General features: G+C 43.0%; 3 protein-coding genes across 6 annotated transcripts; 1 reads left to right on the plus strand and 2 right to left on the minus strand.

Annotated features, from left to right (window-relative positions):
* Positions 1-10,503: 10,503 nt before the first annotated feature.
* CASTOR2 (cytosolic arginine sensor for mTORC1 subunit 2) lies at positions 10,504-149,143 on the minus strand. Of its 2 annotated transcripts, XM_033922577.1 has the most exons (10): positions 148,700-148,745; positions 92,059-92,129; positions 50,472-50,600; positions 37,868-38,061; positions 31,362-31,494; positions 23,955-24,078; positions 20,394-20,504; positions 17,687-17,769; positions 15,332-15,426; positions 10,504-11,429 (listed from the first exon to the last, which is right to left on the minus strand). In XM_033922577.1, exons 3-10 carry the CDS (start codon positions 50,476-50,478, stop codon positions 11,364-11,366), a joined length of 813 nt encoding a protein of 270 aa, XP_033778468.1. In that variant the 5' UTR covers positions 50,479-50,600; positions 92,059-92,129; positions 148,700-148,745; the 3' UTR covers positions 10,504-11,363. The 2 variants fall into 2 exon arrangements, with proteins under 2 accessions (XP_033778468.1, XP_033778466.1); XM_033922575.1 differs by lacking the exon at positions 50,472-50,600 and having other exon boundaries at positions 148,700-149,143.
* Positions 147,171-236,179, plus strand: C15H11orf54 (chromosome 15 C11orf54 homolog). Of its 3 annotated transcripts, none has more exons than XM_033922580.1 (9): positions 147,171-147,327; positions 210,092-210,234; positions 216,112-216,210; positions 219,544-219,617; positions 223,998-224,099; positions 226,612-226,788; positions 230,093-230,242; positions 232,708-232,824; positions 234,384-236,179. In XM_033922580.1, exons 2-9 carry the CDS (start codon positions 210,177-210,179, stop codon positions 234,555-234,557), a joined length of 951 nt encoding a protein of 316 aa, XP_033778471.1. In that variant the 5' UTR covers positions 147,171-147,327; positions 210,092-210,176; the 3' UTR covers positions 234,558-236,179. The 3 variants fall into 3 exon arrangements, with proteins under 3 accessions (XP_033778471.1, XP_033778469.1, XP_033778470.1); XM_033922578.1 differs by lacking the exon at positions 147,171-147,327 and adding an exon at positions 201,159-201,269; XM_033922579.1 differs by lacking the exon at positions 147,171-147,327 and adding an exon at positions 201,176-201,269 and having other exon boundaries at positions 210,075-210,234.
* On the minus strand, positions 194,921-201,110 carry LOC117349304 (myb-related transcription factor, partner of profilin-like). Its single transcript, XM_033922581.1, has 2 exons — positions 199,376-201,110; positions 194,921-198,555 (listed from the first exon to the last, which is right to left on the minus strand). The coding sequence occupies exons 1-2, from the start codon at positions 200,037-200,039 to the stop codon at positions 198,305-198,307; spliced, it is 915 nt and encodes a 304-aa protein (XP_033778472.1). The 5' UTR covers positions 200,040-201,110; the 3' UTR covers positions 194,921-198,304.
* Positions 236,180-288,358: the final 52,179 nt, after the last annotated feature.

Consider the following 288,358-nt stretch of genomic DNA (forward strand, 5'->3'; position numbering starts at 1 on the left):
ACTGAGAAAATGAGTCATAGCGAAGTTAAGGCCTCCGAGACAGCCCAAAACTGAGAAAATGAGTCATAGCGAAGTTAAGGCCTCCGAGACAGCCCAAAACTGAGAAAATGAGTCATTGCGAAGTTAAGGCCTCCGAGACAGCCCAAAACTGAGAAAATGAGTCATAGCGAAGTTAAGGCCTCCGAGACAGCCCAAAACTGAGAAAATGAGTCATAGCGAAGTTAAGGCCTCCGAGACAGCCCAAAACTGAGAAAATGAGCCATAGCGAAGTTAAGGCCTCCGAGACAGCCCAAAACTGAGAAAATGAGTCATAGTGAAGTTAAGGCCTCCGAGACAGCCCTGGAAGCAACTGCTACTGATGTTATGTTACTGAGATGCTGGTGTGACCTTGCCTCAAAGAAAAAAGGAAACTTCAATCACAACATTTTCAAAATAACTTTAGTTGACTGTTTTATATTTGTATTAAAATGATCAAATAACTACTGTGGGGCTTGAATTTAGCACAGTGCACTACTATATACAGTAGTGGTTTTCTTAATGAACCTATTTCTGTAAATATTCGTTTCAGATGTACATGCATCATATAGTTGCTGAACAGTTACTGAATGTTATTTATAGACAAGATTTGAAACACATTCAATATGCCTCTCTTGCATCCCTCATCATCTTTTCATGCATCATCCAGCATTTTTGATTATCCAACTACCTGAAAACAATGGCGAAGTAAAGGGGGAGGGCGAGGGGGCAGTCTTCCCTAGGCGCCGTCTTGGGGGGGGGGGGGGTTGCCACTACCCGACCTCTTCTCCGCCCCCTCTGCTCTTTCGCTGCCCACGCCCCTTCCTCTGTGTTCCCTGTGCCAGCAGCAACCGCAACTCACGCTAGTGTCGGCTCTTTCCCCGACACCATTTCCTGGACCCCGCACCTAGAAAGCGACGTCAGAGGAAGAGCTGTCACTGGCGCGAGCAGCAGATTGGGGTTGCTGCTGGCGCTGGGAATATTAAAGAGGTACAGAAGGGAGCAGGGAAGAGGCGGATGGGGTGGGGGAGGGGGCCTCTCACCCTCGCTACGCCACTGCCTGTAGGTCGTTTAAGTTGCATAGTCAAAATTCGATTATATGGAACTAGGAGGATATCTACATAGTAGAAGCTTAATTCGTTTTATTTGGTATTTTGCCTTTCAAAAGGACCATATCAAAGTGGTTTACAATATTTGGTTATAACTGAACATAGAACAAAACGTAAAAACAACACTTAGATTTAAATAGATCAAGCAAAGGGGAAGAAAAAGCAATTGCAAAACAATATTACCCAGCAAACGAGCTAAGACAGGGTCTTGAAAATGGAGCTCTAGCACAAGAGAGCTCCACAGTGAAGAAGCTAAATGCTGTTTGATGTGATGAGTCTAACCAGAGCTAGGTATGATGAGATACTGCTAATAAATTCAGATGAGAAGAGCGCAGACTTACAGAAGGTCGATAAGGAAGGCGGTGGGTATGTAAATAAAATGGAAAATGCCCATTCAAAATGCTCCATGAGCCAACATTAAGATTTTACATTTTGGTCTGAAACTGGTAACCAGTTTTGTTCCCTTAAAAAAAGCATTACATGGTCTTGGATTTTTAGCACTGTAGAATATGTTCTGAATTATCTGTAAGCACTTTAATTAGTATTTAGGACAACTGATAAACAGTGAGTTACAATAGTCACTTTTACCAATTACTAATGAGTGCAATAGTTGTCTTTTGACCAATGGCGTAGTAAGGGGAGGGGCAGTCCGCCCCCAGGTGCCATGTTGGTGGGGGCATGGGCACCCCTCCTACTCGCTGCTCTTCCCACTCCTCCCCTCACCACACATGCGACCCCCCTTCCCTTCTCTGTACCTCTAGTTGTTCACCGCCACTAGCAACAGCTTCAATGTGCTCTCTCCCGCCGACATCACTTCTGGCATAGGAAGTGACATCACAGGGAGAGTCGACAGAGTCGTGAGGAGCACGTTGAAGTTCTTGTTGCTCGCGGTGGTGAACAACTAGAGGTATAGAGTAAGGGAAGGCATGGGGAGCGCGAGCTCAGCGTGGGGGGGGGGGGGCAGATGTGGAGAGAGGCACCACTGCCCCAGGAGCCTTTCACCCTCACTACATCACTGCTTTCAACTTAAAAAGTACTTGATTGGGCAGATTTTCCATAGCTAGCATGAGCTTCTTGTCAATTTTGGAGGCAAAAGCAGTAAATGTTAATTTTTCATCCCAAATAACTCCTAGTGATATTTGCTTCTTTATTTGTATTGGATGATTTTGCATTGTTGGTACACTTGGAGAGGGGTCAGAAGCTGAAATTCATAGAAAGTCATGGGTTAGGAGGTAATGTCCTATTATGGATTAAGAACTGGTTGAAAGACAGAAAACAGTAGGTGTAAATGGTCAATATTCTCAATGGAGTAGGGTAAATAGTGGGGTTTCCCCAGGGGTCTGTGCTGGGACCGCTGCTTTTAAACATATTTATCAATGATCTAGAGATGGGAATAACTAGTTGAGATAATAAATTTCCTGATGACACAAAGTTATTCAAAGTTATTAAATCATTAGAGGACCTTGAGAGACTAGAAGATTGGGTGTCAAAATGGCAGATGACATTTAATGTGATCAAGTGCAAAGTGATGCATGTGGGAAAGAGGAGCCTGAACTATAGCTATTGATGCAGGGTTCCATGTTAGAAGTCACTGCCCAGGAAAAGGAATTAAGTGTCATTGTTGAGCATACATTGAAACCCTCAGCTCAATGTGCGGCAGCGGCTAAGAAAGCAAATAGAATGTTAGAAATTATCATGAAAGGAATGGAAAACAAAGATGAAAATGTTAAAATGTCCTTGTATTGTTCTATGGTAAGGCCGCAACTTAAATACTGTGTGCAGTTCTGGTCACTGTATCTCAAATAGGATATAATGGAATTAGAGAAAGTACAGGAGAAGGGCAACGGAAATGATAAAAGGGTTGGGATGACTTTCATATGAGGAGAGGCTAAAACGGCTAGGTCTCTTCAGCTAGGAGAAGAGATGGCTCAGGGGTGATATGGTAGAGGTTTATAAAATACTGAGTGGAGTGGAAAGAGTAGACGTGAATCACTTGTTCACTCTTTCCAAAAATACTAGGACTAGGGGACATGCGATGAAGCTATTGAGTAGTAGATTTAAGACAAACCAGAGAAAATATTTCTGCATACAATGTGTAATTAAACTCTGAAATTTGTTGCCAAAGAATGTGGTGAAATCAGTTACCATAGCGGGGTTTATAAAAGGCTTGGATAATTTCCTAAAAGAGAAGTCCATAGGTCATTGACATGGCTTGGGGAAATCCACTGCTTATTTTTAGGATAAGCAGCACAAAATCCGTTTACTACTTGGGATCTAGCTAGGTATTTGGGATCCGAGTTGGCTACTGTTCAAATTTTTGGGTTTAAGAACAACTTATGCTCTACTAACCATTGGTTTATATGTTCTAAATTCTTATCCAAACCTGAGTCATGGACCATTGCTAATTGTATATTATCAGCACAGAAATGCACTTGACGGTCTGAATTCCTGAATTTGGTAGGGCAAGTGGAGTAAGGAACATATTGAATAGAATCGGGGCCAAAACTCAGCCTTGAGGGGCCTCGTAAATTAGTGGATAAACAGACGATGCATGATTATTTAGACTTGATATTTTCATTCAGAAAAGTAAAAATGGAACCAGTTATAGCTGACTCTTGAACTGGGGTGGTGAGAAGTTTCAGGAAAAGACCGAAGGATTAAAACTAGAACCTGGTAGAGCTCTATAAAGTACATATGGGGTGAGAAATATATAAGGAACGGTCATGCAAAAAAGAGGCAAATCATTGTAGGAGTTGGCCACTCAAAGATATGTAAGGTGTGACAGCAGTAGACGATCTCCTAATTCAAACATAAAGGACAAATTAAAGGAGACAGTTAGAGCAAACTTTCAAAAATTAAGGAATCTGAATCTCAAGTAAAGCAGTCAGGATGGATTTGTTTCTGTGCTCCAGTCTAAAACTGGAATGGCCGAGATGAAGAATTTTTATCTTGCCAATAAAATCTCTCAGCTGGAGGGGGAAAAAAACTACCTACACAAATACTTTGGAAAGAGAGAAAAACTGGCAGATAATTGCCTTAACTGTACTAATACTTTTTCGTTTATTCATGGCACCTGAGCGGTGAAGGGACCCATCCCTGTTCAGTATTGAGCCCCTTCCCCTCTCAAAGTATTTTCATGAGGATCATGAGGTGGGGGGAGATGGGGTAACTTCTGCTGCCATTATTTTAAATAGTTGTGGTGGAGGAATAGGGCCTCCACTGCCACAATCGATACGTTTAATATTTGTGATCAAGAGGGGCCATATAACTAGTAAACGGTATATAGAGTGGATAAATTTAAGTTTTCTCCCTATGGTCAGAAAATGTGCATCTTTAAGGAGGGGACATTATCAACACCAGACACCATTAAGATGAGTTATTTTTTTCACAAATCATACTATTTTAGCACATGGTCTCATTTTGTAATTTTATAACCTACATCCCTTTTGTATCTAGTATTTTTATTCTGATGTTTCGTCTATGAACCGTTAAAAGATTAATAAAGACAGACTAATACAAACATCAGAATAACGGTTCATAGATGAAAGCGCGCGGGACAATCGTGCAAGGACAAAGCTGCTAAGACATCAGTGCACTGGATTAAAATGTAACTTTAAAGCGCTCCAAGGACCCCCCTCCCCCCCCCCCCCCCCCGATTTTACTTAGAAGTGTTGGCGTTGCTGTTGGGGGGTAGAGAGGAAAGTGTAATTTTTCCCAGTGTTTTAGTGAAAAATTAATTTTCTTCGTAAGTTGGGGGGTTCCCTCCCCACCCACCTCCAACGGCAGCAGCAACACTTCTAAGTAAAGTGGTGAGGGTCTCCCACATACCCCCCCTCAGAGCGCTTTAAAGTTACCTTTTAATCTGGCGCACTGACGTCCTATGTGCATGTGTCTTTAGCATCTTTGTCCGTGCACGATTGTCTGGCGTGCTTTAGTCCCGTCACCCTTTTAATATATATTTATTAATTTTATTGTTAACCGCTTAGACTTTAAGATAGGCAGTATATCAAATAGAAATAAACTTGAAACTTGGAAAACTTTATGTGATAAGACCCTGGGCTAAAATAGCATGACTTATAAACCACATGGATAGCCTTTCCCCTAAATGTATTAGAAGTCACGCGGTTAAAGTTATACATGTATATTCATTCAAGTAATTTGGATAATGTGACTTGCTTTATATAAGAATCATTTTAATAGTGCAAGTTTAAAGTTATTCAGTTTTCTGCTTGCTAAAAATTGTGCACCTAGTTTGTACTGTATATGCTTAAGTCCCTCAAGCAATGACCTTATTAGATTCAGGAAATCACATATTTACCAAGAATCAGACTCAGCTGCTGAATATTCTGACACCAAACAAAATGAAGTTGTCAAAATGATTTCCATCCGTGGAGTTGCATATATAATATATTATGTCTACATAACATCCACAGTGCGTCCTTCATATAAATATATGTCCCCCTGTAACCTATAAAAAATTATGGAGGCGATCCATCAGGCCTTCGACTATTCCTCCCTCCTGCTAGGCTATGGAATCACCCCTTGTGCTTCACAACCAGGGCACTACTGCAAAGTGTGTTAACCATTTTCTTTCCCTCACAGCGGATCTAACAGACAATTCTTTCAAAAACCATGTGCTCTATAGTTTGAAAGGACACTAACCATGTATGTGGGATTACAGGAAAAGACCTTAAACATCTATATAACACTACAATGTGTGTCTCCATGTGAATCCATAGCTGAAGACATACAAACACATATATACACTATGTATATTTTTACAATTATATACATGAATACAGCATATATATTGCTGTATTCATGATGTGACAAACAGATGCACATGTGTATATGCAGTAAATGTACATGCTAGATATTTCTAAGTAAACACTACAAAAACAAGTTCATCACAAATTCTAAAAGCTAACAAATTCTTTAACACAACAGTGCAAGATAAAACAAACACATTTCTATAGAGTAACACTCACACATACTTCTATTTCATACTTTGCAGAACACAAAGGCCATAGAAGGGAAAGAGGTTTCCTTGCCTCCAGAAGCAGATACATATTTTTATTTTGGTTAGTTTGTGCAAATTGACGGAGAGAGAAAACCAAGGACAGATGTTAGCAACTTTGAACTTGGAAAACATTAATGGGACAAGTTAAGATGGCCGCCTAAAGGAAAAAACAAATTTGACAAGTTCGGCCTCACCTGAGAATAGCTTGACAGCTGGTTAAAGAGAGAACACAGTACCTCTGCATTTGTGCAGATCTGAAGAAGAGCAAAATCTTTCAAGGAAATATCCATCTATTTATTTATCTATTTTTTGTAATCAATAGTGCAATTCTGCTACTCCTTCCAGAAGATAACAATTCAACGAATCAACAACTTCAACTGCCACATGCGCACATGTGTAATAACACTTGCTACTCTGACAGACAAATACAGTACTGTTACCAATGAGCTCTTTGGGAGATCTCTGAATCCATTCAACAGAGCTCAGCAAAATAGGCTCTTCAGAGAGCAGATGGACTCGGGAAACAATCTAATGTGGTGGTTCCCAACCCTGTCCTGGAGGACCACCAACCAAGTCAAGTTTTCAGGATTACCCTAATGAATATGCATGAGAGAGATTTGCATATAATGGAGGTGACAGGCATGCAAATCTTCCCCATGAATATTCATTAGCGCTATCCTGAAAACCTGGACAGGGTTGGGAGCCACTGATCTAACATGATCCACAGCCATTTCTGGGATTAAAGTCTTCACTATGCCATATTACAGCAACAATCAACACCAACTGAGTTTTGAGTCAGTTTTGCAACCAGAGAAAACAGAATATATTTATGACTGGTTAGAAACCAGCTTCTAATGGAACGTATTCTTTTTAGAGGACTGTCCGGATGCCCGGAGAGATTTCTAAGACCTGGCAGTTTGTCCGGGTTTTGAAGTCCCTGACCTCAGGGCCGTGTCTGGAGGGCATCTGCGTGGACATCGATGTGATGACATCACACACATGTGCACGATGTAATCGCGTAGACGTCCACACATGTGCAGACGCGATCCAGAACTCAGGGAGGTTCGTGTGGGGGTGGATTAGGGCGGGGCCAGATGTCTTTTAAAAAATTTAGTTATAAAGGAAATCTGGCCACTCTTAATCCTGACCATTCAGATTCAAAATAGCAGCATTTGATTTTGGAGATAGCAAGAGTGCAAAATTACCAAAATTAGTCAGTCTTTCTGGCTTTGTTCCAACAGAACTTTAAAACGCTGCTAAATGACAAGGTGAAAAGGTAACATCATTTTGCCTGGAGATGCAACTTTTGAGGGAGATTTGAGTGCGTTTGGAACGGTGACGGGACTAAATCGCGCGAGACAACGGCGCGCAGACAACTGAGCGCAAGGTTGACGGCGCGCCGAAAGAAAAGCACTATTTTAAAGGGCTCCGACGGGAGGTGTGGGGGGAACCCCCCCACACTTTACTTAACAGACATTGCGCTGGCGTTGTGGGGGATTTGGGGGGGTTGTAACCCCCCACATTATACTTAAAACTGAACTTTTTCCCTAAAAAACAGGCAAAAAGTTCAGTTTCAAGTATAATGAGGGGGGTTACAACCAGTGTTCCCGCTAAGCTGCGCTGGCGCACAAAATAGTACATCGCAGCGCACAAGTTTCACGTCACAGCGCACACTCGAGCGGAGGTGAGAGGAAGCGGCGGCGGTCTGCCCTGATCGCCTAAGATGCAGCAGCGGCGGCTCCTTTCATGATCCCCGTAAATTACGGGGATGCCGCCGCTGCTGCATCTTAGGCGATCAGGGCAGACCGCCGCCGCTTCCTCTCACCTCCGCTCGAGTGTGCGCTGTGACGTGAAACTTGTGCGCTGCGATGTACTATTTTGTGCGCCAGCGCAGCTTAGCGGGAACACTGGTTACAACCCCCCAAACCCCCCACAATGCCAGCGCGATGTCTGTTAAGTAAAGTGGGGGGGGGTTCCCCACCAACACCCCCATCGGAACCCTTTAAAATAGTGCTTTTCTTCGGCGCGCCATCAACCTTGCGCTCAGTTGTCTCGCGCAATTTTGTCTATGAACCGTTTGGAACTATCCATGGCGACGGCAGTGCACAGCCTTGGCAAGTTAGCAGCAGAATAAACATGTATCTTTATATTACCAAAGGAAGACTCAAAACAGAAATCACCTTACTAGCCCTCTGGTGAAATGACTTTTTCTTCTACTGCTAACCCCCAGCGCTCCCAACTAAGGTTCACTTGCACCGACATTAACTTACTGTGCTTCAAAACGACAGGCTTTCTTGTTGATATTTCTTATGAGAAGGCACCTGAATAACAACATCAGCTACATATTAAAAGTTGCTTGGATTTGTAGAGTAGTTGGTGAAACATTTCCCATCTCATTTTTACAATGACCATAAGAGAGAGTGGTATTACATGAAGAATACAATTCTTAGGGATATAGTTATCAATGTGGGCTACCATTTGTGTTATTTTACCACAGGTCCCATTTTATGTAATGAGATCTAGTTATTAATAACCGGGGTTAATAATAAAAATCACATTTTAACGGTAACCGACATTGATCAACTTCTCCACCCCCCCCCCCTCTTTAGCGTGTTTCCTGATGACTTCGGGCTTTCCAACAATGAAAACCCATTTTGAACATAAGCCTTCAAAACACAAGATGCTGTTAATGCTTCCAACACTGCTATGCAACCGCAAAAGACCTAAACAAGATTTGACAGGAGGTAGAAGAATATTGTTGGCAGCTTTGAACACTGAAATATGCAAGCAATCGCCTTGGAAAAAATTAGTGATCATAATAAAGAGGAAATAGTGTTTCAACAAATAAGCTAGCGCTCCGTATACGTAAACGAAAACCCTGCAACCTTTTACAGTAGAAAATGAATCAAACCACCATTATTTTGTACAACTCAAAAATCTCCGTTCAGCTTTGTTGCCACACATGTGGAGATTTTAGCATTTCACAGTTTCACATATCAACGCATTCCTTCAAGAGGACTCTATTGCATTAAGGGATTCAGTCTGTATCACTAACCAAACCTTATATCAAGCTAAATATGAACTAGTAATGCTATATGATTGGATGATAGCCCTAGGAATAGTTTGAATAGAATTGCAGCAGAGGATGCCCCAATTTTTGTAACCTAAACCCGGTGGCGCCCCTCCCCCACCCCTTCCCAATCTCCCCTACCGTGTGCACGCCCTCCCTTCCCCCGTACCTCTAGTTGTTCACCACCAAGAACAACAAGAACTTAAGCGTGCTCCTCGTGACCCTGTCGGCTCTCCCTCTGACATCACTTCCTAAGTGCGACACCCGGAAATGACATCAGGAGAGACAACGCAGTCATGAGGAGCACGCTGAACTTGTTGCTTGTGGCAGTGAACAACTAGAGGTACGGGGAAGGGAAGGAGGATGCGCACGTGGCAAGGAGTGGGAAGAGGCGAGGGGGGGTGCCTGGGGCAGACCGACCCTCCCCTTACTACGCCACTGCCTAAACCTATAATTGTTTGGTAAACTATTAGCTGGTTTGCATGTGTTTCAATAATAATAAAAAAAGTACATCTACAACATTTTCAGATGAAAACTCAATAATGATTAAATAGAGCTAAGCTTTTCCATATTGCACTCTCCTCCTGGTGCCACAGATGAGCCAGAAACTAATTCACAAGTGTGTGGCATACAATCAGTAACTAGATGCCTTTTACCACAGTAAAAGATAAATAAAATTCTGGTTATCACCTGTCCATTAAAACAAATTATGCTGGAAAAGTTTGTGGACTCTGCAGCTTTTTCACTAGACCTACATAAAAACTTACCACTCAATTGAGAATAAAGGAAACACAAGTTTAAGATGTAAAGAACTATTAAAACAATGCTCACCCGGCCTATTTTTCTCAAATAGAAGTTACTGTGCATCTAATTTAGCGGAAACCACGTATACATATGTGAATTCAGTTTTGTAACAGCATCTCCTACCAATCCAGAAAAGAACCTAAAGGTCAACATGAGCCACAGCTGCCTGAAGCAGTCAAAGGTTTTTTGCATATTGGCACAGTCAACATGAGGATATCATTAATTTTGGGGGGACTAGGACCATGAAATGAAAATATAGAAAGTCACTTTTGCTCAATAATGGAAACTATCATTTCCTCTTGGGAAGAAAAAGTGACCCTACAAAGGCAATATAGATTGGCCCACGACAAGGATGTCATTTTGTCTTGGTCATTACTCCCGAAGATTAATATTTTCAGGTAGCAATTTTCATACGGGCACATATATTCAACATATGCTGCAGACACTCATTTACACATTAACAAAGAAGCAATTTTCAAATGGTCTACACAACGTGTGTGAAAATAATTTATTCCCAAACTTTGCCCCAATTTTCATAGTAAATGTACACGCATGCTTTCGCTTTGAAACTTGTCATCGGCTCAAACTGCCTGTAAATATTTGTACTTGCTTTCTGGTGATTTTTATGGAAAAACATGAAGCATTGATTTAAAAATTTAATCTATCCGTGTTATTTTCATTCTCACCCTCTGGCCTAATGAAGCCTCCAGGAACGTTTCCTCTGGATATGGCTAAAACTATGAATTTGTTGTGGAGCGCCCACACTTTTAGCCATCCTGAGGAGGAAAAGTTTCAGATAGCTAATTTAAACAGAGAAAATGCTTTTTATCCCCATAAATAACTTTGTGAATACTGATCAGTTTATCATCTGCCCAGTAAAAGGACTGAGGTATTGGGTTGCTATCTTTATACGCTTGCCCGCTGCCAGAAAAAGAATTCATAGTTTTAAAATAGAGCAATGCATTTTTCCTCATTTACTCTTGCGACAACACTCCGTGATGACATAAACCCCCTCTCTTTGAAGACAGAGAGGAATCCGAGAGCATTTTTAATGACTTAATTGGGTGATTGCACCAAGTGTTTTTTGGAATTACTGTGCTGGTGTGTATTTACAAATATATTTTCACCACAGGGAAGCAGCCAGGTTGCACTATGCCTCGGAAGTCTAAAGTAAAGAAACCTTCATTGCTGAAAAGGAAAATGAAATGACAAAGCCGGAGCTGCTTCTACTGGTCTTCCCCCCCCCTCCACAGTTTCTCTTGCCATGACACTTTTCTGGATACAGCTTCACAAGGAAAAAATTAGGTGGGGCATGGATAGGGTCTTGGTACCACATCGGAGGTTTCTAATGCTTCTCTGCTTGACTGACTTGGAGAGCGTTGATCACGTCTTTGATGTTTTCCTCTGGCACCTGTGGAAACCAAAGCAGACATTGAACATTTGCGCAGTTGGTAGCCTTTATTTTAGAATAAAAACAGAACTGGAGATATATTCAAATTTTGCATCGATACTGTTATCACACTGAGGAATGGGGGTGGCATAAGATCTAGGGCACTGTAGTCCCTAAAATTTCAACCAAGTTTCTCCAATACCAGACCATTGAAAAACAAAAAACAAACACGGGGGAGAACTTCTTTAAACCTACCAGAGATTTTTTGCATTCTATGGACTTTCACAGCAGAACTCACATTTCTAACCAACTGACTTTCCTGCCAAAATTCAAATTGGTGGACTGCTCTGTTCCCAAAGTCACACTGAAGACTTCAGAGAATACCTTGAAGAAAGCCACAGCGTGGTGGTTGAAATGTCGGTTTCTATCTGACAAAGACGCAGTGAGACCCGGAAACCTGCAACAAGCACAATGCCAGCTGTGGAAACCCTGAGAGAAACAAACTTCCCTAGATTTTTTTAAGCCAAATAACTGAATTAGAAAGCCCTAGTTAATATTTCTTTCTGGCAGAATACTAATCTAGACAACCAACAGAAAGAGTACTTTGCCTTATGAGAGGCAAAAAAAGTCAAGAGAGATGCCCTAAATCAACCTCCAACTCTGCCTCTCTGACATGAAAACCTGAACAACAAACTACAGCTGAACGCCTCCAAGACCCAACTTTTATGGATCAGGAAAAAAGTACCAAATACACACGCCCAGCACTATCATGGGACTCCACCTCACTAACAGCAGCAGATCAGGTACGCAGCCTAGGAGAAACATTAGATGGCCACCTGTCCCTGTCCACCCACATATGTCAAGTCGTTTCCACCTCCTTCTACTACCTCTGCCAACTGAGAAGGATCAAACCTTACATCTCTAAACTTGACCTAGCCCAACTCCTCTATGTCTATGTTCTCTCCAGGATGGATTACTATAACTCCCTATTTAATGGAGTGGCTAAAAAAGATCTCAAACGCCTCCAGCGTGTATAAAACACAGCAATCCACTGTGGCTGTCTAAATGGTAAGCTCTTCTGTGCAGGGACTGTTTACTACATGTTAAATGCACATGTACAGCGCTGCATACCTTTTAGTAGTAGTAGAAAGGTACTCCGATTAAGCAGTTCTCCATTGAATAAAGGAAGTCACAGTAGGTATTTTCCTGTCCTTGGAGGACTCGCAATTAAACCCCCCCCCCCAAACAAAACTTACAAAAACCTACAGTGGGACTTGGACCGGCTACCTTTGACTCTCTGCCCTGATTCTCAGCTGGCTGTGCTAATCTGCTCTCTAAACTACACCAACATCCATGTTCCATTTATTGTCCGAGAAACAACAAAAATGGAAGACCCAATGTTCCACAGTGAAATCAATCCAAACGATAAAAACAAAAGACTGGATGATGTTCTAAAAAGATGACATTTATTTCTCAGATCTGTTCATGATCCCCTTCTTTATCATTCCTAGCATTCTGTTCGCCCTTTTCGCCGCTGCTGCCACACATTGCGCGGATGGCTTCATTGACTTGTCGATCATAACTTCCAAGTCTCTTTCCTGGGAGGTCTCTCCAAGTACCGCCCCAGACATCCTGTTTTCGTGCATGAGATTTTTGTTACCTACATGTATCACTTTACACTTATCAACGTTGAACCTCATCTGCCATGTTGATGCCCATTCCTCGAGCCTGATTATGTCACGTTGCAGATCTTCGCAATCCCCCTGTGTCTTCACTACTCTGAATAACTTCCTATCGTCCCCAAATTTAATCACCTCATTTGTCGTACCAATGTCCAGATCGTTAATAAAGATGTTGAAGAGCAAGGGCCCAAGCACCGAGCCCTGCGGCACCCCACTGGTGACGCTCTTCCAGTCCGAGTATTGTCCATTTACCCCACTCTCTGTTTCCTAAGCTCGAGCCAGTTTTTAATTCACGTGAGTATTCCACCCTCAATTACATGGCTGAAAATCCAGATATACAATGTCGACCGGGTCGCCCTTGTCTAACTGTGTGATTACTCTCTCAAAGAAGTGCAGCAAGTTCATCAAACATGATCTGCCTTTGCTGAAACCATGCTGACTGGTCCTCATCAGCCCGTGTCTGTCAAGGTGATCAAAGATGTGGTCCTTTATCAGTGACTCTACCATCTTTCCCGGTACTGAGGGCCTATCCCAGGCCCTCTTGAATTCAGACACAGTCTCTGTTTCCACCACCTCTTCTGGGAGACTGTTCCATGCTTCTACCACCCTTTCTATAAAAAAGTATTTCCTCAGATTACTCCGGAGCCTATCACCTCTTAACTTCATCCTATGCCCTCTCATTGCACAGATTCCTTTCAAATGAAAGACTCGACTCATGCACATTTATATTACGTAGGTATTTAAATGTCTCTCTCATATCTCCCCTCTCCTGCCTTTCTTCCAAAGTATACAGATTGCGATCTTTAAGTCTGTCCTCATACACCTTATCACGAAGACCACACACCATTTTAGTAGCTTTCCCATGGACCGACTCCATCCTTTTTATACTTTTTGAAGGTGCAGCCTCCAAAATTGTATACAATATTCTAAATGATGTCTCATCAGAGTCTTATACAGAGGCATCACTACCTCCTTTTTCCTACAGACCATACCTCTCCCTATGCAACCTAGCATCTTTCTAGCTTTCGCCATCACCTTTTCAACCTGTTTGGCCACCTTAAGATCATCACATATAATCACACCCAAGTCCCGCTCTTCCATTGTGCATATAAGTTCTTCACCCACTAAACTGTACCGTTCCCTCAGGTTTTTGCAGCCCAACTGCATGACCTTGCATTTCTTAGCATTAAATTTTAGCTGCCAAATTTCAGACCATTCTTCACCAGGTCTTTCCTTCATGTTATTCACACCATCCAGCGTGTCTACTTTATTGCAGATGTATTTTGAATTGATGGTTATTTCACACCTGAAATAACCTCGTTTTTGACACTGGGATTTGCTGTATAATTGTACCCCTGACGCAGCCTGAGGATGAAACATGGTCATGTCAGATTTACCAATAAAGAACAATTCCTACAATTTGTGGTGGTAATACTTGGTTCATCATGCAGTTGTTATTGCATTACTGAGCCTCCATGATTTGCCAGCCAAGCTCCCTGCCAAGTTTATACAACTGGCCGATATTAAAATGCTGATGCTACTCCAGTGAATGGATCAGAGAGCAAAAGTCTAAGGACCCGAGACTGGAGAATGAGAGGGGACAAATAAAGAAAATACAGTCTCCATTTCCTGTTCTTTCTGCCTTTTTAAATTATTATTAAAGTATAATAAAAACTAGGGTTACTATTTTTCAGACTTCAAAAATCTGGACACATGCCCCACCCGTTCCACCCCAGTCCCTCCAAGTTCAGCTTCCAACCCCACCCCCCACAAACCTCCTCTCTTCTTCCCCGACAAGCTCCGGCCGCGTCTGGAATATACGCGGATGTGTGTGACGCCATCCGTGAATGTTCAGATATCCTCATGGTGTGGCTGGAGCTCGTTGGGGGCTTTCCAAGACCCGGACAAACTACTGGGTTTTGGAAAGTTCGTCCGGGATTCTGGACATCCTTTTAAAAAGAGGACAGGTCTGGGTTTTCCTGGGCATTTGGTAACCCTATTAAAAATAGGAATATACACAGTACAGACAGATGAGCAGCTTGTGTTCCCTCAAACCATGCTGAACATTAAACCATTCACACTTTTCAGCCGTCTGCAGTGAACTACGAACACACTGCAGAATGGGTAGTCACACGCCATTAACTTTCCTGAGCTACATCCCTCCTTCCCCCTCTCTCGTCTCCTCATATTGTTCAACCAGCCTCTCCCTTCCCCCCTCCTACTATTCATAAAAACACTTACCAGAGCATGATCAAACTTGAATGTACTAATATAATAAGCTGGGATGTCAGCAGCAGCCAAGGGCTCAGAAATCTGAGCTACAATTCCACATTCATCTACAGAGAGAGAGAGAGAGAGAGAGAGAGAGAGGGTAGAGAGAGAAAAGAGAAAGAGAGAGAGAGAGAAAGAGAGAGGGGCCTGTCAGTGGAATGGAAGCAAAACTGCTGGGAAGTTGCAATGAGAGCAAGGCAACTAAATGGCTGTGTCAAAAAACACAAATTTAACAAAAAAAATTAATTCATCAGAATACCACACAGAGATTACTTTGACTACTTGGAATGTAATAAAGGTTTTCCTCATAAAAGTGAAAAATTATAAAAACCATGTGAGAAACATTTGCAAAAAAAAAAAAAAAAAGCTATTTGCTACAGAACTCAACCCTCTACTTTTTGAAAGAGAAAAAAAAAAAAAAAAGCTTTGAAAATAAGCCTCTTAATTTGAGCACTTAACCAGTAACTCAAAGCACAGTACAAAAAGTAGAAATTAATAGAGAATGACACGAGGACAGAATTTGTCTCCGTCCCACAGATAACCATGGGAAACCATCCTATGTCATTCTTTTAGTGTCTATCTCAACCTCAGTCCTTCTACACCAGCATTCTTCAATGCAAGGCTTGAGTGTCAGTTGCTGGGTTCATTCATACTCTTGATTCTTCCATCTCTCCTTAAAGAACGACATGGGAATGGTTTACCATGGTTAAATGCGGGGACGGGAACAAATTCTGTCCTCATGCTATTCTCTAGACATCTTCCATGTAGAACACGTCATACATTCAGCTACTTACCCTCTGTTCCCTACAATAAAGAGCTTATTCTACAGAACACAAGTGATGCAGATATATTTTTTAGGGGTCATAGACTTGATATACTGCCTTTCTCTGGTACAACCAAAGTGGTTTACATAGTCTATTCTGGGCAGTGGCATAGTATGGGGCGGGGGGCGGTCCGCCCTGGGTGCCATCTTGGTGGAGGCACCGGCACCTGTCCTCATCTCTGCCCCACCCCCCCTACTGCACACCTGCCCCTTCCCTTCCCCGTGAGCAGCAACCCCAACATGCTGCTTACGCCAGCATTGGCTCTTCCTCCAACATCAATTCTTGGACCCGCACCTAGGAAGTGATGTCAGAGGAAGAGCCGACGCTGGTGTGAGCAGCTCGGGCTGAGAACATTCAAGAGGTACAGGGGAAGGGAATGGGGGGGAGGGAAGAGGGGGCAGGAGGGGAAGGAGCGGATGGGGGTGGGGGAGGGGAGGGAAGGAGAGAAGAGAAGAGGATGGGGAGGGGCGCCTCTCACCCTTGCTAGGCCACTGATGCTGGGTTCACAATCAATTAGTTTCTGTGCCTGGAGCAATGAAGGATTAAATGACTCGCCCAGGGTTACAGGTTGCTGCAGCGGAACTGAACTCAGTTCCCCAGATTCCTAGCCCACTGCACTAACCATTATGCAACTTCTCCAACTCCTATACAGGGATGTAATTACCCTGTGAGCACTTACTGCCACCCATTTTGTAAGCAGAAAGGGCTCAGGTGCAGTGGTGTGGTGAGGGATGTTGGCACCTGGGGCGCTGGCACCCAGCATTGCTGCTCCGTGTGCCCCCCCGCATTCTTTCCTGCTGCTTGGGCACCCCCCCATCTCTACTTGGGCGTCCCCCATGAACCTCTTGAAATGTTTACCAGTGCGAGCAGCATCTTCCACCCACTGCTCGCGCTGGCGTCGGCTCCCTTCCGACATCACGTCTTGGTCCTGTAATTAAGAAGTGACCTCAAAAGGGAGCCGAAGCTGGCATGAGCAACAAGAAGAAGATGCTGCTCGAGCTGGTGAACATTTAAAGAAGCATGCAGGAGGGAGGAGAGGCCCCCCTGCAAAGATGGTGCTTGGGGCAGTCTGTCCCTCCCCTCCCCCCCAACTATACCACTGCTCATTTGTACTCCTGTGCTAACTAGTTAGTGCACATCCCTTCAAATAAAATGTAAAATATTTTCTCCTACAGTTATCAGATGCAGGTTTGGCATTTATGCAAGATATCTGAGCATGGCTAGTGTATGTTATTTTAAACAGTGTTAGGCACACTTTAACACCTAAGCAAGCTTAGTAAAAGGGCCCTTATGCTTTTTTTTTTTTCATGCAACATATGTCAGCTAGTAGGCCAAATCAAATGATAAATTCAGGAAGATTTGCTATTTGCTTTGATTTTATTCATGGAAAGTTTGGCATTGCAGTCATTTGCATAGGAAAACTTCCTAGAAAACCTAACATTTCAGCTTCCTGAGTGTGGGCACGTATCTGGATTAAACAAAACGAAGAATAACTACCTACCAAAGCCAAGCGGTTGCCCTCCAATGCGAACCATCTTCCAGAGCTCTCCAGACGCACTTGTGAATAACAAATTATTAGGAAACCTTGAAAAAAAAAAAATGGTCAAAAAGAAAAGTTAAAGTGCAAGACAGGAGCTTTTTATACTATGATTCTAAGGTTCCTTTCACTTTCAAAGCAGACCCTTTTTTATACTTCGAACCAATTCAGTGAAAGCCTGGAAACAGGAGAAAATTTATCGGGATAAAATGAGAAGCAATGGATTGCAAGGCTTATTCTTCCTCTCTGCTGTATTCTAGTCAAATCTGCCTGTACTCGGATGCCCTGACTTGTCCCCTTTGTACACTTTGTATTTGATAGAGCTCTGAAATGTTTTGTTCTCCAAACCAGAGTTTCTCAGGTCAGTGCTGGAATATCCTCCTTGCCTTCCCCAGCAGGCTGGATTTTGCGCTATGCACAATGCTTATGCATGAGGATGTGGTAAGAGTGGTTAATGTAGCACGTTTAAAAAAAAAGGTTTGGACAAATTCCATAGTCTGCTGTTGAGAAAGACATGGGAGAAGCCACTGCATACCCTGGATCGGTGGCATGGAATGCTGCTACTATTTGGGTTTTTGCCAGGTATTTTTGACTTGGACTGGCCTCTGTGAAGACAGGATACTGGGCTAGATGGACCATTGACCGGACTCAGTAAGGGTATTCTTACGTTCTCATGTGCGCCAAGTATAGGACAATCAAGCCATTGTGACATCACTAATGAGGTTGGCTCTTAGGCATTGGTGGAATGAGGCATTATGACATCACAATCTCAGCTCTGGAATGCTGCTACTATTTGGGCTTATGCCAGGTACTTGCGACTTGGATTGGCTTCCGTGAAGACGGGATACTGGGCTAATGGACTATTCTTATGTTCTTCGAGGTAGACTTACATAATACCATGGAGACATTGCACACAAACGGGAATTCTATAAACGGTGCCTACATTAGGCAATGCTAAGTGCCCTAATTCCAGTCATCTAGTGGCACCTAAGTTCAGGATCAGTTCGGGATTTTTTATTGGCTTAATCGGCGTGATAATAGACTATGCCAGTTTTCAGCCAATCGTAAAGACCCAAAACAATAAACAATTTAATAGTTCGACAGACTCTTAGGATGTCTAAGTGGAGGCACCCTCCCACACCTAAGGGCATGTATCTCAAACTAGGCGTGGTTATGTGCAGAGAATAGGTGTAGTTGGGCGTCTGACATAGGTGCTGCAAAATTAGGTGCATGTAAAGCTGACCTAATGGAGTGGCACCTATGTATAGGACACCTAAGTTTGATTAGGTGCTTCTAGGCATGATTCTATAAACACCGCATAGCAGTTGATTGACAACCGCACCGAACGGCACCTTCAATGTAGGTGACCCCCATTTGTGCAGGCTGACGACATCTCCTATTAAGGGCCCACTCAGATCGCGAGCAGAAATGCTAGTTTCACAACTCTTTGGTGTTGCAACCCAGTATTTAAGAAGCCTTGGGCTATAGGCTTGGTCTTCACTCCTGGTCCAAGGGCCACTATCAGGATTTTCAGGATAACCCTAATGAATATGCATGATGGATTTGCATGCCAGTCCTACACCACAGAGCAGTGTTTCTCAACTCAGTCCTGGAGTACCCCCCCTTTGCCAGTCAGGTTTTCAGGATATCCATAATGACTATGCATGAAAGAAATTTGCATATAATGAAGGCAGTGGAAGCAAATCAAGTAACATAGTAACATAGTAGATGATGGCAGATAAAGACCCGAATGGTCCATCCAGTCTGCCCAACCTGATTCAATTAAATTTTTTAAATTTTTTCTTCTTAGCTATTTCTGGGCAAGAATCCAAAGCTTTACCCTGTACTGTGCTTGGGTTCCAACTGCCGAAATCTCCGTTAAATCCTACTCCAGCCCATCTACACCCTCCCAGCCATTTGAAGCCCTCTCCAGCCCATCCTCCACCAAACAGCCATATACAGACCCAGACCGTGCAAGTCTGCCCAGTACTGGCCTTAGTTCAATTTTTAATATTATTTTCTGATTCTAGATCCTCTGTGTTCATCCCACGCTTCTTTGAACTCAGTCACAGTTTTACTCCCCACCACCTCTCTCGGGAGCGCATTCCAGGCATCCACCACCCTCTTCGGAAAGTAGAATTTCCTAACATTGCCTTTGAATCTACCGCCCCTCATATAAACAAACAAACCACATGGCTCGACATGCACGTGTTTCAGCCAATATGGCCCGACTCAGGAGCCTCAGATTAATCGGGTACTTGAGTGGTACAGCCTACAATAATTGAAATACCTCGTTCAAGTATTATGAATTCTATGCAATAGAAGATACTGCACCGGTCTCTACACATATGAACAGCTTAAAAAAAAATAAAAATCAATATGCATATTCATTCATTGTGCATGTCCTGCAAACCTGACTGGCAAAGGGGTACTTCAGGACAAAGTTGAGAAACACTGCCATAGAGAATATGCCTCAAATTAAGAAAGACTGCAAGATTAACTACCAAACTAGCGAATTTTAAAATCAGCGAGTCAAGTTTAAGCTTATTCACATTTGATATACCACTCTTAAGGCAGCTCAGATAAATGTTCCATTGGGGCATGGTATACTGGCATACTTGAGTTTTCTTGAAACCAATGGAACCCCAATAACAAATCAGCATGGCCTCACCTCTGCTGCGTTTGCACATCCATCACCAAGGAAATGTATCCCTCAATGAGAGAAAAAGAAAAAAAACGAATGTGGCCAGAGTCATCGTTGCCCGCCACCGACTCTTTTACTCTAAAAGAAACAAAAAGACAAGTCGAAGGGTCAGTCATTATGAAGTCAAAGGTCAACAAATCATATTGGGTGCCTTCCTACATCTATCTAGCCAATTCTCTCTCAAGCTTTTAGGCATATTGCTTTAACTCTGCAAAGTTCTGTGGGAGCTTTCTGTAGTAATTGAAACAGAAATTATCCCATTTAGTACAGGGTTGTAGCAACGTTCAGAACAAAAAAACATTAACAAAATGATGGCTCTTTTCAAAATCTCAGTCCCTTAAAGGAGAAAATCAAACTGAGGTAAAGCTGTGGCACCGTCAGCTGGTCAAGAGCCCATGAGACCTCCGCACTAAGCAAGGAGTGAGCAAGCTTGAAGGGGTACTGTGAACCAAAAACAAAAAACAACCCAGAAAAATCTCCAAAATGTTTTTTGTTATATCTTCCACAGAACTTGGCCAATTATTATGAAATTTAGTGCATTGTGCCCTGAATGAAATTGATGTAAAATGTTGTAAATAATTCCCACCCAGTGGTGTAGTGGGCAGGTGGCGAGGCAAATCACCTCGGGTGCTATCTTGGTGGGGGCGCTGGTACCTCTCCACCCTCCATGCCATGTTTGTGCCCTCTCTCCTCCATATCTCTTTAAATCTTCGCCAGCATGAGCAACTCCTCCAGCCTACAGTTCGTGTTGGCCTGGCTCCCCTTTGAAATAACTTCCGGGTTGCAGGGCCAGAAGTGACATCAGAAGGAAAGCCAATGCCAGCATGAGCAGCAGCCAGAGAAGCTGCTTGCACTGGTGAAGATTTAAAGAGGTACAGAAGGAAGGGAGGGTGCCTCTTACTCTCGCTACCACTGTTCCCACCGCACCACAACCCTACCTGGTGAAAAATGAATTGTTGCTATGGGATACGTGCGAAGCAGATAGTTTGCGAGCAGTCTCTGTATCAAAATGGTTTTCACTGCAGAAGACCGAATTCTGATAAAGAACTTAGTATTGCTAAAAGGTTATAGCAACCAATGATTGTTGAAAGAGTTCCCACAGAAAGGTTGGAACAAAAATGGCCTTGCTGTGCTGCTACGCAAGATCTGAGCAACGGGCACTGTGAATTGTAAGTCAGGCAGCGGACAGCTGCGCTCGATTTGCACACAAGAGCACATTGACGTCATACGCGATCTTGACTGAGCCAGGAGGATGTGCGGCAAACACCCCAAACTCATGATGATCTGAAATTAAAGTGTCTTAAAAAGCATCGTGCCTAAGAATTAACTTTACACAACACATGTCTGAAATGGTGCAAGCAGCTTTTGACCAATAACCGAAGCACAGCGTTAGCTTCATCTGGTTTACAGAGGAAAATATATTTTCAGCAGCAACACTGTCGCAGCCTTGAGAAGAGGAGGCTGCGAGGGGACATGATAGGAGACGTTCAAAATACTGAAAGACATCGATAAAATAGAGCAGAAAAACAAATTATTTACATTGTCCAACGTGACACGGATAAGAGGACATGGTTTGAAGCTAAGGGGGGACAAGTCCAGGACAAATGTCAGGAAGTTCTGCTTCACGCAGTGAATGGTGGACGCCTAGAATGCTCTTCCAAAGGAGGTTATTAAGGAATCCACTGTGCTAGGATTCAAAGGCAAATTAGATGCACATCTCCTTACGAGAGGCATAGAGGGATATGGGTGATTAAAACTACATCAGGTGTATACCTGACTGGGCCTCTGCGTGTGCAGATCGCCGGACTCGATGGACCATGGGTCTGATCCGGAGATGGCAGTTCTTATGTTCTTATGTACATGCCTTCAACAACACTGAAGTGTGGGGTTAATGCCAAACGCCTACTACCGACCTTCCCAACCTTCAGCCAATCAGTTATGGTCTCGGTTGCAATCTCGAAACTTGGATTCACAGATCTGTTCTTCATTGACCCTGGGGTTAAGTTCAACGGTTCATACTACCGGGACGTCCTTTTGATGCTGAAGCTGTTGCCAGCACATCAGGTAAAGGACACTGTAGAAATGAAACATCAGGAGACCCCAGACTTCATTGGTCCAGACCTCTGGCCTTCAAATTCACGAGACCTAAACCCAGTGGACTTTCGGATCTGGGGGCTCATACAGGAATGTGTCTACCAGACAGCGATATCCAACGTCAAAGACCTTAACAGCGCCTTTTCCTTGTTTGAGCTGAGTTGAAGCAAAGCGCCGTTGACAAGTCCAGTGGCATCCAAGGATGAGGGTGTGCCTTCATGCAAAGGGAGCGTACTTCAAACATCTGCTTAATTGAAATATCACTTTTTGGCTTTACATTTTTCTGCAAGTTACACCATAAAACAAAATATTTTTGATGTGTTTTTATTCAGTTCACAATTCATTTTCACAAGGTATTGATGTGGTGTGGGGGGAAATATGTATAGCAAGAAACACAGTGAAGGCGACCTTAGGTGTTCAATCTCTTATCGTGTCTATTAAGACTTACATGATTAATAGTTTATACACAAGATATTGAAGCGAGTGAAGGCTTTTTTCTTCCAAGGTTTATATTATCAAGGATACTGTAGAAAAGGCAACAATTATATGTGATATTTTTCAATTTCTGTTGTACGAATATTCTTCAGACTCCTGAGGACGAGTCTTTATTAAGGACACAGTAAAGAGATAGAGCACTTAAGGTCGCTGTCAATGTGTTTCTTGCTGTTATACCTTGAGAAGGTAGCATCTCCTGTTTTCCTGTGGGAAATATTTACAACATTTTAATTTAATTTATTTATAACATTTATTTACAACACTTAATTTATCTGAATTTCCAAACTTTCAAGCCCTGACTAACTCCACCTTTAACACGCTCCCTCTTCCCATACATCTCACTTCCATCTGCATATTTATTTCCCCCAAAACTTATGTTGTCATCTGTACTTATAGCTGAACCTGTAATCACTCTGTTTGCTTTCAATACTGTATACTGTCTAGAACTGAAAAGATATGTCGGGATATAAAGCTATTATTATTTTACATCAACTTCGTTCAGAATATGACACTAAATTTCATAAGAATCGGCTAAGTTCTGTGGAAGATACGACAAAAAATATTTTGGTGTGGGGGTTTTGGGTTCACAGTGTATATTCTTTAACATCAACCAGTAAGGAATTGTGGAAAACAGTATCTAGACCTTGGAGTTCATCCACTGTTAGTAGTAATCCAGTAATGTCGGTATTGTGGATCGAGACCTATTTTATATCAAATTCTCAAACCTGCAGCAACCTCAGTTTTTATTTGCATGATACTTTTCTGTGGAATTTTTCCCTTTCAAAGGCTGGAGGTAAATGATGCACTGCTTCAAATCACACAAACTCAGAGACTTTATGCTTTTTAATTTTTGTTCTCAATTAGCCAGTCTGCAAATCTGCTCTGCGGTGCTGCTTCATAAAAAAAGTTCATCCAGCTGTTCTGCTGTGGAAAACTTACCCATTGGAGTAAAACATAACGTCCATTAGCAATGTAGCAACGGTGGGAAGGGTATCTGGATCGAGGCTGGTGACACAGAACATATTACTGGGGCTGGAGAGCGGATGAATGACAGGCCTTTGAACTGAAGAGAGAGAGATAAAAGCAAGTTATACTTAGCCAATCCTTCTGACCAATGTCCAAACACAAGTATGGCCCGATACATGTTGCTCAGACATTTAAAACATGCCAAAGTTCTCAGACTAATTGAAAATTACATTTGAAAAATAATTTCCATATCATCTCAGCATGGTTGTACTATCTCAATTGATGAAGTATCATGTGTTAAAAAAAGAAAAAAAAAAAAAGTGAAGGCCAATTCTATACATGGGGCTCAAATCTGTATATGGTGCCCAAAGGTTGGGCCACATTTACAATCCTTTGCCTCACCAAGATATGGCTATTTAAGCAATTAGATAGATAAGTGAAATAGGTTCCCAATTTATATGAGTTAGTACGATTTGCACAGTTGCACAAAAGTGAAAAATTATTACTGTTTGGAGTGCTGTGATTGACCAAGGGGAGGGGAGGGGGGTCGCATTTAGGGGCTTGTCCCTGTTTGCGGGTTCTCTACCTGAGGGTTCTGATCACTTCTTAGGTAATTGTTACTGATGCAAGATTAAATAGGGTGTGATCGTTAGTACATTTTTGAACTATTATAATTTGACATCATATGACCCCTTTCTGTCAATGTACGGATTTTGTAAGAATGACATCTAGATAATTCTGCCATGTTGATATTACTGTATTTGTATGATGTGCATATGTTGCTTGTTATTCATTATTTATGTTCATTTTGTACACCGCTTTGATTTAAAGCGGTTTATAAATTTTTTAAATAAATTCTATAACTGTGCGCAAATCCTAGAAATAGGAACTCAGGCGGGATAGTACGTCTTAGGAAACCAGACGGAGACTTTGTAGAAACGGACTCGGAAAAAGCCCAACTGTTAAATGAATACTTCTGCTCAGTCTTCACCCGCGAGGCACCAGGACTCGGCCCTCAGCTACAGACAAGGGTTGACGCAGTTGACCCGTTTAGTAATTTCAAGTTTACACCCAGTGGTGTCTACTGCGAGCTGTCAAAGCTTAAGGTTAACAAGGCAATGGGACCTGACAACCTACACCCCAGGGTGCTCAGGGAGATGTGTGATGTCTTGGCAGAACCGCTATCCGCGCTCTTCAATCTCTCCCTTAGTACGGGTAACGTCCCGTTGGACCGGAAGATGGCTAACGTCATTCCACTCCACAAGAAAGGTTCCAAGTTGGAGACGGCAAACTACAGACCGGTGAGTCTCACATCAATAGTGAGCAAACTAATGGAAACTCTAATCAAACGCCAATTGGATACGATCCTGAACGAGGAGAATCTACAGGATTCCTGTCAATATGGATTTACTAGCGGGAGATCCTGCCAATCCAACCTGATCAGCTTCTTTGACTGGATGACGAGGAAGCTGGATGTTGGGGAGTCCCTGGACATCATATACCTGGACTTCAGCAAAGCATTCGATAGCGTACCACACCGCAGGTTGCTGAGCAAGATGAGTTCTATGGGATTGGGCTATACATTGACGAAATGGGTCGGGAACTGGCTTGGAGGTAGGCTTCAGAGGGTTGTGGTGAACGGCACCCCCTCCGAAATGACGGAGGTGATCAGTAGGGTGCCGCAGGGCTCGGTCCTGGGCCCGATTCTTTTCAACATCTTTATAAGAGACTTAGCAGAAGGGCTGCGAGGTAAAATGACATTATTCGCCGATGCCGCCAAACTGGGCAATGTAGTGGGCAAAAGCAAAACGGACATAAATTCAATGCCCGACAACATGATGCACGACCTACTACTACTTGAGCGCTGGTCTAGGTCCTGGCAACTCAGCTTCAATGCCAAAAAATGCAAAGTCATGCACCTGGGCAGCCAAAATCCATGCAAGACTTACACCCTTAATGGTGAGATCCTAACAAGAACTGAAGCAGAACGAGACTTAGGGGTGATCGTCAGTGAGAACATGAAGACTGCCAATCAAGTGGAGCAAGCTTCATCAAAGGCAAGGCAAATCATAGGCTGCATACGCAGGAGTTTTGTCAGCCGTAAGCCTGAAGTCATTATGCCATTATATAGATCCATGGTGAGGCTCCACCTGGAGTACTGTGTGCAATTCTGGAGGCCGCATTACCGTAAGGATGTGCTGAGACTTGAGTCGGTCCAGAGAATGGCCACCAGGATGGTCTCGGGACTCAAGGATCTCCCGTACGAGGAACGGCTGGATAAATTAAAGCTATACTCACTCGAGGAACGCAGAGAGAGGGGTGACATGATCGAGACATTCAAATATCTCACGGGCCGCATTGAGGAGGAAGAAGATATCTTCTTTTTCAAGGGTCCAGCAGCAACAAGGGGGCATCCGTGGAAAATCAGGGGCGGGAAACTGCACGGGGACACCAGGAAATTCTTTTTCACTGAAAGGTGGTTGATCGTTGGAATAGTCTTCCACTTCAGGTTATTGAGGCCAGCAGCGTGCCTGATTTTAAGGCCAAATGGGACAGACACGTGGGATCTATTCACAGAGAAAGGTAGGGGAGGGTCTTTGGGGTGGGCAGACTAGATGGGCCATGGCCCTTATCTGCCGTCTATTTCTATGTTTCTATGTTTCACTGTTCTCAAAATAACCGCAGACTGTGATAGGGAGAAAAGGATCTCTGCATGATAGAGCCTGAAGTGACTGCAATGAGGAAAACGGTCTTGATGGTAAGATCTTTCAAAGAAATCCCATCCAGGGGTTCATAGGGCGGACGAGCCAATGAGTGGAGAACCAGATTCAGATTCCAGGTAGGACAAAGCAGTATCAAGGAAGGTCTCAGCCTCCCCGCCCCCCACAGGAAGTGAACAACATCCGGGTGAGACGTCAGTCCTGCAATATGGAAACGGAGAGAAGAAACTGCCAGACCCTTCCTGAAGCCAGCCTGCAGGAAGTCCAGAACATGTGCCACCAACAGAGCCAAAGGGTCCACTTGAACCCCCCTCACCAAACCTGAAAGCACCTCCAGGCTTTCACGTAGGCCGACACAGTTGATTTCCTCTTGCTTTGACAGAGCGTAGTGATAACCCTAGAAGAGTAGCCCCTAGCCTTCAAAGCTGTGCGTTCAAATGCCAGGCCATAAGATCAAAGCAATCCGGATCTTGAAGTGCTATCGGGCCCTGCATGAGCAACCTCCAATGGCAAGGAAGATGCAGAACTCTCTCTGAGCTCAACTGCACCAGGTCTGTGTACCAAGGTTTTCTGGGCTAGTCCAGGACCACAAGGATTACCGGACCCTCATGAGAGGCCACCTGGCGCAGGACGTGCCATATCATAGGCCACAGCAGAAAGACATACAACCTTTGGGCCAAGGTTGAACCAGAGCGTTAAGCCCTTCGCTGCCGTCAGCAGCTGAAGAACCTGTCCGCCTTCCAGTTCCACGAGGATGCCATCAGATCGAGGGTGGGATGACTCCACCGGCGTACTATGGCCTCATACGCTAGCATGGACAGGGAACCGTGTCAAGAATGACGACTTTGGAAGTCTCACAATGGAAACAAGTCCACAAATCGACAGATCAACAAAGGATAAAGGACTTGTAAATACAATAATATCTACAATATATTGTAGAACTCTCAAATACCTGTGCTGTTAAATCATATTTGATTTTTCTTAACAGCTTGTACAGGTTAAAGATATTATTCATTGAGTTCTACGTTTTACTAAAGTGCAAATGCTTAGTGCGAACAACTCAAAAATAAAGTGCTACTGTGCTAATGAAACCAAAAACAGCACTTATCTTAACATGCTGTCAGTTGTGAAATGGTATAATATCCGTTATGTCCAACGGGACCCGTTTCGCCTTGTCTCCAGCTTCTTCATGGGTCTTACTTGAGGCTATAACAATTACAAGAAACATACCACAATATTAAATTATTAAATTCTATTGCACTATATTGTAAATATTCAACAAACAATTCATACGGTTACTAACTTGGCAGCTCTGCTCTTCAGTTACATAGCAGAAAATGGCACTGGCGCTACTAGTACGCCGTGCATGCGCTTAAGTATCTACTTCATTAATTATTCATGACACGCATACATTTAAATTCAACTTTAAATTTTAAAGTGCCACCATGCTTGTAAAATTACAAACCCCTAACGTTAAAATATAAATATTACAAATCCATGCAGATAGAAAAATAAATAAATCTAAAAGAATGAACTCCATTCTACCATGGTGTTCAATCCTCCTGGTTTAAGAGTACCAAATTTAAAAATCCAGCGAGACTCTTTTTGTAACAAATTTCTTTTGCGATCTCCACCCCGGATATTGGATGTTTCTTTGTCGATGCAAAAACATTTCTCTGAGAGAAAGGGCGGGACCGCCGGAAGAGGAAGCAGCGTAGACGCAGGGCTAAGAGAAGGGGCAGGACCGCCGGCAGAGGAAGCAGCAGGACGACAGTAGGCAGCTTCTACATGATGGGGGGGGGGGTGGGGAGGCTGTGGGAGTACGAGCGGTCCTTCGGGGTGGGGGTGCGGGTGCGTGTTTGAGCGCGAGCGGTCCTTCGGGGTGGGGGTGCAAGTGGTCCTGCGGGGGGGGGGGTGAATCAGACGTCAGGGGGGGCATCAGGCTTTCAGGGTGGGGACAGAACTTCAAGGGGGGACAGGACTTCAAGGGGGAGAGGAGAGTCGGGGCGGGCTAAAGGAGAGTCAGGCTGGCCAGAGGAGAGTTGGGGCGAGCTAAATGAGAGTCGGGCAGCGACGGGAGAGTCGGGGCGGCATGCACGGTATAGGTTTGTGCGCGGTATATAAAAATTTATTTACATAAATTACAGCTTCCCACGCGCTATACCCGTGTGCGCGTTTTACACGGGTGCGTGGTATACGAGTGAAAATACGGTAGATCTTCCACATTTTAAATTTGATTTATTTTCGCTCATTCTGATCTTAAAAGATCGTGTGGACATGCCTACATACCATTTATCACATGGACATATTATTACATATACTATATGATCCGAAGAACAAGTAAGGAAATGTCTTATTGTAAATATTTTCCCATCCTTTGGATTGACAAATTCCTTCAAAGAACTGTTATTTGACAGATGCCGCATTTGCCGCATCTGTAGAACCCAGATGGTAATAAGTTCTTGTCATTTGAAATTTCCGATGAACAAGCAGCAGGAGAAAGAATTTCTTTCAAATTTTTGTCTCTTCAGAAAGCTAAATTTATGCGCATCATGAATAATTAATGAAGTGGATACTTAAGCGCATGCGCAGCGTACTAGTAGCGCCAGCGCCATTTTCTGCCCAGTGAGTAACTGTATGAATTGTTTGTTGAATATTTACAATGTAGTGCAATAGAGTTTAATAATTTAATATTGTGGTATGTTTCTTGTAATTGTTATAGCCTCAAGTAAGACCCATGAAGAAGCCGGAGACAAGGCGAAACGGATCCCGTTGGACATAACGGATATTATACCATTTCACAACTGACAGCATGTTAAGATAAGTGCTGTTTTTGGTTTCATTAGCACAGTAGCACTTTATTTTTGAGTTGTTCGCACTAAGCATTTGCACTTTAGTAAAACATAGAACTCAATGAATGATATCTTTAACCTGTACAAGCTGTTAAGAAAAATCAAATATGATTTAACAGAACAGGTATCTGAGAGTTCTACAGTATATTGTAGATATTATTGTATTTACAAGTCCTTTATCCTTTGTTGACTTAGGAAGTCTGCCTGCACGTTGTCTATTCTGGCCACATGAGTCGTGGACAAGGCTATCAGATGCCTCTCCACCCAGGCAAAGAACATATGAGCCTCCCTGACACTTGACATAGGCAACAGCCGTCGCATTGCCCGAGAACACAAGGATGGCCTTTCAATAGAGAGACACCCTCGAATTCTCAGCCCAGCCAGACAGATCGCTTGCAGCTCCAGCCGACTGATCGACCATCTGCTCTCCAGCGCAGTCCACCGGCCCTGGACCAGCACAGATCTGCAAACTGCTCCCTAACCAGAGAGACCCGCGTCCGTTGTCAGTGTCACCCAGACGCAGAGGAAGGTCTCTGTTCAGAGTAACCGGGTTCAACCACAACAGCATACTGTTGTGCGCTGCCGCCAACCAAGGTAACTTCACTCCCAGTTCATCCCGCTGAGGATTCCACTGAGACAGAGACCTGGAATCATAATTTTCTCTTGGGAGGGGTGGAAGGATGGGAGGCTTAGAGATAGGGAGCACCTTAGGCTTACGGTCCTGAACACTGGCCAAACAAAAGCGAATCTTTAAAAGGTAACCTGCTCAATGTAGCCTTAGAGGACGAATCACCTGACCACTGACGAATCCATAGCATTCGCCAAGCAGAAACAGAATAAGCTCCTAGCTTAGCAAAAACTTTCAAGATGTCAGAGCGCATCTTGAAAGGCCACTGAGCTCAGGGCTGTGTCTACAAGGCCTCTGAGCATGCGCGGATGCCAACATCTGCACATACTCAGAGGCCATGTAGATCCGACCCCAAGTTTAGTGTGCCGTGGCGTTAAATGTTTGAGACACACCGACAACTCAAGAACATTCCCGTGACCTATCCCTAACCATGTGCAATTTTAACTACGCGCTTTGCACAAGGCACATATGCGCCTACCAACTAATTCCAATTAACAGGTGCTAATTGCCAATTATTGGCCCTATTTAAGTCCTGTTATTTAATTAAATTCTGCAGAAACATCAGCAAAGTGCCCTGATACATGTGTGTAACTTTAGGCATTATATATGGATTTTGGGGGTTACTGCACAATATGTGTGGGAGCATGGGCATGTCATGAGACAATGTGTGCAACTTAAACAATCCTATCAGCTGTGTGCATTGTACTAGTACACTATAATGGCTTAGATGCTCCTATTAAGCTATTATCGAATTGGCGCCAAGTGAACCACTTTATGGAGCATAAGGCAAGGCCCCTGTTAATAGATTTGCCACTATTGTATTCTCTATGACAATATCTTGAAACTGGTCATGACATATCGTGCTGGAGGCATGAGGGGTACATTATGGTCCTAAAATGACCTGTTTTGGTAAATTTCCTGCCTCAAATCCAAGTTACATTACATTACATTAGAGATTTCTATTCTGTCATTACCTTGCGGTTCAAGGCAGATTACAAAAGAGTTATAGAAGGAGGGTTACAAAGTAAGATCACAGGCCATTTCCAAAGAGTAGGGAGAGGAAGGGGGGATGGAAGGTACTCATGGTATTAGGTTTTTTTTTCCAGGGATTTCTTGAAGTCTGCTGTGGTTTCATCGTCTAGAAAAGGAGTTGCATAGACAAAGTCAACTTGTTTCTTACCGAGTTTAGGTCTTACGAAGCCATTTGTTACACTAAGATTGTCAGCAGCAACTGTCTCACCATTGACTACCCTCAGGATGGTGAACTCGGACGCCAGGGTGTGCATTACAAAAGGTAAATCTCGCTCACGTATCTATGGAAAAAAGTGAAATGGTACATCATCACTGCAGTGTACTTAATGATAGTATTCAAACCTATTACAAGGACAGTTATATCCAAAAGGATCATATAAAGCATTTTTTTTTTTTTTTTATAACACCACAGACCCTACCTGATTCCTTTACCTTCCTGGCCAACCTTATAGTGTTATCCAAATCCAAGGTATTCTTGAATTCCAATAATCTTCTAGTCAAAGGAAGATTTCCCTAAACCAATTATCTCTGTCACTAATGTCAAATTTCTCACTAGGACACCTTAGTACTTAAGGAAAGGGGATGGGACTTGATATACTGCCTTTCTGTGGTTACAATCATAAGAACTTAAGAGTTGCCATACTGGGACATACCGAAGGTCCATCAAGCCCAATATCTGTTTCCAACAGTGGCCAACCCTGTTCAGAAGAACCTGGCAAGATCCCAAGAAGAAAAACAGATTTTATGCTGCTTAGCCAAGGAAAAAGCAGTTGATTTCCCCAAGCCATCTTAACAATGACTTATGGACTTCTCTTTTAGGAAATGATTCAAACCTTTTTTAAACCCTGCTAAGCTAACGGCTTTTAATACATTCTCTGGCAATGAATTCAGAAGTTTAATTACCCATTGAGTGAAGAAATATTTTCTCCAGTTTGTTTAAAATCTGCTACTTAGTAGTTTCATTGCATGCCTCCTAGAACTAGTATTTTTGGAAAGAGTAAAGAAGTGATTCACATCTACTCGTTCCACTCCATTCAGGCCCTGATGCACAAAAGGGTTCTCTGTGGCTGCTAACAATCTTCGTAGCAGCTACCGCAAATCCTATGCTGATGCATTACAAGGAGCTCATTAGTATTCTAATGAGCTTTTCATGTGATGTGCTAACCTGGAATGCCCCCCAGCACCGAATAAATCAGTGCCTAAATTTTCCAGCAGCTCTGGAGTTGGCAGTAGCTGTGTGTATTGTGTGCTCACACAATACAAACAACAGTGGTGCCCATTAGGAAAAAAAAAAAAAAAGTCAGCGGCTTTCTGCCATCAGCCAATCAAATGTAATGAGTTCAAAACAAAACTACACGCTCTGGCCAATAACTACTGGATATAAAGATCCCAGGTCACCCAAAATTTACACTGTTGCTTATATGATGGGGAAGTCACCCTAGTTTCCATAAGCATAACAGCATGAAAAGCTGCCCTCCATTGCCAAAAAGATGGTGGATTTTCTTGCAAGATACATTTCTAACCTACAATAAATGCCTTGCGAAACAATCCCCTAACCCCTTTCCTAAAAGACCCTTCCCATTGAAGAAACAACATTATTGTGGGAAGAAGGCACTATCCAGAAAAGAACAACTCTAAGAAAATCATAGATAACACCCCAAAAACTCCAAATTTGAGGACACAACCAAAAAGCATAACCCAAATTATCATCCATTTGATGACATTTCGAGCATATTCTTTAATCTACACAACCAAAGTGAAAAGCCTGAGTTTGAGATACATAAGCTCTCATAACTAATCGAAAAAGACTCTCTCTATAATAAGTTAGAAATTGAAGAAACCCCTAACCGAAGAGCCTTTTCTATGACAATTTTCTCAATTTCCATTCAGCTACTACCCCCACTATAACTCTTACGAGGATAAATAGAATCAAGAGATTTTATAAAATAGGAAACAGAGGGTAGAACCTCATTCAGCTGTTCAAACAAAACTCCTAATCTATACCCCATCCCCAAAGCCAAACCTTCTCTTTTCAGCATATTGATATAATGAATCAATTGCACATAAGCATACTTGTTAGTGGACCTCACTCCCGAATGAACCAACAATTCCACAAATAAAATTACATTATTGTCTTCACCCACAAATGAAAAAATATGTTCCATCAAAGAATCCGCCCATCTATTAATAGGGACTTGATCCATCCCAGGAGGAAAGGCTGAATTCCCCACTATTGGAAGAGAGTCAGTGTGTGGTTCCTGAATTTGCCAAATCGTCAAAGCAGTCCATACCACCCTCATATATTTCAAAATCAGATGATCCCTAAAGGCTATGGGCAAAGAAAAATGAAGATGTAATAGTTGAAAAAGAGAGCGTTCCATCTCACACCACGTATACTCCGAAGTACCTAGAAACCAATCCCGAAGATGCTGAAGGCCACAAGCCAAATTATACAGATAGAGATTGGGAACTCCCATCCCCCCTCCTCCATCCCCCCCTCCTCCAACCCCATCATATAATCCAACCTCAATTTAGGTTTCCTCCCCATACAGAAAAAAACCGCTGTAAAGCAGAAGCTAAAACATGATCTTTCTTTTTAATCCAAACTGGTAGTTTTTGGAGAGTACATAGCCAGAGTGGAAAAATAATCACTCCATAAAGCGCTATTCTCCCACTCAACGGCAAAGGCAACAAAGACCATTATGTCTAATCGGTGCTTAGTATCCGCCAAAAGACGAGGAATAATACATTCGTAAAGCCTACTCGGATCAGCTGGCAAACAAATACCTAGATAATTAAAATCATCCCCTGTTCAACAAAAAGGAAAGGACCCTAGCCATAACTCCCTAGTCTTAGATAATGGTGCCATAGCTTCTGATTTAGAGGCATTCAAAGTAAATCTTGAAACGTCCAAATATTCACACATACTTTCCAATAAAATTGGAAGCAAGAGAACCGGATCTGTGAAATTTACCAAAAGATCAGCAAAAGCTGAAATTTAAAAATTTTCCAACCCCAGATGTACCCCTGTGATTTCCGGATTCCCAAGAATCTCATGAATAAGAGGATCCAATGTGAGCATAAACAGCAATGAGGGTAGAGGGCATCCCTGTCTAGTGTCCCTCTTCTTATGTCAAAGGGGTCCAAAAGCTGTCCATTCACCCACATTTGGGCCAAAGGTCTATCATATAACACTCTAATGGCATCTCCCATATGGCCCATTATACCATATTTCTCTAGTACTGCATACAGGAACTCCTACCTCACTTTGGCAAAGGCCTTTTCTGTATCAAATCTAATGAGCAAGGATGGAGTTCCTGCAGTATCGGATGTTTTTCACTGCCCTATGACGTCGCACAAAGCCTACCTGTGGAGATGCTAATAAATCTGGCAGAACTCATGCCAAATGATTAGCCAACACAGATGCCAATAACTTAGTTTCAAAGCAGAACAATGAGATTGCTCTATAACAGGGGTGCCCAACGCGTCGATCGCGATCGACAGGTCATTCGCTCAGGCGACCCCAGTCGATCGCACAGCAGGTTCCCTTCTCTTTTTTTCCCCTCCTGACTGGCCCGCCTCTTAAAGAACGCTGGCCAATCAGAGTGCTGGAAGGGTGGGATGAAGGTCGGTGGGGGACGGAGCTCAGCGCATCACAAGAAATAGAAGCGCCTGTAATGATTGAGGTAAGAGCGAGGCCTAATGCTGCCCGATATACAATTTTAAAAACCCCAAAATCGGCCTCCCAATCAGTGGCGTACCGAGGTGGGGCAGTCCGCCCCCGCCCCGGGTGCACGGCTTGGAGGGATGCACAGCCGTCCGGGTCCTTCTGCCTTTCCTTTCCACCGGTCTGCGCACGGGGCTCGCACCCGCTGCCCAAATGGTGCTGTTGGTTATCGCGAGACTCGCGGGAGTTGACGGCACCATTCGAGCGTCGGCGCGGAACCAGGCAGGCGCAAGCCCCGAGCGCGGACCGGGGGAAAAGAAAGGCAGGATGACCCGGACCTGGCCGGCTGTGCACCCCTCCAAGCCGTGCACCCGGGCGGATCGTCCCTCTTCTAAATCCATTGTACTTGTCTTTTATTCAGTTCCACTAACGAGCATTGTGACAGGCAATTCTTATGGGGCAGTTCTTGGAAGTATTTCTTTGTTTTTCTGTGCCTAAGTATTCTATTAATTTAACTTCCTTATTCCTGTGGGGATCTCCAAAGGGGACGAATGGGAGACGGCCGGTGGCAGGTGGTATTTTAGCAATTCTTACAGGTTGCCATAGGCCTCAGGAGCTGTCTTCCCTCTGCCGTGGTCCTGCCCCTCCTCTAAGTCAGAGACAGGCTTGGGGCAGAGGGAAGACAGCTCCTGAGGCCTATGGCAACCTGCAAGGATTGCTAAAGTACCAGCGATCCTCTCTGCAGACTGCTCCCTGCTGGAATTAGGTAAATGGATGTGGGGAGGGTAGGCCTTCGGGGGGGGGGGGGGGGGGGAGTGCAGTCCTTCAAGGGGTAGTGCAGGCCTTCAGGGGGGGAGTCAACCTTTGAGGGGGAATGTGCAGACCTTCAGGGGGGGGTCAGGCCTTCGGGGGAGGGGGGCTGTATAATAAAAAAATATTTGAACATAAATACAAAGTACACTCGGTGTGTGTGTGTGTATATATATATATATATATATATATATATATATATATATATATATAAATAAATATATAAATAAATAAATATATAAATAAATAAATATATAAATATATATATATGTTTAGCATTTTTATTGTTGGTAGATCATTTTGACTTGGTCATTTTAAAAGTAGCTCGCAAGCCCAAAAAGTGTGGGCACCCCTGCTCTATAAGACTCCGGGATAGTCTGATCTTTCCCCAGCTTGGGCAAAACAATAACTTGAGCTCTTCGTAAGGAATTTGGGATAACCTTTCCATCTATAATAAGATTAAATAGTTCTGTTAGCAGTGGAAAAATACCATGTCCCATTAATTTATAAAATTCAGCACAATATCTATCAAGACCTGATGCTTTACCCAATTTGCTTTTTTGAATCGAAAATTCTACTTCATCATGGGTGATGGGCATATTAAGCATTTGTAAAGCTTGATGTATTATCTTGGGCAAATCCATACTATCCAAATAAACCGCTGGTTCCAATACAATACCTCAAAAAAATGACAGAATTCCCTTGAGATCCTATCATCATCATGTAACAATTTACCCGTCTGATCCCAGAGTCAAAACATGGCACAAACCCTGCTCCCGACAAACCATATGGGCTAACACACCACTGAGTTTGCTACCAAAACGATACAGTTGATATTGATAATACATAGCAAATTTTTGGGCTCTTTGGTGAAGTAGTTCATTCAATTCTGCTTGTGTAGCCAGAAGATTAAACTGCAATCCCTCCTTAGGCCAACTACCATAAGCCATCCACAGCCACCCCAATCTCTATTCGAACCGCAAAATAGCACAATCTCATAGTTTCCACTTGGTACTAAGATACCCTATTATATGGCCCTTTAACACAGCTTTCGCAGCTTCCCATTAAAGATCTGGTTCAGTCCTACGTTCCACATTATGTTGTTGATAATCAGCCCACTTTTGATGTAAGCACTCTAGGAATGCATAATCCCATACAACTCCAAAGGAAATTGCCAAGGAGCTTTATCCCTCACATGGGAATCTTGAATCATAAACCACACTGGGGAATGATCAGAGATAACCATTGGACCTATAATAGCCTCTAAAGTTTGCCCAAATGTCTTATGATCCAGGAGTATACAATCTAAGTGAGCTTGAGTCTAGTGTGCTCGAGATAAATGAGTATAATCATGCACTGTTGGATGTAATACCCTCCACACATCCACCACCTCTAGGGCTTTGCACATCAAAGATACCCCTTTAATTCCATCCCTCAGAGTGGACCGAGGATAAGATAAGATTTATCAAGAACAGGATCAGCAACCCAATTGAAATCACCCCTTATGACTAGCTGTGAAGAATTTAACTGGCCCTGTAACTTAGAAATGAGAGACTGAAAAAAAAAAAATCTTTATCACAAACATTGGGGGCATACAGATTACAGATAAGAAAGGAATTTCTATCCACTTGTACATGAGCTATAATGTATCTACCATGTGGATCAATAATCATATGTTTCTTCTGGACCTTCAAACGTTTATGAAATAAAATAGCCACTCCAGCTTTCATCCCTACCACCCGAGCCTCAATAATATTCCCTACCCACCACCTACACAGTTTTTCATGTTCCTCCCCAGACAAATGTCTCTCTTGAAGTAAGGCTATATCAACCTGTTGTTTTTTCATAAAATGAAGCAACTTTCCACGCTTTATCGGAGAGGTAATCCCCCCCCACATTCTACGTCATGATCTTAATCATAAGAACTAATAATCAGATATATCAATCAAATCATGACAAAAAATTCCCTGAGGAAGCTGTCCCAGCCCCCATCTCCCTCCCTTGTAATTTGTTTTAAATATATGTTTTTATCATTTTATATTGTGCATTGCTTAGTAAAAAAGATAAGGGATTAATCAAATACATATTAAACTTGAAACTTAGATATTGCCAGAGAAGAGCAAACAACATTTGGTTGACATATTCCCTATAAAGACTTTTTCAATATTGTCTCTTACCAAGATGAAGTCAGTTTGATAAGTGGAGAGCATGAATACTGAGATGTTCTGGTCAGCAAGTGGAGCAATCACCGATTTGGCAATCTTGGTCACACCAATGGGCTGAGAACTTGAGAAACTCCCTCCTCCAGAAACAACATTCAGGGCCAGCCATGTAGCGTCTGCTACACTTAAATGTTCTGATGAAGGCAGTTCTGAAAATGACAAAATGCCCTCTGATAGTTAATTCCACTGTACTTTATTCTCAGATTTGATCACAGCTAAAGATGATACAAATGATAAGCAACTTTCTAGTCATGAAGATAGGCCAAAAATAGCTCCGAAACAATTACAAGGCCCCCTCCCCCTCCATATTCATGAATTTAGGACTTGGTGACGGGTTTCTAAACCCTGACCCACCCCTGCCTCCTGGACCTCTCCACATCTTACTTTTAAAGCCTGGTGGTCTAGCGGTGAAGTAGGGCAGGAGTGATCCTCCTATGCTCCTGCCCCATGCAGAGCTGTTAACAAAAATGGCTATCATGAGTTCCCATGGTCTTGCGAGACCACAGCGGGAACTCAGAGCAGCCATTTTTATTCACAGCTCTAAACAGGAAGATCGCTCTTGCCCCTCTTCACCACTAGCCCACCAGGCTTTAAAATTAAGGTGGGGAGAGGTCTGGGAGGCGGAGGTGGGTCAGAGTCGGTCCTATGTAAGGTGTGGAGAGATCTTGGAGGCAGGGGTGAGTCAGAGTCGGACCTAAGGTGTGGAGAGGACCGGGAGGGTGCCAGGGGTGTGTCAGAGTCAGCCCTAAAGTTATTCGTGAATTTTTCAGCTTTTCCCCTAACCCTCTGCGAATATGGAGGGAGGAGTGTAATTTTCTGTTGGGCAATAAGCGCACACATTTTAAACTAGGAACAATTTGTTTGCTTTTATATTTAGCCTGGGAGTTCTGTCCTGCTCAGTTGATACCAGGGAGAGATCTGGTGCCATGAGTCTTCATTTGTACTATCCAGAGATTTTTCCTTCCAAGTCCCAACTATCCATATTTGGCCAGATCACTGCAGTATCAAACCTGAGCTGGAAGCCATGTAGCATAGCTTCCTTTGGAACCTAACAACCAGAGGCCCTGCCTCAGATCATCTAGACATCAGTCTGTGAGGGATTGACATGAGTTTAGAGTGGCTAGGACCATAGTAGGGAAGAGCAGCACAGGTATGGTGCAGAACTTTTCTTTAACAGTTAAAAGGAAAGATATATAAACTATAAAGAGTTTTACCTCATGCAAAATTATCATTTCTTTAATAAGACATTAACTATTTTTTCTGCGGCCCTCTAAGTACTCTTTTTTCTGCAGCCCTCACATTTAAAGTTTAATATATTTTCTCTCTCAAAACTGACACATTTCAATCACTATATTGAAAATATACCTTTGTTGTCTGGTGACTTTATTTTTTTGTGCTTTTAACTATGTTTCCAGGGCCTTCTTGTCCTTTGACTGTTTTTCTCTTCGTCTTCACTTTCTGCCTTGCATCCATCTTTGGCATTAACTTAATATTCAATTTTTCTGCTTTCTTTTCAAAATCTACGTTTCTATGTCTTACCTTCCCTTCCTATCTCTCTCTTCTTCCGTCCTATTTCCATGGTCTGACATCTCTTTCCTTCCTTTCTCTCCCTCCCTCCTTCCTTCCTTTCCCCTGGTCTGGTATCTGTCTCCTTATCTCCCCATGCCCTGGCATCTCCCCCTCCATGGTCTGGTATCCCTTTCCTTCCCTCCCTCCCATGAACTTGGCATCTCTTGTTCCTCTCCTCTCCCTTGTCCTTCCTTGTCCCTTCTCCTTCCTTCCCTCTCTTTCCCCAATTGGGTGCAGCAGCAACAGAAGCAGCATTTCCTTTCCCCCTTTCCTGTGCAGCAGAAGCATTTCTCTTCCCCTTTCCCTCCCCCCTCCCTTTCCCTGTGCAACAGAAGCAGCAGCATTTCCCTTTCTCCTTTCCTGTGCAGCAGAGGCATTTCTCTTCCCCCTTCCCTTCCTCTCCCTGTGCAGCAGCCGCAGCATTTCGCTAGGGTCCCCCTTTCCTGTGCAGCAGAAGCATTTCTCTTTCCCCTCCCCTTCTGTTCCCTTCCTTGTAGAGCAGCAACATGTCTGGCCGGCTCCCTTGCTCAGTCGATCGTTCCGTTCAAAGCCGCGGGTGGCGGCTCTTCGCGAAATCCGTGCCTGCGTCAGAAGCCTCTCTGATGTTGGATGTCAGAGAGGCTTCTGATGCAGGAGTGGATAGCGCGAGGAGCCGCCACTCGCGGCTTTGAACGGAACGATCGACTGAGCAAGGGAGCCGGCCAGACACGCTGCTGCTCCACAAGGAAGGGAAGGGGGAAGAGAAATGCTGGTGTGGATGGCGCGAGGAGCCGCCACCGACCGCAGCTTTGACCGGAACAATCAACTGCAGCAAAGGAGCAGTTGATCATCACGTCTAGACCGCGGGCCGCAAAATAGCACCTGGAGGGCTGTATGTGGCCCATGGGCCGCGAGTTTGAGACCGCTGACCTAGAGAGATGTATTCATCCAACTAGTTACTTTGAAAATTGCACTTTTGCTACTTATCAGCAATGTATAAAGTTATCACCCCGATGGCCATATTCTCAATCATTCCTGTGAATGAAACACTATTTTAGGAACACAAGTGGCTATCTGAAACATTGGAACCCCAACAGTCCAACAGGATAAGAACCCACGGGTACAATGCAAGCAGGAAAGACAGTGGGAACAAACAATGAGCAATCCTCAGGAGCTAGCAGGAGGAAATTAAAACTTGTTTATTTCAATCCAATGTGCACAGTAACGTGGACCAGACAGTACTGTGTTTCAGCGACAACAAAAATGCCTGCATCAGGGATCATTGTATATTAGATTTCACTAGGAATAGCGTCACCCTTGATGATAAAAGATTAATCCAGAATGAAGTCTAGCAGAAGACACGTACAAATGTGTCAGGCCCACGTTACTTGTACACATTGGATTGAAATAAACAAGTTTTAATTTCATCCTGATGGTTCCTGTGGATTTCTTATTGTCACACTGTCTTTCCTGCTTTATTTGAAAAAAATGGTCCACCCTGTATATAGGTCAAAGTATGCATTTCGTTCCACAAGCACTTTCACCCGCATTAAGAGCAGACATCCCCAGGGCAGGGATTATAACACACACATACACATTTTCCAACATATTCACAATACAGTGCAGTAAAGATGTGAAATTGTCTGTGAATTCTTTATCCTTAGGCAATTGTTATTTTAGCCTAGAATGCTGGAAAATGTGCAATTAATTTACAGATGAAAACAAAAACAAAAACTGTGGATACAGATGTTCTGGAGATAATTTATTAAACACTGACATATAAAACCATGAAAATTCAATTAAAAAAGTACAATGATAAAAAATACTGTGATAAAAATCCAACCGGACCCTATACAGTCCGTGTTTCGGCAAACATGCCTTCCTCAGGGGTCCAATGGTTTGCAACCTCACATATAAAGAATTGGACTGAAAACAGTCTATTGTCTTTAAACATGTGAGCAAAGAACACCGTAGACAAGCTGAAGTAGCATCCAATAATCTGTTTGGAAAGGAAGTTTCAAGGCAAGAGCTTGTAAAACATAGTAAGTACAAACAGTCCTGGAAAGAAAACAAATGAAGCATTCGTTAACAATGACAACAAGATTGAACACAAATGCAAATCTGATAATATTGAGAAGAGGTGATAAGGAATAGACTCGGGCACAAACAGCCCACAGAAAGTTTGCAGCTTTTGTAGCTAATGCCACTTTTATTAGAGTCAATATGTCTCTTACATAATAAATGAGTGAAATGAGTTAGGACAAGAAAGTTACTTTAGGAGAGAGAGAGAGAGAGAACGCTTGCGCCAGTGTTCAAAATCCCACTTCTTTACTGACAATCCTTCAAGTTCCTGGACAAATCACTTAACCTTCCCTCGGGTCCAAACCTGAGTTCTTATTTCCAAAGCTGTGTTAGCTATTAATGTGGGAATTAACATAACACCTTAGAACTTAAGTGTTGCCATACCTGAAATTAAACCCAATATCCTGTTTCCAACAGTGGTCAGTCCAGATCACAAGTACCTGGCAAGTTCCCAGAGTAAATCAGATTTTATGCTGCTTATCCTAGGAATAAGCAGTGGGGCTTCTGCATCTTAATAATGGCATGTGGACTTTTCTTTTAGGAGACTTGACTAAACTGTCCGCTAGGACTCCAGCGCTGCTTAAATTAACTCTCCCAAATTACTTTGAGCAGCGCTGGAGTCCTAGTCAAGTCTCACACGTTGCTTACTGCTATTTTAGAGGGAAGGGATAAAACGCGGACCTCACGGATCTACATCCGTACGGCCTTAAAAATATGAGGTCCGTGTCGGTCTGTGTCCCTGCCGCTTGTAGTTTCTGTCGCTGGCAGACCTTGATTGAGATTTGAGCGCTGACGGATCCGTCTCAGCATAGGGAGGGAAAAGTGTTAGCGTCAGCGCTAAAATCTCTTCCAGGTCTGTCAGAGCCAGAGACTCGTGCTGGAGCGGCAGAGCAGAAGCCAAGAGAGCGGGGAAAATAAGTCTCCAAACTCCAGCACGAGTCTCTGGCTCCGACAGACCTCGAAGAGATTTTAGCGCTGACGGATCCTAACACTTTTCCCTCCCTATGCTGAGACGGATCCGTCAGCGCTCAAATCTCAATCAAGGTCTGTCAGCGACAGAAACTACAAGCGCCACGGACACGGACCGACACGGACCTCATATTTTTAAGGCCGTACGGGTTTAGATCCGCGAGGTCCGTCAGGTCTGTCAGGTCCGCGTTGTTACCCCTTCCCTATTTTAGAGTCTTAGCGATAGAAGAACTGGCAATAGTTAAGATAGGTGCTGGTTCTGCTTATATTTTGAATATTTATTGCACTAAGCACTTTAAAGTATTGGTAGCACAAATGAATTTAGTAAGCATGCACAAAGCTCGATGAAAGATATCCTCTACCTGCTAAAACTGATCTAAAAACCTATGACCGATCAGTGCAGGCATCTGAGAGCTTAGTTGCGATTTTTGAGATCACGCATATTGGAAGCAATTGTGTTAAAAAAAAGTCCAGTTCAAGATATTAGTTTGATAACAAAGATGACTTTTTCCATTGTTCATTGTTTAATCATCCAGTTAGGGACATACAAGGGATGTTCAAAAAGCATCAGACCTTTATTCATAAAAAATATTCGTTTTCAGACACAACAATCTTCCACTGCCCCAGGTACATTAGATAGTGTGTGAGCCTGCCAGGACAGATAGGGGAAAATGCTTGAGTACCTGAATGTAAACCACTTAGACTATAAGTGGTATATAAATGCTTAAATAAATAATAAATACTAATATAGAGTTAAATCAAACAATCTTAAATCAGATCCATGGTCCAACTCCTGTGGGGTACCTCAAGGATCACCACTCTCACCTACTCTCTTCAACCTCTTTTTATCCTCTCTGGGTTCCACCCTAGACAATCTAAATGTAACCTCTTTCAGCTACGCTGATGACATCACCATACTTCTACCCTTCGATTCTCCTAACCCCACTTCTACAGAAAAATTGGAAAAAAAACCCTACAAGCAGTGGAAAAATGGATGACAGACCACAAACTGAAACTGAACACGGACAAAACAAAATTTCTACTCCTCGAAAAGGATAAGAACCCTTCCACCACAGAACTAGAAATTAACTCCACCAAATACCATATACAACCCACCCTTAAACTCCTGGGAGTAACAATAGACATATGCTGCACAATGCAAGCCCATATCAACAAGACCATCCAGAAAGCATTTCTAACCATGCGCAACTTACGTAAAATCTGAAAATTCTTCGACAAAGAGCAATATAGGCTCGTAGTCCAATCCCTAGTACTAGGTCTACTGGACTACTGCAACATCCTCTACCTGCCTTGCCCTGCAACAATGATAAAACAATTACAGACAATCCAAAACACTGCACTCAGACTGATCTACTCACTAAGAAAATTTGACCACGTCACCACTGCCTACCTAGACTCACACTGGTTACCAATACAAGCGTGAATCCAATTCAAATTATACTGTCTATTATTCAAAGCAATAAATGGCTCAGCCCCCAATTACCTAAACAACCACCTGAACCAAAACCTCGCCGCTAGACAAAGAAGATCTAAGACTCCATTTACCTACCCCCCACTCAAAGGCACCCAGTGTAAGAAGATGTTTGACAGTCTACTAGTGATGCAAGCAGCGAAATTGAACCACTCCATCTCTAACCTGCTGATGACAACAAGCGATTTCAAATCTTTTCGAAAAACCCATCTATTCAAAAAATTTATACAGATGTCATAACTCCAACCTGGAATCCCCTCAGTGTGACTCCCCCATCCTTCCCCTTCACCAGTTACCCTTCCCCTCAAAGCCCAAGCTTGTCAACTGCTTCCCTAACTGCATATATACTGAAACTGCACTATATCCTATCTGTACAGCATCCCGAATTGTATATCCATGAATAGCCCAATCCTCCTTGCCATATCCCATTCCCTAAACTATACTACACCATTTTTCTTGTAACTCCTCTGGAAATGTTCTTCTTCTCGTAGAAGTCTCTTTGTAATCATCCTGGATATGTCCAGATGTCTCTTTTGTAATCCGCCCAGAACTGCAAGGTTGAGGCGGAATAGAAATCAGTAATGTAATGTAATGTAATTTCCTTCAAAGTAGTCCCCTTGGGCTGCTACACACTTCTTCCAACGGTTTTGCCACTGTCGGAAGCAGTGCTGGAACGCCTCTTGAGATTGCTCGCAATTGATCTGTCACATTCTGTACGATGTCTTCTCTTGACTGAAATCTGGTCCCTTTCAAGGACATTTTCAGCTTGGGAAAAATCCAGAAGTCACACAGAGTCAGGAGAGTAGGGAGCCTGAGGAATCACAGGTGTGTCTGGTCAGGAAACTCCGTATCAAATGTGAAGGATGGGCAGGTGTGTTATCGTGATGGAGCTGCCCATTGCAGGCTGCCCACAGGTCTAGCCGTCTCACAGCATTACAAAGGCGATGCAGAACCTCTTGGTAGTACCCCTTGCTGATTCAACGATCCTACATCACTAGGGTCCTCACTTGGTCAATGACGATTTCATTTCTGGATGTTGAGGGCCTACCAGAACGTGCTTCACTCTCCACTGATGTGCGGCCATCTCTGAAGCAGTTGTACCACTCCTTTATTTGTGTGGTGCCCATTGCTTCATCCCCGAAGGCCTGATAAATCTTGTGGATCGTTTCCACTTGGAAATCGCCAAGCTTTACATAAAATTTAATGAAGTAGCGTTGTTCAACTTTTTCTGTCATTTTGTCAAAAATGAAAATTGGACGGCGCTCACTTACACTTCCTCACTCATCAGCGGTCTGCCAGTGACTGACAGCTTCTGTAGACGGGAAAAAATTCAAACATGCGCATTAGGGTCATCTACATACGTGCACCAAACCACGCCTCCCTAGCTTTATTTGTTTGCACAAGAAAAATTAAGGTCTGATACTTTTTGAACAGCCCTCATATGTTTATGGTTTGATTTCAATTGTTCAAATATAATGCTACAAATACATAGGCCTTGTGGATCCCAGGTTTTTCTTTCATGCCAGAATGCTCCCCAGTGTTGTGGGTCAGCCATTACAGACAACTGATTCTTTCAGTTCTGGAGTGCCATCTTGACTCTCAATTATAGAAAACACCTGTTTCATAAAAGTTAAGTCTTGTTTGACATTTTACATGTATTGAGGTCAAGATATATTTTGGGGAGATGAATACTGTTTATAAATTAATTCATGCCTCTATTATGAGTCACCTGGATTATTGCAATTCACTTCTACAATGATGTTAAGCTGTCAGCACTAAAAGGATTACAGCTCCAAAATAAATAAATGACACCTTTAATTCAGAGAAAACTTTCCGGGAATGTATTCCAGCCACTTGATGCAACATTTGCTTTTTCTGCATTAAAATAGACATTTATTATGGAGCATATTACGCTGGTTTTTTTGTTTTTTTTTAATTTAAAGGAGTGATTGGCCTGTTTTGTTTGTTTACAGAATTTTCTGATTGGTTCAAATTTGAATGTCTTCATAAAGATGCCAGCACCATCTCGTTTTGATAACAGGCTATGTAAAAATGACCAGGATGCGTATTAAAGTTGGATAAATGCAGCATATGAGAACTCCCAAACTAATTGTGATGCAAAAGCTTCCTTCAGGTGAGGAAATTTAGGTGTTCAATTTAGAGAATGACACGGTGACAAAATTCATCACCGTTCCCGTCCCCGCGGATAACCGCGGGAAACCATCTTCATGTCATTCTTTAAGGCGAGAGGGAAGAATCAGAGTATGAATGGCCACAACCACTGACCCGCAAGCTTTGCTTTGAAGAATGCTGGTGTAGAAGGACTGAGGTTGAAATAGACACTAGAAAATGACATGGGATTATTTCCCGCGGTTATCCGCGGGGACGGGAACGGTGATGAATTTTGTCACTGTGTCATTCTCTAGTTCAATTTTCTTGTTGCTTTGTTTGGGAAAGTGAAATAAAATTTTGAAAAATAGGCGTTATTTATTTGTTTCTAAGAGGAGTTTTTGTTTTGTTTTTTGACAGATGAAAAATAAATTGATGCTTGATACATATTTTTTTTTAAATATGACAAAATCTGATGTCCCTTTTCTCCATTTTTTTTTAAGATTAATTATAGTAACACTGAATAACAGGAGAACTGTTTAGATCAGCGGTCTCAAACATGTGGCCCCCCAGGGACTATTTTGAGGCCCACGATCTGTCCTCTCCACTTCACAAGTTTTCCGATTGTGGAGAGGACAATTGTGTACAGACTGACTGCGGCTCACCTAAAGCAGGGGTCCCCAATCTGCTTCCCTTCCCTTCTCACTGCCCTCCCTCAAGCCACCGCAATCGGGGAACAGGCCAGCGCCGAGGTCTTAGCTCTCCCTGCTTATCTTCCCCAACTCAGAGCCAACCAATTCTCGCCACATGACGCCAATTCTAACGTCGGGGTGGAAGTTTCGGGCCAGCCAATCGCTGCCTGGCTGGTCCGGAACTTCCTCTCTGACATTAGAATTGACGTTGGGTGGCGAGAATTGGTCGGCCCCACGCTGGGGAAGATAAGCAGTGAGAGCTAAGACCTCGGCGCTGGCCTGTTCCCCAATTGCGGCGGCTTGAGGGAGGGCAGTGAGAAGGGAAGGGAAGCAGATTGGGGACCCCTGCTTTAGGTGAGCCGCAGTCACAGTCTGTACACGATTGTCCTCTCCACAATCGGAAAACTTGTGAAGTGGAGAGGACAGATCGTGGGCCTCAAAATAGTCCCTGGGGGGGCTGCATGTTTGAGACCGCTGATCTAAACAGTTCTCCTGTTATTCAGTATTACTACAATTAAAGGAAAGATATATAAACTATAAAGAGTTTTACCTCATGCAAAGTTGTCATTTCTTTAATAAGACATTAACTATTTTTTCTGCGGCCCTCCAAGTACCTACAAATCCAAAATGTGGCCCCACTAAGGGTTTGAGTTTGAGACTACTGGTTTAGATGGTATTCAATATTTAGTGGAGTTGTATGTAGGCTAGCCTATTCATTTTAATTAATTAATTTTTATTATTTATATATCACTTATATCCTAAGTAGTTTACATTCAGGTACTTTTATCATATCTGTCCCAGTGGGCTCAAACTCTCCTAGTGTACCTGGTGCAATAAGGGGATTAAGTGACTTGCCCAGGGTCACAAGGAGCAGCGAAGGATTTGAACCCACAACCTCAGGGTGCTAAGGCTGTAGCTCTAACCACTGCGCCACACACTCCCACTGGAAGGACAGTTATACATTTTGCCTTTAGGGACCTCAGGGAATCAAAAGGAACACAGTGTAACAATCTACCTGAAAGATGTTCTGGGACTATGCCTAGCAAGGCCTCAAGCCTTTACACTAGGTACCATGAACTGGAGAATGAGAGCTGTCACATTCTGCATCACCTGTAGACTTAGGATGAACCTCAAACTTGCAAAAACAAGTTTTACCAACATTTTTTTAACCCTCTTGTTTTGGGGGAGGGGAAGAAAACATGCGACTTGAGGACTTGGTATAAAACTGCAACAGATTTTGTAGACACCTGTCCATGCTGAATTCATGCTTCATATGTATCAAGTGTGACACAAGCAAGGTGCACTGATGCAGATCCTCTTTCGCTGTGTTTGTGCTGCATGCTTACTTCAATGCACCAATGTAAAGCAAGTGTGTTGTGGGGTTCTACTAAGGATCTACAGTACAAACTGAACAAAATCAGTGAAGACCTTCGATTAGTGTTCAATATCACAAATCCTTAGATAAACAGTGTAGAACACTAAAAACACTCTATGGTGCACAATGACATTCAAATCAAAGGAAAAAGACTTCAAAGAGTCGAATCAATAGAAAGACTCCAGTTTAGAGTTTGGGGTACTATCATAGGTCAAAACCTCTGAAATCATCAATTTTTGATTGAAGAATTAACATTTTAAAATTTTTTTAAAATTTTTATAATAAGTTAAAAATATTAAATCTTGACACAGCAGCGAGACCTGGAAACAGCGGAAGGAACCCACAGGAAGACGAGTCTGGTGATGACTTCAAACAGAGGTTTTGACCTATGATAGTACCCCAAACCCTAAACTGGTGTCTTTCTATTGATTCGACTCCTAGGGTTCTTTGAGATCTTTTTCCTCCGATTTGAAAGTCATTGTGCACCATAGAGTGTTTTAAGTGTTCTACACTGTTTGTTCTACTAAGGATCAGCTTAGATACGGTTATCATACATCTGGATTTACCTGGACATGTCCTCTTTTTAGATGACTGTCCAGATGGTTATCTAAAACCTGGATTTTTGACTCTCCAAGTCCAGCCTAAATTTGGAAAACTGTTACAGCTAGTTCAACACTGTCTAACTGGATTGGTTTTGATGTTAATGAAGCTGCAGCCATTACATTACCACTAAAGGCTGACTGACTCATTTGTTAGTAGTCTTGGAGAGGGAAGGTAGGGCGAGTAAGGGTAAATGTAAGCAAGAATAGGTGAGTGCCTAAGTTACATCTGTGTTACTGCCCCAAAAGACAATGGATGCTATCCAGTCTCATAGGAGGAACTTGAAGAGAAGATTAACAGTTAAAAAAAAAAAAAAAAATCATTTCACCCCAACAATACTTCATGGACAAGTCCTGATAAAGCTGACAGAGAACTAAGTAATGACAAACAGCAAGGAGTGCACAACAGCTCAATCAGATTGGACTTCTGTACATTAGAGCGCCGCATGGGCACGGGGGGCAATGGGAATCCCACAGAGTCCATGGAGATCCCTCCAGGTCCTTGGGAATCCTCCCCCACATTTGTGCGGATCCTGCTGGAATGGTACCTTTTTCCAGCGTTGGGTCCTATGTATCTGCACTCGCTCTTTTCAGGCTAAAGGCACCACTCCTTCCCTCCTTCACGCTACCAGCAGTTGACCAGGAAATCTTCCCTCTGATGCGTCAGAGGGAAGGTTTCCAGGACAGCTGCTGATAGTGTAGAGGAGCAAAGAAACGCTGCCGTTGGCCTGAAGAGAACTTAGGCCGGTAAGACTGCACAAGCTAGGGGGTGGGTGGGAAGGGCGGGAAAGAGATACTGCACGCATTGAGATGGGGTGTGGGGAGGGAAGGAAAAGATGCTGCTTGGGCTAAGGCAGGGTTGGCAACCTGTGGCTCTTTCCCCATGGGAGAAGCTAGACCTTGGGAAGGGAAGAGTGAGACCTGGAACATCCCAAATCCCCTTTTTTCAGCTGTTTGTAAATCTTGGGGAGAGTTGTTGGACTTTGTGGTGGAGAGGAGGGAGGGAGAAATATTGAATGTTGTGGTGGAGAGAGAAAGATGAGACAGATGGGAAGGGATGCACCCCTAAATATAGCTATTAGGTGCCATATTCTTTAAATGTTGCTGTTTGTTAGGCATCCTATTGCTGCCTAACTTGTTATTGGCTTTAATTGGCACTGTAATTGACCGCATCCTTTAAAACCAATTAAAAACTCATTAAAAAAGTAGGTGCCAGGTGTCTACAGTATAGATGCCATTAATGCATCTACACCTAACACCTAATGGCGCCTTATGCCTAAACGGGAACGGTTAGGGGACGGCGTGAGATTTAGGCGCAATTCACTAAAGAATTTAAGAAACCTGCAATGTAGGCCAGTAAAACGTTGGCCTTGCATTGCAAACGTCTTTAAGTTTTTCCTTGGGCGTTGATAGCCGCAATTCTGTTAACGGCGCCCAAGCATGACAGACAAGTGGCCAGTATTCATTTCTGTGAACGCCGCCGATTTAAGCCCCAAGTGTCACGGATGTGTGATGGCTGGCACTGTCATCCGGTTGGGTGAAAGGAGGTAGGCGACTGTGAATGCAGTGTTCACCATCTCCAGCTCCTACTGGCTCCAGAAACAGGAACTGAACCCAAGTCTCCTGCATGGTATCATGAAGCACTGCCATGGAGATGGAATTTAAGATGCTTTATTTAAAAAATCAAAATTACCTTTCATGCTATGACTCGACAATTTTGCTTTATAACCGGCTTAACAAGAACATGTTTTGGCAAATGGAAATCTCAGCTCTCAGTTATTTTCCAGTTCTGTTCAAGCATCTAATAATGTAGTGTACAGGTCTGCAAAACAAAACCCCAAATTATAGCCATCAAAATCTCTTCACAATATTGCCATTGAAATGGTGACCTTTACAAGCAAATGCCTTCTTCGGCCTACTGGTTTCTAAGTGAAGAGAACATTGTACAGCTTAATAATCAGTACATGAAGTCATACCAAGTGCAATTAGTACAGTGCTTTTTTTTTTCCAGGAAAGATGGAACTGAATTGTCTCCTAGACCCAATTCCTGATTCTGTTCAGCTGCTAGTACAATTGCTTATCCAGACATGATAAATATAGCCACAAAAACAGGTGGACGAGTTCAACCTAGGTGCAGTTCTTTGAAAGGGGGGGAGTATGTACAGAACCGATAGCAGTTCTTTCCTCGTACTTCACTGTAACTAAGCAAAGGCCTGAGATGTCAATGATTGGTTTCAGTGCTGGCCACCACAGCTTATCCAAATTTAAATGTGATTAATTTATCTGCTTTCTGCAAGGAAACACACACAAGGCAAATGGAGGCTAATGGAAAACCAGTCTTCTATTGGTGGTTTGAACCAGATGTTTCAAGTTTTATTTGAGCTCGATATAACGCTTTAACATTCCTAAGCGGTTTACATAATACAGTACTAAAAGTAAGTTAAAAACAGGGATGTTTGACATATATTATCCTCTATAATAAAACCCTAAGCGTGCATGTGCACTTACAACACCGGGTTCCCTGACAGCGTGATGTGTGCCTCCGTGTCGAATTCCATTTGAGGTGCGTGAGGCGGCATGCAGCACATGGGGCAGAAGGAGAGTGTCAGGCAGCTCTAAGTCGAGGTACAGTTAAAATAAAAAGAAACTACCCTGCCTAGGGAAAATAACACGGCCTGGTCCCCCACTAAACGAAGAAGCCCAAGGTTCAACTCACCGTGCCACCATCCTTAATAACAATCTTCTTGGCCAGCATTACACTGCGGTTCTCCCATTTCTTTTCCTTTCCGAGTCATTCTACTATCATAGGTTCAACATAGCCCAGTAAAGACCAGACAAATGTCACAGCAAGAACTGTAAACCTGAGAAAGCCCCCGCCCCCCCCCCTCCCCTCTGCTTTCCATTCGCTCATTCAGGGCCGGCAACCATTATCAATTTGGAAGATCCTAGGCGGGGCATGCAGGCACCCGTCACATTCACATGGCGCGTTTCACTGACTGGCTGTCACCAGCTCGATTGAACTCTGGAACCGCCTCCCCCACCACTCCCTGAAACCACCACGAAAACTGGGTAAAAGGTAAAATGAAGGGAGAAGGGCTTCTGCTGGACAGGGGGAGCAGGGAAGGGATGCTGCTGGACGGTGGGGGGGAGGTAAAAGGAAGGGAGAAGGCCTACTGCTGGAAAGAGGGAGCAGGGAAGAAGTGCTGCTGGACAGGGGGAGCAGTAAAATGAAGGGAGAAGGGCTGCTGCTGGACAGGTATTGATGGACAGGGGGAGCAGGGAAGAGGTGCTGCTGGACAGGGGGGAGGTAAAACAAAGGGAGACGGGCTACTGCTGGATGGACAGCCGAGGACACAGACAGACAGAGACAGACACAGATAGAGAGACAGACCCAGACAGACATTTATTCTAGCACCTGTCAATGTAATGGGCTTAAAACACAGACAGAGAGACAGAGACAGACATTTATTCTAGCACCTGTTAATGTAACGGGCTTAAAAACTAGTTAATATATAAAATGGAACATGATAAACTTCACAGGATACAAAAGGTAGATGGGTAGGATTACATTGGTAAAAACAAAAAGAATGAATGGAGGGAGGAAAAAACAAAAGGGCATGTGGAATAACTTAAATCACTGAAAACAGGCTCCGGGTCTAAACCTCCTATGCGTCTTTGAAAATAAAAGTTTTTAGGTTAGATTTGAATTTTGCTGAGTGTTTCTTGCCTCAGGTTAGATGGGAGTTCCACAATGTGGGAGACAATTGTTTTACGGGTCATATCGTACAATAACTTTCGAATAGAGGGAATTGCAAGGAGATATTGAGAAGATGATCGAAGTGTGTCCTGGAAGTTGAATATGAAATTAACAATCTGTCAATGAATGCGGGTACGTGCACGGCTGTTACTTTGCCACTATCCAAAGTGAAGGAAATGCAAGCAGCAGATTCTTACCAAGAAGAATTCAAGAGAAGCCAAACTTAATTATCTGAAATTTTTTAATGCAGTTATTTGCATGCTTTGTCTTCATCTATGGAAACCATTTTCTCTTATTCTTTACGCTAATACCAGATACTGGTTTAAAGTAGGGGTCAAAGATTTGATATACTGCCTTTATGTGCGCACAACCAAAGCAGTTTACATATATAAGAGGGTACCTCCTTTGTTCCTGGTGGGCTCGCAAATGAGGGTTAAGTAACTTGCCCAGGGGCACAAAGAGCTGTAGTGGGAATCAAACAGTTCTATATTCACATACAAAAAAAAAAAAAGCAGACAAAATACGAGATGGAAAATTTAGCTGAAAATCAATTCAAATAAGAAGGAGAAAAGGCCTCGGAACACCCGTCGAGGAGAATATCCCCCCTCAGAGAGGGCATAACTTCATTGGCCTTCCGAGAAAAAACGAGCAAGAGATTTTTAGCGCCAGCATCTGTGTGCATAAGGATACAACCGCCCAGGCAAACATCATTCTTTGATGTGATTGGTCTTTTGAAAACTAACAGCATGTAATTTTTTTTTTTTAAATGCAGTAGTTATCCTAATTTGAGTAACAAAACAATCAAGGCTTTGTTACCATTTGGATCTTCTTATCTTTGGGAACTTGGATTTTCAGCTCTGACAGAAATTAAATTGAAAAAAAGACAACTGCAGATGATGGATGATGAAATGCAAGTTTGCTTGTCGACTATCGAGCCAATTTGCACTCAAAAACAAACACATCCATCGCATTGATTAGCAATTCTATTCTACCTACTTTAGTTTCATCGTTATTACAATTACCCATACATAGCTTAAAGAATTTTAAATAACTCAAATTTAAATTTTTGTTGATTTTGCAATTTTTATCATTTCAATTATAATTTGCCACAAAAAACATTTGTTCTGTTTAGTGTGCCTGAGCTAAAAAAGTTTGAGACACACTGATCTAGCTAGCTCCCAAGTAATAAAATTGTAATTAGATATCTTTACAGAGCCTGCATTTCTGGAACACGGCCTTAGCTTTAGAGTCAGAACACAAACATATTGGTTTGGAAGGATTCACTAAATTGTTCTCATGTCATAGCCTGATGAAGCTGAAAAGTGAAATCAAGTTACACTGCATGTGGATACTCCCATAAGCAACACTCCGCAGACTAGCACTTGGTCACTCTTCAATGAAGGCTCTCAACAAAGTATTCAAAAGCAAGGAGGTAACACTCTACATGAAGATTCACATACTCATTTTCTCAGTGGTCAGTTACGGATGCGAAAGTTGGATACCTCGGAAACAAAACAGAAAGCTTTGGTGCTGGAGAAGGATTTTAGGCATGCCGTAAACCGCCAGATGAACTAACAAATTGATTCTGGAAGAGATCAAACCAGCTATGTCACTCGAAGCCTAAATGATGAAGTTATGACTGTCTTATTCTGGTCACACCATCAGAAGAGAGAGATCAATGGAGAAGGGAATCATGTTTGGGAAGATCGAAAGAACCAAGCGAAGAGGGCGACCTGCAATCGGATGACTGGACATGTTGAAAACAACCATGGCGATGACACTGGAGGACCTTCCCAGACTAGCACAAAACCGATTTCTTTTTAGATCTGCAATTCATCAAGTCGCTAAGACTCGAACACGAGTCGATGGCACCTAACAAGTAACACTGACAATCACCCTGGCTTTCTTGGACCAAGGAAATTCTTCTTCCCTCCCCCAATGTTGTGTCTTTTGGAGGACTGGCTCTTCCAAAAGAGAAATCTGTACCAGTACAGGGAAAGACAGCTTTATATTCTTCCCTATGACAGTCATATCAATCAACTGGTTTAAATTAAAACCATCAATAACTATACCATGATTTTATTCATATTTAACTTATTGAAAAATCTAACTTTGTACATGTTTTTTGTCATTGCATGATTTATAAATGTAATATACAAAAACAAACATCTTTATGCCAACACAGCATCTTAATAATGTCATCATATAATGTCATCGCCACTCTTGGGATTACTCAGTCATAAGCAGCTGGTGACTGATGGAAATAAATGCATCCTGCCACCCTGTATAAATATCAGGAACCATTTTAGACAAAGGCAAAGCAATTACTACACTTGATGTTTAATGATATTAGCCAGCTCCAGCTCTGCTACAGTACACATTTTGCCATTAAAAGGACCACTTGGGCTTTTTCAAATTCAGAAGAGAAATATGGTTCAGCAGCTCAAGCACACTCGCAGGGAAAAGGGACGGCACAATCGTTAGCTTGTTTTAATCAACTTTTCCATGCAAAACAACGATCAGTGGACCCTAAGCAAATGAACAGCCTCACATCATGACCCCTTAAACAGGGGTGTCGCACTGCAGTCAGGTTTTCTGACTCCACTATTGCAGTTCAACACATTCTCTTTGAGATTTTTCTCCCCCACCGACATCACTTGTCCCATCATCCTTCTTAGAATAAAAGGTTTTTGGAAAAAGTTGGAAACAAATGTTCATCAGTGCAACATTTTCAAAGCCAGTATTTCATTTTTTGTGGCAACCAGGGTGTGTCTTGATTTATGTTATACAATTCTTCCTTTGCTACTCTATCTTCCTTGCTTTCTATTCTCCAATTTGGTAGCTAGTCTATGGGAGCTTCTTTTCTGGTGTACAAAGTTCCGACTCCTTGTGCGCCCTGTGACAGAAGAGTTTCTACTGCCACCTAATACCAGTGTATTGCAAACTATGTGCCGCGGCACACTAGTATGCCCCGGAGAATTCCAGATGTGCCCTGAGATGCTGGTGAGGAGGAGAAGTACCAGCTCATGGTTTACAGGACGTGCTTTCGCGGAGAAAGGCACATCCTGTAGTCAGTCAGCCAGTACTTGCGCCTCTGCTCCTTCTCCTCACCTCAACTTCCACGCCACCCCCCACCGGCGGTAACAGAATGCTCAGGGCCGTGGATGTCGACGTGATGATGTCACACATGTGTGTGATGTCATCGTGTCGAAGTCCACGCATTTCCGGGTGCCCTCCGGCCACAGCCCCGAGATTAGTGTGCAAGCAGCTTAAAAAGTTTGCAACACATTGACCTATACGGTTCTGCCTCTTGATTTGTCCACAGGCCAGCCGCTCAGTTCCTCCAAGTGTTTCTGCTCACCGATAGTGGCAACACAACTCCTGGCCCATCTTTCAACAGCAAGCGGTTATGCTCCTGCTCATATGGTTCTATCGCCTCAAGAACTCAAGCCTCACAGCTCTTCTCTTGGGTACAGATACCAAATTTCAGGAGCCTGGGCAACTTCGGTGCTTGGGATTTATCCTCCCTCGATCTCAGGCTCATGGAGCAAACCTTGAATTACTGTACTTTGTCTACCTTTTGTGTGTCATTTTATAGTGTGCAAGTACAAATTGTATAACATAAGTGAAAAATAAAATAGGATGACTTTTTTTTCTGTCTGCACACTTCATATCTGTCGAGAGAGGTGGTGTCCATGTTTAAACCTAAACCAAAGAATTCCAACGGGTTATTTGTACTTTATGTCTATTACTAAGGGGAGGATTCTCTAATGTTCGTGGTAAAATCTGATGGGCCGCTATCACAGCTGCTACTGTAACAATTTCAAAAAGACCATGCATGCAAATGAGGTTTGCAGAGAGTCATGGAGAGTCACTAAATTTGCTTGGGACGAGTTGCTGGTGATAGATCGGCACATGTGCAGAATACACCCGCAAGTTTTAAAAAAAGGACCTCCTGCCACTGAAGCCCCGAACCCCCCCCCCCCCCCCCCCCCAGGAAGCATTCCCTTTTAAAGTAAACTATTTTTTACTGATGACAACCGATAAATACACAACTGCAAATACAAATAAAATGAAACGTATTCATGAAATGTCCAGAATCTGTAGTCATAGAGAACTCTATCAGAAAAGACCCCCATATCTCTCCCCCCAAATAAAAAACCTCCACCAACAAGTGGCAATCCGAAACATACCACTGTAGTGACCCCTCCCAAGAGACAGTCCAAATATTCCCTTTTAAAAGAGCAAGAAACATTAGAGATAATTGTGTCCTCTTATTTGACTCTACTTGGTGAAAACAAGCAAGGCTTTCTTTATATCCATTAATTCTTCTCCAGGGGGACCTGAAATAATCAAGAAAGAGTTTGCTTACTAACCTGAGCAGTAGGGAGTTACAACTGTGGTCAATATTTGTTTTTGTTTCTTGCTGCATCAATAAAGTCTGCCTTTGTAAATGTACTTATTTGGTATACCAATCAGTTTATAATTAATTTTTACTGAAATTCAGAGATGGGGGGGATTTTGTTCTGAATGCCAAGCACTTAGCTGTCTCATTTAACTCAATCACCTCTATGCCTTTAAACTTTCTGCCAATAAACACACATGCAAGAGACCTGACGGAGTGGCAACAGATAAATACCAAGCTTTGGACTATGAAAATTTAAGAATCTATCAGAGTTAGTTTGTTTCCTTAGGCATACAAGGCTACAGTTCACTTCTATTAAATATAGAAACATAGAAAGATGACGGCAGAAAAGGTCCACAGCCCATCAAGTCTGCCCACTCTATTGACCCACCCCATTAAGTCTGAGTGCTAGAGACCTGGTTCCTTAACTCGACCCTCGAAGGGATCCCACGTGGGTGTCCCATTTTTTCTTAAAGTCGAGCACGCTGGTGGCCTTATCAGCTTTCCAAATTAGTGGTAAGCAGAGGTTATATTTCAATGTAGAATCTTAATGAAAAAAGCCCAAAAACCTAAAATAAAATATTTAAAAAGTATTATTAATAATTCTAATAAAAAATTATACATTTTTGGACTTTCCTATATAAAAACACATTAAGAGCCTCCTTTACAAAGCCACGGTAGTGAGTCCTATGTGGCAAATAGGACACAAGGCATTCATTTTCTATGGGCTTTGTGTTGCATTTGCTGGGCCAGTACTCAATACTGCAGCTTTTTGAAAGGGGTCCTAAAGAGATGTCTGTATCGGCTTGTGTATTCAGAAAAATGTACCGTATTTTTCGCTCCATAAGACGCACCTGATTATAAGACGCACCTGATTATAAGATGCACCCTAGATTTGGAGGAGGAAAATAAGAACACATACCTTTTTTTTCCCTCAATTATATTTATTAGCAATTGCAAAAGGGAACATACAACCAAAGGGGGATCAAAGAGGAACGGTGCAAAACATTCTCCCTGCCAGGCTCTACACCCAACCCCCACACTCCTTGCCAAGCTCTATACCCTGTTCCCCCTCTGGTGGTCTAGTGGTAGGCCGGGACAGGGCAGGCCTAGTAGCTGGCAGGCAGGTAGGGACAGGGCAGGCAGAGAGGACGGATGCGGTAGCAAGAGACAGAGCGGCGACAAGGCAGGCGTGAGATTTTCGCACACCTGTCTGGTCCCGTGCTGCTGCCTGAATGGCTGCTGTCAGTTCTCGCGAGGAAGAGAGATGGAAGATGCATCTCTCCCTTTCCCTTCTCCACCCCAACTCCCAACTGGTGCAGCAAGACTACTACCCTCTCCACTAGGCATCCCTAAACTACTGCCCTAGCTTCAGCAGCATTTAAGAAACAACCACCATGCAAATCTGTCAACATTCACTCTCAAGATGTAGGCAGCACTAGAAAACCTCACTTATTTTGGTGGTATGGGGCCACCCTTGACATCTCTGTCAAAATCAAGGTGCAGGTAACACACCAGCAGCCACCCTGGTCTGCAGTGTATCCTATTCTCACTTATGCAGAACATACAGCAGCATCTTTAGAAGAACACCAAGACACTCTAATAACATGGAGATTTGATTATTTTCTAAATAATCAGAGGGAACTATTCCATCAAATACAACGTTGGGCATACCTAAAGTTTAAATTTGTGAGCCAAGTTATAGATCCATCTTGGAAATGATCATTTTTCTTTATATATCCCTTACACCTTCCCCTGACTATTTCCAATTTTCCAAGCCTGTATTCTTACTACCCAACACCGCAGAATAAATGAAGTGCTGTCTCCCTTAGTAAACAGCTCCTGGAGGGACTGTGGGGTTTCTGAAGTATTTAGCTGCCTGCGTGGGAGCTGACATGTTCTTTCTTTGGTGGCTGCGCAGATGGATAATTCATTTGCACACGTGTGCGGATCGGTGGCTGGGGCTGAACATAACATAAGAATTGTCGCTGCTGGGTCAGACCAGTGGTCCATCGTGCCCAGCAGTCTGCTCACGCGGTGACCCTCTGGTCAAAGACCAGCGCCCTGAGACTAGCCCTACCTGCGTACATTCTGGTTCAGCAGGAACTTGTCTAACTTTGTCTTGAATCCCTAGAGGGTGTTTTCCCCTATAACAGACTCCGGAAGAGCGTTCCAGTTTTCTACCACTCTCTGGATGAAGAAGAACTTCTTTACGTTCATAAGGAATCTATCCCCTTTCAATTTTAGAGAGTGTCCTCTCGTTCTCCCTACCTTGGAGAGGGTGAACAACCTGTCTATCTACCAAGTCTATTCCCTTTCAATACTTTGAATGTTTCAATCATGTCCCCTCTCAATCTCCTCTTTTCAAGAAGGAAGAGGCCCAGTTTCTCTAATTTTTCACTGTATGGCAACTCCTCCAGCCCCTTAACCATTTTAGTTGCTATTCTCTGGACTCTTTCGAATAGTACCGTGTCCTTCTTCATGTATGGCGACCAGTGCTGGATGGAGTACTCCAGGTGAGGACGCACAGAGGCATGATAACCTTCTCCGATCTTTTCGTGATCCCCTTCTTTATCATTCCTAGCATTCTGTTCACCCTTTTCGCTGCCGCTGCACATTGCACAGACAGCTTCATCGACTTGTCGATCAGAATGCCCAAGTCTCTTTCCTGGGAGGTCTCTTTAAGTACCATCCCGGACATCCTGTATTTGTGCATGAGATTTTTGTTACCAACATGCATCACTTTACACTTATCCATGTTGAACCTCATTTGCCATGTCGATGCCCAATTCTCCAGCTTGATTATGTCACGTTGCAGATCTTCGCAATTCCCCTGTGTCTTTTCTACTCTGAATAACTTCGTATCGTCCGCAAATTTAATCACCTCACTCGTCGTACCAATGTCCATTTATAAAGATGTTGATGAACACGGGTCCAAGCACCGAGCCCTGCAGCACCCCACTGGTGATGTTCTTCCAGTCCGAGTATTGTCCATTTACCCCCACTCTCTGTTTCCTATGCTTCAGCCAGTTTTTAATCCACATGAGTATTTCACCCTCGATTCCATGGCTCGCAATTTTCCGAAGTAGTTGTTCATGCGGAACCTTGTTGAACGCCTTCTGAAAATCCAAATATACAATGTCTATCTGCCTGTTTACTTTCTCGGTTGACTATCGGCTTTCCCCTTCTTCCTAGTTTAAAAACTTCTCACATGATGTTGCTTGCAAGTAGCCTCGTTCCATCTCTTCCCCTCAGAATGACATCCAGTTGCGCACGAAGTGGAATCCTTCTTGCTCACACCAGTGCCACATCCACGCGTTGACTGCTTGCAGTTCCATCTGCCTCTTCTCATCGGCCCTGGTCGGTAGTTGAGCCGAAATGGAGGAATAGAGCTGGTGCTGAACCAGTTGCGGCAGCGTCTGCATCAACGTGATGTCACGCATATGTATAATGCCATCATGGTGACATCCGCGCACTTCTGGGTGCCTCAAGCAAGCCATGGCCACTACCTTTAGTGTGCCCCAGCTCGAGAAAGTTTAAGACACTAAGATAAATGAAGGACAAGATAAGATAAGATGCCGACAGAAGAAAGCCCCATGCTATCCCCTTCTTCGCCTCCACACCCCTACCATTGTTGAGCATCTCCCGACTGTCTCACTTCATATCTAGAAATAACTCCTCTTCCCTTGTCTCCATTTTCCCCTTTCCTCCCTCCTCCATGTCCAGCATCTTTCCCCTCTCTCTTTTCTGCCTCCCTCCCCTTCCACCAACAATCCAGTATCTCTCCCATCTCTCAACCCTTCCCCCCTCCTCCAGTGTACCTTAACTCTTACCTTCACTTCTAATTCTAAAGGTTGCCAGCAGGCAGTAATTCATACAAAGTGCTTATGGCTGCTCCAGAACCTTCCTCTGATGCATCCCGCCTATGAGAGAGCAGAAAATTGTGTCACAGAGAAGGCACTAGAACAGCTACAAGGAGCATGTGTGAATCACTGCTCACTGCCTTCCAACAACTTTTAGGATGAGAAGTGAAGACAAGACTTAAGATACATCAGGGAGGGGTGGGGAGATGGGGGGAGATGCCAGATTGTTCGCAGAAAAGAAATGAACTGACCATGAGTTGGGGAGGAGTAGAAGAGAGAAGTGTCACTCCCAAAAAATGGTTTTTCTACTGCCGATTTTAAGGGTCTTGCAGCAGTCGGGCCTGGCCTCTGAGAAGTTTCAAGTTTCAAGTTTATTTAATTTTTGATGAATCGCCTATTACAATTTCTAGGCGATGTACATATTATAATTAAGATAGAAGAAACTTACAAAATAAATTCAAATAACAAATTTAAAACAATTCAGACATGAGTTTAAGGAATGGGGTTAAAAGTTACAATATTTGGGATTGGTTGGAAAAAGAGGAAAAGACAAAAGGAAGGGATTCATAAAACCAAAGCACAATGTAATAAAGTGATCAAGTTTTAAATTAGTTAAATTAGAAAGCAAAATTTGACACAAGAATGAAATTCAAACTTCAATTCAAATATAAAATGTGTCCTTAGTCAAAAATAATGATAAATCCAAAAAAATCAGTGGAGGATTGAGTCATCTGTGTAGAGGAGACAAGACCTCAGAACATGTCTTCATATCACATACCAGCCAATGGCCGTTTAGCCGATACAGACTATGGGTTTAATCATTGGTCTTCCTCCACCACCTCCACTATATGCACAAATCAGCAACATGTTTAAATACAGTCTATCAATAATTTAATAGTTTAAATACTGTGCAAAAAAACACTTATTTTAGTGGTAGCAGGAACCGATTCTGACGGGCCCGTTTTGCAATGTCTTCTTCAGAGAATCAGACCAAAATGCTTAGTACAATCAAACCATAATGCTCTGTCTTAGAAGGTATAATCAATCTGTAATGGCGCCTGAAAAAGCAGCCATTTGGCAACCCTAATTACAACACTACTACACCATAAAATCAGTGAGATCATGATCCTAAGGGAATTACAGTATAAACAAAAAATGAAGAGGTTATGATCACATAGGATAGAATACTAAAAAAGCCACCCAAAACTTGGAGAGTCCAGAAAGGAAGATTTACCAAGAAATTCAGTGTGAATGGATGCATTCTGTTCCACTCACTGTTTAGTACAGATCCAAGGCTGCCATCATCATAGGCTGACCAGAGCTATAAAAGGACTTTACTTGGCCAGGGGCCATCACATCCATAAACTTTATTTAAACTTGTGATAGCAATGTGTGAATTGCTTACTAAAACCAGACATGTGCAATATTACCAGCCGTAAGGTTGGCAGACTCTACAAATCAATACCAACATCTGTTCTTGACAAAGTCCACAACTCCAGGAAAAAAAAGAGCTGACAATATTATCCTTGTGCAAAATGCTTAACAGAAACCTTCTGCTCTGGGAATTTAAAAGTTAAGCATAATAAACGAACATCCTGACCTATGAGCAGAGAGCGTTTGAGAGATCAGGCAGAGGAATGTGGGGGCTGAAGAAGTCCCATTGCAGGAACTTCATTTCATTGTTTTTACTAGGAAACAAATCCCAGTGACAATTTTGTGATAAGAAACAGACTGCTCTAGACCAAAATAAATACACACAGCTAAAGTATTGATTGAACCAATGTAGAGCAGACTTCTGTATCCTGGCAGGAATAGGGGTTGGAAATGGATTAATAGCTCCCGCAGTATAAAGGGCTCAGTCATCTAGTGGCATGTGATGACATTTTCTGCCGTCATCTTTCTATGTTTCTATCCTACGAGGGTCAAGTTAAGGAATTGGGTCATTAGAGCATAGACTTAAGGGGATGGGTCAGTAGAGTGGGCAGACTTGATGGGCTATAGCCCTTTCCTGCCGTCATCTTTCTATGTTTCTATTTATAGCAGGGGGATTCAGTAGATGAGCTAAACCAGGGGTGACCAACCTTGGCCCTCACCAAGTCAGGTTTTCAGGATTTCCACAATGAATATGAACTTGCCGACTTGAACTTGCCACTGTGCGCTTACGTTGGCAGTACTGTACAAACAGCTTGGTAAGGTTTCATAACCTTGGTATATCAGGATCTCACAGCTGTGTTTGTGTTGACATGTGGCGGTGCCTTGCTGAGTGGCATTCATTATTGTTGCATGCTTTTGTGTGCTGTTGCAGGAATGTCAGAGCTTGAATTAGAGCAACAAACATTAAATTTCTCGTTAAACTTGGCAAGAGTGGAAGTGAAATCAGGGACATATCGAATTGTGCGTCAAAATCATCGGCTGACTGAGAAGCATAGCAGACCAAGTAAACATCGATAAAGAAACAGTTAGGAAAATCTTAACTGAAAATCTTGGCATGAGAAAGGTCTGTGCAAAACTGGTCCCTCATGGCTCTTGCATCACGACAATGCACTGTCTGTGAGGGAGTTTTTAGCCAGTAAACAAATGCCGTGTTTCCCCGAAAAAAGACAGTGTCTTATACGAGGGCTGTTCAAAAAGTATCAGACCTTTATTCATAAAAAAACTCGTATTCAGGTACAACAATCTTATACTAATTTCCTTCAAAGTAATCCCCTTGGGCTGCTAAACACTTCTTCCAATGGTTCTGCCACTGTCGGAAGCAGCGCTGAAATGCCTTTTTTGAGATTGCTCGCAACTGGTCTGTCGCATTCTGCATGTCGTCTTCTCTTGACTGAAATCTGGTCCCTTTCAGGGGCATTTTCAGCTTAGGGAAAAGCTGGAAGTCACATGGAGCCATGTCGGGAGAGTAGGGAGCCTAAGGAATCACAGGTGTGTTGTGTTTGGCCAGGAAACTCCGTATCGAATGTGAAGAATGGGCAGATTCGTTAGCAGCTTTGGCACAAACTTCGCTAAAATTCTCCTGAAGCCAAATCCTCAGTCAAAATGGAATGAACGGATCCAATGCTGATGCTCGCCTCGTCTGGAAGTTCTCTGATCATGATTCGACGATCCTGCATCACCAGGGTCATCACTTGATCAATGATAATCTCATTTCTGGATATCGAGGGCCTACCAGAACATGCTTCACTCTCCACTGATGTGCGGCCATCTCTGAAACGGTTGTACCACTCCATCTGTGTGGTGCCCATTGCTTCGTCCCCGAAGGCCTGTTGAATCTTGCGGATCGTTTCCACTTGGAAATCGCCAAGCTTTATACAAAATTTAATACAGTAGCGTTGTTCAACTTTTTATGTCATTTTGTAAAAAAAAGAAAATCCGATGGCGCTCACTTATACTTCCTCACTCATTGACAGTCTACCGGTGACTGACAGCTTCTTTAGGCGGGGAAAAATTCAAGCATGAGCATTAGGGTCGCCTAAATATGTGCACCAAACCATGCCTCCCTAGCTTTATTTGTTTACGCAAGAAAAATTAAGGTCCGATTCTTTTTGAACAGCCCTCGTATTAATTTTGGGTCCAAAAAAAATGCACTAAGGGTTTATTTTCGGGGGATGTCTTATTGTTTTCATGTACAATGATCATCTCTCCCTTCCTCTCCTCCACCCCAATTCTTCCTCTCCTTTCTCTCCCCCACATGTGCAGCATCTTTCCTCCCCTCTCACCCATCCCCTTGTGCCTTCCCTCTGCAGCATCTTTCTGTCCCTCTCATCCCCCCGTGCAGAACCCTTGCACAGCATATCTCTATCCCTCCTTCCCATCCCCCCATGCAGCAGAATCCTTGAGCAGCATCTTTCCATCTCTCCCTTCCATCCGAACCCCACCGACCCTCCCACCGCGAGACCCGACATACCTCCCTCCAAACAGCATCAGCAGCAGCACTCTAAACGGGCTGTTTCACGGCATTCTCCCACCGAGGCCTTCCCTGTGCCACATTTAAAACATTTTTAATCCGCCTTTATCCAACGCGACTTACAAGTTTCCATACAGAATAAAAATCACAAAATAAATTCACATAGAAAAAGTAGAGAAAAATAGAGCTACAAAAGTCTATTTGCATAGTCACAATACTATGAGTAATTCAGACTTTTTTTGTTTTTGCAACGACTTGGTGCTTCAGCCTCAAAATATCACAGACAAAAGTAGAGAACAGCAGACCTATGACCTCCTGGGCCAACAAAATAAAATAAGCTTTGCTCTCCCACTCATTCCTTCTTCAGGTCATACTCAAACAAGAGTGACAGACAATGCAAAGTCATTGTAATTGCCTGAAACATCCATGTACTGCAGTAAGTCTGGGCATAATGCGCAAAGTCCTTGTTACAATATGCTAAGTCCAGATTTTACTGCCCTACAGTAAAAGGGTCCCCTAATGCATTTTTGACAAGCTTCTGAGCTATCCTTTTTACACCAAACTTATTTGCACATATTCAAATGGGCCGACTTGATAATCGCAAGTTCTTCCGCTCATTGTTTTCATAAATTATATCCTAATTCACAAAACCTGCCTATCGTGGTTTACACAACAAGAAAACATAGGACAGTGTTTCTCAACTCGATCTTGGAGTACCCCCTAGCCAGTCAGGTTTTCAGAATATCCACAATGAATATGCATAAACTTGATTTGCCTACACTGGCTCCATTATATGCAAATTTCTTTCTTGCATATTCGTTGCGGATAACCTGAAAACCTGGCAAGGGAGTACTCCAGGACCAAGTTGAGAAACACTGACATAGGATATAGGTTTAATTACATTTATTAAAACATACATAACACAATGAAATATTAAAAATAAAATGACATAAAAATACCGATCAAGCAGCATGAAACTAAGGGCCTCAATAAAACAAAAGGTCTTTGCTGCTTCTTCCTAAACCACAGAATGCCGGTTTCCTGATGAAGGTGTGTTCTGTAATGCTGGGCCCACTAGTGAGACTGACCTGTTACAGGAGCTACATAGTTTTAGCTCCTTAAGTGAAGGGATATGGAGCACAGCCTTTCCAGTGGACCCGAGTATCAGTCATCTCAAACGGTACAAAGACAAATTTCAGGTAGCATTTTATGCCTCTTCAAATGGATTTAAAATATCGACATCATCACCTTAAATTTGATTCTTCAACCAACTGGGTGCTTATTTAACTCCACATGAACATGAATGTAACCCATTGATGGTTTGAACCTAGGCAATCAATCAAATAAATGTAACTTTGACCCTTAAACTGAAAACTGTACCCAAAATAACACCAGCTGCCGCCAAGAAAAGCAAGTTACAAAAGTACCAACACTGGAACAACTGACCTAAGTTCGATCATCTGAAAAAGTCTTAAGACACTGCACCAGCATTAACTAAAAAAAAAAAAAAAATCCACACCAAAAAACTGCCTTATCAACCGTTTCTTTCTTTTTAAATTTGTGATTTCAAAGACTAGCAGCTAACAGGAACCAGAACATATTCCACAAGGCCCCCAAGAGTCTGGTCCTACATCAAGAACTCACAGACTTTCTTTGTTGGCACTTTTACAAGCCTACATGATAGGAAGCAGAAACAGAAACTGATTGAGGAAACACAGGGAGTGAGGTATCTCATTCCACAGGTAACCACAGAAAAGTAAGGCTAACAGCAAGAGCCAATCTTCCACAAAGCTCTTCAGGCGGAAGAATTGTTTGCTAATTGCCATACATTTTATGAATTCAAGCCTGGGCAGGAAATTCCTGCAGCTAAATCAAACGCTGCACGGAAGGATTTTGATTTTACTGCAGTTCAATCACTGTATGCATAGTCTTCTTGAAAATCAAATAAGTGTTAATGAACATACTGTCTTCTATAAAAATATTCTATGTGGAAGAATAATTTTAAATGATATAAGGGAGTGTTTCTAGAGACAATCAGCGCAATCAGATTAGAAAAAAAGAAGGTAAATACATTGCTGATGGAGCATCTATTGTGACTTGCGTGATATCTCAAGATTCACAGTAGCCTCATGCTTACACATACTTATGGGAGGGTAATTTTAACTTTTACTTTTGTAATTGGATTTCATGTATATTTGCTAGGCCAGCCTGCCTCCGATGATGCAACTTCCTCTTTTGTCAGAGGCAGGCCAGCCATGCAAGCCAAGTGGGCTGCCACTGCTGTTCCAAGGGGTGAGGTGGGGGTGGGGTGGAGGGAGGCTGGGGAGAGAAAACAAGGAAGGTGGGAGTTACACGATGGCAGAAGGAATGAAGACATACAGCGCCAGCACCGTGTATACACGATGGCAGAAGGAAGTTGGGAGACATACAGCGCCCAGTGCCACGTACCCCCGACAAGCGGCTTGCGTACCCCTAGGGGTACACGTACCGTGTGTTGAGAAACACTGTTCTAGAGATTGGAGTAGCCTGGTGGTTGATAGCTAGTGAAGCCTGTTTCAAATCACACTGCTGCTTCATGAGGAAGGGATGTGGCTCACTGGTTCAGCTGCTGCCTCTGCACCCACAGGTTGTGAGATCAAATCCCAGTGCTGCTCCTTGTGATCCTGGGCAAGTCACTTAATCCTCTGCTTTGAATGTCAGCTTTGAAATCCAAACTGACAAAAAGGCAGTATACAAGTCCCCATTCCCTTTCTTGTAATCTTGTGCAAGTCACTTGATTCTCCATTGCATCAGGTACAAACTTACCCTTCTTTTACTAACGCCGGAAGCATGGGCCATCGCAGCAGTGGTGTAGTAAAGGGGGTAGCAGTCCACCCCAGGCGCTGTCTTGTTGGAGCCCCTGGCACCCATTCTCTCTGCCCCTTCCCGACCCCCCCTGCTACGTGCCTTGCGCCCATTCCCTTCCCTTGTGCCTCTAATTTTCCTGTAGTCAGCATTATCACGTACTTGCTGCCCGCGTCAGTGTCGGCTCTCTGTCACTTCTGGGTCCAACGCCTAGGAAATGACATTAGAGGAACAGCTGACATGACGCAGAAAGCAACTTCGTGTTGCTGTTTGTGCCAAGAAAATGAGAGGTATGGAGAAAGGGAAGGAGGGCGTGCGAGTCAGGAAGGAGTGGGGGTATGGGGGTGGAGAAGAGGGTGGGAGAAGGGGCACCATTGCCCTTGGTTCCACCCACTCTCGCTACACCACTGCATCGTGGTAAATGCTCTGATGCCCATAGGAACTGAATGGGTTGTAACATTTGCTGTGCGGCACTGTAAAAAAAAGGGGGGTATAGATTGTGAACCCTCCAGGGAAATACCTAGTGTACTTGAATGCAACTCACCTTGAGGTACTACTGGTCTTTGACCTAGGAGCCGCCGTGTGAGCACGATGGACCACTGGTCTGACCCAACAGCAGCAATTCTTATGTTCTTAAAAGGTGTCAACTAAATCTAAATATATGTAGTATATACGTCTTAAATTAACTTAAGCCATATCTATATTCTTATCATGTAAGATACTATAGTGCTTGCATTATTTCCTTGTATCAGACATATGGAACCACAGTGGAGATTTATATGAGAGCTCCTCTAATCTCATGCATATGGCAGAAATGTTGGCTTTCCCTCTGTTCAACATTTGTATCCAAATGTCACTGTCCTGTTCTTAAAAAATCCTGATCTCAATGTGCATCAAAAGGAGCATGCAATTATCCTCTTGATCTTGCACCAAATCTTCCTTTAGAACTTGGCAAATTAATCCTTGCTGCCATGAGGCGTCAGCACACACACTGAATGAGGAAAGAGTAGCCTACCACAGACTACTCTGAAGATCATCCAGCAGGTTTGTTTTCAATAAGCCCTTAAACCACAGACCCAGGCAAAAATTATAGGGTAGCTGCAGCGATGTGCTTTTATTTGAAATGACTCAAAATCTGTTTTATTTTATGTTATTTTCAACATAAAATGAAAGCAAATAAATAAAAAAAGTTATGTTTCTGTTTCAGTGTATGTTGAGGGGCATAGTTATTAGAGAATGGACACAGGGACAAATCTGTCGCCATCCCTACAGGAACTCAATTTCCTGTCCCGTCCCTGCCTCATTCTTGCAAGCTCTGTCCCCATCCGCACAAGCCCAGAAATGTATACAAAAACATACCAGCTGTGCCTCTAAAATTTCAAGATACAACCAGAGAAAAGAGAGGGCGTGGAAAGGCTAACTACCTTCAACGATTCATCACTAGAAAAGAATATAAACAGTAAGAGAAGTAGAAACAGACAGGTAAGAAAGAGAAAGAAGAAACAGTAATGTCACTCAAAAGCAGTACTATGAAAAATATGTCAGCAAACAAGAACTGACCCAAGAACAGTAAGCTCCCAAAATTAAAGTGCCAGTCTTTATAGGACCTGCAGAGGAAGCCTATTGTTGGCGGCGCAGCCTTCCCTTGCCCTTGGTGACCTGTTGCCATTTGGGTTGAGGCTGCAAATTCAGCACCGCAGGCCGCGGCACCTGAGAGGACAAAGCAGAAGAATCATCCTGGGGAGAAAACTGCTGGACCCTCCCTGTAAAGTCCAAATCTGATGCAACTTTCCATCCTTGTAGAATAATAGTGCAAATGGATGGCGCCATTTATAACGGATATTCTGTTCCCTGAGATGTTGTGTAAAAGGTCGAAGATCCACCCGGCGATGTAAAGTCATACTAGACAAGTCCTGATAAATCTCTATAGAATAGGAGTCCTAGGTGAAATTTTCCACTTTACGAATGGCATGCAGCATGCGTTCCTTGATTTTATAATTGGTAAAGCATGCCACTATGTCCTTGGGTCTATTGTTAATGGGCGCTCCCAATGCACGGTGAGCCCTGAATGAAGGAAGCTTCCTCCTGCAACAATGTACTCACTATCTGCTGGACGACATGCTCCCAATCTTTGTACATAGGAGAATCAGGCAAGCCCCGAAAGCGCAGATTGTGCCACCAACTCTGATTCTCTAAATCCTCCAGTTTATCTTAAAAAGAAATATAATTATCCTGCAGATCTGTGAGATGTTTGTTGAGTGGCCTCAAAAAGCTCTGCCTGGGAATCCAATCAATGTTCAGCCACCTCGATCCTAGAGCCCAACTCGTGTATCTTCGTCTTAAGCTCCACTTCCAGCATTGTCACCTCCGTTCTCACTGCTTTGAGATTCTCACGGATATCCTTCATTCAGTGGTGTAATTGCCCACTTCCTTTCTAAATGGTTTAAGAGGGGGGAGTTATCAATAGGGGCTACCTGTTGTCAGGCTATTTTAGTACAGGGTCTCATTGCATAAAGTGAGAGCCTGATCTAAATAACCCAACTTGAGGTAAAATAACTTGACTTAACTGTACCCCATGTTGATAACTTCCTCTCTAAACCACCTACCCCCTCATTCTATTACAGAATGTGTAATGTTAGGCACCAATTTGCATAGGCAAGCTACAGAATACTCACACTTAGTGTATGATTGTTACATAAGAACATAAGCATCGCCTCTGCCGAGTCAGACCATAGGTCCATCATGCCCAGCAGTCCGCTCCTGCAGTGGTCCCCCAGGTCAATGACCTGTAAGTGATCTATTACTCTAAAACATTTTGTACTATATAGTAACCCTCTAATTGTACCCCTCAATCACCTTTTCCTTCAGGAACTCGTCCAATCCCATTTTGAAACCCAAAATCGTACTCTGCTCTACCAACTCCTCTGGAAGCACATTCCAGGTATCCACCACCCTCTGAGTGAAGAAGAACTTCCTAGCATTTGTTCTGAACCTATCTCCCTTCAATTTTTTTGAGTGCCCTCTAGTTTTTGTTGCCCCCGCCAGTCTGAAGAATCTGTCCCTCTCTACCTTCTCTATACCCTTCATGATCTTGTAAGTTTCTATCATATCCCTCTAAGTCTCCGCTTTTCCAGGGAAAAGAGCCCCAGCTTCTCCAGCCTCTCAGCATTTGAAAGGTTTTCCATGCCCTTTATCATCTTTGGTGCTCTTCTATGGACCCTCTCGAGTATCGCCATATCCTTCTTAAGTACTGGAGTACAGCGACCAGTACTGAACGCAGTACTCCAGATGTGGTCGCACCATCGCCCTATACAGCGGGAGGATACCTTCCTTGGTTCTGGTAGCGATACCTTTTTTGATAATGCCCAACATTCTGTTCGCCTTTTTTGAGGCCGCTGCGCATTGTGCCGCCGGTTTCATTGTTTTATTCACCAAAACACCCAAGTCCTTTTCTAGGTTGCCTTCCCCCAATATCATCCCCCCCATCATGTAGTTGTACATCGGGTTTCCTTTCCCTATGTGCATGACTTTACATTTTTCTACATTGAAGCTCATCTGCCATTTATTTGCCCACTCACTCAGCTTGTTCAGGTCCCTTTGAAGTTCTTTACATTCCTCTACAGATCTAACCTTACCTGCGAGTTTTGTGTTGTCTGCAAATTTTATAACTTCGCACTTGGTCCCTGTTTATAGGTCATTAATAAATATATTGAACAGCAGTGGTCCCAGCACTGACCCTTGCAGGACCCCACTCGTGACCCCTTTCCAGTCAGAATAGTGTCCCTTTACTCCTACCCTCTGTTTCCTGTCCGCCAGCCAGTTTCTGATCCATCTGTTTATGTCCCCTTCCACCCCGTGGTTCCACAGTTTCCTTAGTAGGCACTCGTGAGGTACCTTGTCGAAGGCTTTCTGGAAGCCTAAGGGGTCACCTTTGTCCAATTGTTCGCTTATCCCCTCAAAGAAGTGCAGTAGATTCGTTTGGCAAGATCTTCCAGTACAGAAACCATGCTGGCTTGTTCTCATCAGCCTATTTTTTTTCTATATGCTCGTTCATACTGTCCTTGATTAATGATTCGGTCATCTTCCCCGGAACTGAGGTTAAGCTGACTGGTTTATAATTCCCCGGGTCGCCTCTGGATCCCTTTTTGAAGATAGGTGTAACATTCGCTATCCTCCAGTCTTCCGAGTTACCCCTGTTTTCAAGGATAGGTTGCAAATCTGCTGCAGTAACTCCGCTATTTCGCCTTTAAGTTCTTTTAGTATTCTTGGGTAGATTCCGTTTGGGCCCAGAGATTTGTCAGTTTTTAGTCTATCTATCTGTTTGAGTATGTCTTCGAGGCTTACCTCCATGCACGATAATTTTTCCTCTTGATCCCGGCACATTGGATGTGTCCTCTTTCGTAAATACCAACGAGAAGAACGTGTTTAATCTGTCTGCCACCTCCTTTTCCTCCTTTACCACTCCCTTCCTGTCACCCTCATCCAGGGGTCCCACCTCCTCCCTTGTTAGTTGTTTTCCTTTCACATATCGAAATAATGGTTTGAAATTCCATGCCTCCTTGGCAAGTCTCTCTTCATACTCTTTCTTTGCTTTTATGACCACGCGATGACATTCTTTTTTATGCTTCCTGTGCTCTTTCCAATTTTCCTCGGTTTTATCCTTTTTCCACGTCCTGAAATATTTTTTCTTGTCTCTTTATCACCTTCTTAACTTCATTGGTTAACCATGCTGGGTCTTTTGCTTGATTCTTTCTGCACCCTTTTCTAAATCTGGGTATATACCGGTTTTGCGCTTCATTCACTGTGTCCTTGAATAAGGTCCAGGCTTGGTCCACTGTTTATGCCTTTCTGGAGCTGTTCCTGAGTTTTCTCTTTACCATTTGTCTCATGGCATCATAGTTCCCTTTCCTGAAGTTGAACGTCGTTGCAATGGTTCTCCTCCCCTTTGGAATACTTATTTCCACTTTGAATTTGATCATGTTGTGATCACTGTTCCCTAATGGTCCCACTACTTCCACTTCTTGGGCAGGTCCTCTCAGCCCTTTGAGGATCAAGTCCAGAATAGCTGTCCCTTTCGTTGGTTCCTTAACAAGCTGTTCCAAGTAGCAGTCCCGTATAGCCTCTAGGAACTCTGATTCCTTTGAACATTTTGAAACTCCATGGCTCCAGTCTATCCCGGGATAGTTGAAATCTCCCATAACTATGGTGTTTGCGTTTTTACATTCTCGCCTCAACTCAGCTCAGTTCTTCATCCATTGCTTCTGTTTGCCAAGGTGGGCGGTAGTACAGTCCCATCTTTATCTCGGTTCCCTTTCTTCCTGGTATTTTAACCCCTGCGCCTCTCATATCCAACTTGTCTTAATTTTGTCCTTGTCCTGATATCAATCTCCCCCATTTTTATATGTATTTTATTTTTTAAACTCTTAAACTTTTTAAATTCTTAACTTTGTAAACTGGCCAGATACCTGTGATGGTCGGTATATCAAGATATAAATAAACTTTAAACTTCAGGGTCAGCAAGGGACTCCTCGTGCCTCCCTGACGGCTGACATAGGCAATAGCCATCGCATTGTCTGAGAACACACCCTCAAAATCTCTGCAGAGCCAGATGGCTCGCTTGCAGCTCCAGACTGTCTGCTCTCCAGCGCAGTCCACCGGCCCTGCACCGGCACAGACCTGCAAACTTCTCCCCAATCGGAGAGACTCAAGTCCATTGTCAGTCACCCAGTCTAAGACTCGCAGAGGGATGCCTCTGTTCAGAATAACCGGGTTCAACCACCACAGCATACTGCTGGGCGCCGCCGCCAACCAAGGCAACTTCACTCCCAGTGCATCCCGCTGAGGATTCCACCGAGTCAGAAGGGACAAATGGAGAGGACGGAGGCAAGCTCTTGCCCACAGAATCACATCGATGGTTGCCACCATGAGACCCAAGACCTGAAGATACTGCAAGGCCATTGTGGCTGAAACAGCTAAGATGTCTCGAATGGCACTTTGAAGTTTAAGCTTCCTAGTTCCTGCCGGACTCCCAGATACTCCAAGTCCTGCATTGGCTTGAGATGACTCTTCTTGAGATTGATCACCCAGCCGAGACTTTCCAGTAAATGCGGCCTTCCTCCAATGAGGGAGCTCTGATCAGCCAGTCGTTGAGGTACGGATGAACCAGCACCCCCAGGGAGTACAGATGGGCAGCTACTACCACCATGACTTTGAAGTATCTGGCCCGAAGGGCAGTGCCATGAACTGGAAGTGCTTCCCAGGAACATGAAATCTCAGGAACCTCCTGAGGTCTGGAAAAATTGGGATGTGGAAGTACGCTTCCTTGAGAGCCAAGGAAGCCAAAAACTCCTCCGGCACCACTGCTGCCACAACTGTTTCCATCCGGAAACACAGAACCTGTAGGAAGGTGTTCACTGCCTTCAGATCCAGAATAGGCCTGCAATCTTCAGAGTCTCTTTGGCACGATAAAGTATATTGAGTATCTCCCAGAGCCCAAGTCTCCGCTTGGAATGGGCTCTATGGCCACCAGACCCAGCAACCTGTGCACAGTGGCTCTGTCTGGGTTTCCTGCAGAAGAAGACAGGAAGAAGTCCGGCGGAGGACTGAAAAACTGCAGTCGATGGCCCTCCCTGAGCATCTCGAGGACTCACTGGTCCAAAGTTATCTTCTGCCATTCCGGAAGGAAGGCAGAAAGCGTCCCTCAGGGAAATTAGGGAAGATGCATGGTCTGGTTCCAATCCCAGCGTACTTCCACGGAACTGCAGCAGCCTGCGCTCTACCCCTTAGTGGACGAACCTGGAATGAGATGGAGACCAGATCCAATCTTCAGGCTGTCTAGGGGGCTTACTGCAGTTTCAGCTAACAGGGCACCCCCAAGAAGCAGACAATATTTAAGTAAATGTCTGCAATCTTCCACCGAAGGATCACTCCCACAGAGTGAATCCGCAGCACTTGGACAATACCCGCATTACAGAAGAAATTAAGAGACTAGAAATTGAAAATACATCATGAACAGAAGAAACAAACCCAGCAGCAAGGCTGCAGGAACAAACTGATCATCATGGGAAGTATTCAGGGACGGTGTCCTTAGGAGGAGGAGCCAAAATTTAATTAAGCCCTGCAGCCAAGGCTGGAAAAGATGCAGGACTCTATGGTGAAGCTTCAAGAACTTGGTGCCCTTTAGAGAAATGCCTCCTGTGAGGGAGTGAGTGATTTATTTAGTGATAGGAGACCCTAAAAACACTCCCTTACCAAGGATGCAGTTTAGCTATCTTTTGGCAGGTGGCGCTAACCTGCCATGTCAGAGGCTGAATCTGAGGGTTGGGGCTCAGGCTGAGAGGTGGTTAAATACCACGGAGCAGAGTGCACCTGAGGGAAAAGGCTCCAGGAACTATCCAGAGCAAGGATCCTCCCAGGTTCTGTCTTAGCTACAGTACCTGAGTAGAGTTCCAGGTACTCTGTGTATATATATAAAGCAGGCAATAAAGATTGTATAGGAAGTCTAGCAAATTATAAACTGTTGTCTATATATTATGTATGTTAACCTGTAATACGTTCTGAGCTCTTTGGGGAAAACAGGATAGAAAAAAAATTAAATAAATAAGAGGAGTTGCCCCAGCTCAAAATCTTGCATTCCTGTGTGATATGAAGCCATATGTATGTGTATGTATGTATGTATGTGTGTGTGTATATATATATATATATATATATATATATATATATATATATATATATATATACATACACAATAAATTATCTCTCTCTCTCTTGGCTTTAGAAATGCCAGAGATAAATTGAGTGGAAAATGTCTTTAAATTAATGGTGCGAGAATTATACTGCAAAGGCTGTTTTCTGCCCTTCGTTCTAATAGTATTTAGAAACATTAATGTCCTGAGTACCCAAAGAATCAAATGCACTGGTATTAACAGTTCACTTGCACACATTTGTTTCATTAGATAATTAACCACATCAGCAGAACATGAAGACCAATTCAGTGAAAACCACCTTGGATGGAGTCGACAGCATAAAGAGCCGTGGGAAGAGTTACCTCCAGCATATATAAGCCTTCATTTTACAAGCCCTATTCACATCTGATATGTAATGCTTTAAGTCCCCATTTTACAACATTGGGATATGTACCTTTCAAATGCAGGAATAAAAGCATGCTCTGGGTGTGTCTTGAGCAGGAAAAGGGCATGGAAAGTTCACAGATATTTACTCCCCATGAAAGAAGGGGACTAAGAGCCTGATTCTGTATAGGATGCCGGTATCGGCGGCCGCCCAAGAAGCGGCTGCTAATCGAAAGAATCACGCAGCGGTGTCCTATTCAGAATTGGGTCTGCACTCCCGGACAGACGCCTTAAATGTAAGCCAGCATTTTGCAGGCCTCTATTTAGAGCGTGTACAGACACTTAAGCCCGACCAGACTGGATGGGCCATTTGGCCTTTTATCTGCCATCATGTTTCTATGTTCTAAGACTCCACATTCTGAAAAAATTAATGTAAACCTAGGGCAGTCAGTACTCTGCTAGTACTCACTAATGATCTGAGTTAATAGAAATGTCAGTCTCTAGAGGAAAACTAGTCAGTCACGCAAAGAATTTCAGGAATTAAGTCATACACAGTAAATTGAACTCCCTGCATTACAAGCTTAGTGTATTTATTATGTGTATGTGTTCTTGTGGCTTTGGTATCCTCTGAAATCCCAGTCAGTCATTTCTGGATGCAGCGCTTGGAGTCTGTCCAGAATGCTCAACAAAGAGATGGCTGACCTCTAAACCTCCTCCCAATTTCCTGGATTCAGCTCAAAGACCTAGTTGTATCAGCATGAACACCACAAGCCAACTTCTATGCCAGCATCCAGGCAGACAGACTCTGAACAAGAGTTTTGCGACAACCAGAAAACATCGTAGGAGGAGGCGGCTGATACCAATACATCCCAATCAAGCAGAACAACAATTACACTTACAACCTTTCATTCTCTGGGGATGAGGAAAGCTTTTTTTTTATACAGCCAAAGCATCTGAACCTTTCTCCTCTCTTGAAGATCCTTTACTCCTATGCAAGTCTACAAGAAACTGCCAGCATCCCTGTCCTTTCTACCCATCAGACAGCAATCTCCTTGACAGGAAATAAGGCCTGGCACATCTGCTTGCCTTTAAATTTTCTATGAGTTACTACAGCTCTATTAATAAAGACGTTAAGAGATTTAATTAATCACTTCCAACCAGATAGGACAATTGTATACTACCAGTAGATCAAATGCTGTTTATCTCTTTTCTGAAAGCATACACGGTCAGTTGTGTTTCAACAATGAATATGCATGACATATACTGGCATACACATATATTGGAGATCCTTTGTATGCAAATTCATTGTGGTAATTCTGAAAACCCAAATGACCAGGTACACCTCCAGGAAAAGTTTGAGAAGCTTTAAATCACTAACTCATAGCTTCCCAAACTGTGCGTTAGGACCCCAAATGAGGCCACAAAGCTTTTTGGAGTCATGACCTAGGTGTGCTCTCCGTAGATACATTATTCTGCACCTCTGAAGAGGCGGTGGGGGGTGGGGGGGGGATTACACAATTTTATTTAACATAAGAACATAAGAAATGCCTCTGCTGGGTCAGACCCGAGGTCCATCGTGCCCAGCAGTCCGCTCACGCGGTGGCGTAGCAGGTCCAGGACCTGTGCAGTAATCTTCTATCTATACCCCTCTATCCTCTTTTCCAGTAGGAATTTGTCTAATCCTTTCTTGAACCCCAGTACCGTACTCTGCCCTATTACGTCCTCTGGAAGCGCATTCCAGGTGTCCACCACACGTTGGGTAAAAAAGAACTTCCTAGTATTTGTTTTGAATCTGTCTCCTATCAACTTTTCCGAGTGCCCTCTTGTTCTTTTATTATTAGAAAGTTTGAAGAATCTGTCCCTCTCTACTCTCTCTATGCCCTTCATGATCTTATAAGTCTCTTATCATATCCCCTCTAAGTCTCCTCTTCTCCAGGGAAGAGAGACCCAGTTTCTCCAATCTCTCAGCGTATGAAAGGTTTTCCATACCTTTTATCAGATGCGTTGCTCTCCTCTGAACCCTCTCGACTAACGCCATATCCTTCTTAAGGTACGGCGACCAATATTGGACGCAGTACTCCAAATGCGGGCGCACCATTGCCCGATACAACGGCAGGATAACCTCTTTCGTTCTGGCTGTAATACCCTTTTTGATTTTACCAAGCATTCTATTCGCTCTCTTAGCGGCCGCTACACACTGTGCCGTCGGCGTCATTGTCATGTCCACCAATACCCCCAAGTCCCTTTCCTGTGTACTCTTATTCAATAATATCCCTCCCATTGTATAGTTGTACCTCGAGTTTCTGCTCCCCAAATGTAATACCTTACATTTCTCAACGTTGAACTACATCTGCCATCTCGTCGCCCAATCTTCTAGTTTGTTCAAGTCCCTTTGCAATTCTTCGCATTCCTCTGTAGTCCGAGCTCCATTAAATAGTTTAGTGTCGTCCGCAAATTTTATTATCTCGCACTTCGTCCCTGTTTCTAGATCATTTATGAAGATATTAAATAGTAGCGGCCCGAGCACCGAGCCCTGCGGGACACCACTCGTGACCCTCCTCCAGTCGGAATAGTGGCCCTTCACTCCTACCCTTTGTTTTCTACCCTCCAACCAGTTTCTGATCCATCTATTTATGTGGTCATAATGTTACAGGCACAAGAAGATTGGAAAGTGCTACACTAGCATCTATAATCAAGTTCTGTCCTTCAATACATGGCTAGGGTACCAGATGTCTAGATTTACCTGGACTGTCCAGGTGTTTGGATGGATTTAGGAAAACCTGGCAGTTTGTCCATGCTTTGGAAGGCCCCAGCTCTACCAGCTGCGGCTGGAGGGCCTCCATGCATTCACAGATGCAACGCAATGACGTCACAGACATGTCATTAAGTCACATCAGCACATTCTCGGGGCCCTCCAGATGCAGCCCTGAACTCAGGGAAAGAGAGATGAAGTTTTGTGGGGGTGGGGCTGGTGCAGAAAAGGACGGGGCTGGGACAAAGTGCCCTTTTTTACTTTTACAAATATGGTTAAACCCTACTCATGACCGATGTCTGAGTTTTAGCTAATAAGGAAATTGATATATGAAAGCTCTTCATTTCTCAGACCAATCTGTTTTATGATAAAAACCACACAGTTTGTCACTATATTAATAACTAGAAACTGAATGATCCTTCCCTCTCTCTCTCTTCCTCTTATTTGACATGGGCCTAGCCTAGGAATCAGGTGCTTCTTCAAAAGTTTTCTGGAGTCATATGGTAACCCTGAAAATAGGGTTACCATATGACTCCAGAAAAAGGAGGACGGATCGAGAATTCGGGTTTTACTTCCATTGCTTATGTGCAGGCGAGCGCTGTTGTGAAGAATGAGTGGCCCGGCTAAGAGCAATTGAGGTTAGGTTTTGTGCATTTTTCTGCATTTTTTTTTTTTTGCAAAAAAAAAATTACGATAATACACTGCTGTGACACTTCTTCCACATGGAACTTTGCTGTGAAGATGATGCCTTCATAATCATAAGCTTGTTGAAATTTTTTTGGTCGTGGGGAAGATGGAGCTCTCCACTACTCATTGAAAAACTATGCGAATACGGCTGGGAGGTGTTACCTCATGTTCCCTACAGTCCAGATACGAGTCCACCAGACTGACCTTTTTCCAAAGTAGAAACCACCTATGTGTGGACATCGTTTTGCATCTCTGGAAGAGCTTTCTTCTGCTGGTACCCGAGCCATTCGGCAACTGAACAAAAACAGTGTCTTGGATGGAATAATGAAGCTTCCCAGACGTTGGGACTCAGTCATGGCAAAGCAGGGAGACTATATTGAAGGATTGTAAAGAAATACTTGAAAAAATAAATAAATAAAACATGTAAATTAAAAAAATTAGTGTGCATTATTTATGAAATGACCCGCCTATATTTTAAAAAATTCCCCCAAAGTGCTCTATTAAATCCTGACTTAGCTCATGGTAAAATCCTGCATTAGAACATACTAAGCCCATATTTTCCCACACTTTAATAAAAAAAAGCCCGTGTCACATAATCTGGGGTTAGGTGCAGGATGGACTTAACATTCCAGGAGCCCCTTGACTGGAGGCATCTGTCTCGTGCCTACGACGACGCATAGGAATGCCTATGGACGCTCAAAGTCAGCATGGGCATCAGTAAGCGTCCTTATGTGTCTCTATAGGCGCGAGACAGACACCTTAGATGTGGGCCTGTAAAATGCTGGCCTACACTTAAGGCGTCTGTTAGAAACTCCCCCCCCCCCAAAAAAAAACCACATGATTCTTAAAGGATGCCGACGCATGATTGACACACAATCAGCGGTTGCTTCTAAGGCGGCCACTGAGATCGGTGTCCTTCCCACTTTGAATTTTATAATTCAAACAAGAATACACAAAGAACTTGTTGGTTTAATGTTCCCATCAGTAAAAGCATGTTGCAGCAAGAGATTCTTGGGAAAAACTTTTGCATTTCAGGCTAGTATAATTAATTCATGTTGGAATGCTCTTATTCCCAAAGCTCAATCTTTATCTATTTTGAAAAATTCTTATAAACTTATTTGAGAAATATGACAATTGTAATTTGTATTTTCTGATAAATATTTGATGCACTGTTTGTCTAGCCTCTTCTTGTTGTAAACCGCCTTGAACTGATGGTTTGGCGGTATATAAGAATAAATTATTATTTTTATATCTACTGAGAAGCCAACCCTGGTGAAGAGCCTGCTAAGAGCACCTTAACTCCTTTTTCTCTTGTGCTGTGCTCTCTGGCTGAGGTGCTTTACCTCCCTAAAGAGCAGCTGAATTCTGCAGGAAGCAGATTTTAGGTTAATTTTTTTGTGATGCATGCATGTTGCTATCTTGGAAAAATACATTGTTTCTTTAAATTTCTTTTTTTTGTTGGCTAGCATGAACCATATCTAACAGTACACAGAGTACGAAGTGATAAGTAGTCTCACCTTATATTAACACACTGTCCAAACTGGATAAATGATTTGGAAGAACTGTTGACTTGTATGTTTACTCTTATCAGTAAGGCTGTGTGCTAAGTGCATTGGGTAGGAAAGTAGCATATGGATAGCTCTGTAGTATAAAAGCTATTTCCCCTCCCCCAACACACAAAATTCTGACTCCCAGTTACAGGAACAAGCTCTTGCTAGTACAGTCCATTCTCATTATTTACGAACCACGAACTTGCAAATGACAAAATACTGAGTCTTCAGAAAACAGAAGTTAGGTTCCAGCAGTATACGTTGCACCTCAAAACCACAGAAAGTGAATAGTGAATCCTATTGGGAAAATAAGGTTAGGTTCCTGCATGGGGCAGCACTTAAGAGCCTGTAAATGCTTGTAATTCACTCTCTGGCCAGTCGGGGGCCACATCTGGAAGCAAACGCTGACCAGACAGCAAAGTGAAAATGAAAAAAAGCAGTTTTTCAGGGGGGGGGGGAGGTTAAGAGCAGGTCGGTGAATATGCAAACACAGTGGTGCGAATGGGGAATATTGATCACAATGGATGCAACCGCGGCTACTCAAAATTATGCATCGGAAATGTGCGAACAACAAGAACGGCCTTTATTCTGACTGCCTATTGAATACACATGGACTTCCAGGCAATGCATCCTACCGTTGACTATGTAGTCATATTTGTACAGCATACTGGAGAAAGATTTTCAGCTATGTTTCTAGTAGTGTGGACCATCTTTTTTTAATGTAATATTTATTTGAAACCTTCAAAAAGTTAGTGATATGAGAAATTAACCCTCATCTGTGTAATAGTCAAGAAATAGAATGGTTCACAAATAATAATAATAATAAAAAAAGAAGAGCAAAACAGATTAACAACAACAGAGGGAGAAGCCAAATTGAGGAAAACCAATAAAAGGCAATAAAGAAAATAAGTCATAAATTAGCCCAGATACTATTTAATAGCTAACCAATTATTGTCATCTCCTTTACACATGGATAGAAGAAAGTAGATTTAAAAACAATCTTTTCCTAACCTAAAACAAACATTCACTGTTGGTTAGATAAAAAAATATATACCTATACAACTGACTGGAGTGCTTAATAAGACCATTCCTAGTGAATTGCCTGAGGATCTCAACTGAAGAAATTCTCTTAAGGTTTTGAGCCCTAAGCGATATAAAAGGGAAAACAAAATCTTATGTCCGTGAAAAAAAAAATCTCAATTGCTCTTTGAAAATGCAGAAACTTATTTTGGTCAAAGAAATTCTTTAAGATGATTGCCAATCAGTGGTGTAAGCGAGGGTGAGAAGTGCTGGGGGTGGAGGGGGGAGGCGCCCCCCCCCCCCCCGCTCCTTCCTCAGTCCTCCCTACCGCACATGTGCTCCCTTCTCCCTTTATGTTGTCAGTATTGCATTTGTTTGTATTAAGTGACTAATTTGTGGATGGTTGTTCTATATTCTTTGATTTTATGATTATGTATGTTGTTTTGTGCTCCGCTTTGGATAAAGGTGGATTATAAATGGAAATAAATGAAATGATCAACATGCGCTACTGTCAAGTTGGTTTATTTTAGAACATAGTCCCATTGTGCTAAAATAACTTGGCTCGTGGTAAAGTAGCCAGATGTAAGAGCAGCCCACTTGATAACTTATCCCCTTAATCTACTATTACCTCAGATGAAAACTCTAAACCCTCTAGGGGTAGGAAATATTTATTGCTTCTGAATATAAAACTCATCTTGCATTACTACTCAAAAGGTGTGAGCTAAATCTATTTTCCTTTCAAATATTAAAACTGATTTTTTTCCTTATTTTGCCTTCACCCTCTTAGCCTCCACCTCCTTAAATTCACCCTCAGCCTCCACTATGTATCTAACCCTATCTCTTATTCTAGCATCTCTATGTATCTTTCCTTAAAATTTGTAACTTCCTGGAAATGTCCAGCCATCTTCAATTGTAATCCGCATAGAACTGCAAGGTATAGGCGGAATAGAAGTCTCTAATGTAATGTAATGTAATGTTCTTCCCATCTACGTACTTTAATACTATACAGCCTATCACTGAGTCTGTTATAGGGGAAAACACCCTCCAGGGATTCAAGACAAAGTTGGACAAGTTCCTGCTAAACTGTAACATACGCAGGTGAGGCTGGACTCATTTAGAGCACTGGCCTTTGACCTGGGCACAATGTGTGAAAAGCTTCAGCCTCTGATAACCAGAGCTGGTATTGTGATGTCATAATGCCTCATTCCACCAATGCCTAAGAGCCAACCTCATCAGTGATGTCACAATGGCTTGATTGCCTTTACTTGGCTCTCTTTTACTACATTTTGATTTCTAGAGTGGTGCAGTGGTTAAAGCTACGGCCTCAGCACCCTAAGTTCGTAGGTTCAAACCCAAACTGCTCCTTGCGACCCTGGGCAAGTCACTTAATTCACCCATTGCCCCAGGTATATCAGATAGATTGTGAGCCCACTGGAGCAAACAGAGAAAATGCTTGAGTACCTGAACAAAATTCATGTAAATTGCTCTGAACTCCTTTGGGAGAACGGTATAGAAAATCGAATAAACAAAGTACAGTGATAAACGCTATACCACAGTATAGCGGTATATAAGAAATCAAATCAAATCAAATAACTAGGGGTTTCAGTCGAACATTTTTGTTTCATATCATTGTCTGTGTCATTTAGGAGAATTTTATTTTGTTCAGGTTTTTTTATTATGGGACCAATATCATTAAAGTGTGCTCTTTTCTGATTATTATATACATATGTGTACACTCAAGTTTATTCCATCCTACAGCAAACCTTCAGGGTGGCTTACAACCTAAACACATGAAAGTTAACCTTTTCCTATCGTAATAAATTTTACGTTACGCTGGCTCCAATCGTAATTATTTTAGCAAAGTTTTGTATTATTCACCGTCATCATTTACGGCTATTGTAAACATAATGTAAATAAGTCATGTCTGTAAATTCAAATATTTTGTGTTCCTGGCTCTTTATTAGTCCATACAGACTGTTTATCCACTGTCTGTCATTTTTGGAATGTCCCGTCATCCGGGACACACGATAGAAAACGGTTTAAGAGGTGAAGAAAACTTAAGACAGACTATTGTGAAAAAAAAAGGGGCGAATAACAACACCGATTTAAAAAAAAAAAAAAAAAGAGGGGAGGGGTAACATCAGGGTGCGTTGCACTGTCATCCAGTCCCTTCACTGCTGAGGAATAAAAAAGGATTAGTAAAAAGTATCCTTTAACAAAAGGTATTTAATTCAGTTTTGAATTTATCTGAAAATGTTTGCAAGTGTAGGTAAAGTGGAAGGGAGTTCCATAATTGTGGGCCCTGGACTGCAAAAGAGAATGCATAACTTTGTGATTGCTAGGGACTGCTCACCGATTTTGGTGGGCTGGTCTAAGAGATCGAGATGGGCTATAGGAGATCAGACATCAAAAGTAGTAAGGTGGCTCTCCAGATGCCAACACCTTACATAGAAGATGACGGCAGAAAAGGGCTATAGCCCATCAAGTCTGCCCACCCTACTGACCCATCCTCTTAAGTCTATACCTAGCGACCGATATTCCAGTTCGACCCTCGTAGGGATCCCACATAGGTATCCCATTTATTCTTAAAGTCCAGCACGCTGCTGGCCTCGATCACCTGCGCTGGAAGCTCATTCCAACAGTCAACCACTCTTTCTGTGAAGAAATACTTCCTGATGTCGCTATGAAATTTCCCCGCCTCTGAGTTTGAGCGCATGCCCTCTAGTGGCAGAGGGTCCCCTGAGAAAGAAGATATCATGATGTTGAATACTAACAAGAGCACTTTAAATGTAATAACATGCGACCCTGGTAGCCAGGGCACTTCTTTGAGATGAGGAGTGATATGATCATACTATCTAGAGTTGATGCAAACTGGGGTTTTATTTCCTGATATTTTACAGAAGAAATGATAATAAATGAACATACCTAATAACGAGAAGTCCTAACAAAAATGTAGACACTCACGAGGCTGGGGCTTCTGAGTGATAGTTTGATACTTTAGATCAGGGGTGTCCAACCTGTGGCCTGAGGGCCACATGCGGCCCAATGAAGTATTTTGTGCGGCCCCGGTCGAGGGCAATGCAGTGTTTTCCTCTGCTGCCCCCTGGTGTTTACCGTCTTGCCGGCTCCCTCCTCCATCTTGCTGCAGCGTTGCACATTTGTGCGGCCCCCAGAAACATTTTTTTCGGCCAATGCAGCCCAGAGAAGCCAAAAGGTTGGACACCCCTACTTTAGATAATGACAAGGGGTAAAATTTTTCCCCATCCCAGGAAGTTTTTTTCCCTGTCCCTGCCCCATTCCTGCAAGCTATATCCTCATGTGCACAAGCCTTAAACTCTTTAAAATCATAAGTGTTCGAGGTTTGTGCAGGAATGGGACAGGGACAGCAAACAAAACTCACAGGGAAGGGATAGGAGAAATTGAGTTCTTGCGGGAATGGGAAAAAAATTGTTCCCATGTTATTCTCTACTGTGGTGCTGACTGGATCCAGAGCAGGTTAGCAGTACCAGAATAACCTCTAGTAAAATCAAGGGTTCATAGGAGGCCAGTTAGAGGTGGTCAAGCTTGTATTGGTAGCTACTAGCTTACCATAGTACAGTGGTTCCCAAACCTATCCGGAGGGGGGGGGGGGGAGAGGAGTCCCTAGCCAGTCAGGGTTTCACAATATCCAAAATGAATATTCATGAGAGATTTACATGCAGTTGAGGAGATGCATACAAATCTCTCTCAAATATTCATTGTGGATATCCTGACTAGCTGACTGGATGGGACAAGTTTGGAAACCACTGCTGTAGGACCTTGTATGTGGGTTCAGGAAGGGAGGAGCATTTGGTGTAAACCAAACAGGAAAGCTTGCATACTCAGCTATCCAGGAGAGTGGCATACAAAGATAGCTGGTGATGAAAATTTGATATGGAGTCCTAGTTTACATGTCCTTGGCAGAGTGGATAGAAAATAAAAGATAGCTGGCCTATTTCTGCTGTTATCTATGATGCTTCTATGTGTTTTTGCTTAATTACATAAAAGCTTCCAAAGCTTTTCAGCCTGTTTCTGCATCGATCTGTGTGTTTGTTTTCTTTGTTTTCATGGGTAACAGCAGCTAGCAAAGGCAGGTTCTAATGGACCAGCCACTGCATCTGGCCAAATGCCTTGCTGTAACTTAAGAGAAGCTGGAGGCAACTTGAATGGCTTTGTGCTGTGGGCATGCTGTCATTGAATACATTTTTGCGATTTTGATTTTTAAAAGGCATGTTATGTTAAAGACTATAGAAAGCATCAGAATGGTTTTATGTTCCAAAATCATCACTGGCTCGTTCTCTCCAGCTTCCAGCATAATGCTTTTTTATTTTGTTTGTTTTTGCTGCGACACTGGCTTGCTCAATATGTAGTAACATAGAAACATGATGGTAGATAAAGGCCAAATGGCCCATCCAGTCTATCCATCCACAGTAAGTTGTGAATTTGTTGCTTTAAATACTGTCTTTGTGGACTTGGATATTAGGAAGCCCTGTTTTGTTCTACTGGAATATCAATCAGACTTCTGACGCAGACAACTAGCTGAAATATGGGCCGTGTCGGGTCACAGTAAAATCCGCTTCCTCTGAACCTTGACTCCAGTTTATCATCTCCTCTGTGGCCAACTTCACTGTTTTGTGCTGTATAGCTGGTTTGTGTCATCTTTGCCACCTGCTCTGCTAAATAATAAAGGTAGAAAGGAACAATTATGAACACTGAGGACCAGAAAATAATGGTATATATTGAAGAACTAAGGCCAGTACTGGGCAGACTTGCACAGTCTGTGTGCTAATATGACTGTTTGGTAGAGGATGGGCTTAAACAGCTGGGATGGTGTAGATGGGCTGACAGACTTCAGTAGATGGAACCTAAGCACAGTACCTGGCAGAGCTTTGGGTTCTGGCCCAGAAATAGCTAAGAAGGAAAATTTAAATTAAATCAGTACAAGAGAGGGTAAGTTTGGGCAGACTGGATAGACCATTTGGGTCTTTACCAGGAATCATCTACTATGTGTTTCTATATGAACAGACAGATCAGGGCACAACAAGAAACCTATTCACACTCGGGCCTTGGAATCTTGCAAGTACTTAAGGGGTGGGAGGAGATTTCCTCTATGGGAGACTTAAGTGAAAGTAGTTGAGACCAACGGAAGGAGAATACAGCTGTGGAATGCAAGTAAATCTTATAATACCAAACTAGATTAAAAGGTATGAAAATAAAAGTATTGTAAAACTGGGAGGGGGGTGGTGGGGTAAAAATGTTTTCCAAATTATTCATAACCTGCCCAATTCCAAAGACCCAATGTGACCAAGTTTTGGCTACACCCTGACTGTATCAGGGGTTCATTAAGCTTTTGAACAGTAATGTCCTTTTCAGACTATATGTAGGATTCAGGAGTAGTCATACCATACCATATTCAAGATTTTGAAGGAAATTGACTAAGTAGAGAAAGAGAGATTATTCACCCTCTCCAAGTAGAGAGTTGCGGAGACAGAAATCAAGCCCGTCCCTGGTAGAATCAAACCCATCCCCGTTAGGAGTCAAACCTGTCCCTGCCCGTCCCCGTTAGAATTAAATCCATCCCTGCCTGTCAGAAGTAGTTATTTCATTTAATTATGCTACTGAATTAAAGGCTCTGGTAGAGCCCCATTTACAAATAAGCAAAGGCACTATTACTTTAGAAATATTAATTGGAAAGAATACATACTTTGTAAACGGGTTTCTACCAGAGCCTCTAATGTACACATAAAATATAAATACTCAGCTGATGAGGACCTCCAAGCTGTCAGCTGAGGACTTTTTCTGCAGTTAGCCGGGGATCCCTTTTGCCACGACTGGCAGGCAAAAGTAGCGTCCCTGAGTCAGATGCTGGCACCTCGGTGGCTCATGGATTCTGCCAGTGACTGCTGCGCTTGGTGGAGGGGAGTTCTGGCCGATTCTAGAGGAGGTCCTCTGCTGGCGGTGCTTGGGGATCCCCACCAGCCATAGCAAGGGTCAGCAAGTACTTCAGCACTGGAGAAATAAAACCAGAAATGCATTTCCTTTTCTTTTGAACACAATACAAAGCCATCTGCTGTATACATTTCCCAAAGCTAACATATTTTAGTCAATAAATTCCGTTTTTATATTTGTTGTCTGGAGACTTATTTTTCCATCAAGTTAGCCCCAGCTTCTTTTTCCCCTCCTTTCCAGTCTTCTGCAAATTCTTCTGTTGCTGTCCATTGGTTCCTCCTACCATGGTCCAGCATTTATCCCTTTCTCATCTTTCACCCCTGCCCCATGCCCAACATTTCTCCTCCTATCACCCCTCTCCAGCACCATGCCACATCTCTCCTTCTATTCCCTTCACCACTATGTCCAACATTCTTCCCTCTTGCATCTCTTTCAATCTGTCCCACTGTTCCCTTTCTACTACAACATTTTGCCCCCTCTCTTTTTTTTTTTAAACATGAAATTTTATTGAAAAGTTTTATTCAATTACAAAACAGAAATTCAATTACAAAACAGAAATTTGAGTACAAAATGTACAATTCGGATAAAGAAATAACAAATCAAAGTGAATATCAAATGTACACCAATCCGAGTATTACATATATCTAATATAACCATAAGGGGAAAAATAGGAAGAGGGACAAAGAAAAGGGAACTGAAGGAGAAGCATATGAAACAAGGGTGGTAGGGAGAGAAAAAAAGAAAATCCCTCAGAGGCCAAAGAAGGAGAAAGATAGAAGAATAGAGATATGTTTAGGAGATATGTATTTGTTACATAGAGTTTCTCCCTCTCATCTTTCTCTTCCCTATCATCTGTACTTTACTCCCTCCCTTTGACCAAAAATTCTCTTCCATTCCCCGTGGCACACAAATACACTGGGACCCCCTAGCCCCACCCGTCCATGGCCCTGCCCCCTCCCAACACCACCCTACCCCAACCCATTTATTTACCTGCTTCCTTGTGTTTTTATTTATTGGTTTACTTCTACTTGATTTCTTATTTCTCTATTTTAGAGCATGAGATTCAGCCCCAAGCAGAGGGAGAATCTCATGCTGCAGGGGCTGAGAGAGGAAGAGTCTCAGCCCCAAGCAGTATGAGAAATTCTCCCTCTCGGTGTTGGGCTGTTTGAATTTGAAAACCAGAGGATTTTACTTACATTTGTCGGCCTCTGCAAAAGTCTTCATCCCAGTAGTGATGTCTCCCTCCAACTGCTGCCATGCACGGTGCACATGCACCTCTCAAGTGTGTCAGCCTGATCCACAATGGACTAAGTCCAACGAAGCAAAGAATAAGGGAGTGCAGCAAGCAAGTGTTTATGAAGGGGGTGGGGCTAGAGGTCACACTTGCCAATCCCCAGTCATCACATGCTTCTTTGCAGGACAGCGGGCCCTGCTCGCTGACGCTAAGTCTTCCCTTCGACATCAACTGTGACGTTGGGGGAAGACTTCTGGGTCAGCTACGTGTGGCGTACTTGGAGCGTTGCATGCTAAATAAAGGAGCGGTAACAGCGCCAATGCTCATAGGAATTTTATGAGCATTGGAGATGTTACGGCCCTGACCACCGCTAAAAACCGCGCTACAGTTTTGCAAAGGGGGGAGGGAAGTAGGTAAAATAGAATTGCTAATTAATGTGACAGATGTGCCTGTTTTTGAGTACAAATTATCTCAAAACACAGCTCAATAGTCGACAAGCAAACACGCATTTCATAATACACCATCTGCAGTTGTTCTCTTTTTTTCAATTTAAATTTCTGTCAGAGCTGAAAATCCAAGTTCAAAGATAAAAATGTCCACAAAGATAAAAAGGATTGCTCTGTTGCTTAAGTTAGGATAACTACTGCTTAAAAAAATAAAAATACCGCATTTTTCGCTCCATAAGATGCACCTGACCTAGATTTAGAGGAGAAAAACAAGAATAAACCATTTTGAACCAAATTCTCCCTGCCAGGTTCTGCACTCTGTCCCCCTTCTGGTGGTCTAGTGGTAAACAGGAACAGGGTACAGGGCAAACAGGCCTAGTGACAGGCAGGGCCCCCCACCCCGAGGCAAGCAAGCAGGTAGGCAGGGCTCCCCAAAGTGCATAATCTTTCTTCTCTTCTTCACTATCCATTCAGCGCTGCTCCTCATTTTTCCCTGCCTCCCCAACCTATTGAGATTTTTGTTCATGGCTTTCCCCTTACACTTCAGTTCTCCAGAATTAGCACACAGTAAGATATTGTGTTTCCCCGAAAATAAGACAGTGTCATTAATTTTGGGCCCAACAAATGCACTAGGTCTTATTTTTTTCATGTACAATGATCATCTCTCCCTTCCTCTCCTCCATCCCAATTCTTCCTCTTTCTTTTCTCTCCCCCACATGTGCAGTATCTTTCCTCCCCTCTCACCCATCCCCTTGTGCCTTCCCTCTGCAGCATATTTCTGTCCCTTCCTCCCTCCCACCCCCCCTGTGCAGCAGAACTCTTGCACTGTGCACAGCATCTTTCTACCCCTCCCTCCCTCAGCAGAACTCTTGCCCAGCTTCTATCCCTCCCTTCTGTGCAGCTGCAGCAAAACCCTTGAGCAGCCCCCCTCATCGCGCAGCCAAACCCTCACTGACCATCCCATCCTTCCATCTCTCTCTCCCATCCAAACCCCACCAACTGCAAAACCTACATACCTCCCTCCACAGAGCAGAATCGGCAGCACTCTAAACAGGCTGCTTCGTGGCCTTCCGTGTGCCGTGTTGCTGATGACATCTATTGTACTTCCATTGTCTCAATCTGTCCTCCTTTTTCTGGAGTCATATGGTAACCCTAATTTTCATCTTCCATTGCCTTTGGTAACAAACCACACAGAACACAAAAGTGGCACACCAAAACAGTAGGATTAAAGGTCAGAGCATGAAATTTATAAGCAATGTATCTAAGGTATAAAATCAAAGTGTGATTTACAAATGGAAGAAAGAAAATTATATTTAGCTTTCCTTGGCATCTCTGTTCAGACAAACAGAGTTAAGGCAGTATTCAGAATTTGCACAAGTAATTAAAGTGACCAGGGTACATTCCTCAGCCCAAAAAAAGTCCCTGTAGCTGTTGACTTTCTCTAGTCCAAGTACTGAAAGGAAACCTTTTCTATATTAGCCCTACCAGAAAAAGGTGCAGAAACTTCCACATATACAAAGGCTGATGCAGAAAGCAACCACAGGCTTAGCCATGGGGTTGCCGTGGGTTGAACGCAGGTGGTTTGTGCCGAGCGGGGCAGAGAGGAATTGTGCGTGGGTGTTAGGTTGTATTAAAGTATAAGATAATGAGCTAATTAAGGTATTCTGTGCAATGCAGTGTATATATGACTCACTTTTGACCCGTGCATAACATGTTCAGAGGATTTCTAGTCAGAACTTCATTAAATGCTGGTTTTGTAAGAGGGAAGGAAGCTCATGCAAGTTTTAAAACTGATGGCAAACAACAAGCATGTCCTAACAAAAATGAACAAAAGAATTACTGCTGATGGGTCAGACCAGTGGTCCATCGTGTCCAGCAGTCCGAGCCTGCGGCGGCCCCCAGGTCAGAGCCCCGAGTCTAGCCTTACCTGCTTACATTCTGGGGAACAGGCTGCCACCACCATTAGGGAACAGGCCGCCGGCGTAAAGAGGACACTGAAGCGCTGGGCTGACCAACCTTCCCCACCCGACGTCAATTCTAACATCAGAGAGGAAGTTCCGGGCCAGCCAACCAGCAAATGGCTGGCCTGGAACTTCCTCTCAGACGTCAGAATTGACAGAGTGAGGAACGTTGGTCGGCCCGGCGCTTCAGCGTCATCTTTACAGGTTCGGGAAGCAGGTAGAACAGAAGGCAACGCAAGTATCACACAGCCCGGGATGGGATCCGCAATCGACTCACGCTGCCTTTGCGATCTACTGGTCAATTGCGATTGACCTTTTGGGCACTCCTGCTCTACCTAATGTACCTGGGGCAATGGGGAATTAAGTGACTTGCCCAGTGTCACAAGGAGCAGCATGGGATTTGAACCCACAACCTCAGGGTACTAAGGCTGTAGCTCTAACCACTGTGCCACACACTCCAACGTACCTATGTAATTCATTGCTAACTGTGGCATAGGTATCTTTTAAGGTCCTCAGTTTTTATATATAGCTCTCATTTCCAACACTGAGAGTAACCACCGGGCTATATGGACTTCTGAGGAAAATGTTTCTGCCGAAACACAGCCTGTGTTGGGTCCTAAATTGGAAATTTTTATAATAAAGAGCTGTTTGATGGGAACTTTTTGCTCACCTGCCTGGTGCTTCCCACTGTTTGTTTTACGTTTGTGGCCTGTGGGACTCCTGGGGTTTTCCTTTTGTTTTTGTCAGTACTTTTGAACATTTGTTAGTTACCTGATGGCTTTGTCAGGATTGTGGAGAATGTCAAATTGATAGTGCCTTACCTAGAAATCCCTCTTCATCCACAATGATGGTGTAGTCCTCTGGAGTCTCTGTCAGACTGAAGAATTTACACCTGTATAGGAGAAAGGGAAAGCAACAAGAAGATTATTAATCAGAGAACATAAATAATGCAGAAAAGCTGGTGATTAATTGTTCAGATAGTATTTAGAGACATCTTGCAAATGGAACGCTGCCATCCAATAGAAGCAGATTTTACCTACGTACACAGTTTGCATACCAAAGTAATGGGCCCTTTTTCTAAAGCTTAGCAAATGCTAAATGGCCTATTGGCTTTGTAGGATTTAACCATGCCAGTATTAATAACTAACACCTCTACCAGAGCTGTGTATTTCAGTATAGAGCCCATGTATTGTAACACCTCAACTCCTTATGGCAACATCTTTACAGAAGCTAATGCATCATAACACCTTTACAGAAGCTTGTGTATTATAGCACTTTTGCAGAGGCTCAGGTAGACCGCTCTGGATTGATTCTCCAGTCATTAGTAGTGGTATAGAAGTTCTCAATAATCATATCCCTGCTAACTAGTCCACATAATTCAGATGTCTAAAAATTATACAGCACCAAAATAAAGCAAAGCAGCCAGTTAAGCTCTGGAACTCATCCCTATAATTGTCTTCAATGTATCCAGCCATCTAGTTGCAGAACACCCTCTTCACTTGTTTCCTTCAATCTTCCCAAACATGATGTCTTTCTCCAATGATCTCTCCCTTTTAACGGTGTGACCAAAATCTCCCTAACGGTGTGACCAAAATAAGAGTCATAACTTCATCATGTGGGCTTCAAGCGACAGTCTGTTCGATCTCTCCCAAAACTGATTAGTTCTTCTGGCAGTCCACTGCACGAATAAAATCCTTCTCTAACACCAAAGTTCAAATGAATCAATCTTCTTTGTCTTGCTTCCATAATGTCCAATTTTCTCATCCAGAATTGACCACCAAGAACAAAAGTGCGTGGGTAAGTCTAACCTTCGTTATGATGTTATTTCCTTGCCTTTAAATACTATGGAGAAGATCATTATTTATACCTAAACATAAAGGTGATGCCAAAGACTAACAACTATGAACAATTACATTAATTCCACATGCCAGCAAAATAGAAAAGATCAAGAAACTGGCGATATTATTGCTGATGTTAGTTATATATTGGAGAATATTAAAAGCTTGTGTATTTTGCTTCATTGATTATAGCAAAGCTTTTGATTGTTTGGATCATGATAAAGAACCTCTATGAAAATCAAGAAGCTGCAGTGAGAACTGAATTTGGCAACACTGATTGGTTTTCAATAGAATGTGGTGTCAAACAAGGATACATATTGTCACCTTACCTGTTTAACCTTTATGGTGAAGCTATTTTTAGAAAAGCAAATTAGGAAAAAGTATGTAGATTTCAAAGTTGGTGGTCGAAACAACCTATATTAATCAGATGAGACAACACTCACTGCCAGCAGTAAAGATATGTTGTATCTACTGGGGAAAGTCAAAGCTGAAAGTCATAAAATAGGATTAGCATAAATAAGACGAAGATCATGAACACAGAAAATGAAGATTTTGAACTTTAAGGCGATAAGACTAGAAGTTTTTTGTATGTAACTCCTTGTAAACCGTTTTGGATAAAAACGGTACAGAAATTTTAAAAATAAATAAAACAAACAAGGAAGCAACTAATAATGAAGAAATATGTTATAGAATGGCACTTGGTTGCTCTATAAAAGCGGCTTATTTTGTACCTAGGGCAATGGAGGGTGTAGGTGACTGCCCAGGGTCACAAGGATCAGTTCTAGGATTTGATCCCACAACCTCAGGGTGCTAAGGCAGCAGCTCTACCACTAGGTCACGCCTCACTTCCTAACCATCCCTTTGCCTGGGCCCCACCCCTCTGACTCGGCCACCTTGTAACCTTGTTTTAACTCTTATCTGTACTTTGTATAATCCTTTTTTCCATTAGGCCTCCTCTGACGCAACATTCTGTGGAGGCAGGTCATAGCAGAGGAAACACCCTTACAGAGCTGGCTGGAGGCTACGTATTTTCACAGCTGTCACTGTTGGTGTGAGTTTGGAGGATCACCTGCTAAGGATGCAGGTTCTCATGAACCCAGTGCTTAAGCTGCTGCTGATCAAAAATTTGGCACTAGGATAGAGGCCAGTTCCCCTTTCAATCTGACATATCTTCACAGGAGAATGGCCCGATCGTCCCCAAACTCAGCTCCTGCATTCTTGGATGGGATTACCCCTTTCCTCCTCCAGTGCTCAGGGCACCATACTGAGCAGGAGTCGCTGATAAAGGACAGCATCATTAATCACCTTGACGGACACGGGCTGATGAGGACCAGTCAGCACGGTTTTAGCAAAGGCAGATCGTGTTTGACGAACTTGCTGCACTTCTTTGAGAGAGTAAACAGACAGATAGACAAGGGTGATCCAGTCGACATTGTATATCTGGATTTTCAGAAGGCATTCGACAAGGTTCCGTATGAATGACTACTTCAGAAAATTGCAAGCCATGGAATTGAGGGTGAAATACTCACATGGATTAAAAACTGGCTGGAGCATAGGAAACAGAGAGTGGGGGTAAATGGACAATACTCGGACTGGAAGAGCGTCACCAGTGGGGTGCCGCAGGGCTCAGTTCTCGGACCCGTGCTCTTTAACATTTTTATAAATAATTTGGACATAGGTACGACGAGCGAGGTGATTAAATTTGCGGATGATACAAAGTTATTCAGAGTAGTAAAGACGCAGGGGGATTGCGAAGATCTGCAACGTGTCATAATCAAGCTCGAGGAATGGGCATCGACATGGCAGATGAGGTTCAACGTGGATAAGTGTAAAGTGATGCATGTCGGTAACAAAAATCTCATGCACAAATACAGGATGTCCGGGGTGGTACTTGGAGAGACCTCCCAGGAAAGAGACTTGGGAGTTCTGATCGACAAGTCGATGAAGCCGTCCACACAATGTGCGGCGGCAGCAAAAAGGGCAAACAGAATGCTAGGAATGATAAAGAAGGGGATCATGAACAGATCAGAGAAGGTTATCATGCCGCTGTACCGGGCCATGGTATGCCCTCACCTGGAGTACTGCGTCCAGCACTGGTCGCCGTACATGAAGAAGGACACGGTACTACTCGAAAGAGTCCAGAGAAGAGTGACTAAGATGGTTTAAGGGGCTGGAGGAGCTGCCGTACAGCGAAAGATTAGTGAAACTGGGCCTCTTCTCTCTCGAACAGAGGAGATTGAGAGCGGACATGATCGAAACATTCAAGGTACTGAAGGGGATAGACTTAGTAGATAAGGACAGGTTGTTCACCCTCTCCAAGGTAGGGAGAACAAGAGGACACTCTCTAAAGTTGAAAGGGGATAGATTCCGTACAAACGTAAGGAAGTTCTTCACTCAGAGAGTGGTAGAAAGCTGGAACGCTCTTCCAGAGGCTGTTATAGGGGAAAACACCCTCCAAGGATTCAAGACAAAGTTAGACAAGTTTCTGTTGAACAAGAACGTGCGCTGGTAGGGCTAGTCTCAGTTAGGGTGCTGATCTTAGACCAGAGGGCCGCCGCGTGAGCGGACTGCTGGGCATGATGGACCACTGGTCTGACTCGGCAGTGCCAATTCTTATGTTCTTAAATGGCATCCTTAGAGATATGATTAAGGACAAAGTGCTTATCACACAGCTTTCTAGCCTGAGAAGACAGAAGGAAGAATCAAGATTATGTAAAGCTTTTGTCAAAACATGACTGGTAGCAAATTATAAATGAGACGAATATTGAAAATGCCTTTACATGGAACCAGGATAGGAAAGAGCCATTTAATATACAACAAACATTTCATTTTGACTGTGACTAAACAAGCCATATCCAACTGCTGACATATGGACACCCTCAAGTGCAGAACACACATTATGAATTTCGGTGCCAACAGAGCAGGAAGGAGCTGCTGCAATTGCTCCTTAAGTTGGGCTTGAAGGACAGCCGCAATACGGTCATCCAAGGAAGGCACTGGTATCGATATCTTTTTCTGCGGTACCTGTGGTGCCGCTCGACGCCCAGAGGATGAGGAGGCCGAAGAGGATGCACTTACCTCAATAGTGGCGGAGCGTTTATGGGGGCGCCTCGAGGTCGGCAGGACTGGACTCTCTGCCACAGCGACCGGAGGACACTCCAAGGAGGAAGGCTTCTTAGTCGGCTTACCTGAGGGGTGCGACACCGGAGCGGTGTTGCACGGCGTCAATGAAGTGGGTGCCAGTTGAGAAGCCGCCGGCGTCTGTCGATGCCGAGGGATCAGCCATCGCGGCACCAAACAAAAGTTTCTGTTGAAGCTGCCTGTTTTTTTTAAGGTGCACTTCTTAAGAGTAGCACAACGGGTGCAGGTGGAAGCCCTATGATCCAGACCCAAGCACTGCAGATACCAATTGTGCGGGTTGGTCAACGATATGGGGCACGCACACCGTTGGCACTTTTTGAATCCTGGCTGAGGGGGCATGAAGGTAAACACTGCCTCTGCCAAATCGAAAGTGGAGGCTTCTATGGTGACAACAGGCCCCGCCGGGGCGAACTTGAAAAAAGAAATATAGAGAACTAAATTTTTTTATTTTTTTTTTAAAGAAACAAAGAAAAAAAAAGGAAGATAAGCTTCCAACAAGCAAAAAATACGCGAGCGGGAAGGCAAGAGAAAAGTTTTCAACGGCCGTTGAAAAAAAACGCGTCTTAGCTCCGCAGAAACTATGAAACTGAGGACCGTGTGCCTCCGTCGGGCGGGAAGGCACTCGCGCATGTGCAGTGCGGCCTAACTAGAACTTTCTAAGTTCTTACAGTGCAATCACTCTAAAATTGTCCGTACCGGGGCTCCGTCGGTGCCGTCACCCATCAGTTAAGAATATGCTGCCTGCTTGTCCTGGGATAATGGATGTTACATCTTATCCTATTGACTTATAATGCATATGATCCAAAAATGCCCATGTGTATGCGTTGTATTTTCTATTTTCTTATATACACAGTGCTTTTTGTAGTATATCACTGTTATATATATTATATCTTACCTTTGAAAACTAATAACATTTTTTTGGGGAAAAAAAAAAAGTCATGGGATAGAAGGCAATGTTTTGTTCTAAATTAGGAATTGGTTATTGGACAGAAGACGGGGAGTAGGGTTAAATGGCCATTTTTCTCAATAGAGGAGAGTAAATAGTGTAGTGCCGCAGGGATCTCTACTGGGACCAGTGCTATTTAACTTATTTATAAATGATCTGGAAATCAGAATGACAAGCGAGGTAATTTAAAATTTGCAGATGGCACTAAACTGTTCAAAGTTGTTAAATGCATGCAGACTGAAATATTGCAGGCAGACCTTAGGAAATTGGAAGACTGGGCATCCAAATGGTAGATGAAATTGAGTATGGACAAAAGTGTGCACATTGGGAAGAATAATCCAAATCAGTTACCAAATGCTAGGGTCATAATAGGCAATATGCTGAAACCTTCCTCCCCCCCCATGTGCAGCAGTGGCCAAAAAAAGCAAACAAGATGCTGGGAAGTATTAGAAAACTAAACTAAACTAAACTAAACCTTAAGTTTGTATACCGCATCTTCTCCATAAAGATAGAGCTCGGCACGGTTTACAGATAAATTCAATAAATGAGGGAAGGACATAATAAGAAATTAGAGATTATGAAGAGGAGGGATGGTAAATGAGAGTAAGAGTATTATAATGCCTCTATATCCCTCCATGATGCAACCTTACCTTGAGTTTTGTGTTCAGTTCTGGTCAATGTATCTCAAGAGATCTTGATACCCCACATAAGGAACAGGTCAATGTGGCTTACAAAATAGATAAAAATCAAAGTTTAGAAAAGAACTCCAATTAAAGTAAAGATCATATTCTTTGATCATACAACACTTAAAGAGCATAGTGACATCAGAAAAGGTTCAAAGAGTGATCAAGATGATAAAAGGGGATGAACTCCTCTCATATGAGGAAAGACTAAAGAGATTAGGGCTCTTAAGCTTGGAAAAGAGATGGCTAAGGGGAGGGTATGATCGAAGTCTACAAAATCTTGAGTGGTATAGAATAGATACAAGTGAATCCATTTTTCACTCCTTCAAAATTTACAAAGACTAGGGGACACTCAAAGTTATAGGGAAATACTTTTAGAACCTATAGGAGGAAATATTTTTTCACTCAGAAAATAGTTAAGCTCTGAAATGTGTTGCAAGAAGATGTAGTAAGAGTGGTTAATATAGCTTGTTTTTGAAAAAAAAAAAAAAGGTTTGGACAAGTTCCTGGAAGAAAAGCCCATAGTCTGCTATTGACACAGACACTGGGGAAGCCAATGATTGCTGTGAGAGCATGGAATGTTACCACTACAGTGGTGCCTCGCATAACGGACGCCTCGCACAGCGAACGCTGCGCACAACGAACTTTATGTCGTGATTCGTACAACGGACTTTGTTTCACACAACGAAGTCGCCCGAGCTGCATCCTTCCGGGGTTCCTTCTCCTTACCTTCCCTGTCGCAGCACACAGCCGAACGGAAATCTTCCCGATGTCAGCGCTGACGTCGGAGGGAGGGCTTAAGCAAAGCCCTCCCTTCCTCCGACGTCAGCGCTGACATCAGGAAGACTTCATCTCTCGAGGAACCTACAGTTAGAGCGAAACGGAGACGCTCCGTTGAGCGTTTAATCATCAGTTGCCCTGGGCCCCGGATAAAAGCTAAGTACTAATAGCCAAATACTTTTTTGCTTTATAAGAATTGAGAAGTGTCTACGAGTAGGAAGAAGGCAATGGCGAACGAAAGAGGGGGGAGGGGGCGGTCCGCCTCGAAGAATGTGCACAGCTGGTCAGGTCCCCCGATCGACCGACAACAGGCCCGGCCGACAAACCTCCCTGCCCTGTAGCCGCGAATCTAAATTACCTCTTACAGCAGCTTCAATAATCCAGCTGCTGTAAGAAGGTAATTTAGATTCGCGGCTACAGGACAGGGAGATTTGTCCGACCGGGCCTGTTCTGTTGTCGGTCGGGTGCAAAAGCGCCACAAAGGTGGAGGCAGGGAGGGAGGAAAGGTGGAGTGGAGAAGAAAAGACGCTTAAGGGGGGAGAAGGCCCCTGAAAGCACATGTTGGAGCAGGGGATGAGAGGGAGGGAGAGAAGGGGAAATATTGGACAAGGGCAGAAGGGATGCTAAATCATAGGGTGACAGGCAGAGAGAACAACAGGAAAAAGAGTGGAAGCAATCTTGAACCCTGAGGGTGAGGGCAGAGAGAGGTGGTGAGATGATTGATCATGGGGAGAGGGACAAAAGGGAATAGAGATGGGATAGGAAGATAGTGGAAGTAAAAGGACAGGGAGATGTATGTTTTTAGATGTATCTAAATAAAAATAATAACAAAAAATTTATCTTTTTTATGTCATCTTAGCATATTTTATGCTGCAGAACGAATTATTTTTTTTTACATGTATTCCTATGGGAAAACGCGTTTCACATAACGAACGTTTCACATAACAAACTTGCTCCTGGAACCAATTAAGTTCGTTGTGTGAGGCACCACTGTATTTGGGTTTTTGCCAGGTACTTGTAACCTGGATTGGCCACGGTGGAAAACAGGATACTGGGCTAGATAGACCACTGGTCTGATCCAGTATGGTTATTCTTATGCTTATTATCATGGGTGTATTTTGGAGTTAGGTGCCTCTTTGTGAATTAGGATTCTAATATAAGTACTAACTTTAGGCAAAGAAAACCCTGACAAATATAATAATAATAATAACAAACAGTTTATATACCGCAGGACCGTGAAGTTCTATGCGGTTTACAATGAATTAGAAGGATTCTACAAATTGAATGGAACATTCATAGTTAGAGATTAGTGGTCAACAGTGTACAAGATCAGATTTGGGGGTGGGATTGTGATGGGGTCTATTGTCCAGATTCGTTACCTAGGTATTTCAAAAACAGGTATGTTTTTAGGTGTTTCCTAAATTCACCATAGTTGTTTGTGTGTGTAATTAGTTTTTCCAGGTCTTTGCCCCATAAGGCTGCTTGATACGATAGAAGTATGGTGCGTCTACATGTTAGAATGCTTAGCACTGTCTAAGCACGCTTAGGTAACACTACCTGTAACCCGTTCCAAGCTCTTTGGGGAGGACAGGATAGAAAACGAATTAAATAAATAAATAAAAACCAGTCATGATCCTATAATGGATATCTAAGTTCTACAGAATCATGCTTAACATTGCGTGAATCTGTGCCAGTATTGACACCTAACTTTAGGTCTTATGGGCACACCTCCAGCTGGGCACAGGAAGAGCAATGGAATTCTTTGTTACTCCTGCCTCTTCTCTCTGCTGACACTAATAAATAGGAATAAAACAAAAAGAAATTAGTGCGATACTTAAAAAAACAAAACAAAACCAAAACCAAACAAGAACAAAAAAAACTTGGGCTCGTTCTTTGTTTTGGTTTGCTTTTTTTTAACCTTTAAAATGGACTAACATGGAAGCTACACAACTAACTTTAGGCGAAGAAAACCCTGGAATAAATATGAAGGCATGATGAGAGCAGCTGTCTCAGCACCCTGTGGTTGTGAGTTCGATTTACACTGCAGCTCATTTAACACTTTATTGCCCCAGGAGTTAACCTGGATGATGCTTTAGGATTCATATTCATTCATTTTCATTAATCCTCGCTGTATATATTGTTTTTCATTTGTCTTCCATTTTACAATATATTTGTCAGTATTCAATATTACTTATGTCATGTCAATTTTTATCTTATTTAAACTATTAGCTTGATCAAAGGACATCACTCTTATCACATTTAAGCTTTTTCAAATTATCCAGGTTGGACACTGACAATTATAAAAATGTACTATTTAAACACAACAACAAAAAAAGCCCCATGCTTAAGCCAATTAGTTTTTCCAGGTTAAACAACAACAACAACAAACCAAATGCTTCCCAACCACAGGATGACAACTGAACCAACTTCCTGGTTAGGCACCTGTTCAGAAAAAAGCGGTTCTCAATGACTGGCTGACTCACCGGATCATTGCATAAGAGTCACTAGAACTCAGTGTGCAGGCATGGAGCCAGGAAAAGTATGTAGAAAATCTGCCACACCTTCGGAAACTATTCCAGCAACCAAAAATAACACTCAGGATGACAAACAGTGCAACCTCTTGACACCCAACCATGACAAAACAGAAAACACTAAAACCCAACTTTGAAAGAAGAAAAGATTATACAACCAAAATAGGGCAATAAATTTGCGATCAGGCAGTGGCATATTTTTAATCAACAATAAACGCTGATCCCCCAGCAGTAGCTAAAATGAGCTGGATGGGGGGGTGGAATGCATAGCGGATGTGTGTTGAGTTAGAAACAAAGAAACATGACAGATAAAGGCCAAATGGCTCATCTCTCTGTTGTACCATTTTTTTCTCTACCACCTAATTTTATCTGATTGTAACATTGTACCATTTTCGCTGATTGTCCAGCCCTTCTTCGTTGTAAACCGCCTCGAACTACTATGGCTTTGGCGGTATATAAGAAATAAAATTATTATTATCATCATCTAGTCTGCCCATCCGCAGTCACCGTTAAATCTTTCTCTCTTGGAGAGATCCCACGTGCCTACTCCAGGCCCTTTTGAATTCAGACATCTCCATCTCCACCACCTCTTCTGGAAGACTGTTCTATGCATCTACCAGCCTTTCTGTAAACATAGAAACATGATGGCAGATAAAGGCCAAATGGTTTGAAGGGGTTGTTTTTTTCTTCTTTTTTGGTAAGAGATATAGGGGTGGGTGTTGGATGGCGTGATTTGTCTTTACATAAAAAAAGGTAACTGGTATGCTCTTATCACTCTACGGGGTCTTATAGTGTTGGTTCATTTTCTCTGTATATTTTCACTTGTGGGATCACACTTGTTGCTAACAGAATTTGTTTTTCTCTGCCCTGTCTTTGGGACATGTTGTGTACTGGTTATTTCAATAAAGATACTATTTTTAAAAACCCAATCAAAATGACTTTTTAAGGCAGTATCACCAACTAGACTGGTCAGTCATCGGCCCGAATATCTCTCCTGGCTATTTGCTGTTAGGTGCCACCCACACTATTTTACTGCTTTTTAATTTTTGTATATGTACTTTTTGCATGGAAAGTGATCAGTCCCTCATTATTTAAACTAAAAGTTTTCACAGACTTGAACAGTGGTTCAGTTGTCATGCCATGTGAAGGAGGAAGGCTCAAACCTTGGATCATGACTCCACCCCAGGTTTGTTAGAGCAGTGTTTCTCAACCTCCAGTACCCCTAGGGGGTACGCAAGCTTGCCACCGCCCGAGATATCTCCCAGCCTCTCCCACACACTGAAACCATAGCTGCGTCAGAATTCTCCCTGCCTCTCTGCCCCCAAAACTGACCTTGCCACCTGATACATTCCCTCCTCTCCCCCCCCCTCCCTCACAGCAACAGGGACGGGCCAGGCATGTGGGCCGGTCACTTGTGCAATTGCTGCTGGTGCCTGGCCTGTCCCTGTTGCTGCATCAGCGGCGGCAAAGGGGAAATGGAGAGTGTCTGGTGGGGCGGGGAAGCAGGGAGAAATTGGCGACAGTGGCTTCAGGGGAGAGGGCAGGCAGGGAGAGGAAGAAAAAGTTGGACTCATGGAGGGACAGAGATGTTGGTTGGGGATTGGAATGAGGTCTGGAGAAGAGGAAGCATGCAGGAGGTAGAAAGAAAGAAATTGGATGCACAGTTAGAAGGAAGACTTATGAAATCACCAGACAAAGGTAGGAAAGATGATTTTATTTTTAAATTTAGTGATCAAAATGTGTCAGTTTTGAGAATTTATATCTGCTGTCTTATATTTTGCAATTTCCCTTTATATCTGCTGTCTATATTTTGCACTATATTTGCCTATTTTTCTATAGTTGTTACTGAGGTGACATTGCATATTTTAAAGTCATCTGCCTTAACCTCTTTGGAAAAAAAATTGAATATAAATGATAATTAACATTTTCTCTGCACACAGTGTGCTTTTTTTTTATTTTGCAGTTGCCATTATGTATTAAGGGAAAACAACCGCCTCCTATATTTATACTTTGACTGTATAGCCAATAGGAGTGCACAAGCCAAAAGGTTTAGTCCAGTTTAGTTTCCTATCGCAATTACAGGACTTCTCATTTTATTTGCGTTTTTAAAAAATTTTTAGTTTGAAGACAGTGTCATCAATGGTGCATATTATTCATACATAAGGCACACTACTGACAACACAGGAACCTCGCCCGCCTCCCCCCCCCCCAAAAAAAAACCAAAAACCAAAAATCAGATTTCATTTCATGTTATAAATATGAAGAGACGTGAAATATAATTTCAAATGAACACCAATCCTAAAGACCTGCTCCTTGTCCTCTAAAGCTTTTTCTATGCACAGACTAGCCCTCTGAAAGCTAATGTGTTAAATTAATCACTAAACTTAAATATAATTCAGAACGGGTGGGTTAATCGGTTCGCGGGAACTTCCTCTAAAGGATTAAGGAGTTCACCTGGGGATATCCACAGTATGTGTGCACTCAAAGCACACTACAGGATTTCAACCACAAACATCATCTGGCACCAGCCAGTCGTGAACTTTTAAATTTATCAAAATGCTTTTTCTTTCCATTTTAAATACGACATAGGGAGCTCCACCAAAAGCTATAATTCAATCTATCCCAATTTTTCCAATTTCTCATGATCTGTTGTATGGCAACCCCTGTCATGATGAGTAATAGCTTGTTATTGTTTGAAGATAATTGGCTCTTGGCTCTCATTGATGTGCCAAATAACACAGCATCTATTAGATTTAGAACTATCTAACTTCTGTAAACGAACTGGGGTCCAAAAAGCTCTATGCAAAAGAAAAAAACAAGTTTGTCTCGGACGCAGACACTGTATATCTCATCCTCCAAGTCCAAATTCGTGGCCATTGAGATGCAGTAATTTGATGCTTAATCTCAATGCTCCAAATGTCTTAGACCTGTTTTCGGTTTCTTATTTAAAAATCCAGATATTAATTTATACCACTGGGCGACCTGGTGTACCAGGAAGTCCACCTGAAAACATAAGAATGGCAAACTATACTGACTATTACAATTTTTTCCATTCAGGGAACCCTGCCTGGATGGCCTGCTTCAACTGCAACCATCTATAACTTTGTAATTTATTAAGGCCAAATTTGTGTTGCAATTGTGAAAATTCAAGCAGCTTACCATCAGAAATAGCATCATCCAGAGTATGTATACCTGCCTTCATCCAATATTTCCAGATGACTTTAAATCCGCCAATTTGAATCTTGGAGTTCAGCCATATGGTTTGATAAGTTGATTTATTAATTGGAATAGGGGTTAAAATTATTCACACATTTAAATGTTTTCCATGTATCAACTAGTATTCTATTGTCCTTGTATAACCTGGGCATCTTGATATTAACACATGACTCAATCTCAATGGTGACATGAGTTGCCATTCCAATCTTAACCAATCTGGGAGATGTTCCATGAGTTCTGGGAGGATCCAATACATACCTCAACGCATAATATAGGATTGATGGTACCTATAAAAATTAGGAAAATTTACCCCACCCTCCACAATTGATCTTTGTAAAGATACTAAAGCAATTCTTACAATTTTACCCTGCCAAATAAATTTTGTCCAACACCAAACTGGCTTCAATGAAAACTAGTCTATAAAGTATGACCCAAGTGACTATATAAAAAAGCTCAGAGATATGAAACTCTGAAGGGAAGGCTGCTAAACCTCCCTATAAGAGTTCACCTTCCAGTCATTGCAACTTCATAAGTCCTGGTCACACTTTAGACTAAGTTGTTTGAGAAAGAAGGTTAAAGTTCTTGGAATACTTCCACATGTAGGAAATTTGTATCTTCTCATACTTAACAAAAACACTGCTACCACTGTGTTCAAATGCAGCTTGAGGGGTCCCGAACATGGCCCCGTTTCGATCTCTGCGTCAGGAGACCCGATGCCAGGTATTCTGAAACCTTAGAGCTGTAATATGGTGAATTTCTACACTTCATGATATTCGCTGCTTGAACGTTTCTAAACTTCGTGATGTTCAGTCACATCTATAATCAAAAAGGTTGCCAAGTTGCATGTGAGTGCCACATCTTACTCACACTATAACTGCAAATGTTATAATTCAACTGTTAGGCAAAAGGTATTAACAGGAAAACGCATAAGTGCCATACATACTGCTGCTGGAACTAGGTGTTCCTTCTGAAAAGTGATTCTGAAAAGTTCCAACCGCCAGGAAGACGCTGTCAGCTGGCTCCGATTTTAAAGACTTAACCGGGGGAGGAGACTTTCCATGCACGTCAAAACGTGATGACATAGCACATATTAAATCAAAGCCTAACCCTGCTGTTGACACGGTGATCTTACAAAAACAATGGATTAGAGCACCTCACTATTAAACAACAGAGCACTGATCACTAAACAAAAACTGAAAAATATGGTCAAAGAAATGCGATCCATTCTATCTCTTAGGATGTAGGGTTTCAGAATACCTGGCATCGGGTCTCTTGACTCGGAGATCGAAACGGGGCCACGTTGGGATCCCTCAAGCTGCATTTGAAAGTTAAGTGAACACAGTGGTGGCAGTGTTTTTGTTAAGTATGAGAAGATATAAATTTCCTACATGTGGAAGTATTCCAAGAACTTTAACCTTCTTTCTCAAACAACTTAGTCTAAAGTGTGACCAGGACTTATGAAGTTGCAATGACTGGAAGGTGAACTCTTTTTTTAGGGAGGTTTAGCAGCCTTCCCTTCAGAGTTTCATATCTCTGAGCTTTTTTATATAGTCACTTGGGTCATACTTTATAGACTAGTTTTCATTGAAGCCAGTTTGGTGTTGTATTTAAAGCTTTTTCTGGTTTCTTTTTGTTTTGAATTTTTAACCCCAATTTACTCATAAGGAAATAAATTTTGTCAACATACTATTCAATTTTTTATAAAAGGACCCCTGAAAAAGAACTGGCAAAATACCCATTTGATAACAAACCAGAGGCAGAATCATCATCTTTATCGTTTGAACTCTTCCCCACCAAGAAAGATGCAGCAGGGGAATTTTAGGAAATTTCAGGATATTTGGGAACCATTAACAAAATATTGTAATGAATGAATATAATTTTTTCCCATTAAATATGCACATCCAAGGTGGGGGGGGGAGAAGGGTGGGGGGTTATTTTGATTTTCTTATAAGTGTAAATAATGTGGCGAGGTAAGGGTTATTATATGCCTTCTTATGTTTGAAGAGTCATTGTATATGGGGAGGAAGGGTTATGGGATCTGAATTAAATTTTAATAGGATATTAAGTGATATATTTAAATATAAATTGATGTTATATGCTGTTACACTTATTGTAAGTTTTAAAAATGAATAAAGAATATTAAAAAAAAAACAAAAACCCAAAATGCTTTTTCTTAAAAAGTGCAATTTAAATATTTTCATTAAAATGTCATGTGCAAAGAATGATAATAAGGACAAGGAGCAGGTCTTTAGCATTGGTTTACACTTGGTATTGACCCCTCCTCATTTTCTGATTTTCGAAATTGGTGGATTTCAAATGAGCATATCCTTAACTGCCAGCATATCAGTGTACATGGAAGATTTTTAATCAGGCTTGTGCTGCCCTGCTCAACTGGGATTATTTGTGAATCATTTTCAATCTGTCTTTGCGGTACCTGACTTCTTTCTCGATATGCTGTACAGAATGGTCATTTGCTTTAGCAGTGCTGTTCTGGTGGTATTCTCCTTTTGAAGAAAAAATTTTGTGAATCTTTAAAAAGACGACAAAAAACAACTAGCTTCTCTCGGCAGACTTTACAGGGTTAAAAGTAAAATTTTAACATTAAAAACACCTATCCCTCCAGTGTGTCTCAGATTTTTATAATTTATACCATAGTAACACAATGAGGAGTCTTCTTGTGCCATGGGTGCCATCTGGTGGGAAGAAAGTGCTCCCTTTTATGTTATAAAAAAAGAGAGAGAGATTTTGTTTTGGAGGCTAAACAGATAAGAGCACTTATTTTGCTATCAACCAATGCCATGCTTCAAAATTAAGATTTTTTTAATTATTTTTTTTGAGGGGGGAGGGGAAGAGGGGGTTGGAGATAGAGAAGCTTAATTTCTGTGTACCAACATAGCCAAAAATACTAAAGTATAAACATCTAGGAATCAGGTTTTAAGCATTTACGGAGCTGGTAAACATCAAGAGTTTTAGAAAGCTTTATAGACGCTTGAAATGCCAGAATCCACCGAGCAGACTGTAAATCAAAAATGACTTCACTGGTCAAACACCTGGTTTAGCAACATAAAAGTATAGATTTGCTTCTGGTAAATAAACCAGAAGGCTCCACTCTTTAGTTTTAAAGACAAACAGATTCAATCTTTGACTATACTCTGATCACATATAGAAACCCATCCCCCTATGAAATGTAGGAACTGCAAAGTCCACATCTGGTTATGAAACAATCAGTACCAGATCAGCTTGGAACCAACCGATAGCCCTGCATAAGATTAAAACTGTAAACTCACTGGGTAAGGTCAGGATGTGCACACATGGCACAGCTGGATTTCACGTTTTGGGAACAGAGTGCACTTATCCACTGCTTGCCACTCCCCACCCCAACCCCCAACTGCATCTCCATAAAGGCGAGGAACAAAACAGCTCTGCAGAATGACTCCGATTTGTTTCACAGGTCAGTTTCTCCGGGAAAGTCCCCGATTCATATTTAAACAAAAAAAAGATGTTTTCCAGGAACAATGCAATTTAATCGTATGCAGAATGCAAGTGGAGGAATGGCTACAGGAGTTGCTGTGATTTCTGCCATCTGATAAGTTGCTTGGATTACAGTTAAATGATTAACAGGTATATAAGCAAGAGCAAAAGTGGAAATGTCCAATCAGAATGGTGCATAAAAAGTGTCTTTCAACTCATCTGATAAATCCAAATGTCTTTATGCATCCAAAATAATTCATTCATCCAAAGTAACTCAATGACTCGACATGATCATGTTTCGGCCACCCGGCCTGCATCAGGAGTCTTAGGGTATCAATTGGATAAATATGCTCTAAAACACAACGATCAAACCGTTGCTCCGAATCTTGTGGCGCTACAAACCAACACGACCTGATGCAGGCCGGGTGGCCGAAACATGATCATGTCGAGTCATTGAGTTACTTTGGATGAATAAAGACATTTGGATTTATCAGATAAGTTGAAAGACACTTTCTGTGCACCATTCTGATTGGACATTTCCACTTTTGCTCTTGCTTGTTTGATTTTTGTGGATTTGTTTCCCCTGTTTTAGTGTAACAGGTATATAAGACACCACCAAGAAAGGAAATGAACTAAATGTACACGCAACAGCGGACCCCAAAGACACACAAAGAGCCTGAAAAACTGGGACTGAAGTATTCTTTATTCAAAAAGATCCGAGGTGGCAGTTGTTTCAGCTGATAGCCTACATCGAGGTAGGGAATGACATGACATGGGGATAAATTTTCCCATCTCTGTGAGTTGTCGCTGTCCCATTCCTGTAAACTCTGCCTTAGCCGCACAAGCCTCGAACACTTATGATTTTAAAATGTTTGAGGCTTGTGCAGATGACAGAGTTTGTAGGAATGGGGCAGGGACAAGAAAAAGATCCCACGGGGACAGGGAAAAATGCGGCTCTGTCATTCTCTACATCAGGGGTCTACATAAATACTTCCAAAGCTTTAAATACATCAGAGTCTCAAACAAAGCCCAACTGAATGTGTAAAAATGCTATCGCAGGGGTGTCCAACCTACGGCCCGAGGGCCACATGCGGCCCCGTGAAGCATTTTATGTGGCCCCAGTCGAGGGAAATGTAGTGTTTTCCTCTACTGCCCCCAGGTGTTTACCGTCTTGCCGACTCCCTCCTCGGTCTTGCTGCAGCGTTTGCGCAGCCCCAGAAACATTTTTTTTGACCAATGTGGCCCAGGGAAGTCAAAAGGTTGGACACCCCTGTGCTATTGCAATCACCAACGCAAGCATCACTAACGCAAAACGTGTTCTTGAATCCTCAGAGGTATGTATACACATTGAACCCTGGAAGACATCCTGAAAGAACTAATTAAAGGAACTGCAAAAAAAAAAAAAAAGGGTGGGGGGGAAGACACTGGTGCAGCAAAACATTATGCATCCTTCTATAAATACTGTAGCAATTTTTTAAAAAGATAGCTACTATTCCCCTCCCCCCCCCCCCCACACACACTTCATTCTGCTCAAGCTATGGTCTACCAAACTCCATTCTCTACCATGCTATGGTTCACTAGCCCAGAGATAATAGACTCGAAGACCCAAAAGTCATAGACTTAACCCTTTATTTGGCATTGTTGCTCAGAAGCAACATGTGTTTCTATGGCTCTTATAGGAGATTCTGCATCTCCAAATGCTGGTTCATAGACAAAATTGTGCGAGACAACAGCGCGCCGACAACTGAGCGCAAGGTTGACTGCGTGCCAAAGAAAAGCACTATTTTAAAGGGTTCCGACGAGGGGTGCTGGTGGGGAACCCCCCAATTTACTTAACAGACATCACGTTGGCGTTGTGGGGGGGTTGTAACCCCCCTCATTATACTTGAAACCGAACTTTTTGCCCGTTTTTTAGGGAAAAAGTTCAGTTTTAAGTATAATGTAGGGGGTTACAACCCCCCAAACCCCCCACAACGCCAGTGCAATGTCTGTTAAGTAAAGTGTGGGGGGGTTCCCCCCACACCTCCCGTCGGAGCCCTTTAAAACAGTGCTTTTCTTCGGCGCGCCATCAACCTTGCGCTAAGTTGTTGGCGCGCCGTTGTCTCGCGCTATTTAGTCCCGTCACCCCAAATGCCTGTTACTTGGTCACTGTTGCTCTCGTTCAACATAAAGCTACATAAAACAGCCATTTTAACTATCTACCAATTAAAGGGTTAAAGACCCAGAGGTCACCTAACACGTCTGGCTTTTCAAGACAGCCACACTAGGCAAATTAATCCTTTATCTGGGTCAAATGTATGCAAATACACTATATACAGGGTGGGCCAAAAGTAGGTGTACAGTATTTATTCATTACTACTTTTCATTTTACAGGTGTCACGAACAACATTTGTGTGAAGTTTTTGTATTAGTTATATTGCTTCATTTTTACTTAATCATCATTCAGTACTGTATTATTAGTGGCATAAGGGGGGGTACCACCCTGGGTGCCATCACCTTTCCCCCTCTCTGCCACATCTTTAACTGTTTGCCAGCACTAGCAACATCTTCTATTTGCTGCTCACGCCAGCCTTGGTTCCCCTTCTGTCGTCACTTCCTGGTCACAGGACCAGGACAGGACAGGACGTCAGAAGGGAGCCAAGGCCGGTGCGAGCAGCAGGTGGAAGATGCCACTCATCACGTAAAACATTTCAAGAGGTACACGGGGACAAGGGGCACATAATGTGGTGGGTAAGAGTGTGTGTGTGTGGGGGGGGGGGGGGGCAGATGGCCGCAACAATGCCAGGCGCCAAACTCCTTCACTACACCACTACACCCCTGCTCTCAGAGGCTTCATTGAAGGACATGTGGCTGCTCCTTCAACATTTGGAAATTTCTACAGTGAAATCTACTCTGGAGGTATCTAAAATTTCTTCTCAATTAGATACTTTAATCAAGTCAGTAGACTCGATGAAAATAGACTTCTCAGACCAAGCCAAGCAAACTCAGGAGGATATAACAACACTTGCAGCATTTTAAATTAGCAACAATCAAGGATAGTATTTCAATTCACAGAAAATTGGAACAGATTGAAAAATTTTAATTGCAGGTTAATCCTCCAGCTCTTGAATTTTCCTGATGTTCCAGGTATATACCCATTAATCTCTAAGAAGTACCTGATTAAATATAAATATTTCTTTATCAAATAATGTTCCCCCAAATAAATAAGATAAATTATTTGCCAAGCAAAAAGATTTCTTCTCGGGAATTGTTAAACAGTTGGATCTTGGAAATGTAACTGCTTTATTAGAACAAACTAACAGCTGAAACTGAAAGAACCACTCTTGGGGTATCTTGTCTTTGAGCAGGACGTTAACATGATTCTAAAGTTATACAAATATTCTCAGAAACTATTTGGAGATCAAAAAGTTTGGATATACCCAGATGTGTCTAAAACCACTCAAGAGCAAAGGTAAGATTTCCTTTCTCTACGACAGGATACAATTAAATTGGGTGCTACATTCCTCTTAGCATAATTCATGGAATGAAGAGAGTTAGTTGGTCAGGTATTTAGAAAATAAATAGGTTTTCAATTGTGATATAAAGTCTTTATAAGGGTGAGCTGCTAGCAACAAAGCTCAAAATTCTTTATCATGAAGGGCCACTTGAGATGCCAAAGTGTGATTGAGAAATTTTATACTTTTACAACCCTGGATTGAAGTAGAGTTAAACAAAGGATGGGTTCTTCTACTATGTCTGTATGACGCCAAGGAAAATCTATTAACCAAGTATAGAGGGGCTGTGGCGTAGAGAACCACTACCCTCTGGCATCTGTCCGTCAACCAGTTTCTAATCCAGTTCTCCACTTTGGGTCCTAACTTCAGCCCTTCAAGTTTGTTCAAGAGCCCCCTATGAGGAAACGTGTCAAAGGCTTTGCATCTAGAATATGTCCTTGATCCAGTTCTTTGGTCACCCAATCAAAAAAATTCAATCAGGTTCGTTTAGCACGATTTACCTTTAGTAAAGCCATGTTGCCTCAGATCCTGTAACCCATCAGATTCGAGGAAGTTCACTATTTTTTTCTTTCAGCAACACTTCCATTATTTTTTCAACAACTGAAGTGAGGCTTACCAGCCTATAGTTTCCTACTTCATCCCTGTGACTACTTTTGTGAATAGGGACCACATCCGCTCTTCTTCAGTCCCCAGGAACCACTCCCATCTCCAGAGATTTGTTGAACAAGTCTTTAATAGGACTCGCCAGAACCTCTCTGAGCTCCCTCAGTATCCTGAGATGGATCCCGTCTGATCCCATCACTTTGTCCACCTTCAGTTTTTCAAGCTGTTCATAAACACTTTCCTCCGTGAACAGCGCAGAATCTACTCCATTTTCTAATGTAACTTTGTCAGACAATCTCGGTCCTTCTCCAGGTTTTTCTTCCATGAACACAGAGCAGAAGAATTTGTTTAACACGTTTACTTTTTCTTCATCACGTTCCACATATCAGTTCCTAGCATTTTTTAGTTTAGCAAATCCATTTTTCATCTTCCTCCTTTCACCGATATATCTGTAACCCTCTGACTGTTCAAAATATAGTCTCAGTTGCAATTTCCTCAATAATCCTAGTTGAGTGAAGATTGCAGCTAAGTGTGCTGTTTCTTACTTTTCACATTTCACTTGGATAAAGGGGATGGAAAACCTTTCTTACGCTGAGAGATTGGAGAAACTGGGTCTCTTTTCCCTGGAGAAGTGGAGACTTAAGAGGGGATATGATAGAGACTTAAGATCATGAAGGGCATAGAGAGAGTAGAGAGGGACAGATTCTTCAAACTTTCAAATAATAAAAGAACAAGAGGGCATTCAGAAAAGTTGAAAGGGGACAGATTCAAAACGAATGCTAGGAAGTTCTTCTTTACCCAATGTGTGGTGGGCACCTGGAATGTGCTTCCAGAGAGCGTAATAGGGCAGAGTACGGTACTGGGATTTAAGAAAGGATTGGACAATTTCCTGCTGGAAAAGGGGATAGAGGGGTATAGATAGAGGATTACTACACAGGTCCTGGACCTGTTGGGCCGCCGCGTGAGCGGACTGCTGGGCACGATGGACCTCAGGTCTGACCCAGCAGAGGCATTGCTTATGTTATGTTACATACCCCTGTAAATCAAATACAGTATATCTTTTTTTTTTCCCCCTGGAACATCTGAAGGAATTCCTGGATGTCAAGAAAATCAAGGACTGATTATGAAGGGGTTTTGATTATTATTAGGAACTGCATTGATATTAAGCCTTTTCTTTAAAAATTATTGCCTTTATATCTCTTCAGATTAAAATACGACTCTTTCTGTAATATTGTGGTCTAAGAAAAGGGTGTAGTTTTTCCTTTATGGCAGGCTGTTTTTTTCCCTTATTGTTTAATTTTGTCTTTCCCTGTATTTCTGTAGCAAGAAGTATCTTGTGATTTGTATATGAAAATCCTATAAATAATAATTAAAAAAAAACCACAACCACCTGTAAAATGAAAAGAAATAATGAATACTGCATACCTACTTTTGGCCCACCCTGTGTATGATTACTGTAGAAATCCCAAAAACCAGACCTGTTTGCCATACTGAAGAACTGAGGTGGCTATTCCTGGACTAGCTGAAATCGAGAAGCACTTACTGCTTGTAAAACAAAGGTTTTTAGTTCAAAACTTAGGGGCCCTTTCACTAAACTGCATTAATCTCCCCCCCCCCCACGCCTTTTACAAAATTGTGGCACAGTTTTTAGTGCCGGCTGTGGTGGCAACAGCACTTGACGCTCATAGGAATTCTCAGAGCATCGGAGCCGATACCACAGCAGCCGGTGCTATAAATCATGCTATGGTTTTGTAAAGGGGGGGGGGGGGGTAAAAGTGCAAATTCATCCTTACCAAAGGAAAAAAGCCACACTGCAAAACAAGTTAAAGCTTTCTGTGGTAGTTTGCCCGTCAGCATTCCCTTATTTGTGCATTAACTGATTTAAAATATTTTTTTCCAGGTGTACATTATGGGTGAAAAATGAGCATGGAAGGGTTAAACTAGCTAGCACTTCCCAACATTGACAAAGTGAGGGTGAGAGGAACCAAAGCTGGTGGTGCCCCGCCCCTTCCCCCATACCTCCAGTTGAAGTTGTTGCTCGCGGCGATCAACAATGTGCTCTTCATGACCCCTTCGGCTCTCCCTCCGACGTTACCTTCCTATGTGCGGCATCAGGAAGTGATGTCAGCGGGAGTGCCGACGGAGTCGTGAAGAGTACATTGTTGACCGCCGAACAACAACTTCAACTAGAGGTATGGGGGAAGGGAAGAGAAGGGGGTGTGCGCATAGAGGGGAGGGAAGGGTGGAGAGGAAGAGGGAAGCCGGCGCCGCCCACCAACATGGTGCCCAGGGTGGACCGCACCCCTCCCCTTTACTATGCCACTGTGTTTGCATCAGTGTGCATTCACTAGTAACATAGAATTAACATAGGAGCATTTAGCTCCTCCAAAAGAGAAGGACATATGTGCTCCCATAGTAACTTTTTCAGGTAGTGTGAACCGACATAAGGGGTTATTAATGCTGGGTTTTACTAAATGGTGCTAGGAGGTTTTTAGCACAGGACAGCGAGGTAAATGCTCCTACACTCATAGGAATTCTATGAGTGTTTGAGCATTTACCTCGCCATTCCACGCTAAAAACCTCTAGCGCCATTTACTAAAAGGAGCCCTAAGTGACTTGCGCAGAGTCAGAAGGAGCTGCTGTGGGAGAAAAAAAACAAACCTAACTTTAATTGTTCAATTAAAATTTTAATCAAAATGCAGTCCTAAAAAAAGTCATAATTTTATACTTATATATACACATATCTTTGTCCTGGATCCAAATTATATATTTACCAGTACTTTAAATCCAGCGTCACCCCAACAAAAAAAAAAAAAAAAAACTCAACAAAAACAAACAAAAAAAAACCACCACACACAACTTACGTCCCATTTTACAAAACCATAGTGTGGTTTTTAGCACCGGCCACAGCAGAAACAGCACCAAAACACACACAGAATTCCTATGAGCGTTGGAGCTGTTACCGTTATGACCATTGCTAATAATCATGCTACGGTTTTGTAAAAAAAAAAAAAAAGGGGGGGGGGGTTTAAAGCATTATATCAGTAGGAGTCTCCCACTCACTGCTATCACATACCTTTACCCGGTCATTACATCATTTCCTATATCAGAATCTCCCCAATCCTGAGATGTCCTTCCTGTCTGTCCAAATTAGGGAGGAAATTCAACAGAGAAACTTCCCTATGTCCAAAGTGAGGCTCTGAAACTAGTTTCTAATGACAAGGTATAAAATGGAATGTTGTCTCATGTGCAAGAGACCCTCCGCGAGATTAACCATCGTCAAACTCAAAAACAGCAGTATTCACTAGCTGAATTCCTCAGAATATTAAATTGGGCCCATTTTTGGCACAAATTAGTCTGTTCGGCTTCCCTAGCCTAAATTTATAATTTCATTTGTACGTAGGCAGAAATAGTAAAGTAAATAAAGACCAAAATGGTCCATCCAGTCTGCCCAGAAGAGAGAGAAAAAATATGTGTCACATCTGTACAGAGAGATAAAGTCTGTAAGTCTTCATACTCTTGTATATTTTAAACAGAATGTAAAACATGTACTATTCAAAGTGGATTAATCTACAGAACATATGCTACATTTTAGTGTGAAAGATCAATTATAGAAATATTCAAAGAGTTAACAGGAAACTATCCTTTAAAAATATTTTTGTTGGAGGCATGTCATAGGCAGATACTGGGCATTCTTGGACCATTTGGTTAGCACATTAGGATTAGAACATGCTAACAGATAACGCAGTGTTGATGCAAGACCACTTAGCGCCCCACCTCATGGGAGACAGTGAACATGTTAACCCTTTCAGGACCATAAGGATTGTAGGCCAATTTTTGTGGTTTTGATGACATTTTTATGGTAAAAAGGGCTTGCAGATGCCAAAAAATTGATTTTTTTTTTGTGAAATATCATTATTTTTATTTAAAAAAATCACACTTCTGGCTTATGGACAGTGTGGCAAGTGAATCATCTCGTCAATCTAGCAACGACGCTAATGAATGAATGTCGGAACCAGTTTGTTTACATAAAGGCAGTATCATATGGAATCCGTACATATCAAATTTAGAACTGTAGACTATCCCAATCAAAATTTATAGGATTTTAAAGTTATGGGACAAATATGTCCCTTGGTCCTGAAAGGGTTAAAAAAAGTCTAAAAATGTGCTGTGTACTATCTGGGCTCAGCAACTTTTTAATGCAGGATTTTCCCATACGCTAGGCCTAGATTTCAGCACACTTTTAGTAAAGGCCTCGCAAGACTGTAAAGCCCTCCAGTGACAGGGAAATAAATACCCAGTGTACCTGAACGTAACTCACCTTGAGCTATGTCCAAATCTATACACTTGACACTTGAGAGGTCCTTATCTATAGCAGTTGAAATGGAAACAACCAGGCAGTCTGGCTGGGCTACCTAATCCTCACCTAACATCTAAGGCAGGGGTGTCCAATGTCGGTCCTCGAGGGCCGCAGTCCAGTCGGATTTTCAGGATTTCCCCAATGAATATACATGAGGTCTATTTGCATGCACTGCTTTCATTGTATGCTAATAGATCTCATGCATATTCATTGGGGAAATCCTGAAAACCCGACTGGATTGCGGCCCTCAAGGACCGACATTGGACACCCCTGATCTAAGGTATTAGGAAGTTTATCACTATTGAGTGTGAGTGAACAGGTTAGAAGAAATGGTTAGTCCTGTTAGATAAAGATAATAAATAAATTTTAAAAAAAGTTTAAGATTTTATCATCAAACTTGAAGAATCCAAGAGCAGATTATAAAAGCAGTAAGTCAGACCTTTAAAACAAAAATGGAAACGGGACTGTTTGAATTTCTTCCGAATTTTCCTGCAGCTCCACCTAGCAACATCCGAGAGATAGATTTCCCCAGCAGACCCAAGGGACGGCTGAACAGGAGATCTGAAAAATTCCATAAAAACTTAATCTGAGCTAAAACCCATCTGGTTCAAGTTAGGAAACTTAATTTTCTCTCTCTCTATTTGCAAACTACATCTAGGCATAACAGTTTAGGGATTTTCCATTTCAGTGGTTAATGTTCACTGCCAGAGTAGGATGGAGAAGATGCTGCAGATACTGGGTTTGAACCCTTGCCTGATAAGGGATGTCGAAGCACCATTGTCAGGTATAGAACCTAGTTCAAGAAGCTGCTTTTAATGTTGGGGTCTGGGCCTAGAAGTGCTAGGCTTGACTATAATGCCCCAGCTGAGACTCCAGAACCTAGAGTGTTTGGAGGGAGAACGGGTGGAATGTATGCTTTTTGCAAATTGTATATGTTTACAACTGCTGGTCAAACAGTATCAATCCCACGAGTGTCATACATGTCAAGACGATTACCAGATTTTGTGGTTATTATTGGATTCTGTTAGCGTGGTAGGTGTGTCAATGCAAATTATCTGTGAGAATACCAAATCCTATGTATGGGAGGGATTTTGCTTTCCATGGATTTGCCAGGCCTCAAAAGGAAGCCCTTGGGCTCTGAAGAGAACCAAGGTGATGAGAGCAGGAAAGGAGCTGTGCGCAGTGTTTGGGTTCAGTCTTCCAGCAGGTACTAGAAGGTAAGAGCAATTCGGCAAGTTTACAGAGAAGAAAACTGGACTAGGCATCTACTAGGAGCAAGAAGAAAAAGGCTGGCAACAGAGATCTAGTCTATTCTGAAGACTGTAGGGACCTAAGAAGAGGAAGTGTCTTGTGTGCACAGTTGGAATCTGAGAAAGCAGTAGAGCAGAATCCAGAAACCAAGGGATCCTACTTTCTTGAGTTTTCATCAGAGATGACATCTATCTCTGCTTTGACGAAACTTCAAATTTAAAGAATCTTTTCTTTTACTTAACAGCCATTCAGAGTGGGTACCGTAATTACCTTTTTGGAGTTTGAGTGGTCTGCTTGCTCAACAGCAGAGCTTTTGAAAGCTTCTTTTCCCCCCCCCCCCCCCCCAATGCAACATGATCCTAAAGGTGAGGATAGTAAGAAACCCTGGACTTATACATACACAGATAAATGCCTGGCATTTTTCAATTAAAAGACGGCTTACTGGAAATCATAACTTTTAAAATTAAAAAACATGTTCACTGCAGGTGCTAGATACCACACAATGAAAATTAAGAGAGACTAATATGCATGTTGTGATGCCATGTCATCAGCTGCTCAGCAGAGGTGACAGTTATTCGAGTCAGAAACACCTTGGGAAAAGCATCGATATGTAACTATTTCGAGGAAATTAAAGGGCATGTTGACAGAGTAAGATCTGCACCAAATCTGTCATAAGATCTAATATCATGCAGAAACATAGAAAATGACAGTCGATAAAGGCCATATAATCTATCCAGTCTGCCCATCCATACGAACTACTATCTCTTTTTCCCTCTAAGAGATCTAAGGGCCTGTCCTATGTTTTTTTAATTCAGATATAGTCCTCATCACTACCACTTGGAGGAACCTTAAATATGAGCAAATGAAAGGAAAGCCAGAGATCGACTCTGATTTGTGAGATTTCACCAAGAAGCAAGTAGGGCAGGCGAGAACAGACCTGGTTTTTCACTTCATTCTCCATTTCCAAAATTTTACTTTGCTCCATCAAGTCATGTTTCTCCAAGCAGACCATAGCCAAGGTAGACCCCTCAAAGATATGCAGCACCAATGAAGGAACAAAGTTGTTGTTTTTTTTTTTAAATTAAAGTAAAGTAAGCAGGCTATTATTCAGAGTGGGTTCCCTGAATGGAAAAACTTAAAAAAATGATAGCTTGCAGATCCTTTGCTACCAGACAGATCTAGTAGGACATCAGGCTGCCCAGTGGTACAAATTGATATCTGGATTTTTAAATAAGAAGCCCAAAAATAGTCTTAGAGATATGTGGAGCATTGAGATAAAACAGTATATTTCTGTGTCTCGTTGGCCACAAATTTGGACTTGGAGATTAAGATGTACAGCGTCAGCATCTATGAGACAAACATGGTTATTTTTATTGCATAGGATTTTTTGGACCCCAGTTCGATTACAAAAAATAGATAATTCTAAATCTAATAGATGCTGGCAATGCCATATTAATATTGGGACTTTGGATCATCTGTTGTATTTTTGTCCATTGATACTTGGTTTCTGGAAGTCAATTTGGGGACAAATTAATCTCATTCTTGAAGCAGCTATTCCCTTATCTTATGAAGCTGTAATTTGTGGTACATTACTACATATTAAGCCTACTTTAAATAAGTATAAAAGACACCTTTTCCTGATTATGACGGGAATAGCTGTTCAATTGATTACACAAAATTGGAAAAATCATGATAGATCAATTTCACTTTTTGGTGGGTTAATGCGTGTCCCAGGTTTTATTTTTTTCATTGAAAATTTATTATGAAATGGATGTTAATGTAATATTAGACCACAGGAGCAATTTCAAACATTGAATTTCAGTACAATATTTATGGGTATGTCTACTAAAAGGTGTAGAGCCCCAATGCACACTTAGTGCACATGAAAACACTGCAAAGGCATGTTAAAGAGTTTTGTAGTAAGTAACTGTTTGAATATGCTAAGCATACGAGTATTTATTTTTTGTATTTGTTTTCTGGAGGGGGTATGTCAGGAGTGGAGAATGGATCCCAATATAAACGACTGGGTGATAGTCAAAAATAAAAAAAATTGTTCCTAAAAGGTAGTGGCAACTAACAAACTGGTAAAGGAACAATAAAGCTACTTCAAATAACTTTTAACCTTGAACGGTGCTCAGAATCCAAGATGGAATTTAAGACCTCAATGTGGGGAATAAACCCCTAAAGAGACTCTTATGGTATCTATCATTGCACCATGTGTATTGTAAAAGATTCTTTGAAGTGCTTAATAAATAAACTCATAATGTTCAATCGTCTATGAAATGCAAAATATTGTCCAACTCTTAAGTGATTTCCAATAGATGAACTTCAAAAATAGTAACTTAGCTGAAAAATTCAGATAGCGTTGATTTAGCTGGGTCCTGCTAAATCCTGCTAGGACCCAGCTAAATCAACGCTATCTGAATTTTTCAGCTAAGTTACTATTTTTGAAGTTCATCTATTGGAAATCACTTAAGAGTTGGACAATATTTTGCATTTCATAGACGATTGAACATTATGAGTTTATTTATTAAGCACTTCAAAGAATCTTTTACAATACACATGGTGCAATGATAGATACCATAAGAGTCTCTTTAGGGGTTTATTCCCCACATTGAGGTCTTAAATTCCATCTTGGATTCTGAGCACCGTTCAAGGTTAAAAGTTATTTGAAGTAGCTTTATTGTTCCTTTACCAGTTTGTTAGGAGTGGAGAATGTACATGGACATGCTATCCAGCTAGCCTGTTCTGATTAGTGTGTCTATAATGTAGGAGCCCTTAGTGGATGGCAGTAAGTGCTTCACCTGTCAACTTTTCCCAGGTTATGTACACTAATGCAAACATTAGCGCATGACCTGAAAAAGAAATAAATTGCTTGATTCCTAGGCATGCTAGAAATGGTTTTAGCACATAGGAAAGACCCACTTTAACACATACTAAGCCATAGCTATCCCTCAAGTAAATTTGGTAAAGCTTTTAGGAGCAATACTGGATTCAAAACTTACTTTTAGGAATCAAGTCACCCAAATGGTTAATCGTTCTTTAAATTGAGACCAAAATGATCAAATAGAACAAATTAATTTTCTTCAGCACTGAATATAATAAGTCATTCTTTAGTCATTCAACAGATTGACTATTGCAATGCTCTCCTAATTGGAATAAATCATAAAGAAATAAGTAGAATTCAAAATAAAGCAATTCATTTAATAATGCAAAGAAATATGACCATATTACTCCTTTATTAAAGCAAGCTCATTGGCAAGGTATATCAGGCAATAACTATTGTTTTAGTGTGACCTGCTTTGGTTTAAAGTGGGATATAACTGGAGAAATTAAAAAAATATATATATATATATATTTTTTTTTTTTTTTAATTTCTCCATATATATCTCTTTATATCTATATATCTTTATTCAGGTTTTTCCTCATCCTTGCCAATCAAATATATCAGTTTAACTACTTAGCTACTTGAAAAGCAGAGAGATAGAATTTAGGAAATTAAAAAATAGTGAGCAAGATCACAAATCTATTTTGGACATGAGAAAAATCTGCATGGTAAAATTCTCAGGCAGGCAAATTTTATGCAAAGCAGAAAAAAAAAATTAACAGTTCTAAATTTCTCAAAGCACATAACTCTCCTGATCAGAAAAGCTACCTGGCTGCTCTAATCTTGGCAACGTGATCAATTTAACTTAGCAGCATGTCTTGTACACACTCCACTTCCCGTCTTCTGTTTTAATAAAACAAATTGACTGAAAATAAATGGCACAAGGAACAGTCCCTTCCTCTTTGGATCATATCTGCCAACACCACTTCCTCTTTAAATGTGAAAGTTCTATCTTTTCCTGCTGGCTTTTGATTTAGGGGCTAGCTGAGCATTTATCTGTAAAAGCGGTATTCCGCTGCAACCGCCAAATGCTTTCTTCAACTCTTTCCCTCAGAATAGTTTTGTGGCAGGCCAGTCCTGGTGGCTCTGTGAGGCATACTAGGTGTGGAAAATGCAAGATGGATTCCCAGGCCCAGCTTGTGCTCCCAGCAGGATAGATGAGTCTAGGATGGCTTTGAAGGGCTCACTCAACTCCCCCTCAATCACAGAGAACATAAGAACATAAGGAACGCCTTCGCCGGATCAGACCTAGGTCCATCTAGTCCGGCGATCCGCACACGCGGAGGCCCAGTTAGGTGCTCCTTATTGGAGACCCGGATTTCCTGTATCCCCCAATGTGATTTGCAAGAAGGTATGAATCCAACTTGCGCTTGAAACCCAGAACACTAGTCTCTGCCACCACCTCCTCTGGGAGAGCATTCCAAACACCCACCACTCGTTGTGTGAAACAGAACTTCCCGACATTTGTCCTGAACCTGCTGCCACTCAGTTTCAGGCTATGACCTCTTGTCCGTGTCACATCTGAAAATGTCAGTAATGCTGTTTCCTGGTCAATTTGATCAAATCCTTTTAATATTTTAAAAGTCTCTAACAAGTCTCCTCGCAGTCTTCTCTTTTCGAGGGTGAACAGTCCCAGTTTTCTGAGGCGTTCTTTGTAGCTCAAATTCTCCATACTTCTGACTAGTTTCGTGGCTCGCCTCTGCACATTCTCCAGCAGAGTTATATCCTTCTTAAGGTATGGAGACCAGTGTTGGACACAGTATTCTAAGTGTGGTCTGACCATTGCTCTGTAAAGTGGCATTATGACGTCTTCCGATCTACTCGTGATCCCCTTCTTAATCATGCCCAACATCCTGTTTGCTTTCCTTGCCGATAGTTTTAGGGTTCTGTCTATCAGTACCCCCAAATCCCTTTCTTGTTCGCATTTGACTAATGTCACACCCAATATCCTATATTCATGTTCTTTGTTTTTCTTTCCCAGATGCATTACCTTGCATTTGTCTGCGTTAAAATTCATCTGCCACTTTATCGCCCACTTTTCCAGCTGGTTCAGATCCTTCTGAAGATCCTCGCAGTCCCTTTGAGAGCCCACCACCCGACATAGTTTTGTATCATCTGCAAACTTGATTATATTGCATGTTGTCTCCTCTTCCAGGTCATTTATAAAAATATTGAACAAGATGGGCCCAAGAACAGAGCCCTGGGGCACGCCGCTAGTCACCTTCTCCCAGTCTGAGAATTTCCCATTTATGCTTACTCTCTGCCTTCTGTTCTCTAACCATTTGCCGATCCATCTGTGCACTTCTCCTCCTATTCCATGACTTAGTAATTTACTCATAAGCCTTGCGTGCGGGACCTTGTCAAATGCTTTCTGGAAGTCCAAGTAAATTATGTCCACTGGTTGTCCACTATCCATGTGTTTGTTCACCTTCTCAAAGAATTGAAGTAAATTTGTCAAACATGACTTCCCTTTCCTGAAGCCGTGTTGACTAGCTCTTATTAGGTTGTGATCTTCCAGATGTACAATATTATCTTTAATTATTGCTTCAATTAGCTTCCCAGGGACTAACGTAGTCTATGGTTTGGATTTTTGAGATCTTTTTTCCTTTCTTTATCCACTTACCGTATTTCCCCATATATAGGCCGCAAACGGCAATGTTTTAAAACCGGTAGATAAGCCACCCCATGGTATTAGCCGTGGCTTTTCTTACATTACCTGCTGGATGGCTACCTCCTCGAATCTCCAGCGATGCAGGGCAGTCGCAATGTTTTCGGCATCCAGCCTGGCCCCGCTTACTGAATGGCTGCCATCAGTTCTCTCAGGGCTTGTGTTAAAACCCCAGCGATAGGAACTCTGGGCTCCGTATTCAGGTCTTCTGTGAACTTCTATGCACCTGCACAGAATACCTTCTTTACCATGGATTTACATGCTATGTGCTTTCTAGCCGATGATGTGCACAATTAGTATGTGCAATTGTGTGTCGACATTTGTGCACCAAAGCTGAACTAACCTGTATGCAAAGCCTAGTACAGTTCATTACCTTGGCCCCAAATTCAGAATTCAAGAGACTTTCTCCTACTTTGTGACCACTTGTTACAAAAATAGCCCTTGGCACTTCAGTGGCTACCTCCCCTATCTTGTTTGTACTGTGAAGCACATTCACAAAAGTGAAGGCCACTTTTTCCTCTGTAACACTTGCAATGTTACTTGTCATAGCTTTGATGCTAAATGTCTTAATCTAATAGGCGAAGTACACTGACAATGTTGAAGTGTCTTTTGTATTCCACTGAAGGCCACTCAGTTACTAATGCATTTCTCTTAGTGAGCAAGACAACAGTCTTTGGAGGTCACTAATCTGGTAAATGTTATAAGCACAATAAAAACTTTAATCACAAAGAATTCATGGGCAAGAAAAAGACAGATGATTTTTCATAAGAATTTACTAATACAGTGGTGTTATGTTGGGTAGGGCAGTGTTCTTCAACCGCCAGTCCGCAGAAATTTCTTACCGGTCCGCAGGGCTGGCACATGCATTGGGCCCGAGACAATGTTCTTCAGTCGCCAGTCTGCGGTGCGACTGATGCAGCGTTATCTTCGAGCCGTCTCCCTCCGATAGTGCTGCAGTGTACAACGCCATGGGCAGCGACTCCTAAGCGCATCCTGCGCCTGTACTGGAAGCCTTCTTTCTGACGTTGCAATGTGCTTCCAGATAAGGCATGGGACACGCGTAGGAGCCACTGCCCTTGTCTTTGTGCACTGCGTCAGTGAGGAAGAGGGAGCCCCCGGTGCTATCTTCGGGCTGGCATCATAAAATGGCCAGGCAGGAACAGGCCAGAAGGCAAGGCACAGCATGGAGGGAGGGAAACAAAGGTAGGGGGAAAGATTTTATTTTTGAATTTAGTGATTGAATTGTGTCAATTTTAAGAATTTACATCTGCTGTCTGTATTTTGCACTGTTCAGGAAGAAATGCATTTGTTTTTTTTTTCTCTGGGGTTGAACTGCATGCAGTCTTGAAGCTTAGGGTTTGTTTGTTTGTATATATTCGTACTTTTAGTTTTTGGTCCCATATTTGCATGGGGTTATCTGTGTTCTGGTAGGAATGAATGTTGAGAAGCATACAGTCTGCTTTGTGTAGTTAAATTTTGTGGTTAACTATTATGTGTTGTTAATAAGATTATATTGTGTGTGTGTGTATGTATATATGGAAAATGAATGGAAAAAATGTTACAATTAGTAACATTAGGGGGGTGGGGTCTGGGGCAGAGATGGGCAGGGTCTAGCCCATGACTTAACTTAGCCCAGTGTTCAACCGCCAGTCCACAAAATAGTTTTTATTTCCGCCGGTCCATAAGCGTCAAAAGGTTGAAGAACACTGGGGTAGGGTACTTCATCAATGCATGGAAGAATTTAAGGTTCTGTGTTTAGCATTTTGATTGGTCAGAAGAATTATTCTGGCTGTAATGCAAATTCAACACACACTCACTGCTATATCACACACAGAAAACAATTCACTTACAAAAAAAAAAAACAAAACTAAAAAAAAAAACTACCTATAAAATTAGGCTGATAAAACTCTGGGTCAAGAATTATAAAAGCAGACATTGGGAAGAGGATAGGCACAGTGTAAGTGTCAAGCAGCATGCCAGAGGGTGATATAGGGTCTAGTTTTGTTGTCTGTGCTTTTTTCTTGGATTTAAGTTTCCCTGCTATTAATTCCAAAAGTTGATACTCCAGATGAGGTTGCACTATGGAACGATACAGGGGAATTAACACATTCTTAGTCCTGTTAACCATCCCTTTTTACATAATTCTTAGCATCCTGTTTGCTTTTTGGTGCTGCAGCGGCGGACGCGGCCTACTTATTACACCATGAGTCAAAAATAACTACTGGACTAACTAGAGGTCAGTCACAGCTTCTCGCTGGACTATTTAAGAAGAGGCTTAATAATGGAGGAAAACTCCCAAATAAGTGAGAAAGCAGGCTCATGGTGCCACAGATCCAGCTGGAAGCACAGAAGGGAGCGGAAAAGATCTCCCATGTCAGGAATACCCAATGCCATCAGAGATTGCTTAAATGGCATGTTTGATACATTAACAAATGGTGATTTTTTTTACTTTCTTGAACTATGGTTATTTAGGTTCTTCTGTGAACGATCCATGCTTGGCTCTTCAAAAGGTGAACAGAAGCCAGGTGCCCTTTATGGGGAGATGAGGATAAAGATTGCAAGTTATCCCTGTCAACTTCTAAGCAGCTTGAAGATATCAAGAAAAACACAAAATTTGAAACGTTTATATACAAATTCTAGAAGCCTAAAAATAAGATGGGTGAGGACAACGATTGGGACATGAAGGAGGTTATGCTACATGTTAAATACAAAATTGAGTAAAATAGCATAAACATGGATAGAAATTCCACATCTGAAGGAAAAGAAAATTACCATCTGCCAGGCCAAAATGGACAGAAATGTTAACAAAATTAGGGAAGCTAGCAAATCTGGCAACAATATAATAATGGATTATTTCAATTGACTGGTAAATGTCATGTCAGATCATGTTAGGGAGGTACAATTCCTAGACAAAATAAATGGTTATTTCTTGGTGGAACTGACAAGAGGAGGAAGCTATTTTAGATCTAGTGCCTAGTGAAATGCAGGACTTAGTATTGGGTTTGCAGGGAAACAGTGATCAAAACATGATCACACTTGAGATAATACGGTAGCTGGAGTGAAAACACTAAGGAAATCTACTGAAGCAGCATTTAACTTTTGAAAGTGCAACTATGATAAAATGAGGAAAATGTTAAAAAGCTAAATGGAGCAAACATTAGATTCAAACTTTAAATTAGGTACAGACATTGTTTTAAAATACAATTTTGGAAGCTCAGACCAGATATATTCCATGCATTTAATAAAGGCGGAAAGAAGAGAAAAACGACAGCCAGCATGGTTGAAAAGTGAACCGAGTCTATTAGAGCCAGAAAGAACATTTTTCAAGAAATGGAAAAATCAAATGAAGAAAACAAGGAGCTTAAGCATCAAGAAGTTAGATGTGAAGCACAGAAAGAAGGGTAAAAAAGAAAAACTTGCCAGAAGCAAAAGCTCTTAGTAACCATTTATTTTATTTTTTAGGTACATCAGAAGCAGAAAGCCTGTGAGGGAATCCATGAGACTTTTTAGATCTTCAAGGAGTAAGAAGGACATTCAGGGAGGACAAGGCTATAGAAGAAATACTGTCAGAAATGGTTTTCAAGGATGAATAATAAGAGACGAATTGAAAAATCTCAGCAAACCTGGAAGATGCACTAATCCAAATCAACAAATTAAAATAGTATTAAGTAATCTGTTAACTACCATTAATGTTTCTGTCCAAACAACTTTCTTGCCCTAAAATTCAATCCACTTTAATAAAACTACATTTTGAAAATAACTGGCATTCATTTAGGGTGCACTCGCGAGTCATTATTAAACCATAAAACTACTAAAAAAGGAACTTAATAATTTGGACTGTAGTATTAAGGATTTAGGCCCTGATTCTGTATAGGACGCCCGGGAGAGGTGTCCTATTCAGAATTGGGCCTACACTAAACCCCGATTCTGTAACCGGCGTCCATGGTACAGACGCTGGTTAGAGAATCGGGTTAGATTAGACACGGCCCGCTACACTTATCGCGGCAAGGGATCTCTCTGCCGCTATAAGTATAGCGGGCCGCTGCCGCCTGTCCAATTGCTGGCAGGAGGGTGCCCAAACCCTCCTGCCAGAAGATGCCCCCCTCGACACAACCGACCGCCCCCCCCCGACACTACCGATCACCGGCAGGAGGGTGCCCAATCCCTCCTGCCGGAAGACGCACCCCCTCCTCACCCCCCCCCCCGCGCTAACAGCCCTCAAACCTCCCCCCCACCAAACTAACCTTTCCTTGTTGGCCAGACGGGACTTGCCCGTCCAGCCAGCAGGCCTGTCTTGTCGAAATGAGGCGGGCCCACTCCTTCCCGGCCCATCCCTCCGAAGCCTGAAGCCTGGACCAATCAGGCCTTAGGCATAGCGGGTCCGCCCATTCCCACTAAGTCTAAGGCCTGATTGGCCCAGGCGCCTAGAGTTTTTGCTGCTTCATTTGAATTAATGGGGAATCATTTACTTCTTGCTTCTGCTTGTACTTGTTATTTTTAACAGCAAGCATCAGATGTAACAAAGCAACAGTCGTAAAACTTAGCGACATTAATTCAGTAAAAGTAACATTTCTTGTACTTCTTTACAATTAAAAGGGACAAAAGAACTTTTTATTTAAGCACAGTAACTAGTTACTACACAACACTGATTTACTGAAATAACTGAAACATGAAACTACTGATCTTCTATTAGTGATTTGTAACCTGTAAAATTGTTCATCATACTTAAAGATCAGGTGGCCAATATACTGGTAATTTTTTTTTTTTAAGTGTTTCACAAAGATCACGTGATGTTTTGAGCAGCTCAGATGTGTGGCCGAGGTGCTGGGGGCCACCTGTCCTCATACTTTAGTTTTTAATAGCTGATCTAGCCGTGTATAACCTGTGCAGAATTTCTGCTTAGTATATGGGCAGTTTTGTTAAGAAGTCTGTACATAGAACTAAATGGTCTTAAAAAAAAAAAAAAAAAAAAGATAAAGATAAAACCAGCTGCAGAGATGACAAGATGGCTGCTGGGCTGTTCTCTGCTCTTCAATTAGTTTACCAAGGCTGTGATGAGTAGAGTTACCAGTCATCCTTTTGAGGATATGTCTGGGAATTAAGACGACTTTTCAAAACCCAGCACTTTGTCGGGTTTTGAAAAGCTTGGAACAAAATCACTGTTGGGCAGGAGTACATTCGAACATGCTCTCCTACCCAACAAGAGCAGGCAGCGGGGGACTAGGACATAACGGAGCAGGGATGGGTGGAGCTGGGCGGGTCTAGGGGTCCGGATTTTCCAAACAGAAAATCTGGGCAGATTTCTAACGTGGAGTCCTTGCTTGCAAAGGCCACACACTAGACTGGCGAGTTGGAGCAGTGCGTTTCTTCCATAGAAGACTTAACTGCAACCACATGCACGCAGCTAAGCACTTTGCAGGCCCAAATTAAAGAACAGGTCATGAAATTAGAAGATCTTGAAAACCGCTTGTGGTGCAACAGTGTGCGTTTTGTGGGCTTAACCAAGATGATTCCCGAGAAGCAACTACCTCATTCTGGAATTCAATTTATCTTTCTCTATCCAGTGGCCCTAAAGATTTTTTTGGACGGCAGATGGAAAGCCTTTGAGTCATTACAGGAGGTGCGAGACTGTGTAAATAAATTATCAAGACTGCCTGAGAACACAACATAAATCACCATTTTCAGACTGCACATTGGTTCTTATGTTTGCACCGAGGAGGTTGTAGCAGTTGCTGGGCCTGTGGTTTAGATCACAGTTCTTCAACCGCCGGTCCGCAGGAAATTTTTGCCGGTCTGCGCAGGGCCGGCAAGATCAACATCTGAAGTCTGCGCTGGGCCGGAGAGATCTTGGGGAGCCTCCGACAGTGGCTTTCTCCCCTCTCTGCAGCTCTCCTTTACTTCCAAGCACATCGATTCACGAAGGCAGCCTCGGGGCTTTTGCTGAGTCGCGGCTGCCTCTGATGATGCAACTTCCTCTTTCCTCAGAGGCGGCGCGAACCAACAAAGGACCCGAGGCTGCCTACCTGAATCGCTGCGCTGAGAAGTAAGAAGAGCTGCTGGGAGGGGAGAAAGCCACTATCAGAAGCTGCTGGGCAAGGGAAAAAAAGAGACAGCTGCTACTGGAGAGGGAGAAGGAGAAGGAGAGATGCTTTTGGGAGGGGAGGAGGGAAAGGAATCTGGGAAGCTGCTGGGCAAGGGAAAAAAAGGGACAGCTGCTACTGGAGAGGGAGAAGGAGAAGGAGAGATGCTTCTGAGAGTGGAGGAGGTAAAGGAATCTGGGAAGCTGCTGGGCAAGGGAAAAAAAGGGACAGCTGCTACTGGAGAGGGAGAAGGAGAGATGCTGCTGGGAGGGGAGGAGGGGAAGGAATCTGGGAAGCTGCTGGGCAAGGGTAAAAAAGGGACAGCTGGTACTGAAGAGGGAGAAGGAGAGATGCTGCTGGGAGGGGAGGAAGGGAAGAGTTACTGCTGGACTGGAGGAGTAGGGAAGGGAGAATGAAAAAAGGAAGGAAACAGCTGGCAGAGAGATTAGAGGAGGTGAAGGGGAGAGACATGAGAAAGTAGAGAGATTGATGATAGGATCAGCAGAAAAATAAGCTGAGAGGGACAACGATGATAGATCTGGTGTAGGAGAGAAAAAATGAAGAGAGCAGTGAAGCTGGAATGAATCATGTAAAAAGGAGAGAGGGGGCACAAGCTGGATGGAAAGGGGAGAGGGGCATAGAAAGAAGACAGATACCATATGGAAGGGGGAGAGGACAGACAGTGGATGGAAGGGGCAGATGCTGGATTGAAGAGACAGAGAGGGCAGACGCTGGAAGGAAGAGAGTGAAAAGAAGATTGAAAGCAGAAACCAGGATTCAAAAGCAAATTATATGCACATCTCCTTATGAGAGGCATAGAGGGATACGGGTGACTAAAACTACAATCAGGTGTGCACCTGACTGGGCCTCTGCGTGTGCAGATCGCCGGACTCAATGGACCTTGGGTCTGATCCAGTGATGGCAGTTCTTATGTTCTTATCCCTAACCTATGCCCAATTTCTGACTTCAGTTTGGTCAACCGATTCTGCAGTTGCCCTGGCTTGTCCGATAAGGAGTATGGGACCAGGAACATTATCCAATGCTAAACTAAGCAAGTCTTTTGTCAGCATCTGAATATTAAAGGCCTGAACCCAAAGAGCAAGACACACAACCTTAGGTCAAGAGCTCCCTGATTTTCCCCACTGAGGGCTAGATGTACAAAACACAGAGGAACAGCAATTGATGTTCCAAAAAGTTTCCATGCAAATGATTTGCATGGAGGTTCGCTATACTCGCGTCTGACCAGTTGCTCTGTGAGCAACTTTGACACATGCAGAGCCAGTTTAGGAAAGTTTGAACAGCTGAGCAGCAGGGGAAGCCCCAAAGCCGCCTCCTGCCACTCAGCTGTTGCCACTCAATATCTGCTCCATTAAAAAAAAGGAAAAAAAAAACAAAAAAAAAACAACGTCCTTACCCACTATTCCCCTCCCCAATCGCACATGCAATCTCCCCAGTAAATAACACATTAGTCAACCCTCGAACCTAATCGGTTAGCATGCCTTAATAAAAGGACCCCTAAGGATCTATATAATATGTAAACCACTTTGACTATATGAAATCCCATCTCCTCTTTTCTCAGGATGGGTACAGCCTCGGTCATTTCTGTACCTATATGCGAGTCACTCTTTAGCAACCATGAACAGAGCAGACTCAAATTTAATCAGTACGTTTATTAAACATACAAAAGAAAAAAAAAAAAGGCAAAAATACCATTTGTCAGTTCTCTTCAGAGAGATAGGAGATACTTTATAAACCTCTTTGGTACACAAAATAACTGATTTTTGCATGCAAAAGGCCTCAACACAAAGAAGCACATTTGTACAGTTAAGTATGCTCCGGATACAAGTACAGTTGCAATTTATACATATGGAGGCACAATTTCCACTAGTATTTAATACATTTTCTATCCCGTTCTCCCCAACGAGCCCAGAATTGATTACAGGTTAACATACGTATGATCCAGTCAAGGTAGGTTAACATACAAAGGGCACAGTGTATGATCAAGTTGGCTGCAATTATTTGGTTTACCACAATATATTCATCCCGATTTGATTTATACAGGGGATCTAGTTCCAAAATACATTTATTTCTTCATTTTTACTCATAGTGATATACATTCCTTCTTCATTATTGTTCATATAGCAATAGACAGGGATTAGGTAGCTTTTTATTGTTTTCCTGAAGTTCAAGAGTCCTTCGATGGATCCGATCTACGGGGGTAGTCGACTCCAGTAGCTAGATTTTTATAAAGACACAGTCACCTATGTGTCTTTATAAAATAGGCTAAAAGGGCACCAAAAGTTAGGCACCTAGATTGCGCCTACTGGAGCCTAACTTAATTACATTAATCTGCTTTAATTGTTATGGTACAGGATACATTATAAACTGTCGATGGTTTATCTTTGCATGCATGGATTAGCTACTAAGGCCCGGATTCTGTAAAGGATGCCCGGGACGGGACTGTATAAGATGCCCGGGGACTCCTAACTTCATTGAGTGTCCCCTGGTCTTTGTAAATCTTGATGCAGTAAAATAAATAAATAAATCCACTTGTACCTGTTCTACACCACTCTGAATTTTGTAGACTTTGATCATATCTCCCCTCAGCCGTCTCTTTTCCCAAGCTGAAGAGCCCTAACTTCTTTAGTCTTTCCTCATATGAGAGAAGTTCTATACCTTTTATCAGCTTGGTACTCTTCTTTGAACCTTTTCTAGCACCTCTGTATATCTTTTTTGAGATAAGGAGACCAGACTTAAAAACGCAATACTCAAGGTGAGGTCACACCATTGAGCGATAGAGGCATTAACATTCTTAGTCTTGTTTACCATTCCTGTTTTTTTAATAATTCCTAGCATCTTGTTTGCTTTTTTGGCTGCCGCCGCACATGGGCGGAAGGTTTCAGCGTATTATCCATGATGATACCCAGATCTTTTTCTTAAGCGGTGACCCTCCAAGGTGCACCTTAGTATCCGGTAACTATGATTTGGATTATTCTTCCCAATGTGCATCACTTTGCATTTGTCCACATTAAATTTCATCTGCCATTTTGATGCCCAGGCTTTCAATTTCCTAAGGTCTTCCTGCAGTTTCACAGTTCGCATGCGTTTTAACAACTTTGAATAGTTTGGTGTCATTGGCAAATGTAACCACCTCACTTGTAGTTCAAAGTTAAATAGCACCAGTCCCAGTACAGATCCCTGTGGCACACCACTATTTACCCTTCCTCCATTGAGAAAAATGGTCTTTTAACTCTACCCTTTGTTTTCTGTCCAATAACCAATTTTGAATCCACAATTGAACATTGCCCCCTTTCTAATTTTCTCAGGAGCCTTTCATGAGAAACTGTCGACAATTTTCTGGAAATCTAGATACACTACATCAACCAGCTCGCCTTTATCTATATGTTTATTCACACCTTCAAAAAAGGCAAGCAACTTGGGGCTACATTCACTAAGGTTAGCGACTCAATTGCTGTGGGCCGATTCTCCAACAGCAATTGAGTCACTATCAAGTTTGCATGCAAACCCAACGACTCATCGCTCAGTGAGCGATTGACACAATGAAGAGCCCTAACAGTAATGACAGAGGAAGCAGCCACCTGTCACTGCTGTCAGGGCTTCTGCTTTTTTTTTTTTTTTTTTTTTAAATGCAACAGATTTTCTGCACGCCATATGTCCCATTAAAACGATAGTACTCTCAAGTCACCGTCCCCTCCTGATAAAAAAAACAAACAGGAAGGACGCCCACTCCCTCCTGCCACCAGATGCCCCCTCCAGGTCCCCCTCCCCCACACCTCAAAGTTGGGAGCAAAAGGTACTGGCAATACCTCCTACTCCTCCCACGACAACACTGGGCCTTAGACCCCTCCCCAGTGCATCATGTGATGCACGAGGTGGGAAGTCCCTGATTGGCTCAGATGCCTCAGGACCCTCCCATGTGTGGGGTCTGAGACATCTGAGCCAATCAGGGACTTCCTTAGGAAGGAGCCTAAGTCGTCCCCGATTGGCCATTTGTTCACAATATGAAAAGAGCAAGGAGCACAAAATAAGACCTGGGAATCAGAGTAGCAGGAGTTAAGGGAAAAAAGTGAGGGGTTCAGAGTGAAAGTGGGGTAAGGAGAGGAGGGAAATATGCTTGGAAAATGTTAAATGAACTGGTTATTTTCTAAATCAATGCATGCAAGCATCCCTTAAAACACAGGTCCACTGAGCTCTAAATATGATGCTGCCATTAAAAAAAAAAAAAAGTCAGACTCGTAATCAGCACTAATAAAAAGAAACCACGTGCAGCCCCCTCAGGGGGTGAATTGTCATAAAAAGTACTGCTTAACTGCCTCCAGCATGACTCAAATAGGTCTGGTCTTCAGGATATCCTCAATTAAACCGAGTTACTAAATCAAGATGCAAATATTCATTATGGATAGATACAGAGAACACTGCATTTTTCAAGCTGCTAGGACCAGAACAGGGCACCTTTGTATTAGAACACCCCCTTCTAAATACAGCAACAAAAACACTTCAGTATCAAAACTTTAAATGTATTGACATGACCTCCAGTCCTTATAGAAAGAAACATTACACCACCTGCAGGAATAGTGTGCGCCATGCTTGCCATTTGACACACAGTGCCTCTGGCTTGTAATAGAGCTCTATCTTTATTAGAAATTCATGGGTGATAGCAGGCATTCTTGGGAGTCAAGGCAGGACTGTTGCAGATCAGGAGACACTGAACAGATGAGGAAATGAATGGAATGCCTAGGAGGGGAACTCTCCCAATGAGTGTGACATTCTTTCAAACAGCCCAGAACCACTAACGATAGTGGTGATCACCCAAGGTAGGTGCTCGTTTTACCTTCCCTTTTCCACAATCTCGCAATCTAGAATGGTTTGGCAAACTGGTGCTTTTAAGGTTACAAGCAGGTCTGGTTTTTAGGCCAAATTACGCAAATAAACTTAGTAATTTAATAAAAATACATGCAAATGTCTTCAAAATATATTCACTGTGGAAATGCTGAAAGCCAGCCCTTTCCACAGCACATGAAGACAAGTTCCATCTAAGCCAGGGAGAGAAATACTAACTAGCCACCCTGTGGCATGCTCCTCCTCCTCTATACAACTGATCCCAGGGTGCTTCTCTCCTCCCCTCCTGCACCACTGTCGGTGCTCATTCATCATGTCGCTTTTCTTTTTCCTTCATTCTTCCTCTGCCACTTTTCTCCATTATCTCTCCTTTATCTCCTCCCTCTGTCCCATCATACCTTCCTCTTGCCACCACAGCAGCAGGGAAGAGGGTAATACTACCTGCTCCTGGTTCTCATGACTTGTCCTCGTTCCCTTGTGCATTATTTGGAAAGGGAAGAAGAGGACTCAAGGTTGGGATGGAGGGAGGGAAGAGGGCACTTATGCAACCTTCCTGATCACTGGTCTCCTGACTTCAAATCTGAGAAAGCCTAAAGGGAATGGTTAGGAAGGCAGGGAAGATTGTTCCCTCTAAGGCGCATGGGAAAATTGTTAACATCTTTCCCCCTACCAGGCATGCTCTAACCATTCTGAGATTTAAACTGCATGGATTCCTGGGGATTTACAGCAGGGGATCACTGACACATGCCTAGAGGAAAAACCGTCTGCAGGCAGTAAACTGAACTCTGCTCGACATCCACAATTCTCTGCTTCCTCCTCTCATCACTTTGCAGTGGAGGTGGAGAAGAGCCAGTGCATCGTACCTAACGTGACCATTTATTTTCCCACAAAATGGGACCGGACCCTCCCCCAGAACCCCCCCTCCCCGGAATCCGTTAAATATAGTGCAAAATATAGACAGCTGATATAAATTCTCAAAACTGACACATTTTGATAACAATTGAAAATAAAATAATTTTTCCTACCTTTGTTGTCTGGTGATTTCATGAGTCTGATTGCACTTTCTACTGACTATGCATCCTTTCTTTCTTTCTTTCTCTCTCCCGCCACCGCCTCCCTCCCCCCGTGTCTTTCATTCTCTCTCCCGGCCTGGCCCGCCCCCCCCCCCAAGCTGCAGCCCCGCCTATTTGTCCAAGCCAAAGCCACGCTAACATCATTCGTGCAGCGACTGACTGCACAAGCCTCCCCTCCCCCCCCCACATCAATTATGACTTCTGAGAGGAAGTTCCGGGCCAACCAGGAACTTCCTCTCTGATGTTGGAATTGACGTTTGGGGGGGGGGGGGGGTAAGCTTATGCAGCCACTGCACGAAGATATTACTGCAGTGATGGCTTGGATAAATAGGCAGCAGCAGCCTATTTTTAGCTCGCCTGTCCCGCTCCTTCTAAAATCAGGACATTTCGGCATCCCGAAGCTGTGCATGGGGACAACAGGACAGGCAAGCTCAAAATGGGACATACAGTCACCTTAATCATACCAGACCACTCTTCCTTGAGCTCAGGCATAATAAAACTTTAGTGGCCATGTGAACTATGGCCTGAAAAATTGTGGTGTCTGCATAAAATCTTGCTTGCCGGGACAGCTACAGCATCCACCCCAGGTATTGAGGAAAAGCAGAAAGGAGGGAGCAGAATGGAAGAAGATGAAAGTCAGGCAGGAGTTAAAAGATTTTTTCCACTTGTTACTCTGGGCGAGCAGGAAACCTAAAGTTCTGTATTTTGATTTAAAGGACTGTCTTCCTGTGTGGGAAACCCATCTAATGTACCCTCCAACGAGGGGCACAGCAGAAGCTTTCAGCCAGGGCTTGATGTTCTGCTCTTCTTAGGAGTGTGTGGCCTGGTGGCTGGAGCTACAGCCTCAGCACCCTGGGTTTGTAGGTTCAAACCCTGCACTGCTCCTTGTGACCCTGGGCAAATCACTCAGTCCTCCATAGCCCCAGGTACGTTAGATAAATTGTGAGCCCACCGGGACAGATTGGCACCCGATTATAAAATTGCAAAAGTTAGGTTTTTATATACCGGTATATAAAAACCTAATAAATTGAAGAATGAGTCGATGAATGGATGGGCAACACCAGACCTGATCAGCTCATCCCTGGTAACTATATAAACCGGGAAATTTAAAAGGCACGAACAAACAATTTCCAGCACCATGAGTTTAAAAGCAGGTGCCCTCCCTCCCCCGACTTCCATATGGCTAGCAAACATTTCCATAAAAAGGACTGAAATGAGAACCAAGATGAAGGTATTTATAAAAAAAAAGAAATCTAGGAAGAGGGGGGATGTTTACTAAAACATGCAGGACAGCTCGCTCTCCCCCTCCCCCCCCCCCTCCGCCATTCTCCTTCTCCACTTCCCCACCTATAAAGCATGTTGGAAAGAAAATCCATTCACAGAAAAGGGGAAACTTAATACCACAGATGGAAGGATAAACACTTGCAACAGACCATTTAAGAGCTTAGGCATACTAACAGAACACTGGGTTTCTCATTTTCTTGGAATAGCCCAAATCTTTGCTGGTTTACAAAGAAAATGGGAAAAAGTACTTCTTGTCATCTGTATTGGTAGAAATAACATTTAGAGAAAACCAAATTCCCTATTCTTAAGGGCCTTTGTAAATAAACAAGCTTTTACCAATTGTTATCCAAAGCCACCCTCTTCCTTCCATGGTGTTGCAGGTCTTGAGGGATTCTGGCAGAGATTTTTAACAGCCGCATAAAAATTAAACAATGCCGCAGGCTTCGAATGGTACCTGATGATCATAGACTGTTACTTATATCAACAGTCACAAGACTTGCTGGATCTGTCTGATAAACACATTATTAAACACTCTTTTTCTTTAGTTAGCTCTTGGAACTGATTCTTTCCCAATCAACCATATTTATTAAATGAGAGGTTACAGGCACTATTTACACACCAGGAAGTAATTGTTTTTATGCATTTTACGTGTATGTTATTTTTAGGTATGAATTTGAATTTTCGATCTTTCCTAATTTTTATATGGTGTTCTCTTCTTGTTTTGATTTGTATTTTATTGTTATTTAAAACCGCCGAGAACTGTTGTAAGCTTCGGTGGGATAAACAAACCCCCTTTTACAAAACTGTAGCATGGTTTCTAGCGCTGGCTGCAGTGGTTAACAGCTCCGACGCTTATAAGAATTCTATGAGCGTAAAAACTGCACTACGATTCTGTAAAGGGGGGGGGGGAATATAATATTTTGCCTTTCAAAAGTGCCTCTGCTGGGTCAGACCAGAGGTCCATCGCGCCCAGCAGTCCGCTCGTGTGGCGGCCCAACAGGTCCAGGACCTGTGTAGTAGTCCTCTATCTATACCCCTCTATACCCTCTATCCCCTTTTCCTTCAGAAAATTGTCCAATCCCTTCTTGAACCCTAATCCTGCACTCTGTCCCATCACGCCTATCACACTGAACTCTTTCAAATAAGGCTGTTCAAATGAACCAGTTGACAGCACTCTGTATAATAATAATAATAATAATAGTTTATTCTTATATACCGCCATACCCAGCGAGTTCAAGGCGGTTTACATCGAATTAGATTAGGGTCTGCATGGACAGGCAGATTTACAATAATTTGTCAGAATTACAGAATTACATAATTACAGGATTATTTATCAGAATTACAGAATAACAGAATTACAATTATTTATCAGCTTTAATCGAACTAGACAGAGGAAGAGGGAAGTAAGGAAAAAGGGGAAGGCCTCATAAGGGAGGCGGAGTGGGGAGGGGGGAGTTATTGTCAGGGGGGGGGACAATTCGGGTCTTGTTTGCTGAATAGGTAGGTTTTAAGTAATTTTCTAAAGCCGAGGTAAGTGGGGTCCTCTAGTATCATTTGTGCTAGCCATGGGTTCAGCTTAGCTGCTTGGAAGGCGAAAGTTTTTGTCCAGGAATCTTTTGAAGTGGCAAAGTTTGAGCGAGGGGAAGGCGAACAACTGAATATGACGGGATTTCTTGTTGGTGCGATAGAGGTTGAAGTGGGGGTTGATGTAACTTGGTGAGGAACCATTTACAGCAGGGGTGTCCAATGTCGGTCCTCGAGGGCCGCAATCCAGTCGGGTTTTCAGGATTTCCCCAATGAATATGCATTGAAAGCAGTGCATGCACATAGATCTCATGCATATTCATTGGGGAAATCCTGAAAACCCGACTGGATTGCGGCCCTCGAGGACCGACATTGGACACCCCTGATTTACAGCCTTGTAGCAGAAGCATGCGAATTTGAAAAGGACTCTAGACTCGAATGGCAGCCAGTGAAGTTGGTGGTAGAATGGGGTGACGTGTTCCCCTTTCTTTAGGCCAAAGATGAGGCGCACGGCGGTATTTTGGATTATTTTAGTCTCCTGGTTGTTTTCTTCGTGGCGTTAAGGTATATGATGTTGCAATAATCTAGAATACCGAGGACGGAGGATTGTACAAGAAGGCGGAAGGAAGTGTCATTGAAGTATTTTTTTATAGTGCGAAGTTTCCAAAGTGCAGAGAAGCTTTTCCTGACGATGAGGTCGGTGTGATTTTCTAAGGAAAGATTTTTGTCCAGCGTGACTCCAAGGATTTTTAAGGTTGGTTCGAGGTACTGTGCTGCTCAGTTCCAGTATACTGGTACTGAGCAGCACAGCTAAGACAAGTAATGTAATGTAATGTAATGTAATTTATTTCTTATATACCGCTACATCCGTTAGGTTCTTATGATCATACTTGTAGGCAGTGGCACCCCCCCTTCCTGACTCCCCCTGCCTCGTGTGCGTGCCTCTTCCCTCGTACCTTTTTAATTTTCCAGGCGCAAGCAACTCATAAATTTGTTCCCGCGTCATGCCAGCTATCCCTCCGACGTTACTTCCCAGGCGCGGGGCCCAGAAGCGACGTCAAGAGGCGACACCGACATGGGCAGCAAGTTCAGAATGCTTTTCAATGCAGAGAAAATTAAAGAGGTACAAGGGAAGGGGCGCATGCCCGTGGCGGTGGGGGGGGGCAGAGAGGAAGTCGGGTGCCGGCACCCCTACCAAGACCGGGCAAACCGTGCCCCTCTTACTACACCACTGCTTGCTGGACAGTTTGAGCCCGATTCTAGAAACAGCGCCTGCAAAATGGGTGCCTACCACATGTCAATCACTGTTAGGCGCCGCGTCTAGAATCGCACCTATTTTGTACAACCGCCTTAAAAATGTAGGCCAGCATTTCACAGGCCTACATTTAAGGTGTCCCAACTCGCTCCCACAGACACCTAAGGCCACTTCTGGCGTAAGGCACACCTATGCCGGCCTTAGGCGCGAGTCAGATGCCTACATTGTAGGAGTCATTCGCCACTGATTTTTAAAAATTTTTTTTTTAAACTTGCATCCCAATTAGTCTGTTAGTAAGAAATATTTGTTGGCCTTCATGTGCAGAAAAACAGCAATACTGAACATCAGAGTTTTAAAAAAATAGTCCATATTTGTAAACATTTCTTTATGATCATTTCTCATTTTTTGTTTAAACTTCTTCCAACAGCTTTTTCTTCCCATCACTTTAGCCTCTCCTCTTGGATGGCCAACCTATGGCAGATGCTTCCTGCCACTGGTTCCTCACCCTGCCAGGTCCAGTTCCTCTCTTCACCTCTTTGGAGGTGAAGGACAGGTGCCAAACTTTAGGCAACTAAATGACCCAATTTTAGAAATGTTTCTAGTCCTACTAGAGATTTTGGTAATTTCAGCATAGTTCCTGGTAGACAGGAATTTCAGAAGATACACGCCTACATTAAAAAAAAAAAAAAAAACCACCCTCAATGAACAGAGACTTATCTTTAATGACCCAACATGAGCTGTGTTTCAGCATACAATGCCTACATTAGGGATCAGCTAATGAGCAAAATGTAATTACCAAACCTTGGGGATCAAAAATCAGTCCTTAAGCCAGTGCGCAGAAAGCAATCTCAACGTTCTGTGTTACTTCACGGGGGGGGGGGGGGGGAAGTACCATGTTTGCCACACAGTGTTTGCCATTCCATGTCTTCCATGCTGTTTCACTATGCACACTTGCCTAACCATTTTGCTAGTCATGTCATACTATGTTAGCCATGCTTTGTAATACTATTTTTACCGTACTCCGTTTTGCTGAACTATGCTCGTCATGCTACGTCTCTCCATACCGTATTTTTAATATTTTTACCATGCTTTGTTAAACTTTGTTTTGCCATCTTTGTCGGACAATATTTGCCCTGCTATCTTTTACCATAGTATGTCTGAAAGTGTGGCACAGTGGTTAGAACCGCTGATTGTAGGTTCAAACCCACACTGCTCCTTGTGACCCTGGGCAGGTTGCCTGATCCACCCCATTGCCCTAAGACCAGTGGTCTCAAACTCGCAGCCCGCCAGGTACTATTTTGCAGTAGAGAATGACACAGTGACAAAATTCGTCCTCGTCCCCACGGATAACCGCAGGAAATAATCCCATGTCATTTTTTTTAGTGTCTATTTCAACCTCAGTCCTTCTATACCAGCATTCTTTAAAGCAAAGCTTGAGGGTCAGTGGTTGTGGCCATTCATATTCTGATTCTTCCCTCTCTCCTTACAGAATGACATGAAGATGGTTTCCCGCGGTTATCCGTGGGAACAGTGATGAATTTTGTCACCGTGTCATTCTCTATTTTGCAGCCCACGGTCTGTACTAGTGCAGGCCATTCTATGCAGCGTCCTCCGGCTTCCCCCCTGGCCTCTAACTCTTACCTTCAGATAATTACCGTAGCCTGCAGACAGGATTGCCAGTACTGTAGCGATCCTTGCAGGCTGCCGTCGTCCTCAGCAGCATGTTCCTCTGCCACGATCCTGCCCCTGACATCAGAGGAGGGGTGGGACTGCGGCATCGGGAACATGCTGCGGAGACCGATGACAGCCTGCAAGGACGCTACAGCACCGGTGATCCTCTCTGCAGGCTGCGGTAATTAGCTGAAACTAAGACCGGGAGGTCGGGGGGAAGCTGGAGGACGCTGCAAAGAAGGGGGAGAACATGCAGGTCTTCGGGGAGGGGGGGGGGGGAGAAGATTTATAAACTATAAATAGTTTTACTTCATGCAAAGTTGTCATTTCTTTAATAAGACATTAACTATTTTTTTTTCTGCGGCCCTCCAAGTATCTACAAAACCAAAATGTGGCCCTGCAAAGAGTTTGAGACCACTGCCCTAGACAGATCGTGAGCCCACCCGGACAGACAGGAAATATGCTTGAGTAGATTCATGTAAACCATTCTGAGCTCCCCTGGGAGAACAGTATAGAAAACTGAAAAAATAAATAGTGTGAAAAGTTTCAGCCTCTGATAAACAGAGCTGGTATTATGATGTCATAATGCCTTATTTCACCAATGCCTAAGAGCCAACCTCAGAGATGTCACAATGACTTGATTGTCCTTTACTTGGATCATTTTACTACATTTTGATTTCTAGAGTGACATAGCTACAACCTCAGTACCCTGATGTTGTGAATTCAAACATATGCTGCTCTATGTGACCCTGGGCAAGTCACTTAATCCCCCCATTGCCCTAAGTACATTAGATAAAAAAGTGTTCTGCTGCTTATGATCTGTGTGTGTGGGGGGGGGAGGCACAAGCTCTACCCCATACCCTGCCCAATCTCTGCCTCCATAATAGTACTAATTTTAATACCATTTTTTCCATTCATTTTTCATACACACATATACACACATATACACACAATATAATCTTAATACATAATGATTAACCACAAAATTAAACTACACAAAGCACACTGTACATATGCTTCTCAACATTTATTCCTACCAGAGCACAGATAACCCATTTGCAAATCTGGGACCACAAACTGAAAGTATTAATATATACAAACTAGATGCAAGATTCTGCAAGCAGTACAACCCTTGAGAAATAGAAACAAATGCATTTCTTCCTTAACAATACAAAATATAGACAGCAGATGTAAGTTCTCAAAACTGACAATTCAATCACTAAATTGAAAGTAAAATCATTTCCCCTACCTTTGTCTGGTGATTTTGGTTTTCAAACCATCTTTCCCAGTCTCTGGCTGCACTTCCTTTTGTCTGCGCTCTTAACTGTGTATCCAGGGCCACCTTATCCATTTGCTGTTTTTTCTTTCCTTCACTTTCTGCCATACATCCATCTTTAGCATTAACTTAACATTCCAACGTTCTTCCATTTTTCTGCTCTCTCAAAATCTACTTTTCCATGCCTTCCCATCTATCCATGGGTACCATCTCCTCCCTCTCTTCTCCCCTACTCCCATCTAGCAATAAGAAGCATTTCTTCTTATCTCTTTCTGCTGCACCCATTGCTGTGCACCATCTCCTCCCTCTGTCTCCCCTTCTCCTCCATCTCATCCTTCTTCCATGATCAGACCTCTGTCTTCCCCTTTCCCCCCTCACATGGTCTGGCATCTTTCTCCTCTCCTTCCCATAGCCTGGAATCTCTCTCTTCTCCCATGGTCTGGCATCTCTCTCCCCTTCCCTCCTCTTGATGAGGTCTAACATTTCTCTCCTCTCCTTTTTGCCCCCTGGAATTTCTCTCCCCTCCTTCCCTTCCAGTCTCTCTCCTTTCCATTCCAGTGGCCTGACATCTCTCCCATCTTTGAGTCATCTCTCCTTCCTCTCAGTGTAACATTTCTCCCTCCCTCCTCTCCACCGCTATCATGTCCAACAATTCTCCCTCTTTCTTCCTTTCTCCATATACATCATCTTTCCCTCTCACGCCACACACCTATGTCCAACAATTTTCCACTCCTTTGTCAGATAGTCTCCAAAATTGAACACAATGCTCCCCTTTACTTTTGAGTCTCACGATGACACTCTTGCAATTCTTCCTATCATTGATATCTAAAAAAAATGTTTTGTCTCCCCGTTTTACCATGTCAGCTATTTTTTATCTTTGCTTTCCTGACTAGAATGGATTAATGGAATTCATTTACCAAAAAAAATGTAAATATTGCATGACTATAGAGCCTCATGTTATATAATTCAAAACATTCTTATTTCATGATGAATAACTTTTGGACTATAATGTACCTTAAATAGAAAACTATCTTTAAATAGATTCCACCCCCCACCAAAATCAATTTAAATTAAAAAAAAAAAAGTCACTGAATTTTTATCCACCATGATATAGTTATACTCAAAAAGTTTTCAACATTTTAAGAAAGAAATACTGTAAAGAGTCACGCCATCTTAATTCACAAGATAAGTTATTCCAGATCAAAAGCAAACAGAAATAACAGTTCCTCTAAACCAGAGTGTTCAACCTTGGCACTCATCAGGTCAGGTTTTCAGGATTTCTATGACTATGCATGAGATCTATTTGCATGCGGTCTCCACTGTAGGTAAATAGATCTTATACATTTTATGAAAGTCATGCAAATAGATCTCATGCATAGTCATTAAGAAAATCCTGAAACATCTGACTGGATTGCAGTTGGACACTTCTGCCCTAAACTTGTTGATCATCTTGAGAGGTGATAACAGGACAGGAGCTCAGAAAGACCCAGATGCCATCCAGTAGAGGGATACAGACCCGAAAGCTTCAGCACTGGGCTTGAGCATCCTAATTCAGTTTTCAGTTAACCAGCCCTTCATTTGAGCCCAAATTTTACTCAACAAAACTCCAGGGACAACAGGAACTCTCGCACACGATATGCACCACAAAGACCAAGACAAGTTACGTCAGCAAGGAATCCCCATTTCTCCCAAACATGACAATAAAACGAACCACACATCAGCGCAAAGAATTTGGTGTCCAGGCCCACGCTCTCCTCACCTGTTATTCTTGATGCTGCTCAGCACACACACAACACCTGCTCCAGGTAAGTGCGCAGATCATCAGCTAGCATGAAGAGAGTTGCGCATCATCCGCCTCGGGCTCCGCGTCGCCTCTCGTCACCGCAGCCGCGCTTAGGTAGTTATCGGCAGCAAATTCTACCTGCAGCCCCTGCACGAACCAGCCGCACTTTCGCATGAGGAAATCGAAGCATGGAAGGCGCGCGCACATTGAGTGCTCTGGCTCAGGCCAGAGTGCCGGGTAGAAGAGGCACTCGCGCCGGCCCTCGTAGACAGCTGAGGCCCGCAGCTGGTCTGGGCGGGCAGGAAGGATAACATGTGCACGATGAGCTCACTGGGCAAAGACAAGGCGCTCATGTCTCCGCACAGAGCCATGGCCAACCGCACACGAAAAGTTCCACAGCGTAGAGCTCAGCAGCCCGGCCACGGTCCGCCAACAGACCACCAGATGCCTGTGACAAAATCAACAACATTAATAACAAGACTGCTGGAGGGGGGCAGGGCTCCTCTGCTGAGTCTGTCCCGGCAGGAACCTTGCCACGTGGAGAGGGGAGTGCGCAAGCGCCTACAAAGCCAGTGCGAATAGTATAGAAAAATACATAAATAAATTGAAAGTCATTACAATTTGGTACTGAATGGCGAGAGAGAAGGGCTATACAGGCATACAAACAGATCCTCTAACCTTGTCAACCTTGCCCGCACCTGGAGTACCGTGTCCAGTATTGGTCACCATATCTTAAGAAGGATATGGCAATACTTGAGAGGGTCCAGAGGAGAGCGACACGAATGATTAAGGGCATGGAAAACCTTTCATACACTGAAAGATTGGAGAGGCTGGGGCTCTTCTCCCTGGAAAAGCGGAGACTCAGATGGGACATGATAGAGACCTACAAGATCATGAAGGGCATAGAGAGAGTAGAGAGGGACAGATTCTTCAAACTTTCAGAACATAAAAGAACAAGAGGGCATTCGGAAAAATTGGAAGGGGACAGATTCAAAACAAATGCTAGGAAGTTTTTCTTTACCCAGCGTGTTGTGGACATCTGGAATGCGCTTCCAGAGGGCGTAATAGGGCAGAGTACGGTGCAGGGGTTCAAGAAAGGATTGGACAATTTCCTACTGGAAAAAGGGATAGAGGGGTATAGATAGAGGGCTGCTGCACAATTAAGGAACTAGGTCATTAGCACTCAGACTTAATGGGGTGGGTCAGTAGAGTGGGCAGACTTGATGGGCTGTAGCCCTTTTCTGCCGTCATCTTTCTATGTCCTAGACCTGTTGGGCCACCGCGTGGGCGGACTGCTGGGCACGATGGGCCTCTGGTCTGACCCAGTGGAGGCATTTCTTATGTGCCTTTTCAAGACAGCAGAAGGCAGCTACATCATCAATCTGAGGGTAAATAGGCGACTGTAGTTTCCAATACTGGCCTAATACTCACTAGAACTAGTGGCGTAGCAAGGGTGAGTTGCGCCCCTCCCTTGCCCTCTTCTACGCCACCCCCACCCCCCTGTACCTCTAATTTTCCCGGCTCAAGCAGCATCACGAACTTGCTGCCCGCGTCGTATCGGCTTTCCCTTTGGACATCACTTCCTAGGCGCGGGACCAGAAGTGACAGAGAAAGCCGACACCAACGTGGAGAGCAAGTTTGTGATGCTGCTCGCGCTGGGAAAATTAAAGAGGTACGAGGGAAGGCAAGCGCACACGTGGGGGGGGAGGAGGAGGAGAGGACGTGCACCTGGAGCAGGGCCTCCCCCCCCCCCCTTTACTACACCACAGACTAGAACAATACTGAAAACATACACATTGCATTGTTATGACAAGCCTGCATATATAAAAGTAAAACATTTGGTTTGCTCAGCCTCTGAAAGATGTCTGGCATGAATCCTTAGTAGAAAAGGCCAATAAATTCTGTGTCACCCCACTTTGGTATTAGGATTTTATTATTTTATGCTAATGTATTTTGTCTTTTGTCATTTTATGTCCAATAGTGTGCTGCATTATTTGTTATTTTAATTTATTGTAATTTTATGTTTTAAATTTATTGTAAAACCATTTATATGCAAATGTTTCATTAATCTCATAGACTTATGGCAGAGCACTTTGATATTGCTATGAACAGCTATTAATAAATTTATGTAAGAAACTAGAGACTCCCTAAAATTGTCAACTAGAAGAATCCTTGTGAACACTTAAGCTCACTATAATAAGAAAACATCCATCTTTTCTGACCACCGAGAACAAAGGGGAAGCAAGGCCCAAAACAACTCGGCCTGCTTTGACCAATTGACTGGCCCACTACTGTTCTCTGCACCCATCTTATCCCTTCTCCCTCCACACAGCATCTCTCTCTTATCCTTCTTCCTCCCCTCCCCAATAACATCCCTTTCTGAACACCTTCAACCATCATCTCCAGGCTTGTCTCCCTCTTGACCCTCCCCAAACCAGACCCCAGGCTCCAGCAAACACTTTCTTCCTTCACTCCTCTTCTTTAAAGACCCCCAAACATTTTCTCACTCCTTCCATCAGGCTGTAACCCCCCCCCAACCTGGGACATGTTTGGCTACGACTGCTCAGTCCTTCCTGCACTTCTGACCCACAAGCGAGGACCACATTACCCCTTTCCTCCATGTGATGGGCTACTACATGCACTAATTATAGAGCTAATTATGTAATTCCACCTTCCTTTGCAGGGCTCAATAATGTTACCTGCTCCTGCAGCAAGAAAAACCCATATGTTTAATCTCCTCACCCGGGGCAGCTCTGTGTATTCGTCGGGTACCAAACACCTTCAACATCAGAGTTCCTTCACTGTAACTAAGAAGAGGCGATTTGTAATGAGTTTGGCATCTTAAATCATTTAAAAATGTGGCTCCTATGCCTGAAGCAGTCATCTTGACCCCCTATCTCCCATTGACAACCCTGCTAGCGAGTATACTGGCCTTGGGCCAAGCAGTACTGGGTTGTGTGGTAAAAGGCGACACCTGTCAACACAGCTTCTGGCACCGCCTTAAGAAACACGAGGATTCCGACTCTTACTCCCCCAAAATATAGTAAGGAACTCTTGCCAATGGGAGGCTACCAAGGATAAAGGCAGTCTAAGTTTAAATGAGTCAAGGCAGGGGGTTAAGAGCAGGCTGAGCTGCTTTTTGTTTTTGAAACATACAACAGTCTAGCTTTAGCCCTCTGATTTTATGTTTCCTGTTCAAACAGTCAACTTCAAGTTTAAGAAGGACAGACAAACCAAGGCAACAACAAAACTCTCTCCTCTCCAGGCCCCTAGAGGGGAGGAAGGGGGAGGGAAGACTATCTTATCCAAAAGATGCACAGGAAAACGCACCGTTAAAGACCCTTCTTCATCTCAAAAAGGGGACATATGAGCATTGCCAGCTGATTTATGGAACTTTCCTACCTTTTCTCCATAGGTAAGTAAAGCTTATTCACTACGTACCGTAAACAATGCGTAATCAACAGCCTAAAAGCAGGAGAGCAGAAGCACTGCCGCGGGGGGGGGGGGGGGGGAGGGGGGGAAGAACAGTTTCTCTAATGCAGGCCTTACAGAGCACTTACAATTTCGGCAACCCAGCTAGCAGGAAGAGCTAACCCCGGTCAACAGAAGGGGGGAAAAAAGCAGTTTTGTGCTCTCATTCCAGGGAGAGTGCACTCCAAGCTCTAGAGCTGTTCCCCCCCCCCCCCCAAGCATCCCTCAGAGTGAGCACAGCAAAGTAAACAAGCGGCTCGTATAAATTACCCTGCAATACAATGGCAGTGCTGAGCGCTGGGACGACACAAATCAAGAGGAACATTTCAATGCATGAAGTTTCCCTGCACGATAAAGGACCCTTGGACTTAAGGCAGGGGGATGAGGCCCCCCCCCCCCCCCCGCTGTCCTTCAGTGTAATCTAGCCATTGTTCCAAAGGGGGGTATCATTTTAGCCAAACTAATATTTGCTGGTTATTTATACGTTTACTTAGCTGTAAGTCCTCCCCCCCACTATGCATTCCTTTTTTTTTTGCCTTGAACTGGATCAATGCATGCTGGAATAAAAGTAGAATGCATTCTTCGGCAGAAGAGAGATGTGTAATAAAGAGATTATAGCACCGCGCATTACAAGTGTAAAAAAAAAAAAATCAAACAAAAAAAAATCCTGCTAAAGATAGCACCTCCTATTCTCAAAGCAGCTATTTATGCCTCTCTCTCCCCCCCCCCCTCCCCAACCAGGCCCCAGCAAAACATGTTTGACCTAGTATAAAAATGCAGAACTGTAATAAGTGACTTATACTAGTAGCGAATAAAAAAAACCAAGCAACAAAATAACGGAGTGAACGCCAAGAACAAAATCCATCAGTCTTTTTTACTAGATAAACCCCCCCCCCCCCCCCCCACAAGTGGGATTTTTCCTTCTCGGGTTCCTCTGCTTGCCATCACGGTCTTTGTTCGCACCGAGAGTGAATGATTCTCCGCTCTCTCGTGGTTGTTTTTTTTCCCTATTCCAATTCCAACACCTGTTTCGTTTCATTCATTCATTCAACAGAGACCAAAATCTGCTCCGCCAAATCCAAGACGAAAGAGTTAAAACAAAGAAATAGCACTGCAGGCAGGGCTGGCAATATACACCTAGAAATGCATGCAGTGAAGTTGGATTGTTTATTACATTCGTATAATACATGTTTTTCTTTAGATTCCTCCTGACCGGTTTCAAGCAACCGGAATCAAACCAGTGAAACTGACACCAGGGAACATCCGACCATCGAGGGGGGGGGGGGGGGGTTCCACTCTGCTTTTCTTCCACTTACCTCGTCTTGGACGACAAAAACGCAAGTTTGATTAATCCATAGGTAAAGAACTGGACGTTTTCCTTGGCTATGCTCGCTACTTTTAACCTGTGCTCTAGAATGTGCAGTTCCATCTTTTCCTTTTTCTCATTTGTAGTTCATCTATTTTTAGGTTTAATTCTTATTAGTGGAAATAATGCTGCCGCTTTACGGGTCGCCGACAAGGCGGAGCGGAGAATGAAAGTTAAGAGGGGTCGGCCATGGACCTTTTCAAACGATAACAGCCCCCCCCAAAAAATAAAAAAAAAGCTCAAGCGGGGAGCAGAAAAGCGACCGACTCCGAAGCTCCGGGAGTTGGAAGAGGCTCAGACACGGCAGAGGCTCCAGAGTGCAGAAGCAGCTGGTGCTATAGTGTAACAAACAACTTGCCACTCAAAACGCCGCCGCACTGCGCATGTCCCCCAGGCCGTCAGCCCGCCGGGAAATGTAGTCTTTCTGGTAGAGACCCCGCCCCCTCAGCAATCGCCCACATCCTCCTCGGAGTCCCTCGACTGGCGGCCATCTAGCGGGTGTTCTTTGAATGGCACTCTGCTGACTCGGCTTCCTTTGTCAGGGAGCTGTTGTTTTTCTTCGGTTAAAAAAAAAAAAAAAAAAAAGAAGTAACACCAGGGAGAGCAGATGATTCCTAATCATCAAGAATGGGTTGATTTACTTTTTTTTTTTTTGTGCGAAATGGACATGAGAAGGATTCATTAGAAACAGAACTTGGATCTCTCTCGTTTTGGTGTTTCTTTTTTTTTTTTTTTTTAAAGGTAGATCTAAACAAAGACAAAATAAACAACCTGCCTAAACTGAAAATTTGAACCAAGTGCATGTGAGAGTAAAGCATAAGGATATAAACAGTGCACACAGATAGAAAACAGAAGCCAAATAAAAGGGCAGAGAAATGGAAGAAGGGCCATAAATCTGGCCAGGGGATCTGGAGATTTCTCCCGTTGCCCATATGGGTCCCTATCAAGCGTTGCAGTCAGTGTTTGCTTTATACACTGGCCATGACATTTAAGTAAAATTCCAGTCACTATCTACTCCCCAGATAGTGACTGGTGCTGAATATATGTGGAAAGCAGTGACCGCTGCTAGCTCCATACATATGTTCAGCTGCTAGTCATATAATAACTGAGGTTTCCCTTAGGATTGCCTAAATTAATCCACTTAGCTATACAGATAACCCTGGGTTCTATAAAGCTGCACACCCTAATTTCCAATTAGTGCTTATATGTGGACACTTATCATAGATATGTTCTAACTGGCCTTAAGTACCAATAAATAATAACCCTTAAGTGGCATTAATTGGTGCTAGGGTTAGATGGAACATTGGTCTGATCCAGTATGGCTTCTTATACAAACATGGGGGAAGTCACTGGGTGAGATTCTGCATGGAATCTTGATACTCTTTGGGATTCCAGAATGTTGCTACTATTTATAAGAACATAAGAATAGCCTTACTGGGTCAAACCAATGGTCCATCAAACCCAGTAGCCTGTTCTCATGTGGGCCAATCCAGGTCACTAGTACCTGGCCAAAACCCAAGGAGTAGCAATATTCCATGCTACCGATCCAGGGCAAGCAGTGGCTTCCCCCATGTCTTTCTCAATAACAGACTATGGACTTTTCCTCCAGGAACTTGTCCAAACCTTTCTTAAAACCAGCTATGCAATCCGCTCGTACCACAACCTCTGGCAATGCGTTCCAGAGCTTAACTATTCTCTGAATGAAAAATTGATCCACTTGTACCCGTTCTACTCCACTCAGGATTTTGTAGACTTCAATCCTATCTCCCCTCAGCCGTCTCTTTTCCAAGCTGAAGAGCTCTAACTGTTTTAGTCTTTCCTCATACGAGAGTTTATCATCTTGGTCGCTCTTCTTTGAACCTTTTCTAGCGCCACTATATCTTTCTTGAGATAAGGAGACCAGAATTGAACGCAATACTCTATATGAGGTCGCACCATAGAGCAATACAGGGGCATTATAACATTTTTAGTCTTGTTAACCATCCCTTTTTTAATAATTCCTAGCATCCTGTTTGCTTTTTTGGCCACCACTGCACATTGGGCGGAAGGTTTCATCGTATTGTCTATGATGATAACCAGATCCTTTTCTTGGGCGCTAATCTCCTAAGTGGACCCTAACATTCGGTAACTGTGATTCAGGTTATTCTTCCCAATGTGCATCACACTGCATTTGTCCACATTAAATTTCATATGCCATTTGGACGCCCAGTCTTCCAATTTCCTAAGGATTTTTTTATAATCCGCATGCGTTTTAACAACTTTGAACTTTGGTTTCTGCCAGGTGTAAGTGACCTGGAATGGCCACTGTGGGCTAGATGGACCACTGGTTTGACCCAGTATGGCAATTCTTATGTTCTATAAATTTAAGGCCCAATATTCAAACCAGAGGAGTTAGCCAGGCTGACTCCTGTGGTTGGCGCTGAGCTTGGTTATTCAATGCCGGACCATTTCTGGTGACTGGCATTAAATATCCAGTCTATTTTTGGCTGCTAAGAACTTAGCCAGCCGTGTCAGTATTCAGCGTTGGCCAGCTAAGTTTATAGTGGCTACAGAGAGAGCAGGCCGCTCGATTTAACTGGCCAGTGGTCTGAATTTTGCGGACAGCTTCCTAAGTCACGCAACATAGCCAGCTATCTGTTAGCTGCTAATATTTTGCGACCATCCCACATTGAATATTAGCACTTAGGCAGCTATATGCTATTTAACTGGCCAGTAGCCATTCCTGGCCAGTTAAATAGTGCTGAATATCAGGCGGTTAGCACCTAAACGCTATAGTGCACAATCGGAAAGAGAGGGTGTAAATAGGCAGAGCAGGGGTGTGTCCTGCAGTTGCACTTGTAAGCTATAGAATACTATCAGGTGCACAACTGCCAACTTTGGACGTGACATCAGCCTTTCTTATGGCGTAAGTCCTCATGCCTAAGGTTAGATGCACGCATAACAAACTATACTGTATTCTATAATGATGTTTGTGCACAATTTTCATGATAGAATTAGTGCTTATAGTGGCTGAATATTCTCGACTATCCACAGAGTTAGGCAGAATGTCCATGCTCCTTGCTTGCTTTGCCCCAGTGCTATCTAGATGGTCTTTAATAATTTTTAGCTCTACCATCTGGATAGTGAAGCTGAAAATTGGCAGAGTCTCTGTACAGAGGTTGCAGCTTTACAGGTAAATGATATGCTTTTGAATACTGAATGGAAATTAGATGATAGATAAAACAGTAAGGAAAGTAAAGGGCTGGTTGATATGGAGGACGGTGGAAGGAAGGGGGATAAAGATAGACACAGATGGGGCAAAACCATCACTGGCTTACTTGTTCAATGGAAATTAAGTGGGAAAACAAATCATATATCTACTACCAGCCAATGACGGGAATAAAAATTCCTCACCTCTGCAGAAAAAGGGCTATAGCCTGATATCTTCACTTGTCACTGCAAACCTTCTCTGTAGCTCCAGGTCCTGTGGTTTCTTATTTATCACATAATCTATTTTCAGGTGATTGTATCTGTTCAGAGCAGCACAATAGCCCATAAGAATTACAAATCTGAATTAGAATTACCTTCTTTCTAGCTACTGAATGAAAAACTGCATGTTTTCCCTGCTTTCCCACTTTCTTTGGGAAGGGGAAGGATTCTCCAGATACTTTTTTATTAACTCCTTACACTTCCATCCCTATAGCAGTATCACCTCTTCCTTTTTAATATTCCCTTGAGATTATACTGTACAGTGGTCTTTTCATCCTGCTGTGAACCTGATGGGGCTGCTACCAAGGATTAATACTATATTAGGCCCTAGGCAAGCTTACTCATATATTTGTGACCCCCCCCACCCCGGATTTCCCCTTTCCCTTCCCCCCCTGATTTACTTCATTTATCAGCTTTGCCCCCCCCCTCCCCTCCAACATTTCACTTCTTCAGAATTAGCAGGGAAAGTGCAGAGTCTATCTGTGAGCCTGGTGGCAGTAATAATTTGTGAGTGGGCAGGAGTCAAGCACATATTGGCTGAGCGGTAGACTTCAGAGGGTGGTGGTGAACGGTACCCCATCCGAAGCGTCGGACGTGATCAGTGGAGTGCCGCAGGGCTCAGTCCTGGGCCCGATTCTATTTAACTTATTCATTAGAGATATGACACAAGGACTTAAAGGAAGGGTATCACTATTCGCCGACGACGCCAAACTTTGCAACATAGTAGGCAAAAGCTTATTACCTGATAATATGACACACGACCTACTGCTGCTGGAACGATGGTCAACTACTTGGCAGTTAGGCTTCAATGCTAAAAATGCAAGATAATGCACCTGGGTAAGAGAAAACCGCGTAGAACTTATGTACTAAATGGTAATTCCGGAGGACTGGAAGATAGCGAATGTTACACCGATCTTCAAAAAAGGATCGAGAGGCGACCCGGGAAACTAAAGACCGGTGAGCTTAACCTCTGTTCCGGGGAAGATGGCCGAATCACTGATCAGGGAAGGTATCAATGAGCATATAGGAAAACATAATCTGATGAGATCAAGCCAGCATGGTTTCTGTAAAGGCCGATCATGCCAGACGAATCTACATTTCTTTGAGGGGATAAGTAAACAATTGGACCAAGGTGACCCCGTAGACATCGTATATCTAGATTTCCAAAAAGCCTTCGACAAGGTGCCCCATGAACGCCTATTGAAGAAACTGTGGAGTCACGGGGTGGAAGGGGACGTGCACAGATGGATCAAAAATTGGCTGGCGGCCAGGAAGCAAAGGGTAGGAGTAAAGGGGCACTACTCTGACTGGACAGGGGTCACAAGTGGTGTTCCGCAAGGGTCAGTGCTGGAACCACTGCTGTTCAATATATTTATTAATGATCTAGAAACGGGGACGAAGTGCGAAGTTATCAAGTTCGCAGATGACACAAAACTCTCCAGCAGGGTCAGAACTGTTGAGGAATGCATAGAACTGCAGAGCGACCTGAACAAACTGAGTGAGTGGGCAAAAAATTGGCAGATGAGCTTCAATGTGGAGAAATGTAAGGTCTTGCACATAGGGAAGGGGAACTCCATGTACAGCTATACGATGGGAGGGAGGGTACTCGGGGAAGGCAGCCAAGAAAAAGATCTGGGGGTATTGGTGGATAACACAATGAAGCCGGCGGCGCAATGTGCAGCGGCCTCAAAAAAAGCAAGCAGAATGTTGGGCATTATCAAAAAAAGGTATCACTACCAGAACGAAGGAAGTTATCCTGCCACTGTATCGAGCAATGGTGCACCCACATCTGTAATACTGCATCCAGTACTGGTCGCCATACCTCAAGAAGGACATGGCAATACTCGAGAGGGTCCAGAGGAGAGCAACGAGGATGATAAAGGGTATGGAGAACCTTTCATATGCCGAATGGTTAGACAGGCTGGGGCTCTTTACCCTGGAAAAGCGGAGACTGAGAGGGGACATGATAGAGACTTATAAAATCATGAAAGGCATAGAGAAGGTGGAGAGGGACAGATTCTTTAGACTAGCAGGGACAACTAAAACAAGAGGTCATCCAGAAAAACTGAGAGGAGACAGATTCATAACAAATGCAAGGAAGTTCTTCTTCACTCAACGGGTGGTAGACACCTGGAACGCGCTTCCCGGAGAGGTGATAAGACAGAGTACAATTCTGGGGTTCAAAAAGGGACTGGATGACTTCCTGGAAGCGAATGGGATAACAGGGTACAGATAGAGGTTTACCTTACAGGACATTGAGCGAATAGGGTATGGACATTTTAGGTTAGGTAGGGAAAACTTTCAGGTCATGGACCTGTAGGGCCGCCGCAGGAGCGGACTGCCGGGCATGATGGACCCCTGGTCTGACCCGGCAGAGGCAATGCTTATGTTCTTATGTGAGACCTTGGTTAGGACCACGGCGGAACGCGATCTAGGGGTGATCATTAGTGAGGACATGAAGGCTGCCAATCAAGTGGAGAAGGCTTCCTCCAGGGCAAGACAAATGATGGGATGTATCCGCAGAGGTTTCGTCAGCAGGAGACCTGAAGTCATGATGCCGTTGTACAGATCCATGGTGAGGCCTCACTTGGAGTACTGTGTTCAGTTTTGGAGACCACACTACCGAAAGGACGTGCTGTGGATCGAGTCGGTTCAGCGAATGGCCACCAGGATGATCTTGGGACTCAAGGATCTCTCGTATGAAGAAAGACTAAAAAAATTGCGGCTGTACTCACTTGAGGAAAGAAGAGAATGGGGAGACATGGTTGAAACGTATAAGTACATCACGGGACGTATCGAGTCGGAAGATGATATCTTCTGGCTCATGGGACCCTCGACCACCAGAGGGCATCCGCTGAAAATCAGGGGAGGGAAGTTTCATGGCGACTCCGGGAAGTACTTCTTCACCGAAAGAGTGGTGGATCATTGGAACAGACTCCCACTGCAGGTGATTGAGGCCAGCAGCGTGACGGATTTTAAGAGAAAATGGGATACTTACGTGGGATCTTTAAGGGAGTGAATTCAGGGGGGGGGGATACTAGGAATGGGCAGACTTGGTGGGCTATAGCCCTTTTCTGCCGCTTTTTTTCTATGTTTCTATATCTCAAATGGAGAGGCTTAATGGTTACAGCTGAAGAGCCGCCAAGTTACCCAGTTCCAGCAGGGAGATTCTGAACTAGTCCTGGATTTCTGCAACTCTATCTTGGTACATTATAGGACAGTGCACTTCTCCCTCCCTATTCGTGGTTTCGACTATTCATGGTTTTTTGGCCCGAGCCTCGCTTGGAGGAAGCCCACATTGACCAGAACCAGCCACGGGACTTGGATCGGGGGGAGGAGGAGGGGTGATCCAAGGAGGAGGAGGCAATCGGAAGCGAGCAGCCGCCCCAGAAGCATAGCCCTCATCTGTGGACGCAGCTCCGGTGGCAACTTCATGCATGGACCTTACCTGGTGGTCTAGCAGTGACACGGGGCAGGAGCGATCTTCCTACACTCCTGCCCCGTGCAGAGCCATGCTTTGAGTTTCCATGGTCTCACGAGACTATAACGGGAACTCCCGTTGTAGTCTCGTGAGACCACAGGAACTCACAGCACAGTGCACAGCATGGCTCTGCATGGGGCAGGAAAGTAGGAAGATCGCTCCTGCCCCGCATCACCACTAGACCACCAGATAAGGTCCAGGAGTGGGTCAGAGTCGGCCCAAAAAGTTATTCGGCAATTTTCCTTATTCGCGGGCTGGCTTTGCCCCTTACCCATGCCAATATGGAGGGAGGAGTGTGTATCGCAACTGTGTACAGCGGCACACCAGTGTGCCTCCTGAGATTTCAGGTGTGCTGCGGTACACTGGGGAAGAGGAGAGGCGCCAGCACTGGCTGACTGTCTATAGGACGTAGACAAACTCTACGGCATTTCTTCTCTCTGCCAGCCCTTCTCTCCAGCGCAGGTCCTTCTCTCGATGCAAGGCCTGTTTGAAGGGCCTTTGCGCATGTGCTGATGTTGGCGAGCTGACATCACGCATATGCATGACATCATCATGCCAACACCAGCACACATCCGGGTGTCTCAAGTTGGGGACACTAGGTTTAGTGTGCCCTGGCTCAAAAAAGTTTGCAAGACACTGTTATAGGATGTGAAGTGCTGGTGAAGTATCAGGGACTACAAACAGCACACTGAATGGGGATTTAGATTCAATCACTGGATTGTCTAAAAAGTCTCCATCCTAGAGTTGGATAACTTGGCAACTATGACAGAGGGACAAATTTTTTCCCATCCTTGCAGGAACTCAATTTCCCCATTCCATCCCCGTGAGTTTTGTCTCATCCGCAAATTTAATCACCTCACTCGTCGTACCAATCTCCAGATCATTTATAAAGATGTTGAAGAGCACGGATCCAAACACCAAGCCCTGCGGCACCCCACTGGTGACGCTCTTCCAGTCCGAGTATTGTCCATTTACCCCATTCTCTGTTTCCAATGCTCCAGCCAGTTTTTAATCCATGTGAGTATTTCACCCTCGATTCCATGGCTCACAATTTTCCAAAGTAGTCGTTCATGCGGAATCTTGTCAAACGCCTTCTGAAAATCCAGATATACAATGTCGACTGGGTTGCCCTTGTCTATCTGCCTGTTTACTCCCTCAAAGAAGTGCAGCAAGTTCGTCAAATACGATCTGCCTTTGCTAAAATCGTGCTGACTGGTCCTCATCAGCTCATGTCTGTCAAGGTGATCAATGATGTGGTCCTTTATTAGCGCCTCTACCATCTTACCCAGTACCGAGGTCAGACTCACCGGTCTTTAGTTTCCCGGATCTCCCCTCAAACCTTTCTTGAAGATCGGCGTAACATTCACCACCTTCCAGTCTTCTGGAATCTTTCCCAATTCGATCGACAGATTGGCTATTAGTTGAAGTATTTCAGCTATGGTCCCTTTCAGTTCCTTGATGACCCTCGGATGGATGCCATCTGGTCCCTGGGATTTATCACTCTTAAGCCTATCAATCTGCCTACATACCTCCTCTAGACTGACTGTCAATCATGTCAGCTTTCCATCTTCGTTTCCAGCATATAGCCTGATGGGTTCCAGTATACTGTGTTAATTTTCTTCAAGTTTCAAGTTTAATAGTGTTTGATTTTACGCAATGTCATATAATTCAATGCGTATAACATGTATCCATTATATAAAAGAAAACAGGGTGGACAAAATAAAATAAAATAAGACAATACATACATATCATTTTTGTTCTATTACAAACTGATACAAACTGGTACAAATGGATGATGGGAGGGACTACAATTTATAAAAAAGGGGAACATTTTAGGTAAGAACACAAAGGATGGGATCACTTGAGGAAGGCATAAAATGAATAAGATGAAGATATTTTAATAGTTTGTATAGATTTAGTTTTATTGAACAGACTATGTGATATTGACCTCTTTATAGAAAAGAGATTTTAGGGATGCTTAAATTTTTTTTTTTTTTTATTTGATGACCTATTTGTTTAATGCATTAGGGTCAAGATATTGTATTTAATTAATTATTCTATCTATATATTGAATGCATCTTTATAAAGGAAACCTTTTAAGGCGCGCTTAAATTTATCTAAGGATGGTTCGCCACTTAAGTAAATTGGCAAATTGTTCCACTGCTGGGGAGCTAATACTGAAAAGATGGTTGCTCTTCTGGTCCCAATTATTTTCAAAGAAGGAATACTTAGTAAATGTTGTTGTGTTGATCTGAGTGTCCTAAATGGAGAGTAAGGTATTAAGAGTCGGTTCAAGAATATCGGCATATGCGATTGTTGAATTTTAAATGTTAGTAGTATTATTTTAAATGTTATTCTATGTGAAATAGGTAACCAGTGTGCAGCTTGTAAGAGTGGTACCCCGGTTAGAGGATGCAAACTAAAAAAACACCATGAGCATCTTCTCTCACATCAGGCTGCTCTATGGGGTAAAGACCTAGAACAACTCCTATTGCCCACCACTTATGAGGTATTCAGGAAACGCCTCAAAACCCACCTATTCCTGAAATACCTAGACAGTTGACCCACTTCCCTCTTTCCCCTCCCTTGCCCTTTCTCCCCATTGTTCCCCACATCCCTTAAGTTAATTCAACTTGTACGTCAACTCAACTTGTACTCCACTAATCTTTTGTAAACCGCATAGAACTTAACGGTATTGCGGTATATAAACTGTTATTATTATGAACCATTGTGTGTTTATATTAGTGCACACATTTGCACCTAAAGAGGGTGCCCTTTATGCAAATAGTCTGCAACAACAAGAGGCTACAAAATCACAAAGAAAATGAAAATTGCCATAAGTGACACAAGCAACACACATAATTTTATTTTCCAGCTGCCCATTCTTGAAACCTGCTGACAAACGAAGGCCATTATTCTGATGTTCTAAATGAATCTCATGTGCTAAGCTGAACACCTAGTGGTGGCTATACAGTATCCCTAGACCAGGGATCTCAAAGTCCCTCCTTGAGGGCCGCAATCCAGTCGGGTTTTCAGGATTTCCCCAATGAATATGCATTGAAAGCAGTGCATGCACATAGATCTCATGCATATTCATTGGGGAAATCCTGAAAACCCGACTGGATTGCGGCCCTCAAGGAGAGACTTTGAGACCCCTGCCCTAGACGAATCTTTATTGAATTCATTGTCTCCAACCTTCCTTCCCCTCCAGGTAGTTGTTAGCGAAGGCTCAGGAATCATTCCTTTACTAGGTGTTGGTTTATCATTCAACTGGAGGGAACCACAGGCTGGGAAGGGGAGGAAAGAAAACACTGACTATAAATGAAACCAAAAAGAAATATTTTAGAGCTGTCAAAACACACGTCAAGTTAATGTTGGTAAATTGTAAACAAATGTATACACTATTTCCTAATTTCAGCACTAATTATTCTTTTTGATTGCATTCTGTCATAATATTTTCCTCTCTTTTTGGCTAAGGTTTCTGACAGATTGCTACATCCAGCAGTCAGTGAGTTAAGTGAGGATGGATGCAAACTGGGACTGAGGAGCAGGGAAAAAATACAGACCTAAACTGGTTGACTTAAACTTACTGGCCTGGCTAATTCCTGATTTTTAGACTGGATTAAGTGCTGAAACATGAAGTTTAATTGGAGTTGCTGGCACAGAATATGATTATATAATTAACTTGTCTCGGTTTGGGGTTAGATTTGTGTGACAGTCTCAGTAAGTCAGATTTCTCATGGCCTGTATTTGAGCGCGATGTTTGTGTTTAGTATTTCCTGATTGGAGTCTTAAAGTTTGAAATCTATTACCTAGACAAGCTCATCTGAACTCAAGGAAACATGGGACAAGCATAGAGGAGCTAAAGGAGAGGAAGGGATGGTAGAGATTAATAATTGGTGTGAATGGACAGATATGGGTCCGCGTTAGCCATTTAACGCGTCCATAGACTATAATAGATGAGTTAGCATTTAGCGTCTTAGTAAGAGGACCCCATAGTCATTATCTAATATAATACACAATTTGTTGATCGCACTAATACCAAATAGGTTCAAGGCAATTTACAGTAATAAGAAATAGTGGCGTAGTAAGGGTGAGCCTGCCTGGGGCGGTGGTGCCTCTCCATCGCCCTCTTCCCCACCCACCCTTGCCGCAAATGCACTCCCTTCCCTTTCCTCATCCCTTTTTAACTTTTCCGGCGTGAGCAGCATGCCAATGTTTGTGTCGGCTCGCCGTTTGACATCACTTCCTAGATGCGAGTCCCGGAAGTGACATCAGAGAGAGTGATGATGCTGATGCAGGCAGCAACAACTCACGCTGGGGAAGTAAAAAAGGTACGAGGGAAGGCAAGGGTGCACGCGTGCAGCAAGGAGAAGAGTGGGGGGGGGGAGGTGGAGAGGAAGAGGGGTGCCGCACCCGGGGGTGGACCCCTCCCCCATATCCCCATTACTATGCCATTGATAAGAAGCCATATATAATTGATGGGAACGTACATAAACCAATTAGAATTCACATTAAATCAAACTAAAATAAAATATTCTAGTCAATATCACATTTAAAAAATCTTCAACTTTATACGGAAACTGAGTTCAGTTCTTATTTGCAGCAGCAAATTGTTTCAAACAGAGATTGCAGCATAGATGAATGAAGAATTAAACTGATGTTTAAATTGCAAATCTCTAAATGACAGAGAGTACAATAAAAGTGTACCACTTAACCTAGCAGAAGAAAAATGTAACTGAATGAAAGACAAAATAAGATGATCAGATGAATGGAGCGTTTTTATAGACGGCATGCCCCCCCCCCCCCCCCCCCTTTTATTTTCTCCTCTTGTTTGATTGCATAGGTTTTTTCTACTGTGGTGACCAAGCTGACTTAATGACAGATTTTAAATTCCTCCCCGTTATTTTTCTTCTCTTCTTCTTACATTTGTTCTTGTTAAAATTTGACTGAGTTCAAAGAAGCGTGGGATGAACACAGAAGATTTAGAATCAGAAAATAATATTAAAGATTGAACTAGGCCAGTTACTGGGCAGACTTGCACGGTCTGTGTCTGTATATGGCCGTTTGGTGGAGGATGGGCAGGGGAGGGCTTCAATGGCTGGGAGGGTGTAGATGGGCTGGAGTAGGTTTTAATGGAGATTTCGGCAGTAGGAACCCAAGCACAGTACTGGGTAGAGCTTTGGATTCTCGCCCAGAAATAGCTAAGAAGAAAAATTACAAAAATAAAATTACAAAAAAAAAAATAAAATTTAAATTGAATCAGGTTGGGCAGACTGGATGGACCATTCGGTTCTTTATCTGCCGTCATCTACTATGTTACTATGTTACTATGTATTTCATATTATAGTTGTACTTAAATGTGATTGATTTGTCTGGTTTATGAGAAGATTTTATTATTTTATTTATTCATTTATTTTTCCCTACACTCTGATTCTCTTTCTGCTCTTATTCCCTTCTCTTCTTTTTTATTTTTATTTGTAATTTGAACTCAATATTTCTCATCATTACTTTCAGGCACCTTAGCACAGATTGTGATCCCTATCTGGGAACAGATAGGGAGATTTTGTGTACCATACTTCCTCATGATTTAACCAATTTCAATGTTAATAATTTATTCTTGATTATTCTTTTGTACACCGCCATGAACCGAAAGGCATAGGTGCGGTATATAAATAAAGAATTATGTTATGTTATATGTTATGGATCCCTTTCTTTTTTATTTATTGAACATATGTTTTAACTGTGAGCTGCAGAGAACTGTTGTAAGCTTCTGTGGGATATCAAATTTTAATAAATATATATGTGGAGAATCAAACAGGCAAATCAACCCACGGTAAGTATACAACAAGAGAAAAGTGGGAAAGAAACTGCACATCAGACCGGGATATAGCGAAATTTATTGGATGCATTCAACTATTACAATGTAAAACCTATAAAATACCAAACTATCTTATGGTTCCTTCCAGGCCTGACATGGTCTGTGTTTTGGTTTCAAAGAGGAACATAACAATTGCCGGTGCTGGGTCATACCAGTGGTCCATCGCGCCCAACAGCCTGCTCACACGGCGGCCCCCAGTGCCCTAACCATGACCAGCCTCACCTGCGTACATTCCGGTTCAGCAGAAACTGGTCTAGCTTTGTCTTGAATCCCTGGAGGGTGTTTTCCCCTATAACAGCCTCCGGAACAGCGTTCCAGTTTTCTACCACTCTCTGGGTGAAGAAGAACTTCCTTACATTTGTACGGAATCTATCCCCTTTTAACTTCAGAGAGTGCCCTCTCGTTCTCTCCACCTTGGAGAGGGTGAACAACCTATCCTTATCTACTAAGTCTATTCCCTTCATTATCTTGAATGTTTCGATCATGTGCCTTCTCAGTCTCTCCTCTTTTCAAGGGAGAAGAGGCCCGGTTTCTCCAATCTCTCACTGTACAGCAACTCCTCCAGCCCCTTAACCATTTTAGTTGCTCTTCTCTGGACCCTTTCGAGTAGTACCGTGTCTTTCTTCATATTCCAGTGCTGGACGCAGTATTCCAGGTGAGGGCATACCATGGCCCGGTACAGCGACATGATAACCTTCTCCAATCTGTTTGTGATCACCCTTCTTAATCCTTCCTAGCATTCTGTTCGCCCTTTTCGCCACAGCCTGCCTCAGGGGTATAGATATAAAATGAAACCAAAGGCATTCGATAAATAACTGTAAAAATATGCAACAAAGATTTCCAAATCATGACTATATAAAAAAACATTCCTTAGTAAATGAACAACATAAAATGCATAAAGAAATTAACCTATTAAACAGAACCAATCAAAAATGTCTGTATTTGCTTTGTACCTTGAGCCGAGCTGCCTACCTTCTTTAAGCGATGCCTCTGAATGTACTTTTTCTCTGTTATGTTTGCTTGCTTCAATAAAAACATTTCAAACAAACAAAAAAAAATGGTAAAATAACAGCACAGTCTTACAGATCATACATATGAAATTAGTATAAGAACAACATAAAAGATGTGTATATATATTTATATATATATATATATACATACATACACACAGTACTATATATACCGTATTTTCACGCATATAACGCGCGCGTTATACACGATTTTACAAACCGTGCATAACATTGCACATTATACGCGTGAGTGCGTTGTACAATTTTTTTTTACATAGTTCCCCCCCCCAACGTCCGATTCACCCCCCCGCAGGACCGTTCGCATCCCCACACCGAAGGACCGCTCGCACGCACCCGCACCCCCACTCCGAAGGACCGCTCGCACGCACTCCTACCCGCACCCCCACCCTGAAGGACCGCTCGCACCCCCACAGCCTCCTGACCCCCCCCCCCATCATGTAGACGCTCCTACCGGTATCCTGCTGCTTCCTCTTGGCGGTCCCGGCCCTTCTGTGAGCCCTGCGCCTGCGCTGCTTCCTCTTCCGGCGGTCCCGCCCTTTCTCTGACGTCAGGGGCCCAGGGTGGGGTTGTTGGGCGGTGCCTCCTCCTGAGGGGGTGCCTGCGCTTCTGCTTGACAAGAGGGAAACAGGATACAGTCAGGTATGTAAATAACACTTTTGAACATGACATTCTTTACTACTTTATTTTCTTCAAATGCTAATAACAGGACACACAGAGCACGTACTCCACTGTAAACATCAAAATGTAGCGTAAGTGAGGCAAGTAGAAGACCATAAAGCCATTGTGACATAACAGAGGAGGGTGGCTGTTATGATATCACAATAGTGGCTTTTCCGCAGATGTTATGATTAAGAATGGTTTACCGCTACTCAAGCATTTTCATCTCTTTATTCTGGTAGGCTGATCACAAAGAGCCACACTCTGGACTCTCATTACTCACCAGTTTTGGCGCGCATTTCCTCCCTCACCCCCTCAAGGAAGGCGCGCTCCTGCCACCTCAGCAGACGACCCCGTTTCCTGAGATCCTCAACCTGGATAATGGAGGGAGAGAGAGAAAGAAAGGGGAGGGAGGGATATGATGAGTGCCATATAGCACAGTGACATAACATGTTTACTTAAGTATTGACCTCTATAATCATATAAAATACGGAGTGAAAGATATGCTGGCCTCCAAGAGCCCTTATCCTCTTTGATGCCTGCCTCCACCCCCTCCTGCCACATGTTTTACATCAATGTATTCACATACTCCAGCTTTATCCCCTTTCTGTGCTGGTGGCCTCACAATCTATGTACTGTACCTTGGGACAACGGAGGGGGGAATTAAAAGTGACTTGGCCAGCATCACAAGGAGCAGTGTGGGTTTGAACCCACAACCCCAGGGTGCCAAAGCTGTAGCCTTTCAGCACTGGCCCACATTAAAGTTTGCATGACTGTATTAATCTAGTCAAGCAATATTTCCTGTCCTGGTGAGTTTACAATCATGCAGGATTCTGTAACCAGCGTTGTTTTTTGACAGATGCCGGTTACAGAATCCTGCTTTTAGGCGAAGGACTGGGCCCTCCTTCGCCTAAAAGGTCTGTGTTTGTCCATTTGGGACTTGCGCGATTTTTTGGGTTGGGAATGTGCTGTAGGGATAGACGTACTGGCAGTCTGGGCGAGTAGATTGCTGAACGTGGAGGTGACCATTCTCAAAAAAACCCATAATGATTCCAATCCTTCCACCTTGGCTGCTGTATCCAGTCTGGTCAAGTGAATGGTGTCCTTTATATATAGTGCTATTCCTCCACCCTTCTTGTGAGTCCTGTCTCTCCTATAGAGTTTGTACCCTGGCAGTACTACGTCCCATTTGTTTTCCTCGGTCCACCATGTTTCCGTTATTCCAATGATGTCTAGGTCCCCCTTTTTGGCCATGACCTCCAGTTCTCCCATTTTGGCATTTGCGTACAAGCAATTTAAGTCCTGTTTTTTTCCTTTTCCTGCTGTTGTTCCTTGTGATTGTGATTTGCTCCTCTTGCCATCCCCCTCATGGGCTGCCAGCCCCTGTGTTTCGTTTCATTCTTCCTCTTCCTGTGGTGTGTCTTTTTCATCCTCAACCTGCTCCCTCATTTCCACCTGCTCCTCTAGCTCCTACCGTTTGCTCGTTTGTTTGTTCTCTAATTTCTCTTGATCCTTGCACCCCTTCAGTTCATCTTTTATTTCTTCCCAGCATATATCCCGCTCAATATCATTATTGGATACTCTTGTCTAAACTGTCGACTTCAGCTCGACTGTTGGCTTTCCCCTTCTTCTCAGTTTAAAGCCTTTTCTATTCCTTTCCTGACGTTATTTGCCAGCAGTCTCGTTCCTTCCGTGCTCTGGTGTAGTATGTCCCTCCTGAAGAGCTTGTTCTTCCCCCAAAAAGTTGTCCAGTTCTTTACAAAGTGGAAACCTTCCTCTTTACACCATCTCCTCAGTCATGCATTTATTGCTTGTAGCTCGGTCTGCCTCTTCACATCTGCCCTCGGTACTGGCAGGATCTCTGAGAATGCTATCTTCTGTGTCCTCAGCTTCAGTTTCCTTCCCAGGATCTTGAACTGCTCAGTTAGTGTAGTCCTGCTGTAATTTCTTCACTGCTGTCTCTTCCGTCTTAGCTCCTTCCAGGATCCTCTCGATTCTGTTGGTGATGTCCTTTGTTCTTGCTCTGGGGAGACATGTCACTAGCCAGTCCTCTCTCCCTCCTGCTACGTGACTGTCCACTTCTCTCAGGATTGAGTATCCCACTATGATTGCAGATTTCCCCTTCTTCAGTTTCCTTTTTGGTCTGGTGAGTCTTTGCCTCCTCTGTTTGCTTGATTCTTCCATAAGGTCCCTTATCCTTGGTGTCTGGTTGTTCAAATCGTCCATCTGTTGGTTCCTGTCTGCGCTGCTGATGGTCCTGTTCCTCCACCTTCCTGTAGGCCTTTTTGATTAATTTCTCGAGCTCCCTTACTTGCTCCTCAATGTGGCTCTCTCTCATGGGGTCGTCAGTTGTCTTGTACAGTTTCTCCGAGATGCGTAGTCCCTCCAGCTCCTGGACCCTGTCCTGTAGCCTACCGACCTCCTTTCTCAGGCTTTCCAGGTCCTGACACCGACCACATATGTATGCCTGCCTCCCCGAGGGGAGGTAGTCGTACATATGACACTCCGTGCAGTACACTGGGAAGCTCCTCTGGGTTCCTGCTGCTTCCATTTCTCTTTCTGGTCTCTTGGTGTGTGGTGTGCGAAGGTGGTCCCTGCTGTGCAGCTAACTGAAGAAAAAGAAGAAAGAAAGAGAGAAGAAAGAAGTATTTGTGACTTACTTTGTAGGTTAATCTAGGTTAATCTGCTGGGTGGCCTGGTCTCCTGGCTCCTTCCCAAGGCTCCTTCACAAAGGCGCTCTCGCTTTTATGGGGGAGTTCAGCTGGTGACGCGGAGGGTGGGCGGAGTTATCTCTCGCCTTTCCCCTTGACTCTGCTCCTCTGACTCTGCTTTCTCTGCTTCCCCTTAGCTGGTTTCTATTCCTTTCAGCTCTCTCTGTCTGTCTCTCTGCTCCTCTCTGCTCTGTCCGCTTTCAGCTCTCTCCGCCCCTCTCTGCGCTGTCCGCTTCCAGCTCCCTCTGCTTTCCTGCCGTGATTGTTGCGGTGGGGGGTGGGCAAGTTGCTGGGGCTGCTGAGCTGATCGCGGCAGCCACGATCATCTCAGCGGCCCCTATTCGGAACGTATACCTGTTTTGACTTGGTCCAAGTCAAAACGTATAAGTTCTGACTGGGCGATCTCGTTAAACTTTTGGTTTTACTTGTAGTACGACTAAGTCTAGGTCGGCTCACCTCCCGCCCTTTCCCCTCCTCCAAAAATGCCTCTTTTTGCTTTAGGGGTTCAGAGGCAGGGTAAAGGCCTAAGCTGCTGTTAGATACATCTAAAACCAGCTTTGATTATCGGTACTCGGACAATCTGTCCTTTTGATCGTCCAAGTACCAATTTAGGTCACTTTTTGAACGTTTTTTAAAATTATGAGTCCCTTAGGCTTTATACGCGGTATATCAAATAAAATAAACTTGAAACCCGATGTTGGTCATGCACTAATAGGGAAATTAGCGCTTGGCCATTAATAGGCAAAATGGAAAATGGGGTCAATTTATGGCCTTGCTAAAAGGGGCCTCTTTTTAGTTCAGCTTAGTAAAAGGGCCCCTTAATTTGAAAAAAAGTCTTCTAAATTGTGCTTTTAACTATAAATAGTGACATGCGATAAGCCTGGAAAGTCGTGATTTATCCATTAGAGATGTTTCAGTTTCCAACTTTCTATGGGACCTGAATGTGTGATGTATGTGAGAAGTCAGAGTTATTTTTGATATTCAACAAATAGACATCCATGAAGGGAAGTGTCTGTAGAGCTCCTGCAGTGTCTAATCAAGAAACATATGTACTGAGAAAAAGAAATCAGAAAATGCAATAAAAAAATGTTCAGAACTAGAGTGAAAAAACCCCTATTGCAAGAGCACATCAGACACATTAAAACGCTTAAGCTTTCTCCCTTTAGTACAACATTAAAACTTTGCCTTTATGATCCTATATTATAAATAAAAAGCAATCTCATTATAGCACTTTATTAGACTCAGCAGTCCTGCAGAATGCCTCAAGGCTAAATATCCTTGCTGCTTGCACTTCCTTATCATCCAGTGTTTCCTCCTCCTCCTCCTTATCCAGTGTTTACAGATAGCAGGAGCTCAACAAGCTTGCTCCTGCCAGCTCAGTCTGAAAGCACCAAAGGATGCTGGTCTTGGACAGTTGTTCCCCCTTGAGTTGCAGCTATCTCATCAAAATGGCAGAGCAGTGTTTTTCATGGTCAGGCAGAGTGTGGTGGCTCCTTAATCAACACTCTCTCCCTATCACCTTTTCTCAGTGCTTGTTACTGACACTCCCGCAGGAGTAGCTGTTCTGCTTTCTTTTGTCAGTATATGACTCTCAATAGGTTTGAGTTGCTTTGTGCTAGAACTCCTGCGCCATTCATATGAGATTTATTTAGAATATTTATTATCTGCCTAAAACCTAGGTGGCTTCCAATAAAACATTTATAATCACTTGAACGAACGAACATTAAAACAAATACTACATTGTTTATATCACCCATAAGCTATAATAATGATGCAGAAAGTTCACCAAGTTCTTAGTTCTTCTTTTCAATTAAATGCCTAGATAAAAAAAAAAGTTTTTAACAATTTCCTAAACCTCAAAGCGTTATCACATACATGTAAATTCCCAGGCGTATCATTCCACAGAACTGGGCCAGCTGCTGAAAAGGAGGATTCTACTGTATCAGCATAATGCACCTCTTTGTAGGATTACCAGAAGGCACTTTGGGTTTTGAAAATCCTCCTCATATCGCATTGAGCAGGGAGGAAGTCTGTGCATGTGTGGATGCCACACGGTGACATCACATGCATGTAACATCATCGCATGGCATGCGTGCATGCATAGACTTCCTCCCTGCCCGACAGAAGCAAGAAGCTGGGGCAGGGATGGGAGGAACTGGTCGGGCCTGGGAAAATCTGGCAACCCTACCTCTTTGCATTTTCCCACATCTAACAACATCCGACTTTCAGATCTTAATGTATGTCCTGGCCTGTATTTTTATTTATTTGTTTCTTCTATTTGTGCGTCGCACATACCTATACAAGCTCTTGGCGACATTACAGAGGAAAGGGTTAGAAGAGGGTAGGGAGGACAATGGAGGGCAGGAAGATACAGGAGGAGAAGAGGTTATGAGTGATTAGGTGTCAAATAGATGAGTTTTTAGTTTCTTCCGGAATTTGGTGTTGTTAGGTTCCGTCTTAGTCATTTCAGTAAAGTCATTCCAAGTTTTTACACCTAGAAAGGTGAGCATGGAGTGGAAAACATGTTTGTATTGCAGATTTTTTGTGGAAGGGAGATTTAGAAGTATTCTGTTGAGGGTTCAGAGGAGCTGCGGAGTTTCCGTAAAGTATTCGGTGAATGATGCATAAAGTTTTGAAGGTTATTCGTGACGGGATGGGTAGCCAGTGCAGTTGCCTGATGAAGGCTGTAATCGAGTCATATTTTCTCAGGTTGAAGATTAGTCTGACAGTGGTGTTTTGGATGAGTTTCATTTTGTGAATCAGAGTGGTGTTGATTCCCATGTAGAAGGAGTTGCAGTAGTCAAGTTGTGGAAGTATCATCAGCTGTACAACTAAGGCAAAGTGGTCTTGGTGAAAGTATGGTCTGATTAATCTTAGTTGTCTCAAGGTATAGAGGGATTTCTTTCAGAGACTGGAGATTTGTGGTTCCATGGTAAATGATTCCAGGATGCAACCTAGGATTTTGGAGGATTCTTCTACAGGGAAGGTATTGTCCGATCAAAGAGTAATGCTTGTTGGTGCTGTCTGTTGGGGTGTGTGGAAGTATAGAACTTTGGTTTTAGTTGTGTTTAATTTTAGTTTGTTGGTAGTCGCCCAGTTTTGGATTCTTTCAATATTATGTGAGACTTTGTTGGTGATGTCCGAGTGATTGTTGGTTATGAGAATAAGGAGACAGATATCATCTGCGTAGGATAATATGCTCTCGTCTTCAAACTTGATGTTACCAATAGAGCTCATGAAGAGATTAAATAGGATGGGGAGAGTGGGGAGCTTTCCAGGGCTTGGAGATCTCTCTGTTCAGTTTGACAATGTATTTCCTGTTTTTCAGGAAATCTGAGAACCACTTTAGCATTGTGCCTGTTATGCCAATTTCTGACAGTTTTGTTATTAGTAGGTGGTGGTCTACTGAATCAAAGGCTGCTGAGATGTCAAATTGGAGGAGTATTGCTTGACTTCCTGTACTGAGTAGCTGTTTGGTTTTTGTGATCAAGGTGAGGAGGAGTTCTGTGCTGTGCTGTTGCCGGAATCTGAATTGGGATGGGTAGAGGCATGAGTGTTGTTCAATGTAGGTTGTGAGCTGTTTGCACAAGTGGGTCTCAATGATTTTTGTAAGGATGGGTATGCCTGCGATGGGTCTATAGTTTGAGGCTGAGGAGAGATCTGCCTTTGGTGATTTTGGTATAAGGGTGAGTGCTATTTTACCCATTGTTTCTGGCAAATGGCCTTGATTTAGGAGGTTGGTAATCCAGCTGGCGATCTATTCAGGAACAGTAGTGAGGAGATAAGAGGGACAGTTGTCTAGGGGGCTGCAGCGCATGGACAATCTAGATAGTAGTTTGTTTGTGTCTGGGTTGGACAGGTTGGAGAATGAAGTCCAGATTTGATCTGCTTTGGTAGGCTCAGTGAGGAGTTGAGATGCTTTGAGGGTGTGTATTCCGGCGGTGAGAGCTTTGGTTACCTCAGACTGAACATTTTTTATCTTATTAAGAAAGAAGCCTACTAGTTCCTGAGCTGTGATGTTGGGGTATCCAGTGGATTCTTGTTTCGGTGGGGTTGTGAGTTGTCGTACCAGATGAAATAGCTTTTTACTGTCCAACGTTTTGGTACCTAATTTGCTGGCATAGTAGTTTTTCTTGTTCTCTGCTTTGATGGATTTGTATTTGTTTATTGCCTTACGCCATCGTGTTCTGAGTTCTTTTGTGCCACTTATCCACCATTTCCTTTCCAGTCGCCTGCATAGTTGTTTGTCAGATCTCAGTGATTCAGTGAACCAGGGGGAATTATGATTTTGTTTTATCTTGTGGGGATGGAGGTGGGTGAAAGTATTTAAAGTGTTGGTGATGGTTTGGTTCTAGCTTGTTAGCATAGTCGTAGTGCAATCTGAAGGAGGGACTAAGGCAGGGGTAGGGTATTCCAGTCGGGGGTAGGGTATTCCAGTCAGGTTTTCAGGATTTCCACAATGAATTTGCATTGAAAGCAGTGCATGCAAATAGATCTCATGCATATTCATTAGGGAAATCCTGAAAACCCGACTGGAATACGGCTCTCGAGGACCGGAGTTCCCTACCCCTGGACTAAGGTATTCTCAGCTATGTTTCAGAAGAGATCTGATCTTGTCTTTCCTCTAACTAGTTTTACTTCCTTGGTGGCTTTGTTGTTCAGGTTTGCTGATGTGAAGTTTAGGCAAAAGTTTAGTAGGTAATGGTCTGTCCATGGCACCAGAGTCCATTTGATGTTGGTAGTAAGATTGGAGGGGCTAGAAGCAAGTATGTCAAAGGTGTGTCCTTTCTCGTGTGTGGGGCCCGAAGGTATGACTATGATTTTGCAATCTTCAAACAGTGTTTTGAGTTTGGAGACATCTTTGTTCTCAGTGGATTCGAGAGAGAGGTTGATATCTCCAAGGATGAGCAGTTTGGTGTAATGGCATGCCAGGTTTGTTATTATTTCAGTTAATTTGGAGACAGCATTTGAAGGAGAGTTAGGAGGTCTGTATATTAGTAGGATTACAATGTTGCTTTGTGTGGAGTTGGGCAAGTCTTCAAGTTTGCAAGCAAGATATTCTAGTTCTGGGTAGGTTGCAGAGTCTAATTCCGTGATTATTATTGTTAGGCCGCCTCCTCTCTTGTGCTTCCTTGGGAATTGAAGTATGTTGTATCCTTGAGGGCAGAGGTGGAGGGTTTCTGGGCTGTCTAGGTCTGTCATGCCATGTTTCCACTATAAATAAGAGGTCAAGATTGTTGGTTGTGATTAGATCATTTAGAAGGAGTAATTTGTTTACTACTGATCTTGCGTTGATATACATGCAGTGGATAGAGATCGGGGGGGGGGGGATTTCCTATTATTTGATGCTGTTGATAGCGTTGCAGATTGCGATTTCGTGTAAGGTTTGATGAGGGGTTGTTTTCTGTTTTTTATTGTTGCTGGTTCTGTTCCAATGTATAGGGATGGCATTTCGGTGGGTTTCAAGCTCTTTCATTAAAGTATCTGGGCAATTTACCATATATCCACCAAAGTACATTGCAGAGGCTTTGGAACCATATGGCTTAAACTCACTGAGAATCACAGAAGAAATCAAAACAGCTGTTCCAAAGGTTAGGTTGGAAGCAAGTCTTCAGAGAAGGTTAGGGGGAATTAACACACTGGGGAGAGAGCTGATTTGGAGGAGAATGGAGGGCACCGGATGGAGGGAGATGCATGTCAGGTTTTCGCGCTGGACACAGCACTGAAACTGTCATCGCTTCACTGCTAGACTACCTCCATAACCTGTTTAGTCAGGGCACAAGTGCACTAGTCCTGCAACTTGATCTTAGTAATGCCTTCGACTTGGTTGATCATGCCATTCTTCTGGACTGCCTGGAAGCTATTGGTCTCTCTGGCAATGTGTTAAAATGGTTCTAAGGTTTCCTAGGTCAACGCTCCTACCAAGTCTACAGTGACAATTCTCATTCCACCAGCTGGGTCAACTCCTGTGGAGTCCCACAATGCTCCCCCCTGTCCCCCACGCTATTCAATATCTACCTGGTTACGCTAGGAAACCTACTGCAAAGCCTGAAGATCAAATTCTATATCTACGCCGATGACATCACCTTAGTCTTTCCCCTAACCAACATAACCCCCGAGATAAATAATCATTTAGCATCAATCTTAACGCATATCTAACTCTGGATGACCGATTTCAAATTGAAACTCAATTCAGAAAAAAACAAATTCTTCCTGGCAAGTCCAAACGACAAAAGAGAAGAGGAGCAGCGTACCTGAGGTTACACTTCAGGGAGGAGAAGGGCAGCATCGGTGCCAAGCACCAAAGAAGGCAGGCAGAAGGAAGGAGGAAACAAGGCTCGGGGAAACGGCGAGAGTTCGCTCTGCCCTCCCACCGCGTCAGAGGCAGCGCCGGACTCCCCCTTAAAGGGGAGGAGCCAGCGCGGCACACACGGTGCCTAAGAGAGAAGAGGAGCAGCGTACCTGAGGTTACACTTCAGGGAGGAGAAGGGCAGTGTCAGTGTCGAGCACCAAATAAGGCAGGCAGAAGGAAGGAGGAAATAAGGCTAGGGGAAGCAGCGAGAGTTTGCTCCGCCCCCCCCCACTGCGTCAGAGACAGTGCCGGACTCCCCCTTAAAGGGGAGGAGCCAACGGCGCCCAGCGAAGACGCGCGGCAAAGGCGCTCGCCTTAGCGAGAGCGCCTTTGCGAAGGGCCTCAAGAAGGGCCAAGTTACTACACCCAGGGAAAGACTGAAAGGTATGGAAGAAGCAGGCGCAGAAGGAACGAACACACACAGGTAACAGTAAGGTAAGGTAGAGCAAAGGCAGCACGCACTAGAAGAAGGCAGCAAGGCAAGAAGCAGGCGCAGAAAGAAGCAGGCACACAAGGAACAAGCACACAAGGAACAAACACACAAGCAAAGTATAGTAAGGTAGAGCGAAGGCTATACACACAAGAAGGCAGCAGCACACACAAGAAGAAGGCAACAGGCACATAAGGAACAAACACACAAGCTAAGGTAAGGTAGGGCGAAGGCAGCACACACAAGAAGAAGGCGCAGAAGGAAGCAGGCACACATGGAACACGTAATCTTAAGTGTTATCTTAAAGTAGGAACGACAATAGAAGCAGAAGGAAACCAGAAGATGAGCTTTCCAGTGTTCTGCACCGACTGTCATATGTATGACTACCTCCCCTCGGGGAGACAGTTGTATGTATGTGGTCGGTGTCAGGAGCTGAAAAGCTTGCAGAAGGAAGTCAAGCGACTAGAGAACAAGATACAGGAGCTAGAAGGACTTTACACCACGGAGGACCCAATCAAGACAGCTGAAGACTTCATAAGTGAGAGACACATCGAGGAGGAAGTCAGGGAACTCGAGAAATTCATTGAGGATGCATACAAGAGGAGGGTGGAAGAGAACGAACTTCAGATGAAAGAAGAAGTTACACCAACATGGAAGGGAGAACAAGAAGCAGAAGACTTCAAAGAAGACACCCACAGAGGGAAAACGCACGAAGGGGAGAAATTGACCAGTCGATGCCCGGAAGAAGAAAGAGCGAAGCACACCGAGGACATTGACCTGAGACCGAAGTGAACATTGAAGAAGGGAAAGTCAGCGATCCTAGTGGGGGACTCGATCCTGAGGCATGTGGACAGCCACATAGCAGGAGGGAGAGAGGATCGACTGGTGACCTGCCTCCCAGGAGCGAGAACCAAGGACATCGTGGACAAAATTGGAAAGATCCTGGAAGGAGCGGAGATGGAAGAGACCACAGTAGTGATCCACTTCGGGACGAATGATGTCAGCAGGAGAGACTACAGAAGAAGCACGCTGATAGAACAGTTCAAGATTCTGGGAAGGAAGCTGAAGATGAGGACCCAGAAGATAGCGTTCTCAGAGATTCTACCGGTACCGAGGGCAGATGTGAAAAGGCAAGAGGAACTACAATCAATAAATGCGTGGATGAGGAGATGGTGTGAGGAAGAAGGATTCCACTTCGTGAGGAACTGGATGACGTTCTGGGGCAAGAGCAAGCTCTACAGGAGAGATGGATTGCACCTGAGCGCGGCGGGAACTAGACTTCTAGCAAACAACGTCAAGAGAGGGATAGAACAGGCTTTAAACTAAGAAGAAGGGGAAAGCCGACAGTCGACCAAGCGTCGATGATTCGGAAGAAGGTATCCAGTGAAAATACTAAGTGGAAAAAAGGCTGGGAAGAAACAAGGGACAAATTACAGGAGTCGACTAACCCAGAAGAGGAGGTTAGAAAGATTGTAGCCAAAGAGAAGAATCTAAAGACCGAAGCACAGGGAAAGGAAATGAAGGTAACAAAATTCCAGGAGCTAAATTGCATATATACTAATGCAAGGAGCCTAAGAAACAAAATGGGGGAATTAGAAGCCATGGCCATTGCAGAGGACATAGACATCATTGGAATCTCTGAAACATGGTGGAATGAGGAAAGCAAATGGGATACAGCACTGCCAGGGTACAAGCTCTATCGCCAGGAGAGGTCAGGACAGAAAGGCGGTGGAATAGCACTATACATAAAAGAAAGCATACAATCGACAAGAATGGACACAGTAGAGACAGCCAACAAGCTAGAATCGCTATGGGTTAAAATACCAGGAAGGAAAGGGCCTGAAATAAAAATAGGCCTATACTATCGTCCACCCGGACAAACCGGAGATATCGATGAAGAAATGGAATCCGAGATGAAGCAAGAATGGAAAAGCGGTAACACGGTTATTATGGGAGACTTCAACTACCCTGGGATAGACTGGAGTCTTGAAAGCTCAAGATGCGCTAGGGAGACAGAATTCCTGGAGGCTGTACAAGATTGCTTCATGGAGCAGCTTGTTAGAGAACCGACGAGAGGAAATGCCACTCTGGATCTAATCCTAAATGGACTAAGGGGACCTGCAAAGGAAGTGGAAGTAGTGGGACCGTTGGGAAACAGCGATCATAATATGATCAAGTTCAAGGTGGAAGTAGGAATACTGAAAGGAAAGAGAACCATAGCGACAACTTTCAACTTCAGGAAGGGAAACTATGAAGCAATGAGGGGAATGGTAAAGAAGAGACTTAGGAACACTTCCAAAAAATGGCAGACGGTAGAACATGCCTGGTTCTTTTTCAAGGACTCGGTGAGCGAAGCGCAAAATCTGTATATACCCAGATTCAGAAAAGGGTGCAATAAGAGTCGAAAAAAAAGACCCAGCGTGGATAACTAAAATAGTGAAGGAAGCGATAGGCAATAAGAAAAATTCATTCAAAAAATGGAAAAAGGACAAATCTGAGGGAAACTGGAAAGAGCACAGGAAGTATCAAAAAGAATGTCACCGTGTAGTTCGAAAAGCCAAAAGAGAGTATGAAGAAAGACTAGCCAGGGAAGCACAAATTTTCAAACCGTTTTTCAGATATGTTAAAGGGAAACAGCCGGCTAGGGAGGAGGTAGGACCGCTGGACGACAGAGACAGGAAGGGAGCAGTGAAGGAAGAGAAAGAGGTTGCAGAAAGACTTAACATGTTCTTTTCATCTGTATTTACAAGCGAAGACACAACCAATGGAAATCAAACACAAAAGTTAACATCCATGGAAGTGAGCCTTGATGATGTGCGCAGGCACATAGAAAAACTAAAAACTGACAAATCACCGGGTCTGGATGGAATCCATCCAAGGGTTCTGAAGGAACTAAAGGAGGAAATAGCGGAACTACTACAGCAAATTTGCAACCTATCTCTGAAAACAGGTGTGATCCCGGAGGATCAGTCTTCTGCTAATTAGAATAGAAAAAATTCCAGTTTTACATGTACAGTGAGACTGCCTAAATTTGCTGTGGAGAAACCTCACTATCCTCACTATACTGGATGATAAACTCTAGTTACAGAAAATATAAAACAGTGTGTAATTAACAGCAGGTATCCCGAAGCAATACGAGAATCAGGAATACGTATCATCTGGAAAGAGCTCCCACCTTGGGCGGTGATTGTTAGCTTCGTAAATGAGACTGAAGTAGTTCTGGAGAGATAGCATTTTTCTAAGAAACAACAATCCCTTTTGCCCTTAGCCTCCTCTCACAAACAGCAAGAGATAACATCCATGGCCATGCTCGGTTCCGCTTGCATGGAAAAACACAGCTGAGAAGCTAAGAAAGGCATGTGTATGTCAAATTTCCTCCTTTCCAGTAGAGGACATTTTGACCTTCTGCACCTGCAAGTGCTTGCAACTAGCATGCTTTAAGTTGTTCTAGGCCTTATCTATTACACAGTGAAGCAATGAGCACTCTTGACACATGCAACAACATAATTACTTGTTAGGGAGCTGTCATCCTTCATTGGATAAAAGCCCCTTTGAAAACTATATAAGAAATTGTAGTAGGAAAATACATGTAAAAACCAAACAACAAGACAGTGTCCTATCAATTGCTTATGAGTTATCTCTCTGGTGATTAATGCTTCAAGTGTAAATGTCAAAATAACTGCCAGTCACATTTACTTAACAATATTCACTTTAGCTTCTTCAATAAAAGCTTCATTAAATTTTAGCATCATGAAGCACTCAGAAGCGGCAAGGTAACGGGAAAGATTTCACCCGATATAACTCTTTAAAAACATATATAGTTTCTTAAAAAACTAAAATATAAAAAGTGGAGCTGATGAAGAAGCTTGTAGCTAAATGAATTATATCGGCTGAAATCTTTCCCATTACCTTACTTCAAGATGCTAAAATCTAATGAAGTTTTTATTGAAGAAGCTAAAGTGAATATTGTTAAGTAAATGTGACTGGCAGTTATTTTTGAAATTGATTATTTTTACTGCTGGACAAAAGGATAATTCACCCATAATAAAAAGGATTTATCAAGTGCAAATGTAGCAGACCTTTCGCTGTTTTCTCTAACTTGAGCAGGAGTCCTCCAACTGCATTGCTGCCAGTGGGGAGCAGTGCTTCAATGGTATGCTTTCAATTAGAGAATGACACAGGGCCAAAGTTTTCCCTGTCCCCACGGGAACTCATTTTCCCGCCCTGTCCCCTCAAGTTCTTTTCCTCTACATGCCCCATTCCTGCAAGCTCTGTCCTCATCTGCACAAGCCTCAAACACTTTAAAATCATAAGTGTTCGAGGTTTGTGCGGTTAAGATAGAGCTTACAGGAATGAGACAGAGACAGGGACAGTGACAAAACTTGCGGGGATGGGACAGGAAAATTGAGTTCCTGAGGGGTCAGGGAAAAATTTGTCTCTGTGTCATTCTCTCTTTTCAATTGCTACAGCCCTTGGAGTCCTGTAGAGCTTGCCTGTGCCTCCCTATTGGTACTGAAACAGCACCTCCTACTGACAAGACTGGAGATGGAGGACTGCTCAGTTTAAAAGGAACACTGCTGCTCACTAAGGGGGTGAAGGGTAGCTCCAGAGATGCTAAACAAAAAGAAATTGATTGTCTCTTTAAATGTGGAAAAATACAGATACAAATGCAGGACAGAACATATATTTATTTCTTCTATATAAAGAACAAAACAACATAAAATAAAATAGTGACCAGGTAGAAAGGAGAGGACTGGTAGGTAGGCCTAAACAGGTAGAAATGAAAAAGTCAGCAGATACAAAAACAAAAATAAATTAGACACAAAAGGAGGTAATTCTATAAAGAGGTGGCAACATGAATGAATGTGTACACATATGCATATAGATATGTATAAAGGCCCGGATATTCTAAACCAGTGGTCTCAAACTTGTGGCCCGCCAGGTACTATTTTGAGGCCCTCAGAATTATAAAGAATGATTTTTTATGGAAAACTTGTGCCTTAAGTGTCCAGCGGTCGTGTTTGGCAGTCGCGTTCAGGAACGTTGCCCACCTCACTGCTGTAACCTCATGCAAGCACTTTCCTGTGTCTGTACGTGATTGTGAAGTGGAGTGGAGAGGACAATCATGTACCAACGCAGGAAAGCGCTTGGGTGAGGTTATACTTATCTAAAGTGGGTTTAACATGTAAAATTGTTCTACAAATTATAGCCTCATATGTTAATGGAATATTTGAATCTAAAACTAGATTAATTTGTCCCCATATGGATTTCCAAAATATTAATATAAATGGACAAAAATACAACAGATGATCCAGAGTCCCTATGTCAATATGACAATGCCAGCATCTATCTATTTTATGTAATCTAACTGGGGTACAAAAAATTCTATGTAACAAAAATAACCATGTTTGTCTCATAGATGCTGACGCTGTACATCTTAATCTCCAATTCCAAATTCGTGGCCAACGAGACACAGAAATATACTGTTTGATCTCGAAGCTCCAAATGTCTCTTAGACTATTTTTTGGCTTTTTATTTATTAATCCAGAAATCAATTTGTACCACTGAGCAGCCTGATGTCCTATTAAATCAGTTTGGTAGTAAAGGATTTGCAGGCTAAAATAAGTTTTAAAATTTTTCCACTCAGGGAACCTACTCTGAATAGCCTGCTTCAACTGCAACCACCTATATTGCTGAGATTTTAAAAGTCCAAATTAGAGAATGACACGGTGACAAAATTCATCACCGTCCCCGTCCCCGCGGATAACCGCGGGAAACCATCTTCATGTCATTCTTTAAGGAGAGAGGGAAGAATCAGAGTATGAATGGCCACAACCACTGACCCGCAAGCTTTGCTTTGAAGAATGCTGGTGTAGAAGGACTGAGGTTGAAATAGACACTAAAGAATGACAGTCTCTGGTATCCAGAGCAGATCTTGTGATGTCATAATGCCTCATTCCACCAGTGCCTAAGAGCCAATCACATCAGTGATGTCACAATGGCTTCATTATCCTTGGCTCCCATAAGAATCAGAGTATGAATGGCCACAACCACTGACCCGCAAGCTTTGCTTTGAAGAATGCTGGTGTAGAAGGACTGAGGTTGAAATAGACACTAAAGAATGACAGTCTCTGGTATCCAGAGCAGATCTTGTGATGTCATAATGCCTCATTCCACCAGTGCCTAAGAGCCAATCACATCAGTGATGTCACAATGGCTTCATTATCCTTGGCTCCCATAAGAATCAGAGTATGAATGGCCACAACTACTGACCCACAAGCTTTGCTTTGAAGAATGCTGGTGTAGAAGGACAGAGGATGAAATAGACACTAGAAAATGACATGGGATTATTTCCCGTGGTTATCCGCGGGGACGGGAACGGTGATGAATTTTGTCACCGTGTCATTCTCTAGTCCAAATGACTGTTGCAGTTGTGAAAAACTAAGCAGATTTCCATTCGACAAAACATCATCTAATGTCCGAATATTTGCCTGCATCCAATTCTTCCAAGTGATCCTAGCACCACCTATTTGAATCTTGGAGTTTAGCCATAAGGACTGTAAAGTAGACTTTATTATGGGAACATCTGTTAACTTATCAATAAATTTAATTGTTTTCCAAGTGTCCAATAAAATCACATTATCCTTAGCGTACCAAGGTAATTTAATACTTAATATATGAGACAGTCTCATCCGGGACAGGATTTTCCACTCAAGATATAGCCAATCCGGGTAATGTTCTACGAGCTCAAGGAGGATCCAATACATACCTTGATGCATTATATAGGCTTGATGATACTTATAAAAATTGAGAAAATTTACCCCTCCCTCCACAATTGGTTTTTGTAGAGATACTAAAGCAATTCTTGCTTTTTTCCCAAGCCAAATAAATTTTGTCAATATATTATTTAACTTTTTATAAAAGGACCCTGGAAAATAAATTGGTAACATACCCAGTTGGTAACAAATTACTGGCGAAATCATCATTTTGATCGTATGAACTCTCCCCCACCAAGATAAATGTAAAGGGTTCCATTGCTCACACATCTCCGTGATCTTTGATAATAATGATTTTTCATTTATTTTCATTGTTTCTTCCAAAGTACTTTTAATCCAAATACCTAAATATTTACATGTGCAGTGTGTTCTATCAATTAGTTTTAATTCCAGCATGAGAATGTCATGCCCTTACATTCTCGCTGGTGATTTTGGAGTCGGATGACAACAGCGACCTCGGGGGACCCTTGATACAGCAATGTATGCGAAACATGTCGGGTCAGACTCCTAGGTTTTGGCTGTGATATAAGCTAAGTACAAATACACTATTTAAGCACTTTATATTTATATATATTTATTAGAGGAAATGCTATTATGCAACAAAAAGATTTTTAGATAATTTCATCACATAAAAAGCAGAACAAGGAAAAGTTTATTATCAATAAGGTGACAGCCAATGATGAGGCGCCACATAAAGCTTCCCGCAATTTGAAAAGTGGCTTTGCGGTGGAGTGGTGGGGCTGAGGCTTCCCTTTGAGATTTATTACTGACATTAACAATATAGAGTCTAGGTGGTAAACGCTTATAATAATAATAATAATAATAACTTTATTTTTCTATACCGCCATAGTCAGGTGACTTCTAGGCGGTTCACACTGTAAGAAGGCTGGACATTCAGCGAATAACAAGGTCACAATACAATACAATAAGTCAACATACAATACAAGACAAAACAATACAATACAATACAATACAATGAGTGTATACAACACAGTACAATATAATACAACGAGTCTAAATATAATACAATACAATAAGTCTAAAGACAACACCATACATAAGTCTAATACAGTATTGTACAATGAGTCTAAATATAATACATGAGATAGTACTGGACTTTAAGGAACATTCTAACTTATGCCACAGTTTATTTAGGCTTTCAAGTGTAAATGTAGCAGGCCTCTCACAGGGAGGGCAAAGGTAGCCTCAGAGACAGACAAGGCAGAATTTAGGCAAAAGTAATTGGGGAGTGGGAGGTGGGAAGAATGGACCACTTCCCTTCCCTGTTGTTTATGGCGGTGTTTCTCAACTCGATCCTGGCATACCCCCTTGTCAGTCAGGTTTTCAGGATATCCACAATGAATATGCATAAACCTAATTTGCACTCGAAAAAGGAATAGCATCTAGAACACTTCAGAGCCCTGATGAAATGAGTTTCTCATGAAACACTGGCCAATGTCAGCAGATTTACAGTCAGGAAGATTTCCCACTTTCATTTTTGACCTGCATAAAGATAGAGTGAAGGAAGTGGAGAGACCTAAAGCAAGCGGCAAATGATCTAAGATAAGATATGATAAGAAATTTTTAGCTTGCTTTCATATATATATATATATGCTGTTGAATGTGCCACAGCTTTAAGATTTAAAAGAAAAGTTTTAAAAGAAAAGTTACCTGAGAGTAAATTCAGAAAGAGAGAAGATTAAAAGTAAAAAGATACATAGAAAAAAATAAAAAAATAGAGAGGGGTAGTAAGGCCAATGATAGAAGTTTGAGGGGGGGCCTACGGTGCAATGTTTGGCCCGTGGCTTCTGAGGCATTTTACCTACTCTAGAGATTAACCTGGCAGAAGTGGGTAGATACTTAAAAGATGTTATACTCCGCAACAAAAGTTTACTGGAGTGGTTTAATATTTGTTAAACCTGATTTGCATATACTGCCTCCATTATATGAAAATTTCTTTCATGCATATTCATTGTGGATATCCTGAAAACCTGACTGGCAAGGGGGTACGCTAGGACCGAGTTGAGGAACACTGGTTTATGGGGACCCACAACTGAAATTCTGCCCTTCTCTAGAATATGCATATTTATCTTATTAAATCTCATCTTGTAATATACTCTCCTGGGTGCAAACCCTGGCCCATTTTGGCAGCCTGCCTTTGGACTGCCTCTAACCAGTCTATATTTTCACAGAGGTACACATGGGATATGCCTTTTTTTTTTTAAAAAAAAAAACAGCAATGTGTGTTATTTATTTGCTTACGTGCAGAATTAGGATTCTGTCCGAGTATATGTTAAAAAATAAAAGCCGTGTTGTCTTAGACAATGATTTAGTAACTGAAATTCCTTTGAGGGGTGGGGGCCCTCACTGCAAATATTTGCTTTATTAATAATGAAGACCTTGTTTTCCCCAAACTAGAGAACCAGAGGTAAACAGAAGAAGTGAATACCTGGGTTGTTTTTCTGAACAGGAACTTGTGTCTGGTTTATGCAGGAGTCAGCTATCTCCCAGCTTCCTACGCCTGGGCCACTTGTTTACAACCAAAGCACAGTAGGTGATTGAATGCAAATAAAGGACATTCACATCTCCAGTACAGCTTGCACACCCACATAGATTAATGGTAGCCCTTCTTCCTTTCTAGAAACCACTGAACGTTCAAATTGCTGACCAGAGATGTACTGTGCTTTTCTGCCTCACTGAAATGGTGTGGCAAAACTTGCAGTGCAAGTCATTTTCATACACCAGCCCTTTGTGGGCTATTCTCTTATCTGTCAAAAAGAGTCTAGAAAGATGGCCCGTTTCATAATCTCACCAATGAGCATTCATTGTAGCAAGAGTGTAATTTAGACCTACAGCAGGAGACGATGCCTGGAGGCACTAAGATTTACAATGATAAGCGGACAGAAGGTTGCATCTGCCTTCTGGTTTTTCTAGTGAATACCTTCCAATGATCAGTCAGGCTGGTACTAGGCCTGGGTTTAGTAATAGGCAGGGTTACCATATTTGGTTTAGTAAATAAGAGGACACATGGCCCCACCCCACCTAGCTCCTAGCCTCGCTCCCACACAAACCTCATTTCCTCTCCTTCCCTAAACTCTAGGCTGTGTCTCAAGAGCCTCCGAGCATGTGTGGATGCAACATGATGACATCACACACATGCATAACAAAAGAACATAAGAATAACCTTACTGGGTCAGGCCAATGTCCATCAAGCCCAATCGCCCGTTTTCATGGTGGCCAATCCAGGTCACTAGTACCTGATCAAAATCCAAAGAGTAGCAACATTCCATGCTACCGATCCAAGGCAAGTAGTGGCTTCCCCCATGTCTTTCTCAATAACAGACTATGGACTTTTCCTCCAGGAACCTGTCTAAACCTTTCTTAAAACCAGCTATGCTATCCACTCTTACCACAACCTCTGGCAATGCGTTCCAGAGCTTAACTATTCTCTGAGTGAAAAAACATGTCCTCCCATTGGTTTTGAAAGTATTTCCCTGTAACTTCATCCAGTATCACCTAGTCTTTGTAATTTTTGACAGCGTGAAAAGTCGATCCACTTGTACCCGTTCTTAAGAGTCATTGCCTAAGAAAAAAATCTTGGTGTCATTGTAGAAAATATGCTGAAATCTTCTGCCTAGTGTGCGGCGGCAGCGGCTAAAAAAAGCAAATAGGATGCTGGGAATTATTAGGAAAGAGATGGGAAATAAGACACAGAATCTTATAATGCCTCTGTATTGCTCCATGGTGCGACCTCACCATGAGTATTGTGTGCAATTCTGGTCACCTTATTTGAAACAAGATGGAATTAAAAAAGGTTCAAAGAAGAGTGGCCAAAATAATAATGGGGATGAATGCCTCTCATATGAGCAAAGGCTAAAGAGATAAGGGTTCTTGGAAAAGAGACAGCTGAGGTGGGATATCATTGAGGTCTATAAAATCCTGAAGGGTATAGAACAGGTAAAACAAATTGATTTTTTTACTCTTTCAAAATGTGGTTACAGCAGTTAGCATATCTGGGTTTAAAAAAAGGTTTGGACAAGTTTCTGGAGGAAAGGTCCATGGTCTGCTATTTAGACATGGGGAAAGCCCATGGATTGGTAGAAAATATACTTGCTAGTCTTTGGGATTTGGGAATCTTGCTACTATTTGGGTTTCTGCCAGTTACTTGTGACCTGGATTGGACATTGTAGAAACAGGATATGGGCTAGATGCACCATTGGTCTGACAGTATGGCTACTATTATGTTCTTATAGTCTGAGTTTGATCTCTTTTCTTTTTTTCCCCTCTAATCCGCAGTCCTTTTTTTTTTTTTTTTTTCTCTCTCTCTCTCTCTCTTCTCTTTCTCCCCTCCCTCTCCCCATTAACTTGGAAGTTAAGAGGAGAGCTGCATTCTTCCTGGATTTTCATCTGCTGCAGGTCCATGCTTTTCTTTATTATTATTCTACCCCCAACCCCCTAAGTAGCTGCCCCAGTCACCCACTCCTAGCTATAGCCCTGATTTCCACTGTGTGCAGCCGTGCAAACAACGTGAATCATCACTGAGGATGTGGTAAACAACAGTGACAAGGAGCTAAAAATTGCAGACTTTACATCCTGATACAGGCAGATGTTCACTTGTCTGACATAATAATGGAGTTTATAATACCTGGTTTCATTTGGTAAAGCATAGAATTCATAAGTGAGATTTAGCTGTGTTGAAAAGACAGCTACAGGATTCATTAACATTATGACTTTTCCAATTAGTTTGAGAAATAGCACTTTCATAATTAAATTTCTATTTTTGACTTACTTTTTAACAACACTGTAACCAGTATAAGCCACGGCTTGGTTTTGTTATAGATACAACGGAGGCAATGTGTAGAGCATCATGCTATACGGGAGAAGATATGGGCCCCGAGAGACAAGACAGCTGAAATCATTAAGCTAGGAAGTGGTATTGCAACAGCTTAGAAGGTTGAAAATTAGAAAGGTCTATTGGTAAGGTGAAGGAAAGGCACTCAATCTGTCATATCTTCCCTGCAGAGACGAGTGGTAATGGTGAAGTCATGCATAAAGTAGTGTTTAAAATGCAAGGCTTTAAAGTTGTAGAATTTGTTAGCACAGGATGCTGTCAAAGCATCTAGCATAGCAGGGTTAAAAGGGAGTTTGGAGAAGTTCCTTGAGGAACAGTCCATAAACAAGGGAAATACTTAGTGTACTTCAGTGGCGTAATAAGGGGGGAGCGAAGGGGGCGCTGACACCCCTCCTCCTTTCTGCTCCCCCACCTCTTCCCATTCCTCCCCTCCATGCACGTGTCCCCTTCCCCCATACCTCTAGTTGAAGTTGTTGTTTGTGGCGGTCAACAACATGCTTTTCATGACCCTGTCGGCTCTCCCACTGATGTAACTTCTGGGTGCCGCGCATAGGAAGTGTCATCAGATGGAGAGCTTACGGGGTCTTGAGGAGCATATTGTTGACCACCAAGATCAATAACTTCAACTAGGGGGAGGGGGGTGTAAGCAGCAGAAGGAATCAGAGAAGGAGCAAAGGGGGAGGGTGCACGGAAATGGGATTGGGGAAGGAGCAGAGACAAGGGCAGGGGGGGGTTACCACCACCCTGAGCACTTCTCACCCAAGTGGTGCCTGGAAACACAAAATGGCACGACAGGTAAATTGGGGATGAACCCGTTAAGGTTTTGAAGCAAAGGCAGGCGATGACCCTTGCCTTCATTGGCAACCAGTGAAGTTTTCTGTAGAACGGGCTTACATGATCCAACTTTTTGAGACCAAAATGAGACGGACGGCAGTATTCTGAATGATTCTCAGGCGTTTGATGGTTTTCTTGAAGGATCCCAAATATATGATATTGCAGTAGTCTAAGGTGCTTAAGATTAGAGACTGAACCAGCAATCGAAAGGAGAGGAAGTCAAAGTAGTGTTTGATGGTACGGAGTTTCCAGAGGGTGCAAAAGCATTTTTTAACCTGAGCATTTTTATGGTCTTCAAAAGTCAGGCATCGGTTCAGGATGACTCCAAGGATTTTAATGGTGGAATTGATTGGGTAAGTTAGCCCGTTTAATTTCAGAGAGATATTTGTTAGTTTGTGGTTGGGAGGGACTTGCGAGGAAAAACTTGCAAGGAAAAGTGAAAGACCTGACTGTTACTACTACTTTCTCCTGTTTGTTGTTTTGTTGTTGTATTGAATGTACTTTTACAAACAAAAATTAAATGATGTTTAAAAAAAAAAAAGGTATGTTCACTGGCACAAAATCAATCAAAAAAGATGTGTAATTATATGTCTCTGTGTCTGCCCTTAATAACATTTGAACGTTTCATCTAATTTCAATCAAATTTGTGCCAAGGATTTAACTGCAGCCAGTGACCCATCCTCACCTTATACTCTTCATGGGGCCTCAATTCTCAATTGAATCCTTTTTCTTTCCTAGAGAGAAGCAAGTCAGTTCAGTTGAAATTTTAGGAGTGTTGGAGCACACTGTGAAGCTATCAAGCATTTTTAAAGATGTCTTGCTATTGGTTAATGGCCACACAGCAGGCAAATCTCACTTCCAGAGAAGGAAGCTACTGTAGATATGAAATGTGCACACATCTCCCAGGTGAATACTGCTTTGTGGACCATGCAAGGAAGAAATATATTGTGACAGTTTGTAAAGAAAGATAAAAGAACCGAGCTGCCAGATAAAATCAAAAGAACATTTGCAGTTGAGACATTTTGATTGGATGCAGGGATGTTAAGCTAAATGCACCTCAAGAAAGAAGGTGCCACAGAGTAATTACATGGTTAGAATGCACTCCGGCTTCATTACGTTAATAAACTAAGAAAGCAGAAAGCCTAGAATGTAGGAACTTTGCCTGCTCATCAGATAAGAAGCATGGGATATCTAGTATATTTACATTATAAACAAAAACTCAGAAATAACCAGATAAAACCGTAAACCCAAGGTATCAACTGCAAAGTTAATAACCAATTTCTAGTCTATGGGAAGAAGAATCTCATTTCCTTGTTGGGTGCTGCCCCCTACTGTATTGAATTATTTCACCTCATAATTTTATCTGCTTTCATTTTTTTTTTTTTTTTCAAGGATAGAGACAAAAGCAATAATGTTTGGGTCATCCCAAACTTTTCTATAGATGCGCCCTCCTTTTAGCAAAACATTTTAGTGCAATGAAAACGATCACACACTAAAATGTTATGTAATAAAGCCAAGGTGGAGGGGCATATCAAAGATGGTAACCTGAATTAGCAGCTGCATTAAGCTCTTTTGGTATGCATTGTGTTTTATTTTTTTCTCTTTTGCTCATGAGATATATTTTCTAGGGGAAGACCATGGTTTGAAACATATCCTTTATGATATCACAGATGGTCTTGCTCCATTGAAAATCTGCCTTAACATCTCTACACAGAATACATCCTAATTTTCGGGAGGCCTTCAGTTACTAAAAAGACTTGTCCACAGGGCAGATTCAGATCTAGTTCTACCCATATGGTTTGTAAAATGGGTTATCAGCAACATAAACCAGCAATTTATTTAGGAAAAACAAAGAATTACTCTTTTGCCCTTAGCCTGTTAATTCAAATTTATTTATAACCCGCTATACCTTCACAGTTCAGAGTGGTTTACAGCAAGAAGATCTGCCAGATGCAGATGAATTACATATCAGATTACATTAATTGCCTGGCTGAAGTTCTTAAACAGATTTGTCAAAACAAATACATTCCAAATTTTTCAATATCAGAAATATACGGAATGAAAAAAGTGGAAAATCGCTGGGCTAAGTGTATAGCCCTCGATGGAGACAGCTCCAACCTTAATTGGGCTGAGAACTTTTCAAGGGCCCCTCATAAAAGACCACCACTGGTTCCCTCTCAGGATTTTAACCTTAGAGGGGCATAATAAAAAAAAGGTCTAAGTCCCCTTTTGGCCTAGGCCCTAAACACTGAAAGTAGAAGCAGAGAAAATGTCCATTAAAAAAAAAAAAAGCCCAAAAGGATTTTTTTTAAAATAATGGCCTGCCTCCACATTCAGCTGTTTAAACGCCCAGACCACCACTAAGTCTAGATTAACAACATATAATCAACTCAAAAAAAGCCTAAGTCCCAAACGCTTAACACAAGAGCTTATAGGTGAAGGAGGCAGTCCTTCGCCTAAAAGCTGGATTCTGTAACTGGTGTCTGTCAAAAAGAACACCGGTTACAGAACACCCCCCCCCGCCCCCGCAACGATCGTGGCAGGAGAGCCAATCTCTCCTGCCGTGATCCACCCCTTCCCCCACCGATCGGATTGGGTAGGAGGGAGCCTAGGCCCTCCTGCCCAGCAACTCCCCCCCCCCCAAGATGATCAGGGCAGGAAGGAGCCAAGCCCTCCTGCCTCAACAAAACCCCCTAACCCTCACCCCCTCTAAGATACGGGCAGGAGGGATCCCAGGCCATCTTGCCCTCATGGAGAAAGAGAGACCTCAGAAAAACTTTTCACTCTTTATTTTCAGTATATACAAGTCCAGTAATAGAGCTATCAATGTCATTGTTCTCTGGAAAAATTCTTTATTAAATCTTTTCAATTCTTCAATGGTAAATCAAATTTTGCAGCAAGGTACTTATCTTCATAGATGTCAGTGCCGGTCAATCACTGGTGAACATAAATGTTCCACTGCTGAAATCCATCCATACCACAAGGGCTTCCAGAGAACAAACATTCAGGCAAAGCAAACTGCTTCAGCCACACCCGATAGCGGCCCTCTTTCGCATAGAGTTATATCAAGGACTCTGGCCACCTCTTTTCACTGGTACATTAACAATCACCTCATGAAATAATACATGTCCTATCAAAAACTCACAGGCACTCTCCTTTAGGAACAGTCACAATGGTGACATGGTTTAGGGTGTTTTGTCAGAGACCCCAGAATATTTTGGCCAGAGAGCTGAGAGAAAAGTTTAGTCTTGGATTGGAGAAGGTGAAGTGGAAGGGAGAGGTTCTGTTTCATTAGACAAGCTGGACAGGAAGTACAGACCCTGCTTTTTTCATTTTTTTTTATTAAAAAGATGCAAATAATCATTAACATCTAAACCGAGATGAACAAATACTTCATTCAGATACCACTAAAACATATTCAATTCTACTACTTACAATTAGTTTACTCATAATACCATTTAGTTAATGAAACCCTCCCATCTTTCTTTTTCTCCCCCTCCCCCACCCCCAATATTACATTTGCTTTTTGAACATTTATAATCACACCACACCTTCAGCCTCACATACAGATAATTTTATAGTACATTTGAATAGATTAGTATCGCTTTGCATTTTAAATAATGTAAAATTATCTTTCCATTATCAAAGTAAAGCTGTTTTCCAAACTTGATTCAGGTCCACAATTTATTGCATTCTTTTGGGAGTTGTATGGGTTATGGATGTAGGGGAAAGATATCAATGAGGGAGGACTGGAGATGGAGTGGAGGAGGGAAAGCAGAGGTTAGAGGATGGGAGATGAAGAACAGAGAGGAGGAGCAGAAGAGATGATTAGAGATGAGAGGAGTTTCTAGGGTCCCAAGTGTGGTTTCAAAGGTGGAAACAAGGTTTCAAGATCTAGAGCAGGGACATCCAATCTTAGCCCTCGCCATGGTGGGTTTTCAGGATTTCCCCAATGAATATGCACAGGATCTATTTGTATACAATAGAAGCAGTACATGCAAATTCATTGGGGAAAATCCTGAAACACCAACTAGATTGCAGCCCTCAAGTCAAGACATTGGACAATCCTGATCTAGAGCATAACGAGGGAGGCAGTTCCTCCTCACCTGCATCCCTAGAGTTTCATCTCTCCCTCCCATGTGCCCTCTCATTCTGTTATAGTATAAATATATACACTTTTGTCCTCCAGGCCCCCTGTCATACATCCAATTCACTTTTAAGTAAAAGGTTTGAAAAAGAACACTGATCTCAAAATCATGCCTTTGTTTTGTGTCTGACCCAGATTTTCTCCCCAAAATTAAGTATGATGAAACTAGGGACCTGGTTTATACCACAAAGTAGCAAGTCTGCTCTAGCTAATTTCAAGAGCATGGTACATGGTGGCAAAAAAGATCATTAAGTCTGCCCATTTATTTTATCCATATTAAGGCTACACCCTGTTAGGATGGGAGGACATAAGAAAAGTGGAAAGACAGTGGTCTAAGCTGAAAGGAGCGATAAAAATGGCTACGGACCTTTATGTGAAGAAAATCAATAAAAACAAGAGAAAAGGGAAGCAGATATGGTTCTCTAACCTAGTGGCTGAGAAAATAAAGGCGAAAGAGTTGGCGTTCGTGAAATATAAAAAAAACCAAGAAGAGGAGAGCAGAAAGGACTACAGGGTGAAACTGAAAGAAGCCAAGAGAGAGATACGTCTGGCGAAAGCACAGGCGGAAGAACAAATGGCTAAAAATGTAACAAAGGGAGACAAAAATTTTTTCAGATATATTAGTGAAAGGAGGAAGATGAAAAATGGAATTGCTAGGCTAAAAGATGCTGGGAACCAATATGTGGAGAGTGATGATGAGAAAGCAAATGTGCTAAACAAATACTTCTGTTCTGTGTTCACAGAAGAAAATCCTGGAGAAGGACCGAGATTGTCTGGCAAAGTTACACGAGAAAATGGAGTAGATTCTGCGCCGTTCACGGAGGAGGGTGTTTATGAGCAACTTGAAAAACTGAAGGTGGACAAAGCGATGGGACCAGACAGGATCCATCCCAGGATACTAAGGGAGCTCAGAGAGGTTCTGGCGAGTCCTATTAAAGACTTGTTCAACAAATCTCTGGAGACGGGAGTGATTCCTGGGGATTGGAGGAGAGCGGATGTGGTCCCTATTCATAAAAGTGGTCACAGGGATGAAGCAGGAAACTACAGGCCAGTGAGCCTCACTTCAGTTGTTGGAAAAATAATGGAAGTGTTGCTGAAAGAAAAGATAGGGTACTTCCTTGAATCTAATGGGTTACAGGATCCGAGGCAACATGGCTTTACAAAAGGTAAATCGTGCCAAATGAACCTGATTGAATTTTTTGATTGGGTGACCAGAGAGCTGGATCGAGGACATATGCTAGATGTAATTTACTTGGATTTCAGCAAAGTCTGATAGGAGACTGTTGAACTCATAGGAGACTGTTGAACAAACTTGAAGGGCTGAAGTTAGGACCCAAAGTGGTGAACTGGGTCAGAAACTGGCTGTCGGACAGACGCCAGAGGGTGGTGGTTAATGGAAGTCGCTCGAAGGAAGGAAAGGTGAGTAGTGGAGTCCCTCAGGGTTCGGTGCTGGGGCCGATCCTGTTCAACATGTTTGTGAGTGACATTGCTGAAGGGTTAGAAGGAAAAGTGTGCCTTTTTGCAGATGATACCAAGATTTGTAACAGAGTAGACACCGAAGAGGAAGTGGAAAATATGAAAAGGATCTGCAAAAGTTAGAGGAATGGTCTAATGCCTGGCAACTAAAATTCAATGCAGAGTAATGCATTTGGGGATTAATAATGGGAAGGAACCGTATATGCTGGGAGGAGAAGCTGATATGCACAGACGGGGAGAGGGACCTTGGGGTGATAGTGTCTGAAGATCTAAAGGCGAAAAAACAGTGCGGCAAGGCAGTGGCTGCTGCCAGAAGGATGCTGGGCTGTATAAAGAGAGGCGTAGTCAGTAGAAGGAAGAAGGAGTTGATGCCCCTGTACAGGTCATTGGTAAGGCCCCACTTGGAGTATTGTGTTCAGTTTTGGAGACCGTATCTGGCGAAGGACGTAAGAAGACTTGAGGCGGTCCAGAGGAGGGCGACAAAAATGATAGGAGGCTTGCGTCAGAAGACGTGTGAGGAGAGACTGGAAGCCCTGAATATGTATACCCTAAAGGAAAGGGGAGATATGATTCAGACGTTCAAATACTTGAAAGGTATTAATGTAGAACAAAATCTTTTCCAGAGAAAGGAAAATGGTAAAACCAGAGGACATAATTTGAGGTTGAGGGGTTGTAGATTCAGGGGCAATGTTAGGAAATTCTATTTTACGGAGAGGGTAGTGGATGCCTGGAATGCGCTCCCGAGAGAGTTGGTGGAGAGTAAAACTGTGACTGAGTTCAAAGAAGCGTGGGATGAACACAGAGGATTTAGAATCAGAAAATAATATTAAATATTGAACTAAGGCCAGTACTGGGCAGACTTGCACGGTCTGTGTCTGTATATGGCCGTTTGGTGGAGGATGGGCTGGGGAGGGCTTCAATGGCTGGGAGGGTGTAGATGGGCTGGAGTAAGTCTTAACAGAGATTTCAGCAGTTGGAACCCAAGCACAGTACTGGGTAAAGCTTTGGATTTTTGCCCAGAAATAGCTAAGAAGAAAAAATTAAAAAATTTAAATTGAATCAGGTTGGGCAGACTGGATGGACCATTCGGGTCTTTATCTGCCGTCATCTACTATGTTACCCCTACTCTCAGGCATAGAATGTGAGCTTTTGCAACTTTTCCTTAGTTAAGCCCATCTTTTGTTTTTCTTGTTTTGTAGCTGTAATCAACCATATTGGATTAAAAAATCTTCTTTCATCCATTTTTCTCATACCTAACATCAAAACTAGCATGACTAGGTCCATGCTCCTGCATAGACAACACGAGAAACCCAGCTAATGAGCTGGACACCCACCAGGCCATATAATATTTCATATTAGTCACTTTGCTATACAGTTGATATATGCACAGGTAAGAAATGTGGATAGGGTTTTGTTTTTTTTCCCCAAAAAAACTCTTCCTGATTTTCAGGGGTTTTATTTTGTTAGTTTTACACATTTTTCTACACCAATATAAGGTGTACTGCACTAACCGACAACTCAAGGCATGATAAGTTGATTTGTGTGTCTTAAATTAACTTAGCATGTCCTAAATTTTTTAAATACACATTAACAAACCTAATGAACACAAACAAATGCACATTCTTACTACTGTATATGCTCTGGCAACCCCAACACTTAATATTGAATTAGGTAGATTTACATACATGGCCCAAGATCAATGTACTTAATTGCAAGACCCAGGGGTCAGCAGCAGCCCCCATTGACCTTGGCTATGGTACCCTTTTTTCTCTCAATACAAAACTTTCCCCCACCTTAGCCAGCGGCTTGCAGCTGCCACTGTTCTCGAAACCAATGCTGTTTTTCTGAGAGTTTGATTTACAAGGCTGTGAAGAACTAAGGCCAGAACTAGGCAGATTTATGTCCCATATATAGTACTCCCCCAAAATTCACAGCTGGGGCGCCGGCAGGTGCAAAATCACTCGCAGTATGCTCTGACCGCCTCTTCCTGTTGCTAAAGTCAGGCTACACCAGTCAGGAGCTGCTTTGACCATGCAGCTCCCGATTGGTGTAGCCTGAATTTAGTACAGGAAGAGATGGTTGGAGCATACTGCGAATTAGTGAGTCCCCAATTCGCGAACTGCAAATTTGCAGGGGAACACTGTATAGCAATTTGGTTTAGGATAGGCTGGAGAGGGCTCTGATGAAAACAATAGTAGCTTGGAAAGAGAGGACAGTGCTGGGCAAACTTTTTTACAGTCTGTGTCCCGCCAATGACAAGATGGTTCAGATAGGCTGAACCATCTTGTCATTGTCAACAGCAATTCCAGTAGTTGGAACCTAAGGACAGGGCCGAGTGGACTTCTATGGTCTATAGCTTAGAAACTCCAAATAAAGACAATTTACTCATGAATGGATAATGACTGCTGGGCAGACTGGATAGACCATTCAGGCCTTTTATCTGCCGTTATACTATTTTTTTGCAAATCCAGTTTCTAAACTTTCACTGTTCACACATGCAGAACTCGGAGAGAGCAACACGAAGCTGGAAGACGACAGAACAGCTGTTCCAGGGGCAGTACCTGTAGGACTCTGGGAAAGGTCAGGGAGCATTAACAAACCAGGGAGACCCAGCTTGGAGGACTTGGGGTCAGAACGATGACAGCTAACTGGGAAGAGAAGCTGGTGAGAACTGAGAATGAGTGGAATAGGGCTGGAGGAGAGTTACTGTAGGTATTGGGTGAAGAGTTTGAAGGAAAATGGGGACTGGAAAATAAGGTGGGCAGTGAGACAGTCTGAAGTCATTTTATTTATATGTAGTTTGTTCTGAGTGTGTCGGCCCAGCTGGATTGACTACATCATTAAAGAGCCACGCCCTTTAACAACCAGGTCTCTGGCATCATCTATTTTACCGGTACTGATCCTGGCTCTCACACTGGGCTCCTTGCCAATGTGGCCCCCACTCACTGCCCTGCTTCCTTCACCAGTTATTTACCACCTTTTTGAAGGTCACTCCAGGCAGTGTACAGCAAGATTAACAACTCTGAATCCTCTGTTCCCTCTCTGTCCTCTCTTAACCTTGGCTAACCTTTTAGCTGCCATCATCCATGTTTTTACCACCACCATTTTTGGAGGTATTTTGCTCCTCCACTTACTCACTTAAAGGCTAAATCATGGCTCCCTGTTCAGCATCATCTTTTCCTCTTGTGCATTATCTATTCATAATTTTACAGCATCATATCTCCCCTGAGCTGTTTCTTCTCCAGGACAGATTTTATGTGGTCCCATTTATGCCCTAAACCGTGCCGCTTAAGGGGCGAACAACAGCCCTTAAGTGGCCAAGTGCTAATTCTGCCCTGGAATAATAATAATAACAGCTTATATACCGCAATACCGTGAAGTTCTATGCGGTTTACAAAGATTAAGCAAAGGTACAAATTGATTGACTTTAAGAGGGGAGGAAGAAAGAGGGTTAATAGGACAGGAAATCCATTTTTGAGGAGAGAGTTATCAATAGAACAAGTTAATCGCTATAGAGGGGAGAGAGAAGAGAGGATCAGTTGTCTAGATACTTTAGGAACAGGTGTGTTTTCAGAATACCCACAACAGAGCTGGCTTCGAGTTGGGTATTAATCATGAATTTCAGCAGCTTTCACCCCTCCTCCCCTTTTACAAAACCACAGAATGGTTTTTAGCGCCGGCTGCAGCGGTAACAGCGTCTACACATAAAATTTCTATGAGTGTCAAGAGCTGTTTGGCGCTAAAAACCTTACTACGGTTTTGTAAAAAGGGAGGGGGGGGAGGGTTAGCTGGTTAAATGCCACTATAAATTAGTGGCTAGCCCCGATCAAGTAATTTCAGCAGTCAGAAGCCAGCTAAATCATTTTGAATATTGGCCTGGGGGAGAAGTGGCCTAATGATTAGAACGCTGGGTTGGAAAATGGAGAGCCCAGTTTCAAACCCCACCACTGTTCCTTGTGACCGTTCCTCGTGGCCTAGACAACTGCTTAACTCTCCACCACCTTGGAATGACCAGAGGTAGCACTGGAACCCTCAGCCCTGCCTTTGAAATCATTACACATACGACGGTCCCATATGCTGGTCATAGCTTGTTTATTGTGATTAGCAGGGATGAAAGAGAATTTTTTTTAGCCTAGCTTCCCCCTGCACTGGCTTATTAAGAGGATCATGGCTATTTTGCCCTCCCATACATTTGAATCATTTATCCAATTTCCCCATTTATTTATGGATTGCACATCAAAGGAAAACATACAACACAAGAAAAAAAAAAAAAATGGCTCCAAAACAAAAATTACAGCAAAATCCTCTAAAAGTCACTAGTTCAGATCATAAATTGCAAGGGCACCAAATCATACACCACCTAGGCTTGTGGTAGTGGTGTTGGGAACGACGCTAGCTCAGCTCTAGTTTCCATATTCTACTTTACAAAGCCATGACAACAGGAGCAAATAGAACACATCCGAGGGAGCATAGAGCTATAGGGGAACAGAGAAGTATATTGGTTTTAGGCTAGGGAGGCAGATAGTAATAAGCACAAAGTAAGGAGAAGCACAGACTTCACTACATTTCAGCAGGTGTGTTAGTTACAATGTAAGACATATACATAGATAGCAACTGGAAAAAAGCACACATTAATTGCAGTTGACCATAATTCATTAAAAAAAAAAAAAATTTGTCTACAAGAGTCAAGAGTCTCTTAACCAGCTTATCTTTCTGTTCATCCAAAATTTATGTAACAGAATATCCTGTGACCTGGCTCACAATTTTCATGGACCCTTCAAGCCCCCATCACTTAGGAGAAAAGGATTCCTACTGTATATGAAAATCAGTCATTCTTTAACAGGGTGCCTAGAAAAAGATAGGCAGGTATCTATTTCAAGCTTATTCTATGAAGAAAATCAGGCACCTAAATTTTCTTTAAAGAATACTAGTATAGCAAAAACAAAGTGCTTGCTTTCACTCTAAACCACAGGTGTCAAAGTCGGTCCTCGAGGGCCGGAATCCAGTCGGGTTTCCAGGATTTCCCCAATGAATATGCATGAGATCTATGTGCATGCACTGCTTTCAATGCATATTCATTGGGGAAATCCTGAAAACCCGACTGGATTACGGCCCTCGAGGAGGGACTTTGACACCCCTGCTCTAAACGTTTGTGCCTTGATGTCTAGAATACATGCAAGTTATACAACATGGCACATACTTTCCTGCAACTCTATTCTATAAGAGGTCATTTACATATAACTGAGTGGCTCCTTCAAGATTGCTTCCCCCCCTTTTTTTTTTTTTTACTGGTACTTTCTATACCGCCCTTAAATGCCACATTGCATTTCAAAGCGGTTTACACTCTAAAGCAGACATTGGCAACTCTGGTACTTGAGGGCCGGAATCCAATCGGTTTTCAGGATTTCCCCAATGAATATGCATTGAAAGCAGTGCATGCAAATAGATCTCATGCATATTCATTGGGGAAATCCTGAAAACCTGATTGGATTCCGGCCCTTGAGGATCGGCATTACCTATGGCTGCTCTAAAGTAAACAAAAAAAAGAATTATAGAGAATGACACGGGGAAAGAATTTGTCCCCACCACTGTGGAAAACCATAGGAAATCATTCCGTGTCTCTCTCAACCTCAGTCCTTCTACACCAGCATTCTTTACTGCAAGGCTTGAGGGTCAGTGGCTGTGCCCATTCATACTCTGATTCTTATGTGAGCCAAGTAAAAAATAATGAAGCCACTGTGACATCACTGATGAGTTAGTCTCTTTGACACTGATAGAATGAGGATTATGATATCATGATACGAGTTCTGGAATGTTGCTACAATTTGGGTTTCTGCCAGGTATTTGTGACCTGGGGTGGCCACTTTTGGAAACAGGATGAATGGTTTGATGGACCTTCGGTCTGTCCCAGAACCGCAGGAAATAATCCCGTCATTCTTTAGTGTCCGTCTCAACCTCAGTCCTTCTACACCAGCATTCTTCAATGCAAGGCTTGAGGGTCAGTGGCTGGGCTCATTCATACTCTTGATTCTTCCCGCTCTCCTTAAAGAAGGACACAGGTATGGTTTCCCTGCGAGGACGGGGGACAAATTCTGTCCAATGTCATTCTCTATTACAGAAACAAAATCAGGTGATGTCGTCCCAAGATTGGCTCCAACAGATTAGCCCTGGTCAAACCCCCTTTTGAACAACCAGGTCTTAAAATATTATTTTTGAACAGTTTCAAGGAACATTCGCTCCTACTTAGTGATAAAGAATGCCACACAGCAGGTGCCATAAAGAAAGCACGGTGGCACATGCACTCAAGATGGGCATCACAGGGACCTGGTAAAAATCAGGTGATCTAAGCACTCGCTCTGGAGACTAGCATCCTATCAAGAATTATTAAAGCTACCTTACTACCAGTGAATGAATGTGGTCTCTATTTCATGCATAGATTACTCTAATAAATCAACGATATAGTTATTACATATTAAGTCACATTATAAACAGCACCATGTGTAATTTTCTGCTGCCACAGAAGAAAAGGCGCTGCATGGAATCCCCAATAAGTTTTTTCGTACAAGGGCCTAAAGCGTATTCCAGTGCAATAGTTGTGCCATTCTAGACAAGCAGGTGGGTTATCTCCCCCTGACCCCGAGCCACATATATTAGGTAATGTTAGTACTGGAAATGAAACACTAGGCCTGAAGCATTGAAGACTTGGCGAGATGCTTATCTTGCAGTGCTGGCGTAGAGGGGTCTTGGGTCCATCCTCTGTGTTCTACTAAAAATCCTGATGCCAAGACACAAGAGGCGGCACAACTCGCCTTCTATCATAGAAATCTGTGCATTAAATGTGGTTTCATTTTCTGTTCTGAACTGTCATAACAGAATTACAACTGTGGTATCGATAGCTAAGTACAGTGAAAAGGCATTGGTTTCTTCTCCTTTTAACTCTTCATTTTAAGAGATGAAAACTTTTTCTTATATAAGTTATGCAAACCATCAGCAGCTCTCTTAAAAAAACCCCCCCCAAAAAAACAACCCCAACAAACCCCCCCCCCACACACACACACAAATCAAAAGCATACACTAGGGTCATTATCATACATTGCTTAACTTTCAGTTCACATCGGGAGATGGCTTTATCACTAGGAGGCAGCTCTGCATGGCCTTTTTCTGCGGGCATGTTCTTTGTTAAGGTTTTCCCATAGGACAGTATTGGTGCACCAGATCCTCAATGCCCCAAAGGAGGGTGCTAATGAAGTCCCAAATGGCAGTTGTGAATTGACTGAATTTCTGCTTCCAGACCGCTGCAAGTTGTTTTTGGCTAGATGTTAAAAATCACGATGCAAAAAGATTCATTTATGTCCATAGTGGAGGACACAGTTTTGTGGAACAGGTTAGTGCAGCTTTGCTCTCGCCAGCGTGGAGACTGGCAAGATGGTAAGTCTGCAACTGGTTTCTCCTTAGACCTTCACCGAAGCTCAGGTTTTTGGGACTTCAAAGGGCCAAGCGTAGGAGTCGACAGACGTGTAACAGGCGAGGAAGGCAGTGATTTAAGGTCAACATCTGGCAACAGCCTTTTAAAGCGGGTAGTAGCATCTGCTCGGTCCTTGAGACAGCTGGGAGGAGGCGGTAGATCATCAGCATCCCATCCCTCAAACGCTGCCATGGAATCCTTGGGGATATCCTTGGTTTCTGAGGCAGGTAGCTGTGAATGGAACTCTGTAAAAGAAAGCAGAGAAGTGTGTGCATAACACAGCAACAGTTTCGCCCTCTTCCCAAGCTAGTTTTGGAGGGCCCCCAGGGAAGGCCTCTTCCACTTTTCCACCCTGGTGGAAAGAGGAAGAGACCTTGCCTCAACTACGATAAATGCCCTGCCGCGGGAGGTGGTGGAGATGAAAACGGTGACAGAATTCATAAACGCGTAGGATGAACACAAAGGATCTCTAATTAGAAAATGAATGGTATAAAACAAACTAAAGCCGGATAGCGTAGCTGGTTTAAAGAAAGGTTTGGACAAATTCCTGGAGGAAAAGTCCATAGTCTGTTATTAAGACATGGGGGAAGCTTCTGCTTGCCCTGGATCGGTAGCATGGAATGTTACTACTCTTTGGGTTTTGGCCAGGTACTAGTGACCTGGATCGGCCACTTTGAGAACAGACTTCCGGGCTTGATGGACCATTGGTCTGACCCAGTAAGGCTAGTCTTATGTTCTTATATGGTGATTTGGTTTAGGACAAGCTGGGGGGGGGGGGGGGGCTTTGATAGAAGTGCACCGACAGAATGGTTAGGATAGATTGGAGTGTGTTGCAATGGCAAATCCAGCAGTGGGAACCTAGACAGTCCCAGGGAGACTTCTATGATCTATTGCTCAGAAATATTAAAGAAAAGACAATTTAAACATGAATGTATAATGAGCGCGACTGTTAGGCAGACTGGATGGACCGCTCAGGTCTTTTATCTGCTATCATAAATTACTGATTAGTCAAAATACATGAAGCCTTGGTATGTACTCTTCAAGATGATGAAATTTGGGGTTTACCTTGTGGTGCTACATCATAAGTATCCAGGTACTTGGGCAGGCCTTCGACAGCCACAGTGCACATGATATCCTGGAACCGTCGCTCCATCTTGGAAAGAGTGACAGGACACGGCTGCCCTTTCTTAGCGCCTTTACGGTGTTGGTCCATCATGCTCATTTTTTTATTGAGCTTGCAGCAAAGGACGTAGTACCTGCGCCTGCACTGCTCAACGTTTCGGGGCGAAACGCCCACATTACTGACCGCTGTCGCAATTTCTTTCCAGAGATTGTTTTTTGTGGCCCTGGATAAACTCAACGATTCCTTCCCATAGAGGGCGCTGTAGTTTTCTATTATTCCCTTGAATAGCATCTCATCCTCCTGGAATGTAAAGCCTACAGCACGGACACGGGTACTGTGCTCCTGAAAGCTAGGACCAGCCTTTGATGCTCCTTCTGACTGAGACTCCTCACTCCCCGCTTCCCTCGCTTTCTTCCCCATTTTCTCCTCTGCCAGTTTCTGGCTCTTTCCCGATTTCTGTCTGTCTACCTCCTGTTTCTCCCCCTGCCTCCCCCTGCCCGTCTCCTCCACTTGCATGCTGCTCTCACCCCTATTGAACTTCTCTTTGTCACTAACAATCGTAGACTCTTCCAGCTTTAATGCATTTGTCTCATACTCACTCACCATCCTCTCTCTCCAGGAACACCCACATGCACTTCCTCACCCTTGACATCAACCACCACCCACACAAATGCTTCCACTCCAGTTTTCACTCCCAAAGGCAGACATAAGACACCATAATAAAGATATGCATCAAAATTAGAGAACAGCCCTCACACATCACAGCTCACCAAACTCCATGCTAACCCCCCAAAATAAAAATACACCAAACCTCCACCCACCAATCGAATTGCTTCAGTTCCTAATACTAACAAAAAGTAACAGCATGAAAACCGCTTTTATGCAGTAGGTCTCAAGAGGTTGGAAGCTACCGTAGTCCCAATCGAACGAAAACTTAATTTTTAAATCCGTGAGCTTGCGGGCGATAGAAGTTCTCCGTTAAGTGCCTTTAAAGCACACTTTCATCTGAATAAGTCTATAGACTGCAAAACACCTTATTAAGCTTTTTTTTTTTGCTTACAAAAAAAAAAAAAAAAAAATCCGCCGATTAATATGTTTTTGTAGTATCCGAGCCAGACGGCTTTTTTTAAAGTCTTAAAAAGCTTTACCAAAATAAATTCGTACCTGAAAACAGCGATGGCTTTCTCTTTGTTCCGAGCAAATCATTTTAATCTGTTACGTTCCCGTTCTATTTGTGACGTCACAATGGCTCTGATCTATTACGTGCGTGTCCCCCCCCCGGTCACTATCTTTTCTAAAGTTTGGACCGATTTAAAATATCACGCAACCCTTCCACGTCCTTAATCGCCTCCAAAAATGAACCGGCCGGCCAGGGAGGCGAGGGCCCGTAGCTTTATGGCGGTCAGCGCATAACCCCCCCCCCCGCTTTCCGGCCCAGGCCCTGGTTAGATCCCCCGCGTTTCCTGCCGGTAAATTGTCTTAAAGAGCTGAGAAATCGCTCCAAAGTCTCAGCGGCAGCGGCTCGAGGTAGAAGGGAGAGTTAGATCGCGGAGCAACGAGCAGGATCACCACCGGCCGGGCGAGAAGAAAGCAGCCTGGTGTGGAGGCGGAAACGGCTATTTCATAGACACACACACACAGGTCATTAGACCGGAAGGACCATGCGGCGCGCCCCGGTACGAAAACCTCGCAATATATAGTGGGAGGGGGGGGGGGGAGAGGTACGTGGGTTGAGCTTTGAGGGTGGTAGAGCTCCCTCTGCACGCAACAGCAGAGACAAATCGGTGTAAAGGAAGCGAAATCACAAACAAACAAAGAAAAGTTAAAGAAAAGCAGGTACAGAAAAACCAAAAGAATGCAACGTTGTTAGAAGTGGGGGAGGGTCTAGGGTTGCCTAGCGACAGCAGACATTGAGCAATTTTTATAGCGGGAGAGCGAAAAAAAAAATAAAAAATGCACTTATATAATTTAATTTTAATTTAATTCTTATATACCGCTAATAACCGTGAGGTTTCTAAGCGGTTTACAAAAATGAATGCATTAAAAGATACAATAAATAAAAAATAAATAAGATAGGTTCTTGGAAATTCCCTAACTGTCCCAAAGGCTCACAATATAAGGAAGACTACACCCTAGAAAGGTGTTGCAATACATTGCATTAGTAACTTCTATTCCGCTCGTGCCTTGCAGTTCTAGGCGGATTACAAAGAAGCTAACTGGACATTTCCAGGAAAATGACAGTTTAGGAATTAGGATTACAAAGAAGCTAACTGGATATTTCCAGGAAAATGACAGTTTAGGAATTAGGATTACAAAGAAGATAGCTGGACATTTCCAGGACATATGCAATTTAGGGGGCTGAATACATGGATGGTACTTTGGCGAGACGAAGGAAGCTGACTGGATATTTCCAGGAAAATGACAGTTTAGGAATTAGGATTACAAAGAAGCTAACTGGATATTTCCAGGAAAATGACAGTTTAGGAATTAGGATTACAAAGAAGCTAGCTGGACATTTCCAGGAGATATGCAATTTAGGGGGCTGTATACATGGATGGTACTTTGGAGAGACGAAGTAAGCTGACTGGATATTTCCAGGAAAATGACAGTTTAGGAATTAGGATTACAAAGAAGCTAACTGGACATTTCCAGGGGATTTGCAGTTTAGGGAGCTGTATACATGGATGATACTTTGGAGAGAAGAAGGAAGCTAACTGGACATTTCCAGGAAAATGACAGTTTAGGAATTAGGATTACAAAGAAGATAACTGGACATTTCCAGGGGATTTGCAGTTTAGGGAGCTGTATACATGGATGATACTTTGGAGAGAAGAAGGAAGCTAACTGGACATTTCCAGGAAAATGACAGTTTAGGAATTAGGGTTACAAAGAAGCTAACTGGACATTTCCAGGAAAATGACAGTTTAGGAATTAGGATTACAAAGAAGATAACTGGACATTTCCAGGGGATTTGCAGTTTAGGGAGCTGTATACATGGATGATACTTTGGAGAGAAGAAGGAAGCTAACTGGACATTTCCAGGAAAATGACAGTTTAGGAATTAGGGTTACAAAGAAGCTAACTGGACATTTCCAGGAAAATGACAGTTTAGGAATTAGGATTACAAAGAAGCTAACTGGACATTTCCAGGAGATTTGCAATTTAGGGGGCTGTATACATGGTTGATACTTTGGAGAGAAAAAAATTACAAGAGAGGGTGAGACTTTGAGGGGGGGATTTACAAGGGAGGGAAAGGAGAAGGGGAAGAGTTAAGATATCTGGATAAATTTTTTGAATAGCAAGGTTTAGGCCTTAGGCTGCACAGTTTTAGGGTTCAGCAAAGGTGTGCCCCCAAAAAAGGTAGCCATGGTGGAAGTACTGTAATTTTATAAAGGATTGTGTCACATTTTATACAATTATCTTAGAGGTTGCATGCATAAAAAGTTTACACAGTGATAAGACAGTGCATAATTTTAGGTGATCTGAGTGTTCAGGGGTGAAGTATTGCTGTAGCTTCTATTTATGTGTGTGTGTGTGTGTTTTTTAAACTTGGTGAGATTTCTGCTGCTTTGGCACTGGTATTGTATAGAAATACACAGGCACCTGTGTGTTTTCATATAATACTTGGCTTTTACAAGACAGTCAGTTAAAACATTGCCCTCAATCCCCCCAACTGGCATGCAATTAGGCGTGATGGATGCAGTTATGCATTGCATGGCACCTTTATTTGCAGTTAACCATATAATTGCACTTAGGTTCTTCCTATAAAAAACACCTAACTGCAAGGAGAAGGGGGTGCATGTGGACACGCTGCACATGCATGAAGTTACATGATAATACTTTTTAAAATGAGTAGGAGGAAACATTTATTCACTCAAGAAATAGTTAAGCTCTGGAACTCATTGTCAGAGAATGGTTACAGCAGTTAGCATAGCTAGGTTTAAAAAAAGGTTTGGACAGGTTCCTGTAGGAAAAGTCCATTGTCTGCTATTGAAGTAAACATAGGAGAAGCCACTGCTTGCCTTTGGATCAGTGGTATGGAATGTTGCTTCTATCTGAGATTCCGGAATTTTGCTACTCTGAAATTCTGCATGGAATCTTGATACTCTTTGGGGGTTCCAGAATGTTGCTATTATTTCGGTTTCTGCCAGGTACTTGTGACCTGGATTGGCCACTGTTGGAAGCTGGATTCTGGGCTAGATGGACCAGTATATTACATTACATTACTTTAGTGATTTCTATTCCGCCATTACCTTGTGGTTCAAGGCGGATTACATAAAGAGTTATTTGGACATTTAGGAATACATAAGGAGTTATCTGGACATTTCCCGTGGTATTATGGAGTGGAGCAGGTTGCTATTGGGGATTGAGATGATTCTTGCTGTATTAGTTTGTCTTTAAGGATTTCTTGAATAGCAGGGTTTTTATTTCTTTTTTTTTTTGGAGATAAGTGCTGCCCGATTCACGATTTGAATCGATTCACCGATTCATTTCGGGTGAATCAGTTCGAATCGATTCAAAAGCAAAACAAAAATCGGCCTCCCGATTCGGCAACTGACCCTCACCCCCTAAAGCAGGATCGGCAGCGCTGCCTCTTGCTGGCCGGCCGCTGCCGGGGAATGTCAGTCGGGAAGTGCTTCTGTCCGGCTTCCCGACATTGATTTACCTAATTTCAGCAGCCTGGATAAGATCGCTAGTGCTAGCTGCCATTGGGTCTTCCGAACTGCCTTCTCTCTTCTGCGGTCCCGCCTCTCCTCTGATCTTATCCAGGCTGCTGAAATTAGGTAAATTGATGCTGGGAGACCAGGGGGAACATGCAGGCCTTCCGGGGGGGGGGGGGGGTGTTTCAGGCAGGCAGGCCTTCAGGGAGGACAGGCAGGCCTTGGGTGCAGGCCTTCAGGGGGGACAGGCAGGCCTTACGTGCAGGCCTTCAGGGGGGACAGGCAGGCCTTGGGTGCAGGCCTTCAGGGAGGACAGGCAGGCCTTGGGTGCAGGCATTCAGGGGTGGGGTTCAGGCCTTCAGGGGGGATAGGCAGGCCTTGGGTGCAGGCCTTCAGGGGTGGGGTGCAGACCTTCAGGGGGGACAGGCAGGCCTTGGGTGCAGGCCTTCAGGGGAGACTGGCAGGCCTTCAGGGGTGGGGTGCAGGCCTTCAGGGGGGACAGGCAGGCCTTCAGGGGTGGGGTGTAGGCCTTCAGGGAAGGGACAACCTTCAGGGGGGGACAAACCTTCAGGGGAATGGGCCCGGTGTAAAAGTACACGGAGGGAGGGAAGGGAGAGAGGGAAGGGGGGGGTTCAAAGAGACATGCATATGCCAAACTTTGGGGGGAAAAAATAATGGGTCTATAAATAGAGGAGAGGGAGAGAGATGATGGGCAATGGGATTTAGGGAGAGTAGGAACAGAAAGGAAGAGAAGTTGGACAAGGGATGGTGTGGAGTTGGGGGATAGAGATACTGGATAGGAGGGTAGTTGGGAAAAGAAAGGGAGAGATGGTGGAGAGGGAGGGAGAGATGCTGGAGGGTGGAGAGATGGCGGAGAAGGAGGGAGAGATGTTGGATGAAAGGGTAGTTAGAAAAGGTGGATCTGTGGATGGAGACAAAAAAAAGAAAGATGCCTCCTCGGGGTTTTTGTCGGGTTTCTAGAAAATTTAAATAAAAGCAGTTCAGGACACAAAAATCATACATTCTTTTGTTATACTCTATAGAAGTACTCACTTTTTAGCATATGGGCTCAGCAATCAAGCGTAAAGTGCTTTACTGAAAATGGCGCTTAAAGTACAAAAAATGCACTGGCGATTACTGACGTGAGTCCTCCTGATTGGTACAAAATGTGCTCATACATATTCTAAATTCATTAAACAAACACTGACCAATCTGTAGTGGTGTTTAAACCAAGAGGTTGCAAAGATTTTAGTTTGTAGACCCACCGCATCTCAAGTTATTTAACATTGCCATCTGTTAAAACATAAGTTCAATGACCTCCGCTGTTTCGTGATAGATCAGTAGCCAAAACAACAAAGAGGAAGTGATGGGATCAAGAGACTCAAACAACGTGAGATGCGGTGGACCTACAAACTAAAATCTTTGCAACCTCTTGGTTTAAACACCACTACAGATTGGTCAGTGCTTGTTTAATGAATTTAGAATACAGTGGTGCCTCGCATAAAGAACGCCTCGCACAGCGAACGCTGCACACAACGAACTTCATTTCATGATTCATACAACGAACTTCGTTTCACACAACGAAGTCGCCCGAGCTTCCACGATCGCTGCCGATGTATTGCATCCTTCCGCGCAGGCACTGCAGGCAGTCGTTAGTCACTGCGCTTAACGCGTTTCACATAACGAACTTTTCGCATAACAAACTTGCTCCTGGAACGAATTAAGTTCGTTGTGTGAGGCACCACTGTATGTATGAGCACATTTTGTATCAATCAGGAGAACTCACGTCGGTTATCGCCAGTGCATTTTTTTTGTACTTTTTGCGCCATTTTCAGTAAAGCACTTTACGCTTGATTGCTGAGCCCATATGCTAAAAAGTGAAAAGTGAATGTATGATTTTTGTATCCTGAACTGCTTTTATTTAAATTTTCTAGTAACTCGACCAAAACCCTGAGGAAGCTGCGGTCTGTGGCGAAACGGGGCCCATCGGTATTGACACTATGCAGTTTGGGCCAGCTGAAACCGTGGATTGAAGACAAAGTTTTATTTTATTTTTCTTTCCAGCTTATGATTTATCTTTAATCTTATCTATTGTTTTGCCTTTTGTCTTTGTTTTGTTCTATTTCTATCATTTAAATTTCCCCCTTCTGCTTCTATTCCTTTCTCTCCTCTCTTCTACCTCCCAAAGTATTTAGATCAATGCTGTCTTGTTAAAATGTTTATTTTATTTTTATTTTTCCTCTAACTCTACTTTTCACTTCTCTATTACCCTCCAGGTACTTTAGTTAGATTGTGAGCCTTCGGGACAGTAAGGGAATTTTTTTCAAGTACCTTTCTTATTTCTAATCTTAATGTATATTTTCTGTAAACCGCTTAGAACCTAACGGATGTAGCGGTATATAAGAAATAAATTACATTACATTACATTACATAAGCCAACAAGCAAATGGCGAGATAAGTACCATCATGCCTGTAAAATCACTAATTTGATTACAGCATCGTGCTTAGCAAATGTTCAGCAACATGATCGTAGCAATATAACAGTTTAGCGATATGACTGCAACACTTTTCGACACTTAAATAAGTGTTGTTTTTCTGACATAGATTAAGGGTTCCTTTTGCTAAGGTGCGCTAGCGCTTTTAGCGTGCGCTGCATTGCCACGCGCGCTAACCTCGAGCTACGCGCCAAGAACTAACGCCAGCTCAATGCTGGCGTTAGCGTCTAGCGTGCGCGCTAAAACGGCTAGCACAGCTTAGTAGAAGGAGCCCTAAATTTTGGTTCTAAACAAAGAAAGAAAAAGTTTTTTAGAATACAATATTTAAAGACTTAAAAATCAGCTTGATATTTAAAATTATTTATAAATTCAGTCTGATTTTGAAAAATTTAAGCCAAAATAAATTATTCTATATACTATATAAGAGTAGTTAGGAAAACGAAGGATTGGTCAATGAAAGAGAACCATCACCACTGAAAATTAGGGGTGAAATCCTATATGATCCCCTTTTGTGGTATTCTGAGACTATTTCCTTCATTTAGTGATAGACATCTTCGTCAATTTGCCTTGAGTGGATCATATTGTTGCATAAACGGAACATGTGTTTCTATGGCTCTTATGGGAGGAGATCTGCATCTCCAAATGCCTGTTACCTTGGCACTGTTGCTCTCGTTTAACATCAAGTTACGTAAAGCAGCTAAGCAGCCATTTCACCATCTGCCAAAGGGTTAAAAAAAAAGTTGCATATGCGGTCAGAATAGTGCTTGAAAATTCACAGCTAGGGTAGGAATGGACAAACATGTCCTGCTATAGTATGTGCAGCCAAGTGTCACTGCTTGTGTGTTACTAGCAAGTTAGTTACTTCTTCCATTAAAAGCCTGGTTGAAGAGCCAAGCTTTCACCTGCTTCCTGAAGTAGAGATAGTCTTGTGTTAAGTGAAGCCTTTCAAGGAGTGCACTCCGGGGAGGGGGGGTTACTATGGAGAAAGCTCACTGGCAGGTTTCACATCATGTGATGTGCTTTGGAGAGGGTGTGGTTAAGGATACTCCCTGGAAGGACTTTAGTTACTTTGGAGGTGTGTAGAGGGATATCCTGTTCTTTAAGTACTTTGGGCCATTTCCTTTGAGGGCCTTGAAGGCCATTGCATTTACATTCTCTGGCACTTTCACACACCTTTAGAGGACAGCTCTAAGCTAGTGTATCGCAAACTGTGCCGCACGAGATTTCTGGTATGCAGTGAGACACTGGGAGGAGAGGTGCCAGCGCCAGCTGACTGCCTACAGGATGTACTTCTCGTGCAGCTAAAAATCCAACTCTGTGTAGATACCTTCATGTGATATTTCAAGAGGGTTCATTGACCTAGTTTGGGCTATGCTATGTCCCTTAGGGCTGGGAGATGTTTAATATGGTGGGAGTTATATGATGATGTAACAACACCAATATTAGATTATTATGAAATGTAAATATTATATATAGTTTATTTTAGGGCATTTGTATATATATTTCTATTTTTAATTTATGGTTACTTATTCTGTACTCGATGGTTTAGATATATTCTGACTATGTGATTGAGACCAGGTATTCTCTTAGCATGGGAATTCTTTGTATGGATTTTACTAATCAGATTTGTTTAGTTTTCTCAATAAGTGTATTGTTTTAATCTAGAGTTTTCAAAATGGTGCTGCTGACACTTAACAACAGTCTTGCAATACTGCTGCTGGCGGCTCAAGCTGCCATATAAGGACTTTTTTCTTTTATAGGGCCACTTTTATCCCTTAGTGGCACCATTTTGAAGAAGGCAGCCCACCAGGGCAAGAACAACTGGGGATTGATCCTGCTCCTGGGACCCATGAACTGAGTTGTGGTTATACAGGTGGACTGACTCTCTACAAGGGAGCTGATGGGGGGGGGGATCCCTGATGTGAGGGGTTACACACCAATATGGGGGAGAGGGGCGCTGGTGTGGGAGTAGGACGCCGAACATAAGAATTGCCACTGCTGAGTCAGACCAGTGGTCCATAATGCCCAGCAGTCCGCTCATGCGGCGGCCCTCTGGTCTAAGACCAGCACCCTAACTGAGACTAGCCCTACCAGCGCACGTTCTTGTTCAACAGAAACTTGTCTAACTTTGTCTTGAGTCCTTGGAGGGTGTTTTCCCCTATAACAGAGCGTCATAGGTTCGGATTTACTAGCACTGTTGCATGCAATTTTTAATTTCATTTATTTTTTGTTTGTTTTTGAGAAATAGATCATTTTATTGTATGTTTTATAAATTGTGAACCACTCTGTTATTGTATAAGGAAGAGTGATATATTAAATAAAATAAACCATAGTCCCTTGAGCCGGCTCTGATCAGGATAGAGCCCCAATGTTTCCAGGTTACTGATTCCCTGATTTGAGTTGGACAGCAGTGTGAGAGCAGCAAAAATTATGAAAGAGGCGATAATGGAAATTATTGTTCTGGCAGTGTTAGCAACTTTTGAAAAGCCCGATAAGGGACATTTGATAGATGAATGAGAGGAATTCCATCTCCTATTAACATAATTTGAACTATATATATATTATTTTTTTGAATGCTAAGTAACTGTTCCGGATACAATTTTAGATAAGGGTTATTGGGAGGTCTAATTCATAACATATGTATGGTCATTATTGCACTGAGCAAATAGCCATGACATTGACACACTTTTGTAAAAGTTGCTGGAGTTAATATTCACTTTCCAAACCTTGTGAAACACACTAAAATCTTCTATTGGTAGGCTGTCACACAAAATATATATATATAATCTTCAAGGTAAGTAGTACAGAGAGAAACCAGGGGTCTCAAGTGCTCCCAGCCAGAAGCCCGATGTATATTACAGAGCTAATGTTCCCGTTTATTTTCTCTGTAAAATTTTTTAGCTAATTTTTGCTCTTTAATTATTCAACTTTTTTTGTTTTTTAACTCATTTTATATTGTATATGCTTTTACTGCATTAAACTTGAATATGAAATATGAAAGTTAAGTGAAGTTGCTAAAGGTGGCTTAATAGTTACTCATGCACATAATGGAAGAGTAACGGACTAGCAACACAGTTGTGTTAAAAGTTTAATGCAGTAAAAGCATATACAATATAAAATGAGTTAAAAAACAAAAAAAGTTGAATAATTAAAGAGCAAAAATTAGCTAAAAAATTTTACAGAGAAAATAAACGGGAACGATGATAGCTCACTACATTGGCCATTAGCTCTGTAATATACATCGGGCTTCTGGCTGGGAGCACTTGAGACCCCTGGTTTCTCTCTGTACTACTTACCTTGAAGATTATATATATATATATTTTGTGTGACAGCCTACCAATAGGAGTTAATATTCAACCATCTTCACAATGCTGCAGGAAACCCAGGGAATTTAGTCCCAGCAAGAGCCAGAAAGAGATCACAAAGTTAATGTTAAAAGGCAGTTGTACAGTTTAATGGGGAAAGCACTTTTAATCATTCAACAGTTTGTATTTTTTGATAGGTCAGCAGGCCTAGGTATCTGAAGTACTTTGATCTCCGCTGCAAGCAGTCACACTGGAGAGACCTTCCTGAGTGAAACAGGCAGAATGCAGGAAACGGAGTCCTTTGCCTTTCATGTGCCAGGTCTGGAAGAGCTCGCTAAAGGTGGGTGGCGCAGTAATTAAAGCTACAGCTTCAGCACCCTGAGGTTGTGGGTTCAAACCCACGCTGCTCCTTGTGACCCTGGGCAAGTCACTTAATCCCCCATTGCTCCAGGTACACTAGATAGATGCCCAATTTTGGCCCTCGCCAGGTCAGGATTTCCCAAATGAATATGCAAGAGATCAATGTGCATACAATGGAAGCAGTGCAGGCAAATAGATCTCATGCAGATTCACTGGGGAAGTCCTGAAAACCTGACTGGATTACGGCCCTCAAGGGCCGGAGTTGGGCACCCCTGAATAGAGTGTGAGCCTGCCAGGACAGACAGGGAAAAATGCTTGAGTACTTGAATAAAATTCATATAAACTGTTCTGAGCTTCCGGGGGAGAACGGTATAAAAAACAACAAATTAAATAAATGGAGGGGTTATTTTTGGCGGGAACTTTGCCATTTTTAATGGCAGGCTCCTCCATTTTGTTTGCAACCTCAGGTGACCTTCCCCCTGCATTGGAAAACAGGGGCAGGTTTCTGCTAGGTCCCCTGCTGTGGTAGGGGGGTCCCATAGGATCCCTGGGATTTTTGTTCCCCTGATTTAATTTTTGCTTTGTGCAGAGCTTATTTTCAGGTGGCTGTCGGTCCCGCATGCGCCCAGGGGGTTTTGGGGGGGGTTTCCCTCTATGCCTTTGGCGTCCCCTCTTCCTCCTCCTTTGTCCAAGCACCCGAGGGTGGCTTGGGATGACTATTGGTGGTCTGAGGAGCGTGGCGGTCTGTATAAGAATCTGGACCCTTTAGAGGAGTTCCAGGATCCTCTCGAGGGGACGGCTGCTGGCGGCGGGGTGGCTGGTTTCCTGCCTTCCGGTGAAGAGGCATCCGTGTTGCGCCTTTCTTAGAGGGATGAGTTACCTGATTCGGCAGGTCTCCTCGGTGCTGCATTTCGAAGAGGCCCCACATTTCGGAGGCCCCGCCTGTGGGGGACTCTCTTCATAGGTGGATCCGCACTGCTTCCCGCTCTTTTCCTATACATCAGGATATTCGGGATCTCGTCCTGGTGCAGTGGAATACGTCAGAGCTGCTGTTTTCGGTTTGCATGCTCCATGGTTCATTTGTATCCCATCCCGGAGGGGGATAGGGCTACCTTGAAGTCGCCAGTGGTAGACGTGGTGGTTTCAGCGATTGCTAAGCGGTATACCGTGCCTGTTGAGGGCGGTTCTGCCTTATGGGACTCTGAGGAGTGTAAGTTGGAGACCATTCTTACACAGAATTTTGATGTTTCCGCCTTGGGTGACCAGGCAGCTATTTGTGGGGGGTTGGTGGCTTGGGCAGTGTTTCGGTGGGCTGAGCATGCCCTGGATCGTGAGTCTGATGACTGGCTCTTGGTGGATCAGGAGGTGGCAAAGATTGAGATGGCTGCCTTTGTTCCTCTCGGATGTCCTTTATGACTTGGTGTGGACATCTGCCAAGTCTATGGCTTTTGGAGTGGCCATGCATCGTACCTTGTGGCTTCGTTCTTGGTCGATGGATGCAACGTCCAAAACTAAACTCACTAAATTTCTCTTTCGGGGGTCTTTTTATTTAGAGAAGATTTGGATAAGTTGGTTCCGACTCCGACGGTCTGCAAAGTGCCCACCTGCCTGAGGACCGTGCCCGCCCGGTGGCTCGGGGTGGCACTGCCCGGGGGCATCTGTGGGAGTTCTGTAGATACCGCTGTGGGTGTGGGGCTGCTCCCTTCCCGGCTTCGGGGTTTCCTGGGGTTTTTATCAGTGCATGCAGTCCTTTGGAGGGGCTCATTGGGGGGCTGGGAATCCCTCCGCCGGTTCCCCCGCTGCCCATCCTGCCCAATGACTCCTTGCCGGCTCCCCCTCTGATTCCGGTGGGTGCCCAGCTGCGTGAGTTTTTTCTAAAATGGGCCGAGATCACGTCCGATCAGTTGGTCCTGGAGGTGGTGTGGGACGGATATGCTCTGGAGTTTGCCCGCTTTCTGCCAGATCATTTTCTAGCTTCTCTGTGTCAGGCGGCATGGAAGACAAGCAGGCAAGCAGGAGAAAGCAGAGGAGAGGGAGAGAGGATTTAGAAGGACAAAAAACAGAAGGAAGGGAGGCAAACCAAAGCTGAGAAGAGGCAGGAGACTAAGGGGATCGGCGAGAGTTAGCTCCGCCCACCCCTGATGTCAGCCACCGAAGCTCCCCCTTAAAAGGGGAGGGGCCAACGGCGCCTTAGCGACAGCGCCTTTGTGACGGGCCTCAAGAAGGGCAGAGTTAGTACATCAAGGAAGGGCGACAAGGTAAGAAAACCAATAACTAACACAGCAGAAAATCTTAAACTGTTATCTTTAAGCAGAAACGACGATGGAAGCAGAGGGAAACCAGAAGATGAGCTTTCCAGTGTTCTGCACAGACTGTCATATGTATGACTACCTCCCCTCAGGGAGACAGTCATATGTATGCAGTCGGTGTCAGGAGCTGAAAAGCTTGAAGAACTTGACTTGAGGACAAGATACAGGAGCTAGAAGGACTTTACACCACGGAGGACCCTATCAGGACATTTGAAGACTTCATGAGTGAGAGACACATCGAGAAGGAAGTCAGGGATCTCGAGGAATTCATTGAGGAAGCATACAGGAGGAGGGTGGAAGAGAACGATCTCCAGATGAAAGATGAAGTTACACCAACACCAACATGGAAGGGAGAGCAAGAAACAGATGACCTCAAAGAAGACACCCACAGAGGAATACCGCACGAGGGGGGAGGAATTGGCTAGTCGATGCCCAAAAGAAGAGAGAGCGAAGCACACCGAGGACCGAAGTGAAATTTGAAGAAGAGAAAGTCAGCGATCCTAGTGGGAGACTTGATCTTGAGGCATGTGGACAGCCACATAGCAGGAGGAAGAGAGGATCGGCTGGTGATCTGCCTCCCAGGAGCAAGAACCAAGGATATCGTGGACAAAATTGGGAAGATCCTGGAAGGAGCGTTTACAGAAGAGACCGCAGTAATGATCCACATTCTGTAGTCTCAGCAGGAGAGGCTACAGAAGAAACACGCTGATAGAACAGTTCAGGATTCTGGGAAGGAAGCTGAAGATGAGGACCCAGAAGATAGCGTTCTCAGAGATCCTACCAGTACCGAGGGCAGATGTGAAAAGGCAGGAGGAACTACAATCAATAAACGCGTGGATAAGGAGGTGGTGTGAGGAAGAAGGGTTCCACTTCGTGAGGAACTGGACAACGTTTTGGGGCAAGAGTAAGCTCTACAGGAGAGATGGACTGCTCCTGAGCATGGCGGGAACAAGACTTCTAGCAAACAACATCAAGAGAGGAATAGAACAGGCTTTAAACTAAGAGGAAGGGGAAAGCCGACAGTCGACCTAGTGTCGCTGATTCGGAAGAAGGTATCCCGTGAAGATACTAAGGGGAAAAAAGGCTGGGAAGAAACAAGGGATGAATTACAGGACTCAACTAACCCAGAAGAGGAGGTTAGAAAGATTGTAGCAAAAGAGAAGACACTAAAGACCGAAGCACAGGGAAAGGAAATGAAGACAACAAAATGCCAGGATCTAAATTGCATATATACTAATGCAAGGAGCCTAAGAAACAAAATGGGGGAACTAGAAGCCGTGGCTAATGCAGAGGACATAGACATCATTGGAATCTCTGAAACATGGTGGAATGAGGAAAGCAAATGGGATACGGCGCTGCCGGGGTACAAGCTCTATCGCCAGGACAGGTCAGAACAGAAAGGAGGTGGAATAGCCCTATACATAAAAGAAAGCATACAATCGACAAGAATGGACACAGCGGAGACGACCAACAAGCTGGACATGAAATAAAGATGGGCCTATACTATCATCCATCGAGATATCGATAAAGAAATGGAAGCTGAGATGAAGCGAGAATGCAAAAGCGGTTACACAGTTATTATGGGAGACTTCAGCTACCCCGGGATAGACTGGAGTCTTGGAAGCTCAAGATGCGCTAAGGAGACAGAATTCCTGGAGGCTACACAAGATTGCTTCATGGAGCAGCTTGTTAGAGAACCGACAAGAGGAAATTCCACTCTGGATCTAATCCTAAATGGGTTAAGGGGACCTGCAAAGGAAGTGGAAGTAGTGGGACCTTTGGGAAACAGAGATCATAATATGATCAAGGTCAAGGTGGAGGTAGGAATACCGAAAGGAAAGAGAACCATAGCGACAACTTTCAACTTCAGGAAAGGAGTGTGTGGCGCAGTGGTTGGATCTACAGCCTCAGCACCCTGGGGTTGTGGGTTCAAACCCCGCGCTGCTCCTTGTGACCCTGGGCAAGTCACTCAATCCTCCATAGCCCCAGGTACGTTAGATAGAGTGTGAGCCCACCGGGACAGAGAGGGAAAAAATGCTTGAGTACCTGATTGTATAAACCGCTTAGATAACCTTGATAGGCGGTATATAAAATCCTAATAAACTTGAAACTTGAACTTGAAAGGAAACTACGAAGCAATGAGGGAAATGGTAAGGAAGAGACTTAGGAACACTTCCAAGAAATGCCAAACGGTAGAACATGCCTGGTCTTTTTTCAAGGACTCGGTGAGCGAGGCGCAAAATCTGTACATCCCCAGATTCAGAAAGGGGTGCAAAAGAGTCGAACAAAAGATCCGGTATGAATCACTAAAATAGTGAAGGAAGCGATAGGCATTAAGAAAAATTCATTCAGGAAATGGAAAAAGGACAAAACTGAGGAGAACTGGAAAGAGCACAGGAAGTATCAAAAAGAATGTCACCGTGTGGTTCAAAAAGCCAAAAGAGAGTATGAAGAGAGGCTAGCCAGGGAGGCACAAAATTTCAAACCGTTCTTCAGATATGTTAAAGGGAAACAGCCGACTAGGGAGGAGGTGGGACCACTGGACGACGGAGACAGGAAGGGAGTGGTGAAGGAGGAGAAAGAAGTCGCGGAAAGACTTAACATGCTCTTTCCGTCTGTATTTACGAACGAAGACACAACCAACATACCGGAACCTGAGCAATTCTTCAGTGGAAATCAAGCAGATCCTCAACGTTTATGAATATATAGGTGCATCTAAGCACAATTCTCCAAAAACTTAGGTGCCTGAAATGTAGGCCCTTAAGAACCTTGCCTACATTATAGGTGCCTAAGTTTTTACATAGGTGCCGCTAGCCACGATTCTGTAAATGATGCCTAAGCGTGATTGACACACAGCTGGTGATTTTTTTTTAGGTGCCATTTATAGAATGGTTTACATTCAACTAAAACTGTTTACAGTCAAACTGTAATAAAATCCCTCCTAAAAACTGGTTCTAATTAAAATCAGTTACATGTTATGTGCATGAATTTAGGCACGGGTCAAAATGGGTGGATTGGGGGGCACTCCTTTCAGTTACATGCATAATTAAGAATACGGAAATCCATTCCTAAATTTAGGTGCAGGCATTTGCACCACATTTTTGTTGGTGCAAATGACTGCATTTAAATTTAGTCGCAGTTCCTGGGCATAAATGCTATTCTGTAAACCATACCTAACTTAAGCGCGGCTTTTTGGCTCTGATTTTTGGGTGCCATATATAAAATTTAGCCCTTAATGTGCACTAACTAAACGAAGGCATGCTAAGTCAATTAGTGCATGTTTAGTGCTCACAGTTTTTAAGTACCTCTGTTTTAATGCTGTAGTTTTGTGCTCTCACTAAAATTTACTTTACTTTTCTGAGGATGTTACAGCCAGAGCTGAAAATGAGACGTCTTTGTAGAGAAAACAAAACTACAGCCCGGCTGTCCTGTACTTTCCTGATGGTTTTGTGCATAAGGTTCTGGGTTGTGAACTTCAGACCTGTTGCTACATTGTGAATAAAAAAAAAAAAAAGCAATGCCTACTTCACATTTCCTCATATTTTTAGTTCTGCAGGCTGGATTAAAAAGGAATTACGCTGATGTCCAGGTTTCTGTCATAGAGTGTCCGGATCTCACCCAGAAACCTTTTGGCTTTCCTGTTAAAGGTAAATTCACAATGTGAGTTCAGTATGTGCTGTTGACATCTCAGCGGAAGAAATATTTGCTTAAGCTTGTACCATCACAATTTCTTACTTTGCATCAGTTTTAGTTTCGAAACCAGACTAGGCATCAACTTTTGCTCCTTTTTGATGGGAAAACCGAGTATGATTCATGGTAGCGCCTAATGATGTATCAGAGCAGCAGTTGAAGTGGCTCTAGAGAAAGCTGCATCTTACTCCTTTGAGCAGAGGGATCACCTTGCACTTCTTGGCCAAACATTGCAGGGGATAGAACATAAGAATAGCCTTACTGGGTCAGACCAATAATAATAATAATAACTTTATTCTTCTTTTTTTTTAGTTCAATAAATTTTTATTCAGTATTTTAAAAAATACAAGGAGCAATTCAAATACATAAAAGTAGTATAACATTTTGCATTAATATACAGTTATTTATAAAGGCCCATATTATTAAGAAAAGCTCAGAGTATTGGATTTGTTTGTGGTGATGTATGACAATAGAAAGTGAAATAGGACAAAGTAAAAATTGAAAGAGAGAGGAAAAAAGAAGAGAAAGAAAAAAAAAAAAATTTAAAGAGAGGAGAAGACAGGAGTGTCTACATAGTAGAATGTACATATGAATCTAAAAATGACCAGGGTGATTTTTTGTTTTTCCAATTCATGGATTTACGGAGTGAAATTTTATTTTCATATGCATATGATTCAAATCTGTGGTACATACATAGAGAGTTCCACCAAAAAGTAAAAAAAAAACAAAAAACTTTATTCTTCTATACCGCCACAATCTTGCGACGTCTAGGCGGTTTACAATCAAGATGGTCCATCAAGCCCAGTAGCCTGTTCTCACGGTGGCCAATCCAGGTCACTACTACCTGGCCAAAACCCAAGGTGTAGCAATATTCCATGCTACCGATACAGGGCAAGCAGTGGCTTCCCCTGTGTAGAAGAATGGTGGCATACAGTATCAGTCTCTTACAAATAATTGTTTCACTTGATTTTTATCCTGTTAACTGTTGCTAGTTACCACCAAACCATCTTAATCCCGATATTACATCACCAAAGAGGGTGAACATAGTTGTGAAATATTAATTAAAGTGGTAATGTAGGTAGAGAGGGGGGTTGAGGAGACAGTGAGCAATAGATCAACAATTAAAAATGCCCATTTGGGCAGGGAGGTCCATTTGCTTTGTAGTTAAACCTGAACTTTTAGTAGATAATGCTTTAAACTATTCTGTAAGAGCCCTTTTTATATTCAGTCTTATTGTTCCTTTGTTTCTGCTTTTTTTTTGTTTGTTTGTTTGTGTGTACCAGGGGGGTTTGTAATGCACCCTTGATCCTTTTCCCTCTTATCTTTTTGCTAATATTCTACCTCAAGTAATCAATTGGCTGACTACATTACTAAATTATGCTTTAGAAACAGGATATTTCTCACATGACATGGGTATAATTAGCCTTACCCCTCTCTTGAAAAACCCAGATCCACTCTGCAGGCTGCTCCACTACTGGAATTAGGTAAATAGATGCACGGGAGGCCCGGGGGAAGCCAGACACCGCAGCACTTCCCGACTGATCCTTTTGGGGGGGGGGTGCAGGCCTTCAAGGGAGAACAGGCCTTCAGGGGTGATGGTGCAGGCCTTTGGGGGGGCTGCAGGCCTTCAGAGGTGGTGGTGCAGGCCTTCAGGGGGGACAGACAGGCCTTTAGCAATGGGGTGCAGGCCTTCGGGGAGGCCTGGTGTAGAAGTACACGGAAGGAAGGTGGGTTCAAAGAGACATGCATATGACGGACTGGAGGGGAGAAATAATGGGTCTAAAAACAGAGGCGAGGGAGAGAAATGGTGGACAATGGGATTTAGGGAGGGAAAGGAACAGAAAGGGAGAGAAGTTGGACACAAGGGATGGTGTGAAGGGGGGATAGAGATACTGGATAGGAGGGTAGTTGGGAACAGAAAGGTAGAGACGGTGGACACTGGGGTTGTGGAGAAGAAGGTAGAGATGCTGGATGAAAGGGTATTTGAGAAAAGGATCTGGGGATGGAGCTGAAAAAAAGAAAGATGTCAGACCTCTGGGGGAGGGAAGGAAACAGAAGGGTAGGACAGAGATGGAAGATGGATGGTTAGCACCAAGAAAGAAGAAAACGACAAATGGGCAGGAGACCCTGGCAAGCGAGTTATCAGAAGACAACCAGAGCCTGGGTCCAAAATGATCGAATAATAAACAGAAAAGAAAATGTAGAAAAAATAATTTTATTTTCTATTTTGTGATTACAATATGTCTGATTTGAAATGTGTATCCTGCCAGAGGTGGTGTTAGGCTGCAAACGTGACCTAGGATTTAAGAGAGAGGAAAAGTCTTTTTGTTTACACCACAGTGCCAGTGTGGGTAGGAGAAGGCAAAGGGGGTGAAGAGGCTATAAAATAAACCCACCAGGATGTTTGAAAAAAAAAAAACACCTATTGATCACATAGAAAAGGACAGACTGAAGGAGGAGGAGCATGGCCTAGCATTTGAGTGCCGCTGCATGCTCATACATGTCTAAGGGCTTCTTGAGCTTGGGGGAGAGCTCTGGTGTGCTGGATCGATCTGAGAGATGTTACCAGGAAGTGTTTCTGAATTCCCCTGCTTGTCAGTGTTTTATTGTTGGTAGCCTCTATACCGCTACTAATGACTGGGGAGTCAATTCTGATGAGCTTCAGTATAGGAAAGGTTGCCAGATTTTACAATTGTAAAATCCGGACACCCTAGACCTGCCCATCTCCATCTCAGTCCTGCCCTAGCTCTGCCCCCGCTGCCTGCTGTGGTTGGGCAGGAGGCAATCCGCACATGAGTGGGTGCCACGCAATGATGTCACGTGCGGCACCTGTGCATGCGTGGATTGCCTCCTGCCCGACACGATTGAGAGGAGGCTTTTCAAAACCCGGACAAAGTGCTGGGTTTTGAAAAGCCGTCCAGATCCTCAGACATGTTCTCCAAAGGAGGACATGTCCGGGGAAATCCGGACGTCTTGTAACCCTAAGTATTGGTTTTGCAATGCCTGAGCTAAATATATGTAAATCCTACCTATATACTATAATTATTGTTTCTGTATTGTACAGATTGTATTGTATAGGTATTATACATAACTCATTCTTTTAACTATCTTCTTTATCTGTATGGAAATTTGTTCTGAATGAGAGACTACCAGTTAAATCACATCTCTTCTGTTTGTGGATAAATACATTCTTTAATGAAAGCCAACTGCTGTTACTTGCTGCATTTGAGCATTTGATTGCTATTTCCTCCTTTTTCTGTATAATACCTTTGTCCCTCATGGTTTTGCAGGGATTTGCGGAAAGGCTAGGATAGCAGACGTTGGAGGTGTGCCTCACTTAGTACCCCTTGCACGCCTGGACAAAGTGAGTCCTTTCTGTTTCTCTTCCCACTTCCAATTAGGACAGGACAATCCATGGCACATTTCTATTCTCTTTGGGTATTATAAAAGAAAGATGGTTTTCAGAGAGATCGATAACAAATCCACCAGCTCTTTATAAGAACATAAGATAGCTATACTAGGCCTGATTCTTTAAATGAAACCTAACCTAAATCTGTGTGCAAGTTAATTTTTTTTTAATTGGTTAATTCGTGGCAATTGATCACGCCATTGAAATCAATTAAAAAATAAAAAACAATTAATTAAAGTTATGTGTTGATATCTGCATGGCACCTAGTGATGCCTAAGTAGACGTGTTCTCCAGCACCTGACTATGCCTTCCTGAAAAGTAGGCATAGTTAGGGGCGGAGAATATGCATTGTAAACTTGTTGATACCCACACAAGTGCCCTCTGAACATTTTGTATGCATTAACATTCGTGCTGTTCTGGCGCTAACCATTTCTAATGCTGGTGTTAGGTTTTGAGCACAATAAAACAGGGGAAGCAATTCCTCAAAATCAAACAGGCAAGAGCAAAGTGGAAATGTCCAATCAAATTGGTGCACAAAAAAGTGTCTTTCAACTCATCTGATAAATCCAATGGTCTTTATTAATCCAAATTAGCTCATACATCCAAAGCAACTCAACGACTCGACATGATCATGTTTCGGCCACCCGGCCTGCATCAGGAGTCTACGAATTACATACATAAACAATCATTAGTAAATGGTTTATTTACTTTTGATTGTTTATATGTATGTAATTCGTAGACTCCTGATGCAGGCCGGGTGGCCGAAACATGATCATGTCGAGTCGTTGAGTTGCTTTGGATGTATGAGCTAATTTGGATCATGTCGAGTCGTTGAGTTGCTTTGGATGTATGAGCTAATTTGGATTATGACGAGTCGTTGAGTTGCTTTGGATGTATGAGCTAATTTGGATCATGTCGAGTCGTTGAGTTGCTTTGGCTGTATGAGCTAATTTGGATTAATAAAGACCATTGGATTTATCAGATGAGTTGAAAGACACTTTTTTGTGCACCAATCTGATTGGACATTTCCACTTTGCTCTTGTTAGGTTTTGAGCATCAGGCACCAGGGTCTAGTACAAGTACACAGTTCTAATTAAAGTGAAAGGGATGGTAGTGTCCTCTTCAGCATTTGAGTGAGGTGGTGGACTGTTCTTCGTAGGAGGCTGAGTTTTCTGCCAGTTTTTTTGGCAAATGGAGCCTGGGACCACAGTTTTGCTGTTTACAGCTGTCACACATTAAAAAAAAAAAAAAAAGAAATTAAAAGCTTCCTCTTTGGGCTGGAAAAGGAGTTCTGTGGGCTGCAGTTTGATGACCCCCGTGCAGGATCTTGTTCATTCTGTGGCTTTTCTGTATGCCACAACACTTTTAGGGAACAAAGCAAAATGAATCCAGCACCTACATGGCAAATGCAGCTCGGTGTTCTTTGGTGTTATAATTCAAACCACTCTCTAGCTAGCAGAAAACAAATGTTCTGTAATTTCACCTGCAGAACAGAAGTTATTTCCATATTTTATTAAAATTTTTTTTACAACTTCCTCCTTCTGACCCTGGGCAAGTCACTTAATCACTCCATTGTCCCAGGTACACAATAAGTACCTGTATTTATCCCAGCACAAGCAGGCAGCTATTCTCACTAGTGGGTGACGTCATCCAACGGAGCCCCGATGCAGACATCTCACAAACATACTTGCTTGTAGAAACTATAGAAGTTTCGAGTTGCCCGCACCGCGCATGCGCGAGTGCCTTCCCGCCCGATGCACTGGGCGCGTCTCCTCAGTTCTTACTTTTCTGCGGAGCCGAGAAGTCCGTCTTTGACTCTCTGCGCGAAGTAACTTCACTTGTGCTTTCTGAGTCTGCGGTTTTGGGTTCATTATCGTTGGTTCGCGTTGTGTTTTCTTGTTTTTCAAAAAAAAAAAAAATTTCTTCTGTTCGTTTGACCAGGCAGGCCACGTGGCTTCAATCTTGCGGCGGAGCTTTTTTGGTCTATGTCCTGGCCTGTCACCGGTTTTAAAAAGTGTGTCAAGTGCCATCGCGCGACTTCTTTGACGGACCCTCATCGACGCTGTATTCAGTGTCTCGGGCCTCAACACCTTCTAAAATCATGCCGGCCTTGCTGCACGCTTACAGCACGTGCTTTTAAGCGTCGCTGCATCTTGTGGGAGTCGCTGTTCAGCATGGGCTGATGGCTCTTTGAATTAGTGTGGCTGTTAGGACTGATTTTGCTTTGATTGCAGCTGTTCTTTGCTGCTCTTCAGAAGCTGCCGCTCTGGGGGGACCACCTAGTCTAACGATTATGCCAGTACTAAGATAGGGAACCCCTCTCCCCACCAACATTTCTGCTGCAAAGGCCAAGTAAGCCTATGAATAAATGTTTAACAATGGAGGAGTGGCATAATGGTTAGTACAGCGGGCATTGGTCCTAGCGAACTGGGTTCAATTCCCACTGCAGTTCCTTGTGACCCTGGGCAAGTCGCTCAACCCTCTGTTGCTCCAGGTACAAAAACTTAGATTGTGAGCCCTCTAGGGGCAAAGAAACTACCTGCACAAGTGTACAGCCTTGCATAGGTCTAAAAGCGCTATAGAAATGATTAGTAGTAGTAGCACAGGGGTGCCCAATTGGTCGATCGCGATAGACTGGTAGATCGCCATGGCAAAGTGAGTCGATTACGGAGTCCATCCCGGGCTCCGTGATAGACTCGTGTTGCCTTCACAATCTACCGGGCCGATCAGCCTTCTTCTCCCCGACGTCAATTCTGCCGTCGGAGAGGAAGTTCCGGGCCAGCCAATCGTTGCCTGGCTGGCCCGGAATTTTCTCTCCAACGGCAGAATTGACGTCGGGGAGAGCAATGCTGGTCGGCCCGACGCAGGGAAGCAGGGAGAGCTTGGGGCGGCGGTGGCTTTGGGGCCTGTTCCCCGATGGCGGCAGCGGCTTGGGAGCCTGTTCCCCGATGGTGGCGGCAGTGGCTTGGGGGAGGGCAGGGAGAAAGAAAGAAAGGGGGCAGGCAGGGAGACAGAAGGAAAGAAGGGAAACAGAAAGAAAGAAAGGGGGCATGAAGAGAGAAAAAAAGAAAGGGAGGCAGGGAGAAAGAAAGGGCAGGGAAAGAGGAAGAAAAAATTGGGGGAGAGAATGAGGTCTGGAGGAGAGGAAGCATACAGGCTTAAAGCATACAGGCTGAAAGAAGGGAAGAAAGATTGGATGCACAGTCAGAAGAAGAAAGTGCAACCAGAGACTCATGAAATCACCAGACAACAAAGGTAGGAAAAATGATTTTATTTCAATTTAGTGATCAAAATGTGTCCGTTTTGAAAATTTATATCTGCTGTCTATATTTTACACTATGGCCCCCTTTTACTAAACCGCAATACCGGTTTTTAGTGCAGGGAGCCTATGAGCATCGAGAGCAGTGCAAGGCATTCAGCACAGCTCCCTGCGCTTAAAAACTGCTATCGTGGTTTAGTAAAAAGGGAGGGGGGTATATTTGTCTATTTTTGTATGGTTGTTACTGAGGTGACAGTGCAAAGAGTCATCTGCCTTGACCTCTTTGAAAAAAACCCGGAATATAAATGATACAGTGTGCTTTGTGTTTTTTAAAAAATTTTATTGTTAGTAGATCATTTTGATTTGGTCATTTTAAAAGTAGCTCACAAGCCCAAAAAGTGTGGGCATACTTTCTCCAGACGGGATGGACAGTTTGGCCAAACAGCATTACAAAATTTATTCTCCTAAGTTGCCGACTCTCCCACCATCCCATTGTGGTTAGCTTGGAGGTCACCCACTAGTGAGAATACCTGCCTGCTTGTCCTAGGATAAAGCAATGTTACTTACCGTAACAGTTGTTATCCAGGGACAGCAGGCAGCTATTCTCACGTCCCACCCACCTCCCCTGGGTTGGGGATTCTCTCCTAACTATCTGAACTGAGGAGACGAGCCCGGTGCATCGGGCGGGAAGGCACTCGCGCATGCGCGGTGCGGGCAACTCGAAACTTCTAAAGTTTCTACAAGCAAGTATGCTTGTGAGATGTCCGCATCGGGGCTCCGTTGGATGACGTCACCCACTAGTGAGAATAGCTACCTGCTGTCCCTGGATAACAACTGTTACGGTAAGTAACATTGCTATATCTAAACTGCTTTGAATGTGTAACCACAAAAAGGAGGTATACAAGTCCCATTTCCCCCCTACCCCCCACCCAGAGCATTGGGCTCTGAGGTCAGGTATGTTGTTTTCCAGGTGGTGTTATAGCTAATCAAGGTGTGGCAGGGAGAAGAGTATGTAAAGATAGTATATCAAAAAGTGCAAATAACCTATGCTAAATGAAAACATGCCTTTTGCACAGATTTATAACATCAATACTGTTGCCAAAGAAATTGAACTGCCTGGAGCTTACATTCTTGGAGCTGGTGCGGTCTCTCACAGGACGCTAGGAGAAAATGCAGAGGTTTGTAGCCTTAAAGGGAAAAACTCACAAGTGTGTGTGTGTTTTTAATTTTTAAATCTCAATTAATAGATACTGGGTTTTTTTTATTCCTGGCTTTGCCTGTGATTTTTCCTGCACAAACACAAGCCATTTACATCCTAGCGGAGCAATGGAGCAGCATACAGGATACTGCAATGAACTGCACATAAAAGGTCCCAGGTACACATCACATCATATTGTATGGTGAGCCCTCCAGGAATAGCAGAAAATGCACTGTACCCTCCGGTACACCACTACAATAGCCCTTACACCTGCAGGTGTCACCTCTATGTGAGTTTAGTATGTATTTTGTGTTTTTGGGGATACTCACACTTTCTACTACTGGTGTACCCGTTAGAAGGGGCTATGGGCCTGGGTCCCCTTCTTTACAGTCCACTGCACCAACCTCTAGGCTACTCCAGGGATCTCTAAGAGGAAGAGGAATGGCCATTATATATGCAGTTGTCACCTCATGGGGGGTGATGCCTTTATCCCTCCTCTGGTTATTTTGGTCAGTTTGGGCACCTTTAGGGCACTTAGTCGTTATTCAAACTGGCCTAGCCAAAAAGTCCTGGTTTTTGTCTTGAATGTTTTTACAATGTTCTTTTATTGCAGAAAAATGTTCAAATCATAAGCCTGCCCTCCTCCAACCCAAAACATGCTTCCAGCACACCCACTGAGCTGTAGACGAACTGCATTAAGAAATAAACATCTTAAAAATGAGTTTCAAAAATAGCAATTTGGATGTTATTTGCCCCCCTCAAAAATCCATCTGCCATTTTTTGCATTTTGTTTTGTTTAAAAAATGAGCACCATAGTCGTCTTGGGCAGATGTAATGCATTTTCCCCAGAAACATAAAATGGGAAAACCTCTGGCCAGTAGAAATCAGTATTTTATAGTTTTGCAAGCTGTTTGCTTTCTCTTTCACCTGGCACATTCCTTCTGCTCTTTTGGGCTTCCAGTTCAGTGGTTACCAGGGCTGGGATATGGCACCATTTTACCTGAAAGCACACTGCTTTGATAGCTTTCAAGCTTGCAGGGAGTCTCTAAGAAAATTAATTTAGGGCCTTTGATTACAGGTTTCCAGAAAGATTTTTTTCATTTTGAAAAAATATTAGAGTAACTTCTTTGATCTGTCTTCATTGGTTGCTGGTGCATGCTAGGGTTTTCTTTAAGTTGGCATGTTGGTATATACAGTTTTTGAAGACACAGGCCCTGAGTATTTAATAGATTAGATTACATTCTACATGTTTTGATTTTTTTTTTTTTTTTTCCTTTTCAACTAGGTGTTGTTGAAATAGTTGGTTATCAGGGCTGTACAGGTTTAGGCTCAGATTCTGTAACCGGCACTGTTTGTCTGTATCTATTTTATGATTGTATTTTGTAAACTGCCTAGGAATAGGCAGGTAAGAAATTTTTTAAATAAATTCATTTTTAACTGAGTTTGGGTGCCTACCAGCGCCTAAAAATCAGCACTGGCTCAAGAATCTAGCCCCCTGTTTTACTAAGGTGCACTAATCGAATTAGCGCACGCTAACGCGTCCATAGATTAACATGCACATGTTAGAGCGTTTAGTGTGCACGAATCTGTTAGCGCACCTTAGTAAAACAGGGCCAAGGCCTTAGTGTTTGTTACCTAAGGAATTGAGATCTATTAGGTCATATCTTCTTTTTTGGCAGAAGTTAAAGACATACTTGTTTAAAAAGCATTTATTGTAAGTTAACCTGCTTTTCTTTTTTATTTATCTGGTTGTAATCTGCTTTGGGCCTAATTGGAAGTTGGCAGACTATAAATGACACATTACAGTAGAATGATCACTGCAATGACCAGACTAAAAGAAATCAGGTAAATGATATTAAAAATAGGGGAAACAATTCGCATTTAGGCATCTGATTGACTCCCTTCTCTCTGCTGATTCAAAGATCATGAACATTTCCTCTGCAGAATTGAGAACAGAAGAACTGAGCTGGGAATTGAACTGAGTTAACCAGCTATTTCCTTTCTTCTACTGCTATTTATCATTTATATAGTGCTGAAAGGTGTACAAGCGCTGTACATTTTGACTTTTAGAGATGGTCCCTGCTCGGAAAAGCTTGCAATCTAACTTGGACAGACAGACATGACATATAGGGTTGGGGATGCAAAACCCAGGGTGAGAGGAGTTAAGCGTCGAAAGCACTCTCAAAGGGGTGGGCTTTTAACTGGGCCTTGAACACTGCCAGAGACAGAGCCCGCCGTAGGGATTTGGGCAGCTTGTTCCAAGTATAAAGCGCAGCAAGGCAGAAGAGACGGAGTCTGGAGTTCGCAGCTGAAGAGAAGGGCACAGAAAGGAGGGCCTTACCAGCTGAGCTCAGCTATAAAAAGTTAATCTCGTAACAAATTTAAGGGGATCATATTTCTCTTTCTTGTAACTTGTGTGCCACTGCCATTCTTCTTGCTAAAGTAATGAAGCTGGTGACAGAGAATTTACTTCAGTTTCTTTTCCTTTCTAGCTTATATTGTCTGTCCAGGCAGAGAGTGAGCATAAAGCCGCTGTAAATGGGAGTTACGTTGCTCGAATCAGCCCTGAAGATGGAGCATGTCTGCTGGAGAAATATAGAGACAAATATGCAGATTGTGACTTTGGACTGCTGTCCAACCTGTATGCCAGCGAGGGCAAACCTGGCAAGGTGAATGTATCAATTCTTATTAGATTGCATTATTAATGATCTTTTCTTCTGTTAAAAGCAAGTATCAGAATTCAAGATGGCGTCAGGCTAGGTCATGTGTTGTGGCGCCTCCCGCCATCCTTTTGTTATTTTTGTTTTGCTTTACTTTCTCTTATTTTTTACCCTGGTTTTTGCTCTATTTTTACTATTTTATGCTATTTCATTCTTCTAATTTTTAATCTTAGTTTGATCGATACTTATTTTGTCTCTAATTAAACCACCTCGGGCATGGCTGTTAATGGTGTCAGGTCAAAAGCGCGCCGGGACAAAGGTGCGCCCAGACAATTGAGCGCAGCGCGCACCGCCGCGCCGCTCTAAATTACTGTTTTTAGCGCTCTGACAGGGGTGTGTGGGGGGGAACCCCCCCTTTACTTAATAGACATTGCGCCACGTTGGGGCGTTGTGGGGGGTGTGGGGGGTTGTAACCCCCCACATTTTACTGAAAACTTCACTTTTTCCCTGTAATTTCTGGAATACCCCTGACATTCCTGTGGCCCAGTGGCATAGTAAGGGGGTGGTGGGAGGGGCAGACTGCCCTGGGCGCCATCTTGGTGGGAGTGCCGGCACCTCTTCACCCCCCCTACGCCACGCTCGTGCCTTTCTTCCCCCCCTCCCCGTACTTCTTTAAAACATTTGCCAATGCGAGCAACTACTCTAGCCTGCTGCTCGCGCTAGCCTGGTTCTTTCTGAAATCACTTCCAAGTTGTGGGGCCAGGAAGTAACATCAAAGGGAAAGCCAAGGCAAGGAGCAGGCCGGAGAAGCTGCTCACACTGGTGAAGATTTAAAGAGGTATGGGGGTGGGAAGGGAGTACATGAGTGTGGTGTGGGTTTGTGGAAGGAGTGGGGGGGGTGGAAGAGAGGGGGTACCTCCTACCTTGCTACACCACTGTTATGGCCACATCTCCTTTTGAGTTGTACACTATAAAATCAAGGTGTGCATTTTGTAGAATAGCACACAGGACAGATATTGTGCGTAAACCCAAATGACTGCCTGTTAATGGTTCATTGATTAATTTACTTGTGGATTTGGGGGTCTGTGCCCATGTTTTGTCAAAGTATAGAGAATTCAGGAGTAAATACACTCATATCATAAAACACATATTGTACTTGGAAAAGTATACATGTAGGCAAATCCTGGGTGGATCTTATCCTTACACAATTAACTTTATAGTACCTTTGGCGTTAAGACACAAGTTTCAACGCCAGTGTATGTTAAGTATAAGTGCTCATGTAATATAATGTAATATCAAATCCCATTACCCTTATCCCTTATTCAATGTCGGCTCATGTCTGGGCTTTAGCATTGCATATCCAGTTTAAGTGGAGTCGGCTGGTTAGCCAATATCCAGAACTTAACCAGCCATGGGTTGCTGCATAAAGGTGGGACTGTGTTTTATGTGGTTACTCGGGCTAGTTAAGTGCTGACTTTGCCCCAGGAACACCCATAAAATAACCAGTTTTCACTTAAGCGCTAACTGCTAATTTTCAGCCGTGATAACTGAAAATTAGTAGATAGCGATTTAACCTGTCAGTGGGCATTTCTAGCCCATTAAATAGTTTTGAATATTGACCAGCATATTTATAAAATTACCCCTATTTAGGCAGTTTTCAAAAGCTGTGAACCTGTATAAACGGTGTGTCTGAAAATCACAGACTTCCTCTGGGCTGATGGCTCTTTGAATTAGTGTGGCTGTTAGGACTGATTTTGCTTTGATTGCAGCTGTTCTTTGCTGCTCTTCAGAAGCTGCCGCTCTGGGGGGACCACCTAGTCTAACGATTATGCCAGTACTAAGATAGGGAACCCCTCTCCCCACCAACATTTCTGCTGCAAAGGCCAAGTAAGCCTATGAATAAATGTTTAACAATGGAGGAGTGGCATAATGGTTAGTACAGCGGGCATTGGTCCTAGCGAACTGGGTTCAATTCCCATTGCAGTTCCTTGTGACCCTGGGCAAGTCGCTCAACCCTCTGTTACCCCAGGTACAAAAACTTAGATTGTGAGCCCTCTAGGGGCAGAGAAACTACTTGCACAAGTGTACAGCCTTGCATAGGTCTAAAAGCGCTATAGAAATGATTAGTAGTAGTAGCACAGGGGTGCCCAATTGGTCGATCGCGATAGACTGGTAGATCGCCATGGCAAAGTGAGTCGATTGCGGAGTCCATCCCGGGCTCCGTGATAGACTCGTGTTGCCTTCACAATCTACCGGGCCGATCAGCCTTCTCCTCCCCGACGTCAATTCTGCCATCGGAGAGGAAGTTCCGGGCCAGCCAATCGTTGCCTGGCTGGCCCGGAATTTTCTCTCCAACGGCAGAATTGACGTCGGGGAGAGCAATGCTGGTCGGCCCGACGCAGGGAGGCAGGGAGAGCTTGGGGCGGCGGTGGCTTTGGGGCCTGTTCCCCGATGGCGGCAGCGGCTTGGGAGCCTGTTCCCCGATGGTGGCGGCAGTGGCTTGGGGGAGGGCAGGGAGAAAGAAAGAAAGGGGGCAGGCAGGGAGACAGAAGGAAAGAAGGGAAACAGAAAGAAAGAAAGGGGGCATGAAGAGAGAAAAAAAGAAAGGGAGGCAGGGAGAAAGAAAGGGCAGAGAAAGAGGAAGAAAAAATTGGGGGAGAGTATGAGGTCTGGAGGAGAGGAAGCATACAGGCTTAAAGCATACAGGCTGAAAGAAGGGAAGAAAGATTGGATGCACAGTCAGAAGAAGAAAGTGCAACCAGAGACTCATGAAATCACCAGACAACAAAGGTAGGAAAAATGATTTTATTTCAATTTAGTGATCAAGATGTGTCCGTTTTGAGAATTTATATCTGCTGTCTCTATTTTGCACTATGGCCCCCTTTTACTAAACTGCAATACCGGTTTTTAGTGCAGGGAGCCTATGAGCATCGAGAGCAGTGCAGGGCATTCAGCACAGCTCCCTGCGCTTAAAAACTGCTATCGCGGTTTAGTAAAAAGGGAGGGGGGTATATTTGTCTATTTCTGTATGGTTGTTACTGAGGTGACAGTGCAAAGAGTCATCTGCCTTGACCTCTTTGAAAAAAACCCGGAATACAGTATGCTTTGTGTTTTTAAAAAAATTTTATTGTTAGTAGATCATTTTGACTTGGTCATTTTAAAAGTAGCTCACAAGCCCAAAAAGTGTGGGCACCCCTGTAGTAGCAGCTTTTAAACAACTGGTTGTTAAGAAGCAGTAATATCAAACAATGGAGACTGCCCCCTCTTTATGAATTTTTCATAATTTTTCTTGGTTTCCTGGTCGTTTCTTCAGGTTATTCAAGTAAGTGCCAGTAGAAGAACAGGAAAGGATAACTTTGTGAGCTGTATGAGAAAATCTTTGGGAAGCTACTATGGAGATAAACCAATAGGAATGGGAGGTACCTTCATCATTCAGGAGGGGAAAGCAAAGCTTCACATCATGGTTAGTAATACGACAACGTTTGCTTCTACATTTGTCTTCTCTGTGTGTTTACTGCAAGTACTTTGATACAAAGCGGAGTACTGTGATCTTGATTGTCCGGTGCAATAGGAATACTGGGTGACCTGGGGCTGCACAGTTGCTTGTGGGCCAACATCACTTGCTGGTTCTCTGTGTCCCCCTCTGCTGGTAGGAGGTCACACACCCACGTGTCCATGGGAAATTCCCTAAAGACAAGTTCCTGTTCATTGAGGTCCTTTGTGCTTTTTTTGCTGCATCGTGTTTGGTGTACTCTGCAGGGCTGTGGAGTCGGAGTTGAGGAGTCGGAGACAATTTTGGGTACCTGGAGTCGGAGCGGATAAAAATGTACCGACTCCTGATAAATTTAAATTATAATAAATTATGATTAAAAAAAATACAGCAAGTTCAAATGTCCCGTTTCACAAACAATAGTCATAATTAACATATTGCGGGTATTTTTCGCCGATCTATGCCGAAAAGCGGGCAAAATTTTTTTTTTTAATGTTGCACGGGAAATTACGTTTCGCGTAAAATAGCTGTAACTTCTGAACCATTGCTTAATTTTGAATAAAACTTTCAATTTCTTTTCTTATATTGAATTCAGTAAAGCGACGTTGCATATGTGTGAAAGATAAATGACCAGAAAATGGCCAAATAAAGAGATTCCAGCAGGAGTTTTTTTAAAGAATTAAAAGAAGTAGCAAAGTATGATCGCTCATTGAAACTGACTATAGAAGAATCCAACCTTGTTTATCCTGAGATTATAAGTGATGTGGCTAGAACCGTAACAACAATGCCACCCATCCAAGTCAGTGCTGAAAAACTATTTTCAGCTCTAAAAATAATCAAGTCAGATTTAAGAGCTTCTATGATTGAGGATCTGGCAGAAGCAATTCTGTTTCTTAGAACAACACTACATTGAGTTAGTTTTGGATTGCATTTAACAGCTATTCTACTCTACAACTATATTCCAAGTTTAATATATAAATTTTTAGGTTTTCCAGCTTTTGTTTTTGTTCATGTAGTTAAGCTTTGTTTTCTGTATTAAAACTACCAAAGAATGTGGTTCATATTTTTAAACTGGTAAAGTTCCTGTTCCTGATTTTTATGCCACTTGATAAAAACAATAAATAAAGCCATGGAGGGGCATAATCAAAAAAAGCGTCTAAGTCCCCTTTTGGCCTAAGTCCTTAAATGTTCAACCCAGAAGCAGGGAAAGTGTCCATAACCAAAACAAACGTCCATGTTTTGATTATGGCCTTCCTCTGCCTAAACACCCAAGCTCCACGATGTCTAAAAGTACACCCACAGCACGTCCACACTTTTTAGCCATAATGAAACAAAAAAACGCCTTAGCCCCAAACGTCCAACAGAAAGGCTTTCAGGCGAAGGAGAAGCCAGTCCTTCACCTAAAAGCTGGATTCTGTAAGTGGTGTCTGTCAAAAACAACACCGGTTACAGAATCCCCCCCCCCCACAACAATCAGGGCAGGCAGGAGGGAGCCCAAGCCCTCTTGCCCCGCGGCAGCCGCGACCCCCCCAACACGATCGGAGCAAGAGGAAGCCCAAGCCCTCTTACCCTGCAGCAGCCGTGACCCCCCCGACACGATCGGGGTTAAGAGGGAGCCCAAGCAAAGCAACTTACAAAACAGCTTCAAAGGATAACAAGAATAAAAGACAAAAATAGAGATCCAATTCTTGGATGGTGATTCTTTTATTCCTGGGAGTGGAGGAGTGACCTAGCAGTTAGAGCAGTTGCCTCAGCAAGCCCAGTGCTGCTCCTTGTGACCTTGGGCAAGTCAATTAACCCTCCATCGCCCCAGGTACCATAGCTAGATCATGAGCCTGCTGGGACAGATAGGGAAAATACTTAAGAGTACCTGATTAGGATTGGGAATCCTTCAGATGGCTATGCTATTGGGTGGTATATCAAATACAAAATAAACCGGAAACTACCCAGAATCCAGCATATTGTACCTGTAGGTGGATTGATTTTTTTTTCAGTTTTATATCTGACAAATTGCCGTATGGTTGTCTCTCTGCTCCCTCAGAACTCATGAAGAAAATTCCCAAAGGAGAATGCTTCTTTGGTTGCAATCATTGGGGCTCAGCTTTTCACGGTCTGGTATCTCGGACCCATGCTAACAGCATGCTTGGCTTGCGCCCAGATAACCATATAAGTAAAGCTCAGACCGGCAAGAATTCACAAGCTCTACTGTCATCCTGACGGGATGGTGAATTTTATCTTTTCTTCTATGAACATTCCTTCTGGTTTTTAATAGTTAACTGTATTAATACAGAAATCAGACACATACCAAATTCCATATAGGTTTCATATAAAAAGTTTCTTTGGAAATGGGAGCTTTTATTTGTGGCTGTATAAATAATACAAATGGTCAAAACATTGAATAAAGGTATTGAAGTGATACTTTTTGGACTTTGTTGCAGCCCCCAGAGTTTTCCACCTGTCCCTTAAATACGGATGAAGATGTAAACAGCTGGCTGAAATTCTATGAAATGAAGGCCCCGCTGATCTGCCAGTCTGTGCTTGTTTCCAGAGATCCAGTACGTATGTGGGTTTCTTTTCCTCTGGGTAGTTTTGATAATTTGTTCTTCAGTTTATCCATGTCTTTCACTATTGTTTAAGCCAGGGGTCTCAAACTCAAACCCTTTGCAGGGCCACATTTTGGATTTGTAGGTACTTGGAGGGCCGCAGAAAAAATAGTTAATGTCTTATTAAAGAAATGACAATTTTGCATGAGGTAAAACTCTTCATAGTTTATAAATCTTTCCTTTTGGCCAAGCCTTAATAATAATATTGTCATTTATAGCTAAAGAGACATATGATCAAGAAACTGTTTTATTTTACTTTTGTGATTATGATAAACATACCGAGGGCCTCAAAATAGTACCTGGCGGGCCGCATGTGGCCCCCGGGCCACGAGTTTGAGACCACTGGTATAAGCTGAACACAATTTTTCCTCCAGTTTTGTTTTCCTTTTTCGTTTTGGGGCATTTCTGTGTTTTAGTGCATACTAAAGTAGTTATTCTAAAAAGGCCATTTGCATTTTAGAGGTGTATAAACTGATAGTTAAGAATTTCTCTTGCTATTAAATCCACCCTACGTCCACTAAGTCTGTATTTTAAGTCTGTATGTTATGTCCATACTGTAATCTAAACCTCTTTGTCTATACTGTATACCTCCTCACTAAATGCTGTAAAGTCTGTATTTCCCATCAAAGTATGTCCTAAGCATACTATGAATGTACTCTTGTAACCCGTTCTGGGCTCCTTTGGGAGGTCGGGCTAAATAAATAAATAAAAATAAAATAAGTATCTAAATTCTGATTTTATGAAGTTGGAACATAGATGTCTAAAACTGAAGAATATGCAAATGAATAATAATAACTTTATTTTGTATACCGCCATACCCAGGGAGTTCTAGGCGGTTCACATCAATTAATTAAGGTTACAAACAATGAAGTCATTGGCGTTAACAGTCTAGGAATGTACAGGTCATTGAAGTTGACAGGACTATACAAGAGTGGTCAATAGGACGGTAATATTTGTTTACAGGAAAATGCAGGTCCTTGAAGTTAAGAGGTTAGGAGAGTACAATAAGAAGGAGTAGGTGGAGATTCACGTGCATTGAAGGGAGTTGAAGAAGAAGAAGAGGGTGAGTTAAGGGTTCTGTCTGTGTGTTTTGAGTTTTTTTCTGAAGTCAAGGTAGGTGGGGGTGTCAAGCACAATTTGGGCGAGCCATGGGTTCAGTTTAGCCGCCTGGAAAGAGAAGGTTTTGTCAAGGAACCTTTTGAAATGACATAGTTTTAGGGAGGGGAAGGCGAACAGATGGATTCTGCGGGAGTTCTTATTGTTGTAATTTAGATTGAAGTGTGGGTTGAGGTAGCTTGGGGATATACCAAATACTGTTTTGTAGCAGAGGCATGCGAACTTGATTCCCCCCGTTGCCCCAGGTACATTAAATAGATTGTGAGCCCACCAGGACAGACAGGAAAAAATGCTTGAGTACCTGAATAAATTCATGTAAACCATTCTGAGCTCCCCTGGGAGAACGGTATAGAAAATTGAATGAAAAGAATAAAAAAGACTTTTTGTGTTTTTAGGGTTTTGACCTGCGACTGGAACATACTCATTGCTTTAGCCATCATGGAGAAGGTGGCCACTATCACACGGATACGACACCAGAGACAGTGCGGTATCTGGGATACTTTCACCCTGCAGAGATGCTTTATCGGATTGACAAGCCAAAAGAGACTCACCTGGTTGGGCGAGACTAGAGCAAGTTATATTTGAGACACATACACATACGCATATATAAACATACTAGTGTTTAAGCCCGTTACATTAACGGATGCTAGAATATATGTATGTCTGTCTTTCTTTCTGTCTGTGCTTCTCCCTGTTCATGTCTCTTTCTTTATTTCTATCTCTCTCCCTCCCACTGTCTGTCTTTCTGTCTGTCTCTTTCCCTCTGGCCCCCTGTTTGTCTGTCTTTCTTTCTTTCTGTCTCTCTCCCTGTCCGCTGTCTTTCTATCTCTCTGTGGCCCCTTGCCTGCCTGCCTTTCTTTGTCTTTCTCTATGGCTCCCTTCTTTATCCTCCCCAAAGCAATGCAAGATTGCCCCCAGAACACCCCTCCCCCCAAAGCAAAGCACGTTTGCTCTTGAGCATTTCTGCTCTGCCTCTTGACTTGTTTCTTCAGTGTTCTTTCCCTAAAAGAAAATGAAAAAAAAAAAAAAGCCTGCAAACACAGGAAATTAAACATAGTAACAGCATAAATGAAAACAGAGGAATATCTTTATAAGTCGCAATCTGGCCGTAGCATATCTTAATCAAATGTTATGTAAAGTTAATATACAAAATAATGTGCCATTATATCTATCCCTATACTATGCCTAATTACTGATCCCAAAATGGCCATTGCTCAGTCTAAAGCCACAATCGAGGGACCTAACCAAGATGGCAAGAGAGAGCTCATTAGGCCCTAAATTCCAAGGTCTTTGTCACTCTGCCTGACCTTATGTAGTAAAGCTATACTGAGAAAACAATCAACAGGATTTAAAATGATGTGATCAAGCCACAACTTTTTCAGCCCTTTACCCTGTGCAAAGAATACTGTGGTGGTTTTTCATTCCAGCCAGCACTTGTTTATTAAAGCTGCCAAAAAGGATAGGTCTTAGAGAGCATACAACCCTAGAGACTGATTGCAGTTACCCTCCTCGGGAGCGCCGCTGATTTCAGCCGTGGTGTCGCCTGACGGTAATGCTCGGCTGTTGCGCAGGCGCCGCTGCCTTTTTTTTTAGTTCCTCGGCGCCGTAATGATCTCTCTTGGACCGAAGGCTTGCGGCTCTATGAGACGAATTGCCTCCTCTCTGCATCCCCTTTCCTCCTTCCTTCAGAAGGCAAGAGCCGCCGCGGCCGACAGGCTCTGCACCACTGCATGCATGCGCACTCCTACCTGTGGGTCCCTACAGCTCACGGAAAACGGGAGCACGCAGGTGGGAGTGCGCATGCGTGCTTAGGGCTTTATTATATTAGATGCTTATGAAGAAATGAGCAATATATGTAATTACACCAATTCACATAGTTTTCAATAACGACCCTTAACATTTGCATAATTTGAAAATGCATAAGGTGAACTTCATTTAGAGAGGGAAATTATCTATGTGTAGGGTTACCATATGGCTCCAGAAAAAGGAGGTCAGATTGAGACATTTGGGTTTTACTTCTACTGAAAGCAATGGAAGTAAGGAGGACAGATAGAGACATTGGGGCTTTATTTCCATTGAAAGCAATCTCAATCCGGCTGTTATAGTCCATCCTCCTTTTGTTGGAGCCATATGATAACCCTATCTATGTGGGCTGCCTTTAAGATGGGTTATTTTACCACTAACAAAATATCTGATGTTGAAAAAAGTAAGACACGGCACTGCAGTGCACATGCAGTGGCCTCAAGAACTGTAAGTGCACGGAGAACATGAAGTTTAACAAACAGTATAGACTGCCTTAATTTTATACTGTTTGTTAAACTCCATGTTCTCCTTGCACTTACAGAACGGGAACATAGGGTACTTTTATGTTGACCCAAATTGTCCTATGTTTCGGCTAAAAGCCTGCATCAGGGGTCTGGAAGTACAAGTAAAAAATAATAAATGAAACGATATTCACAATCATTTGGTAACATGAAGCAATAAAATAATAAATGCATACCGTGTCTTATATTAATTTTGGGCCCAAAAAACGCACTAGGGCTTACTTTCAGGGATGTCTTATTTTATTCATTTACAACAATCATCTTTACCTTCTCCCTAATTCTTCCTCTTTCCTTTCTTCCTCCATGTGCAGCATCTTTCCTCCCCTTTCATCCATCCCTTTGTGCAGCATCTTTCTATCCCTCCCTCCCTCATATCCCCCTGTGCAGCAGAACCCTACCGACCCTCCCACCATGAGACTGGGAGCTCCAAGGCCTCCTAAAGCAGCAGGGGTGGGGGTTGCTGAATCGATAAGTCTGATTTTTTTTAGCAAATCAGATAGCACTAGTGTCAAGGATGGAGTCGGGGAATATTAGGGGGCTTTGTGGGTCAGTCTTAACTAGGGCTTATTTTGGGGGTAGGGCTTATATTAGAAGCATCTTTAAAACGTATGCTAGGTCTTATTTTCGGGGAAACAGGGTATACAATCACCTGTTCAATCATAAAGTACTACAATGAATATATTAAAACCAATGAAACATATAGATTATGCTTCCATGCCATCTGTGTAAAATTTAGCAATAGATAAATAACAAACATAAAATATGTCAATTGTATCAATAAACAAATCAATAACTAAGGGCCTCTTTTATCAAGCTCAATAGAGTGTGTGTCGCCATGGTAAATGCCCTGAAGCCTATAGGGATATAAAGGGCTTCTGTGATTTTGTCACATGGCACTCACTAGCATGGTTTCATAACAGAGAACATAAGAACATTGAAGGGAATTGACTTAGTAGAGAAAGAGAGATTGTTCACCCTCTCCAAGGTGAAGAGAATGAGAGGGCACTCACTAAAGTTAGAAGGGGAAAGATTCTGTACAAATGTAAGGAAGTTCTTCTTCACCCAGAGAGTGGTAGAAACCTGGAACGCTCTTCCGGAGGCTGTTATAGGGGAAAGCACCCTTCAGGGATTCAAGAAAAGGTTGGATAAGTTCCTACTGGAACAGAACATACACAGGTAAGGCTAGACTCAAATAAGGCACTGATCTTTGACCTAAGGGCCACCGCTGGTCTGACCCAGCAGCGGCAATTCTTATGTTTCTTCACCTGCAGTGCGTGCCTTTTTGTTGCCAGGAGGTTTTGCCCTTGATTTTGTGTTAGCCATGTACAAGGCTTACTTGCAGGTGGCTAGGGGTCCTGCTTCTTCCCCAAGGGTCTCCGGTTCTCAGTGAGGGAGGGGGTGTCTCTCCCTTCGGCGGCGGCCCCCTGGTGGCAAAAAGGCATACATTGCAGGTGAAGAAGAAACACCCGACACCTGTTCTGTCTTTCTGTTCTGTCGGCCTTGAGGGACTAAAAGAAAGAAAATTAGCAGGTAAGAACCTAATTTCTCCTTAAATTTCTTCTTTTTATAAATGTTCTCAAATAATAAATTTTCTTTAAAGAGTACAAACTAAATTCGATCAAACATAACAGTATCTATGTGGGCTGCCTTTAAGATGGGTTACTTCAGCATAGCTCTCATTCTGTGCAATAAGACCTAATTACTATTAACAGTAAAATAGCCTGTCTTAAGGGTAGCTCACTTTGATAACTTCCCTACTTAGGATTAGCCAGTGCTTATTGGCCCTGCCACTGATCCATAGCAGTAATTATAAAATAAGCATTTTTCTTAGTTATAAGGACTGAATCATTTGCTCCAGGGAAACCATATTTGAGTGCTCTTTGGCTTTTTCCTTAGTAGGAGTTTATTTAGTTCCTTTGTAAGTTTGATATACCGTCTTGCATATGCATTAAACAGGGGTGTCCAACCTTCGGCCCCGTGAAGTATTTTTTGCAGCCCTGGTTTAGGGCGATGCAGTGTTTTCTCTGCTGCCCCCTGATGTTTACTGTCTTGTCAGCTCCCTCCTCTGTCTTGCTGCAGCATTTGTGCGGCCCCAGAAAAATTTTTTTTCAGCCAATGCGGCCCAGGGAAGCCAAAAAGTTGGATACCCCTGCAATAGAACAAAGTGATAAATTTTTTTTTAAAAAGTCATAGCATAGTCACCACAAGGACATAATCGCATGTCATAGACTGCGTACATGAGTGCAGTAATAGACTTTACAGCATGCTTAACAATATTTACAAAGACCCAGATTCTATAAATGGCACCTAGATCATCACGCCTAGCCAATCTAGGCACCTAACTTAATTATTCAGTTAGGCTTAATCAGTGCCATTAATTGAAAAGCACCATTAAAAAGCAATTTAAGAAAAACAATTAATTAGCTGGTAGTTGTCTACCACTTTGAGGTAGGCATCTACTTTAAGGTGCCTACCAGAAAATAGGCGTGGTTAGGGGCAGATTCTTGGTGGATTTGGGGACGTGGTTTGACTTAGGCGCACTCATTTAAGCCAAGAAAACCCTGGCATAAATGGAGTGCGCCTGAGGCTTCAATAGCTACTGGTGCTAAAGACTGCATAGGCTCTGGCATCTCTCCTCTCCCTTCCCTGGTCTTCCTTCTCCCTCCCTCTCCATCCCTCTCCCTCCCTTTCCCCACAATTGGGTGCAGTATTTCTCTCCTCCTCCTCTCCCCACGATGGGTACCTCCTTCCCTCCTTCTCTCTCTTTGTCACCTGAGGTGGACCAGCCTCCCCCCCCCTTGGTATGCCACTGTACTGATTAGCTAGGGTACCATATGCTTCCAGAAAGAGGAAGACAAGTTGAGACATCTGGGTTTTACTTCCATTGAAAGCAACGTGACATAAACACGCTCAAGAAATGGTCTGCGACATGGCAAATGAGGTTTAAGTGTAAGGTGATGCATGTCGGTAAAAAAAAATCTTATACACGAATGCAGGATATCCAGTGCAGTACTTGGAGAGACCACCCAGGAAAGAGACTTGGGAGTACTGGTCAACAAGTCAATGAAGCCATCCGCGCAATGTGCGGTGGTGGCAAAAAGGGTAAACAGAATGCTAGGAATGATTAAGAAGGGGATCACGAACAGATCGGAGAAGGTTATCATGCCGCTGTACCGGGCCATGGTACGCCCTCACCTGGAATACTGCGTCCAGCACTGGTCACTGTACATGAAGAAGAACACAGTACTACTCAAAAAGGTCCAGAGAAGAGCGACTAAAATGGTTAAGGAGTTGGAGGAGTTGCCGTACAGTGAGAGATTAGAGAAACTGGGCCTCTTCTCCCTTGAAAAGAGGAGACTGAGAGGGGACATGATTGAAACATTCAAGATAATGAAGGGAATAGACTTAGTAGTTAAAGACAGGTTGTTCACCCTCTCCAAGGTAGAGAGAACGAGAGGGTACTCTCTAAAGTTAAAAAGGGATAGATTCCATACAAACGTAAGGAAGTTCTTCTTCACCCAGAGAGTGGTAGAAAACTGGAATGCTCTTCCGGAGCCTGTTATAGGTGAAAACACCCTCCAGGGATTCAAGACAAAGTTAGACAAGTTCCTGCTGAATCAGAACGTACGCAGGTAAGGCTAGTCTCAGTTAGGGCACTGGTTTTTGACCTAAGAGCCGCCGTGTGAGCGGACTGCTGGGCACGATGGACCACTGGTCTGACCCAGCAGCGGCAATTCTTATGTTCTTAACTAAAACCAGTCTTTCAATGGAAGTAAAACCCAGATGTCTCAACCTGATCTCCTCTTTCTGGAGTCTATGGTAACTCTACACTTAGCTAACAAAAGATCAAAGCATTTTATAAAAATTATCTACAGATCATAGGAAAAATAGGAATTCCATTAAAATAGGAAAGATCACATCAGTCAACAGCATAAAAGCCATTACAGCCACACTAGTGCAGATAACTTCAAAGTCCAGTCCAGTAAACATAAGGAAAGGCCAAATTAAAATAATATGCCTTTAGCTGTCTCTTAAAATTTATTAAGGATTCCTCTTTTCGTAATTCTATGGGCAAATCATTCCATAGCTTTGGTGATACGTAAAAAAGTGCATAGTCCTAGTAGTAGCAATGCGAGCTCTTTAAAAATTTGGCACCAGTGTGTATTTTTGTTCCAGAATTCATCAAAATTATCAGAATTTATTTGGTTGGACAAAAGTAAATTACTGACTTAAAGGCTTCTTCCATTTTTTCTTCATCTTGTGCTTTTCAAATTTGTTTATTTTTTTTAAACAAACTGAAATCTAGTCCTTAAGTCATCTGTCATTAGAATAAATCAACACCAGATGGCAGTATGGCTCTACCATGATACTGTCTAAAAACTGTGCCATCCAAAACAGTCAGTTAAGAGTTGCTTAAGAGCAGTATACTCAGTGATATACCAAAAACATCTTTGCGTTCTGAGAATTTAGTGCTACTGAAGACATCTTTGAACCCGAGAATGATAAAATGACCTTCTGCTTTGCAGGAGTTAAGTTGTGGAACTCCATGGCGGGTGAGATACAAAATTGCTGTGAAAAGGGTGCCTTTTTGTAGGTACTCTTGACAAAGTTGAACTATCCAGTGTTCTCCCCAAAATTTTTTCCAGCCGGATGGCATGAAAAAGTAGCCGAGTGGGGTGGGGCGGAACAGGGAAATTTGGTGGTGGGGAAAATTAAATGTGTACTACTTTTTAAGTTTTGACACTTGTGCCAGAATATTTTTACTAAATTTAAGAAGTATCCAATTCTAGAAGTGAATAATTAGATATTTGCCCTCTTTCAAATGGTATAGAGGTTTAAAAAAGGGAAATGTGTTAATGAAATCATTAGGTTCAATCTAGCCATTTATTTCTGCATGAATTTAAACAACTAAAAAAAAAAAGATAAATATAGCTCATTCAGTCATACAAGAAACAGCTCTACAGCACCTCTAATACTGTTTTGATCACTAGGTTCCTTCCTGAGGTCTCACTGAGGATATGAAATAGATGTAATCCCCACTTCCAAACCTCTTCCCAGTGGCGTACCTAGCATATGTGACATCCGGGGCCCATCATTTTTTGACACCCCCCCATCTGTACGAAAAACATGATTTTTAGTAACAAGCCACATGTCACACATGAGTACCTAGGAAAAGGCAGCATCTTACATACTGCAGTGAGCAGTACAACATCAATACACCCATTGTAAAACTAAACAAGCCAGACTAGTACAGATCAATCCTGTAGTCAATCCTAACAAAAAACCATGTCTTTCGAACACACAGAACACAGAAAACACTTTCGCCTAGTATGCAATATGTAATCACAAACTAACCCTTCCCTCTTTTACAAAACTGTAGTGTGAATTTTAGCCACGGTGGTAACAGCTCTGATGCTCATAGAATTCTGAGCATCAGAGCTGCTACCACCAAGGCTGGCGCTAAAAAATGTTCCACAGTTTTGTAAAAGGGGGATAAAATAGAAATACATAGACAAAGGTTAAATTGAACCAGTAAGAAGCTGGACTCTGCATACAGTGCACCACAGAAACAGTGACACATGTCTCCTAAAGCAATAAATAAATAAAAAATTATTTTCTATCTTTGTCTTCTATGGTTTCTGCTTTCCTCATCTTCTTGTAACTCTCTTCTCCTACATGGCATCTTCTCTCCTTCTATGCCCCTTCCAGAAACTGTATGCCTCCCCCTTCCATCTCTCTTTTCACCCCCATTGGTCTGGCATCTCTCTCATCTCCTTCCCTCTCCCACACCTTTCCTCTGCAATCCCTTTCCCTTTTTTCCCTCATTTTCCTTATCTGCATCTGTCTAGATTACGTTCTTACTACCCTCTCATCAATGTCCTTTTTTACTGTCTACCTAAAGCTTGCCACCTCTTTCCTTCACCCCTCCAGTGTTTCCCTAACTCAATCCTTTTCTCCCCATCATGTGCCCTCCTTTTATTTATCCCCTCCTTCCATCATGTACCCTCTTTCTCCAACCCTTCCTTCTAGTACCTTCTCCTCTCTCTATCTACTTCCATCCAGCGTCTGCTCCCCTTTTTCTCTCCTCCCATTTCCTTCCTGCATTTGCTCCCTTATCTCTCCCATCTGCACTTCCATCCAGCATAGGCTCCCCACTACCATCCAATGTCTGCCCTTTCTCTCGCCATCCACCCCTATTCAATCAGCATATGCCCCCTTTCTTTCCCTCCAATATCCTTCCCTCTTATGTCTCTCCCCTTTCTCTGTACATCAATTCTATCAGCACCACCCTTCCATACCACCCTGCCCCCTTTCTTTCCCTCCATCACTTTTCCATTCCAGAAGTCCTGCTCCTTTCCCTTCATGCAGCAAGGTCCAACGATGACTGTAGCTACTGGCTGCCAGTCCACCCCACTCCGACGTACTTGCTCTGGAGCGGACTCGGCAGCCGCATGCTGGAAGGTCCTGTGATGACTTGTCTGCTGGCTCTGCTCCGGAAGAAGTAAGTTACGTCGGAAGGGGTGGATCCGGCAGACGCAGGGAGTTGTGGCAAAGTCTCGCAATGACTGCGTCTGCTGGGTCTTCCCCCTCCGACGTAACTTAGTTCTTCCGGAGCAGAGCTGGCAGATGAGTTGTCGCAGGACCTTCCTGCACCTTAGCGTGGCTGCCGACTCTGCTGCAGAGAAAGTAAGTCAGAAATAACGTGACCATTTATTTTTTTCATCAAAAGGGGACATCTATTAATTGACTGTGTATCCTTTCTTTCATTTCTTTCTTTCTGCACTCAAGCCTAACAATTGCCCTTTCTATTCCCTCCCTCCTTCCTTCCCATGTCCTTATTGCCCCCAGTGCCTCCTTCCCGTGTCCTTAGTGCTCCCAGTGCCTCCGTCCTGTGTCCTTAGTGCCCCCAGTGCCTCCTTCCCAGGTCCATGGTACCCCCAGTGCCTCCTTCCCGTGTCCATGGTGCTCCCAGTGCCTTCTTCCCGTGTCCATGGTGCCCCCAGTGCCTCCGTCCCATGTCCATGGTGCCCCAGTGCCTCCTTCCTGTATCCATAGTGCTCCAGTGCCTCCTTCTTGTGTCCATGGTGCCCCCAGTGCCTCTGTCCCATGTCCATGGTTCCCCCAGTGCCTCCGTCCCGTGTCCATGGTGCCCCCAGTGCCTCCTTCCTGTGTCCATGGTGCACCAGTGCCTCCTTCCCGTGTCTATAATGCCCCCAGTGCCCCCTTCCTGTGTTCTTAGTGCTCCCAGTGCCTCCTTATGTCCCCCCACTACCTCCCAGATTTTGTCTACCCCCAAAGACAGCCTGCCTGCCTATCTCCCTCCCTCCCTGCTGCTTTAAAGCCAGCCAGCTTGCCTGCCTACATCCTTCCCTCTCTGCCGTGGAAAAAAAAAGCGCCTCTCTCCTTCCTTTCCACCGGCCCGCACCTGCAATCTTACCTCCCCCCACCGACAAGAAGTCTTTCCGACGTCAATTCTGACGTCAGAGAGGACGTTCCAGGCCAGCCAATCACTGCCTGAATTGACGTTGGAAAGACTTCTTGTCGGCGGGGGGGAGGTAAGATTGCAGCGGCGCGGGCCGGGGGAAAGAAAGGGCAGGAGGACCCGGACCTGGCCGGTTGTGCACCCCCAAGCCGTGCACCAGGGGCGGACCACCCCCCCCACCCTGCCCGCTACTTGGTACGCCACTGCCTCTTCCACATAATTTATGGAGAGGTGTTACTGAGCCTTGAAGGAGTACTGTGTGATTGCACTACAGCAAAATAAAAAAGTAGCAGATAGAGATCATAGTGAGCACTAGGGCAAAACAGTTTAGGTAAAGATGCAGGTAATAATTAGTAATGTATTAAAAATATTTTATTTTTATTTGCTTATAATGTCATTTGAAAGCTGCCTGATGTTAATACAACTTTAATTTAATTCTTTATAGTTTGTCAATAGTGAAGTTAGAATAGGGTCATTAAATCCAGTGGCGTACCTAGTATATATGACAGTCAGTGATGATCATTTTTTAAAAAACCCCTCCTCTATATAAAAAAGTTATTTTTAATAATAATCTATGAGTCACACAACAAGGGTGCACCTAGGAAAAGGCAGTATCTTAAACACTGCAGTAAGCACTAGAACACCAACACACGCATTGTAAAACCAAACAAGCCAGATCCTGCACAGTCAATTGATCCTGTACAGTCGATGCTAACAAAAAAAGCCATGTCCTTTTCATACACACAGAACACAGAAACACCCTCGCCCAATATGGAATAATCACAAACTAAAAATAGAAATATGTAGACAAAAGTTAAACTGAACCAAAAAACCAGACTCTGCATACAATGCAACACCACAGAAACAGTGACACGTCCTCTAATACTGTAATAATACTGTAATACTCTAATAAAGACAGTAGATGTAAATTTGAAAAAACTGTTACATCACCACTTTACAAATTAACAAATAGAAATAAAACAAATGAGACATAAGAAAATTCCATTTTATTGGACTAATCCATTTTTCAATTAGTAGTAACTAGCTTTCAGAGGCCAAATCTTTCTTCAAGACAGTACAGTATACTGCTGTTATGGTATCCTGACCTGACCTGAGGAAAGGGGTTTAGTCCCAAAAATATTGCCTTATTTCCATTCCCTATTTATAAACTTTAATCAATACAGTTAAAATACTACTTGATTCTACGTAAAGCAGCAAAAAAAATTTCTACCTTTTGTTGTTTCTGCTTTAATCATCTTCTCTTCACTCTCTTCTTTCTATTCAGCGTTTGTCTTCTCTCCCTTCCATGCAACATCTGTTCTCTCTCTTTGCCCCTTCCACCCAGACTCTGCCCTCTCTCTACCCCTTTCATCTACTGTCTACCTCTCTCTGCCCCTTGCATCCACTGTCCACCCTCTCCGCCCTTTCCATCCAGTATCCGCCCTCTTTCTCTTCCATTCGGCATCTTCCCTCTTTCTATGTCCCTTCAATAAACTGTATATCCTGTGCCCTTTCTCTCCTTTGTACATGATTCATTTCAGCTTCACCCCCTCTCCATTTTTTTGCCTCCTCCCCTCCCCTCCCCTATGCTCTAGCATCTCCTTCCCTTCCTTCCTTCCCACTCCACCCCATGGTCTGGCATCTCTATCTCCTTCCCTTCCCTTCCCTCCCCCCATGCCCTGGCATCTCTCTCCTCTTCTATATATCCCTCTCCCTCTTTCTCTGGCACCTCCTCTCCTTCCTTTCCCTGTGGTCTGGCATCTTATGTCTCTTTAGTTTCCCTTCCTTCCTCCATGCCCTGGCATCTCTCTCCTCTCCTTCCATCTCCCCCTCACACTCCATTATCTGGCATCTCTTCTCCTTCCTTTCTCTCTTTCCTTCCTTCCTTTCACCTGATCTGGCATCTGTCTCCTTCCCCCTATATGCTCTGACATCTCTCCCTAACATTCCATGGTCTGGTAGCTCCTTTCCTTTCTTTCCCTCCCATGGTCTTAGCATCTCTTTCCTCTCTTCTCCCTTCCCTAGTCTTCCTTCTCCCTTCTTTCTCCCCAATTGGGTGCAGCAACAGCACTTCTTTTCACCCTACCACCTCCCCAATTGGGTGCAGCAGCAGCACTTCTCTTCCCCCTCACCAATTGGGTGCAGCAGCAGCAGCAGCATTTCTCTTCCCCCTCCCCTCAATTGGGTGCAGCAGCATTTTTCTTCTCCCTCCTCCCAAAAAATGGGTGCATCAGCAGCATTTCTCTTCTCCCCCCAATTGGGTACAGCAGCATGTCTCTTCCCCCTCCCCCATTGGGTGCAGCAGCAGCATTTCTCTTCCCCCCTCCCCCCAATTGGGTGCAGCAAAAGCATTTCTCTTTCCCCTCTTCCCTCCCCAATTTGGTGCAGCAGCAGCACTTCTCTTCCCCCTCCCCAATTGGGTGCAGCAGCAGCATTTTCCTTCCCCTCCCTCCCAATTGGGTGCAGAAGCAGCATTTCTCTTCCCATCCCTCCCATCTCACACACCTGTTGGCAGATTCACTGCAGACAAACTAAGGTAAGTTGTAAGCTTCCCTCCGTCGCTGACCTATCTTCCATAGGTCAGCGACGGAGGGAAGTTTACAACTTGCTGCTTTTGCTTGCTTTGGGCCTTCTTTGTTGCCGGGTCCTGCCTTTGCGAAAACAGAAAGTAGGCAGGACCTGGCACCGAGGAAGGCCCTAAGCAAGCAAGAGCAGCAAGTTGTAAGCTTCCCTCCGTCGCTGACCTGTCTCCCGCCTTAGCCTTTAGCGAACTCATGCTTTGTGACTCTAACGGTAACAATGTGCCTCCCGGCTTCCCTTCTCTTTCCTCCCCCCCCCCCCTCCACCGGGATGTAACTTCTGGTTTCGGAGAGAAGAGAAGGGAAGCCGGCATGCACAGTGTTACCATTAGAGCCCTGGAGCATGGGTTCAAGTCGCTTGCTGGCATTTAAAAAAAAAAAGTTAGGCAGGAGTCAAACACTGAACTTTTGGCGGCCCTTCAGGCTGTGCCGAGTCAGCCTGGGAAATCCCCAAGCTGGTGAGAGGGTTTTAAAAAAATGTTGAGCAGCGATAGCAGCAGGATTCGTGACCGAGATGACAGCCGGCGAAGTGCCCGGCTAAAAGGCGCTAGGGAGAACACTGACTATCCATGATCTTTTTATCCACATTATGGTATCTCCTTGAAGATTGTTTTTATGTTTATTTTATTATATGTTTTTTTAACTATGCATTTGTTTTTATTATGTCTTGTGTATGTACATTTTATAAACCGCTTAGTTTTAAACAATATGTAAATTTTTTAAATAAATAAATAAAAACGCTAGCGTGGCTTTGTAAAGGAGGAGGTATGCTGAATAAAACTTTTCAAGTATAATTTTTTTTCCCCATATGTTTTTGGGTTGGCTGCTAGCTTGAATTGCTGAGCTGAACATATGCCAGTCAGCTGAGAGGTGAAAAAAAAGAAATTCAGGATGTGTGAAAGTCAGATTCTTATCTTGCCAGGAATTTCTCATGATAATTTCATGCCAGTTCTTGCTGCAGGATATAATAAGGTTTTTCTTTTTTTTTTTTTTTTATTTATTGAAAATTATAATACTTAAACAAGTCAATTCACTTACATAAAGATTAGATACAAATTAAACTTGGGTGCTAGAATCCGCTTTTCGCGCTATTTGATAAAGGGCACTTGGTGTGGATTGCCTTTTGTAGAATACAGGTTTAGCGCAGATCTTTATGGCATCTATCTTTGGGCTCCATTTACTAAATCCGGCCCTAAGTGTTCATTCCTTAAACCACAGGTGTCAAAGTCGGTCCTCGAGGGCCAGAATCCAGTCGGGTTTTCAGGATTTCCCCAATGAATCTGCATGAGATCTATTTGCATGCACTGCTTTCAATGCATATTCATTGGGGAAATCCAGAAAACCCGACTGGATTCCGGCCCTCGAGGAGGGACTTTGACACCCCTGCCTTAAACAAACACGCACATATAAACACAGTTACACTAGAATGCTAAAACAAAAGTAGGCGCCCATTTTCTTTGCTAGAATAGGCTCCAAGTAGGTACCTTCTTGGCACTACGGTTAGATTATTGGACCAATAACTACTCCCTCCTCCTCCCCCCCCCTTCTTTAGCCACAATAAATTCAAGTAATTGCTTAGACTCAAAAAAAAAAAAAAATGAAAATTTATACCCTGAAATGAAACACAACATTTTGAAGGAAATTTCAAAATAAAGGATGCGCCTAAAGCCATAACCCTTGGTCTATAGACTAAGAAGTCTTTTCTTCGTTTTTGCATTTCTTTAGAAATATCAGGAAACAACCTAATTGTTGAGCCAAGAAAGGTATCATTCATGTGCCTGAAATAGGAACGAAGAATTAGATCTCGGTCAAATTCCAAGGTTAATGTCACAATTAAGGTAGTTCTCTCTGTTATCATTTCCAATGAATTCTCAAGAAAATTTGTTAAATCTAATTTATTCTCCTGTGCTCTCAGCTTGTTTTTTTCACACCCATTGAGATATACTGAGCTCTTGTTATAGGTGGTAAACTTTCTTCTGGTATTAACAAGACTTCTCTTAAATATGTCTGCATCATTTCCGGTGGTGATTTAGGAAATTTCAACAACCTTAAATTATTTCTCTTTTGCTGGTTCTCCATATATTTCAAATTTCTTTAATTATTTCCAATTCCAGGGACTTTATTTGAGAAATCTGTTCTTCATGCTTCTTGATAGATTCACTTTGTTCTTTTAACATTATCCCTTGTAGTAGTAATAAAGGCACAATCAGAATGTACTATAGTCACATCTTTTATGAGGTTGGAGTCCATGGTCACAATGGCTTTCCATAAATCCTCCATACTTACTTTAGCAGACTTAGTTAACTCTCCAAACTGTTCTAGAGAGGGTAAGATCTCACCTGCTTCTGCATTGGGCACCGTTAGTCAGGCTTCAGTAGGAGTCTGTCTCTCCAACTCCCCTACTCCCGCTGTTCCTCCGGGGCTCACTAGTCATGCTGCCATATTCACAGACTGGATTGCCTCCTCCTCCACATCGCACCAACTCCCAGGCTGGAGAGGAGCCTGTCTCTGGATCGGGCTTAGTGAAGCTCGATCGAATCTAAGGTCCACCGATGAAATCGACATTCTCCCTGAGGTCTGGGGCGACTCCTGTAACTGCCGCCTAAGATCAGCGTCCAGCATCGTCTGAACCAAGTTCCTGGTGCTTCCAGCCGGAGGAGGTCCAGTTCAAGAAGCACCCTTCCTCTTCCCCATAGCAGAAGCCGCACTGGAACACACCAACCACAATCAAACACAGTGACTTCTGCAGGTAATTTCAAAATTGGGCAGTACACGGCCCAAAAAAATACCAACCTCGCTACCAGAGTAGTGTCAAAAAAGACAAGTCACGGTCAAGCTAGGTACGGTCAAACGGGGAAAAGAGGTGGTGCTAGCGTGGTGCTCAGCCGCACACGTCTGCCTAGCAGCCATCTTGGATCGGGGGCATAAGGAAGAGTTTTTCAAAAACTTGAAAATCTAAGAAAATGGCATCAGTTGAGAATTGTGGCAAAAATCGCATGAAAAATAAAGCAAAATCAATTGATTGTTTATAATGTGCTTTTGATAGTTTGGAGTGAAAAAAAAAGATGGGAAAAAAGTATGATCTGCCAAATTGCAAGAAAGAATTGATGCTCCTGACTCAGTTTTCTTTTTTGGTGCCTGCCCTAAACTCAAATAGGGATCAGATGAACTAAGCTCTTTTCCCAGATACATGTAGGGCATTTCTTTATCAGTATCTGTAGTGCCAAGAAGGTACCTACTTGGAGCCTATTCTAGCAAAGAAAATGGGCGCCTACTTTTGTTTTAGCATTCTAGTGTAACTGTGTTTATATGTGCGTGTTTGTTTAAGGCAGGGGTGTCAAAGTCCCTCCTCGAGGGCCGGAATCCAGTCGGGTTTTCTGGATTTCCCCAATGAATATGCATTGAAAGCAGTGCATGCAAATAGATCTCATGCAGATTCATTGGGGAAATCCTGAAAACCCGACTGGATTCTGGCCCTCGAGGACCGACTTTGACACCTGTGGTTTAAGGAATGAACACTTAGGGCCGGATTTAGTAAATAGAGCCCAAAGATAGATGCCATAAAGATCTGCGCTAAACCTGTATTCTATACAAGGCAATCCACACCAAGTGCCCTTTATCAAATAGCGCGTAAAGAGGATTCTAGCACCCAAAGCGCGTAAAGAGGATTCTAGCACCCAAGTTTGGATGCGAGGACTTATGCCTGCTGAAACCTGGTGTAAATCCCCTGCACCCAACGGATGGCAGTTGGGCATACAAATGACCCCATTCTGTAATACTGCACCAAAATATTTAGTATGCTTCTGATCCACCCATAACCATGCCTCCCTTTCAGTTACACACTAGATAATTTAGGTGCGATGTGTTATAGAAAATAGTACAGAAGTTCCGTGCTCAACTCCTAATTAGTGGCAATCGACATCAATGCACAGAGCATATTCAATGGAGAAATCCTGAAAAGCTAACTGGGTTGCGGCCCTCGAAGACCAAGCTTGCCCTAGGGATACCAGACGTCCAGGAAAACCTGGGCATGTGCTCTTTTTAGAGGACTGTCCTGGTGCATGGCATCTATCTCTCTCTCTCTCTCTCTCTGTCTCTTCTCCTTTCCTTCCTTCCTTCCCACTCCATACCATGGTCTGGTATCTCTATCTTCTTCCCTTCCCTCCCCCCATGCCATGGCATCTCTTCCTCCCCCTTCATGGTCTGGTTCTCCTTTCCTTTTTTTCCTTTTCCTCTCTCCCATGGACTTGGCACTTCTGGTTCCTCTCCCTTGTCTTCTTTCTCCCTCCTTCCTTTTTTCTCCCCAATTGGGTGCTGCAGCAGCAGCATTTCTCTCCCCCTTTTCTGTGCAGCAGCAGCATTTTTCCCCCCTTCCCTGTGCAGCAGCAGCATTTCTCTCCCCCCTTCCCTGTGCAGCAGCAGCACTTCTCCCCCTTCCATGTGCAGCAGCAGCATTTCTCTCCCCCTTGCCTGTGCAGCATTTCCCCCCCTTGCCTGTGCAGCATTTCTCCCCCCTTCCCTGTGCATCAGCAGCATTTCTCCCCCATTCCATGTGCAGCAGCAGCAGCATTTCTCTCCCCCTTGCCTGTGCAACATGTCTCCCCCCCCTTGCCTGTGCAGCATTTCTCCACCACCCCTTGTCTGTACAGCATTTCTACACTCCCCCCTTCCCTGTGCAGCAACAATATTTCCCTGCTCTGCATTTCTGGCCGGTTCCCCTTCTTAAAGCCACAGGAGTCTACACCTCACATGATCCGCAACTGCGTCTGAAGCCTTCTCTCTGACGTCGTGACCTCAGAGGGAACGCTTCCGACGCAGCCGTGGATTGCGTGAGGAGCCAACATCCGCGGCTTTGAACAGGGGAGTTGGCCAGAAACTGAACAACGCTGTAGTGAGCACCCAAGGACACCCCTGTTTACTGCTGCTGCTGGTTAAGCAAAGCATCAGTGGCAGAATAGGGAGTATGGCCGGCTATGCACCCCCTTGGGGTGTGCACCCAGGGCAGGCCGCCCCCCTTACCTCCCCTTGATACACCACTGAATGGCTGTAAGGAGAGAGAAAAACAAACAAACCAGGAACCCTCCCCCAAGTTGTTTGGAACCATGAGCTTCCATCTACAAGGTCCAGTAGAGGCCAATATTAAATGATCTGAAAATCCAAACTGCCAGAGGGGGAAAAAATAGAAGAGAACAGCTGGATCAGGGGACCATGGAATTTAGTGTAAAAATGGGTATTTATGAATTCACTATAGTAACCAGCCAAACATGGTACAGAAGAATGTCTTAAGAGACCATACCTATGTGTCTCTTCACAATTTATTTCAGCCTGATGCCTTCTCTGAATACTTTTGTCAATTCTAGGCTGTTCTGTTTATTTTTCCCTGCATACTGACAGCATTTGACAGCTCCTACTGACATTAATAACCCTCACAAAGGAGCAACATGAGCGAAATCAGTCAGCAGGTGTCAAAAACTTTCAGCAGCACAGGAACTGCTGGGCCATTCTGCGCCTCATGACCTTTTTTTTTGGTGGGGAGGGGGGGATGTAATTTGCATAATAGCACTAGGGATCCAGATACCTGTCAAATACAGTAACATGACATCTGAATGCCAGGAAATAGCGTATGGGCCTGTCTCAGAATAATTGCTTCCAGCATTGAGAACTTCCATCTGTTTTGGTGGCAGTAACATAATGTGACTGATAATAATGGAGCTTTAGGTTTGCCAGGTAATATGAGCTCAGCTTAGGTATAAGGATTCAGATAGGGTTACCAGATTTTACTATAGTAAAATCTGGACCTCCTAGACCTGCCCCCAGGCCCACCCAGTTCCACCCCCAATCCTGCTGCCTTCTCCTGTCAGGCAGGAGGAAATCTGCACATGCCACATGATGACATCATGTGCGTGACATCCGTGCATGTGTGGATTTCCTCCTGACCGACACGATTTAGAGGAGGCTTTTCAAAACCTGGACAAACTGCCAGGGAAATCTGGACACCCCAGATTCAGAGCTATTTAACTGGGCAGGGTGAAAGAATGGAAAGAGATTGGAACTTGTATACTGCCTTTTTGTAGTTATACACCCACACTCGGGTTTATATATATATATATATATATATATATATCTGCAGGTACTTATTTTGTATCTGGGGCAAGGAAGGAGAAACTCTGGGATTCAAACCCACAACCTCTGGTTGCAGAGGCAGCAGCTCTACCACTAGGCCACTCTTCGCCTAGATATTTAGGCACACTTAACCGGAAAGTGTCGCTGACTATCAGCTCTGACTACGCCCCAGAGGTGGTCAAGGGATTAAGAATATAAGAGTTGCCATAATGGGACAGACCGAAGGTCCATCAAGCCAAGAATCCTATTTCCAACAGTGGCCAACCCAGGTCACAAGTACCTGACAAGTTCCCAAGGAGTAAAACATTTTATGCTGTTTATCCTAGGAATAAACAGTGGATCTCTCCAAATCCATCTCAATAATAAGAACATATGAATAGCCTTATTGGGTCAGACCGATGGTCCATCTAGCCCAGTATTCCATCTTCACAAAGGCCAATCCAAATCACAAGTACCTGGCAAAAACCCAAATAGTGGATAATTTATAATGCTTCCTTTCAACAATCTTTTTTTGCACATCAGTGTCTTATTTTATTTATAGTTGATAGTTCACTCTTATTAACCCACTGTTTAAATCGTTTAGACGATACCCTAATTTGAAAATAGAACTCATCCCCAAAAAACTATAGAGAGGTTGAAGTATCATAAAGTACGCATTGTTCTCAGTAACTTAGATGTTATTTCAAGTCCTCATCCTGAATGCATGTGATGTAATCATTTACTTCAAAACCTCCTTCCTAACCTCAAGTTTAATTATTTATTTGTTTATTAATTATTTATTAATTAATTGATTTAAAAAAACTGACTAACTAACTGGGAGTACAACCCTTTAATCAGTTTTTGGGGGATGAGTCCTATTTTCAAATTAGGGTATTGTCTAAACGATTAAAACAACAGTGTGTGAGAGGAAACGTTAGGCTGGGCCATGTGACATTCTGGCCAGGTTTCTCGTTGCTCAGTTTTTGTTGGTAAAGTTTGTTTGCTTTTCTGGATTCACCTACCTTTGAACCGATACAGCTGCTGGAGCTAAAGCAGCACAGTAAGTGTGTCTAAACCAAACTGCCCTGATGAAAAGGACTGTATAAAGTTTTGCTAAGAAAGTCCAGAGGCAGGGGACTGTATGTTGAGGTGGGACACACCCAAAAACCTGGACACTGGATTTTGAAGTTTTTGCCTTGTTTGAGCAGCTTGTGTTCGCCTCATAGTATTGAGTGCTTGTTTTGAAACCTGCTGAGCTGAAGCCGATTTCTTTTGTTGAATGAAACCAGTGATCATAATAAAACCTTTTGATTTGCTACATCCTGTCTGAGACTCATGCCTTGCATGCCCTTAATAGGCTGATAGGAAGCCAAGTAAAGTCCTGAAGGGTCCCTTGGTAGTAGGGGACATGCCAGGCCAGAGTATTGTGTCACGATTCTGGGGCTCGCAACACAGCACCAGAGCGCGGGTGTGACACTCCCTCCAAACCTCTTAATCTTTGCCGGCACGAGTGGCAAGTATGTTTTTTGCGTTAGCATTGGATTTCCCTCTGATGTCACTTCCTGGCCTGTGAACCGGAAGTGATTCAGAGGGGAACCAGACTGGCATGTGGAGCATGTTTGCAGAAGACACTCGCGCTGGCGAAGATTAAAAGGTATGGGGGAGGGGTAAGGCTTTGGTGTCTGGAGGACCCTATATTTGGGAGGCCTTTATCTTCTGTCATGTTTCTATGTTTCTAATACTTTGCCTGGGAGAGGATGCAGTCTCCACAAGGTTAAGTTGCAGCAACCCTTAGGTGTACCTGATGGCCAGTCTGCTTTGTGCTTCTTTGAGGTCCGTTCCCCTGGGAGACAGCTTGCCTTCTGATATATTAGATGTTTGAGCACAGGCTGTGAGGGCCCCTGTATGAATCCTGTTGGGTTTCCGGGAGCCGACTGGCAGCTCAAAGATCTTCAGTTGTGGATTGATTCCAATAAGAATTTGTGGCAGAATGTCTTCTCCACTCAGTCAGGCTGAAGCAAAGCTGACACAGGCAGGCTCCAGCACAGCACTTTGAGTATATCCCATTATTTCTTATGGGGAAAATTGGGGAGGGGGGGTATAAAAAGTAATTTTTAAGGGTTTCTGGGGCCAGAGCTAAGGTCCCCCTTCTCCAAAACCCTTTTCCTTTAATCTTTTAACCTTTAGGGCAGCCCCCACGGGCCATGTTTTGCGCAAATTCGCTGGTGGTGCCCATATTGGATTTTAAACAATATTTTTTTCTAAATCCTCCAGCTGCCTCAAACCTCTTCAATTTGACTCAAAATTGACTGGAATTGACTCCTCAGGCTGTTCTGCCCCTATATCATACCAGTTTTGCGCTAGATGGTCAACTGAGGAGCGTTAGTGCACCACGTGTCATGGGGTATGTGAGGGAGGGGTGAGAGCCTCAAATTCAGCCTCCTCTGAGTCCTCTAGGGCTGGGGAACCACAGGGGTCCTGAGTGATAGGAAGAAAATCCCTTCCAGAGACCACAAACAATGAAGGTGTGAAACGCAAATGTGTGGCTGATGTGGAGCCCAAGAAAAGTCAGGGGTCTATGGGGCCACCTGTTCAAGGATTTACCCCATAGTTTGTGAATCTCCTGTGTGAAGTGTATTTGACGGTCATGAGCAGTACAAATGCTCCGGCCACCTTTTTTCCCATGCATCCAGATGTCACCTTGCTGGTCACTGAGCAATGGGAGACTCCAGAAGGCTCCCTAAAGGTGGCAAGAACTATGTACAAACATTACCCTAAAGCACCAGAATTTTGGCAGCTGTTTAGTCAGCCAAAGGTGGATTCCACAATGGCTCTAGTTAAGAAACATACCTCCTTTCCTAGTGATGGAGGAGTGATGTTAAAGGATGCACAGGATTGCAAGGTGGGCATGGTGATTAAGAGGCAATTTGAAGCACTAGCTTTGGGGATCAAAGCTGCAGTGGCAGCCTCGTTTGTGGCATGTGCTTACCACACCAGTCCTGCTGGAGAGAACTTCTGCCCCAGCTGGTGCTGGAGGTGGTGGATTATGTGGCAGATGCTCTATATGACATCATTAGAATCATGAGCAAGGTATTAGCGTATGCTCCATGTCTTCCAGAAAAAGAGAGGAGGCTTTGTGGGGGGCGGGGCTTGGGGAAGAACTGGGTGGGACTGTAGGCAGAATAGGGCAGGGCTGGGCAGAACAGGTTGGGGCTGGAGGTGGAACGGAGCGGGGGGTCATGTGTCTGGGGTTTCCTGGAGAAAACTATGGTTCTCCCTGGTTTCATCTGGTGGTAATATGGCCACAGTTCTGCGAGATTACTCCATGGTGTAGGATTTCTTGTGCAGGTTTACTGATACAGTAATCCAAAGTCATTTTGTTATAGATTTTTTTGCATTTCTTTTCATCTCTGAAAGTATAACCTAGATTTTTTTTTCCAGCATATGGTTCTAATAGATGTTCTCATTAGAGTTAATCCTAGTGGTATGCTAAGTGGTTTTGTGATATTAGTTTGAATAGATTATTTCACATATTGCAGTGGGCTGATTTTGGCTTGATGTATTGGGAAGGTAATGGGTCTGATTTATCATTCATTTCCCCTTAGGCACAGTGTGAGAGAGAGGCCCAGTGTGCCACTTTCAAAGGCAAGTTGAGTCATTTACCAGGTTACCCTCAAGGTTCTTTCAATAAGTCTTCCAAACTCTGACAAAACCCCTATTAGCCAGAATTGAGCTTTCATGCAAAATGTAGTCATTATAAAGTACTGTGTGATAACATGAAAAAATAACTTCAGCGCTGTGCCATCCAGCATGAATGAAATAATGGCCGCTTAGCTTTCTGTTGCTAGGCAAAGTACATTTTTTTTTCCGGCTATTGGGGCTGCTGCAGATTATATTTTACAAATAAGAAAAGGTTTGCCAACACGAGTCATTGACTTTCTATATTCTATAGCAAATCATTGTCGCTGAATAAAGAACAGGGGAAATATATTTCATACTATGATGTACGAATAAGATTTTTTACTTAAATGTAAAGCAGCGTATTAATACTACTTACTTTCTGGCCTTTTTACCAAACAGTGGTAAAATGTGGCCTTAGCGCATCCTTATGCAGGTCATTCCCACATGCTAAGGCCATTTTTACCACAGGGGTAACATGATGTTTCCATTTTCTGTATAAATAACCACTTGCTAATTTTCCCATAGGGTTACCAGATTTTACTTGCATAAAATCTGGACCCACAGACAAGCCCCCCAGGCTCACCCCGTTACGACCACACCAAGCCCCAGCCTTGCCCCTAGCCCTGCCCCCTCAGTATGTTCTCATTGGTCGTGAGGGGACGCGATGACATGCATTCATGTAGGCCATGAAACCCTAAGGTTTCATGCCTACTGGCGCTTAAGTCTGCTTAGATGACACTAGGCGCAATTCTATAAACGGCACCTAGCGGATGATTGGCAATTGCGCTTTAGATGCCGTTTATAGAATCAGAGCCTTCATGCCTAACTGTGTGTGTGACCATTTATGCTTGTCAAAGGCTGGTCCAAGCTGGTATAAATGCTGACGTCCAACTCATGGCAGTTAGGCAAATAAATGTAGGTATTTTATAACATTGCATCTAATTTCTGGGAATGCTCCTGACAGGCCCATTATTCTCCTCAGTGAATCGGTCCCCATTATTTTACTCTTCAATGCAGCAAACAGCTACATATTGCTGTGGTGGTGTATACAGGTATTTTTGGCAGTGTATATAGGGTTGCCAGATTTTATCTTCATAAAATCCGAACTCCTAGACCCACCCCCAGGCCTGCCCTGTTATGCCCCAGTTCTGCCCCTAATCCCGCCTAAGCTCCGCCCTAACCCCACCCTACTTGCTCTGGTCGGGCAGGAGGGCATCCGCGCATGCAACACGATGACCACGCACATGTACTTGTGCACGTGACATCATCGTGTGACATCTGTGCATGCGCAGACACTCTCTTGCCCGACACAATTTGGGGGGAAGCTTTTCAAAACCCGGACAGAGTGCCGGGTTTTGAAAAGCCGTATGGACCCCTGGACATGTTCTCAAAAGGAGGACATGTCCGGGGAAATCCAGACATCTTGTAGCCCTAAGTGTATACATACTTCTGAACACAGTGATAATTTGCATGCTATTTTTTTTTCCTGGTACAAGTTTTTATCCTAACTCGACACATACTAGGGATCTAATACCAATATCTGTAATATATAGTTTACAGGTTAAGTTTGTCACTGTTACAGTGCAAGATTCTTCAATACAAGTTTTTATGGTACGCCATCAGGGACGAAGTGTGAAGTTATAAAGTTTGCAGATGACACCAAACTCTGCAGCAGGGTTAGAACCGCGGAGGAATGCGAAGACCTACAAAAGGACCTAAGCAAACTGGAAGAGTGGGCAAATAAATGGCAAATGCGATTTAATATAGAGAAATGCAAGGTCATGCATATTGGGAGAAAGAACCCAAGGTTCAGCTACAAAATGGGGGATTCAGTGCTGGGGGACAGTAATCTTGAAAAGGACTTGGGTGTGCTGGTGGACACAACAATGAAGCCAACGGCACAATGCGCAGCAGCCTCCAAGAAAGCCAATAGAATGTTGGGAATTATTAAGAAGGGCATTACAACCAGGACAAAGGAAGTCATCATGCCGCTGTATCGTGCAATGGTACGCCCGCACCTGGAGTACTGGGTCCAGTATTGGTCACCGTACCTCAAAAAGGACATGGCGATACTTGAAAGGGTCCAGAGAAGAGCGACGAAAATGATAAAAGGTATGGAAAAGATTTCATACGCAGACAGGTTGGAGAGGCTAGGGCTCTTCTCCCTGGAGAGGCGGAGACTCAGAGGAGACATGATAGAGACTTACAAGATCATAAAGGGCATAGAGAAGGTGGAGAGGGACAGATTCTTCAACCTATTGGGAACCACAAGAACAAGGGGGCACTCGGAGAAACTGAAGGGGGACCGGTTTAGAACCAATGCCAGGAAGTTCTTTTTCACTCAGAAGGTGGTGGACACCTGGAATGCGCTGCCGGAGGTTGTGATAGGATAGAGCACACAACGGGGTTTTAAAGAAGGATTGAATAAATTCCTGACAGATAAAGGAATTGAGGGATACAGATAAGGATAAAGATAGGATATAGAAAGGGTATCAAGGCGAATTTTGAGGGATCACAAACAGGTCATGGACCTGATGGGCCGCCGTGGATGCGGACTGCTGGGCGCGATGGACCACCGGTCTGACCCAGCAGAGGCGACTTCTTATGTTCTTATCACATACAATCACGCCCAAGTTCCGCTCTTCTGTTGTTCACATAAGTTCTGCACCCCCAAACTGTATTGTTCCCTTGGATTTTTGCAGCCCAAATGCATGGCCTTGTATTTCTTAGCATTAAATTTTAGCTGCCAAATTTCAGGCCATTCTTCAAGGTCTTTCTTCAAGTTATTCACACCATCCAGGGTGTCTACTCTATTGCAGATTTTGGTATCATAAGCAAAGAGGCAAATCTTACTCGATGGCCCTTCAGCAATATCGCTTATAAAAATGTTAATAAGAACAGACCCACAGGATTCCAGAAACTTGACCCCTAAACTGTCCCGTTCCCTCGGGTCTCTGCAGCCCAAATGCATGACCTTGCCGTATAGGTGGGGCACTACCACCTCTTTGCCCTGCCCCGACACACCACTCCCCACTTGCACCATCCTTCCCCACAATCTAGTACCTCTGTAGATCTTCGCTAGTGTGAACAACCTCTCATGCTTGTTGCTCATGCCAGCCTGGTTCCCCTCTGAATCATTTCCAGGCCCACGAAGTGACATCAAATAGAAATCCAACGCTGGCACGAGGTGCAAGCTGGAGAAGCCACTCGTGCTGATGAAGATTTAGAGATATGGGGGAGGGGGAAGGGAGAGCACAAGTGCGGAGTGGGGTGTGTGTGGAAAGAGCGGGGACATGGAGAGGAGGGCGGGGTGGGGGGGATGGGGAGCCGCCTCCTACCCTTACTACACCACTGACCTTTTTGGACTTATGACATACTATAGGTGTCCTCATAAAATCACCTCCAAAAAGTTTAAAATATTATTTGTATTTCATATTGTAAGTTTTTATTCTATAATCCTGTATCTATTTTTTCATTTTATAAATGATTTGTATTGTTAATAAAAAAAAGCTCAGTATATCAGCAGGAGAAACATTGCATAACACTTTCATTTGTTTCAAATCCTGTTAGCTGTAATCCATAAATTAATCTATATTTGCATTTGCCAAAAAGCTAGTAGCAATCATTTTGGACTGTCTTGATGGTACATGCTGTGTGTAATTTAGAACACTCTGAAAATCTCAATAAATTCAGCAGTATTTTAATTAAACAGCTTTATCATCCATAGCTGGTGAATATGCAGATTAATTGTCATCTTTAATTTACTGACTTGTGTCAGTTTGCAAGTTAATGTTCGGAGGGGGATACTGTGTGACCTTATAAGCGATTTTCATCTTATGCTTGTCAGAGTCAAATCTTTTGCGATGCAAGCGGGGGTGGGTTGTGTGGGAAGAATGAGGGAAAGAGGCACAAAGGGGAGCAGAGGAAAAAGAGAGGATGCCCCTTAAGAAATCAATTTGAGGATTCTAAGAAATCAATTTGAGGATTCTAAGATATTTACTGGCTGATATTCAAAATGATTTAAAGAGCTACCAAGGGTATCTGGTCATTTTCAGCAGCACTTATCAGTAACTGGTTATTAGAGAATGACACGGTGACAAAATTCATCACCGTTCCCGTCCCCGCGGATAACCGCGGGAAACCATCTTCATGTCATTCTTTAAGGAGAGAGGAAAGAATCAAAGTATAATTGGGCACAACCACTGGCCCTCAAACTTTGCTTTGAAGAATGCTGGTGTAGAAGGACTGAGGTTGAAACAGACACTAAAGAATGACAGTCTCTGGTATCCAGAGCAGATATTGTGATGTCATAATGCCTCATTCCACCAGTGCCTAAGAGCCAATCACATCAGTGATGTCACAATGGCTTCATTATCCTTGGCTCCCATAAGAATCAGAGTATGAATGGCCACAACCACTGACCCGCAAGCTTTGCTTTGAAGAATGCTGGTGTAGAAGGACCGAGGTTGAAATAGATACTAGAAAATGACATGGGATTATTTCCCGCCTATCGATCTGCCTGCATACCTCTTCTAGACTGACTGTCAACCCCGTCAGTTTCCCGTTGTCATTTCCAGCATATAGCCTGATGTATGCATATGCTGTGTATATCCTATTTGGTAAATACAGACGCAAAAAATGTGTTCAGTTTGTTGGTGATTGCTTTGTCCTTCTTTAGCACTCCCTTTATTCCATGGTCATCCAATGGTCCCAGCACTTCCTTCGTGGGTCGTTTCCCCTTAATATATCGATAGAACGGCTTGAAGTTTTCACCTCCTTGGTTATTTTTTCCTTGTAGTTTCTTTTGGCCCCTTTTACTGCCTTATGGCACCTGCGTTGATGTTGTTTGTGCTTATTCCAGTTTCATCCGTTCTTGACCTTTTCCATTCCTTTAACAAAGTTTTCTTCAGAAAACCATGCAGCTGAAACTGAGCAAACAGCTCCTGAAGAAGAGGTTGCTAGCACATCTGTGGAAGAAGCAAAATAGTTACAATCCAAATTGAAGATGTCATTACACTGGATTTTGATAATGATGACCTCCTTAAATCATGTGAAAGATACACATCCTGAGTTGATTATGGCAAAAAATGAGCAAGATGCTGTGATACAGGAGAGTCCTGAGAGGTTGGAGAATCATAACGATGGTAAGCAGGAGGTGACAGAGGGTTCCATTGAAATAACTCCCTTGATTTTGCCAAATGAAGTTGAGATGTTGCCATTCTCTACCTTTGAAGAGTTTGAGAAACATACAGTTTGTGAGCAGGAAACAGAGCTGGATGAATACTCTGAGGGAGTAGAGAAAGAATGCTTTGAGATGGAGAAGGAGAAAAACCCAAAAGAAACTAAGTAAATGGAAGTAAATTGGACTGAATGGAAGCCCAAGAAGGAGAAAGTCTTCTCTGACTGAAAAGAAATGACAACAAAAAGATGTTAGATAAACCCAAACCAGTCAAGTCATATTTGCAGATGATTCCTGTTCAAAGGGGCAAGAAGGAGGTGGTTTCACCTTAAGGAACAATTAAGAGTGAACATTACCAGATAAACTTATTGCTGCTACTATGGCAATTATTACTTGTTTCTGGAGTATTATCAGTCAATCTGGAATGCTGTACACAGTTTTTATGGAGACAGTCCTCGTTCAAATGTTTTCCCACAACTAGTAAGAGATCAAGACAACACAAGTATAAAATGGAGAAAGCTAGAAAAGAAAAATGGAATAGACGTCAGTTGAGAAAATCTAGAAAAGTACTCAAAGAGAATGGTTGTAGAAAAGTAACTAAAACTAAATTACAATTATAAGAAGAAAAGGAAGAGTGTGTCATGGATTGAAAGTAACTTGTCTGAACACAGATTTGTAGGCAAGTCAAAAGCAGTGAAAGGAAGACTGCGAAAGAGAAAAAAAAAACCAATAACAAAAGAGATGCATCCAGAAGGAGAGATTTCAATGTGGAAATCCTGAAAAGACTCTGATCTCAAAGGACAGATTGGGTGCTATTTAGAGGAAATTTTTGTTGAAAATAATCTTCTGATATGATAAATTTATGAGATGGAAAAAATATATATGTAACTATGGTTGGCAATCCAAATGTTTATTTTGAGAAAATGCATGCGTTGAAGAAATTAATGTGTATATTGAAGAGTGTTCCTATTTTGTATCCTTGAAATAATTTAGAAAAGTTTGTTCAGGGGGGTAGTTTTGTAAAAATTTTCTTAGGCTTTTGACAGAAAATTTTTCTCTTTTATGGTGACAAATGTAACCAGGGTTAAAAGTTTAAAAGTTACTTGAGTGTGAAAAACAGGGTTTAAGAAAATTTTAAAGGGGTTTTAAAGTAAAGAAAGTCTGGAATGTAAGAACTGTGTTTTTTTCCTATTTTGAGAGGTTTGGTTTGTGTGTCTTTTGTATTGGTGAAGTTTTGGTATTCTGTTGCTGATCTCCTGCACAGGTCTGCTGTCCTCATGCAGAGATCAGCATCAGCTGTATGAACATTCTAACTGTCAGATTTGACAGTTGGGAGGGTGACTTGGAACTGTGTGGAGGTGTTTTGGTTTCTGTGCCTTGTGAGAAGGTAATTATGGTGTTTTTTAATTTGAGTTTGTGAAGGACTGTGAAATTCTGGTTAAGGTCTGAAGTTTGGTATTGATGCTGGTAATGTTTGAGAGTCTGAAGAGATTTTTTTTGTGCTGTTCTGTGAAAATCTTCTGGAAAATGTTTGAGTGGTGCTGATTTTTGGAGGAGATTTTATGAGAGATCCTGTGACAGATTCATGTGAAATGTAAGAGAATATTGGTGAAAGGAAGTTTTGTAAACAGCTTTGGAAACCTTTTCCTGAGAATATCTGTTGTAAAGTTTATTGAGAATTGGTATTTTTGTGATTTGAGATATAGGAAATTCTGGGAAGGGAAATAGTATAGGGAACATCAATTATCTGGTTGGTTTTTTTTCTAGCTTAGAAAGTATGTTAGGTATCCGTGAGATTTCTAGATGTAGGATAGGGTTATTGATTTGTTTTAGTTAGAGTGGTAGGTTGGTTTCAGGAAGAGAAAGTCTGCTAGCAAGAGAGAGTCTGCTAGCAACAACGCGCCAACATAGTACCCTTAAAGTCCCTAATGCCCCTTCCTTCAATCCTCCTCCTCCCTCCTACCGAAACTTCTCCCCCCCCGTCTCCCTCCTCTCCCCCCTTCTTCCTCCTTGTAGTTCGTAATTCTATGATCAATTTGGAATGTAACCACTTGTAATTACTTTCTCCTTGCTATTCGCAACTCTATGATCAATTTGGTATGTACCCATTTGTAACTTCTTTCTCCTTGCTGTTCGCAACTCTATGATCAATTTGGCATGTAACCTCTTGTAATTTGTTCTAACCCATGTGAACCGCCTAGAACTCTTCTGGGTATGGCGGTATACAAAAATAAAGTTGTTATTATTATTACATAGAAAGGACTTAAAGCCTCAAATACCCTATCCTGAAAAATAAAACCCCTCCAAGAAGAACTATACAGAGGGGAAGTAGAATTTCTTTGTCTAGATTTGATATATAGCATTTGTTTATTAAATTGTATTTCTATTTCCAATTTAGAGTCCTTAGTGCTTCTTTATATTTATTTTATTATATGTTTAATAAACAATGTTTTTATTTCCAGGTTACATTACATTTTATTATTACATTCATTATAATTTTTTTATGTAATTCACGCCTCCTGGGGAAAGGTATCAATTTAACCCTCAGTGTGCACGACTACAAAACAAATCTTATTTTAAGAAGAATACCTTTTACCTCAGTCTCACTAATATATGCTGAATATGAAATAATTTGTCCTCTCATGGTTGCCTTAAAAGCAGTGGGGTCATCTGAGGGTCATCAAGGAACTGAAAGGGACTATAGCTGAACTGCTTCAACTAATAGCCAATCTATCGATCAAATCGGGAAAGATTCCGGAAGACTGGAAGGTGGCGAATGTTACGCCGATTTTCAAAAAAGGTTCAAGGGGAGATCCGGGAAACTACAGACCGGTGAGTCTGACCTCGGTACTGGGAAAGATGGTAGAGGCGCTGATAAAGGACCACATCATTGATCACCTTGATGGACACAGTCTTTTGAGGACCAGCCAGCACGATTTCAGCAAAGGCAGATCGTATTTGACGAACTTGCTGCACTTCTTCGAGGGAGTAAACAGCAGATAGACAAGAGCGACCCGGTTGACATTGTATATCTGGATTTTCAGAAGGCATTCAACAAGGTTCTGCATGAACGACTACTTCAGAAAATTGCGAGCCATGGAATCGAGGGTGAAATACTCACGTGGATTAAAAACTGGCTGGAGCAACTACTGAGGTCAGACTAACTGGCCTGTAATTCTCAACCTCCTCCTTACTTCTGCTCTTATACAGAGGGACTATATTCAATCTTCTCCAGTCCTCCGGATCCACACCGGACTTTAAGGAAATATTAAAAAGATGAGACAACAGAGCCGCCATTACGCTGCCTGAACTCCTTCTGGTCTATGTAGTTCTTCCCATGTATGATCCTAAATAAACACCAAGCATTCACCACTGCCATATCAAGGGAACAAGTGAACAAACTATACTATACTAAACTAAACTAAACAGGTCTTATATCCTGAAGTTTTTCAACAAGGATTCAATGCGGCTAACAAAAGACTTTGTACAGCATTTAACAGTAGGAATTGGTAAAGAGTCATCTTATCTTATGTTATGTGGAGAAGAGATATGTCTTAAGTGTCTTCCGGAAACGGAAGTAAGAGAAGATGTGTTGTAGAAATGTTAGGAGCTTATTCCAAATGTACGGAGCTTGGAATTTGAATGTAGTCTCGAACATCTTTTTCCAGCAGACTTGAGGAGACAGGAAGGGGATCTTAAAACTTTGCACTGATCTTGAGTTAAAGGAGGACTTGTGGTGCTTGTGGTGGAGGGCTTCAGTTAAAGGAGGGCTTGTGGCCTTGATGCTTGTGGTGAGCCTGTAGGAGTTTTCACCATATATAGCTTTGTGGATCATCTTGAACTGTATTCTTTGCTTTATTGGTAGTTCTTTTAAAGTGGGGTGTCCCTGTCCATTTTGCTAGCTTTGAGTATCAGTCTGGCTGCTATATACTGCTAGAGTAGTATGTGATTATTATTATTATTTTTTTTTGTAAATCTTTATTGATTTTTCAACTAAAAACAGTGCCAATCAAATAAAAGGACAGTAGTTATTACATACAGTGCACTATTGTCTATACAGGCAAGATTTTCATATTTTCTACATTTAATAATATCATAATATAACATCATATATAATTTAAATGAAGAATAAAGTTACCTAATTGTCACCATCAATATTTATTTCCCTCCCTCCAACCCCCCTCCCCCCATGGATGTGTAAAGGTAAATGAATAGAAGGAAAGATAAATCAATAGACATTATTGTAATTCCACAAATTTAGTCAATGGGCTCCAAACTTTATTAAATACACCACTAAATCCCCTTTCATATTTGTATGTATTACATACATTCATCCACCAAAAAGTGTAACTTATTCTGTCATGGTTTTTCCAGTTACTCGTAATCAATTGCATGGCTATGCCTGTCATGATCATAAAAAGACGGCTCTTATATTTATTTAGAGTGGGTTTTACATGTGATATAGTTCCACAAATTATAGTCTCTTATGTTAGTGGAACATTTGAATCCAAAATCAGATTTATTTGTCCCCAAATTGACTTCCAAAATATAAATATAAATGGACAAAAATACAACAGTAGTATGTGGTTATAATAGGTTTAGTCGATGCTTGTTTTTGTTTTTGCATAATATTTTAAACAAACTGCTGTTTGTTTAAAATATTATGCATTTTCCTTTTGTTCACCGCCTAGATTTTAAGCGGTTTATAAATTTTTTAAATAAATAAATACTGAAGTGTCTGTAATCTTTTGAGTTCCTTTATTTGCGATACCAGTGTATAGAGAGTTACAGTGGTCCAGGTACGGTAGTAGTATTAGTAACATAGTAACATAGTAACATAGTAGATGACGGCAGATAAAGACCCGAATGGTCCATCCAGTCTGCCCAACCTGATTCAATTTAAATTTTTTTTTTTTTTTTTCTTCTTAGCTATTTCTGGGCGAGAATCCAAAGCTTTACCCGGTACTGTGCTTGAGTTCCAACTGCCAAAATCTCTGTTAAGACTTACTCCAGCCCATCCTCCTCCAAACGGCCATGTACAGACACAGACCGTACAAGTCTGCCCAGTAACTGGCCTAGTTCAATCTTTAATATTATTTTCTGATTCTAAATCTTCTGTGTTCATCCCACGCTTCTTTGAACTCAGTCACAGTTTTACTCTCCACCACCTCTCTCGGGAGCGCATTCCAGGCATCTACCACCCTCTCCGTAAAGTAGAATTTCCTAACATTGCCCCTGAATCTACCACCCCTCAACCTCAAATTATGTCCTCTGGTTTTACCATTTTCCTTTCTCTGGAAAAGATTTTGTTCTACGTTAATACCCTTTAAGTATTTGAACGTCTGAATCATATCTCCCCTGTCTCTCCTTTCCTCTAGGGTATACATATTCAGGGCTTCCAGTCTCTCCTCATACGTCTCCATCATCCTAAAGTTGTTTTGCGTTAGGTCTGAATACCATTTCTTTCATCAGATTTGAATTTCATATTTTTCAGCATGCTAGTCATACAAATCAACATCTCCCATGCTGGCATTTCCCAACTTGGGCTGCATAACATAAATCATGGTACATATTTTAGAAAGGCATTTATTTTGTACCTGGGGCAATGAAGTGTTAAGTGACTTGCCCAGAGTCACAAGGAGCTGTTGTGAGAATTGAACTCACAACCTCAAGGAGAGCAAACCCCCCCCTCCCCCCACAAAAATGTAAAAGGATTGTCTCTATGTCAAACCAACTGAAGAACAAGAGTATGGGTCTAACACAACATCTTCCAGCCAATGTAAAGTTTATTCAAACCAAAGCTTGAGCATAAATGATGCCATGTTTCAGCGGACACTCACTTGGCATCAGGAGTCACAATATCTTATATCATGAAAAAATCTACTCAAGCAATAAAAGATCCCAATAAAACCTGTAAAACCAATTTGTAAATCTCTCACTGTGATTCACAGAGAAGCATCCTTAGTCTACCTTCGGCATGTTGAAAACGACTCAATGGCACCAAAATGTACAGTATTGTCATTGTGATGACACTACACTTCTCCCTCCGTATTCGTGGTTTCTGCACTCGCGATTTTGATTATTCGCAGTTTTTAGAAAACCCGGAAACATACTGCCCCTGGAGAAAGGGGGGAAAAAAGGTGTTGAAAATAGCTCGCTTTTACCAGCGTCATGAAGTTTTGTTGAACTAGCAATGAAGAATACAAATATGTATGATCCCTACAGAAACATAAAACATTCCTTTCCTGAATGCCTCATGTCTGCAGATAAGAATCCGAACTCTCCTCCCTCTCCTATCGCTAGATCCACAGTCGATGTGACTCTAAACACGTGTTGACTGAACGTCCGGAGGAGATGGGGCAGATCCATGGTTTAGAACGAGGCTCGGAACACAACAAGGGAAGATTCCACCGTTGAAGGCTGTGCAAAAGCAGATGGTGCCCAAGATTCTGCAGAACTGTTACTGGCAGTGGAGCAGCAGAAGGCTCAGTTTACAGTGCAGGTAGGGAATTTAGAAAGTATTCACAGGTCTGTTAATCCCCTATCACCTCATCATTGTGCTCACTTGCTGATGTCTTTCACAGAAGACAATGTGCATCCTTGCATACAATTCTCTACTATTGTTCCGTTGGCACGAATTGACATCACAGTATGTGGCCAGTGTATTGTAGCTTGTAAACAAAATTGTCAAAATATACTGTGCAGTTCTATTTGTTAGAAGGGAAATGGCCACATGGGTTCTAATAAGCAATGCTGTCTATTGAGCAAGAACTTCCTCTTTGCCACAATATAACTAGAACTTGGAGCAGTAGCACTCACTTGATCACAGAGTCCAATATTTGTAGCCAAATCTTATTGGATTTCCTTGTATGAATTGTTTTAGACTATGATGACCACAGTACTGAAGAATCATGTCCTTGATTGAAAGGATCTTTGAAACACATTCCAAATTTAGAAAACTTTATGTTCAAAGAATCCAAACTTGGATGTATTTTGAATGCTTGGTCATTAGCATACTGAGATGTAGCGCTGTTGTCAGCAAAATGCAGTAATGACTTCAGTTTTCACATAGCAATTCCTGGGCATCAGCTTTTGAATACATTCGGGTTTTAGATCATCGGCTTCACTCCAGTCGTCTTTTTCACTCGAGTGAATGTTAGAGCTGGAGAGTAACAAAATGCCTATAAAGGTTCAAGTCTCATTGGTATTTGTAATGAAATTATTTCTACTGCTCCTAGCTTCTCACTCTACTTCACTTGCAATAAAGCTGTAAAGTTCAGTTGGTGTCATATGCTCTAAATCCTGCTTGAGCTTCAAAATTAGCTCATCTACTTTTGCTGTCTTATCGAGCTGAAAAATCATACTTTGTTTTAGTTTTTCCCCATTTCAGATGGTAACTAGGGACTTTGTAATTGGTTTTAACAGTTAGAATGTTTATTGGAACATCAGCACTTCCTGACATGTTAACTGTTATCCATGGATCGTTCTACAACTCTCTTGACTATGAAGTAAACCTTTTTCAGCAGATTCTAAACAAGCATTATTAACAACAGAGGGTTCAGACAACTACACTGTTTGCCAGTAGGTTTTAGTACAGCAGTGTTATCATCAGAGGTTTCTGAAACTTTGACAAGCTTCTTTTCTTTTCCTAGTTGTTTCCAAGAAAGTAGTTTTGCAAATTGGTTCTTCTGCAACACTTTGACCTTTTTCAAATGCCTCTGGTTCAATATTATTATCAGCAGCTTCTGTAGCAGCATCTAAACTGTCTGTAGAATTTGGTGTGTGATAGAATATTTCAGTTGTTCCTGTTACATAAAGTGACCATTAATTTTTTTCCTCAAAATGGGACATCTACTAATTTTCTGTCTTTCTTTCTTTCTCTCTGCCCCCTTTCTTTCTGTCTTTTTTCTCTCTCCCTGTCCCCTTTCTTTCTCTCTCCCTGCCTCCCCTTTCTTTCTCTCTCTCTGCCCACTTTTCTTTCTTTAAAATTACAAATCTCTCCCATGTTGCATCTTTGAAGAATGTTAAGCCCAGAGCAGGGCTGCTGGTGGCATTCAGAGCCATCTTTCCTATTTGCAGCAGGCTTGGGTAGCTCCCGCAGATTCAGAACCAATGCTAGGAAGTTCTTCTTCACACCTGGAATGCGCTTCCAGAATACAGTATTGGGGTTCAAGAGGGGATTAGATGATTTCATGAAGGAAAAGGGGATAGAAGGGTAAGAACATAAGAACATAAGCCATGCTTCTGCTGGGTCAGACCTGAGGTCCATCATGCCCAGCAGTCCACTCACACAGCGGCCCATCAGGTCCAGGACCTGTATAGTAGCCCTCTATCTATACCCTTCTATCCCCTTTTCCTTCAGAAAATTGTCCAATCCCTTCTTGAACTCCAATACCGTACCCTGTCCTATCACTCCCTCTGGAAGCGCTGGAAGAACTTCCTAGCATTGGTTCTGAATCTGTCCCCTTTTAATTTTTCCGAATGCCCTCTCGTTCTTGTAGTTGTCGAAAGTTTGAAGAATCTGTCCCTCTCCACTTTCTCGATGCCCTTCGTGATCTTGTAAGTCTCTCTATCATATCCCCTCTAAGTCTCCGCTTCTCCAGCGAAAAAAGCCCCAGTCTCTCTAATCTTTCAGCGTATGAAAGGTTTTCCATACCTTTTATCAAACGTGTCGCTCTCTTCTGAACCCTCTCGAGTATTGCCATATCCTTCTTTAGGTACGGCGACCAATATTGGACGCAGTACTCCAGATGTGGGCGCACCATCGCCTGATACAATGGCAGGATAACTTCTTTCGTTCTGCTTGTAATACCTTTCTTGATTATTCCTAGCATTCTATTCGCTTTCTTAGCAGCCGCTGCGCATTGTGCCGACGGCTTCATCGTCATGTCCACTATTACCCCCAAGTCCCTTTCTTGGGAACTCTCACTCAATAACAGTCCTCCCATCGTGTAGTTGTACCTCGGATTTTTGTTTCCTACGTGTAAGACTTTACATTTCTCTACATTGAACTTCATCTGCCATCTCATTGCCCACTCCCCTAGTTTGTTCACATTGTCAGATGAGAAAGGCCACTGGCGAAGGATATGCAGCATGTGCTTCTCAATACTAAGGAAAGAAAACGTGTAGAATGTGAAAAAGGCTCCCCAACATACAGACATATCCCTGGATAGATATCTTGCCCAATTGCTTGCATTAAGCTCAAATAAGGGCATGGTCTAATTAATTCATGACTCTGCATGTCAATACCTATTTAATTGACGCCCGTGATAATTAATCAAATACTTAAATCCATCAATATACATCTATGGCAAGTACTTTACTAGACAGAGCTGAGTCTGCCTACCCATCAGCTAGCGACATCTGCCTTTCCTCTTTATTTTGCATCTTCTCATTAAAATGGGTCTGCACACCTAGCACAAAACCAATTTCTTTTAGATCTGCAATTCCACAGGCCACTATGACTCAAGCATAGCACCTAACCATATTATACCTGGGCTGAGGGAATTTGAACAGCTTGACCTACCTAGATCACTGTATATAATTCAGAATTCAATGAGGCACTCTGGCCTGCTATGAATAAACACCCAAACCTGCCTGATAAAGGAGCAGAGGGTGCCCCCTCCCCCTCAGAAATCACTCTGTACCTACTCCAACTACCACCAACAAAGGGCCCCGAAGTCCAGGCACACCCCGCTTCCACTCCCAGATCATGTGCAGAGAGGACTGTCTCCTTCAAGGTTGGAGGCTAACAACCAAATCCTTCCATATTTAATTGTATTGTCAACCCCATACCATAAACCACATGAGGCCCCCCATGCTGGTAGAAATCAAATGTATCCCCTCCCCCGTGTGTACCACATGGAGGCCTAACCTGACCTAACCACGTGAGTGTCTTGCTAGCGTGGGGAAAGCACCTTCCATCCCTAAATAACACCCTGCACTGCTGTCACTAGTAAATAGCAAATGACAGCAAATAAGGCCTACAAGGTCCCTCTAGTTTGCCCATTGGTTATACCGTTAAAATACGTGATTAAATGAACTTGTCTCTTCTTTTATACTTCTGGGCCATAGACTGTAAAGTCTGATACTGCCCTAGATTCCCAGTGTTAAAATTGCCATCCCAGCTTACCCCGGCCTATCCAATCATCCTATGTACAGGATTACTACTATTAATTATTTCTCTAGTGCTTCCAGATGCACGCAGCACTGCACAGATTCACCAATTCATTCCAAGTAGCAAATGCCCTATGGACTTCTCTTTTAGGAAATTATCCTCTCTTTTTTTTATCTACTAAGCTCACTGATATCACCAAGTTGAATTCCTCTAAGGCAGTGATTCCCAACCCTGTCCTGGAGGAACACCAGGTCAATCGGGTTTTCAGGCTAGCCCTAATGAATATGCATGAGAGAGATTTGCATATGATGGAAGTGATAGGCATGCAAATTTGCTTCATGCATATTCATTAGGGCTAGCCTGAAAACCCAATTGGCCTGGTGTTCCTCCAGGACAGGGTTGGGAACCACTGCTCTAAGGAATGCCACACCTGCCCAAGGACAGTAATATGACTCTAAGGACCCATAGGCCCAGGACGACTTAATGTGACCTAATCACATGAGCGACTTGCCAGAGAGCATTTCCTCTATATAGCATACAAACCCCCAGAGGAATGCACATTTGGCTTTTCTCACTGGGGCCACACTGATCGACAGTGAAAGGAATTTCAGCTCTCTCTCCCAGCCTGCACAAATGCTCTCACCCAGAATCTCCCATGCAGCCAGGTACATCTCTCTCTCCATGCCTGCTGCCTCTTGTCCCCCAAGTGCTTCAAATTTGAAAAGTTGGCAGCACTTGCAAACATTCTGGCAGGTCTTCCCCCTCCCACATACATTAAGTGAGTGCCACTACTTCCCAGCCGGCCCAACGCCAAACCGTCACGCCCAGAGCTGTCCTGTGGTACCCGAGGCTCAGTGCCGACCCAAACATTAAAGCAGCACTTAAAAGTGAAACGCAGGTGTGGTCACCTGTCCTCCCTCTGCACTCCCCGCAGTTGTGAGCAGCCGGCCGGGGCTGCACAGCAGCTCCCTTAACTGCTTTTACCTCGCGCTGTTGCCTGACTCATACCTTCCAACCCCGTGACTGGCCCTGCTGATCCGCAGCAGGCATCACTGATGCCCGAGGTAGCTGCCCCCAGAGCCCCAAGGTAGCCACCCCAAGGGCCATACAATTGGGAACCAGTTCTCTCCCGGCAGGGCAGATGCTGAACCGCTGCAATGTAAACTGCCTTACGTACTGGGGAGATAGGAACAGACTACTACCTCACTGTAGCATCGGGCCTCTTCCTGCCTCCCTCCACGGCCATCAGCCTTTGAGCGCAGGGCAGCCGCCAAGTCAGAGCAACTTCAGAGCTCTCCTTTCATTACCTGCTGCGCCGTGGAGCCCAGGGTAGCAGTGGCCGAGAACAGAGAAGAGGCGGCTGTTAGGGCGTGGCCAGAGAGTACCATGTACGGTAACCGTGCGTCACAGAAGCTGTTCGTGGAGGCCTCACGGTGACTGTGAGCCTCTGGCGTGCAGCGGCAGTGCGACCGATGAGTGAAGAGAGAGAGAGCGGCGCTCCAACCTCTTAAGGGATTGCCACTATCAGCCGCAGACTGGGATTCACCGGCAAGCATTGGCCAAGTAGTAGGAAGGTAAGGCACAGATCACTGTCCTCTTTCTCCCGGTGCGCCGCTGAAAAGATGGCTGCGCCGGGAGTGATCTACTTAAAGTCGCCTGCCACCCGTCTTGCCCCACCCCTTCTTTCCTCTCATTAGCCTTATCTTGCCTACTATGACCCGCGAGGCTCCCCTTTTTGTGGCAGGCCTCGCAAATTGCTCCAGCCTGCTTCAGTCTCTTTCTCCACCACCTCTTCCGGGAGACTGTTCCATGCATCTACCACCCTTTCTGTATAAAAATATTTCCTTAGATTACTCTGGAGTACAGAATGACATGGGGACAAATTTTTCCCCTTCCCCACGGGAACTCATTTTCCCGTCCCATTCCCGTGAGTTCTTTTCCCGTTCCTGCCCCCTTCCTGCAAGCTCCATCCTCATCTGCACAAGCCTCAAACACTTTAAAATCGTCTATGTTCAAGGCTTGTGAGGTTAAGGCAGGGGCAAGGACAACGACAAAACTTGTGGGGACGTGACTGGGAAATTGAGTTCCTGCGGGGACGGGGACAAATTTTTCCCTGTGTCATTCTCTATTCCGGAGCCTATCACCTCTTAACTTCATCCTATGCCCTCTCGTTGCAGAATTTCCTTTCAAGTGAAAGAGACTCGACATACAGTGGTGCCTCACACAACGAACTTAATTGGTTCCAGGAGCAAGTTTGTTATGCGAAAAGTTCGTTATGTGAAACGCGTTTTCCCATAACAATACATGTTAAAAAAAATAATTCGTTCTGTAGCATAAAATATGCTAAGATGACATAAAAAAAGATAAATTTTTTGTTATTATTTTTATTTAGATACATCTAAAAACATAATTATTTTTTAAAACAACACACATTTTTTAAATTTAAAGACAGACTAAGTAGAGTCTAATTTTACAGTGAGAGAGGGCAGAGTCTCAGCCCCCCCCCAACGCATCAGCAGTAGGCGCCGGGCCCCTGCGAGCCGACGGTCCGCCACTGCACAGGGAGCCAGGCGGAGAGAGGGCAGTTAAGCGCAGTGCCTGCGCGGAAGGATGCAGCTCGGGCGACTTCGTTGTGTGAAACGAAGTTCGTTGTAGGAAGCAAGACCTGAAGTTCGTTGTGCGCAGCGTTCGCTGTGCGAGGCGTTCGTTATGCGAGGCACCACTGTACTTTCCCTTTGAAAATTGGTTTAACTTATGCACATACTCGCTGCACAAGTTAAATGACATAAAATTATAAAAGGACATTCTTCAGATGAGCAAATGAGAAACCTGCAGAATTCTGAATGGATGAATTGTAGCTGTGCAGTTATTATACAGTAGTTTAACCATATTTCATAGGTAAGTATAATTTATCTATTTGCTGGGATCTAGGCCTTCATATTTGTCCCTTCATAGTTCAGTCACAATTGGTTGATGTATATGCAGTGAAAAGCCTGGAAACGTCAATCGCTCCTCCTAAACTTACTTGCTCCACTTCATCACTGATGCTGAAACCGTGGATTGAAGACAAAGTTTTATTTTATTTTTCTTTCCAGTTTATGATTTATCTTTAATCTTATCTATTGTTTTGCCTTTTGTCTTTGTTTTGTTCTATTTCTCCAGAATTCTACTGTTCAACGGCTCCCCCTTCTGCTTCTATTCCTTTCTCTCCTCTCTTCTACCTTCCAAAGTATTTAGATCAATGCTGTCTTGTTAAAATGTTTATTTTATTTTTATTTTTCCTCTAACTCTACTTTTCACTTCTCTATTACCCTCCAGGTACTTTAGTTAGATTGTGAGCCTTCGGGACAGTAAGGGAATTTTTCAAGGACCTTTCTTATTTCTAATCTTAATGTATATTTTCTGTAAACCGCTTAGAACCTAACAGATGGAGCGGTATATAAGAAATAAATTACATTACATTACATTACATTGTAGGTACAGTATTTCATCTTTTTTTTTTTTGTTAAAGTTGCTATGATCGTCTGCTCCCAATGCCTTTCAGCTGCATTACACGGGTAAGCTGGAACTCTGATAAAGGAGTTATGTACAGCGATGACAAGAATTGATTTCCAATTTCCTCTAGAATGACTCTATCATTGCTCGTGACTCAGGCAATTTAGCTTACATTACAGTGCTAGCCGGGAGCTATAGATCACACTGACAGCCTTCTATTCACAGAGCATGCCAATTTTTGACAAGATATTGAAAGAGCTATTTTATGAGTGTTTCCTTCATGAAACTGATGCTTTCTGTTGTGAGATTATAGGGCAAGAGCTTTAGTAGAGCATCAGATGAAAGGGTCATGCCTTAACAAAGTTTGTTTAGGCCAACCTTCCTGGAAAGATCATTGTATTGTTTCTGCTGTATCTAGGCTATTTTTCTCTAGTCAAGGGCCATATTCTCTCACTGGGCAACAATTTCCACTTTTCATATGGCGAATGAATATTTATGTACTAGAAAAAGGTGAAGTGACTAGCAAAACTGGCTGATTTGTGCTTTTCTGGCCTGAGAACCAAAAAACCTGTGGTGAACTTTAAGAATGTCTACCAGTGGCAGAAAGCATAATAAACATTTCAGATTAGAAGCAAATGTGATTTTTAAAAGGGAATCGTGATATTTTATGACTGGAATATTAATCCTGTGTTAGGGCTTTATCGTTGGTGCTCACAGGAGGAAACAGAAAGCATACCAGTGAAGCCATAGCCACTGTTGAGCAATGGAGATAGTTTTGCTGGTATATTTGGAAAATGGTATCTAAACGTAGGTCTTTTATTATATTTATTTTGAATCGTTTAACAGTGGAATATGTGGAGATTCTCATTGGACCCCTGATGCAGGCTCATGAGTCAAAAAACATTGTCTGTATCAGGTCTGTGTTCCACCATTGTTTACTTTGGATTGTATTAAACGTATACACCAGCTTGAACATTTGGTCATCTTTGCTTCGATTTTGTTCTGTTTGATACATAAGAACATAACATGAGTATTGGCATATTGGGACAGACCAAAGGTCCATTAAACCTAGTATCCTATTTCTAACAGTAGCTAACCCAGGTCACCAGTACCTGGCAAGATTCCAAAGAGTGAAAACTTTATACTGCTTATCTTAAGAATAAGCAGTGGATTTTCCCAAGTCCACTGCTTCAGAAACCATTCTCTTGGGTAAATAAATACCTGTATATCTGTGTAAAGTACATGCCTGAAAACAGCCGACTTCTTGTCTGCTCTGAATTATTATTATTATTATATTTTGAAAATTAGGCATGTTCCTCTTTTGTACACATGATCTTATGTGAACTGCATAGCAACTAGTGCTGCCTGATTCAGGAAAAAAGATTCGACTTGATTCAGCCTACTGAATCAATTTTTCAATTTGATTCGATTTTCCTGCCCAATTGAGTGTTGTTGTTTTTTCAAATATCCTGGTGGGTTTATTTTATAGCCTCTAAACACTATTCCCAATTAATCAATACTCCCTCACTGAATAGCAAAGAACTTTTCAAAATAGTCAACTCACTATTCGATATTGATCAACTCAAACGCTCCAACTCAGCCCTTCCACCCTCCACCACTACCCTAGCCGACTATTTTACCAATAAAATTCACACTCTGAAATCGTCTCTCATAATCCCCAGCACAGACCTTACAATCAACCAAACGACCCTAGGAACTGATAGCTCAGTAGCAGACATGACCTGGAACCACTTCGAAAGCCCAGATTGGAACCTATTCCTCAAGCTCTACTCCAAATATGCAAATTCAAACTGCCTACTAGATAGCTGTCCCCCCTCCATCATGAAATCTGCTCCTCCCTCATTCAAAATTTAACTCCTCAACTGGATATCCCTTTGCTTGTCCACCGGCCACTTCCCGAAAGAACTCAGCCACATCCTTGTATCCCCAATTATCAAAAACCCCAAGGATTCTACTTCCTCGGCTTCCAATTACAGACCCATTGCCAACATACTGCTATTCCAAAAAATTACGGAAGGCCTAGTCAATCACGATCTCATGAACCACCTTGAGAAGTTCAACATTCTCCATGATTCCGTCTGGCTTCCACCGAAACCGTCTGGCTTCCACCGAAACTGTCTTAGCCTCTATGACTAATCTCCTCCTCCACTTATTCTCACTGGGAAAAAGTGCCTTGATACTCCAGTTCAACCTGAGCAGAGCCTTTGACCTGGTCGACCTTGACATTTTACTCAGATGCCTTGACTCCATCGGCATCTCCGGTCAGGTCCTAAACCGGTTCACAGGATTTCTAAAAAACCGCTCTTACCAAGTACACTTCAACGGGACCTTCTCCCAACCCTGGCACAATCCCTGCGGAGTTCCTCAGGGCTCCCCTCTTTCCCCTTCTCTATTCAATGTCTACATGGCCTCGCTGGGACATATGCTATCCAACCTGAAATTAAAATCATATATCTACGCAGATGACATCACTATTATCATTCCCATTACCTTGCTTTCTCAAGAGACTGAACAATTCACCTCATCCATCCTCACCAAGATAGAACAATGGGCCACTCAATTCAAATTAAAGCTGAACCCAGAAAAAACCAAAATTTTCCTGGCCAGTCCAAACAACAAGCTAACAAACACCTCCTTGAAACTAAACGGGTTAGACTACCCAATCAACCCCACTATTAAAATCCTTGGAGTCATCCTGGACCGCTACCCTACTTTCGAAGTCCACACCAATGCTCAGATTAAAAAATGGCATAGAAGGACAGAATACCTCACAGAACAGGGAGCTGAAGGCTTGAAGCTCTGTCTTATTGCCTTCTGCTAAGAAACTTCCTGTCCCACAGCATTGCCATGCTGGCAAAATGTTGCTTTCCAAGCAGAGGCTAATTGGAAGGGAAAATCTCCATGAACAGGGCAGGCCAAATGCTGCTCCAGAGGATAGCTTGTATCCAGCTTCAGAGAGTGAGGAATTTCATATGGAAGTAGAGGGATATGTCTCTGAGGGGGATTAAAAGGACTGCAACCTAGAAACTCTAGACTATATGTTTGAATGCAGCATGAGTCAGTAAGGTATTGTGTGGGGGAAGGGAATGAAAGTTTGTTCTATAACAATGGTCTAAAGTAGTGCTGCCCGATCCAGGAAAAAAAAATTTGATTCGATTCAGCCTACTGAATTGGTTTTTTGATTTGATTCAATTCGATTTTCCTGCCCAATTAGGTATTTTTTTCCAAACATTCTGGTGGTTTATTTTATAGCCTCTTCACCCCCTTTGCCTTCTTCTAACCACACTGGCACTGTGGTGTAAACAAAATAAACAAACAAAAAAGACTTTTCATCTCTCTCTTAAATCCTAGCCCACGTTTGCGGTCTAACACCAGTTCTGGCAGGATACACGTTTCAAATCTGACATTGTAATTACAAAATGGAAAATAAAATTAGTTTTTCTACCTTTTGTTGTCTGGTCATTATTCAAATCTTGTTGGTCCCAGGCTCTGGTTGTCTTCTGATAACTTGCTTGCCAGGGTCTCCTTTCTTCTTTCTCCGTGCTAACCATCCATCTTCCATCTCTGTCCTCCCCTTCCATTTCCCTTCCCTCCCCTGGAGGTCTGGCATCTTTCTTTTTTTTTTATCTCCATCCACAGATCCACCTTTTCTTAACTACCCTTTCATCCAACATCTCTCCCTCCTTCCCCACCACTCCAGGGTCTACCATCACTCCCTTTCTTTTCCCAAATACCCTCCTATCCAGTATCTCTATTCCCCCCTCCACACCATCCCTTGTGTCCAACTTCTCTCCCTTTTATGCTGGACATGGTGAAGGGGGAATAGGGAGACAAGGAAAATATGCTGAATAAGGAATGGAGGGAGTAGGGTGATGGAAGGTATCTGCTGGATTAAGATGGGGAAAAGAGGGGAGGTACTGAAATGGGATGGGGAAGATGGTGGGTTGGCTGGCTGGCTCAGCAACGGGAAGAAAAAAGAACACAAGAAGATGCTGGACATGGAGGTTGTAGGATGAAGGAAAAAAGCGGACTTAACGTGATTAGGAAGACAGGTGGGAGTTGCTGGACATGGAGTGGATACAGTAAGAAGAAAAAGGAGGTTCTGGATATTGGAGTAATAGGTAGAAGACAGGAAGGGACAGAAGTGGCAGATAGACTAAAGACCTTGGAAAGAAAATTAAGAAAAGACAGAAGAAAGCAGAAACTAGGATAAACATGAACAAAATGGCCAGACAATAAAGGTAGAAAAAATAATTTTATTTTTAATTTCATGAACAGAAAATGCAGTTTTACAGTAAATTTACAGTTTTATTTTCCAAAGTTTAGAGTACTGTTTCTCTTTCTCTAGTGCTGCACTTTATGCAGCGTATGGCTTCTTCAGGTTTAATTTTTTATCTACATATTTTAAATTTGTTATTGCTTACAGTTGTGTTATTCATACAGGGACCTTTTTGCAAATATGTTCACTTTTTTGTGGGTTTATTTATTTGCAGATAGCAAATAGGAAGGGTGGGCAGTGACACTGAGACCAAAGTGGGTGGTTACCAAATTTTCTCCCCACTCTCTCCCTGCCTCCTTCCCAAATTCTCTTCCAATTGGCTTAGGGCTCTCTCTGACCAGGGGGCACTCCCCTAACACTATTCCTATCATGTGTGACTGCAGTATACTGTTAACATGAGATTTCTGTGTAGCATTCTATAATAATTTGGCTTGTTCAGTGGCGTCTGTAAAGATCTCTCGATGACACAATAACTTTTTGATGGATGATATGGAAATAAATAAAAAAATAAGTTTTTTGGAACCTTTTGTGTCATGTGCTATGTTTCATATACTTTTTACCCACCTATGAGCAAACCTAACTGTTCAGGAGATGTGGCGGAAATTTTTTTTTTTAAATTCCAGTCTTAGTAGTTTGCTGGTCCACAAAATAATTCTTTTATTTCTGCCGGTCCATAGGTGTAAAAAGGTTGAAGAAAACTGTCTTAGACCATTAAAAAGAAGGGTCAGTGGGATATTCATACTTGAGGCAGTTAGGTGGGGAGAACTTCCTGAAGAAACAGTGGGTTCAATACAATTATTGTGCCAAACCCAGTGGTGTACTGAGGAGTAGTGGCTCGTGGCCAGTAGGGGACGGTAATGAAATGGACATCAGGACATGATAGTGCAGTATTTTGTAGAGTTGTTCTACAAAAGTGCTTGCTTTTTGTATGATTCTGGGTAACTCTAGTTAGATACAAGCATATGTGTTAGTTAAGGCCACACCCAATAGAAGTGTATGAAAAATTGGTGAATAAAAATCTGAATATGGATGTAGCCAAGGCCAGAAAAACACACTACAGATTAATATTAAGGAAAAGCATAATAATATTCTTTTTATGTACTTTGCTATTAAGCTAGATCATAAAGGAAATCAGAATATACATGGACTCCATTTTGTTCTCTGTCTTTCTGTGTCTCTGCTTGGTTTTATTCCATTTTGTGTTCAGCCTGTGTCCCTTTTGTTTAGTTTTCCCGCTTCTAGCCTCATGGTTCTAATTGATACCAGATGTGCCTTAGGATTGTTAGGAAGAGCATATTAGATTACGTATCCCAAACAGATATAACATGCATTAAATATGAATGACATATAATGTGTGAAACTATGAATGTTTGGGGCCCCAAGTATGAATGGATTTATGAAAGAATTTGTACTTAAAGTGAAATGTTTTATATAAGGAAAAAGTTTTATATAAGGAAAAATCCTGAACACAGCATCTGGAAATGGTTAAATTAGAGTCAGGCACTGCTGGAGCAGTCTCCAGCATAGGAAGGGGGAGGATTAGCAGCCCACGCTTAAGACTGTGTAGATGTAACAGCTCAGAGAGAAAGGGGGGAAACAGCCCCTCCTTTTTTCTCTGAGGCTGAGAATTTTTCAGCACTGTTTAACAAATACAGGTTCTCTTAATATACTTTTTTGAAAAGGACAAAAAGAATATTGGATATGTAATAAAATGTTAATGTATATTCAGAAATGAATGTAAACAAAACAAATATGATTTCTGAAACTTTTAAACACGTAAAGGAATTTTCTTTGACTAACTTTAAAGACCACCACCTCTGTTATTTGATTGGCCCACGGCCAATGATGTCACACTGGACCGCAGGTATATATTGGGGAGTTTCGAAGTATCGAGTTGAGATCGTTATCAGAAGGCCAGCATTTTGGTAACTATAACGACCTCCCGCTAACGCAACTAGCCTTTTGAGGTCCATGATGGAAAAATAAAAGCAATAAAATTATATTTTGGTGAACCTTGCGTTCTGCGTCATTTTCCATGTTTTTTTGCTATTTTTCACACCTTGAGTGAAAGCTAGCAGCTTAATTGGCAGTTGCAGCTTTATGAGTGCGCTGATGTCTCATGGTCCATGCTCAGTACCTAGCATATGTGACACCCGGGGCCCATCATTTTTTGGCACCCCCCCATCTGTACAAAAAACATGATTTTTAGTAACAAGCCACATGTCACACATGAGTACCTCGGAAAAGGCAGCATCTTACATACTGCAGTGAGCAGTACAACATCAATACACTCATTGTAAAACTAAACAAGGCAGACTAGTACAGATCAATCCTACACTGTCAATCCTAACAGAAAACCATGTCTTTCGAACACACAGAACACAGAAAACACCTTCGCCTAGTATGGAATATGTCATCACAAACTAACCCCTCCCCCTTTTACAAAACTGTAGTGTGGATTTTAGCCACGGTTATAACAGCTCTAACGCTCATAGAATTCTGAGCATCAGAGCTGCTACCACCACGGCTGGTGCTAAAAAATGCTCCATAGTTTTGTAAAATGGGGAATAAAATAGAAATACATAGACAAAGGTTAAATTGAACCAGCAAGAAGCTGGACTCTGCATAATAATAATAATAATAATAATAATAATAATAACTTTATTCTTGTATACCGCAATATACATGTCTCCTAAAGCAATAAATAAATAGAAAATTTTTGTTCTACCTTTGTCTTCTTTGGTTTCTGCTTTCCTCATCATCTTGTTACTCTCTTCCTTCCATCCACTGTCTCTCTTCTCTGCATCTTACATTTGCTCTGTTACTGTGCCTCTTCCTTTCTCCCTCCTTCCAAATTGGTCTGGCACTCATCTTCTTCCCTCCGCTCCTACCATAGTCTGGCATCTCTGTCTTCGTCCCTGCCAGTGTCTTCTCCCAACTCTCTCTTCCCCATTTCCCTTCAGCGTCTTCTCCCCACTCTCTCTTCCCCATTTTCCTGCAGCATCTTCTCCCCACTCTCTGTTCCTCATTTCCTGTCAGCATCTTCTCCCCACTTTCTGTTCCCCATTTCCATTCAGCATCTTCTTCCCACTCTGTCTTCCCCATGTGCTTTCAGCGTCCTTCTCCCCCCTCTGTCTTCCCCATGTGCTTTCAGCGTCCTTCTCCCCCCTCTGTTTTACCCTGTTTTCCTCTCCACCCCACCTTTTCTCCCTTTCTCCCTCCCTGCCCCTTTCCTTTGTGGCGCTTTCCCTCCCCGGCCCGGACAACAGGCCAGTCCGACAAACCTCCCTGCCCTGTGGCCGGCGATGTCTAAACTGCCTTCTTACAGCAGCAGGAGCATTGTAGTTGCATATGGCTGCCGTAAAGGTCGTCTCTGATGCAACTTCCGGTTGTGTGAGAGATGACCTTTACGGCAGAAACACGCAGCATCAACGCTCTAGCTCAGGGGTGCCCACACTTTTTGGGTTTGCGAGCTACTTTTAAAATGACCAAGTCAAAATGATCTATCAACAATAAAATTTAAAAAAACCCACAAAGCACACTGTATACTGAGAAAATGTTAATTATCATTCCTATTCTGGAGATTTTTCAAAGAGGTCAAGGCAGATGACCCTATGCACTGTCACCTCAGTAACAACCATACAAAAATAGACAAATATACCCCCTCCCTTTTTACTAAAGCACAATAGCAGTTTTTAGTGCAGGGAGCTGCGCTGAATGCCCAGGGCTGCTCTCGATGCTCATAGGCTCCCTGTGCTAAAAACCGCTATTGTGGTTTAGTAAAAGGGGGGCCATAGAGCAAAATATAGACAGCAGATATAAATTCAGACACATTTTGATCACTAAATATAAAATAAAATCATTTTTCCTACCTTGTTGTCTGGTGATTTCATGAGTCTCTGGTTGCACTTTCTTCTTCTGACTGTGCATCCAATCCTTCTTCCCTTCTTTCAGCCTGTATGTTTCCTCCCCTCCAGACCTCATTCCCCCCCCCAACTTTTTCTTCCTCTCTCCATGCCCTTTCTTTCTCCCTGCCTCCCTTTCTTTTTTTCTCTCTTCATGCCCCCTTTCTTTTTCTCTGTTTCCCTTCTTTCCTTCTGTCTCCCTGCCTGCCCCCTTTCTTTCTTTCTCCCTGCCCTCCCCCAAGCCATTGCCGCCGCCATCGGGGAACAGCCCCCCAAGTCACCGCCATCGGGTAACATGCCCCAAAGCCACTGCTGCCCCAAGCTCTCCTTCCCTGTGTCTTCCCTGCATCGGGTCGACCAGAATTCCTCTCTGCGACATCAATTCTGCCATCGGAAAGGAAGTTCCGCCCAGCTAGGCAGCGATTGGCTGGCCCGAACTTCCTCTCTGATGGCAGAATTAATGTCAGGGAGAGGCAGGCTGATCGGCCCGGTAGAATTTTCCAGACCTGGCTGGCTGTGCACCTCCCCTAAGGCTGTACCCAGGGCGGACCGCACCCCTCCTTGGTATACCACTGGCCAAACCTAAAAAGAGTGGAGCTAAAGCCCAGGGCCGGCTGGTCCAAAGAACTGTTCAAAGCATGACAGCAGAACTATGAGAAAGAATCACGGTTTAAAAGGGACTTGTTTTGGGTTTTTTTTTTCTCTTTTCTGATTAATACAAAAAGTGGCTGTAAGGAAAACTTTGTGATAAATCTTTTCCAAGCAACATCAGCCATTGTGGCTATATTAGAACCAGTGCAAACTGAACTGGATAATAAAACTTGGAACTGGAAATTATTGGTGGAAAGTTTTTTTTTTCTTTTTCTTTGCTGTGCTTATTCAAGAGTGGTCCTCCAAAGAGTGCTAATACTTGCGCCTGGGGCGGGAGCCGGGTTGCCAGCGCTAGGCTTATCCCTGGCCCCGTTACAACATACAACACATTTTACTTATAAAGGTTGTTTTTAAAGTTTTCCCTAAAGCCACTTGTCAACTGACCATCTGGATTTAGACTGCAAATGGACATGAGTCGAGTCTCTTTCATTTGAAGGGAAGCATGAGAAGGCATAGGATGAAATTAAGAGGAGATAGCGTTAGGAGTAATCTAAGGAAATACATTTTTACAGAAAGGATGGTAGATGTGTGAACCAGAGACTGTGTCTGAATTCAAGAAAACGTGGGATAGACACTTGGGATCTCTTAGAGAGAGGAAGAGATAATGCAGATAGGCAGACTGGATGGGCAATTTGGCCTTTATCGGCCGTCATGTTTCTATGATTAAGTACTGTTAGATTAAGATGCTAGGTCACATGGTCTGAATTTATACAGCTCAATGGTCTGCCATGAATTTTCTTAAAGTCGTATACAAAGTGTGATCATTGGGATTCAAGGATATTATTTACAGATTGGCATCCCTATTATCTTTCTAATAGCAGAGATTCCATACAGCTGTGCAACAGATACTGTAGCAAACTGCACACTTTAGTTTTTTGAATTGATTTAAATGAAGTGATTAAAAACAGAAAGCATGTGGACACTAAACCCATAAATTTTCTGTAGAGCCGAACATTTCCAAGGTCATGTGGTAGATGGAATATGGGCCAGTGATAAGGTTATTAGGCTCCTACCTGGCCTTTGAATTAATGTGTGTGTGCTACAAGAGTAATGGTTATTAATAGCTATATATCAGTGAGGAGATGATGTAGGTAATGAAAATGGTCTGTATCACCACTACCGCTTCCATCATGGATTTGCTGAGGTACAGAAGTCTAGCAAGAAGTAATGAATGGTAGTATCAAAAGAAATTGGGTGACAAAGATAATAGTAGTATGACAATAGGAACTAATGAAAACATGAAAGATACGAGACATAGAGCTCAATGTTGGAGACAAAAGAAACTTTTGGTTCTATATATAATGCTGTTTCATCCTGGATCAAATATTATTTTTAATATTCCATACTTCGGTTTAGTTGCATGTGACCAGACAGTCGATATAGTAATTGTTCCTTCTTTCTTCCTACTGGAATCTGTGAAAGTAATGGATATACTATCAACCCCTGGCATAGCTTGGTCACATGTATTTTTTCAGATATCATAGATAGAGAATGACATGAGGACAAATTTGTCCCTGTCCCCGAAGAAACTCTTTCCCCGTCCTGTCCCTGTGAGTTTTGTCGCTGTCTCTGGCCCTGCCTCTGCCCCATTCCTGTAAGCTCTGCCTTAACCGCACAAGCCTCGAACACTTATGATTTTAAAATGTTTGAGGCTTGTGCAGGTGAGGACAGAGCTTGCAAGAATGGGGCAGGGACAGGAAAAGAACTTGTGGGGACAGGATGGGAAAATGAGTTTCTGTGGGGACGGGGAACAATTTGTCCCTGTGTCATTTTCTAATGCTAAGGTTACACCTTAAGTTTTTTTATTTGGATGGAAATCTGCATGTAATGTATAGGATAGTTTTCTCTTTTGACTTGACAGTTTCCCTCCGCTTCTTTGTACTTCCAGATCAATTGGAACCAGTGATGGAATTTAGCATCTTGACCCTTCAGACCAAAACAGCAGGGTTATTTTATCTCCTACTTATATCTCCTTGCCCAACATACCTTTTCTGATCATTGCAATGACAATTCTTGGCTGGGGCCATATACCAAGCTCCTGAATCTGGCCCCAGGTGTCACTCTTAAGCAATGAAAAGGCAAAGCTGTGGAACCGATGCTCTTGATGTAGAAGTTTAATAAAAGTCTTCACAATAAACCAATACAGTTCAATAAAAGTGTTCCCAAAGAAACGATGCAAATCAGTGGGTTACTCCACATGGAACATGGCAAAGAGTGTGGTGTGGATCCGACTCTGTCCATGTTTCGGTTAATAATAACCTTCTTCTGGGGTCCAATCCAATTGTACCATAACATTTGGATATGCTACAAAGCATACAAGAAACTGTAAATAGAAACTGGAATATTGGGAGCATGAATACACCGTCCGAGCAACAAACAATGTTTTTCAAGACTTTATTAAACTTTTACATCAAGAGCATCGGTTCCACGGCTTTGCCTTTTGCATGGTTTCTCTAATTTTCTGTGGAACGTTTTGGTGATATTTGTTTTTTGGTCTCTGACTCTTAAGCAATGCCACAACTCCCTCCTCCATTTCCTTTTTTGGGGGCCTTGAACAGGGATTAAACTGAAGTGTTCTCCTTGGCAGTGTGCAGCATTTACCACCGGAGTCACTGGAGCCATGGATTTGACTTTATGGAGAATCTGAAAAAAAACATTTTCTTTCTATACTGACATAAAAGCAGTATGAGTAGGAAAACATTTTTGCTATAACCACGTAAGTACAGACATGCTTTAATGAATGTACTCTCTGACTGGGTAGCATGTCTGTTTTGCTGAAGTAAAATAGATTTTTCAGTGCTTCAGCATTTCATGATAGTTTAGGGATTTTTCCCTTTGGGTGGTTTAGCTAGAGCTGTGTGTGATGAAACTGTCTGAGTTTAGCCCACAAATAAATCTATTTTAAAGTAAATCAGAAAGGATTTCTACATTACTATATATCATAAGAATTCCCAAAGGTAACTTTCTGCCTATGATATATGTTAGCTGTTCCCCTATCTATTGAGATTTAACATCCAACAAAGAAAGATAGTTGAGATGGATTATTTTTTTCAATTTCTTATATTGTCTTTGCTATGATAGAGCTTGGGTGGTGTTTTTTTGTGTAGCCATCTACCCATATTTATGTAAGTATGTATTTATTTATTTACATTAAGATGACCTATAGGGCTCATTTTAAAAAAAGAAAAATGTTCAAAAAATGGCAGATGGATGTTTTTCTTGTCAAACCTTTCCAGTTTGCAGATGTTGAAACCCATGTTTTAGATGGATTTCTATGGTGGTTGTCTGCAGTGCATCTAAATCTCAAGGGAGCATTTTAGAGGCATGGTTTGGGGAGGCTAGTGTGAGCTTATGACTTGTTCATGTTTCTGCAATAAAAGAACATTTTAGAAAACATCCAGGGCACAGTTTGGATGTCTAGGGCTAGATCTCTTTTAACTGGAATGCTCTTCCGGAGTCTGTTATAAGGGAAAACATGCTCCAGGGATTCAAGACAAGGTTGGACAAGTTCCTGCTGAACCGGAACGAACGCAGATAGGGCTGGTCTTGGTTAGGGCACAGGTCTATGACCTGAGGGCTGCCGCGTGAGTGGACTGCTGGGCGGGAAGGACCACTGGTCTGAACCAGCAGCGGCAATTCTTATGTTCTTATGTGCCCAAAAGTTACTTAAACTGACCAGATGACCACTGGAAGGATGAAGACATAACCTCCACACCCCTCCCAGTGGTCACTGACCCCCTCCTCCCCCTCCCTTCTACCTGCTTGTATGATAGCTTCAGATGTTATGGCTAGAAGATCAGCAAGCAGGTTCCTGAAGTGGACTACAGAGATGGGAACTCTGGCCTATATTCCAGTGTAACTTTTACACTTGTGTTGGAAAGTTTAAGCCCTTCAAAACCCACCCAAAACCTACTATATTGGTGTTTAAGTGACATCTGCAGGCATAAGGACTATTGTGGTGTACAGTTGGGCCCATTAGGTTTTGGAAGTTTATGGTGAGATATGTACCTGGGCCTTTTATGTGAAGTTCACTGCAGTGTCCCCTAAGGTGCCCCATTGCGACTTTTTGACTAGTCTACTAAAACATTGATTCCTACTACATCCGAATGGCTTGTTTTGTGTGTGTTTCTTTTGAATGTGTTTTTTTTTTCCCAAAAATGGTTCAAAAAGATATATGCACTGAGGACAAGCTCATCTGAGAAATGACTATTTTCACAACAAAAAGATTCACTACTGGATTTTTGTGCTTGTTTCACAAAACGTCCAAACTTGGATTTGGATGTCATATCGAAAATCTCTCTCTCTGCAATTTACAATAAAACAGAATCAATGGGGAGAGACAATAGGGTGAGGTTGGGGGGGGGGCACAATCAGGTGGAGGTTGTTCAACCAAAGGCTTCAGAAAGCAGATGGGTCTATGTATTTTTTTCTATGCATTCCAAGTGCCTTCCTGTGCTATTGCAGGAAAAATATTCTGGCCTGATGTCTCCAGACAGGTATCAATCAAATCTAAATTTGGGGTGGGAGCTCTTCCAAGAATGCAGCCCAATAAAT

This window comes from Geotrypetes seraphini, chromosome 15 (assembly GCF_902459505.1).
Source record: "Geotrypetes seraphini chromosome 15, aGeoSer1.1, whole genome shotgun sequence".
Lineage (NCBI taxonomy): Eukaryota > Metazoa > Chordata > Amphibia > Gymnophiona > Dermophiidae > Geotrypetes > Geotrypetes seraphini.

Excerpts from the sequence above, each read along its gene's own strand:
- CASTOR2 (XM_033922575.1), bottom strand. The coding sequence starts at position 148,812 with ATGGAACTGCACATTCTAGAGCACAGGTTAAAAGTAGCGAGCATAGCC. Across the intron at positions 38,062-92,058 it reads GGATGAAGAGGGATTTCTAG|AACTGCCTTCATCAGAACAT; the intron begins GTAAGGCACTAT and ends TGTCATTTTCAG. Across the intron at positions 17,770-20,393 it reads GATGTGCAAACGCAGCAGAG|GTTTCCTAATAATTTGTTAT; the intron begins GTGAGGCCATGC and ends TTTTTTTTCAAG.
- LOC117349304 (XM_033922581.1), bottom strand. The coding sequence starts at position 200,039 with ATGGTGAGTGAGTATGAGACAAATGCATTAAAGCTGGAAGAGTCTACG. Across the intron at positions 198,556-199,375 it reads TTATGATGTAGCACCACAAG|AGTTCCATTCACAGCTACCT; the intron begins GTAAACCCCAAA and ends TTTCTTTTACAG.
- C15H11orf54 (XM_033922580.1), top strand. The coding sequence starts at position 210,177 with ATGCAGGAAACGGAGTCCTTTGCCTTTCATGTGCCAGGTCTGGAAGAG. Across the intron at positions 210,235-216,111 it reads TCTGGAAGAGCTCGCTAAAG|TTCTGCAGGCTGGATTAAAA; the intron begins GTGGGTGGCGCA and ends TCATATTTTTAG. Across the intron at positions 216,211-219,543 it reads TTTTGGCTTTCCTGTTAAAG|GGATTTGCGGAAAGGCTAGG; the intron begins GTAAATTCACAA and ends ATGGTTTTGCAG.